Source organism: Seriola dumerili, unplaced genomic scaffold (assembly GCF_002260705.1).
Source record: "Seriola dumerili isolate Sdu_G_001 unplaced genomic scaffold, Sdu_1.0 BDQW01000733.1, whole genome shotgun sequence".
In the NCBI taxonomy this organism is placed as follows: Eukaryota; Metazoa; Chordata; class Actinopteri; order Carangiformes; family Carangidae; genus Seriola; species Seriola dumerili.
Window position 1 is genome coordinate 119,443 of NW_019174988.1, and position 245,669 is coordinate 365,111.

At 39.4% G+C, this 245,669-nt stretch overlaps 2 protein-coding genes across 4 annotated transcripts in view; both read left to right on the forward strand.

Annotated features, from left to right (window-relative positions):
• The window catches only part of LOC111236843 (probable global transcription activator SNF2L2), a 52,860-nt gene extending 11,889 nt beyond the window's left edge, over positions 1–40,971 (forward strand). For all 3 annotated transcript variants that reach the window (XM_022765713.1, XM_022765715.1, XM_022765714.1), the window contains 28 exons: positions 2,047–2,173; positions 2,846–3,019; positions 3,310–3,483; positions 4,423–4,593; positions 5,715–5,765; positions 7,466–7,596; positions 8,778–8,835; positions 9,138–9,235; positions 9,683–9,830; positions 12,148–12,311; positions 14,338–14,404; positions 14,518–14,628; positions 15,496–15,738; positions 15,850–15,963; positions 16,499–16,603; positions 17,486–17,572; positions 18,120–18,166; positions 18,698–18,864; positions 20,141–20,304; positions 21,921–22,148; positions 22,551–22,628; positions 24,279–24,497; positions 25,869–26,092; positions 30,839–30,944; positions 31,217–31,318; positions 32,535–32,664; positions 33,886–34,019; positions 40,601–40,971. In XM_022765713.1, coding sequence (XP_022621434.1) covers positions 2,047–2,173; positions 2,846–3,019; positions 3,310–3,483; positions 4,423–4,593; positions 5,715–5,765; positions 7,466–7,596; positions 8,778–8,835; positions 9,138–9,235; positions 9,683–9,830; positions 12,148–12,311; positions 14,338–14,404; positions 14,518–14,628; positions 15,496–15,738; positions 15,850–15,963; positions 16,499–16,603; positions 17,486–17,572; positions 18,120–18,166; positions 18,698–18,864; positions 20,141–20,304; positions 21,921–22,148; positions 22,551–22,628; positions 24,279–24,497; positions 25,869–26,092; positions 30,839–30,944; positions 31,217–31,318; positions 32,535–32,664; positions 33,886–34,019; positions 40,601–40,636 — 3,658 coding nt within the window. In that variant the 3' untranslated portion in view covers positions 40,637–40,971. The remainder of the gene's footprint in view (positions 1–2,046; positions 2,174–2,845; positions 3,020–3,309; positions 3,484–4,422; positions 4,594–5,714; positions 5,766–7,465; positions 7,597–8,777; positions 8,836–9,137; positions 9,236–9,682; positions 9,831–12,147; positions 12,312–14,337; positions 14,405–14,517; positions 14,629–15,495; positions 15,739–15,849; positions 15,964–16,498; positions 16,604–17,485; positions 17,573–18,119; positions 18,167–18,697; positions 18,865–20,140; positions 20,305–21,920; positions 22,149–22,550; positions 22,629–24,278; positions 24,498–25,868; positions 26,093–30,838; positions 30,945–31,216; positions 31,319–32,534; positions 32,665–33,885; positions 34,020–40,600) is intronic.
• A 48,766-nt stretch (positions 40,972–89,737) lies between these two features.
• On the forward strand, positions 89,738–226,500 carry adamts3 (ADAM metallopeptidase with thrombospondin type 1 motif 3). The gene is made up of 22 exons (XM_022765727.1): positions 89,738–89,797; positions 90,204–90,225; positions 96,862–97,301; positions 120,690–120,846; positions 147,723–147,916; positions 158,908–158,991; positions 161,405–161,561; positions 172,096–172,201; positions 179,535–179,678; positions 181,810–181,942; positions 190,662–190,775; positions 192,007–192,152; positions 192,815–192,990; positions 193,945–194,078; positions 195,309–195,432; positions 200,836–200,916; positions 206,321–206,484; positions 211,081–211,237; positions 212,155–212,287; positions 219,322–219,529; positions 222,471–222,588; positions 225,724–226,500. The coding sequence occupies exons 1-22, from the start codon at positions 89,738–89,740 to the stop codon at positions 226,206–226,208; spliced, it is 3,537 nt and encodes a 1,178-aa protein (XP_022621448.1). The 3' UTR covers positions 226,209–226,500.
• Positions 226,501–245,669: the final 19,169 nt, after the last annotated feature.

Here is a 245,669-nt window from a genome sequence, read left to right on the forward strand (position 1 = left end):
GGCCCGCTCCTATATTTGGTGTCCTGACATTTATGATGCAAGAACGCTTTACGTTTACTCAGTTTCAGTCAGGACTAGTTGGGGAAGCAGACAGCCTGTACCAAGACATTAAACATGCACATTTTGTAATATTCTCATTTAGTTTACCTCACCTCACACTAACCCAAGGGAGCAGTGTATAATAATTTATAACCTCTGATATTATCTTTTTGATTATACAACTGCCCAGGTGCCTCCGATGTGTATTCAAAAATTATTTACAGTTGGCACAACAGATGTTTCACAGAGGTGCTGCAAGCTGAAATGGCCTAATAAGACAGACAAACTGAGGAGAGTTCAGCGCTCTCTCTCGTCTCCGAGAATATCTTGACCAAAACAGCTGTCAAGGCTGATCTGAGAACACGAAGAGGGGATCATCAAAACAAGCGTCTGAAGTTGTATGAAGAAAAATCTCCTGCTTGGATCTTCACTCACATACCTACTTGAGGCATAAAGAATAATGAAAATAATTTCTACATTAAGGAGAAAATATCAGACTCCACCATGTACAAAACGTATGTGCATATCTCCCTACTTTGCACCTCTGAAGTGCGTGAAAGCTCAAAGATTACTGGATCTCAAGGGGACAGTTCATGAACACACACATTTGGGAAAGTATTAACTGAATTAATTGACATGAGCAAGATTAAGATGGTTATAGGTTGCAAATTGCGGTTTTGATACTTTTATGATTAACTGCCCAGCCCTAATTGAGATCCAGTAATCTTTGAGCTTCACGCACTTCAGAGGTGCAAAGTAGGGAGATATGCACATACGTTCTTGTACATGGTGGAGTCTGATATTTTCTCCTAATGTAGAAATTATTTTCATTATCTTTATGCCTCAAAGTAGGTATGTGAGTGAAGATCCAAGCAGGAGATGTTTTTCTTCATACAACTTCAGACGCTTGTTTTGATGATCCCCTCTTCGTGTTCTCAGATCAGCCTTGACAAGCTGTTTTGGTCAAGATATTCTCGGAGACGAGAGAGAGCGCTGAACTCTCCTCAGTTTGTCTGTCTTATTAGGCCATTTCAGCTTACAGCACCTCTGTGAAACATCTGTTGTGCCAACTGTAATAATTTTTGAATACACATCGGAGGCACCTGGGCAGTTGTATAATCAAAAAGATAATATCAGAGGTTATAAATTATTATACACTGCTCCCTTGGGTTAGTGTGAGGTGAGGTAAACTAAATGAGAATATTACAAAATGTGCATGTTTAATGTCTTGGTACAGGCTGTCTGCTTCCCCCAACTAGTCCTGACTGAAACTGAGTAAACGTAAAGCGTTCTTGCATCATAAATGTCAGGACACCCAAATATAGGAGCGGGCCAAAGCTTGAAAAATTTGACTCGCACTCACAGTTTCCCATAAACTGCAACTCCTCTTGTCGAAAAACCGCTACAGCAGGTGACACTCGGCACAGTGGGTAACCAAAGTTAAAAGGAGTCCCTGTAAAGTGGCTGTTGTGTCTGTCTATCATGCACAACCAAGTAGAACAGAAAAGTACTTTTCAAAGTAAAGTTACTGAGCACAGCTGAGTGAAAGATTTAAAAGAGATTGCATCACTATACAGCAGATTTATTTCTCTAATGTAGAATAAATTAACATGACCCTGTTAAGGATACCGGGAACTTCCACTGTTTTAATTTTTAAAGGCCACTGATCAGATATGTGTCATTTTAGCCAATGATTAACCAGTTAATCAATTCAGTCATTCAGCTGATCAACACAGGACTGGGTTTGTAAATGTTTACAGGCTACCAATTCTCTGTGTACAATGATGCAGCTGTGAGTAGTCGTAATGATTCAACTGACAGCAGCCTGACTCTTCTGTTTTATATCATGATAATTAAAATATATTCAGCAGCCATTTTAAGACAAGAACTCTAGGAAATTGTGACGGACATTTTATTTACCAACAAATCAAAAAAAAACAATGAATTTAATTATTAGTTGCAGACCGAATAATTTCACTGATGAAATGTCCTCGTCATGTTCTTCAGGTTGCAGGCTCGGATTGCACATCGCATCCAGGAACTGGAGAGTCTGCCGGGCTCCCTGCCTCCTGACCTGAGGACTAAAGCCACAGTCGAGCTCAAGGCGCTGCGTCTACTCAACTTCCAGCGGCAGGTACACAACGGCCGCCGTGTTTCATGTTTCATGTTTCATGTTTCATGTTCAGTGTGACTACATAAATGTAAAGCCACACCTAGAATAACTTCACTTCACCGTTTTTATTGTCAACAGCCCTGCAAGTGCTGTAAGAGTGCAGTACTTTTAACATTGACTGATGCTCATTGAATCCAGGTGTTAGTTTCCTGAGATTATTCTTTATGGACTAAGTTGAGCCAGATTGGTTAAAAGAGTGACATGAAATTGGTTCTTTTTTTCCTTCATGAAAATGAGGTTTCTACAAATTAGACAGTTAAGATATTGAAACAGTAAAGTTTCTATTATAGATATTACAAAATAAACTCCTGCAGATAGAACGGAAGTCATTTAATTTCAGTTGGATTGTATTTTGTTTTTGCAGGACGTCTCCAGATTTAATAATATTTTTATATTGTAATATTTGCTTATGAAATTCACCAGCAACCTGTCAGTGACATAACACCAAGTTTTAAAAAAAAAAAAACTTCAAGTTATTCTTGAATGAAAAGTTTAAGGCCATGTCAAAAGTTTCACGACGCCTCATAAGTTGCTGTGTTATTCCCCGCTCTATTTACTGTTAAGATGCAGTGTTTTGACAGTATCAGTATACCTACAAACTGAATTAGATGTGCAACCTGTGCGTATCTCCAGCTGAGACAGGACGTGGTGGCGTGTATGAGGCGAGACACAACCCTGGAGACGGCCCTCAACTCAAAGGCTTACAGACGCAGCAAGCGGCAGACGCTGAGGGAGGCACGCATGACTGAGAAGCTGGAGAAGCAGCAGAAGCTCGAGCAGGAAAAGAAGCGCAGACAGAAACATCAGGTGAGCCCCTCGATGTTTGTACTGAAATTGTTGAAATCGTTACTCTGAGCTGATGTTTAAAGAAAACTTCACAATTTGTTTTCTGTAGCTGCAACAGAAAATGTTAAGATGAAGAAGAGAAAACAGTTATAGAAAGCTGAGAACAAGGCGGCAGCATCAAACAGTCCCTGCATGTTGACATGAATCTGTCAAAAGTGATTGACAAACTTACAAAAAAAGTTGATTCTGGTAACATGGCGCCTAATGATTTTTCTTGTGTTGTCAAAGTAGTATTTATACTTGTTTTTCAGGAATATCTCAACAGCATTCTTCAGCATGCTAAGGACTTCAAAGAGTATCACCGCTCAGTTTCCGGGAAGATCCAGAAACTCACCAGAGCCATCGCCAACTGGCACACCAACACGGAGCGGGAGCAGAAGAAGGAGACCGAGAGAATCGAGAAGGAGAGGATGAGGAGACTCATGGTAAGAACCTGAAAGTCTAAATAAATGGTATCACCTCTTTTAGACATAAACGTGCAACAGTCCTAGAAGCTTCACACTTGAGCTTTTTCAGAGTTCAAAGTTGTGCAGTCAAATTTTTACTTGAGTTAAGGTACTAGAGAACTTGCTTTTGAAAACACTTTTTATGTCAACACTTTGTTGTATTGTTCCACATTTGCAGAACCTAAGGACTCTGAAACAACCTACTGACTGACTGTAGAATCTGTAGAATGAAAAGCCTGTTTATCTGGAATTAAACAAACGTTACATACCTCGACATGCTTTCCAAAGTTGGGCGGCGAATGGTAAACACAGCAAACACTTAAAATGAAAGGAACCTGTCTTTGTTTATAAAACTTCAAATGTGGACTGAAGATCAGGCCATGGCTCTCTGGTAAAGAATCGAATTAATCGAACATCGCCATCGTTAGGCCGCTGCCAGGTTCAAACGGAGCAAGCACAACATGACTGACTGTAGGAGTTGACAGTGAATGGTCTATCACATTTTTGAAAATAAAAAAATGTTTTCTGCTGACTAAAATTAACGAGTACTTATTAGAAAAGAGTAAAATCTAGTACAATATTTGTCTTTTAAGTGTCATAGGTTTCATAGGAAAAGAGAGAGTATGACTGACAGACAGTGTTGAACTTTTGGTTTTGGTTTCATGGTCAGAGTTTATGATCCGAGTGACAATATATAATGTGGATAGGTATTGATAACCGATCCATTAAATAAGGTAGACTGATCTGGTAATTGTAATGATGTGTCAGCACACTAGCGCTGCACTATTCAAATAAAGCGTAGACAGACTAGCTTTGAATGAATATTATCAAGCTGTATATAATATTTTGAAGATTATTTTCCTCATGGAGCTCCGGTCGTCTTCCACCATTCACCTCCTCTCACCATCCCCCTCTTAGGCAGAAGATGAGGAAGGCTACCGAAAACTGATCGATCAAAAGAAAGACAAGCGTCTGGCCTACCTGCTGCAGCAGACGGATGAATACGTGGCCAACCTCACCACCCTGGTGTATGAACACAAAGCCGCTCAAGCTGCCAAGGAGAAGAAGAAGAGAAAGAAGAAAAAGAAGGTGAGAAGAGAAATGTTCATGTGGTGAATTTGTGTTTTTTTCTGTTTAGATAAAAACAACCCATGAAACCCTCTTTCCTACAGAAGATGGAAAAATGGCAAAATGGTTTATTAGAACGTGGCTTAAGCACTAAATTATTTAAAAAAAAAAAAATTGTCAAAATCCAGTCAAACACATAATAAGATGGTTGGTGTTCATGGTGTTTCAGTGTCAGTGGGTCCAGACGACAGAGGACAGTTCAATGTGACATGAATTATTCTGTATCACGGTTCCTGTCAAAATGACAGTGTGGTTATTACCAAGCGTGACTAGGTTGGTGGTTTTGGAGGGTGGAGCTGGAGAGCTGCTCTCACTGCCGTCAGCTGCTTCGATCCGCAACACTGATATTTCATCCTGACTTTCAGACTTTTGGAATCACTGTCTGTCCATCTTTGGGTTTATAGGACTTGGTAACACTTTTTGGAAAGCTGTTATTGCCCTCGATGTAATTAGTTGTCAACCTGTCTCTCCTCTGCTCAGTGTGCATGGGCAATGGTTAAGACACACACGGTGAAACAGAAAACAGAGGAGAGGACATGACCGTAAATGACAGCAAAACGCTGTGAAGGGTCTCGAAATGGTCTCAGACTCAGCCACATGATGGGCTCAGAGTTCACGCTATCCCACATGATTTCACACCTTGGTGTCAGAGAGGCAGAACTAATCAGGTGTTGTCATTGGCTGGAACAAACACCTGCAGACTCTCAGTCATTCACTGCGCTGGGTCTGACATCCCTGACACTGATGTTAGCCATTTGAAAAAGCCTTTTTCTGTAACCACGTACTGTGTGTAATACCTCACTTTGTGTAATGATAATTCTGGGAATAGCATCTAAGAAAATTATTTCACTTTCAACTCAGAAGGTAAACAGAGTACCACGGATAACCGTTAATAATCCAGTTGGAGAGCTCCTTGCCATTGAAATGCCATTAAAAGCAACCAATACCACCCATTATAAAAGCACTATTACTGAGATATCACTTCATGCTTCATGCACACTTCTGCTTACAACATACCCTGTAGAAAATGAAAACATTTACAATGTGTCAGCTGAATGGGTTTGTATGTGTTTCATGTGTAGAAGGTGGATGGAGATGGTGAAGGCACCAGCGCCATAGGCCCTGATGGAGAGGTAAGCTACACTGCTGTACTGTATGTTGTTATATTTTCCTATTCGTTGGTAGTTTTTTTTCCCCCCATTCTGGCTATTAACATTATTATGTAGCGGTCTGAGATGTCTGTTTAAAGGGCAGCTATCCTTGGCTTTACACAGCGTTATAACAAGTGAACAAGCTTAACAAGCTTAAGTGTAACAAGCTTATTGTCGCACAAGCTGTGGGGGAAAAAAACAAGACTTAAAAACGAGTAATGGAAACACATGGATTTTCGAAAAAACCTGTCAAATATCAAAAAGAAGAGATGGTTTTTCAGACTAATCACCAATATTTTGCAAAACTGAAATGAAAAACACTTTTTTAGCAATCAAGTCGTGGCGCCTGCTGTATCAGGCCCCAGGGAGCCAGTTCTAACCACGAGGCAGGCTGCTGCAAATCCATTTTCATGTTTAATTGGAATGATATCGCAAGAGAGCAAATTGTGTTTTGTCAACTTTTCTTAAAAATTGCTTGTATGTTACTGCAATGGAAACCTGACTACTGTATAAAGCTCAACAGAGCTAAAAGAGAGGGAACACTGGACTTAGATTCACCCGATGACACAAACATGACTCCGAATGAATAATAATGTTGCTCTGTAACTGCTGGATGTGGTTTGCTAACAAGTCCACTAAATCAACTTCGGCAATGATATGTCATTGCTGTGTTTACAGCTTGTTTCCACTGCCCCCAAATCAGTTATTACAGGTTTAAAGGGTGTTTCAGGTTTCACTTTTCTACCTAAATTCACAGCTGGATCTCGGGCTGTAAATTTGCCCTCGGAGGATGTTTAACTTGTAATAACGATATTTATTGCTCTCCTGCTTTCACTGATACTTGCATTGCGGCTGCTGTGAAACCAAACCTTCACTCCACCTCTTCCTTCAAAATGTGCTCTGACAGAAATGAAAAAATGAAAAAAATAGTAATGTGAACAACAGATCAGACAAACAGTAATTATCCTCTCAGAGATGAGCTGGACGCTGAGTGATCGTCAAACAGAAGCAAATCAAACATCTTGTAAATTATGTTGTAAAACCAAACAGAAATCTGCAACATTTGTTCTCATTCAAAGCTGCCCACAGCTTTTAATTGCATTCTCCTCCTCTGTCTGCTGTCAGAAAGAGATACGCCTTGAAGGCCAATTATGGAGGAAACAATATCTCAGTGGTTGTTAGACTTTAAAGGGGGCTTTCCAAGTCCTGAGTGTTGGATTGTAATGAAGGTGGTGATGATTAGTTTGGAACTGGGATTTATTATCCTTCCTTTATTTTCTGGTACCATTTAAATAGGTGAATCAGTGAAGCAAGGACAAAAACTTTAATTCAGGTCCATCAGAATTATGCGGACAGTTAATTAATTTACTCTTTCATAGTATTTGTTTCTGTGTGTTATTATAGGGACACGCTCTCGTGTGTTTTCATAGAATACCCCTGGAAGCTATTCTATGAATATGTGTATCCCTCAGAGAACTAGGGTTACACAAGTTATTGAAAGTTTTATCATCATAATAATGGCATTTACATGTAAAGTTATTATCCAGCCCCCAACTGGTACTTAAATTTGTTCATATGCAGCCATGAAAACAGGAAAAAAATCCGTAATCTCCGATGAAATGAAGATATTGTGGTTCAGTTTTATCAATGCACATGTTTCAATGTGGTTTGTCTTCCTGCAGCCCATGGACGAGAGCAGCCAAATGAGCGAGCTGCCAGTCAAAGTGATTCAGACGGAGACTGGGAGGGTTTTGCAGGGAACGGATGCTCCCAAATCCAGCCAGCTGGAGGCCTGGCTTGAGATGAACCCTGGGTAAGGAGGCACATGATTGCACTGTTCGGTTGTCTACCTCTGATATCTCTTTTAAATGAAAGTGATGTTATGGTTTGTGTTTTTGGAAAGTGTTTATAAGAGAGTTTCTGCTGGTGACAGCTGCCTCTGCTACCTAGTTGCTGTTACTAGTCCACTGTTACTAATGCTTGAAACAAAATGCTCAGTCCTTTCCTGAAATTGTTCACGTAAGCCCTTAACAGACATGTCCATGAGCCAAAACTGATATACCTAAGATGAAATGGTCACAGTCATGAGACCAGGATCTCATCTGAAAGGTAACTCTTTATAGGCCTTTTCCTCTGGAACTTCCCAGAACCTGAGTCTGTAAGAACCTGTAAGGTCTTGGTTCTAGGTTCTGCTTTGTTTCTCCAGAATGGTTCAGGTGTGCGTCACTGAGAAGGCAACGCTGTAAGGTGACCGACAGCAGTGGTTTTATGTGGTGTTTTGTAGGCGAGTGTGCAGAGTAGAGTGTACCTGTGGGAATAAAAGCAAGGAAAAAAGTGGAGCTACTTTAAATTCTTTTAAATTTATATGTAATGACCTGCAAATGTCAGTCTCGTTATATAAATGTCAGTGTCCCACCTGCAGAAGGAGGTGGACGGAGTGGAGAGTAGTTCATATCTGTGCCACACCAGCTCCCACACAGTCGGATTATACTGGTCTGAATTTTGCACCAGAGCTTTTCATTTTCTTCTAGAGAAAATACAGTGATTCGGCTTTTCGGTCGCACTGTCCCACCACTGAATGGAAAAAATAGATGACTTCTGGAAATGTTAGGTGATTTTGAGAAAGAGTTTTTCAAAAAACACGACCTGAAGATTATTGGGAAATGTAATTTAAGACTCCTCACACTTTACAAACTATCTACAGAAAGATGGAGAGATGCCCCATGTTGTACCTGGATTGCCTCTAGCTTGGATTGAGTAGCACCTCCTGAGCAGTGATAAAAATTTATGTTCAGGAATTTGCCCCCAAAGCAGAACCTTAATAAAACCTCTTCCCTGCCTGTTTCGGGGACCGCTGCTCGTTACAGGATAAATTCGACGGAAGGTTGAACATTACGTTTCTGTGTGACGGACAGAAATGAACCAGCCTTTTGTAACTGTACTTTGTGTTGTCCTTGTTTCCTCTTCCTGCCGGTTCCACCTTTGAAAAACCAGGTACGAAGTGGCCCCGCGGTCAGACAGCGAGGAGAGCGGCTCCGAGTTTGAGGAGGAGGTCAGTGACTTTCTCACTAATGAACTCCAACAGTGGAGGATTTGAGATCAGCCTGCAATTCTTCACATCATACTAACTGACAAAGTGGTTAAATGGGATTTAGAGAACATCTCGGCCTAACAGTCAGACTAACTCTATACGTACATACACATCAAAATCCACCAGGGGGCTGTAGCTGTATGTCAATAATGCTACATATGATGATTTAGTTTTATCCCCATAAGAGCTCCTTCTGGGATCTCTCTGTGCTGTTATTATTATTATTATTATTATATTAAGTATGCACAACTTTGCCTTAAAAGGAGGAAGAGGAGGGGGCCAAGGCAGAAATGGAGGAGAAGAAGATCATCGATGCCAATGGACACGTAGTATCTGTGAAAGCCGCCAAGCACATCATCGAGTACTGTATTCCTTCTTTTTACTTGATGAGAATTGGTTAGAGACAAAGATAAGAGAATGAATTTAATCTTAATTTCTTTGATGGAGTATTTTTTGTTCAAAAAGATTCACCACATTTTTTCATTTCAAACAAACTCAGAGCCTCATGTGGGGGTAAATGAGTCAGACTTCAAATTTAAAAGGAAAAAAAAAGTACAACTAAATAGATAAATGAATAAAGCTCTGGTAGTCTTCATACTGAGTCTAGACTTTTCCAGGGGGGGCCTTAGTGAGGAGCTCAGGCTTTTCCTCAGGCTGTGCTCCCGGCACCAGACCCAGCAAAAGGGTCGAAACCGATCATTAAAATCAATGAGGAGCACAGTGCAGTTTGGGTGAGAGGGGTTTCAAATGCTCTCTCTCGTATTTTTCATTATCATTCTTTTTTTATTTACACCAAACACACATTCAGTTCGGCCAAGCAGGATGTGGATGATGAGTACAGCGTTCCCGCTGGAGAAACCAGCTCCCAGTCGTACTACGGCGTGGCCCACGCTGTCATTGAGAGGGTGGAGAGGCAGTCGTCACTGCTGATCAACGGCATGCTCAAACAGTACCAGGTACACACATGCACACATACTGTACTCCACTATGTTATAAATTGGTTTCAGATTAAATGTTCATCAGCTATCCGCTAAAAGGCAGGTTTAACACAAGAGGCAAACACTTTCACAATCTCATTTTCACTTATTTCTTCTTTCTCTTCCTATTTTTTCGTTGCTTGTTTTGCAGCTAAGATGTTTCCAAGAACGTGACTCATGAGTCAAAAAAAAAAACCCGTTTTGGAGCCTTTTTCTAAAGTCTTGAATGATCAGTAATTGGAAATGTGTAGCACTACCAGGAACTTTGGCTGGAGCCAGCAGCAGCGCTTTCCAGTCCCTCTTGCACAGCTTGTGTTGGTCCTGGCTGCTCAGTGTGGCCCGGCAGCCACCACCAAACAAGGCTGATTTATTTAGATTATTCTTGGCTTACTCTTAGACCTGTTTTTATATGTGCTATGATTTATTTATTTTTGTTTTTGTGTGTGTGTATGTGTTTAATGTTAAAGGGCCATTATACTTTATGATTAAATCAGGTTACTTAGTAATTAGATGACAATCTCTTATTAATTTAGCTACAAGAGACAAACACCAAGAGCTAAAACAAGTCGATTAATTGATTAGGCAACAATTTTCATAACCACATTAATATAAACAGTTTTTAAAGCAGAAAATTCACTGGTTTCAACTTCTCAAATGTAAGTATTTGCTGGCTTCTTACAGCTGATTCAGACTGAAAAACAGCCCTGCATTAAAACTGTGAAGGGGGTTGTGTCGGTGGGGGCGTGTTGTTGAGGTCCCACTGACACAATGAAAAAACAATCCAGGAAGAAGTCCAATTGAAGCAATGGATTTGTGTGTGTGTGTGTGTGTGTGTGTGTGTGTGTGTGTGTGTGTGTGTGTGTGTGTGTGTGTGTGTGTATTTATGTGAACATTCAGACTCTTAATGAGCTGTGGAAACAGTGGAGACAGGAACAGGAACCACCTCAGTCCCTGTTGCTTCTCATCATGCAGGGTTCCTGAATATTCCTGTGCAGTGGGAATGAGCTATTGGCCGTCGTGGGTTTGGAAGTGGATGTGGGGGGTGTGACCAAACGTACTAGGCAACTAATTGCTCAATCATTTTAGTTGAGCTTAAAGATAGTCTGCTTGCTCATAACGACACAGCCACATTGTTTTCCAGTATGACACTACGATCTGATCTCTGCTGTAGTAAGTGGGGGTTGCAGTGAAAGATAGTGTATTACCAGAGAAAGGGAACTGGCAATTGGGTGCTGCTCACGTTTTCTTTCTTCCGATCAGTTTGCAGTCCTAGCACTCCTCTGATCTATGGTGTGCCAGACCTTTTAAATGAGATATGGTGGCAGCTCCCAGGGGAAATTGGAGCGATTTCTGCGGTACCATAATTGGATCAACTGTCTGCAGTAACAGCAGCAATCTGTGCATCAAACCTGAGTCATCAACACCAACTTCAGAAGCTCTGAAATATTTTTGTGGGACAATTTTGAGTTTATTTTTTCTCATTACTTTTCCCCCCGGCCAGTCTTTTCTTCTGGAATTAGCTCTGCTGTCAGGTGTTTTGTTAACTATGCAGTTAACTAATTGGTTGGCTGCCCCTTTTTCTGCTGCCAGTGCCCCCCTGCCCTCCTCCTGTTTATCCATTCTTTCTCTTGCTGATTGTAGCTCGCCACAAGCGAGCTACTCAGTTGGTAACACACTTGATTTTCCTACTGTCCTTGAATCATTTGGGATGTAAAATGCCGCAGTGGCAGGAAGATCAAAGTGCATTTGCAAAACTCGCTCTGAAAAACCTCAAATTAACTTCTTCAGATGTTTTAAACGTTTGTACTGTCACATGTAGCGAGGCAGGAGAAACACATTGAACACATTTTTCTGGCATTTTTTCTGTTAGACTGTTACAGCTGAAAGTGACAAGAGATTTAATAAGAGAAAGCAGGACATCACAAACATCATGCTTGTTTCGTTGTTTATCTGAGCTAATTAAAACCAGCCGTCAGGACTTCTGTAACTTTGTGATGTCACAACAAAACAGTCACCGCTCTCAGCCACGCCCCGAAGCCCCACCCACCTGCACCCACCATCCAAGCTCTGAGAATTTACCTGAAATTTGTTGCATCATTTTCGAAAACAGTCAGCCAATCAGGAGAGAGGCTCAGAGTCATTTTCCCTGATATGGCCCATCACTGTTCAAGGTGCTGTCTTTTATCTATGGTGGGAAAGGAGCAATACATCAAACAGTTGGAAAGAAATGGAGGGAGGAATGACAATTTCTTTGCAAGCATGTTTTCACACCACTTTATTTCTGTGTGTCGCCCAGATCCAGGGGCTGGAGTGGATGGTGTCCCTCTACAACAACAATCTAAACGGCATCCTGGCTGATGAGATGGGCCTCGGCAAAACCATCCAAACCATCGCCCTCATCACCTACCTGATGGAGCACAAGAGGCTCAACGGTCCCTATCTCATCATCGTCCCTCTCTCGTCAGTACTCCGCAGCTGGCATTTATCATAGCTATTATCACTCTGTGCCATGAAACCCTAAAAATGCTTTTAGCAAGGGACCAATCTGCACAGTGTTTAAAATTATTCCAGCAATTAGTTTTAGATTGAATTACACCAACCTTATCAGCCGCAATCACCAGATGGGGCTGTCAGGAGTCCCGTCCTTGTTTGAGACACTGATGCACCTGTTTGCTCAAATGTTATCAAGCGTCAGGTTTGCACACTAGTGCTTCCACAGTGAACAATGAGTCAAAGTTAATAGCAAACACAAAAAGTCTCAGCAGTAGCGAGTTTCTAATCAGCTCAGACAAAGCTGCGTTCACCAGAGCTATGTCTTCATATCCAGCTGCCTGAGTAGAGATGACTTAGCTGTGTCCATCATAGAGATTATGGGCGCTGAAGTTAAACTATCTGCAGTAACGTATTGATCTTAACACAAGATGACCCTGGTTATAAGATGACAACCCACAAAACAGTCCTGTTAGGAAAGTTTCCCTAAGTTTCCCCTTTGGCATAAACATTCACTTTCACTCGAGGATGATCTGATTAGAATTTAGTGGTCAAAGTTCAAAGGTCACTGTGACCTTTTTTTTTGGCCATAACTTGAGAATTCATGTACTAATTATGACAGAATTTCACACACATGTCTTATAGTATAAAATTATCAAGTGTTGACATTTTATATATCCAAAAGGTGAAAGGTCAAATAAACTTCACACCATTTATTATATTCCTTCAAAGTCTTCACTACATATACAGTATTATGAGTCTAAATAGCAACTTGACAGGTCGGCTCAGCTGCTTGACAGATGATTTGGCCCCCGGTCTGTTTCTGTAGTACAGATGTCAAGAGAAGACATTTCCACCTCGCTGGCAGGAAAATAAGTTACACAAGCTGAGGATGAACTGAGCTTCCCAGACACTTGGGGCTGAGTAAAATCTAAAAGACACTGAAACTGACTTAAAGAAACTTGCAAGCCTAGAAACACTAATGCTACAAACTCTCTGTTGTAGCTGGTGTTACACCGATCCTCTCTTCATTCAAAAATAATATCTAAAAGATATTATTGTGAATATTGTAATTGTTTAGTCCTTTGATCATAATATGATCTACACTTGAACTGTAATTTTCAGAAGAAAATATTGTCGTGTATTTGAACCAGTATTGAGTTTTCGCCATTTGTGCAAAACACTGAAAACCTTCCAAGCTGAAAAGGAGGAGAACGATTTTAGTCATTAGATCATAAGTTATCACAGAAACAAGCTGAGGAAATGTTAGTGGCAGCCCTGTGTTTACCGAAGAGCATCAGGGAAACACTGATTTTTAAAGTGAAACTGCTTTATTTACTGTTTTTACCAGATTTAATCACCGGGTCTATTTGTTTTGGAGAGGAGGAGACCTCTGGATAAGTCGGCTTTTGTAGGTCGCTTTAGAGCGAATGAAAAACTCTGTTTTAATTCCCACTTTCACATTTCACCTAATTGGTGTTTTCTTTTTAGTGATAATTTACCACTGCAGGTGTGAACAGATTAGAACGATGGATTTCTTTCCTCCAACACCCAAAAGCAGTGCACCTGTAATTCCTGAGGCGTGCGCTGTTTTTGTAGTCAAACAGCAGAGCAGAGGCTTAGATTTGACCCTAGGGCCAATTTGTTGATGTGCTTTTTTAAATATGGAGCAAAGCCTTAAACTCTCCCTCTTTCATTTGCAGTTGTGTGTTAAGAAATTAAAAGTTAATGGGCAGAGAGATTAATCTGTCCAGGGGCCAGTTTTCAACAAAGACACACAGGAAAGTCTGTTGTGTGAACTTTTTCTTCCTCTGATGTTCATCCAGCAAATTTGTGTCAACCTTGATGACGGGTATTTCAGCGACCACTCAGCCTCTTGTTGGTCTTGCTTAACTCAGCTCAGAGTGTCTCTTTTATTAATCTAAATTCAGGCCACTTTCTTACATGTGACTTCCTGCACGTCTGATGATTGTCACTGTTTTTTGTTTTTTTTCAGGACTTTGTCTAATTGGGTCTATGAACTTGACAAGTGGGCACCGTCTGTGGTCAAAATCGCTTACAAAGTAAGAGAAAGTCACTTTTCTCTTTTTTTTTTTTTTTCATCTAAGACAGTCTGATTGCCTTTGGCTGCCTCACGACAGAGATTTGTCTTGTCTTTGTGTCTCCCCCATGGTAGGGCACCCCTGCTTTGCGCCGTGGACTCGTGCCTCAGCTCCGCAGCGGGAAATTCAATGTCTTGCTGACCACCTATGAATACATCATCAAGGACAAGCACATACTGGCCAAGGTGAAAGAGATCAAATCTCTGTCCTCTCTGTATGATACACTTTCCCACTTGCACTCTGTTGCCGTTTTGCACACTTCACATACACACAGGCTACATCCACACGACTAAAAAGGAGACTTTTGGAAACGCTGCCACGCCCTGTTTTAGTTTGAAAACTGTTGGAGACCTTTGCAAATAATGACACTCTCAGTCGCTCCCTGATTGGGTCTTACCAATCACGACTACCAGTGGTGAAAGCAACACGTATAACGAATAACAAGCGTTTCTGCCCTTGTTGTCTTGTTGTTATCTGTATCTTAGTTGCTTTGCACTTCCTGCAGAATTCAAGGAGGCTGACTTGTAGCAGCAGCTTTAACTCCTCAGATCCAGAAGGAGATTATTTATGTCAGTTTGTATCTAGAAAAAATGTTTCATCATTGGTGTTTGTCTTATGGTGCATTCACACATTTGGATGCAAAATAGTTGGCCGCTTGTGAATCTGTGGTTGTGGGGATGTGTGTTGTGTGGACAACTCAATAACTTCTCTCCAAGCTGCAATAAATGTGATTAACATTTGGTGGAAATGAGCTGAAATTATTGAAGAAGAGGTTTGTGTTTATTTGTTACCTGTTAGCAAAATGTGTGCACAAACAATTATTGTAAGTGTAAGCAATAAGAGAGGGAATAAGAAACTTCTCATTTGTCTGCAGTAATGTTGTTTACCCTGAGGGCAGTCAGTAGGAACTCAGCATTTTCTTCTCTGCTGCCTGTCATTATCTCCTTTCACTCAAACCTATTTGAAATGCAGATTTGGTCTCAGCATCTCTGGGTTCTTCACTACCTCAAAGTGTACAGGTAAGGGTCTAATGATTCTTCTTCCACATACAGATTCGTTGGAAGTACATGATTGTGGACGAGGGTCACCGCATGAAGAACCACCACTGTAAGTTGACCCAGGTGTTGAACACACACTATGTGGCTCCCCGCCGCCTCCTCCTCACCGGTACACCACTGCAGAACAAACTGCCTGAGCTGTGGGCTTTGCTCAACTTCCTCCTGCCCACCATCTTCAAAAGCTGCAGCACCTTCGAGCAGTGGTTCAACGCACCATTCGCCATGACGGGAGAGAGGGTAAGCACCGGGGGAACCGGCCTGGAGTCTCGTCTCACTAACCCTGCTGCTCAGTATGTAGAAGACAACAGTCTGTGATGTATCATCACATATTCTTTCTGACTTGTTCAGGTTGACCTCAATGAGGAGGAGACCATCCTCATTATTCGGCGTTTGCACAAGGTGCTCCGCCCCTTCCTGCTCCGCAGACTGAAGAAGGAGGTGGAGTCTCAGCTGCCAGAGAAGGTGAGAGCTAAACCGAGCTTTATGTATTTTGATTTGTTGTCACATGATTATATTTGCTGCACAGGATTCACTGCAGAAAACTTGCACTGTTGTTTGATTAAATTACTATAAACCACGTCAGCACTGGCAACTATAAATCAATGACCATTAAGAGCATGATTTTTGGTTCTTTTGACATGTTAAAAAATGACAGAATGGGGGATTTTTAAAAATAGGTTAAAACAATGAATTGTTGCACTTCCACTTAAAAGAAATTTAAAGTTTATAGGAGTAATAACTCACACAGCCTGAAGTGCACCCTCAGATAGTTTGATTGAATGTGTTTCACTGCAGGATTTCTGTACATGTGGCACCTGTATATGATGTAACTTTCTTTCTCTCACCTTCACTTCACTTGTTTTGTATTGTTTTCATTCTAACTGTCAGTATAAAGAATAAGACTGTGATTAAGAACTTGTTGTCAAATCAAAAAGGCTCGCCATTAAAAAGACACCGTCGTGTCACTGAGGTGTTGTTTTTATTGTCATTCACACAGGTGGAGTATGTCATAAAATGTGACATGTCTGCCATTCAGAAGGTTCTGTACCGCCACATGCAGAAAGGCATCCTCCTCACTGACGGCTCTGAGAAAGACAAGAAGGTAAATACACCAGGACCCCTGTGTCTTCACTGTATGTCTACACTTTGTTTTATCAGCACGTGTCACGCTGACAAATGGCTCAGTGGCAGCTTCCTGCTGTTTGACATCTGAAGGTCCCTGAATTCTGTCATGTGATTGGAGCCACAGTTGCCCTGTGCGTTTGCTTTTAACAAATATCATCATGAAACAGATAAATAAGAACTATAATGTCAGTTTTATTTAACCTCTGAATCTTGGCTTCCAGCCTCAATTTTGGTTTCAGTGCAGCAGAATGTCGGTTGTACAACGCTCTCGGAAAAATAGGCTGCACAGGGTTTAAAAAAAAAAAAAAATTTGAATACACTGCTCAAAATCCATTACTTTCAAAGAGGTAATCAAATCTTCTTATAGTTATTAGTGCAGTTGATTTACTATGATGGATATTTTTATCATGACAGTGTGAAAACAGTCTGACAGTGTGAAAGGCAACACTTGTGATGAACCTACTGAGAATTATCACTTGAATCTGCAGCTTCCTCTGGCTAAACAGAACTTCATAGAGAGTTTCGGCTCAGTGTTTAGCAGATGTTGTCAGCAAAAAAAGAAACCTGAAATCCCACTGTGCACTACCAGCTCAGCACCAAACAACAGACAGACATTTAAAGGGAGGTGGTAGAGCCCAAAAACAAAGCTGAAACAGAGGGAATCATTGACTTAGATTGACCAGGTGGAATGATAATATTTCTCTGTAACCACTTAATGAATAAATGAGAAACTATTTGCCAAAATGTTTTTCATATCAACTTATAAGGTGATGAAATGTCAATATTACGTTCACAGCATGTTGATCATCCTTTTGATCTGGAATTAAATCTCTTCTATCTATACACTAATTTTCTCCAGGGCAAAGGAGGAGCGAAGACCCTGATGAACACCATCATGCAGCTGAAGAAGATCTGCAACCATCCATACATGTTCCAGCACATTGAGGTGAGCACTGCAGGGCCAAGACCACTGGTCCTGGCTCTGAAGAACCAGTTACTAGAACTTGTTAAAGTTTATATATATATTTTTTTTTTTTTGCAGTACTTGTGCATGTTTGTCTCATTTACCTAATTATTTCACATTTATGACCTTCATTAAAACAGACCTCATTTAGACAGTTTTTCCTTAAAATGTATATCAAATTTTATATATATATTTGATATATTATTAGATTATAAATTATTTATATATATATTATTATATATTAAATATTTTTTAAAGTCCCGGGACTTAGTTTCAGAGATTTGCTAGACATTAGTCTTTACTAGGGGAGAGGACGTTGTTTTGTGCAGGTTGTGCTGTCTTGTGTGTGAAAATGTACAGTAAACTTACACACATATATATATATTAAGAACAAACTGATAGACTATCTGCCACAAACCTGTAATTTTTTAGAAAGGCCTGTTTTGAAGTCTTTCCCCAGTACAGCCAATTTTTAAATATAGTTTGATAGTCCCTCCTTATTTAAACCAGTAAATACTCTCTGTTACAGGAATCTTTTGCTGAGCACTTGGGTTATCCAAACGGCATCATCAATGGGTAAGTCGGACAAAAGAAGTCCGTCTTTCACAGTTACACTCCTCATTTTACTCCCCAATGATAGAAAGTGCTGGCAGAGAAAACTTCCAGATTTTTATGTCTGTTGTCAGATTGCCTATAGACATTATGGACATTATATCCTCCTTAGAAAATATAACTGTGAAGCTTTCTGCAGGTTATAGTATTTCTGTGTCATGAAGGTGTCAGGAGATGTGCAGGATTCCTTGTAAAGTGGGATTTTGCCCACTCTTAGTAACATGTTAGGGCTACATGTTTGCTGACTTTTCATGGTGTTGATCCCTCCAGGATGTCATAAAGAGGTTTTTACCGAGACAATATAAAGAGGCTACAGCTGCCACCAACCATTGAAACAGTAAATGATCTTGTTAACTGGTGATTAAGGAGTTAAATGGCATTATTTAACTATTTACACTGCTAACCGCTGTCCGACCAGAGGCCACAGACACTTTAACAATCATCCCCGTTAATGACGACTTATGATACTTTTCTGGTTTCATCGTCTCCGCTCAGGCCTGATCTGTACCGAGCTTCTGGAAAGTTTGAGCTACTGGATCGCATCCTACCGAAGCTCCACGCCACCAACCACAGAGTCCTGCTCTTCTGCCAGATGACCTCGCTCATGACAATCATGGAGGACTACTTCAGCTACCGAAACTTTCAATACCTCCGTCTTGATGGTGAGATCACCTCTCTCATGATGTTTAAAAATTCTATGATAATCAAATCTACAGATAGTAAAATATAGAATATATATTTTATAATTAATAGAAATGTTCCAAGCTGAGGTCGCATTTAAATCTGGTTGTTGTCTGGTTAAACTGCTCTCTGCCAGCTGGTGTCTGTGCCCAGCCAAAGATCTTTTGTGAGGAAAGAGTCTCCACTCTGTTACATCACTGTTCAGTGATACGGTTTCTCTCGAGCCGATCACATGACACGTCTCCCAGTTAAACTTTAATTCATATCATAGTTATGAACCAGGATGTTAAGCATTTGAATGAAGCACCTCTTAAAAAAACCAAGTGGGTCAGATGTAGAAGTTTACAGCTGTTATTTAAATGCGTAAACATTTCAGTAAATATAAGAATCAGATGTTTTTTTAAAAGATTTGGATCTGAGCCAAAAAAAACTTGATCGGGACTTCCCAAATATATGATATATACCTTGTAGGATATTAATGCTCACATGTCAGAAGAAGTAGGAAGATATTTGAAGCTGCCTGATGCGTCGATGTGGTGTTTAAAACCCTGTGCAGGTCTGATGCCTTTGAAACGAAAAGGTTAATTTCTCATTTCTAATTTGAAGCTGACTCACACTTGTCTAGACTAAAGGAATAATAATCTTAAGGTGTCATAATTCCCATTACATACACTCAACATTATTCCCACGCTCAGCATCTCAAACAGAAGGCAGTCCTTTTAGCCACTGGGTCTGACGACAGAGACCCGAGTTCACTGAGGAGATGTAAACCATTCGTTTTTATGCTCCTCTTGATACAGAATTAGTCTTTCACTCCATTTTACCTTGATTGCTGTGTGAGTGACAGATCATGCAGCAGTGTAAACAGCTATCAGCACATAGAAAACATAAGAAACAAAAACAGCTTCACAGTGTGGCCAATTAAAAAAGAAAGAAATGAATAATGAAAATTAAGAAACTAGTCTCTGATATGCAGCTGTGGTTTTGTTATCATATTTTAATCAGACCTATAAACTGGTTGTTGAATGGTGTTATCACATTGTGAACCCTGCATAATCAAAGCCACTGGATGCCCTTTTCAGAAACCTTTGAAACTGTTTCACTGGTCAGAGAAGCGGCGCTGTACACGTGTGACAGTTTTACTTTGCTGAAAACAACAGGCTTTTTTATCAGAATAACAAGAAGAAGTAGATACTGGCTTTCCAAAGTTAACTTCACAGACTCTGCATTTCAAAACGATCATGTTTGATGTTCCAGGAACCACCAAGTCAGAGGATCGAGCGGCGCTGCTGAAGAAATTTAATGAGGAAGGATCTCAGTACTTCATCTTCCTGCTCAGCACAAGAGCCGGCGGCCTGGGCCTCAACCTGCAGGCCGCCGACACTGTCGTCATCTTCGACAGTGACTGGAACCCCCACCAGGTCCGTCTCAGTGTGAAGGCGTGATTATAGAAAGTGTTGACGGTGTTGGTTTTAGTGTTGGCAGCTGTTGGGAGTCTGACACTGTTAAATACTCTACCGATCAAATTGAAAGAAGATAGCACCCCTAAGAATCGTGTTTGGTCTCATGCAATATAAGGCATTTCTCTTCAGAGGTGTAAAATATGTGAGGGAATGAATATTTTCTGCACCTGATTTATCTCTGCAGACTGATCACTGCCACAGATGACACTGTGAAAAAGCAGGTGTAAAATTGATCAAAATGCTTTAGCAGACTCACACGGAGGGTGGGAGAAATGGAGAGAGAGAGAGAGGGAGAAACCCTAATTGGAAGATGCATTATAAAGATATTTTACTGGACTCCACTTAACACCAAAACACAAGACAAGCAGCGATGCAACAACCTTTGATTACTTCCACAATCTTGCATTCCTGTTTCCCACAGTGTTTCCCTGTGTGATATGATTGAAGCAGCCACTGATGCTTATTATATATTATATAGTTATAAAGTTTTTTTCCACATTTATTTCAATGCATTGTTCAAACAATGATCTTTCTGATGAGCTGACATCAAGCTATTTAAATTTTCTTTCTCTGGCTGTTCCAAAAAATACCTTCAGCTGATTTTTAGCTCCATTGCTTTCCAGATATGCGAATCAGCTGAGCTGTGGCTGGGCTCAGTCATGTCTTAATACTCTGCTAGGCTGAAAAATTGCATTGCAACATTTTGGGCCCCTGACAGTAATTTGTGACGGGCTTGAGTGACGGGTTTTATAATCAGTCCAGGTTGCATTAAAGTCATAAAGTCACTAGAAACTGGAATCCAGATGAAAGTAATGGTTTAAAGGCCCTGAAACGGCCGGTGGTTGGTCATCAGATGGGGTGCTGCTGGGTCGTCGTCAGCCCCAGTCTGATTGGCCGTTAACTGTAGTGAATCATTCTGTGGGGTTTCTCTTTAGTTTTGGTTTTGTTTGAGTTATTTTTGTCCTTTCCTTTTCACAAACAAAAGACAAAAGTCTAAACATACCTACGTTAAGCAAAGCAAAGTAAAACTTTCAGAGTTTTTAAAGTTTTAAAGTGCCCTTGGCAACTTTTTGTCAGAAATCTTCTCCCTCTATATTCCGAGATATATTGGACAGATTGACAGCAGCATTAAAGTGTTCAGTTTTTGTTTGTCTTCCTGTGATATTTTTTTTTGGATTAGGAACACAGATACTTGATGGAAGTAGATATTTCCTCTCATGCAGAACAATACATGCACATGTTCAAGTGCAACTTCTAGCAGCATGTTGTGATGATGACACGTTTTTGATCAGACGTTCTTTAATTTTGCTTTGTGGGTTCGGGCTCCAGCAGGTAAACAGGGGTGGGTTTGATATCGAACTTTGTGTTTGCTCTGATTTTATTTACTCGCAGAGAAGCACAGGTGAGCAGAGGAGCTTTGTTTGTAGAAACTGGCCACACGATATAAGACTTATCATTTGTCTGGCCTTTATCAATCAGCAGGTGGTAATTTTGTACATTGCGTTTTGGTGATAGGACATATGTGTTTTATTTTGAAATGGTCTCATATTTCTCTTTTCGTCTGTTAAATCCAGGACCTTCAGGCTCAGGACCGGGCTCACCGCATCGGTCAGCAGAATGAAGTGCGTGTGCTTCGTCTCTGCACCGTCAACAGCGTGGAGGAGAAAATCCTGGCGGCTGCCAAATACAAGTTGAACGTGGACCAGAAGGTCATTCAGGCCGGCATGTTCGACCAGAAGTCCTCGAGCCACGAGCGCCGCGCCTTCCTCCAGGCCATTTTAGAGCACGAGGAGCAGAATGAGGTAAAATCTCAGTTTGTATTTTTGGGCGTTTTATTACATTATAAGTTCAAGCATCTCATGACCAAGATGAGGTGTTCATGCCTGAGAAGGCATTTTATATCATGAATGTAGGAGGCCTTAAATGGAAAAATAAATCCCCCCTATAGTTAAAATATGCATGTTGGTTTTGATTGTATGACTCCAGGCCTAAAGACAGCTCTGTAGATATGATCAGCGTGTAATGCAATTTCAGCTACTTAATTGGTATTTGATCAAATCTGTACGCGATGCTTAACTGATTGTTTTGAACTGAGCTCGAGAAGCTTCTGTTTTGCTGCAAAAGTTAAAACAGACACTGTAAAGATTGCATTATACGTTCAGAAGAGACAGTCTTTTCATGCTTTTCTCCTGTTGTAACTTTAGGAGGAAGATGAGGTTCCTGATGATGAAACTCTTAACCAGATGATCGCCCGCATTGAAGATGAATTTGAGCTCTTCATGGTAAGAAAAGTCCAGATTTTTGTGAGATGAAATTGAGATTTAACTTTCAGAACAGTGTTTTCTGTCTGTGTTGGTAGCAGACAAGCGATTAAAGATGAATTATTAAATAATGTTGTATATAAGATTAAAAAGATGGTTAAGAAAATAAAAGTTTAGTTCCACCAAGGAGATCAAATTGCCCCCATTTATTTATTATTTAGTCATAAGACAATCAATAAATAAAGATATACTTGAGAACAAAAGACAAGTGCAGGGTTGTTTGGCCTTGGCAGAGAGACGCGCTTGACTGGGTGTCATTCTACTTTCTGATTATTTATTGACGACAGCATAAATGATGCCGGTATTAAATTTACCATGCCGTGTGTGAGATAGCCAAGTGTTAAACAGAGGCATATTCAGCCACTCTGGATCAAACCCAGTGCGTCTGTGCTTACTGCTTGCTGATGTCCTGACACAGCATCATGTTGGCAGAGAGAGAGAGAGAGAGAGGGAGACAGGGAGACAGGGCAAGGACGGGCGGAGCAAATCAATGGGCTGCAGACAGCTCTGCAGTGAAATAAGATTTGATCTGCAATAGTAACAAAAGAAAAAAGAAAATAAATGGTGCTGATATTTGTGTCAAGCTGCCACACACAAATCACTTTATGGGAAACACTGAAGAGAAAAACCATAAAGTGACCGGTCTTAAAATATTAATTTGCCACAAGAGGAGTCGCTGCCGGCTGCTTCTCTTCTCCATCCACCCCAAAATGATTGTAGATTGCCCATCATGTCAAGACCATTATTCAGTCATCATTTGTTCAGGCACTTTCAGACTTGACAGCAACTGTCCCCTGCCAGATGCTTCTCCTTGCATAGAAATAGACTGAATTGCCATGGATACAGGACTCACATTCAACACATTAGGCAAACTCTTGTTTCAGACCATCTGTGTTTGACATGTTTAGTACAGTTGTTGTGTCCCTTGGCTCAACCACTAGTTTGCTTACAACATGCAGCAGGAGTTCAAAATCAGATGTGTGTTTTTTTTTTTTTTTCACATTAACATTACACAACCTGAAGCTTCACTGGTTCATGCCATATCTTTGGTGTTTCGTCCAGCTTTTAATGGCTGGTGCCATGACAGGTTGCAAGACGTGAACTGTATTTACAAACCTGAGTTTAACTGATTGGGCTTCATACGTATCTGGAAGAAAGCAATAGGATGTGTTTGGCAGCAAGGTTGTAACTTCTGAAAGAGCTTTAGTGTTACTGGATCTAATGTTGAATTTGCAGTTGTATGTTATGGGGTTACACGCACATCCTCTATAACAACTAGACAAAACCTTCTCCACTGCAAACCCTGTGCTTGCCACAATCCCAGTTTTCTATCACAGTGAATGAAAGGACATAAACATGGTGATTGCCTAGTCAACTGTCACTTTGTATCACCAAGTAAATGAAAGAATGTAAACACAGTATTTTAGGGAATATGATTAAAGCACAATATGGCCTGATAAAGTACGATACATCCAACTGGTGATGCAGCTGAAATCGGATGCTGATATGTTAATAAAAACCTACAATATAGGTATCTAAGGTGGGACTGCCCTGAAGAGGTGTGTCACCTACCGCTTGACCTGACGTAATTTTCCCGCATTTCTCCTCTAGCGCATGGACATGGACAGGCGCCGGGAGGACGCCAGAAACCCAAAGCGCAAGCCGCGTCTAATGGAGGAGGACGAGCTGCCTTCTTGGATCATCAAAGACGACGCTGAGGTGGAGCGGCTCACGTACGAAGAGGAGGAGGAGAAGATGTTCGGCCGAGGATCACGCTGCCGTCGGGACGTGGACTACAGCGACACTCTGACTGAGAAACAGTGGCTACGGGTAAAGTCTGAGCATAATGTTGTGACCTGACTGAAGAAAGTTTTTTGTACCTGCAGAAGATCAATATAAACAATGGAACTATTTACAGTGTAAAACAACTACATCATTTTTATGAACTAAGCAAATTATTTTCCATTGTTAGCAAACTATAATTGGATGCCAATTTCATTTTATTTTATTTTATTTTACATTTTTTTGGCGTGATGCTAATGGACCACAGTCCTCCACACCAAATATCCTGTGACACATTTCCCTGGAGAGACAGCTCAGACCCGACATCCATTTTATCGACTGTGGCTCAGGTGTTTCAGGGAAAACAAGAATAGAACAAAGAAAGAAGGAAAAGGCGGAGGAAACTGTGTGTTGGAAGAGTTGGTTTGGTTCAGAGAAGCTATATGTAAAAATAGAAGAAAAACTTTTCCTTTTTTACTTATTTATTTAATAGGGACAGTGCAATTTAACACGGTCCCAATACAGAGCATGAAAGCGATGAGTTGCACAGAGAGTTTACTACTGCTATTTTTCAACTCTTGTCCCTAGTTAGGCTTTTTGAGCTACAGTGTCATTAAAATAGTCAGTATTCATTATAATAAAAACCACAATACACAAGGGATATGAAAGTAAAATACTATACTGAAATATACATTGAGTAATGTACAGTCTTAAAAGAGACAACAACAACAACAAAACAAGCAGACAAACAGTCAAACAATTAACAATACATTACAGTTAGCAAGGAATGGGTAGAGGTCTGTTTTGCTCTCAGCTTTTGTTGTTGTAAAAGATTTATCTAAATCTTTTTTCAGTAAAAAAAAAAACAGCTTGCATAAAGTCTAATATGAATTTTATATGAACTGTACCAGCCCTTGTGACTAAAACCAAAATAAGCAGCTTTCTTGTTCTTGTGTAATTCTTAGAAAAAGAAATTTAAAAATGCAAATGATCCTGTAAAACAACTGTATTGGTTTTGGTCTTTTGTCAAAAGATGTGATAAAACATTAGGATTTGCAGTCACTATTTTACAGGCGTACATAAAATGAAAACAAAAAGAAATCATGTAAAACAAAACCAAACAATCGTGTTCTACAGCATAAAATGATGATGAGTGAAAACTTCATCCGGAGACTTAAGAGCAGATCTACAGAAGATTGACATCTAGATATAAAAATACTAAAGTCGAGTGAAAATACTCTCCGCTGTCATGTCATTTATTCTTCTGTTGCCTTGAGCTCTGCAAACCTGATGACAGAGATGGTCTGTGAAAATTGCACATTGATTGACAATGATCTCACAATTACCCCTCACCTGTGGACAAGTCGAAGTCATTGTAGGATTAACCTTGTCTCCGCTCCGGCTCCTTTCACATTCCAGGCCATTGAGGATGGAAACCTGGAGGAGATGGAGGAGGAGATCCGGCTCAAAAAGCGAAAACGCAAGCGACGTCAGGACAAGGACTCGTCGAGCAGAGACGACGGAAGCAGCAAGGCCAAGAAGCGACGTGGGCGTCCGCCAGCTGAGAAACTCTCCCCCAACCCCCCCAGACTCACCAAGCAAATGAACACCATCATCGACACAGTGATCAACTACAGAGATGGGTAAGGAGAGTAACTCAGACTATGCGTATGGTTATGTCAGTTTTCTGTTCTGCAGAGTTAAGTGTTGTTTGTGAAACGACCTGTGCAGCTGCATTGTTCTCATCCACACTCGATGCTGTTTTTGAAGGAATTTTTCTAATGTCTCTATTTCTACCATGAATGTACCTGCTATTCTGGTTAATTTCTTCATTTTTAATCCATTTTACAGAGATTTGATTCACTTGGTTTTTTCACTTTTCAACCCGTCAGCTAGGCATGGGCGATATCCAAAATGTAATGTGGTGATACAGTCCAGGCCAAATATCACAATATATGATGATATCCCTTTTAATAATATAACTATATTGATGTATTTTATGTTTCTGCTGTTTTTTTTAAATTTTATAATACATCATTGTATATAATATTATATTTTTATGTGTCAGGAACAACAACTTTCAGCAACTCGGCAACCGTGCAAAATAGAAAAATTGCAAAAAAATCTAAAATAATTTTTTTTTAAAAATGGATAAAAATACATTTAAATAGAAATTATTTTTCTAATATTATGAAAAATATTGCACATGGTGGGAAATATTGCGATATTTGATATTATCGAATATCAGCCCAAGCCTACGTGAACCACACCAGACCTACTGAAATTAATAAAAAACAAAAAAACAAAAAACATGCTGCTCTTCAGAGGTCTGAAACCATTTGGTCCACTTCATGTATGTCAGTGACAGTAGTCTAAATCAGCAGAACCACAAACTGCAGCCTTCTCAAATGACCAATGTTGAATCGCATTAAAAACTGAGCCCTATAACCTGAATGACAGTAGGTTTTACAGGTACCTGTTGCATTAGACAGAATCAGATTTAGACATGTGTACCTACTAAAACCGAGTTTATTTCTGATCTCATCTCCCTCATGATAAATCAACAACCACCAACTGGTGTGGAAGGACAAATCTCCGGTTGTGCTGAAATTTTCACACAGCATCACAGTATTTGACAGACCTTGACAAAGACTCATTTGTTTTTGAAAATATTCCGCTGGAAGCTTTCCTCTTTGCTCTTTCCTCTTTCTGCTTTCCGCCCATCAGCTGTGCTCCTCAGTCGCCCATCTGACTCAACAGATGCATTTCAATATTAAGCAATTTAGCTGTCTGTACCCACGGGATGATGGCTCACGCTTGACACATGTAACTGCAGCCTCACACGGCAGCACTGATCATGTGCAGACGTTCATGGAGGACTATAAATATTACTGTTGTGCTGGTGACAAGCTTCTCTCACTACACGGCCAGTTGATATGAGGCCTGCGAAAGTTGTAATGTGGCACCTCAAACCTGCATATAACACTATATATAAAAGGATTTTTAGTTTTTATGAAATCTGAGCAGGACGTCCTGTAGAAGCAGTTCTATATTCTTTTTATAAATACAGCCATCAAATGCCGTAAATATAAATACTTAAACTTTTCAACAAGATTCAGCCCAGTTTTAACAGGGAGACGTCTCCTCTGGATTTTCTGTCAACAACAAACTGAGAAAAAAAAATTAAATCAATTTTACTTTCACAAATCTCATGTTTACCTTATTAGCAGCATGAACACTTTCCATTCATACAGTATTATCTGTTTCTTGTTTGTTGTTGTTTCTTCTGATTATGATGGATCATGGAGTGGAGGTCGGACAGAAGCGGCACATTCATTTTATTTTCTCACAAAGCCTGTCTCATAGCAGTTACAGATAAGAGCTTTTGAAAGTGAAAGTAGCTCTATAGCGACACCACTGGCTGATTTACATGTTAGAGTAGTTTGGTTTGATCGCAGTTAACTGGTGATGGTATTCTGTGAATGTGGAAGTTACTACTGTCTCAAAAACACTGGTGTGAAACTGGTTGTACTCCGCAAGAGATGGGCAGAGTGGCCCGCTGTGTAGGCAGGTTGTTTGGTCTTTAGCAGTCCCTGGTTGCTTCTCTGTCGACATGCTGCTCAGAATGAGATTGAAAAATGATTTAATGGCGGTTTATTAAAGTAAAATTGATTTCATGCAGCAGAGGTTTACTGTTGCAGCAGCTGATAACAACAGAGCCCTGCAGCCAGAGAGGACGTGATGCTCTCTGTTAACTGTGAACTAACGCAGATTTTAAACTTAATTTTAATGGTATTTGATGCGGAGGGGCCTAAAAAGTAAAATCCTTTACATACATTACAGTGTTAATACACAAGTTTCCAAGTGAGGTGCTACCACAATGATATTTCTCTTTCTACCCAAATGTTTCTATTGTGGCTCTGCTCTCTTTAGGACCCATTCTGTCCTCGTTATCATACATTTGTACAAAAATATACTTCTGACTAAGGCTGAACGATGTGCATAAAAAATCATATCGTGATATGAGTCAGCGTTTTAGTGGAAATGGTCATTTGTGAATTTGATTTTCACTGAAAAGAATAAGAATAAAAACAATGATGATTTGATTTTTTTGCTGGGATCTGTACCAAACCAGCGTATTGCCTCACGTCTGGAGAATATGATTTATAGGCCGGGGCATCTCTGCAGCACCACAATGCTTCATTCATAATGATATGTTGTCACACATATTCACCTTTTTCAAAAACTTGCGGCTTCTGTGATTTGGATATTGCACCTGGCCGAACTGTGACTCCGATAATGTTTTTGATTAATTGCTGAGCCCCGCGTCTGAGTTCAGAACAGAACCTCTGTTTGTGAGACTGGTGCAAATAGGCCAGACTTGATTATCCAGTGGAAAGTAGAGATTTCTCCGTGGTCAGCAGAATAAATAAAACCGACATGAAGTCATGTCTTAGGAACAGAACAGAGAGATAAACATCCCTGTATTCCTTCAGTCCAACACTTATGAGAGTTAGTATATGAGTGTATTTGTGTGTCTGTGTCTGTGTCTGTCAGTCAGTGTGTGTGTGTGTGTGTGTGTGTGTGTGTGTGTGTGTGGTCTATTTTGTTGTGTCTGAGTTTTTCTTCTGTCTTGTGTTGTCTGTTATATACACCCGTGCATGGAGGAACATGTGCATTCGTGTTCCCTCTATTCAAATATGTGCTGGCTGAGAACCATGCCAGGAAACTGCTACCTGCCTTTCCAGCAGTCAGATTCTTTCCTCTTCCAGTTGATGGCTTTTCTTCCCAGAGCATCTCAATCATCGCTCTGGCGCTCCTCTCACTGAGCTTGACTGGGGAGAGTTTGGAGTTTCCACCCCAAGATTTTGGATACATAGGTTGCACTGCTGTCTCCGCATAAAACAAACTATACCTCCAAACTGCATGACGCAAATGTGAGAGCAACTTAAATCTAATTTGGAGCATCTTGGAATTGAATAAACTCTTATCTCTTCAGTGGAGTCAGGCAACAGTCGAGGCTCCGTGTCCTGTAACTGTGACGACGTCTCTATTAAACATGGCAACAGAGATCATTGAGATTTCAAACACAGGATGCCACACACTGACATTGGTTTGAAATGAGGCATTGTTTTACCTTGTTACTATCACAAACCAGTGGGATAAAAACCCTAGTTTAAAGCCTTCGGGATCACATTTCCCTTAATTCCAGTGTCTTTCACAGAAGTCAACAACTGGGTCTGTTCCCAGAGGTCCCTGCTGTCATGGCGCTGGACTGAAAGGCATCACAGATGAAAAAACCCATTTTGAACAGACCATCCACCTTTTGTGGTTTCAGCACAGTTTACACAGTGGATCTAAGATCGCGGCACATTCACAGCCAAGAGGCACCGCCAGTGTGGTGATTGCACGATGTCCAAGTCATCTGAGCGCAGCAGCCTTGAAATCAGGCTGAACTTCTCTGCTGCTGCAGGTTCAGTGTTTAGGTGGTGGTCTCTGCGCAAGGCTTGTGTTTGGCTTTTATTTATTTAAAGCTGAATCTAGTTATTTATTATTTAAGATATCATGAAACAGGTAAAATCTGGAAATGGAATCTGAATCTGGTAATTAACAGAATATAAAAAACGGTTCAAACAAGGTCGTTAAATTTTTGTTTCCTTTAACTCAGGAAATCTGATGTTTTATCAGCAGCTCCTTTGCCTTTTCCCTGATTTTTCTCTTAATATTTCTGGTTGTCAAAAAGGTTCTTTCTGACGGGTGGTTGTTAATTCATAAGTCTTATTGACTTCTTGCCATTTAAAGCCGCTGTTTAGAATTTGAAACTTTCCAGTGATGGTCATATCATAAAGGGATCATAACAGACAGCAATGAGCACCACAAACCATTCACTTTATATATTGCATGAACAAGACACTGAACCCCAGGTGCTCCCAGCTGTTAGGTAATGTCCTTACCATACATACCAACTACCATACTACCATCTGAGTGTGTGTGTACGTGTGTGTGTGTATATATATATATAAGGTAAATTTGTTGTCAACTTATACTTTTGAAACAGCTGTATCTCATTATTTGCCATTGAAAAAGCTCATGTTTCACATTAAAACCATAAAAGTTGACCTTATACTGAAGTTTAGTAAATTAACTCTGTTTAATTCTTTCAGTTATTGTAGATTCAAGTGGAGGCAGCCTGTATTTTACATTTATAACCCCATAATTTGAATATTTTAATCATTAATATAAGATTCCAAACACCAAACGGTTTGAAAAAACTTGACACAAAAGACTTTCTTGATTGTCAAATGGGAGTTTCAATTGACGATCTGCCAGTCGACAGGTTGGAATATAAATTTAATTATAATGCTGAATTATTTTATGTTCATTTCCAGGTCAGGGAGACAACTGAGCGAGGTCTTTGTCCAACTACCGTCCAGGAAGGAGCTCCCAGAATATTATGAGCTGATCAGAAAACCTGTGGATTTCAAAAAGATCAAGGTATGAAGAATATGATAATCCAGAAATGAATAGAGATGGAGATTTGGAACAGAAATATGAATCTGAAAGTTTAATGGTATTGTAATTGCAGCACAGTATATACTAATATATACTATACAGTAGTTACAATAAATTGAATTATTAATTTATTTGGTTTAGGACAAGCAAAGTGTTTAGAGCTGTGCAGTCATTTGGTGACAACATGGACGCCTTAAACCTCAGATGAGTGTGAATCAAGCTGTTGCTCCATGCTGCTTTCTTTCTGTCAACAGGAGCGTGTGAGAAATCATAAATACAGGAGCGTGGGAGACCTGGAGAAGGACGTGATGCTGCTCTGTCACAACGCCCAGACCTTCAACCTGGAGGGATCCCAGGTCAGAAACCCAGCTGTGTGGAATTGACTTTTTCTGATTTACTTTGTCTAATTAATTTTAAATTTTTCATGTGGTGTTGAACCATGTGTGATGGAGAACCAGAGGTCTGCAGGTTCCCAGTCTCAAATTGTGCTGAAACACTTAACTGCTGTGTCAATAATTTAGAAGAATCAAGGAAAAGGTTCTCCGAGTAGCATGAGGCTGATGTTCCCTTGGGAACCTTGAGGTCTAATCCTGCTTTGGTTCCAGCGCTGGTTAATCTACGCTCAGCGGCGGATCTCGCAGCATTTTCACCCTCCAGCGTTCACATTATGTGGAACAGCAAGGCTGCGTATGCTGTGCCCGGCCTAAAACGTTTGCACATCACTGTCTATATGAGGAGAAGTAGGGCGCTCAGACAAAAGGACCAGTTCTTTGTATCGTATGCTTAAACCATCATCAAAGAGACTCTCACTGGATGATGGAAGCTGTGACGTCAGCCTCCTTTGTTACTGCAACATTTTACAGGCTGGACGTCTTCACGCCTGCCTCATGCTGTCCTGAAGGTGGACTCATCCTCATACTTAGATGTAAGTGGGCAGGCGGTTCGTCCTTGAGTTCAGCAACTCAGGTCGCCATTTAGTGTCTTTGCCTAACCTTGGTTCTCTGAGTAGCATGAGTGTGATGCGTCAGCCATATATAAAGAGGCAGAATGCGATGACTGCCAACCACTCAGAGCTAGGAGTAATGAAATACATGATGCGGTGAATACACAGGGGGCTCGTCTCATCATCGAAACGGATGCTGTGAAAGAAACTCCAAACATTCTTCACTCCCACCTTCTCTAATGTGAAAATCTGCTGCTTTTGTAAGTTTCATATCACTGCAAATTCAATCTATTTAGGTTTCAGACTGTCGGTTGGACAAATCAATAAGGATCATCCTGGGATTCTGGGACTGTGTTGCAGGCATTTTTCACTATTGTCTGGTGTTTTATAGAATAAACAATCAATTGGTTAATTAAAAAAGAAAATGATTTGAACCCCGACTTGCTTGTTCCAAAATCCATTACACATGCCCTTTATCCACCATCTTTAATCCATTCTCTATCGATGAATGTTTAATGTTTTCTATTTAATGTCTTTACCCACACCCCCCCCTTGTGTTCAGCAGGCTCTTCTGCCATTTCCTGTTGGAGGAGCCGTTTATATCTGGTCTTGTCGTTTTATCCCTGCAGATATACGAGGACTCCATTGTCCTCCAGTCTGTGTTCAAGAGTGCCAGGCAGAAGATTGCCAAGGACGAAGTGAGTGAAGATGACAGCGATGAGGATGATGACGATGATGACGATGAGTCAGAGGCAGAGGGTAAGATGTACTGTTTTTTTAGGACATGCATGCAAAAACAACACACACACACACACACACACAGTGAATACTGTTCTGGTAGGAAATTCACTTTGCCACCATCTCACCTGGAGCAGAGGGAAAAATAATGTTAAAAATAAAAGACCATGTTCAACTGGCCTCCCACAGCAGCAGAAGACTGGTCGAAAGCTCCAGAAAAAGCTTATAAGTAGACTTTGAGTTAAGAAGGATTCATTTTATTCCTGAAATCATTCAGTAACATTATCTCACATGTAAACACAATCTTTTTCTAAGTCTTGAAAATACAATTGATCTGTTTTTATGCATCAGTTGCAAAAACAGTAAAATGTAGTAAAAATAAACATTTACAAAAGAAAACAAGTAAAAACATTCATGTTTAAACATCCTATTTTCAGCAATTGATATTAGGGCTGCAACTAATTATTTTCAGTATTGATTACTCTCCTGGTTGTTTTCACAAGTAACTGATTGATGGTCAAAGGACAAAGTTATATTTTAATTCATACAGTGGCTTCAGACGGTTTCCAGATCCCTTCAGTTTTTGAACATTTGATTGTGCTGTAGATTTAATTTGGATTTGGATACAACTGTCATTTTTGCCCACCAATCATCTTCACTCAGTAACCCAAAATGACAATGTGAAAAGCAGCAGCAGGGACAGGGAGACCGGTCAGAATTGAGGGGAAAATGAAGGCCCCAAATACAATAAAACCTGCTCCAGAGAGCAGGCGACCTGAGAATGAGACGACAATTCACCTTTCAGCTCGAAAGGGACCTGAAACACACAGCCAAGAAAACGCTGGAGTGGCTTCGGGACGAGTCTCCAAGCTTTAACCCCCTAGAACATCTGTGGAGACTGTGAATGGCAGTTCACTAACGCTTCCCATCGAGTCTGATGGAGCTTGAGAGGAACTGCCAGGAAGAACGGGATTAACTGCCCAAATCCAGCTTTTAAAAGATGCCCAAGGAGCTTCTACAAAGTTCTGAATTAAGGGGTCTGTCTACTTTCTGAAGCCACTGTGTTTTATTTTATGATTCCACATGTAATCAACATGTGGTCTGAGCCCAGACGTGGGTGGAAACTTAATGATGAGTGTAATTTATGTTTTCTGACTCAGAAAACGATGAAAGCAGTTATGTAAGACTTTGTTTTAGTTGAACTTTACAGTTACGCCTGTTTTCCCCTTGTGCTTCACTCAGCCAAGTCGGTGCGGGTTAAGATCAAGCTGAGTAAGGAGGCGCGAAGCCATGACAAAGGCAAGAAGAGGCAAAGCCGAGGGAAGGCCAAGCCGGTGGTCAGCGACGACGACAGCGACGAGGACCAGGACGATAATGTAGGTCATTCCACTTCACGGCGTTTTACTGTGTCATTACTGCATCTTTCAACAAAAATTACGCAGTGATCCTTTACTCAGAAAAAGGCTAATACCTGACTGTCAGGCAAACAAAGTGAACTTATATGGGCGTGGCTCTGACATAACTGACACTATGAAATAATTGTAATAACATTCGCTGCCACAGCTTAGGAAAGCTCAGTCACAGTTAATCCCCTGTGGAACATGGTGCTGTTGGCAATCTCTCTCAAGCACGGTGGATTTAAATCCAGCTCGTCACGATTCAGTCCCCCCTGGTTTCCTTCCTCACACCTGAGATACCTTGTGCTGTTAAATTGTCTGTGGAGGAAGAAAAAAAACCAGAAAACATTACTATATTGGGTCATCTACTGTGAAACACGAAGACTGGGCTTGCTGAGTATTTTGGAGATGGATGGATATCGGTGTCAGGGGGAAGTGAAGGATCAAAGCACATTTCACATGGGTTCAAAATGTGGTCAAGTAAATGTCAGTGAGCCGCAGAGCAAAACCTGTAAAGGTAAAAAAACTGTAGCGAGCTCATCCAGGGGCTTAAGACATGAAAACCTCCAAGAGGAGGCTTCAGCAGGTGGAGCGTCGAGTGAATGATAAGACCCAAACTTTAAACAAAATTCCCCTTGAACTAGGAATCGATGTAATGACTGGGGTGAGTCCAAGTTAGATGTAAACAGGAGAATTATGGACTGAGCATCTACCCTAATTAATTAGTCTTTGTTTTCATGCCATTAAATATTCCATTATGCATCTGCTCCTTCTGGCAGGATTGTATTTCTCTGTATTACCCCGCCTCTATTATGTTTATCCTACTCAGTTTAATTGTACCAACAGTGACACATCATCTAATTTGCTGCCAGTATACAATAAACCAGCACAGAGGAATTAAATTGAAGCCATGACAACCACCAATAACGTACCCATCTTCACTATGACAAATACCTCCCCCTCCCCCCTCGCTCTGCTTCTCCTGTAGGTCATGTAAGTCACCTGACCGCACTAATACTTTTCTCTCTGTTCCATCTTTACCTCAGTGGATGCTTTATTCATGTGACCTGCAGATTCAATGCCACAGAGCAGCAAGGCACAGAACGAATGATGTCGCTTGTCACTTACTGACGCTGCTGATCTCCATCAAACAGATGACACTATCACATTTTGAGACTAAAACGACACAGTTCACACTTAATAAAGCAGGAAGATTCTTTTAGCCAAGGTGACATTTTATTAATTCAGGTGTGACTGTGACAGCCTGTCTCCACATCCAGATTAATTTGAACATAAAACTTTGAAATCAACTTCCAAAAATTCAGCAGTTGTACTATATCATCATAAACAACAAAACCCATGACTCCTGATTGACAGTTCATGGTGATAACGCAGCAATAATCGCTAGAAGGCATCAACAAAGCCAGAGACGAGGAAAACAAGCAAACAGCTGTTAACGATGTAGGACTTTGAATAAATAAATTGATTTTGCGAATGTTTTATGTGGAAGGAAATGCACAAAATGTTTATTTTAGACCTTAAGGATAAACACTGTCTTGATGAGAGACACTGAATGTAACTTCTGTTTGTTTACAAGCCGTGTCCACAGAGCTTCTTTAATTTAACTTGACAACTGGAAAGCTCCTTTTCCACAGCTGCACATCCATCTTCATTAGCTGCTTTAAGAACAGAGAATGTAAATGTGCTCACAAAGTACGCAGCTGAACCAGTACAACCTTTATTTAATCAGAAAGTTTGACCGATATTAGAGCTGAAACTAATGTAGTAATAGTAAAAGGTTTCCACTAGAATTTCCCAAAACCCAAGACAATGCGTTTAACCTTCTTGTTTTATATTAGCAACAAAATACTCAGTTTACGATCAGATATGAGGAAGAAAAGTGACAAACTGTCATGTTTAATGTTTGAATTTTTGCTTTGAAAATGAATATGATTAATTTAAATCAATTATCTAAATAGCTGCTGATTAATTTTCTCTTGAATAACAGACTAATTGTTGTAATCATTAAAAGTGATTAAGATCTCTTTTGAAATTAAATGGTAAAAATTTCCTCAGTGCAATGAGAAGTTTTGTTGTTTATTCCATTTATATGATGCAAAGCGCTCGATTCAGTCCTTGCACGTTCAGTGTTTAGTCGTGATTTATCACGAGTTAGTTTTCAAACTGAGTTTGATGAAGAGTCGTTTAAAGTTTGAGAAGAGAAGTGACACACGGAGGCAGCTTCAGGAGAACTTTATAAATAAAATTGGTAACGTGTGGTTCTCTTCTTTTTGCCAATGAGGACCAGATAAGTTGATATTTATCTCCCACGATGAAACACAAAGCACAGTGATGAGTTGCATCAAGCTGTTTTTAAAAGAGATGTGGATCTCAGTTATGGAGTTAGTTACTTGATGTGGAAGAAAACAGGCTGACAAGAAGGATACTTATTTAACAAATTATTGGCTTTCGGTCCAAAGACGTGTGGCCACTGTTTGCATTTTTTAAAATAACAAACAGCTCAACATGTTCAGAGGAGATGCGTTTGCTCAGTGGAGAGCAGTGGGCTGAACACGCACGGACTTAACCAAAATCAAAGATCTGTGTCCAGCTGAGATCTGAGGCTGGTTGCACAAAACACTTTAAGTGAAGATTTTCTTTTAAGCCTGAGTTATCTGAGATATTCGTTTCCTTAGAATTAAATGAGTTGCACAAAACACTTCCCTAAAATGTTCACATAAGTATTTAAGTCAGTTAAATTGTTGTACAAAAGTCCTTAGAGACCAAAGCTCACTGTAGTGAAGTTCCCATCAAAACAACAGGAGGATGACCAGATTCCCAAAAGTGAGAACAGGTATCACAAGCTAATGCCAGTAAACAAACCGTCTCCATGGAAACAGTAGAAATATACAGCTGTAAAATCTCTTTCACTGCTGTAAGAATTACCTTTAATTTAGAGATTCTGTGTGACACCTTTAGTTACCCCCCTCAGCTAAGGAGAAATGAAACCTTAAGTGTCGTACTTCAGTAGAAAACAACCGGCCCCTGGTATTTTACCACTTGATGTTGAAACTGGGAGTTTGTTAATCTGGAGGAAGAAAAGTGGATCTGTCTGACTGGTTTAGGAAATTAGTTTCATGCTGATTTCTGTGTGGTTTAGTAAGAAAAAAACTGGATACTGACATTGTAAATATAGATTTTGCACAAAGACTGAGTGAGCTGATCACATATGACACATTTAAATTTACCAAGTACTTGGAGAGAAGCCTGGGAGAAGAGGAAAATACCCTTTTTTAGGGGGGGGTATTTTGGACTTTAGGACTTTCTTTCGATGTAACCATGGTATTTCCAAGAATACATAAGTACCTTTTAATCTTTTTTTGCTCTTCTTTAGTGATAGTATATCACTAAAATGCGTGTTTGGTAAAGTAGCAGCATCTTGTAATCCCATGTGGGATGGGACAGATTTGACATGACAGAAATAAGAATAACATTAAACTTGAAAGTGGATGAGCAGCACGAGAGTAGAGGATAGCTCCACATTACATAACATTTACTGTGCAGACGTTTATTTGCACACAGAGTTACGAGGCCCTGTAGCAAACACCTTTTGTGTTGCAGTTGATGCTCACACTGTTTATGGTCATTCAGTATACAGAGTTCATCGCTGTAGGCGCCGTAGTCCCAGCGTGTCATCCTCGTCCCATCTGCCTTTTGATACTGTGAGTCACGCACTCCTGATGTAATGATATCCTTGACTTTTCTGTCATGAGATGGCGTTTACTTTGAGTGTCTTCCCGTCCCAAAACAGAAAAGGTCATTGAAGCTTGTATAAAAACACGCAGACAGTGTGATGAATATAGTATCATGTCCAATACAGGTGCCAGGGTTAAAGACAGCACCGGTGCTGTGAAAGCATCTCTCTTTAGACATGTTTCATAATTATAGGATGTTTGCAATACATTTATACATTTACTACTTGAATACTAATCTGTGTGTAGAAAAATAAGGGTGATAAAACCTGCACTAACACATCAGCACATTTCAGGGCTGTAAGTTATTATTGCTAATTGTGTTAAGTTATAAATAGCAGCAGTCGAGCAGAAGCTGACTTGTTGATGTTTTTGAGGCGCCTGTCTGGTGGTTAGAGCAGGAGTGTTGGGCGATAGCTGCGAGCTTTGTCCTTCCTGCCAGTTGAAGTTGTCCTGATCGACTCTCTCAGCCGGACTCGACAAGGTCAGGAGTTTTTTTTTTCCTCCTTCTTTTGAATTATTTATTTGGGCTCCAACGTGACAGTTTGGGGAAAGTGCGGCCATCTTGTCTGACAATTCAGGTTGGTCAGTAGCTGCTTTACTTCACACCCATCTAAATTCTTAATCATTACTTTATTATGACCTGAATTAATGACTGTTTATATCTGATTTCACCCGTTGGTATCTCCACTGCAACACCAAGCAGGTCAGCATCATACATGATCAGGGTGTACTCTGCTTCATTTTATCTTCCCCACAGTGTTGACAGTCTTTTTAATCACTTCGTAATACAAGCTTGAGTAGGAAGCTTCACCTTGTTTAAGTAGTGAACATGAGACTCTTCTGTGCTCTGATTGTGTTTGCCTTGTGCCACTCTCTGAGATAGAGGGTGGGTGGGTCGTGGTGAGCAGGAGATGTGTTACTGAAAAGGAGGTGATAACTGATCAATCACAGTTCTGGGCCCCGACGAGGGATGTTTCACAGTTTTTATCCAGAACTTTTATCCACAGCTCAGGACAAAAACATTGAATTTCTAGTAAGTTATGGATCTTTGCATTTGCGTCTGGTTCAGTTAGGGTTGCAGGAGATGTAAAATATCTACTTTGTGGAAATTGAGTTATTACGGTGCATAAAAATGTTATTTTAAGTTAAGAAGTAACATAGAAAATAGCTGCTGAGTGAGACAGTCTCAGTCTTATCATTCTTGCTGTCATGTTAGGCCTAAAAAATATAGATAGATAAATAAAGGCCACAGTTTTAAAACCAGGAAATGTGTTTACAGTTTAGCCTGTAACACCATTTTATTTTGAAGGAAACCACAGTGTTGCTCACCTGTTGAATGAAGAAGAAGTGGGACACACTGTATGCAGTATTGGTGCATATCTGATGCAACCATGAATGATGAATGGATGATGAATCATCAAAGCAGATCAGTGTTGATACCCAGCCCTGGTCACTGTGGCATCTCCGTCGTCCCAATGTGTAGTTACATTTAAAAAATAGTTTCCATTCCCTTCAGTGGAGACAGTCTGACGCAGCGGGGTCAGTCTCAAGCTTTAGCTGCCACACATTGTGATGTCATCCAGCAAGACCAAGACCATATTTCTGTTGTTTAACTTGATTTCCTCATGACGACAGACAAAATAGTTGCTGCCATGGTAACTTGTAAAGCCCTGTCTGAGTGTTACGACCTGCTGTGCTGTGTTCTGGAGTTCAGAAAGCTTTAAAACACTGTATTACTTGGTGGATCATGGTATCTTAAACAGCACGCTCCCACCAACGCAGCCCCCAATATCCAAATCGCAGGAGCTGCAAATTTTTTTTGATGAAGGGAAAATGTGTCGCAGCATTGTTGTGCATTGTTAGCACCATAAGTGTTGTGGTGCTACAGAGACGCTCTGAATCATATTCTCCAGACGTACCAACACATGTGAATATGTTTATTTGGTAAAAGACCCAAGAACAATCACATCGTCATTTAAAAAAAAAAAATTTCGGTGAAATTGAAAAGTAGAAACAGCCATTCCAACTGAAATCGCATATTGCACTCAAAATAGTTGCAATATGATTTTTCTTTTTGCATATCGTGCAGCCCTACAGGGGTATAAATCATAAAGCAAGAAAAATACGTTTTAATGTCATTAAGAGCAGCACTGAGCTCTACCTTCATATTACAGGGATCACAAACAGTTTCCCCTTCATTAGATCTAGTGATCTATTCTCAGTTGTGTGGTGCACGAGTGTTTTTATTCATGCCTAGAGTGATACTGAACTGCCGGGTGTTTGGGGTTAATGTAAACAGCTCAGCCAAAATAAGACCTTCACCAAAGCCTGGCCCATAGCCACTTTACTCTGTGAATATAAATGCAGTGAGTGATTTCTTCAGCCGTCCATCAGTCCTGGTGGTAACATAATCTGCCTCTGTGCAGCGTTTTCAAAGGAAACTCTTGTCTCTTTCTGTTTATCTCTTTCTCCTCACTGTCGATTTCGAACTGAACTTTCCCTCCTGAATTTCTCAGAGGTCATTTTAAAGTCCTCGTCCGTCTTCTCTGCTCTGCTCGTCAGCTTCTGCCCAGAAACAAAATCTCAACAGGAGGATGTAAGGAGTCGGGCACCGGCTTCACCTTCAAACCCTCTTTCCTCCAGAGAGCTTATATATCAGTGATATATTCACCTCGAGATGACCTACGCTGCCTCTTGTTGACGCTCTCTACAGACAATAAACCTTCATCACACAGCGTTATCCTTCTCCCCTCTGCCTTTAAATCTCCCTCACTGTTAATGCTCTTAATCTCTCTCTTTCTGCAGGATCAGTCAGACAAGAGCAAGAGCGATGATGAGTGAGAAGTGGATGCCAGGACGTGAGGATATAGTTTATAGCACTTATAAACAAAAGGACAATATCTTCCATTACTGTCGTTCATGTGCAAATTCAGTTTTTTTTAAATTTTGCATCATTTGTCCTCTTTGTCTGTCTGTAGTGTTTGTACTGTCGTCCCTTCTCCCCCGGCTTGGAAATGTATTACTAATAATCAATAAGCTACAGCAATACCAATCTGCTTATATTCCTGTTTTTAAAACAATTTTTTAGTATATATTTTTTAACTCTGTGCTTTAACTAAGATTTAAATTCTGTATGAAAAAAGGAAAACAAAAAAAAAAAAAAAGATTTGGTCATGCCACAAGCGCTTTTGCTTTATTTGTACTTGCTTGCTTGCACTTTTAGAAAATGAAATCTTAATATCCAAATTTTAAAAATGTGTAATGAAAACAAATATATATATACAGTATATTTAGCCAAGGACATCCAAGTGAATTTTGGGAGCCACTGGTGATTAAAAAGAAAATGGCAATCAAGTTTTTAACTTTTTGATTTATTGTTTATTGCAGTGCCAAATATTGAGGCGTAGAGAAACTGATCGTTCGCCAAACCCCGCCCCCGATAAAAGATCGTCTAATCATAGCTCAGCAACGGTAGTTAGGTATGGCAGGCCTGTCAAACTTTAGATAAACAGCATTTAAGACAATGTGGAGGGTGATATATATATATTTGCCTTTCCAAAACCAAAAACCATAGAGCAAAAGGTATAAGGAATAGATTACACCGTGTTTATCTGCTGTTACGTACAGTAAGCTGCAAAGGTTAGCAGGTCCGTTTTTTTAGCTCACTTCCACAGTGGTAACTAGAGCTGAGACGATTATTCGATTGACAGAAAAATAGTCGGCAACTGTTATTATTAATATTCAAATATTCGAGACGATTCTAGGAACTAGATGATTTCACTGTTTCTGGGTGTTTGGACTTTAAGACATCGTGTTTAGTTCTGTGAAGTATTGATGGGCATTTTTGAGAGTTTTTGACATTACATTACATTTACTCACTTGACAGACGCTTTTATCAAAAGTGACTTAAAAGTGAACAAACACTTAAGCTTCAGTGTAGTAGGACTAAACAATTAATTCAAAAATAACCGGCAGATTAATCGTTAAGAAAATCAACATTAGTGTGTAAGTGTTCCTTCCAGTCATTGAGTTCATCGTTGACCACCTACATTAGTTTGAGGGGTGATTGCTTACCTTTAAAAAGCTCCAATCACGACAAGTACATCTACTGTGAATCTACTGTGAAGCTAATGGTGTCTTCTCTTGCTACTGTTAGCAGCTCTGTCCTGCTCTTCAGTGGATTTGGGGAAGCTTACTCACCAGCCAGTGTTACTCAGGAGTTATGTTTGCCAAACACACCGGTTAGTGCTTTTACTGTAGTAATTTTAGAGGTGAAAACATACTGTAAAATACATGTAAGAGTGTAAGCTAAGAACCAAACGGGTTACGTTACAACACATAAACAGTCTGGATGCTGACTTTTGTCTTTTAGAGCGATATCATGATGCAGCGATTTCTTGCCTAGTTTCAGTAGAAAACTTAGGAGGCAGTTACTTTCATTACCAATTAATCTGCAGTTTATTTCTTGGATTAATCAATGAATCGTCAATTAAAGTGAAAAAAAATGACAATCACTGTCCAAGGTGACGTCTTCAAATGTCGCGTCAAGTGTTTCGTCCGACCAACAGTCGAAAACCCAACGATCGGTTCAGTTTGTCATTGCAGAATTTTTTCACTACATTTGTTTGATAAACAAGTGAAATGATTAATCAGTTTTTTCTGTTGATCAACTAATTGTTTCAGCTCTACACCTGTTTCAATTGCTCTGAAATTCAAAAGCTTGTCAGACGTAGCATCAACTAACTACGGGCTCAGCAAACGGTCCATGACAAAGACAACAGGATTGTGAGAGTTGAGACAATTATATCGAACATTTATGCATCTTAGAGCCTTTATGACAAGATGTCAGTTGTTGCCCGATGGTTTTTAGATTAATTTGAGGTGGCCATGAATGCTTAATGCTTTTTAAATTGCTTTTATTAAGAAAACTGTAACCTTATATTATGTAAGTGGCGCATCATGTAGATAGGTCCACGTGTTTCATGTATCTGCTTCTAATTCTTCCAAGCTGTTGTGACTCAGCAGAAGCTTTGAACTCAATAATTTTCTCGCGCAGGAAGGTGCGTTCAGGTATTGGGGTTTTTTTTGAGAAAGAGGCCTTCAGAGCAACATCTCATGGTGGGCAGCAGATTCACAGGGAAACACCTTGTTTTGTTGAATAAAACCAGCATCTTATTGTAGCAGTAACTGTAGCTCTTTAAAGCGTCTGAAAACGTTACACAATGCGGTCCGTTGCAGCAAACAGATTGTAAAGAACCAAGTCTCAGCTGGATTTTTTGCAGTTTATAAAAATGGTTGACAAATATTTCAAAGAAAACAGTATTATGGGTTTAAAACTCTTGTTTGAATGACATTGAATATAACAGTATATTTTAAACGATGTCTTGATTTATACATTTGGATTGACGTGTTTGTGTTGCTTGTCATTTTATTGGTTTATATGTTGTTTGTAGCATGAACTCTTTTGGCAATATACTGTGTACATGCAGATACATCATTTTATGTGCTTGCCAACTCTCCATAAGTGTGACTTACTCTTTGCTTTCTTTGCACAGTGTCTTTGTGGTTGTATCTCATAGCCCAGGGCAAATAAAATCTCACAGATTTTCAGCACAAAAAGAATGTCTAATTTATTTATTGATCTATTTTTGCTGGAAACCATTTTTACAATATTGAAGTTTGTGAATATGTAACAGGATTTGTGATGCACACTTACTGTTCATTTAAAATGGAATGTACACATAAGTACATATACAGAAATTCAGTTCTTACGTAAGAATTTGAACCACTTGTGCTTTCCTTTAGGTTTTTTTTAATGCCACTTCACAACATTTCAGAGGAAAATATTGAACTTTTTGCCCCACTACAGTAATTTTGGACAAATTTAGTTAATACATTTTTTTCCCCTACATATAAAGAGTTAAAATATGATGATTTGTTATTGATTAAACTACACCTGGCATCAACATGCGTCTCAGGTGATCCAAGTGGACAGCTCTATGTATGATTAGATATATATACTTTAATATTAATATTTATAATCAATTTACTAAGATGCGTCTCCAGATATTGTGATTTGATCTCACATCCTTGCTCTATACATACGAATTCCCAAATTTCTGTTTGCAAATACCCAATACATTGTTTTCACAACATTGTCTTCACGTCCACACTGCTAAAAGAATGTGGCCACGTGGTCCAGTGGTTAGAGTGACTCGTTTTCAAACGCTTCCTCAATGCGTTCACACCTGTACTCAAAGCTGTCCACTTGTGATCAGCCAAGATGACGCTGGGTAATTATGAGGAAACTTTTTAGAATTTTTCAAACCAAACAATCAAGTAGTTGAGAAAGTTATCAGCAGACTGCGTCTCCTGTGCATAGTTAAACCTCAACTATAGAAATAAAATACTGCTTAGAAATGATTGCAATAAGTAACGTGGGTAATAATCCAATGATGTATTATAGTTTAACACTCACTTAACAATTTCTGCATAATGAGTAATTTCACTTTTTATACTTTTGTATACATTCGAGATTATAATAAAACTTGCTATTTTTAATGCAGAACATTTCCTTAAAGTGGAGAGTTTTTACATCGTTAGTAAAGGATCTGAACACTGTGCTACTGCTGCTGCCTTTTAATAGAGTTAAATAGATCAAAAAATATATGAATTAAATTCATTAATGGTCTTAAATACACTTAAATATAACATGTAACGTTTCAAGTTGCTGGTCTTGATGCAACAATGGTTGCTCTCGTTTTCTGTAACTTTTCTCCAGGGATGCTGTTTGTGTTATTGTACCTGCTAACTGCCATTTAAAAGTCTTAAAAGTCTCACATCTAAACTGATAAAACTTACAGACTTCCTCTCTCAGGTCACTCTACTCCAGGGTTTCTGCAGCGTTCACCAATTAAATTTAATACTGCACGGAATACAATTTAAGACCTGTTACCAACACCAACCATGCTGTTCAAACTATGTTAGTATGATGGACAGTCAGTCACGATTAAATATGTATTTATTCATTTATCCCCATCTACATTATGAGCCTCCATCCGACTGTCGCAGCAATAACTGTGTAATTGTGTTTGCTGCAGGTCTGATGGTGCCGAGGGAAACTACACAAGAAAAGATTGACCAGCCTCCAGCAGAACAATCCAGTGTCACCTCAATCTGTCTTTTAGTTCACAGGTGTAAAATGTCTCCTGACAGAGAAGCAGCAAAGAGAAAACTGATGACTTTTGTACCAGACACCCACATTTTCGTAAACAAGCAACAACGTGGCGTCGCAGTGAGGTCAAATCTGACATTTTTGGTAAATCTCTTGAGGATGAAAGAACAGCAAACGTGTCTCCTCTTTATTCATTTGCCCAGTTTTACAGTCTGGTGTGTAATGAGCACAGATACATTTTAATTTGTTTTGACTCGTTTCTTTTTTCTCCTGACCTGAGGAGAGCGTTTTTGAACATTTCTGTAGACACAGTGTCGAGGAGTTTTTCTTGTGAAAGCTGGTGTTGCCTTGAGACCCACTCTGAACTTCTATTGAGGACTCGAAATGCATCCTATTAAATCTACTAAATTACTTACAGCCATCACTTATTTCACTGACTATATTTAACATGAATCAGGTTCGACAGGATCATATTTCTTGGCAAAGCAAGACCCTGTTTTGGAGATGAAAATATTTTACTCCTGTAGTTTAGATCCAAAAACACAAGTGGATTTGTATGCAGCATTTCATGTCAAGTCTGTAACTGCCACAGCCTCTTGGAGGGTTTAAGATTCTCCATCGCCAACACATCATCACAAATCACATGCATGGATTCCAGCCACCCAAGGTCTGAAGCATGCTCCAGGTACTTCTCATCATATTTCCTGCCTTTGGCTTTTTAAGTGTCAGCATCTTGGGATTTCATGCTCCTACCTACTAAAAAATCACTCCCTATCTTTGCAGACCAACTCCACTGGTGAAGTAACCTGTGTCATCAGGGGTTAGTCTCAGGAGTCAATGTATTTCCATCAAGCGGCCTATAGGTGGTGCCAGTATGCCGGTGTTTCATAAATTCATTCAAAGAACACAAGGGTGGGAAACAAGTAATTAAAATTTTAATTTCTCCTTTACGGTAATTACAATTTTAACCAGTGGTCATTTACCAAAGTCGAAGCAAACACCACGGAGATTGATATCTCAGAAATGAATTTAAAATTTCATTTCAATCTCATTTATTCTTACTTACTTTTCAGGAGTTTCAGGCGTCTACACACCTGTCTAAACCACTGCTGTGGTGTGTCTGCTCTGCTGACGGGTTCATACTGTCTGTTAATGGCATCATGGCTGCATTGTGCAACTCAGTCACACAAGGACAGAGGAAGGACCGTCATACTGTACAGCTGTCTGGACCCTCACACTCCGCAGCACATCAAAACAGCTTTCCTTTTTGTATTCCTGCCATTTTAAACAGAGCTTCACTAAGCCAATTCCCCCTGAAGAATGACCATACATCGCCCCCTTTTTATCTGCCTCTTTGAAGTGCCGAGCTGTTGGGATAGACTTGAGCCCAGGAAGAGAGGGGCAAATTGGATGTTAATCCTTGTCTGAGTGCCAGAGATGTCAGCTGGAAAAAGTCAGGTGCCAGTGTGATTTCTGCTATTCCTCTGTAGCTTTTGTCCGGGGCTCACACCATCATCACATTCTCCAAGCAGCAGATGCAGGTCCTTCCAACCCCAAACTGATTCAGGGAATTTTCCTTCCTAATGACTCATGAATGGTGATCTGAAAGGGCCAGGTGCTCTCTATTATTAGAGAGCCCAGTTTGTCTGGTGTTGTAACCCGACCGCATTCAAAAGGCGGGAAATGGGCCCTATCGATGCTAACTCTTGCACAACTTAAAAGGAAGAGCGGGAAAATGCTTTGTCTCCCTTTGGATTCCGGGGTTCACTATCAGTTTAACGCATGATCGAGGAAAAGGCTCATTTTTCTTTGCAGCCTGGTAAGGTTTTGAGTCCGTGTAAGCTCATAGACATGAAGACAATGAGGGTTTCAGGTGCAAACAGTACATACAGGCCAATGTCATGTGTACCTGGTTTATCAAAGATTACATAAGGGCTGCAAAAACAATTACACTCGTCTTTGGTTGAGCTGTTGATTATTTCTTGTCATTAAAATGTCACAAAATGATAAAAAAAACTTTCCGTCACAAGTTTCCAAAGCCCTAGGTGACATCTTCAAATTGCTTGTTATGTCAACACAACAGTCCAAATGTCAAATTATTAAATCTCCCATTTCACAAGCTGGAAACACCAAATGTTTCCTCGATAAATAACATAATCGATAGTCTAAATTATTGATGAATAATGATATCAAGATCAAATTTTCTTTCTACTGAAGGCAGATCAACAGGGTTTAATACACAAATATCTTTCATATCATTAGGATGCACACTAACAATTATTTTCATTATCAATTAAACTGTTTGTTGTTCCTATTAAATTGCTTAAAAGAGCGACAGTTTACAACACAACACAAACAAAGAGCAGAAAACACTCACATTTTAGAAGCTGGAAAATATTTGGCATTTTTGTTTGATAAATGACGATTAATTGATTATCAAAATAAATGGCTATTCATTTTCAAATGATTAACTCATTAATTAATTGACTAAACATTTCAGCTCTTGACAGATCAGTTTTTATTTTTTAGCAGTTTCTCTTACAGGTTTTGGTGCAAAATGAAGAGACATGCATCCTCTGTTGCTCTACCCTTAAGTAGAGTCCCCTGCTGTATGACAAAAATACAAATCACAGCCCCATGGTTAATGGCTTACATGGAAGACGAAGAGACCATCAACATGTTCATGTAATAAAGTTTCAGGACTGTATCTGTTGTGATGCTATTGTGGTGATATCTGTCCAGACATATTTCACACCTTTTCATGATGACTCACGCTCTCATACAGACTCACAAGGTGAAAATAATACCTGTAACCTGTCACACTGACGCGGCTGGTAAATGTAACAACCACTGAAAGTAATTATCTGTCTGATGTTTAACAATCAAATTCTTTTGACCTTAATCCAGGTCCTTTGAAATTCAGTATTGCTAGATATCGAATATCACACACCTTCTTTTCAATAGCTTCTTGATCCAAATTATTGGACGATGCCAACCCCTGACAGTGACTTGAAATGATAAGCTAGAAAGGAGATGTCTCACTTTATTGGATTTGCTGTAACAAAAGAAACATTCAGTTTGGCCATGATACAGATCTTTAGGTCATCTCTACTGTGTTCTTCTTAGTTTAGCATGTTAGCATGCTATCATTTGTATTAGTATTTGACAAATTCAAATTTTAACCTGATAATGCCACTGTTTCACTTAAGTGAAAATATATCAATATGTATCAAAACCTGAACTTGAACATGAATTTATATTGTAAGCAAGAAAAGAAAATTGCTTTTTCCCTTTATCAACACACTTGCCATGATTTTACAATGAGTTACCGCAGTGGCCTTCAATGGCTAAAATCCAGTCCTCCAGTATGATTCACTCCCCCTGTTTTACATGATGAGTGGTCAGCAGTTACAGGTAGAGGAAAAGTTGTAAAGATTTAGATTGCTCTGAACTGGAAGAATCATCTTTCCTGAAATAAGGTAAAAAACAGAAAACAGATAATAAGAAAATAGTGATTTTCACGCTGCTCTGAAAATTACATATTAAAAAAATGATATATATGTTTGGCTTAATATCATGTATTCAAGTTGTCATGTATTTATTTGTAAAATTGTTTGTAAATTTGTTCAAATGATTTAGTATGTGTTTCTTTGTGAACTGAATAATGCATTTATGAAAACAAGATAAATTGCCCACATTCACGTTTGTCAATGTTTTTTTTTTTTTGGGGTGCAGTTTACAACACAGCTTAAACATTGGTACCCAAGCCAACAGTTTGTATTTCCTTGCAAAATATAATACGAAAAAGGTTGTAGGAGTAAAAATGTATTCGAAACATACTTACCTAATAAGGATGGGTCATTGCTCTTTATGAATGGAGTTATTTAGTGGCCTCTCCCTCCAATAAAAAAATCCTCCAAAACATTTTAGAAGATGGATCTTTTGTTTGAGTTGTTTTCGATTGAATAAAAGTCGTGAAATGATTTAAAATGAACTCATAATCGCTTTAAACCGTCACCACCACGATGAATAAACTCGTCTACGTAAGCAACGTTGATAAGCGAAGCATCATTAAATACGCACCTCAAAAAATTAGCATAATGGTCGTCCAATCAGATTTGTCATTGACATTCTTAAGACCCGCCCCTTCACCAGTCAGCCCCTGGTCTTAGCTAAGACTTATTCTATTGGTTGAAAATATTGTCAGTCAAGCGCCAACGGCTTTGTGCGTTCTGATTGGCCACTTTAATTTGAAAATTAAACGGTCAAAAAGACCGGAACGGAATTTTGCACGACAGACGTTACAAACGAAGGTATGATTATAAATTTATTCCATATTTAATGGGTTTTAACCGTGATATTGTTACATTTTCGGAGACATTTTAAAAGTCTTTGACGACATTGAGTATGTCAGACTTAGTGGCCATTGGCAGTGGCATATTTTATTTATTACAAATCCCAAAAAATACTTTGTGTTCCTGTAGCTAGCTTATGACGTGGTGGCAATTTTGAGACTTTGGATGATGGTTTTCCTTAATGTGCTCCTTGTTTCATATATTTACACAAACTAGAGCTAGCATAGTTGGTTTTTAAGCTGGTATACAGTATGGTACAGCTGTTGCTGATTGTAGGAAATAATAACAGACAACGAGTTTCCCTTTGGCTATAATATACACTACTGCTCTGAAATGAGTCAGAAGCATTGTATTATAATTAATTATTTTCTTGTTCGTGCTCCTATCCTTGAATAACAGCAGGTCGGATGAACGGTGATGCAGCGGTTACTACTGTTGCTCCACAGCAAGAAGGTTGGACCTGAACCTGCCGGCTGGCTGGGGCCTTTCTGTGTGGAGTTTGCATGTGCTCCTTGTCCCTGCATGGGTTTTCTCCAGGTACCCTGGCTTCCTCCCAAAGACATGCAAGTAAGGTTAAATAGGGTCTCTAAATTGCTAATTGCTCTAAAGTGAATGTGAACAATATCAATTCAGTTATTTTTCTCCAAGATATTCCAGTGATTTTCCAGTTAGGCTATACTCTCTGAACAATGCCAAAAATGTTTGCATCAGCTGGGCCAAACATTACCTGTTATTATAGATTGTATATTATGTAGTTAATGTTAATATATCTTGGAACAATAGCAACTTGTGTCCTTTTAAAAGAAGCTTTTTATTTTCAGTACAAATCCTCCACACTTGTCTACACCACCATTATTTAATACTTGACAGCCTCCAGAACAAGTACCCTATTTTTCACTTTCCTTTCATTAGGTGGAAAGTTTAAACCAACTCCATCTGATTGTTTGACCCCGACTGCAAATCCTTTTCTATGTTTTGAACTTAGATAACCTTCTAATAAAATGGACTGTGTGTGGGTAGTGATAAATTCATCTGACAGCGCTTGTGTGTCTCAGAATCGATGAACACCAAAGGTGAAGCCGGCAGGTGCTATGCTGGTTCACTAAGGTCTGCGGAACAAAATCCGTCGACTCACAGCTGTGAGATATTTTTCCAAAATAGAAACTTTTCAGTGGAATAATTTACATAACTCTGAAAGTTAAGTGTTATTAACTGGTTAAATTTGTTTGTTTAGAACAAAATGTAAAGCATTAAATTAAAATGTAAGCATTCCAGTTAAACATACAGTCTGAGGAATCAGCCGAGGAAGCAGACAAAGATAAGTAGCCTATTTTGGTTCTCCCCAGCTGGTCCAACTTACAATTGCACTGACTCACATTCCTATTGTGTCAAAAGCAGATAAGCTGCTTGCTGCAGTGTTGAATTAGTTTCCTATTATCACTAATTATTGTTAATGAATTGATCTGTCATGTTGTCTGAACTTGTGCATTAGTCACAGATGTGAGTTATTCTGTTTTTCCATAATTAAATCAGTCAGTTGGCCCAAGTTTATTTTTATTGGCCATTTGATTGAGGCATTTAATGATACTAAAGAACTCTTAAGAACATCACACACACACACACACACACACACACACACACACACACACACACCTGTGATGTAGAGCAGATGTGCCAAAGTTAAGCCAAACTATCCAGTTGTCCATCAAACCTGCAGAAACACTCCTGTGGGCTCTGGATCCCCATCAGTGTCAGAGTTTTATTTTCACAAATATTTTTTAGAGGCAGAGCTGCTCTTCTGACATATCTAATTTCATGGTTTGATGTAAACAGCAATGGACAGGCCGAGTTGTTTTTTCACTCTTAAGTGCATAGCACTGAGGTTCAGAAAAAAGGTAGCAGGTAAAGAGAACAGGAAGCTACTGTTGTAAACCCCTTAACATCCATGTCACTCCTTTTGGGTCCCCTTAAGTAGATTTATGTTTGGAAAAAATAATCTTATGCCACACTGTCTATTTGAGTTTCAACCATTTGTTTTGATTTTTTAATGCCATATTTCAAGTAAACTGTCAGTTTCTCTGCTGACCACGACTTCCCAGCTACCTTTATTTGTCCTGTTTGTTATGATGGATGATGTTACTGTGTGTAGACTAATTACTTTGTTCAACTTCTACTGAATGGATTCCTTGGCTTTTGTGTGGAGTCACACTAATAATCAAACCCTTTTATAGTTTTTACAGCTTTTCCTTAAGGCATTTTGACAGACAGTTATATTTGGTGTATCTGGGAACTTAAGGAAACTTTTGGGCAATAAGGTTAAAAACGTTGAATTTGGTGGTCTTGCTCTTAACTAAACAAAACTTGGAACAGCAAACATGATGCCTAAATTGAACGCATTATACTTTAATTGAATTATCAGTACTTTTAATCACACTGTGATAAGTTTTGTGTGTGATGTTTCACAAATATGACATTCTTCTGCTCTAGATATGCACATTAGCATGTTTCAGTACACCTGTCTGTCCTGTATTGCGGTTTCTGTCTTGGTTTTGGAATTATCGTTACAGAAATAAAAACACAGTGGATGTTTGCCAAAATGCACCTTGGGAGCTGTAGTTAATTTCCCCCCCAGAAGTTGTACACAGTACCTGTTTGGTGAATTTTAAATTTTTTTTATCAAAGAACAAGATATTTTCTAATGCAGTTGTTAATCCAAGTGTAGATGTGCTACAACTGTGTAACATTGTTTATGGGAAAAATGAATTGGACCAGAGGTGTCCAAATTAGCTCTCTGTGCAACTCTGTACCTTTTGCATTTCACAAAATTACCTGAAATCTCTGGGAAAACAAGTTGGATCTGGAAAACATTGCTAATCAGTCTCAGAGTGAAAATGCCCTCAGCTGTAACATGTGAAAAAGTCAGTTTTTCTGGCACAGTTTTGTATGAACTCTCCTCAACACTTTCAGGGCATCCCTTGTGGAGGATGTATTTCCAAAATAAAAGAGAAACTCACTGAGGGTCAGATGTTGTGTTGAGTGGGACTGACAGAAAAAAGACAGGGGAGGATGAAAGACTTTTAGAGAATCGTGTCATTATATTTCTTTGTAAAGGTGAAGTGGATGAGAGACTTGTTGGTGCCCAACTGCTGGGAAAAGCTACAGACTCTGTGGTCAAGTGAAGTTTAATGACACCCAAACTAAAACGTGAGAGGTCTCGGCTGCAGGAGTGATACAGAGAAGCAGTCCTCTGCTGACCTGTGTGTCTCTCTGGTGCTGCAATTGACAGGCAGAGAAATCTGATATTTAACATGACCACCAGAAAGGACTCCTATGCCTCCCCCTTTCTTCTTTTTGACAAGCCACTGGAGCAGTAATGTACATGAGGCTTCACATGGAGACATGTGTCAACGTTCAGCAGGGGTCTGAGAGTGTGAAAGCTGCCCACATCCATTCCATCAACATGATGGCATGAGGCCACCATGTGTGGGAGTTGGTTAGATAATTATGTTTGAAGGATATGACATTTGGCCATGGAAAAAGAGCAACGTAATAAGCCTGCAGCAAGGGAAATCAGTGCCGTTGTTCTGGAATGTGTTTGTGTGAATTCCAAAGTCTTTAATATCAGTATATGAAATGTGAAATTACTGGGAAGGTCTCTGTTGTGGTTCCACACCAATATTTGAATTTCTTTTTACAGGCATTTGTCTCTGTGATTGACATCGGTGACATTCAAGCTGAAATTTACAAGTCTGCGTCCCAACTCTAACGATGGCGGCAGAAGATCCAGAGTCCTACATCCAGATGAGAGACCTTTTCCTCAATCAAGCAGGTAGGCAGCATGCAAAACGTACCTGACAACACAAGGAAGATGACACCAGATATGAAAACCACAAAGGATTTATTCATAATTATATGAATATTGCATATTATATGAATTGAACTATGACCTCAAATATGCTGATTGTGCATCCACTGGGAGTCTGCCATTGATAGCTGTCAGAAGTTGTAGTGGTGACAGTTCAGTAATAGTTATTTAACTACTCTCTACTGGGACTTGAATAAAAAATCTATATCATGGCAGAAATAAAACTCAGAGGATGGAGATATCAGGTTAGAAAATTAATATTGTGATGATTTCCATTCAGTTGTAGTTTCTTCCCCAGAGCCCTACGTGTTGGGAGCCCTGCTGTGTCCAGGCAGTGGTCTTATTGAAATGATTGAGGGGTCTGTGTCTCTTGATGTGGTGCTAATGTCAGTCAAACATGGGCTCAGTTTGACTTTTTTAGTCACTTGCGGCTGTAATCAGCCTCAGCTAAATTGAATTAAACCTATTGTTAACAGGGTAAGGTCATGTTAACGGACTAGCATTAAGCTGAAAGCTAAAATGGAGATAAACATTTTTAACACGGATCACCAGAGGTATTGGGATTTTTTTCTCTCGAGATCACAAATGTCTGCACCAAATATCATGGCTGCACAAACACTATGTTTACATCCTCCTGATGGCTCTAATTCCAACATTCTCTCAACTCCTGAAGGAAATATCTGGCTCTTTAGCAGCTAAATGTTTCACTATGTTCACCAGCTGGTCTCTAACCGTCTGTCTGCTGTTTGCTGCTGAACAGGAAGTGTACAGTGGATTTTTACAGCTTTTTCTCTGAAAACAGCTGCTGCGGCCAAAAATGATGCTATGAGAGCGGTGAGAGTGAACTAGAAAAAAAAAAAAGAGAAAAAATAAAAAAGGTTTTTAAAAATGAGCTGAAACTCAGAGTAGAGCTCTTTCAAGCCGAGGGGAGCTGCAGATTCACGTGATGATTTTTCTGTAGGTTCATCACAGTGACTGACCTTTTCCAAAATGTCTCTGCTTTAAGGACTTCTTGTCAATGATGAAACTTCACCTAACCGATGGGCAAACTTCAGCTGCTGATTTTGAAATGATCAAAAGCTGAAGAACAGGCAGCTCCTGAGTGGACCTTGTGTTTTGTACTCTCAATCTGAGGTTTCTGAAAGTAAAATATGGTATTCAAAGGTATCACAAATGTATCCACATCTCACTGAGTTTATCTAAACATTTCCAAGTGAAGGTGACTGTCTCAAAGAAACTTTTTTCTGGTTCCAGACAGTAAGAAAAGCCTGTGATCGGAAGCATTTCTACCCTTTTGTGATGAATAACTTTTTAAGAGCTGGAATATCATTCCTCCTCTTCATTGAAAAGAATAGTTTACAATGCAAGCCATGCTCTACTTTATTTATCGATATCTTTGCGATAGCAGTAACACTGGTGAGAATCACTCTGGATGTGGTGTGTTTGGTTGCTGAGGACTCACCTTCCAGAGAGCAGTGGGTTCAAAGAGAGAACTGGTAGGAAAGTTTGCAGGAGACAAGATGAGGAGAAATTGTGGCGTGTGGACAGTGTTCAAGTCATCTCTTCATTCCATCATTTGACCCTGATGTGCTCAGGAGGAATTCAACGTCTGAAAGAAAAGCGGGATTAGAAAAGGCCGCCAAAGCAGGTGGCTGGATTGTAAGTAGAGACGATCGCAGCCTGTTGGCTCAGCGGTTCAACCTTCTGATAACATTTTCTCTGCAGCTGCACCATCTGGGCTTTGATGTAATGAAGGTGTTTTCTTTTATTTCAGTTCATTAACAGAGCTGCCACAAATATTCCAATAGTATGTGCAAGTTCAAACAAATTTCAGACAGCAAAGACAAAACAACTGCATGCTATATAAGTAATACTTGCACTCCTATAACATTGTCAAACTCACAACGGACAAAATCGATGTAGCAGAACCAGGGATATCTTCTTTTTTATTTTATTTACTTCTACCTTGTAAAAATCTGGCACCTACATCTTCCAAAATGTAATATTTCAGGAGACGGTTTGATCGAAGATGTGGGTGTGCTAGTAGTGCCAAATGTAGCCTCTAGCCACTAGCCTCAAGCAGAGACTTCTTTCTAACTGCACACCACCAGATTTTTTTCATTTCCAAACTTGTAGTTTTCACCCCCAACTGATACTGGCTCAAATGACTTTCCTCAGACTGTGTTCAGTTCTGTCTGGAGGTACAAAAACAACAGATGCTGGCTCCGTTATATTCTTTTTCTGTTAATTAATAAGCAGGGTCCCTTTCAAATAAAATAAAAATTAAATTAAATGGATCATTCATAGAAGAGCATATCACCAAATTCTGCAGTTCCCCTCTACTCAATGGAGCATTCAGCATCTTTCAGCTCATTGTTTTGGCACCATGGCCTGCAACTGTACTGCTCTGGTTCACACTCACTGCTCTCATCAACTTGTTTCCAGCAGAAACAGGAAGTAAAAAACAATTCTTTGATAAATCCACTGTACGGCAGGCAGACAAAGCTGGTGAACAAATTGGAGCATTTAGGAGCTAAAAAGACAGATTTTCAGATTTTTTCCCAGGAATTGGTGGAGACCAAAAGGTAGCCACAAATATGACTCCAAATAATGTTGCTCCGTGTTTATTGGATGCCATGCACTGTACATTGGCAACTGTTTGTTTCGTTCACCGCAACAACTTCTTAAGTTCAATTAACATTGCTTCATTCGAAATTAGTTTATATTAATGAATATTAGTGCTGTTTGACATTGTTCAAATGATGCACCTTTAGTATGGGTGCAAAAATTACTTTAAAAAAGTCGACAGCCATCTTCTATTTTCTATGAGGAGTGTGTGTGTGTTTGAGTGCCAGTGGTGGGAGAACAGAATAAAATATGATTAAGCTCACTCAATTCATGCATAAACCTGAGGAGATTGATTTTCTTAAGAGACCTGGTCAGGCATCACGTCTTGCAGATTAGTGACTCAATTATGAAGTGAAATACCCACCGCCTCACTAAAACTCTCACATGGGAAAAGAAAGGCCCCTCTTTATATAGGAATTGAGCAATTTAGGACTCTTATCGACCTCTATCAGCCGCCACTGACGTGCAGCAGCGTTTGCAGGTCTAAGGCACAGCACCTGGTAGATCTAAATGGGCAGAAGTAGAACGATTTTAGTCACAAAAAAGAACTAAGGAGGTATAATTAATTAGAGGATCAATCCAACAGAGAAAGTGAAGAGGTAGTGCTTCCCAATTTGTGATATAGTGCTGTGTGATATGTTTTGTTTTTTTAGCATTCTTTTCATCTCCGAGTGAAATGTGTTAAAAGTGCGAGGGTTCGGTGTGAGTCAGAAAGTTTGTGTTGAGAAAGAAAACCCTTTCCAAGTATTTACTAAAATTATGACACAATCAATCAGACAGAAATCGTAAAATTACAAAAAAGCCAATGACCAAGCAGTATTTTTTTCCTGCATATCTTTGTTAAAGGTCCTCATCTCATTATAGTTTTACATCTCCTCTCTCAGGCTTCTCTCTGGAGCTCTAGTAACAACAGGTCAGTGAGCCAATCAGAAGAGACGAGGCTCTGAGCCTCTACAGTATGGGATCTTTAAATCCAGTTCATTAAACGGAGGCAAAATCTTTTAGGGCTTAAGTTCACTTACAGCCAATTCAATGGGAAGTCAGAGTAAAAGAAAGTTGGCAGAATATGAATGAATCATGAATACCTCTCTGTGTTAATCCACAAAGCGCTGTGGAATTGATCTTGGAAAAGACACCTGTCTTAAAGTGGACAGACACAACTGCTTTGAACTCAGGTAGTCATGTAGGTTGCCTTGCTAACTCAAATAACCAGTGTCATTTCAGTTATTCCTTGTTTTTCAAGGCTGTGAAACTCCATGTTATTAGCTTTATTCTGTCCACTTTATTTTGCTGAATAAAGCCACTGAGGTGCACCAGCAAACAATAAAACTAATTTAAGATACAGGTTGTTACGAACACATGACATTTGTTTAAATTCCCTACACGCCGACACAAGTGTTTTCAGTTTTTCTGGTTAATTAGGCCTCTGCTCGGGATGAAGTTGTGTGCAGGTATGATGGATTTTTCGTAGCAGACATTTTGACATGTCACAATAGGAATATCACTGGTTTAAAGAGATATAATGGTGACAAAATTAAATTTAACTGCTTCAGTGTCAGGGTCTTGATATTGTGCACACTGCCTCACTGTCACACTGTCATGGCTTACGGGGATACTTGAATAGAACAGAGCTATTATTAATTTTAATGTTAACAGTAAGATCTGCGCTTTTCTCTCTATGCCAGTCAAAATGTCTGCTGTGAAAATTCTTTTTATGATTAGGTGATTAGCTGATACCAACAATAGAAAATATACTGGAACCACAGGGAGCCAAGGACCTTAGCAGAGATGGCTCACCTAATACATATACACTGCTTAAGTATGGACAGTGTGTTCCTCTAATCTTCTGGACACAATCATGAATTGCAATCGAAAACATATGTATAATTAGACACTGCTACAAGCAATGTACTTGGTGCCCTGCTCCTGCAACCTCCAGCTTTTTAGATTTTCTCTTTAACATTTTTAACAAGTCCAATGAAACTGGTTCATTATTTTTTAAAAGAATAAGTGTAGTTGATACCTCCTTTGACACCAGAAGAGTTCTTCAGCAAGTCTGACCAGTCCTTATCAGAAAATGTGACGGATGTTTCTTTTTTTCCCCCCATATCAGCTTTAAGGCATTGGATTCATTAAAAAGGATAATATCTAAATACTTTATGACCCTGTCAGAATATGCCCAGTGACTGATTAATAATTTTTATTCATGGAGGGCTTTGTTTGTACTAAAAGACTGCAGGTTTGAATGTATCTCCATTGTCAATTATGTTATAATGTAAATAGTGTAAAAGAATATCAAAGGGCTTCAGAGTATTTTCATAATTTAAATCTCCTATGGACTGAAAACCTCAATGCAACCAGACTTGGAGATTTGTTGATGCAGATTTTCTGGATTTACCTATAAAGTTGATGATGTGTTTAAATATGAACTAAAATCAAACAGCACAGATATTTACACTGACTGCAAATGAGAAAGAACTGGATGCATTTTATATGCACAAGTTAGAATAGTGGAGAGGTAACTGATTGGAGGAGGAGGGTTACATAACTCGCCCACTGGGCCAAATGTGTCAGACAAAAGGAGCAATGATAAATAAAGCTTATTATATAAGGTTACCTAAGTTCATGATAGGAATTATAAAGGTCCCAATATAACAGGTGTTAAAAAGTAACAGGACAGAGAGAGAACTTTCAACCATTCACAGCCAGTACAGTCTAGAGAGGAAGTCTAAACAAATGAAACCACCTGTGTGTGGAAAGTATCAGTAGAAACAGAATCATCAGTGGCTTTCTCAAAATTAGAATACAATCATGATGGATTACTCTGAAATGGAAAAGGGGGGTAATAAACTACTGTGCAGTGATTTGGCATCTATGAGACTTCAAACTTATTCATAACTCAAACCAGCCTTTCATCATCTCACTGCTACCAGGGTAACACACCCAAACAGCATACATATATAAAATATCTCATGAGCTTATTTCATCTTTATTGTAACATCTTAAGTAACTATAGTAACGTGCATAAAAAAAAAAAAAAAAAAAAAAAAAAAAAAAATAAAAAAATAGAATGTTATTTTTTTTGGGGGTCTGTACCAAACAAGCATGTTCCTTTATGTCTGGAGAATATGATTTGTAGGCCAGGGTGTCTCTGCAGCACAGCCATGCTTCATTTAAGGCATGATGTGACACATTTTACCTTTATCAAAAAATTGGCAGCTCCTGTTATTTGGACATTACACGTAGCCATATTGCGGTTTTGATAATAGTTCGATTTATTTGTTCAGCCCTAATTACATAGATGATTAAAGGTAAGAAGCACAGCATCACTTATAGTACTGATTCCTCTTCTCTTGGCTGTTTTTCAGCAACAACATCACAAGTAAATAATAAATCAACGTCCTTATTTCCAGAGGAGGAAAGTGATGAGAATTTTGTGTCATGCCCGACTGAATCATCTCACTATGCATTTTGGTCAGGGGGCACATTCGTTCAGGATGTTCAGAGTTTTAGGAAGTGGTCGGTGAAATAAATCGTTTTCACCAACAATTCACCCTGTAATAAGTAACAAGAAGGTGACATTAGTCCTAACTACAAGAGTGAACCAGCTTACATTATTTTTACCACAACAAATGATAATGATGTCAGATACTGTAAGTGTGGAAAAGTGGAGTCTGTCATCAAGTGTGGCATCCAAGGCTGAAGGGCACGCTTTAATCAATTTTGATTCTAATCACAAAAAGGGATAAATGGCAGTTTCATGCTTGATAACTGAGGGAGTTTCTTTAAGGAAAAGTGGCAGAAAAACAAACATTACTCTATTTCTGGGTGAAAATTGTAAGAGGCAATGCTGTGCAGTGTGCAGGCATGTGATGAGGTTTGTGCCATGGTCGTGATTTGTTATTTTACAAAACACAAACCTATGCAGGGAGTCACCAAACACGTACAACTCTAAAGGTAGAACGAAGAGTTATTGAAACTGGTCACGTTTTAAAAGTATTTCCCCTCATATTTCACCCCAATTATTTATTTGTGCTTAAACAGAAACATACTTTATTACAGTGACACAGAAGGACAGTCTAGAAAAAAAAGTTACCGTAATCAAAGAAGCTGCTAAATGGACTTTCTGAATGACTCACAGGAGATGAACTGACTCTGAACAGCAGACAGAAGTTCATTTTGCTGCCTACCCACACATACCCTCCTGACCAAATATTCACCAGGCATGTAGGCAAACCATCTATCTGCATTCCTGCAATCCTCTGGGGTCTGCAGAAACAAGAGTTTCATGGAGATCACATGAGGACTGTGAAAGCAGACTTTCTCAAAGCAAATGCAGCTTCATTAGAAGGAAAAAAAAAAAATCACAACTAACCATCGTATGCGTTTATTTGGAAAGACACACTGGCTATAAATAAATTCATTAAGCTCATTGTCCAGAACAGCTTGGCATGCAGCCTTGAATTACAGTTACAGGATAATGGTTGTTTTTAGCAGAGGGCTTAACTTGAGGATGACAGCTAGGTTCAAGGATATGCAGGGTAAAAGTATACAACTGCATAAAATAGCTTTTCAGTCTCTTTAAATGTCGCTCAGTAGTTTCACTTTCAGCTGTCTAAAAACAGAAATGTTTATGCCCAGTGGCATTGAGTCAATTCAAAACACTCCAGGGAAATATCAGCTAGATTGCTGCTGGTATAAAGTGTAGTGTACCATATTTTAAATTGCCACGGTTGTTATTAGACCATATGTAGCAATTTATTGTTGTTTGTTGTAACTTGTTTTACTTCTATTTCCTCCTTCATGATTTATTTCCTGACATAACCCTTTGTTACAATGGCCTTGTTAAGTATTTTTAGCTTGACTGGAAGTTTCTGCGTGTCAGCTGTATCTTCAGCAAGAGAAAACAAAAAACAATTGTCCATTATGCAGATTCTTCCTCTGCACATTAAAATCTGTCTAAAAATTGTCCAGCGGTTTTCCCAGGACAGTAGGGTAAGTGTACTCTCGCTGGCAGGTCACTGTCAACCGATATTTGGCTTGTTTGTTCTTATTTTAGGAACATTGCCCATTCTCTTTTTTTGTGGTTTTGGATGAGTTGATGACCTAATGTGGTTTTGTTAGCACAATGATTCTCCTTTTATGGAAGGGGATCTGCATTTGTCTTCAGCTTTCCTCTTATTTTTGAGGTTCATGGGTACTACTGTGTGGGGAAATTGTCTTGAAAATGTAAAGTTTGTAACGATAACAAGCTTCTAATTAGGGTATAAGTGTAATAAATAGTTTTGTAAGTTAGTTTAATAATTTTGAATTCTATAATTAAACAATATGTTTAACGATGAGAGTCTACAACCATGCTAGAAACTCTGTGTGGCAGTGCTTCGAGCTAAATGCTAAAATTAGCATGCCATTTCTAAAGTAATTAGGATTCATTGTCCGGAAACCACGCATGTCCGTGCCACATATGGTGCCAGTACAACTACCAGATGTTGACATACTTCAGAGGATACGTCAAAGCACTGACCAGTGGAGGTGCTACTGGAAAAGTCAGCTGGCTTCTTTGTGGTCCATGAGCATTTGCACAGAAATGTATGGCAATCCATCTAATAGCTGAGATATTTCAGACAGTCTATTTTGTGTTCATCGCTAGTGTGGTTAAAGAGTGTAATTATCACTACATTCATTAATATTATTACTATTCCATTTGTTGAATTAATGAGTGAATAAGTCAATTTATTTGATCGTTTAAAGAATACATGCATTATTTCTTAATCACATGATTAAAAAAATCCTTAAGGTTTATACAGCATACCTCATCTTGAATACGATTATGTGAAATTATGTACCTATAAATTTGCTAACCCTTTCAATAACTTTAATTAAAATACAAAGACAGATCCACCTTTATTTAGCCTGATTCAACTTGTTAATTTTGAAAAGAGGAATAACATTTGCCACCTTCATGTTTTGTCAGTGTCATATAAATGTCATATGCACTGTTTTGATAATCATAGTAATACATTTTATTTATAGGCTCCTTCATGGCATTTGAAGACACCTTACAGCGCACAGTAAAAGAAATAAAATGGCAGACAGTAATCCAACAAGGCATAAAATACAAAAGACATTAGAATCAATATAATTAATTAAAATTAAACATTTGCCAAAACAATATGCAAATTATGTTTTAGATACCAAATATTTAGTCAAGGCAAATTTATTTGTTTAGAACATTACATGCACAGAAGTAATTCAATGTGCTTAACATAAATAAAAGATACATAAAAAAAGCATAATAAGAGACTATAAAAACAGTGTAAACAGGTTATAAAACAGGTAATATCTATTTGAATATAGATTAAAATTTTTTAAGTTAAATCCTATAATAAAACCATCACTAACTATTTTTCTGTGTATTTATCTATTTCACATGATGGGACAAAAGGTGCAAGAGAAATCACCAGATACATCACATTGAATGCAGGAGCAGACTCAGCCAGATACACAGAAACTATTCTAATTTAAATGCATTGATTCTACTGTACATTTTATTATTCATACTACATCCTTAGGTAATGTATCTGGGGTGTGCACAGAGAGTAAACACTGTTGAACTTTTCTGTTCAGTGCTGCTCCTATAAATAGAAAGTATTTTCAAAGAGATGTCCAACAGTGAAGCAGGGTGAATTGAATTCTCTAGGCTCATAAATGTTCATATGGAACATTGAACAGGACCGGTCATTATTCTATTTACCTCTGGCCAAGAGGAATTTGATTGTGAAATTGCTATTGCATTAGTAGAAAAGAAATTTAGGGTAACAGGTTTTTTCAGGTCACTCAGGTCGTCAGGTCCCTTGTTGCTCTCATATGAATTTTTTCCCTAGAAATGAACTCTATTGTCTCAATGAAACTGATGTAAATGCAAATTAAACAGAGGAAACGAAGTGGAGTATATAAAAAAACATCTAAAGGCAAATTAAAGCCAAGAGATAGGTATGTTTTCTTGTCCGTGTCATTTAGCATCACTTTCAAAAACGGAGAGAAAAATATCTCACTCGCGTCACTCTCCATCTTTCATAACAGACACTACAGTTCAGATTTCTAAGTATTCCACAGTCAATTATTGTATACCGCTTCACCGCTGCTCTCCTCTTGCCCACAGAAATCTCTTTTATAACTGCATTAAGATCATCTCTTATTCTGTTTCCTAGCAGCTCTCATAACAAGCGTTTGATGCACAACTTTGCAGGAGGAGGTAAAAGTTCAACGTCAATCTTAACAAGCAGGAAATCTCAATATCATGTTGTAGCACAGGGAAGATTCATAAAAATGACAGTAGCAGCAGCTGTTTCGAAAACGAGCATGATACTACTTTTATTTAGTGTGAACATGATTCTGCACCAATTACAACAAAACAAAAACACCTAATCCTGGTGTTTGCATTTTTGCATTAGAACCTCTTTAGTTTTCATGCAGTGATCATTTAACCTGCATTAAATATTTTTTCTGGACAGGTGTGGAAACAGGTTGTGGACACAACATTGACATATCACCTTTTAAGTTGATATTATGAACTTGTCAGCAAACAGTCACTTATTTACACATCCAGAAGTTATCGTGTGTCTGTCCACCTGACGAATGTCCATCCATTCATCCATCAGCTGCACCGCTCATCTTTGGAGTTTGCGGGGAGGCTGGAGCCAATCCCAGTGGACATTGGAAGAGAGGCGAGGAAACCCACACAGAGAGGCTCCGGCCAGCCAGCAGTTTCAAACCCAGAAATATTCTTCGTGTGAGGCGTCAATGCTAACCACTGCACCACTATGCCACCACCATGATGAATGTAAGTCCTATATTCACTTTCTTTAAGCTCTGGCTTTGGTATCTACCATTTCCTGTCAGCTTAGCTTCTAAATGCTTCACTATGTTCACCAGCAGGTAGTTTCAGTGTTGTAGCTGACTGTTACAGCTGAAAACAATGCTATGAGAGTGAACCACAACTAAGACATGCGTTGACACTTGCTGACGTGACGCTATTTTTGAGAGCATTGCATAAAAAGTATCATTAATATTAGAGGAGACTGGGGAGTGTTGTAACACCATGTTAGTTGTAACCCTGTCAGTTTGACCAATCGGAAAAGAGCTGCGGTGATGTCATCAATTTTGTACGCTTCCATTTCCTTTTTGAGCTCAACGGAGAAGTGCCGTGTCTCTGTGACTTCATTATGCATTTTATGACCAAAAATGATTTTCAGGTAAGGAAGTAAAAAATTTTTTTATCAATATTATGTTTTGCCTAGTGTTTATTGTATTTTAGATGCAGATGGTTTGACTAAATAAATAAAATAGCAGTTTCTCTGGTTTAATTTTATGCTTTTCATTCATGCTAACTTGAAACCCACATGCTAAACAGTTAGCTAGGCATCTTGGGGTGGAGATAGTTGTAGCAGTTCATGTTACAACCATCTCCTTATTATGACTCTGTTTCTCCTTTTTTCCAGCATGCTGAGGCAGTGGAAGCATTAGACAGGCAGGGGTGTCCCTGGAGATTATTTGAGAAAGGAGAAAGAGAAAGAAGTCAAGCAGGGTAAATCAGTGAGAACAGTCGCCATGGCCCATTCCATCTGTCACATTGTACAGATATTGTATAAAGCCTTAGAGAAGCTAAGAAGAGAGTTCAAATGAGAAACCCCATGCAGGATATCGTAGTAGAGTCTTTAGTGAGCCACAGGAGGAATGCTTGACTGAGTATTTGAAGGAAGCAACTGATCTGTACACAATGAGTTAACTTCTAGAGAGATAAGGCTGACATAGACCTGAATAAAAACTGGGGCACTTGTATGTTGAAAGAAAATATTTCACTCCACAGTTATTGTCCCCAATATGAAGAGATAGAGACCACAGATTAACAGCTTTTCCACAACAGTTGTTGTGACTTGTTTATCACTAATGGCCCCAAGTGGTCATGCATCATTCATGGGAGATAACATGTTCACTGTTGACTTGCTTTTAGGTCAGGAAGTTTGCATACCAGCTGGCAGTGGACGATAACTGTAAACACCCCCAGTGATGGGTTGAGAATTGCATGGCAAGATCTGACTGGTTTTCAGGCCTTATGAAACGCCATCCAAATCTGTCCCTCAGAAGTGCTCTGCCAACTACTTTGTCTCAGGCCACAAGCTTCAATCGTCCAAATGTGGAGTGATTCTTCAAGAAGCTTGGACATGTGACTGAGAAGCACAGCTTTGATTGAATGATATTTGGAATGTGGATGAGATGGGCATCAAAACTGTGCAGACTCCTGACCGTAGAATTGCACGACAGTGTTAAGCAAGTTGGTTCAATGACATCAGGAGAGAGGGGGGTCCAGGTATCAGTAGCTTGTGCTGTGAATGGAAATGTAAATCCTCTAGCCTTCGTCTTCCCACGTAAAAGATAAAAGGACTACTTCCCGTGCGACAGACCACCAGGTAGTTTTGAGTGTGGTAATACTCTGGTTGGATGCAAGAGCAGGAGTTCCTCATCTTCCTGAAACACTTTGCATACAAAGGTCAGTCCTGAAAGGAACCGTTCTCAACTTTCAGTGAAGCCAGAAGGAAGAAAAAGTATTAAAAAAAGAGAATAAATCTGCCCCCTGGAAAGGGGCAAAAGCAACTGTTACAGAAATAAGTGTTTTTTGTGACTTGAAATAATTGTTCACATTATTCAAAACGGTTTTCTATTTATTCTTCAATAAAGTTCTTGCATAAATTGGACAGTGTGGATCTTATTTCAGCAAATTAACTCTTATTGCTCTATCCCCAGCTGTTATATTTCACCCCAACAACAGAACTCTCTGTATTTGACATGAACTCACATAATCTGTAATTGTGTAGTAGACGTCCAAGTGAGTTTTATTTGTACTGCACAAATATGTGCATTATATGTCAAAGTTTGAGAGATCTAGCATGAACAACCGCTGAGTTATATGCTCAAACAAAAAATGTTACCACCATCCCTAGCCTCCCCACTATTATTACATGTTCAAGGTACTATGGCTTTCATTATTAGTTATTTTTAATTTGCAAAATCAATGAATTGTTCTCCGGCTGCAGTCTGTAGCTTCTGAAAACAAGTATTAATCAAACACTTGAAAATGAAATTCATAACGAGATGTAACAAGGATCACTGAACGGCTGTCCTCACACTTTATTATGCAAAATGAATAATAATTGTCCTGAGCTTCTTACAAACAATATAGGATCCTTTGATGATACTTATACAGTAAAATGTATTCATGAGTTTTATTCAATTGTATTCATGCTATAGGGTTTGCAGGAGTGAAGGGAGGTGAAGTATCAGTGCTGTTCTCTCCTGGGTGTACTGCAGATGAAATTTCAATCACAGTCACATCCAGTCTTCCATTAAAATGTGATCTAAAGCAGTGACTTGTTTTGATGAGACAATAAAATGATCTGAATAATGAACGTCTCCACAGCATCTGCAGTGACTGCCAACAGAAAAACAAGAGAGAAAGGTTTGATAAGACTTACTTCATAAAGCAATGGTAAGATTTGAAAGGCCTAGGTGTGTTATTTGCATAAGGCTGAGGGAAAACTGGGAAGACGCAAGAAAAGAAAAAGATGTTTTGTGCCATTTGGAAGCAGAAATGAGGATTGTGAACGTATACAAGATTTTGAAAGGAAAACATGTAACACAGATAAATGATGTAACAGTGTTAAATGACAGCCCAATATCCCTATGAATTACATCAATGTAGCGATGCATTAAATGTGGGTATGAGTGGGATTGTAGCATGTCTGACTTGCATATACAGGTGGCTAGAATTTGTGTCTTGTGACAGACATGCAGTTAATACATGCCCTTTTTTTTTTTTTTTTTCTAACCACAATCTTTCCCTGACCTCACACAAATGTTGTGGAAAGCAGTAATTTTAAAGGTGTTGGCGTTATGCAAATCAAGGCTATGTGGAATCGCCCTAGTATTGTGTATTCCCAGAGTTCTTGTGAGTGGGCGCAGGACAAGAAGAGACAGATTAAGTGAAATTTAACCAGTAGCTAGTGTTGAACAAGTGTCCTTACAATACCTGGATTTAAGGAATTGTTTTGATCTGTAATTTCAAAATTTGACATTATCAGCACAATAAGTGAACTATTACTGTTGGCTGAATAGTTTGACTGACTATTTCTTGTATCTAAAACATGATCAGAGCTTCTGAAAATTGCTAATGGTTACAGTCAGGCAGACAGAAGTGGCTTGTATATGTGCTGATAATGATGAAGAGGACTTCATGTGAACTTTCAATCAAAGTCTTTTAAAACAAAAGTAAAAGTAGGCTACACAGAAGAAAGAAAACTATCAATGTTTTGTAATTTGTTAAAACTCAGTCACACAGTATGTTGATAAAAGAGGCTGAAATATGCTGAGGTTTTATATTGTACAGACTTTCTTGAATTCATTTCAAACACTTTATGACTGATTACCATGGTGACCACTTCAAATGCATGTGTTTACACTTGTTAAGTTATTCAGACAGACCTGTACAATGGATTATTATAGGGACCAGATTTTTGTGCTGTGGCCCTGGATACATCTGTTGTTTTCCACATTTTGTAAAAAACAAAGGTTCCTTTATTCCAGAAATGGGACAATCCTTCTCGCTCCATTGTTATGCTTTTAATCTAGAAATGCAGATTTATGAAGTATCCAGCTCCTGAACTGACGCACGGCAAAAGAAGCAGGAGAAACATAATCCTAAAGTTTCCTTTAACTGGCACATATCACTGGGTTGCTATAATGCACACTATTTTACCGTCTGCTAAATAGGGTTGATCAAATTCTTACTAGCTACAACACAAACAGTTAAAACAGTTAGAAATTAATCTTAAATGTTCTCGTCTTTCTCATAAAGTTTGTAGTCAGACTTGAGGGTTTGCAAACCAGCCAATATTTGAGACCATTAATGGATTATGGGTTAAACCTGCTTGAAGTAAATTAATTTATTTACATAGCACCTTTTCAAGAGGACACATCTTAAAATGCTTCAGGATAAAAGTAAACAGAGTAGACATAAAAATAAGCATAACTGCTCACATGAAAACAGTGTGTGAATGTGTGTGTGTGAGCTCTTTGGAAAGTTGCTTTTACAGCAGGTCACTCCTGTTTTATATAGACATTACTTCAGTTTTTGCAGTGTGTGTTTATGCTACAGCTGACTGAGCACCACACAACTTTTCCAATTTTCTTTGGATTAGCAAGCCTCATCCAAAATCTAGTTATCTACCATTACCCACACCACACTACACTGAAATCACAACATGGTAGCACCAGAGATATGGTACTGCAATGGGGAGCGTCATCTCCCTTCAGTATTCAGTATGAGAGGAGAGATAATCATTATGTGATCAAAATGAATTGTCAGTGGGGAGCAGCTCTAAACAGGGATTAGTATGATATATAAGATGTATTGTTGTGTAACAGCTCCCTCAAGCAAAATGCTCTTGATGCTGGATTATAATTTAAGAATGAAATAAAGCATGCAAATCAAATGCCATTTTATTTTCTTATGGTCAGTTTCACAACAGATGTTTTTTTAATTTCTCTTTAGCTCTGCTGTTTGAGCTTCATCTGAACTAAAGACATTATGAGCTAATTCAGAGAGACAGACTCAAAACTTTTGAGCATTAGATGTTCACTGAATTATTTTTCTTTAATTTCTCTAATGACACTGGCTCTGTATGTTGTTGTAAGGCAAGTCAGGTGAAACAGTGTTTCAAATCCATAAGCACAGCAAAAAAATACTATCAGTAAAAATAAATCTACCAGTGTAGTAAAAATGCAACCTGTTTTACATATAAATAACCAAGAATGTCCTAGAAATGAGGGTCTGTATCTCAAAAGGAGAAAGAATAAGGCATCTTCCTGCAACACTGATGTTTTGCCTGTTTTTTGCTGGACTGCAACAGCGGGGCCAGCCCTATTAATGTGAATGTCGTCCACTGACTGACTGACTGACTGATCAAGTTAGACCACTGGTCAGCTGAGTGTTTCTCTTTCAAAATGATTTAGCACAAACAAGCAGTGTTGAAAACTTAGCATCTGTTGCTAGATTTACCCACTTTTCAGACCCCTTTAGTGCCTTTTTCGACAAACCTTAGCTACTTTCCGTAGAAGACAGTTGCCAGTATTGCCCCATGAGAATAAGGTCAGACATTGCACATCTCTCTATGTTGACCACATGGCAGCTGACATGAATGGGCTTCTAACTTTATCTCTGAGTGATCATTTTACAAGTAGATATAGCCACAATCACAGCAAAACCATTGTTATGAAATCAGGAATTTCGCAGTGCAGAGCAGCAGTTTGGAAATATCTTGGTAGTGACTGCTGTTTAACACTGTGTGTAATCTTAATGGGCTGCGTTCCAGTCACTATTTCATACTTGTCCCGTTGTCTGACAACAGAAACAGAAAAACATGTAAATGAGAGCAGCTTTATTCAGAATTTGAATGTATTAAAACACTGTATATGTGACCACAGAGAGGAGGAGCACAGAAAATGGATAAAGGGTTTAAACCAGCTGTCACTAGGCAGACTGTAAATATGATGCAATCCAGCCATACACTAGGTTTTGACTTGTCTTGTTAAACTAATGTTTCCCACAGCAGTGCAGGGAGTATTAGTGTTAACACTGACAGTCTAGTCTCTGTATTTCCTCTGTCTGGTGGTCAGACCCACCATCAGCCAATCCACACTGCAGTGGAGTAAGAGTGAAAAGTTCAAATATTGGACTTTCCTGTGAAGCTGGTTTGGTGACGACTGCCCTGTGCCAACATCAGCACAAAGGGATGAGGGCAGCAAGCAGCTCTGCACAGTCTGTGGCTGAGCCGGTATGTGTCTGACATGTGGGAGCAATATCAACGTGAAGCTGTGATCCTCTGTGTAGGCTCACAAATGCAAAGTCGCGATCAGCATTGCCATTATCATTGTTAGTAAGAGGGCGTTTTTTTGGTACCATGTGTACAGTTTTGGCTCTGCACGGGATATGTTTCTTCATTTTCCTCCTCAAACACACACCTACTCGCACACATACATCTACCTTCTTGTCAATACAAACCCTGAACAACTTAAGAAACTGGAGAAACAGTGAGAATTTAACCCCAGAGACTTGCTGATGCAGTTCCCCTTATTTGGTTGTAATTACACATGGTTGAGTCTGATTAACAACTTATTCCCCAAAGGTATAGCTGTTAGTGACAGCAAAGGAACTTCGAACCACTGGTGTTTTTCAAACCAAATGCGAATGAAGTGGGAGAGGAGTGTTTATTATGGGGCAAATTCACACCAAACACACTTGAGATAATACTTGAGTTACATATTAAAACAATCTTTCCCTTGGATATCACATTAGTCAAGCACCATTATACATCATCCACTTATTCAGAAAGTATGCAGATCTTTGTTCCCTCATCAAGCTACATTTAACACCCCATGATAACAAAAGGAAAACAAATGTATCAAAGTAAAAAGTGAAATATCACATTGACATTAGTACTCAGAGACCCTTTATTCAGTACTTAGTTGAAGCACCTTTGGCAGTGATTCCAGCCTTCAGTCTTTCTGGGTATGATGCAACAAGCTTTGCGCACCTGGATTTGGGGATTTTCTGCTATTCTTCTGTGCAGATCCACTCAAGTTTTGTTAGGTTGGATGGGGACCGTCTGTGGACAGACATTTTCAGGTCTCTCCAGAGATGTTGGATTGGGTTCAAGTCAGTTCTGTTGGAAGGTGAACCTTTATTTAAAGTGTCATAGCAAAGGATCTGAATACTTATGTCAATGTAATATTTCAGTTTTTCCTTTTTAGTAAATTTGCATTTTTAAAATTCTGTTTTCACCTTTTTCACTTTAAAAAAGTGAAGGGGTCTCAATACTTTGTACTGTGAGTGAGTCCTGTCTTCAGAATTTCATTTTTTCTGGATTTCGCTGCCTTAAGTGCTGCTAACAAGTCGTCTGGGGGCATAGACAAGCTCCTCCAAGGCTTCATCACCGCTTTCAGCTGGTCCATTATGTGTTAGGTGTCAGGTCAGAAACAGGGAGTCAGTGGAGGTTCTCCTTCAGAAATTACAGACCCAGCCAGAGGAGCTGAGCTGCACAGGATAATTCTTCCATTGGATAGTCCTCATCCTAAAAGTTCTCTCCTTTGCAACATAAAACTGACAGATGCTGTTAGAAAATACAAATAATAAATCTGTCCTTTGTCTTGCTTGTCCAAGCATTTAAACTAAGCATCCAAAGGAAAACAAAATAAGAGTCTGATCTGACCTTTATTTTATTCTAATACTTACTGTATAATACTAGGGCCATAGCTCTACACTGCAATACAAGAACAATTTTTTCTCTTTACTTCCATGTTTGAAACACAGATTATTAAGGGTGAGGATACCTGGGCTTTGCCTGGGGCCTGTTAGCTTCATCCTCAGTCTTTTAGCGAGACAATAAGTATTCCCCCTCAAGTTAAGCCCTTTTGTAAGGTTCTTGTTTCAGTCAGCTGGAATCCATACAAAAGTCAGCCTGACGGCCCTTTAGGATACAATTGACATTACAGAGTGAAGTGGGTAATAAAATATTCACTATGTTCCTCTATAATTTAACTCATCACTCTTGATGTCATTTTAACCACAGCAAAATTACAGGCTGTTGTTTGTAATAGACATGGACATTATGCAGGTCTGGCCAAAAGAGGATACCAGTACCTACCTGTAAGTCACCCATTTGATGAGTTTATGCGGCGTTGTTCTAATCATAGCTTCATTTATTTTTTTTATTTGTTGCCAAACAGTCCTACAGATTGAAGGCAACATTATCTCTCAGAGTAGAAAAAGCATTTTTGGCATCCTCAATTTTCATAAAAATATCATGTTTCACACTGAGCTGGTAAAAAAACAACAGTAGAAGGACAAGCAGTTCTCGCATAGAAAAAACTCTGGGATTCAGAAATGGAAGAAAATCACTCTGGACAGGATTTGAAGGAGGACCAGCGAGTTAGCAGAAAAACAGTAGATAATTTTAGCTGTACTATTACTAAGATAGGGGTGAAAATTGCTCACATATGTGATCTGGATGGGATCAAAATCATTGACCATTGCAGGTTAAATGTTAAAATGTTAAAATCACCCCCATCTCTCCTACAGAAATAAATCCAGTCCAAACAAGGTTTTCATGAATGAAATGAATGAAAATATTCCTTTGTAGCAACCCTTATCATTTCATTTCTGTCTGACAGTATTATACATTCTGTGTATCAGCTTATTCCATCCCTTTATTAAAACTGTATGATGTTTACACATACATATTTTAGATATTTTCTAGATGTTTTTTATTCACATTTTTCTAAAAATTCAGCCTAACATACTGTGTATGGTTGTATCGGAAAATGTTAGGAGAATTAGAACTGAAAAAAAAAGTTTTGTTGTTTGAACAAAATTGTACTGTTGCACTAATGGAGTTGCTCTTGAAGAGGAGTAATTACTACACAGATGATGAACAAAGTTGTGAAACCCTAAAGTGAAAGGTAAATTACTTAGACAGCTACAAACCACTTGCATGATCTTGATAAATGATTCATTGTCAAATTGCTGTCAATTAATTATCTATCAATTGGAAATCCTGCTTTGAAGAATGTTGTTTGATGTCCAAACTCCTGTACAGTAGTAACTGGATTGATGTCTTTAATTGCCCATATGTTGCATTTTCAAACAGTTATTTGTTGCACTTATTCTTGATTGTGCAAGGGTGTGGCCATATGCTTGTTTCCTAGTAAGGTTTTTCTTGGAGATTTTCTGTTTCCAGTTGTGTTGGTAATGTGTCATGCACACAATTTAGAGGGAATATTCTAGATATAATGATGGTAGCATGACATCTCAGTGACCAGAGTTTGCATGAGTTATGTCTGGCAGAATGGATGTTTGCTGAGGCTAATAGGAAATTAAATATAATGGGAAAATGGAAGCACTTTGTGCGTTTTCTTCGTCATGCAGGCTGTTATTGTAAGCTGAATCATAAAATTAGGCCCCAAATACCTTTTATTCTTTCCATCACTTACCACGCTACTCTTTCTAGAGAATATAAGCAGGCGGATATGCTTATTTTTGGTATGGTCATGAAAATCTATGTATACAAAAGAAGTTGAGATAAAGCATGGAGGTAATAATATATATACTGGCTACTTGGAGGTGACAAAACAGGCTCTAAACACAACATTGATATAACATCCCATTCACAAGTGGAGCTCAGGTGGGCCTAGATGGGGCTATAGCCCAATTAAACACTTTATTTTGCGAAAGAAAATCATATCTGATTTCCTTTGTTCAGTTGGTTTTTCCCACTCTCTTGCTGATCCAATCCCCAGTTACCATATCAACCAACTATTTTGCCTATGATCTTTTTTCCTGAAGATTACAAAATAAAGGAAAATTGCGTTTGGTATTGTGAAGTTGTATTTAGACCTAAGAAAAGTGGACTTGCCTTGTTATTTTGTGTCGATTTGACCGCTGAACAATTTCCCTAATCAGTTTATTCACTTCAAACTGGCAATGTATCAACTGCACAGGCATTAGTTAAAAACTAGCTGGCAATATATGCATGTGTCTGTGTGTACTTGTGTGTTATCTCAGCCTCTGACTGATCTCAGAAGCTCCAGTTCTTTCTGTTATTGCAGTGTCCCTCCTTTTTCCTCTCGGCTCTGTATGCTTATGAGGAAGATTCATAAAGCTCTGGGATAACTGCAAGTTTTCAATTCCATTTCCAGCTTGCATGGATATGCCTCACTTGGCAGCGTCTAGGACAAATTTGCATGTATTCGCACCCGGTCTTGTCTATCCATTAAGTTTACATCCCATCTACTATAACTGCCTCTAAAATGCAAGTGTAGCAATCAGCAGAGGGGACTCTCAATAGCAAATACCAGCGCCTAGCCTTGTTCATATATTTCTGTATCTAAGTTTAAAGTCTCTTTGGCTGCCTAGGACTCTTTGTAAAGTTGTTGTGGCTAACCTTTTAGTAAACAGTGGCCTGTTTACTCATTAATAAATATCATCTCTACCAACTACTGAGAAAAATATCTGGCTCTGCAGAACTGAGGGGAGCTGTGGATTCAGGTGATTCTTTGTTGGTTTGTTACTGTGAGCGGGCCCCTTCCACATGCAATTAATTTATGTTATTAATATTGATTTAAGACACTATTCCTAGTCAAGTCAGATTTGTTTATATAACCCCAAATCCCAAATTTGGGTACATTTACATCAATAGCTGAAGCTTACCCATGGTAAAGTTTCAGTCATATTCCTGACTTCATCTTTCCACTTTTCTTCATCCTTCATCATCACTTCCAAACAGCCCATGTGTTAGGAGGATATCAGAACTCTTATGAAATAATATTTATTTAAGTTATTTTCATTAACATTAGTTAAATTAGTTATTTTAATTTTCTCCCATTAAGTAGCTTGAAAGTTAAAATGATAATATTTTTCAAACTGTCTGACTGTTATATATATATTTTAGTATCATCTTTTAGTATCAACCTTTTATTGTTTCCACTAATTGAAATATTCAAAGCAAAGACCCTTACTTTTCATAAATGCAATATAATGCAGTTGACTTGCAAAACACCAAAAACTACAGGCTAAGAATTTTTAGTGAGGTGTTGATATGTTCCATCAGCACCTCACTGACACAGTCTGAACAAAACTTAATATTTAGCAAAGATTCTGTTGGATTGACTGTAAATAGAAATAAGAAATAAGCTTGACCAAACACTAAAAACTTAACACTAAAATAAAACCAGTTTAGTTAACCTGCATTGACACTGAGCTGAAAATGACAATAAGAACTAAAAACTCTATAGTGGTAAAACAATTTATTCAAAAATGAAACACAAACCATAGTCACTGAGGTTGCTGGCAGTCTGTCCTGCCCTTTTCCTCACATTGGAAGTCTGCATTTCCTTTCGTGTGTATGTGATTACGTCATATGTTTATGCAAAGCTGTGGCCTTTCCTCATTTTAGCCTTTCATAACAGGAGCCTTACTTTGCAACTGCACTATCTTCTAGTTAAGCAATGAACAATGTCCTTGTTTCTTGAACATTATTAATGTATGCATAAACATTGCTCTAAATACACTGCCCTAGGCTGGTTATGTAAAAATGTTCCTTGTCTTTTGGTAAATATGACGTCTGGGGAGAACAGTGGGCAGGCCTCCTCAAGGTGGTTGTTTCTCAAAGGTTAACTGTGTAGGAAGTCTCTCTGGCCAAAAAAAATAAGGATGCCCATAGTAGCACAACAATGTCAGAGAGCCAGTGATACATTGGACATCCAATTAGTGCTTGCCAAAAACGAACAAAATCTTTTCTACCGGTAATTTTGCATGTTTGATACGGATGGAGTACAGTGGTATGTACTGCCCCCAGGAAATAACCATATGCCCTCTATGGTCTTTAGTATATGGCTACTCTATGTACTGTAGAAGTACACATGTAGCATCAACACAATGATCATAGTAAATTACGTTAAAGCACTTCTTGATTTCACTATTTATCAGCTTTGTGTAGCCTGCTGCTTAATATTTTGGGAGCATACTGAAGCATACAGTTTTACTTTCACTTGACACTGCCAGGTCCTTACTGGGTTAAACTAGAGGGAAAAAACACTCTGTGACATCATGATGGACAAGGATGCAAAACAGTGAAAGGAACTGGGAAGCAGCAGTGTCCTTCATGAGTCATGATGTTCTCAATGTCGACTTTTTTCTTTAGTTGAAGCAGCCACTATGTATCCTAGTGTCTACAGCTGCCTCCACTACATGAACAGTACACTCTGTACAGACTCATTCATGGTTTTCTTTTCTTTTCCTCTGCCAAGGCTGTTGGATTATTCCATTAAATTGGTGCCTTTTCACTTTTTACAAATGTAAATTTAGAATGACTTTAAAAGACAACTTGAAGGCTGGTCTCCTTCTAAATCGTTTGGCTGTTGTGTTAACCCTATTACAGAAATATACATTAATATATCGTCTTACATTATATTTCCAACTACAAATAAGTGGTGTATAGCACATATATGAAGGGAAATTTGGTCCCTGTTTTTAGTGAGATTATTTCCAGATCTGGGATTTTTTTTCAATATATTTTTCAAAGAAAGGATTAGGACCCTTCAGTTAGATGACAATTGCGTCTGTTAAGATTAAAATATTCTTAAAAAGATAAATCTTGAAAGAAGTTCAAAATAATATTCTTATTACACAATTTTACATTTTACATTTTAATTGAATCAATGGTAACATGGCTGACACCATGGTAACAGGACTGACCAGTGTAACAAGTTTGACAGGACATACAATCTCCTAATCTTAACTCCCAAATTACAAAATATTGTTCTGCAACAGAGATGAAGAATGTTAGATTTCTAATAGGACTATTGTTTTTTTGATTGCAGTTATATGCAGTCGACTTTATGATAAACATAATGTGCAGAGATTATTTAGTTAACATTTGTATTGAAAAAAATCTTTAACATATTAAAACCATCTGAGACATGTTGTATATTGTATATAAGTTATTTCTTAGAGGAGGGTGTAAATATTTAAAAGTGAAATATGAATATTATTTTGTAAATAAATAACCACAGGGGAAAAAATAATTCAATTAAATACATTAAATTAAATACAGACTGAATGGGAAACAATACTGTGAAAGTGAAAGAAGCTTTTTGTTAGTCTTTTGTACCTCTTTTACTACTTTCACTTAGTGTTATGGATGTTTATTCAATGATACATACAAAGATGACCTATGAAAATGTTTTAATTTCATAAGGTTAACCTTCTGAGATAGTGAACCTATGGTAAACTCTGATCTATGTCCACACTGTTACTCACATGTTGACAGTAACAGGACTGACCATTTCAAGCTAATTTGTTCATTGCTAGCTAAAAGGTCAAGGCCAAAAGAACAAATGCTACATACTTAAAAAGGTTATTGCTCATAAATATTGATTACAGATAAAAAAAAAAATCTAATGGTTTATTTATGTGTTAATATACAGTTTCTGTTAATTAAGTTACTTGTAGAATGTACCATTATTTTGCAAGCAGTTTTTGGTGTATGTAACAGAGTTGGCATGAAATCAGGAGACATCAATGATTGGATTTTCTTTTAAATTTCATATATATATATAGCAGAACACAGTTTAGCTGTAAAACCATACTTTAAGCAATCTTTCAATGTGAATTTTTGAACGTGTTGCTTAGGTTAATAATACGTTACGTTAATCTGCTATTGGATCCAGCTCTGCATGAAAACCCTACACAAACCAGATGTGCATAAATTGATTTTCAAAATAAAAGAGACCCAATCTGAGTTTTCTCCCACATGGATGTGATGGACCACTTGATCAGAGCTGATACCACCTTCGCTCAGGTTCATTCAGATCCACTTAAGTATTGGACATATTAACACAAAGACCCAAGACCAGCAGCAGTAAAGCAAGACCAGACCTGACCTGATTAGACTGAGTAGAATTTGGACCCGACCCTCTCAGTTCCTCAGAGCCCATGAAACCTCTAATTTGGACAAAACAAGCAATTTTAAATCATGTCCTTTCACTCTAGGAACTTATAAGTGATGTTTTTCACTATTTTCTGACCCTTTTTAGACCAAAAAATAAATAACTTAATAAAAAAAAAAGAAGAAATTAAGCAAACAATTTAGTAAAGCATAAAATATTGGTTTCTACAATTTTTGTTTTCTTTACTTTAATTCGGCAACATTGACAAACAGATGTTCCAAGTGTTTATAAGTGACTACCAGATTGTTCCCATAAGGGAATTGTTATGTTCACTGTGCTGCCTCATAGCACAGGCCACGTGTGCAGCAGGAGCAGTCAGGGGAACACTATCATAGTGGTACAGCTTGAAAATACACTTACTCAACCCCATCTTACACACAACCTTGCAAAGACTTTCTGACACAACAAAATCTGAGTTTAATTACCTTGTCCACATAATTTTGTAGACGTGTTATACAGTAGGAGAGAAAATGCTCAACACAGCAGCCAAAGGATATGACTAATGCTTGGGTGGTAGTCTTTTTCATGTTCTGTTTATAAGGTGACGTGTAAAACGATCAGACAGGGCAAAATGACCTAGTTCTAACTCTGTATGGGGCCCACAAATTCACTTCCTTCTCAATTTGGGCACGGTTTATGTCTGTTTCCACTGAGCTTCTTCTGTTGAAGTGAGACTCATGAAAGCAGAGGGAGGCAGGGGGTGAGAGTGCAACGCTCCACTCTCATTATTCACCATTGTTTCTGTGGTTTGTGTGACACGGTAGAGGAAGTAAGAGATGACTGTGCTTCGAGAAAAAGACCACTGATTGACAGTGGGAGGTGTATGTCTCGGATGTGTGTCTAAAAACCATAAAATCATCAGGAAATTTCGTCTGGCAAGAGTTCACACACTAATGAAGCAGGACATCTTAAATGGGTTATCTGATGCAAGAAATGTCCAAGAATTTTTATTATATTACATTTCACTCTTTGTGTGGCTGTCTTGGATTTACTTACAACATTTTTTTTTTCAAAGAAGATACTGTTACCCTGTTATTCTGAACCAAAAGGAGTTAAATTGACCATAAAAGTATGGGGGGACCCTTAAGCAAGTGATGCATTTTACATGTGGGGACCCTACTCTCTTCCTATTGGCACTCAGATTTGGGGTTCCTAGATGTGAGGTCCACACTTTGACCCTCTTGGCTGGCCCCTCTGGTCTCACACCAATTCTTGTAGTCTCTCTTTGCAGGCTCTTTGACGTCACTCTGGCTTCAATTTGATTAAAAATTTCCTCCAAGGAATCACCTCCCCAACCCCACTAAAGCCTCACACAGCCTCACTGTACCCTGCATGTTTTTTCAGTGTTGTGTAAATGTTGAATACAATCAGCATCAGAGCTGTTTCTAAGTTATGCCTCAGTAACATGAGGATGTCCCTGGTCAGCGAGTCTTTGTGGGGGCTGCTGCCACTGCCAGGGTTGCATCAAATCCTCTGCTGCTGAGGGTCGTTGAAATTCACAGACTGTCAGTGGCTCTGCTGGCTCTGTTTCCGTAGAAACGGCAGAGGGATGGTGGGAATCAAGGAATGCAGGACACCAGTGGTTGCATTCCCATGTGCTGAGAAATCCATTCATTACTTCATTTAATGGAAAAAAACAGCTAAATAATGTCAAGAAACATCACTTCCTGTGGCTCTGACTCAGTTGGAAACATTTTTGTAGAAAGTTGCTCCACATAAGAAAAAACAAAGAAACAGGAAAAGGTATTACAAGAGCAGAAGAAACAAAAAGTTAAATATTAAAAAAGGATTGAATACATTTACAGAAATCTAGAAAGGTAAACGATAATGAAACAATATTTAAAAAGCAACCAATGTTGTAACATTATTAATGTAACAGATTCAACTGAGGTAAAAAAGATATGATAGGTCATACATGAGGAAAAAATTTAACTTGTGAGCTCCAAAAGGGCTTCTCACCCAAAACCAAATAAACAAAATCAAAGAAGAAAAATGGAACAAAATAAAAAAATACAAAATCCACACATTTCATTGAGCGGAGATGGAGATTACAGGTGACAGACAGAACCTTCTGCAGTTCATATGGGCTGGTTGGATAATTGTCTAATGCCTGCTATTAGAGATTCACTCACTGCACAGTCGATCTATAGTGGGAGTGCAGACGAAAGTGATCCATTGACCCAACTGCATCTCTTAAATACATGAAGATAAAGCAGAGAGAAGTGAAACAAGCACACATGTACCGGTTTGCATTTTTAAATCTGAGCATTCAAGTTTTCTGCACAATCAGGAAAACATTTGTTTTAACATGATTTTCAGCAGTCTTGGTAAGTAAATCAGGTAACTATAGGATGAAATACATGTTGAATGAAAAGGGTTGGATGAGTGTGTTGTTTAAAATGACAACATTCATTCTTTGTATTTTGAAATTGTACATTTTCTTTCATCCTTGGTGTTCAGTCGTCACAGTTGTGTTCCCAGGAATGAATTGTTGATCAAACAGCATGAGGTGGTGAATTTTTATGTGTTTTATTATGTTTTAAGTATCCAATGTTTCGTCTGTGTGTGTTCTGTGTCTTGCCTGACTGCGAGACAAATTTCCCTTTTGGGGACAATAAAGTTAAAGTTGAGAAAATAGTCTTATCACAAGGTCCCACAAGGTCCATTTAGCAGCTGTTCTGGAGCGATCTATCATATCACATGATCTTCATCAGCAGATGGAATTTGGACAGTTGTCATGAATGTGAAGATGTAAAAATGTCATTTTTTTTCACTTCCGAGGCTTTTCGTAAATGTTGGTTTTAAATTTGAATTCATTCTTGACTTTGGAAACAACAGTTGAGAAATCAGACTCACTACAAGGTCCATTTAGTAGCTTTTCATAAGCTTTCAGTCAAATCGCATGATCCGTCTCAGCAGATGGAGGTTGCCCAGTTGTCATGGATTTGATTTTTTGGCCATAACATTTGAACAGGTAGATTCCGAGGATACCAACAATTAAATTTGTGCCTGTGCTGAGGTCATGAGTCTTGCCATATCCTGTGACAATACCTGCTCTCTCATTTACACAGACATTTGTACCTTTTTATACAGAATGGCAAGGTGGAATAAAGGTGCAACAGGCAGTGTAAAAGGCTTATCTTTGATCCTTGCAGATTTTGTCTACAATCACTTCCCCTGCATTCATATGCATATGGCAACACTCTACATTCACCCTTGTGCCCTTAACTTAATTGTTTTTCTCCAGCTTCCAAACAAACCTATTTAGCAGTGCTCATGCTTACGTAAGAGCGGCAGAAAACAAAAAAGCAAAAAAATAAATGGTTAACACTCAGGAGGAGGGAGGGGGGCTCCCATTCAGAATATGACAACCATGTTTTAAATTATGTCAAATCCCAGCACTCCCCTCCCTCTGCTGGAATGTCTCCTTTTGCACAGAGGAATTTTATTGCCCTACCTTCCCTCTGTTGTGGTGTCACTGGGGGACAAAAACCAGCGCTGACCCCATGGGGGCATCTGCTCGGCTCACCACCTAGATGCACATTGTGACTCTGGCATAACTTTGCTGTTAGACGTCACAAGTCATTGTGTCGGGGCGTTTTTGTGTCTCAGGACAAAGCGTGAAAGAGAGAAAAGAAAACAATCCAGATGCCTTCTCTGAAATGGCTCAGCTTGCCCCCTTTTATAATGCAAGTGGGGGTCAGCTTTGTTCGAACGCGGTGATCGTTGTCGTTTTAGAGAAACCAACTTTCAAAGCACATACCTATGTCTTGTAATTAGGTTAGCTGTTCCCCTCTGTCTGGACCGACTGAGGGCTCTGGCCTCTCTTGGGGATTATTTTCACTTTGCAAAATTATACAAATTACAATCACGTGTAGGAGCTATGTATTCATTATCTTTGACTGAGTACCAGTTGCCCAAACCCAACACACGCACAGGCTGTAATTAAAGACTTTTGAAACAATGGGTTTTCACCACAAATATAATTTTTGTTTTTTTTGTCTGCTTTTTGTAAATATCTGGCAAAATCGTTTGCTCCAATGACAGAAAAAAACTGCTGAAGAATACAAGAACCCAGAGGGGAAGAAAATTTCCAGATGTCTTTTGTGACCTAATTTTACACTTTTATTATTTTATTAATGTACGCATTGATGTAGGAAGCATTCAGAGCCTTTATTTAACTAAAATAACCAACACCACAATATAAACATACTATTATCAGCATACTGTACTCAAAATATCAAAAGTTAAATTACTTTTTAAATAGAAAATGGCCTCTGTGACTGATGTATATCATTGGCTCTTAACTGGATAGTTACTGCATTGCATTTGTTCTCAGGAAGAGAGTAAAGAAAAACCACAATGAGCTTCTTCCATGTAACTTTGTCCTCTTTGATAGCTTTTTCAACATCTGGGCACCAGAACACTAAAGCAGATGTAACTGTCTTCCCCAATTTAAACAATTACTGAGACTACAAGCAAGTGTCCACATTGTTATGTTGTTCCCAATTGATGATACTTTAAATTACTGAATAGATAGAATTAATTAATTTAAGTGTATAAATCATTCCAATAAATATTAGAAACATAAAAGATACAAGATAAATCTCATCTTTCATCATTACATATGACATTATAAGATTGTTAGTACTGCTGCATCAGTGTGTAAGCAGCATTTTCACTCTTATAACTGATTCAGATTGAGATGGTACTAAATACATTGTGGTATTTTAGTCCACAGGTTTCCATTCAAGGAGCCAAAGGGTTCTGCAAAGGGTCATAAAATAAATCTGAGGGGTCCTGAGATTACTAATGTGAGAGGGAAGAAGTTTTTAGTAATTTCATTGTAAATCTCCTTCATCTTCACTGTTTTTTTTTAAAGATTAAAATTGAAAATGTGCATAAAAACAGGTGGATTGAAACACACTTACAGTTTAATCTTTATCAATGCACTGTATTTTACAAGAAAATAATTTAACTAACGTACCTAAAGCTATCAGATAAATGAAGTAGACTTAAAGTACAGTATTTCAGTGGTTCTCAAAGTGGGATCCATGAGGGGGTTCCTGGGGGTCCCCAGCAAAAAGGGACTCTTTTATTTTCACTAAAATTCAATCCATAAGTAACACAATGACAGAACCAATGACTATTTTCGTCCTGGGTTTCAAACACTTTCTGTAATAAAAGCAAACATCTTATGAGATGTCCCAATCCTGGGACAAAATCTTTAAATGAGGGTCTGTGGTCTAATTTGTGTCTGTTTAGGGGTCCTTGATGTGAAAAAGTTGGAGACTGCAAAATTTCCCCCCTGAAATGTAGAAGGGGTGGCTGTGGATCAGGAGATAGAGCGGGCTGTCCACTAATTACAAGGTTGGTGGTTTGATCCCTGGCTCCCCTAGGCCGCATGTCGAAGTATTCTTGGGCAAGATACTGAACCCCAAGTTGCCCCTGATGTCTGTTCCATCAGTGTATGAGTGTGATGTATGAATGTGTGAGTGTGTGAGTGTATGGGTGAATGTGGCAAGTATTGCAGTAGTAAAGCAAGTTTGAGTGGTCATTAAGACCACTATATAAGTGCAAGTCAATTTACCATTTAGAAGAGTAGCAGTGTCATCATTAAGTACAACCACATTAAAATTGCACTTACCTACAGCACTTGAGTAAATGTTCTAAGTGACTTTCCACCAATGAATGTAAGTGACAAATGAAAAAGTCCATGAGAGTACGAGGGGAGTTTTATAGGAACAGCACGAAAGACAGGAAATAGAGGGAGCCTGCTGTTTGTTTTACACCCATATAAAAGATAATGACACAGCGGTCCTGTGACACTTCTTTAACAGTGAAAGAATACAGGAGTAATCTCATTTGTCCCGCTCAGAGGAATCGTAGGAGCGTATGTTTTGCTTGAGTGACAGACAGTGAGTGAGAGGGGAGTTGTCACCACACCTGTGTAAGCAGAAAACATCTGTTCTCTCAAGCGACATACTCCAAAAACTTCTTCCAGAAAAACCGACATGAAGAAGAAACAATCAAATCTTTTCCTGTAACCTCTTGAGTAACATGTTTTATCGCACTATCTCCATAGAAATCCAATTTTGGCGCAGAAGCCTGCTTTCAGTTTGCTGCATGTGATTTGCTGCCAATTGTAACAGCAACTTATTTGTCTGGCTCTGTGGTTGCGAGGAAGACCAGATGTTGGACTCTGAGGCCAGATGAAAGAAGTCTGAGGGTCTGAGGGTCTGTGTCTCTGCAGCGGGTCAAGGATGGACAGGATGTTGATAAACTAAGAAACCTTGACTCCTTACCAAAAAAAAAAAACACTTGCTTTTCTCCCAGCTACGCATTATTCCTTATCCCTTACTTCTACGTCTACACCTCCTGGCCCCTCATTTATTTTCCCCTCTTCTTGCCTCTACACAACCCCATCACCTAGTTTCTCTCACCTTTGTCTGCCTGTCTGTCTGTTCCTCTCCCACGGTGGTGAAGCCATGAGGCGTGCAGATGTGCCAGTTAATCAGGTTTCCTTATCTGCAGGCGGCGCCCAACTACAGTCCAGCCCGGTCTCTGAACCAGCAGAGCAGACGCAATCACAAACACGGGCAAACAGCGATGATGGCAGGCCCTGTCATTTGTGCTCTTTCTCATCAGGTCCCTTAATGAATCCTGCAGCAGAAAGAGGAGGCAGTTTCATGTCCTTGCCGTGCAGACGCAGAGAGAGGGGGGAGGAAATACAAAAGGGGGGAAGAGAGAGTGCAAGAGAAAGGAAAATGAATAGAATGTCTTGACACAGATCTCTAACGGCCCTGTCATTGTGGCTAATAAAAGCAGTGATATATGATCATATGTCTTCCATGTGTGATGCCGACTACATCACTCTGACAGTTCATTATCACAGCTCAAACCAGAGAAGGAAGACTGCAAATTTGGAGATGGACATGCTGGTTTTTCATATTTTACTTTGTTTACGGTAAACAGGTGAATGTGGGGCTTGTTAACAAAGTAGGACAGAATTCTTCTTCTTCTCCTTCTTCTCCTTCTCCATCTCTTTCTTCTTCTTCTCCTTTTTCTTCGTCTTCTCCTCCTTCTCCTTCTTCTTCATCTTGGGGCATCATTATATATTAATGTAAAGCATGTGGAATTACATATTGGAATTTCATTGAAATTATGTTTTCTGATCTGTATTTGATTCTCATGGAGCAAGTCCAAAATCAAACCTCAAGTCCTTCAGGGCAAATCCAAGTCAAGTCTTAAATCCTCATAAGTAAATTGAAAGTCAGAGTGCAAAATCTCTCGATTGCTTATGTGCTGTGCATTAAAATGTCAAAGCATATGGTCATTTTCCTTTTAAAGGTGTGTTAATGATGTCTTCTCCTCCACAGAGCAGAGGCCCAGTGATTAAATATTCAAACTGTGGATTGTGCCAGGTCTTATGGTTCTGGGGCTTTTACCAGGTTAAAACTTGAGACTTGAAGGGTTTTGCTCTCAATTGTCAAGTCAAATCTTCAGGGAGTCGAATCTCTCAGCAGTCAAGTCTAAGTTGAGTCCCATGTCCTCATTTTTGTGACATAAAGAAACCACCATGTGAGAGTCACAAAGGTTGATAGTCGTGAGAGAAACGGGGTGAAATCTTTGGTCATCATTCCACAGCAGGAGGTCCTGGACTGAGAAAAGCTTTGTACATCTGCAAACCAACCTAACGAAAGTAGAGGTGTTCAGTGCATGTACAAACCAAGGTTGTCATCGTAAATGAAAACTAATAAAATAGCTAAACTAAAACTACCTATGGGCTCTGGTGAAGGACAAAAAAACTCAGATAGACAGATATATATTGGGTTCTGATTAGAAGGGAAAATTCCCATAATTGTGATTCTCGTATCTCATCAGGTAAACTGAAAAATGAAACTTTTATGATCATCATCTGGGTAGTGTGTCTACAGGACCGATGTGAGCCTAGTTCAAGCTCATTTTATGTGTTCTTCAATTATGCTTATGTCCCTGAGTGAGGCCTTTAATTTCTTTACACCAAAGAACCTCAAAAACACCAAAGTCAGCAGATTACAACTAAATCTGTCTTCCAGTGTTGAGAAATCAAAGAGATTTCTTTAGCGGAGAGGTCACACAGCCAATTCTGTCCGGGAGGTATAAGAGCTGCTGCAACATTTTGGGTCAATGCCCTCGAGTTATGGACAGTGAGTGGAAAAGTTCAGCTTCAGATGAGCATTGAACATTAAAACAAGCAGCCAACAGAGAGGTCAAAGGTCAAAACTCCCTGAAAACATTACAGAAACAAGCCTTTGGCTGAGGTAGAAGTGATATATTTTACCACCTCAGGAGTATTGTTGGAAGGTCATTATGTAAATGTACTTTACTTTCCTTCGATACGATATTTAGATAGTTGTACTTTACTTTCCAGTTTATGCTACTTTATACTCTATTGTACTTTTTTACTACTATTTATTTGATAACTGTAGCTATGTCACTATAGGTACATACTGTAAGAAACATATGAGAAGATAATAAAACAGCTGCTAACTGCTGGGCCCCTCATCACATTTCAGATGTCTACTGTTAAACATAATACCGGAATTCAGTGGAACTAACCGTCATTAACTTGACCTAAATATTTAAAATTACAAATTTTAAGTCAATTCTGTGTCAAATAGATTTTTCTATTTATTTTTCAGACCACCACACCACTTCAAACCTGTTCCGACTCAAGTCTTTTGACTTGAAAAAATCACTTGAATTAATGTTCTCATTCAATTAATTAATTGATTAATTTTTTTAAGGAACATGACCAGCATAGATTTCCCAGCATGAATTGTTTGTGTGCTAAAACTCTCTGGACCCTTTTCTATTATAATTTGAAGAGCACATGATGGAAACTTGCTGTGTGTTTTTAACACATTAAGCTAAGTAACAGGTATTTCTTTTTATAGTAATGAGATCAATTTTTATCTATATAGTGCCAAATCACAACAGAAGTTACTTCAGGTCACTTTTCATATCGAGTCTATATCCCGCTCTTTATAATATTATTAACAGAGACTGTACAATTGAAGAAGAGCAATATCAAATTCAGTTCCTGCTCTCATACACCTTTAATTTGACAAGGTCACTTGTCAAATGTAAAAGGAAAGCATGACTCATTCAGCCTGACATCTGAAATCTTTGTTTTCTGAAATTAATGAACATATTTTCACAATCATGAGTCAATTTGAAATAATTATTCAGTTTTAAATAATTTAACTCACATTTTTAAGGAAGCAGGGAAACTTTACATATTTATCTAAACTTCTCACATGGTTTCAATTTAATAACTGTGGCCCAAAGCCCTCAAAGTATCTGATATTTCACAACAGTGCAAAAAAGAAAAAGGTTATTTTTTTTGTTTTGTGTAGCAGAACTTTAGTTAGAGTTTCCTCTTTACTAATTAATCACCTCACGGCCCCTCAGATTTATATTATGACACCCTTAAAGGGAGCCCGATTAAGGATGTGAGTACTTCCTCTCAGTAGATACCTGTGCCTGAGAAACAAAACCTGATCCCTCTACATTTCCCAGCTGCCTTTTGAATTCCGGTTGCAAGTTGGAGGTGCTTTAATAGCAAATGTCCTGTTCATATGAACCCATCAATATTTATGAATGTCATTGCTATTCAGAAAGTGTGGGCCCAAACCATTTGCCTGCTTGTTAAGTTGACATTCAATGGAGACATTTTACACTAATGCAATCCCCACAGAAATCCCCCACTGGTCCTTTCTCAAACCTGCAGTCATGGCATTTCTGCCTTAGAGAGGGCGCCTCAACATGGAAGACGACAGAGACAGAAGGCGAAAGAAGTAGATGATGAGCAGTCAGAAATGAGGCAGAGTGCATTTCATATTACTGCAAATGACTGCTACGCCCCCTAACCTGATATTACATGCAGCTCTCGCCCTCTGGATCTTTTCAGTGAGCTGAGACAGGAACTCTGCTGCTTTCATAAATGGTTCATGTGAAATGTTTTCACTTATTGGAATATTTTAAGACTCACAGCTGCGACGTTGGAGTCAGATACTTGAGAAATGAAGCTAAAGAGAAAATGTTCATCAGTAAAAAAAAAAAATTGATATTAAAAAAAAAGGAACTTTTCCTTTGACAAACACTGAAATTTATTCCAAAATAGAAAATAATTTTAATTATTATCAGTATATAGCTGGAGTTTCATGTATATTTTATTTTGTATGTATTTCCTTATTATTATCACCAGTATTTGTTCCTCTTTCTCTTCTCCTCCACAGTTTTGGTTGTAGCAGCTGGGTGCCTCTCCTTGTTCTCCTGTCCCACCATGTGTTCAGAAGAGGAAGGGTAGGTGTGATAGTTATTATTGCCTGTAACACAGTCACTATCAGCATATGCTAGTGGAGTGGTGTCCAACATGGGGGTCAGGACTTCACCTTGGGGTAACAAGATGATTAAAGAAATAAGAGGGAAAAAATATCTTTTACAAACCATGAACAACTAAAAAGTAATCTCAATGGGAATGATGGTATTAGTATTTAATAAATTTTGGCTCCTCTGTTCCTAATCTCTCTGACAGAATAATCTGAGAAATATTTTATCATTTACATTTTTTTGTATTTTATTTTACAATTTGTTCAGTTTTCCAGTATGTTTCTCCTATTGTCTTTCTTTATTCTTTTTTATTTGAGAATGGAAAGGTAATAGTAAACATTCAGACATTGACCAACAGCTGTAGCCTGTTTCCAGACCTCTGAATCACTTTCTACATCTACCATTGTTTCAGTAATTCAGCTAGTAGTAATAATAATGGTAATATTAATGATAGTGATAATGAAATGAATTGATTATCGTGGTGATCAGCAGACTCATGTCAATATGTCACACATTTATCACGTGAGAAACTATTTGATGAACAGTTTTACATATAGTCATGTGTTTCTTTCACATTTCACATGGGATAACTTCACATGATGTAATCACGTGTCACATTCACATATAAAGAGACTTGTGATACATACATTTGCAACTGCCACATAAATAAAATATTACATTTCCCATGTGAAAACATGAAATTCACATTTGCTTTTTCATAACACAGGCATTGTATTTTCCACACAAATATTAAAAATAAAGACAGACCGGTGGACAGAGACATCTTATTAAGTTTAGCTCATTTGTTTGAAACCTCATGGTAACTTTTACCATAAGTTGAAACAAAGTTAACATATATTTATCATTAATGGTGAGCACCCTGTGTTATCCTGTCCTGCTCTGGGATGAGATGAGATGAGGGAGTTCCTCCTCCTTCTCCTGTGTCCCATCATGTTTTCATTTTAAGGGCAGAGTTATTCCAGGTCAAAGGGGTGTTATTGTTGTTTTCAAAATTGCTTGATGAATATGTTGTTATTTATACATTTACCGTTCATGTTGAGCAGCCTATCTCATCCTGTGCTGTACTAGCATAAGGTTAGGGAGGTGGGATCTTCCTCCTCCTCCTCCTCCTGTGTTCCATGATGTCTTCAGTTTAAGGACATAGTGATGTTAGGGCATGGGGTTATTGTTGTTTTTTACACTGATATAGAGATATGTGGTTATTTAGCCTGTATACTGTACTGCCTATCTCATCCTGTCCTGTCCTGAGATGAAGTTAGGGAGGTGGGATCTCCCTCCTCCTCCTCCTCCTCTGCCCCACCATGTGCTCAGGTTAAGGACGGATAGGATTATTGTCGTTTTCTATATTGATATTGAAATATGTGGGTGTGTGTGTACTGAGCAGCCTGCCCTGTGCTGTCCAGGGATTAAGTTTAGGGAGTTGGGATCTTCCTCCTCCTCCTCCTCCTCCCCTGTCCCACCATGTGTTCAGGCTGGAGGAGAGGGCAGAATGACGTCACACAGGGCTGGTCTTGCCGTTTATTAGCCAGAGGAGCCAAGTGCCAGGTCGCGAGAGCTTCACACTGCAGCTCTGTCCGGCCAGCGGCAGAGGGGATGTCTTACTAACTTCACCAAAACTTTCTAGAAAACTCAGTCAACAGAAAAAAAGAAAACACTGACTGACTGACAAAGTGTCGTAACTCGCCTCACTCCTGTTTTAATGAAACTTTAACTACTTTATGACTTTTTTTTCTTCTTTTTTTAAAACTCAAGCAGAGGCACTGCCTGTACATCCACTTTGATAAGTTTTGAATGAGCCGGGTCACGCTTGCGTAGAGAGTTTTTTCTTTTCCCGATTTTTTCTTTCTCACTTTATTTTTATTTGACGTTGGGATAAAGTTTTTCTTTATCATTTAAGACTCGTGATGGCTGTCCTGTCACTAGCGTTACTACTTGTAGGATTTGTATTGACTTCAGCTGACAAGGTAAGTGTCTGGCCGCTTCGCCGCTTTGCCTCATTTTACACACAAGCGTGCGCATTTTTTTGTTTTTAAATTTAAACCGACCTCGTTAATATTAAAGAAATCCAGCTGTTAAAATCGAAGAAGTGGGCCGGAGACTCTCTTTCAGAGCTTTCACATTTGGCTGAGTAAATGCTGCACACTGCTTCCTCTGTGAAATACATGTTGACACTGCACACGCATGAGCTTAGCCTGTTACATAACACATGTAAAATAGAGGCATTTTTGTTAAACTTTTACAAGCAGCTCAGCCCTACAGTAAACTGCTGCAGGGCGGTAAGTGTTGCTGCTGCTGGACATCTCAGCCTCTCAGATCATGATTTCCCTTCTGGCGTGTACAGCTTTTAACGAGCTTTCTCTTCTCTTACAGGCTGGTGAAGTAGATAGAGAGGGTAAGTCCTGCTCATTTTTTTTGTTGCTCTTGTTAATAATTAGAATAAGTTGTTGAGAAAATAGAGGAGATTTTACCCCAAGAAACTCAGGAGGACAACTTAGTGCACTGAGATCAAAGTGGGAGGGGAGTTTGTGAGTGAGGAGCTCTGTAATACACCCCCCTCCTACCCTCCTCTACCACCCCACCATTCCCCCTACAGACACACACACACACACACACACACACTTATATTAACTGAGCAAACTGCTTCAAGGGCTTTGTTATACAGGAAAGAAAATTCCACTTCTAAATCCTGCACATCTGTTATTCATTCTGAGGTTAAGAAACAAGTGAGCTGCAACAGTGTCCACGTAGGATCCTTTTACACCCGCTGTTATCTTCTGAACACCTCAAGGGGCCTCACACAGCAAGATGACAGTTGGCAGTCAAGCACCGTTGGGCTGTAGTTGAGCGTTTGTGGTCGCTGTCACCTATGCAGTCCATCACCGTTAGCTCCACTTGGCCATTATCGGCCTTGTAAAGCAGCTACCTCACCCATTTAGTGTGGTTTCTATTCATTTTTCACCTTCTTCCACAAGTTAAAGTCAATGGGTCTCAATTAAGGGCCATTTGTATGAACAGATTGGTTCTTTAATGGTATGTACGAGTGATTCAAGGATGATTCAAACATATAGTTGATTACCTCTGGTTCGAATTAGAGGATGAATTGGTAATCTTTTTCTGTTGGTTCAGTGTTAGAAAAAAAAAATCATGCCAATAAACTTTTTTGCTAGTCCAAAACTGTTGATTTTGCTCACCCACAGTATGCAAAGTGCACCTGGCTGCAGGAGCCGTTTAGCTTCAACTTGCAGAGTTCGCCTTGTAGTTAGGTCACATCAACATCGGATCATGTTCCTACCACAAACAAACCGCTCCAGGATTAGTTTGTGACTGGACCTGGACCGCACCCAAGTACTTGATTGTGGTGTTCTGCCCAAACGAATTGTACCAAGGGGGAAAATGAACCAGAGTCTGATTCAACCAGACTAAACAGCATAGGTTTGACAATGCTCCAAGAGAACTTGTTGCATTCACCAAGTTTCTCTTTAGAGTATGAGTGAATTTATCATTGAAGTTTTGTGATTTTTACTGGCATATTTTGGCATGACAGCTTATACAGTTAAATAATTGGTAAAAAAAAAAAAACTCTCTTAGCTGCAGGTTACTGTTACTGTAAGTTGGAGAATCTGACTTGTACAGGCAAACCTGGCTGAAAAAAAAGTCCAAGGTTTGGTATAAGTAAACAAAAATGTTTTTGAATCTGAAACCACCTTTCCATCTATGGAATCAGCATCAGACAATCCAGCAATCGTAGCCACATTACATAACGATTGGCATGGTGTGTAGAGGTGTGAAAGTATGCAGATATGAAAACAGTTTTTTTTTATGTTAGAAAGACAGACTTTGTTTTCTCCTCTCATGTAAAGCGCAGCACCTTCATACATCCCGGCGGTCAGGTGATCATTGGCTGAAGACTTTGTGGTTTGTTCAAGTTCATAGGTTTTCAAGTTGCATCACTCGGTTATAATTATCACTAGTTCTTCTGGGGGCAGTTGAGTGTATCAGGGCTCTTAAGGTGTCAGTGTGCTCCAACCTGTCAGATGGTTGTATAGGCTCTAATATCCAGCTCTTCCCAGACCTTTCTGACCTTGGAACTGAGAGGCTGCATCCAACAGTTTTTCTAGCTTTCCGAAGTGCAACATGATGAATGCCTTAGAAGCAAGACTGTCCAAAAGGGTGCACCATAATCTCCTTTTGTAGATTTTATTACATATTGTCTCTCTTTAGGCTCACTGACCCACCTTTGAGTGAGGCCATTTGGAAGAGCTATGAACACTTTTGCCTTTAAGTGTGCAAACTAGTTCATTTGAAGCATACTTAAACCATGAGCAAATGACAGTCCTGTGTAAATATATTCATGCTGGCATTGGTTATAGTTTCTGTGGTGTTCACAAGTTTACAAATTGAGGCGGTGCATCAGCCAGTTTTTGTCAGTGCTGGATCTTTGAGGCCACCATGGTGTGTCAGGTACTCAAAGATGTACAGATGAAGTCCATTCTTCCAAAAGATTTCCCCTCATTTGGTGTTTTGACAAAGGTGGTGGACAGTTGTGCAACATGTCACTCCAAATTGTCCCATAATTATTTGGTTGAGTAGAGATCTGGTGACTGGGAAAGACTTTTTTTTAAATATTAATTTAATTTTTTTCAATGTTTCTTTACTCATTTATAAGATATTGCCACTCATCTTTATCTTTAAGCACCAGGTTGCCATCATGCATGGGGACGGCTAAGGCAGTTTTCCTGTTGGTGCCCACTAAATCCTTTCCTTGCAAATTCAGCAGCGTTTAAAAGAAAAAAATCCATAAAATCCATCCATTTATTGATTAAGCTTTAAAACAACCATTGGTGATGTACCTCATGCTTGTGCTGGAAACATATTTTGCCCTTACTGTGGAGAACTGGCCAAACAGATGTTGCACTGAGATGTGTTTTTGCTGGTTGAGAACATAAGCGGTTCAAGCCATTTCAAACCTGTACAATAAATATCATGGTCTGGTGTCAGACCCTCACAATCAAAGAACAAGGGCGTCTTTGGGGAGCTGCCATTTTGCACCGATGTTCAACAGTCATGCAAATGGAGAAATCCATCATAGCAGGGGCAGAGAGACTAATTTCTCCTAGCAAAAAATAGACTGTGTGCAGTACGGGATGCCAATCTTACTTTTGGTCTTTGTCTGCGCACTAGCTCTGCAAAACCAGTCCATAAACTTTGCTTTGCTGAGTGTGGTTGGACAAGGCTAAATGCACATTGGCTGAGGTTTTGAGAGGTCATGGACAAGAAATTAATTGCACTTATAGCCTTTAGAATCAATTTAATGAAGCAATTCACTTTTTTTCAGAACTTAAAATCTACATTTTACAAAAAATAACGGATACCAAAAACAACTTGCATATTCCTTGGCCTATGGCTGAACTTTCCACCAAATCTGATAGAAATGTTTCACACAAATAAGCAAACAAATCAATGAATTTAGAGGATTAATATTCTTGCCGCAGACAAATATTTTGACACTGCTTCACACCTGGTTGGATGTTTTCATCACCTGTGCTGTGTTGAATCTGCAACAATGAACTGGGCACCTCATGAAAGAAGAGATGTGTGCCTCTCAGGCATCTCAAAAGCCAGATACCATTTAAACCATTAATTTTAAATTGCAAATGTTCCTTTCATTGTGCACATGTAGTAACCTGATTGCTAACAATTCAATCCATACCTTCACTGAATTATTCTAAGGTTAAAACCTCCAATAATTTACATTGTAATAACCTAGCGATATATATTTAGTGTTTCACATTTGGATGATATTGGTTTAAGTTGCTCTTAGACAGTAATTCTCCTCAAATCAAGGCCTTTAATGAAATTTCTAGTGAATGACTTTTGTAACGGAGAATCGAGAAAAACCTTCAACATAAATGTCTGTAGCCTTTTCCACTTTGACAGAATACATAATTTTGAATAGAGACACTGTAAGTGTATTCTGAGATGACAGTGGCTTTTTTTGTGTGACAGTGAAGGATGTGTGCCAATAGGCATTGGAGTGGATGACCTTTTAGTATAATCTAAAAGACAGAGTATAAGTCATGTCTGGGCTCGCTATTCACTGAATGTATTTCATCTTTCACTCAAAACTGTGGACAACTGTGGCTCTTTTGAGAATAGGTACAGCTCCACAGTTAAAATTTGACCTTGTAAACTTCCAACTTCAGGATTTTGAGCTTGTGGGTTCAAGTCATATACTGTACCCCAGAGACTGAGTGTAGCCCTTGGAAAGTAAGCTTTTATTTTTCTTACACAAAATAAATGGATTCCATCCATCATGCAGCTTGGGTTAGTAAATCTTACATACGTGCTGCAAACTAAAGTCTGTTCAAAGTGGCCAAAAATCTCCAATTGCAGGTTTAATATTTAAGGGGTTGATATGTAGTGTTGTTTAATACTACAGCAAACACTCATTGAGGAGTTGCTTTTTTAGAAATACAACAGGTGTATCTGTTTATAGTGCAGCCAAACAAACTCATGCTGTTTTAATGAAGAAGTTGGTCATATAATTGCAACCAACAATCTGATTTCATACGCTGCTGACAGCAGGGCAGGTGTACAACTTATCACCTAAAACTCTTCATTTAATAGTTCACCATGGCTGTTTCCTTGTTCCATTACTCCCTTGTAAACATTATAAAAATGATCTGCTCTCGAAAATCACAGTGTTCCAGTTTTGAAGGTAGCACGTCCAAGATAAAAGCATTGTGTTTCCGGTGGCTGCTTGACAATAAAATCCACCCCATACTCTGCCAGCTCAACACTTTACATGAGAAACAGCAGCTATAGGAAGTGTAAACAGTGTATAGAGTGTGAACATTAAACTGTTAAAGCTGTTCAATGAGATAAAATGAAGTTGAATTAGATGCATTGTTTTTCTGTGAATCCCTCAAATGCTACCAATAAAAAGTGTTGTATAGAGAGAGAATTACTAAATGTAAATGCATTCAATTGCAGAAAAAATACCAGCCATAATAATATGTTTTGATTTCTTGAAAATTTTAAGGATTAGATAAGTAAGGAGGTTTTTTTTCAAACTCTTACTTTAATAGTTGCCTTTTTTGTCATAACTATTTAATGTAATAAAAACAGAAGATTTGAGTCAAGCTTTCATTGGCGTGTAGGTCTGAATGTACAGAAATCTGCTCTTTCTTCTAAGTCAGGGAAATGGCCCTTGAGATTAGACCTGGGCCTCCGGAGGATTAAGCAGTGAAACCTCGCTCTTGCAAATGCACACTAATAAACTGAACTAATTCTTGGCTTCTCTTTGACCCATGGCTCTATAACTTTTTCATCCCTTAAAGATTTGTCACACCGGCTTTTTCACAAAAAGCAAACTGTGGGGAAATATGTAATGCTCTATCTAAACTTACATCAGCTCTACACATGTTGCACAACCTTTTCACATATCGGTATCAAACAACTGACTCTGTGTCATTCATGTTTGTGGAAGGAGTAAGGTTAACATGATGTAACCATAAGGTATTTGCTTTGTAAAAAAAAAAAAGGCTTTTGATATTTTTTTGCATGTTCAAAACCAGACACGTGCCTGCAGTTTGCTTTGGTTGTAGAGTTTTGACAGAGGAGCATTGTTTCCTGTCTGTGTTGTTCTGTTAAAGTCAGTGTGATCAAGCTGCTTCCATCCCTCAAAGTTCAGTGTTTCATTTCATATATCATTATCAAATTGACACTGTGATATTTGCATGTGTCTTTTTAAATGCATGTTTTTTCTGTTTTGTTTTGTTTTTTTCTTCATCACATGTTCAGAGCACGGACACTATGATTTGTAAAGCATGTAATTTCCTAAGACATGTAATTTGAGTTTCACCATTGACACCTGTTTGAAAGTCAAAACCTATAAGATAATTACAAGGTTTCAAAATTCATGTTACATTTTTTTTCCAACCAAAACTAACCAAAACATTTTTGAATGTGTCTGCCATTGCACACATTTTGAAAAGCAAACCAATCTCTGGGTGGAAATTTCCTTTAAACTATGCCCACATATTTTTCCTTCTACAATTGAGTTGACCACAAATTTGCCAATGAACACGGGCCTGAGGGTTGATAATGACAACCATCCAGTATAGGATGCATATTTTTTGGTACAAGGTATTTATTTTGGATATGCTAAAGGCAGTAACAGCTTATGAAGAACTCCTGGACAGATGGTTTTTCTTCTCTACACTCTCTAACTGCAGTGCTTCCCCCTGTAGCTGCATCAGACACATTGGCATCAGTCTTGATGATCAGTCTTCTGCCTGTGCTCATCCTTAATGGAGAACAAGTCCATGCATAGAATGATGATAGCATAAAAAAAATCAAAAGCTTCTCATTCAAAGACAAATAGATTAGCACAGCGTCTGTGCCAGTGCAAGGGCTCCAGCAAAGCAGACAAAACAGGCAATCCTGGCTTAACTTCTGCCAAAGTGCTGTCCAACGCCCACTCTTCTGGCAAATCAAATACATGCAAGCTAAAATTTCAGGTAGAACACCTGTGTGTGGCTTTGTAATACCCATTCTATGGTTTACCTTTCAAATATTAAGCCAGAGGAGCAAACAAATCCTACCTGAAAGGAGAATTCATGGTGTGATGATAATGATATATAATGATAGATGACAGTAATATGCTACAGCATCATTGTCAGATGATACTTCCACATCTGGACCAATTCTGGCACACACACAGAAATTCTTCCAGCTGTCAGTCAGTACTGGACAATAACAGCTGGAATCTGCCCGGATGTGAAAGTATATGGTATATGGGCCGGACTCGTGGGCCGAGGACCCAGGCATATGTTGGGCCAGAAGTGTCATTTTGGTATCTGGAGAGCCACAGAGTTCTGAGCATTTTATTCTCTTCACATCACATGAACATTTGGACTGAAAAATAAAACATGATGTGTGTAGTGTGTTGCTATTTTGTCAACTTCCTGCTGCCTTGAAATAGAAAAATAAAAAAATGTCTCACTGTCATTGTGTTGTTTTACAGACCAGCTGAGGAGCCGCCTGAAGGAGTATGGCCTGGTCACTCCCTTCAGCACCGACTCTCACGGACACTACCTGTCACACCTGCTCTCAGCCACTCATAAGCAGCGCGTCAAGAGAGAGGTGTTTTCTTCTAGTGAAGCTGAACAAAAACTTTTCTTCAACATCACCGCCTTCGGGAAGGAGTTCCACCTCCGCCTGCGCCCTAACAACAGGCTGGTGGCCCCAGGTGCGATGGTGGAGTGGCACGACGAGGTTCAAGGATTCGGGAACGTCAGCGACAGTGCAGGTGATGACCCCAGCACAGACACCAACCATACTGAAACCAGCAACGGGACAGAGAGGATACTGCGACGCGAGCTGCTAAAGACGGATTGCACCTTTATCGGCGATATCTCAGACGTTCCTGGGGCCTCGGTTGCTATTAACAACTGCGACGGACTGGTAAGTCCTCCTCAGTCATAAAGCTCTGTACTCCCCCACCCCCTCAAACCCTGTCTTTTCATTAGAAAAGTGCCATGACCTTATCAAGTGACACTAAGGGATTTTAGATATCCGTAACTCCTAACTTTAGCCTTTCTTTACGTCAGCACTCGGCATTTTTACAGCACATTGTTCTTGGAGATATTCTTCAGGCGGGCAGACGGAATAGCTTTTTGTACAGAAGTTTGACACGGGTGAGTGGCCATCCATTGCAGCCACAAACCCGATGGATTTTCCCTCCAACCTCTTCCCAACATAAAACACGAGTCCCCTTTGTGCTCCACAAAAGTCTGCAGTCCTATCCTCCCCATCACCCCTCGTAAAACACTTGAACAGTAATTGGGAAATGTCCTGGGCCAAAATCTCCTAGAGTAGGCCAGCGAAACATCTCTGCATCCAAGGAAAGTCTCGGTTAGCCAAAACCAAAGTCCTTCAAATGAAGTTCTCTGCTGCAGACTTTTGAAAAGCAACACAAAGGATGGACCATAACTTTTAATTCCTGTGAGTATGGAATCACCATGTTAAAAAGACAAAGCTAGTGTTATTTCATCCTTTTATTATAACAGCGTTTCTGCTCAGAAAACTGTACCAACAATGAATTTATCCTGTTAATAAGTACTGTGTGTAGCTGCGGTCAGATATTGCTTAAGTGTACTCTATTCCCTAAGAGGAAACAGGTGTGCTACCCCTGCACTGAATTTCTACTGAACTGCAGTGTTTTCATTTTCCCCAGAAGTGATAAAAAGTAAGAGTCTTTATCAGTTTAGTGAATTTCATTTTCATTGAATGGACTGACTAATCTGTGTCAGAGTAAAGCCTTCATTAGAACTTTAAACATGGACTCCTCTTAGCTCAGTGACATGTGCCCAAGCATGATGTCAGAAATCAAAAATGCTGCCAATGAGTCGTTTCAGACTAAACTACACTTACCAACAATGAAAGAATGTTGGTCCAGACTAAAATATCTCAACAGGTAATGGATGGATTTCTATCAAAGTTTGTACAGATATTCATGGTTCCCAGAGGATGAATCCTAATGATTTTGGTGATCCTGTGACTCTTCATGCTGTGGCTCCAGCTTGTCAAATTCATCACTTATCCAGTGAAATATATCTATATTTACCAGATGGATTGGTGCAAAATTGTGTAGATGCATTCACGGTTCCCAAGGATTTTGGGGATTTGAGTAAAATACCTCAGCAACATTAACTGGTCATTATTTCAGTTTGTCCAATATTTTGACCAATACTACTTTTACTACTACTGTTTGACCAAAACAAACCAAACTAATGACAAGTCCTCCCGCTCTGGGGGCCTTAAAAGAGTCATATACCCTTTTTCAAAATTAGTGGGTATAAGTGAGAGTGAGCAGTTAGTTGCCATGCAGACTAGTGAAATGGATCTGTCGTGTCTCATCCTCGGGTTGGTTCGTGTGAGGCGCTTCTCAATCGGTGATTGTGTGTTTTACTTATTTCAGGGCTGCAGCTCACTCTTTCATCCCGGAGCACAGCATAGCCGTGGTGTTTCTTGTTTAACAGCACCATGCTGGACAGGTGACAGGTCTGTTTACATTGATTGAGCTCTGAAAGATGTCACAGCAGGAAAAGGGGCGAAAATTAGCGGGTTCACCTGGGTGTTGTGTTTACATCATTGCCAATTGATGTTAGCGGGTTTTTTTCTTTTACCAGTGGAAAAGGGGCTATAGGTGCTCCCTTAATGCATGACAACGTGCTGCACTAAGATGGTGAACGTAGTAAACATACCTGCCAAACATCATGGTGACATTAGCATATAGTGCAAATCACTGCTGTGTCTAACTATCGCCTCACAGAGCTGTGAACATGGCTGCATGGTCTTGGTAATAAACAACAATAACAATGGAGGTGCATGAGCTACATCAGGCTGTGGCTGCACAGACAAATTAATTGTTGGTTTTAGTTTCTTCGGGGGGATTTTTGGTGGTAGTAGAAAACAGAAAGTAACACTGGCCTTATCGTTTTAATTAATCTGAATTTGCTGTACCTCTGTGTGCCATGCAGTTTAATCTGTTACACTAAGCTGGAACAGACTATTAGAGTTTAAGGTTGCATTGGTGCTGCTTTTGTAAAGTTTATGTGCACAAACCTGCCTGCAACATCAGCCTGCTCTGCCCCTCACTTAAAAGAGTGACACATTGATATGATGATAGTGAACGGTAGTGAAACATGAAGGCAAAGCGTTGCAATCTGCATTCTCTTAGATATCAGTGTGTGTGTGTCCCCTCATGATTTGTCTCTCAGAGGAAGGCCAAAAGGTGCTCTGCAGGGGTTCACTTTATTCCCTCCACATTAAAACAGTTGTAACAAGGCAACACATGTTGAGAGAGATTCTCACAGACAGGCGTGGGAGTGTGAGGTTTTGACAGTTTTGCTGGCCAGCTAAAAAACTTAAGTGAGGGTGTGTGATACTGACCTGGTGGGAGAAGGTTTTCATGTAATATGAGCTCACTTCCCGGGAAAATATCAACATGTTGACTTACATGAAGAAAGCTGACAGGTATTGTTTTGGGTTTTGCATGAAACTTGAGTCAACCACCATATGACGTCAGAAAAACAACATAGAATGTTTCTCTGCATATGAAGGTCAAAGTCTTAAAGTGAAGAAACTGAAAGAGGAGATCTTAATTAAAAGCTTTTTCTGCAACAACTAACCCCCTGCTAGTGCAAATTACTTTAATAATTATGATAATTAATACAATGAAACAGAGGTTATAAAGTGAGGAAAATCCGTCAATCAAACACAGTTTTCAAGTGTCATCTCCAGCTAATAAGTGCTACACCGGATGCACCTAAAAAGACCATTTTTATTAAGTAGTATTAAAATGGTGTTATTGCTATTTTGAGCCCTAAGTTAAGGAGCCTCATAATAAAATTTGTGTGGCAATAACAAAATGACTGCTCCAATCTAAAGCTAAATATGAAAACCAGATTTAAAACTGTCATTTAGACCCGACATGAAATCTAAATAGCGTTTTGTGAGGCTGAAGGTATGGGAGCAGTTTTGGAGTTCAGCAGGAATAGAGACAGTGGCGTCAGTCTAAATGGGAGGAGACTGAAATGGTAAAAGAGCATTTTCCTGTCTCCAAAGATTCATGGAAAAGGCACTTGAACTTCCCAGTAAACAGGTCATCTTCAGTGGTGACCTCATGCTGCCCTAGAAGGCATAACCAAAAAGTCCAACCATTTAGAGATGCAATGACATTAAATAGGTTATTTTCATTATTGATTAGTCGACTGATTACTTTCTCTATTAATTGTTTAGTCTAGATCTTTTCACTTGGCCTGTTTTTTCCAATCAGCTGTCCAAAGATATTCAATTTAAAGTGATATAAAACACAGGAAAGCTGAAGATCCTCACACAATCCTCAAAGAGTGTTTGTGTTATTTACTTGACTAGCCAATCATCAAAATAGTTGTTGATTAATTTTCTGTTGATTGTTTCCACTCTACAACCAGCACAGTCCACAAACATAACAACTAATGATGCTATTTCATGGGACCTTTCTATTCCAAAGCTGTATAAAATCTGATTCAACAGTTTTAATCCGAATTAATTGAATTATTCAAACCTACACATCCAAGCTCTTGGCAGAACATCCCACTGAGTCCAGATCATTTTGAAACTGCTTTGTAGGAAGCAATGAAAAACATTTTTATATTTCCAAAGAATTTGACCTAATGGGGAGTATGTATGTATGTATGTGTATATATACTGTGTGTGTATATATATATATATATATATATATATATATATATATATATATATATTTATCGAGCTCATTTGTTGCAATGTTGTGTTTTATGAAGTTGCTTACATTTGTTTCTGTGTTTCAAGTGGTTAATGTCAGAAAACCTCAGGCAAGGTTGTTTAATTCATTCATAGGAAAACTGTAAAGCTGCAAACAAGAGCTACATTCATTATCAATACATCTGACAAAGCATCAATTGATTCTTCAGTGAATAAATTGTCAGAAAACAGCAACATCATGATTCCCTGGAGCCCAAGTTGGCATATTCGAATGCCTTTTTTTTTTTTTGACCAACAGTCAAAAACCCCAAGATCAGGAGGGGCTGTGAAACAATTTTTTGCCCCGGGGCTTCTTAGGTTAATCTGGCTATAATTAAGGTCACACTCTGTACTAAATAAAATGAACTCAACTTTAAATTCCTCTCACTGTTTGTGGGAAAATATAAACTATAATAATACTACAGCTATTCTGCATAGTTTGAAAAATTTCAACCTATTATTTGAAGCTGTTTCTACTGTAACAACACTCTTTTGACCCATTGTGCTGTTGGGTTGTATTCCACCAAGGAAGCACGAAATAATTAGGCTAGCTTGCATACATTAGCACCGATAATCATTACATTGTTTGCATGTAATTTAATCACCTGCAGAGCATTAGCAGCTTCCATACACTTGGTGTTGTGTTCATCCTGTATTAAAGAAGGAAGGATGTCAAGCTTATGTTAGCCCCATTTGTGACTTTGGCTTACTTTGTGAATCAGGAAAAAACAATGTCTCCTAGAAATTACATTCATACAAAACTAAACTCAATTTATCAATGGCAGCAGAGTCACCGGGAGGTGGTCGGGGGTTAATGGTGGGGGTACAAGATACACACCAGCCCCATCAGAAACTGTTTGCAGTCCTGCCTGTGGTTCAAGCAACAAAAGTAGAAAAGGTTTTGGTGGATACTTGGTTTTGGTTAAATATAAATACACGTTGTATCTGAATTCACTGTGAACTTCTTCTGTATTAAAGATCGGATATTTTGGCGGCAAACAAATGTGACAAACAAACATTTTACTGATTTGCAACTTGTCAAATATATAATTAATAACATTATTATTTATTATTACTTCAGTAGAACATTTCTGAGATCACAAAACAGCTTTGAAGATGCAATGAGCTGCTGGATAAATGTTTTTTAAAATTATCATGGGTCTAGATTGCAAATTACAATCTTCCACAAATTGAATATCCAGCCCTGGTATTGTCAGTCACAACTCAAATGGATGTATGGATGCAGAGGACGCTGTCTTTACAAAAATATAAAATTAACATTTCCTCCTTTTCATGATTACAGTTTTCAACACACACCAAGGTGATGTATATTGATTTAAATGTTAATTTCCATTAGAGTTTAAAAGAATATTTAAGATTGCTTGCTGCCCTTTTCTGTGAAAGAACAGTGCACAATGCACAATATGAGAACAACCACTTTGCTTCATTCTTTCTGATGTGAACAACAGCGTCTCTGTGTGAAATCCTGAATATAATCTCTAAAAATATTACAATGGCAGTGCCGAGCACATGTCCTAAACAAAGATAATGCCAGTCAGAGTGTAAGTCGGTCCTCTGCACTGCAGGATTTGGCCATTTCCTTTGATTGGAGCAGGAGGAAGCAGTTCATCACTTGGACAGACTCTCCAAGTCTTTCTTCTCTGAGACATTTATAGATGAACCTCGCAGGAGATTCAGGCCTGAAAGGGGGGCCACACAGGATGTGAGAGTTCTGCTTTGTAAATGCTGTTGTGGCAGGATGTCACTTTGAAGACGCCAGTGGCCATCGCAGGTCAGTCGTGTTGCCCAATGGAAAGATGATTTGAGAAGGCTGCTGCTGCTGGACGGTTAGTTATTTAAAAGAAATAGTCACAATTGGAAATCTGAAATCTGGATTTTTTTTACAGCTCAAATACTTGTTTCTTTCTGGCGTTAAGGATTCTGGTATACACTGTAATCAGAGTCTCATTCCTCGTCTTCTCTCCCATTTTTTCTCTTTACTTTCGGTTACCAGTATCATTTCTAAGCTGTCAACATCATTCACTGTAAAATGCTGCAGGAAACTACATGTTTTGAATGTAAAAGAATAAAAATAAGGCACGGAACTAAATCTGGGTGAGTGTCAGTTTAACCTCACCTGCCTTTCTTTTTAGAAATAATGTTATTTTGGGATGGAAACCAAAAGGATTTTGCCACATATACTAATGAACTAATGAAATCCAGCTTTATCCAATTTATTAGTTGTTGTTGTTCTGATCATAAAACAGAAAAAGTGTAAAACAATCAATAAAAATAGTGTTGACACCTCAAACACAGCTTAATCTTGTTTTGGTAACTGATTAAAATGAACACTGGCATACAGCCGGCAGCTCATTTGTGCTTTTACTCCAAATTTTCTTGTCACTTTCTGTGACCGGAGGCATTTTCTCTTCTGTCAACATCACAAGAGGGATTCATTTACTCTAAATTGCAATGACCAGTGCTCTGAAACAACAGGAAACAACATATTTAGGATGTTGGGACATGAAATCAATTTAAATTGACATGTCCTTTTAAATAAGTGGGTTATTTTTAGGTGAAAATCAGCATCCTCTCCTATCCTCTCCTATCCTATCCTATCCTATCCTATCCTATCCTATACTATACTATACTATACTATACTATACTATACAATACTATATTTTTCAATGGATAGTTTGATTCTATAACAAACCAAAGGCCAAAAACAGACAATGATACAAAAATCTAGATAAAGTCTGGCTACTGGCAGCTCATTTTCTTGCGTAGTCTCTGGCCATTTCTATTTTCCCTCTCTGTTACTGGAGGTACTTTCTGGTCTGTCGAAATCACAAGAGGACTTCATTTAATGTAACCTTCACGACTTGAAACAACAAATGTAGAATAATAAAATCCGGTTAATAATAAGTTCAGAATTATCTGACTTGGCGTTGTTTGGTTGAAAATCTGGACAATCAAAATGACTACACAATACTGAACTGACAGTCAGTAACTCATTTGTGCATTTCCTTCCAAATTTTCTCTTCGCTCCCTTTTTCTGGAGGCATTTATTATAAAATGTCATGATCACTGCTCTGTTACAACAGGAAACAAAACGCATTTTAGATGTTTGAGACATAAGATCAATAAAATCATGAAAGGGTAAAAAATTGGGAGTTAAAATAAGATAAAAATTAGTTTTAAAAAATTAATTATTTCAGGCTAAAAATCAGTGAAAACCAAAATGTGATTAGCCTACACTTGACTGTGCTAATTATACTATACAGTTAACTTTACTTTTTTTGCTGCTGTAATGCAGAACACGATCATCCTTTGTGTTGTTTGCAGCCTAAATGCAAAGCATGCAGGACTGCGTAACTCGACATCAAACACTCAGCAAACCAGTGGTTGCTGATGAAAAAGCCTGTCGTTGAGGGCCAGTGGTCTTTGATCTCAAGTGGTAGCCCTAGCCCTAGCTAGGTGTGTGTTTTACTGTTTCTTAATTATAGCCAGGCTGCTGTCTGGAAGTCTTTACTGCAGCAGTCAGGCAGCCTAACTGCTGAATGCTTATGAAGCAGATACTTTACTTCAGGAGCAGCAGCAGCAGCAGCAGCAGTGTGGGGGTGCAGCCAGGGTGATCTTTGCTGACCTGTGTGGGAGACAGCCTTCATGTTGCATGAAGAGAAACAAGGGAGAGAGGTTTCTTGATAAAATCTGATGAAACATATCAGCGCTGAGCTCTGGTTTCTGCCTCGTTTATGTGTGGACCAGAAATGAATGTGTCAGGGTCACAGTAGAGGGCACATTCAAATAGAGTGGAAGAGCCAGAATCTCCCGGCCCATTAGACCATTTATTTCTCATGTTCACTCCAGTTATTCTTGATTTGATTAATGCTTCATGCCCGGCTGATGTTTTTTTTTTCTTTTCTTTTTTTTTTAAATTCCACAAATTAGCATCCAGCTCCTATTAACACCCACCTACCTTCATGGGTGGTCTGCCTACATTCAAACAAATTGACTATTTTACATTGATGTGATGAATTTGCACATGTAAAAGAACCAAAGAATCTTACATACTGTTGATTGAATTCGGACTCACCTTTTGGTAATTTAGTAGGAGGACCGGGACAGGAACTTTGTAAGAGATCAATTTCAAGGATTGATGAGACTGATGGAGTGCCAGTTTGCTTTAAAGGTAGGGCGATGGGATATTAAGATAGGGCTTTCTCTTTGATTTGACCTCCATTACTAAAAAGGATGAGCCTAATCTTTTGATGCATTTATTTAGAATTGAAACAAACATTCGATTAAAAAATTTGTCAATTGACAGAAAATAAATCAGCAATCAGTATATACAGTATAATTAATTTTATATACAGTATATATATATATATATATATTATAATGAATAATTATGTTTTTTGGGGGGCTTTTGGCTTTTATTTGATGGTTATTTGTATCCCCTGGTGGTGAGTGGAACCATGGATGTTGCAGTGCTGTAGCCATATTTGAGTTTTTGATGGATGGATAGAAAAAACTCTTCTTTAGGAAATTGTGATGGCCATTTTTAATTTTTTTCTTAAAAGATCAATGGATTAACTAAGCAGATAGTCAAAGTAATCATTAGCTGCAGGTCTATTACATTAAGTATATTACATTTTCATATTCATGTAACTTTTAATACATCTGTCAGTCCCAAGGAAGTTCTGCACAATCCTCAGTCCCACAGGCTGAACAGTAGGTCGTGAAGGGTTAGCATGGTCAAGATGATCAAGGCTTTTGTGAAAAAAAACAAACTTTCTGAATGTTATACATATGGAAGAGTGGTTTGCCTTGAATTATCTCTGATATTTGCATGGGAACGAGGGATGCTGGTGTTTAGGTCTTGGCTAATCTCAGTGATCTTCCGCTTAGAATCACCACAGTCTGGTGTGGTGCAGAAACTCTCTTTGATGCTCTTTGATGTATGTGTGGACCTTTTATGAAGACACATTAGTCCGATAAAGATCCATAAACTTTTAACCCTGTACCCATCTTCTGTATCCTATACATGTGAAGATGAAAGTGCAGACACACAAGCTGGTCTGAGCCGGAAATCTTCAAAACACGGGACTGTCTTTTTGGAAATAGTTTAGTAGTTTAGTTTTTGGAAATATGGGCTCCGTGAAGGCGCTTGCTTCCGTTTACAGGATCTAATGACAGTGTTTGATCCTTGAAACACACCTGGTCTCTTTGGAAGGTTCCAGTCAAGGGACAGTGGTTTTACAAGTACAGTACGTTCGTCATAAACAGTCAGGAGAAGGAGGGACGCAGGCTCAGCTGAGGATGGCTGGTTATATCAGTCTTGTTTCTTTTTTTCTCATTCACGTGGATGAAACCTACAGCACATGACGCTTTAAAAATAAGGATTAGCGCAAACAGAAAAGGAATGCAGCTGACCTCGAGATGCCAGGAGTGTGTGTGTACTGTATCATCCTCCCATTCCTCCTCCTACATGACTCTGGTCTCTCCTCATGTACACTAATGTGCTCACAGGGTTCCCTTGTCAGAGAGTTGCTGGTTCGCATGCTGCAGACATTTCATTGTGGGGTTGTTACCCTGAAAGGCAAAGAGGGGGAAGCTTCTCATGTCTGAGGTATTTTTGGACGTAATCTCTCCGTCTGTTTCTTGTCCAGACACGTTGAGCATAAAGACGATCGAGGAAATTAACGATCTGCTTCTTAAACTGATCTGAGATGAGTAACTCCCTCACACTGTTATAAATGACATAATGGGTGATGGAGCTTCAGGCTTCAGAAACATTTGAACTTTTAATTAATTTTCCTCTCAGCTTTCAGATGTTAACATAGACAAGAAGTTGAGCCACCAGTGAGTTTGATCTCACTTTTTGTACTGATGCTGGGCTTGTGCTGGATCCAGATGCTTCAGTATTTGCCTGAGAACCATCATTTTTAGCACCGTGATAATTTAGCAAAGTGATTTAATTATAGTACATCCAGTTAATTTGGCATACTTTTACTAGCACCAGTTTGACGAAATGTAAAGAAATATAGCTTAAAAACCAGGCTAAGCAACAGCCTATTAATGAGCTTTTACATGGTGTAGCTCTTCTGTCAGCTTTTTTGGTTTTTGTGTTGGTTCCCAAATAGCCCTGTATGCTGATGTTAATATGTTTCCATTTTCATACAAAAGCTGAATTTCACACTGAGCTGATAAAATGTGGAAAAAAAACTTTTCACTTTAAAACACAAGGACATGGCTCTAGACAGGATTTAAATTACAGGAGGAGCAGTGAGTTTGCTGAAAAACAGTAGATAATTTAGGCTATAATTATTACAGGGGAAGGGGGTGGGAGAAATATTACACACACACACACACACACACACACACACACACACACACACACACACACACACACGGTCCAAACTGGATTACAATGACTGACAAGGGCAGGTAATATGAAAATCACCTCACCTCGCCCCCACAGAAACAAATCCGGTCAGAAAGGAACTTTCTGACCTTACTTTTTTTGTTAAGTCACACTCTCCACTTCGGTTGAGACTAAATTATCTCAACTACTATCAGATGGTGAACATACACCTGCTTAACATCAGCTTGATAACATTGCAACTGTGAGCTGTGTTGAGTTAGTGTTCAGCCCAGAGTACAGGCCTCATAGAGCTACTGTGGCTGTAAACTCTTAGACTTGTTATGCAATGCTTTCACACTATTATACTCTCATACTGTTACACTCTGTTTATATTGAGACAGATGAAGGCTTTGTTTACAATGTGAACTGCGTGAAGCTCAATCCACAAGTGATTGTGTATTTGTCATTGTTTATTATAAGCACTGTGCTGCTAAAAACACCCCACTGCACGACATTAACGCAGTAGAATCAGATCTGTAAACTGAGATTTTGTTTTACTGCATTATTTATACTGAGGTACCTTTTTCTCTGGTTGTATTAAACCATTGCAGGCAGTGTTGCAAATAAAATTGCTCATGGTAATTTCCATCATTGTGATGAAACACCTTGATTTGGCAGTTATGTAATCCACATAATTAGCCAAAAATGGACTTTCCAGTCTTATTTTTTATATTTAAACATCTCACTCTCATTATTTTCTACTTTTCCAGTGTTTTATTTTAAATACTGTATGTTGATCCGCAAGACGATATATTTGTGGTTTTAAGAACCAAAAACCATCTCAGTGTAGTTTTACATCTCCTCTCTCAGGCTTCTCTCTGGAGCTCTAGTAACAACAGGTCAGTGAGCCAATCAGAAGAGAGGAGGCTCTGAGCCTCTCTTCTGATTGGCTGTCTGTTGTCCAAATGATCAAATAAAAATATTGTGGATTTCAGGTAAACACTCAAAAAAACCAAATCCTGCAAGGTTTGGATGGTGGGTCCAGGTGGGTGGAGCTTGGGTCATAGCTGAGAGCGGTGACTGCTTTGTTGTGACATCACAAAGTTACAGAAGTCCTGACAGCTCGGTTTGAGGCTCAGTTTCTGAATACAGGCTGTGTGCATTTCTCTGTGGACTAAGTGCTTTCATTCTTAAATAGTATTAATATAGAACCTAGACCTGCTTTATAATCAAAGAAGGCATGGAAGTCTGACTTTATAGAATACAATACTTTAATCAAATCAATATTTAAAACTGCACCAATTCTCCTCAGTACACCTGCACATGGTGTTAAAAACATCTTGGAGATCTTGCCACAGTTCCTCTGTGGATTTAGTCTGTCTCAGTGTGTTCATGTGATCTCCATGATGTTGAGAGCAGGGCTCTGTGGGGGTCCAGACCACCTGTTGCAGGACTACTTGTTCCTCTTGTCTCTGAAGATACAATTTTATGACTCTGGCTGTGAGTTTTGGGTCATTGTCATGCTGCAGAATGAATCTGAGACTGATCACATTCCTCCCTGATGGTATTGCGTGATGAAACTTTTGCACAGCACTGTAGGAAACTGCCACAGTGGAATCTGTAACTAACTTACAGCAAAAATAAAATAGCAGCCACCAATTTCTTTTTTTTAAAAATGTAATTTTGCAGGGACAAAAAACTGGAAAATGACATCCCTCTTTATTGTCATTGCCCTGTTGACAGATTGTGATTTGAGCGTTCAAACAGAAATCTGTTTGATTTGGTGCCACATGTCCCTGCGGCTCAGAGCTGCATGCAGGTTTTTCCAATCCCCGTTGATTAGTGAACATGAGATCTGTGTCACATGTGAGATGGGGGGAAAATCAAACCTGACTTTGGGCTGCGCCCTTTGGGCTGCAGCATGAAGCATATCTACATGCAACGAAGTACCAGCTTTTGTTTCATCATGATAAACAAACTGTAAGCTGCCTGGAAATGCCTCAAAGCAACCATGAAATACAGCTTTAGCCTCACTCGTTTGTTTCCATGAAGCGGGACAGCTGGAACAAAAACCTCCTGTTACCCTGTGTTTCATGAAGGAGGATAGTTTTTTTTGTTTTTTTGTTTGTTTTCAGCAGGCTTTGGCAGTTGCACCGACCAGTTGACTGACAGACAGACAAAGACACAGCTGACCTGAGAGCAGCACCGAATGGATGTCTGACTGTCGGTATTAACCTTTACCACCCCGGCAGCTCTGTAAAACTTGACGCTCTCTTAATGTGTGTCATGTTGCATAATCGGCTCTGCCAGCCAAAAGGGTGAGGCACTGCTGTGTCTGTGGTGGGTGCGAGACTCTCAAATGTAAACACACTCCAGGCCTGATGGGTAATGCATCAGTCGGAGTATTCTCTCAGAGCAAAAGCCTGCCTGGTTTTGGGAGGACATTTTAACTGAAATGCTCCCTCTTCTAGTCCTCCACTGTCAGTCCAGCCGGGCAGGGCAACGCTTCCTTCTTCAAACTTCTCCGGCAACACTCACCCAGGGAAACGTTTACAATGCCGAGATTCATGAAGAGTGACAAAATTCAGTGGCCTAAACTTTTGGCCTCGGAGACATAAAAGCGCATTCTGGACGCGCACAGCTCCTGACATATCTGGAGCTGCTGTGGAGACGGGGTGGGGGTGGGGTGGGGTGGGGGGAGCAAAGAAAATATCCTTTTTGATTAGAAAAAGAAAGTCAGCCAGTTCCTCTTTGCAGTGAACTGTAGTTGGGCACAAGAGTTTTATTCACTAATAGTTCTTAATGTTCCTTGTTGACTTAGCCAAGGCTTGTTGCAGAGGCTTGACCCCAGAGCTGTTTGGGTATATGGTTTGAGGTACAGGAGGGGAGGCACACCAAGATATGCAAAGCCAAGCTATTTCGTCCAAGTTTTCTCCTCAGCAGTCGAGGGTTCGGTTCAGTGTGTACTGCCGGGGTGCTTCTATTGATATTTATGTGTTTAAACATTTTTATTCATGACCTATATAAACTTGAGAAGAGCCCACATTTTCTGTTGTCGTTCCTCCTTGGACATTGAGAGCCATTCACCGGCGTGAGGTTTTTTTTTATTTTTTATTTTAAGTCAAAGTGCGGACTCCTCGCCACCTCCTCAGAGCCGTCAGTAAATGTTTGCTCTGTTCGGTGAAGCTGCACAAAAAGACAGACCGAAAATAAATTCTTATATTGTTACTCCCAAGTGTTTCACCTTTCAATGCCCTCCACTCTGCTTTCAACAAAAAAAAAAAAAACTCTCCTTAATTTCAATTCATTATCTGTCAGGTGTTTGTTTTTGACTTGCTGATATTTTATTCTTTTCAAAAAACTCTTTAGAAAGCTATAAACTCTGCCTAATCACATCACACTGAGCTGAACTTAAAATACAGAAATGCAAGAAAAATGAAAAGGTTTTAGGGCGTTAATAAGAAGAAATACAGTATATTTTTGCACATTTCTTGTTATTATTGTGAAGCATTCTCAAATATAGTCTCTATTTCTTCTCCAAGGGATTGAAGACTTTCAGCCCCCCCCTGCCGCAAATCACAAGAAATTAACTTGTGTATTTTTTTCCCTTAAAGTTCCTTAAAGGATGGGGATGAAAATGGCAGGTAATGATGACGAAGGTTTGCTCACATTTTTGAAAGCAAACACACCTTTGAACAACACCGAGGGTGAAAGGTGGCAGTGTCCTGGCTGAATCCAGACCTTTTTTCAACGCTGCAGTACCTCAACTTTTTTTTTTTTTTTTTTTCAGCGAAAGCACGTTCATACCGACCTCCTTAAGAAGTTTAGACTGAAAGAGACTGTTTTTGAAAAACTGGAGCCCTTCAGCTGAATCCCATATGTTTTTTTTGGCAGACGAGCGCTGTCTGCTTGGCCGGGGCTGATGTTGGGGATATTAAACTGATGGAACACAGGACTCTTGATCCCTTTTTCTTTTTTTTTTTAATTCTTTTTTTTTTTTTAAGGGGTTGTTGTGTTTAGGTACCAACTGGCTGAGCCTCTATCAGACACCTGCCATTGTCTCCTCTGATACTGGATATTACTGAACACTGGATGACGAAAAAATGTGCCACTGTGAACCCTCCAGAAAGCGGAGGTATTTTTCAGGGTTTCTGAAAGTCTTGCGTAACGTGATGTGCGTTTTTCAGTTTTTCAGTCAGTTTTTCATACTAATGATGGGACTGATGCCAGATAATCATCTACAAGGCATTTTATCTCACCCACTCTCCCTTTCAGAGACAGCTGGAGATGTATTTTCCTGATGTTTTTTGTTTGTGAAAGAGATTCCTGGATGATGATTTTGGAGTAGTTTATATGAGGATGAAGGGGACGTGTGATTGCTGTGTGTGCACGTCTGTTCAGATTATCACATAAACAAAAACATCAGCTGACCTGAAATTGACCTTGGTTATATTCAGCAGATTGAATTAAATCTTGAGCCATTGGAACAACAGACTGGTTTGAGGTTAAACTCAGTATCTCCTATTGTTTGCCTGTTCTATTTGAAACACAGCCTTATTTAAAGGTGCAATAAGTCAATTTTCACTGGCTTGTGGCGCCACATGACTCTCAGGGCTTCAACTTATAATTGTTTTTATTATCCAATTAGTCAATTAGTCCAGTGGTGCCCAACCTTTTCAGTTTGCAAATGTTTGTCTATATCGGCCCCTCGTCAGTCGCGGCTCTGGATCAGCAGTTAGAAGGAGTGGTAATTAATTAATCAGTTCATGTTTTTTAACATTAATCAAGTGTGTTCACATACTTTACAGAGTGGTGGCCTTTAAAGGCATGATGACGACTCTTATTGCACCTCTGCACCAAGTACAAATCTTCCAGCTCTCTGATGTACAAATGTGTTGAATGTCCATTACAGGCCGCTTTATTCTGTGCCAGGGGCCAGATCATGGACGTCAGTCGGCAATTGACCAACAGTCATTACCAGCTCTGCGGTTTAAGTGCCTCTTGGCCTGATTTGAAGTGTTTCTATAGTGAGTCAATGCAAGGCAATGATGAAGCCTTTCATCGTAGTGACCCAACTAAACTGCTTCATTGATTAAAAAACAGAGGAGGCATGACAGAGAGGACGAGGGCAGCACTGGGTGTGGAGCCGCACTGTAGAAGATTTCCCCGGTCAATATACAATGTTGATTCTTAACCCCCTGGAAACAGGCGTGAAGTCCTTACAGTGCCATGCATGAAACTATAACAGCCACGTCAACAGATTCCTCTCCATGACAACTGAGAAAACTGATGAAGGCGGTGTGAGATAGTGGGAAGCTCACTTTGCTCAAAAACATTTTCTTATTCCATTTTCCAAATTATTTTGTACATGGTTTTTATTTCTTGTTGTCCAGAGCCCACCCACTTGATTCAGCTGATCTTCAGTCGGTTGACTGGGTTCAACAGTTTAATAGTTTAATGTGCCAGAGACCAGATGATGGGAATATATGAGCCCTCAAAATGCATTAAAATATCCTGACTCACGATATTAGCTCCATAAATTAGGGACTCAAGTTCAGTTGGGTTAAGGTTATTCACAGGCTTAAAGTACTTGGAATGAGACAGGAACATCCTTAAACCAGGTTTCTAAATTAAAGCTTGAAACTACAACAATGAATCTGTACATTTTTCATTCTGGAACCCTGGTACTCTTGCATGTTTTAAATATCTAAAGCCCTGCTAGTGAGGAGGACGAGGTTCTCTGTATTTCACCTGGATGGGACAGTTCACTTGATTTGTCATTTCCTGTGAGCCATGAAGGCAACAGTGCTAACCGCTGGCCTCAGACGGTCAGGCTGTTGTTGACAGATAACTACATTACACTACTCCGGCTAAAATAATCAACCAGCAGTTGTCCAAATTACTTTTCTTTACAGGGTTCCTGTGTGAGTCCACAGTCCTCTTTCATTACTTCTTTTATTAGTTTGTTTTTGCTGTATTTTTGCCTCTAACAGCAGCTAATACAGAGAGGATGATGTTGAAATGAAGATATATAAGGGCTGTACTTTAATAGAATTTGATAGCACTGACAAATTAAATATTACTGTAATACTCCTGAGTGCCTATAAATTGGATATGACATTTCTGCCATGACATCTCTAACTGATTGTCAGTATTATGGTGAATCCTCAAGTACAGCAGTATCGACTTTATTGATTAAAAAAGTTTGTGGCCTTGGGCAAATCCCATTGTTCAATAATAACTGTATCATAGAGGTAAGGTCACAGTGACAGTCTTCTGTTACTGCTCTGATCCACCAACACTGGAGACGAGCTGCAGCGAGGTAGGGGCTCTAATGAAATTTTCTGCAAATGCGTGCTCGGTATTATTTGCCTCCAAACTCAGCAACAATTTTCACATGAGGACTGCTGAGCTAGAAATGTTGCATGTAATATTTCTACACCAGTGTGCAGTGTGTAACATTGTTGGCTATAGAGTCATATTTTGATCATTTACTGCAGTACACCGTGTACTCCTTTCTCTTCCTGTATGCCAGAGAGAATTACTCTTACTTGAGGTTAGTATCTAGTTATGTTTGGTAAAGGTTGGATGCACTCAGTATTGTGTCTACACATAAATGAAGCAAAGTCCTTGCTGAATCTAACTCACTCTAAATGGGCAAATTTTTGGAAGGGCAGGACAGAGTTAAATTACTTTGCATATGCAAAACCAAAGATTGAGTTTATAGCTGCACGGCTCTTGGGATGACCAAGTACCTGTCCATTCTCGGGGTGTCACCTGGTTGGTCCAGACTGAAATATCCCAACAACCACTGCAATGACGTGCACCATTTGTCCAGCACATGAGTTTATGGCAGGATACAGGAGCAAGGGGTGTCATACTCCAGGTACTTTTTTCTGACATTTTACAGACAAAACGATTCGTCAAGTAATAGAGAAATCAATTAATCAATAATAAAAATAATAATTAGTTGCAGCTCTAGTTGTTTTGTAGCAGAGTTTGAGCCAAGGTCAACATTTTCCTGTTTTTTCATTCAGAGCCCTCTGCATTGGGTACCATTGAAATAAATGCATTTTTTCACTGAATGCTAACATCTATCTGAACACTGACTTTATGGTAACTTAGCATGCTAACAAGCTAAATGTTAATTGCCTCAGGCAGCTGCATGTAATCTGTCTTCCTCTTGCGCCACCCTCAGGCCAAACTTAACTTTTTTTGCTCCACTAGTGGTAAAGATGTAAATATAATAAATGTGTCCTTCCCTTTTTTGCCCATTCAACAACCTGGCCCTGGAGATTAAAACAATTTGTAACAAAGTGAAATTAGTTTCTGAGTCATCCCCTTCCTGGTGCGTTTGAGAGTGTTAATTGGAAAGAACAAGGAAGAGAGAAATAAATGCCTTTTCATGAAATGTCTCTACTCAAAGGATAGATGAAGAATTCATTTAAGGACAGCTGCTGTTTCCAGTTGCTGATGTCTCCATTCAGTCAAACTGGTGAGAGCTCAGCGCTTCCTATGGTTGACACAGATACTGAGACGCCTCGCTCAGTGAGACGTGAGGGGTTTTGCTTTGTTAAGACACAGCGTGTGTTTCTGTTAGATGGTCACATACCACTTTGGTTTCTTTTTTTTGAGGTTTACATAAAGCAAAGTAGACATTTAATGAGCTTTTCTTTTTTGTATGTTTTTGTCATAGACAAGCTCAGACAAAAGCTTTAAAAATCACGGAAACAACCGATATTGACATTGCATCGATTATTTTGCTGTGCTTGCCCACTTTTTATTCTCAGAAGTTGAATGAAAAACAGCTGAAAAAAAACAGCATCATTCAATAAAAGTGCAGACGGTGTTGATTGTGGTACACACAGGGAGATCTAAAAGAGTCTCCTGTTATGTCTCATTGTGTGGAGTGGCTTTGATTGCTCAGTCTCATTACGCACACTCTTGAAGATGACGTTGGTTTTTAAAGTTAGACCTGGTCTCTGCCACATCTTAACAAGGAGGCTGCATTTTTCAGCTGCTCCGACAATTCATAAGATGGTCAGAAAATTATACAGCACTGGGCAGAATCACAACTTTTACCCAATTATCCCTGTGTTTCTTTATCTGCACAGCCTCAGCAGCCTTAATAGGCCTGCACCTTAAAGCTCCCATATGGTATAAAGGTAGATGTCCATGTCTTCTTTGATTATAAACCAGATGAGATGGTTTTTGGTTCTTAAAACCACAAATATATCCTCTTGTGGATCAACACTTCTGACCTGTTAAACTTTCAGATCTCAGGGTTTTTCATCTATTAACAGCTTCCGATGCTGAGGTGTTACTAGGATGTCATCTTTGGGTGTGCATTTGGATTATTTGGGTGGTCAACAACAAAAATGTTGCTTTTCCTAAATAGGGTATGTAAACAAGGGCGTAGTTTAATTTTGAGAAGTGGGGGGGCGGATCACCACTGGCCCATGGGTGGGGCGCTAGTTGTCATTATAACTTAAAACATTGTTTTAATCAAGTATTAAGATTCATACTTAAAGTTTGCTCTAGTGCTCTATTAACAATGTTTTCAGACATAAGCTATATGGATAGCTTTCAAGTTAGAAACTCCGAAATAAATTCTACTTTAGTCAATGTTGACAAATGACTTCCATCTCTTTAGCACAACTCTAGTACTCTTCTCTAGTGGTCATTTTGTCATAACTGAGTACAATAGGCCAACATCAGAGTGTGAGTGTGAAGCAGATACAGTAATGTTTGCACAATGAAATGAACATAACACAATTTTGGCAGATGCTTACTACTAGCTGTTTAACTTACAATTTATTAACTTAGACTTAACATGAACTTATTATTAAACAAGGGCTTCCTATTCACGTCTGTATTTATGCATACGTTTTCGGGAGCAGGAGCAGCTGCAGACATGTCTGGCTGTGAGAAGACTCGCTGCTAACCAACCAAACTATTGAACGCTCTGGGCAGGCGGGTACTAGCCGTAAGAGGCTGAATGCGGGTGGGATGGTGCTGCGTTCAATGCAACCGGAAATGCGGGACAATCCGCACAATTCCGTATTTTACAGGACGGATGGTAACCCTATGGGCAGTGGATTCCTCTGAGTGGGCAAGGCTTATCCCTGAGTGGGCAATGCCCATCCCAGCCCACCCGTAGACATGCCCCCGTTCTGATGTTCTGCTCTTCTTTCTTGACTCCTACTGTAGCTACATTCATGGAATCAGTGAACGAGAGCGAGGTTTGTTGAACTCATTTCAGTTTAAATTAAAATCCTGTATGCCTCCGAGCTCAGCTGCTGTCAACGTGCCAGTCTTAAGGTGAATTTGTTGAGCTGCGAGCTGAGGAGTGAGGTGGGAGATGAGCTCAGAGTAAATAAGGGAGAAAAAACTAAGTGACAATATGTGGATACGGCTGGAAGAATTCAGGCCGGATAATCAGCTGGCCTTGGCTCTTAATACTGATGCAAGTGAGGAATTGATAATTGGTCCATCACCTGGCAAACTGCAATACGGGCTGAAAAAAGTCTGCTGACATGCAGCATATTTCTAATCTCTGTCTGCAGGTGTAAGATAAATGCACAAAATAAGCAGAGGAGGAAAATCTCTGATGCAAATAGGTTTAAGTTAACAAGGCAATACAGCAACAAGAAACACTTAAAAATGTTCCCTCACATGAACATTTTCAACGTTACTGTGGTTTATATTGTCTGGTGCGCAGTTGTCGAAGAGTTTCATGGCAGCTATTTGGCTTCTTTTTTTCAATTACAAATTAGTCTGATGCAGGCACAGAGCCATTCAAATCTAAAAAAAGCTACTGTATGCAAATCACCTTGCAAGAGATGTTGCTCACTTTGACAAGGAGGATGTGTCAAAAACTACTGTGTCTCTCCTGTTTTGTATTCCTCTCCTGCTCCTCCTCCATTCAAGTTCTGATAACCTCTAGCTGTCATCATAGCTGTCAAATCCAGATTTCTTTTGAATAAGAAGAGAACGTCCCGCTGTAACTTGTCCCCAGGAAACAGATGTTCTTTCAGTATGTATCTGTATCCTCTCCGCTGTGAGTTTGCTGGCAACATGCTCCATACATTCAAGGCTTTGTTGAGATTCCATTGCATAAGCAACATGTGGTTGGTTGTTAAAAAAAAAGAAAAGAAATCTTCACCGTGAGTCAGTCAGTAGAGCCATCATCTGTCTCCCACGTTGTCTTTCGGTTTGCATGTTATTTGGAAAAAGTCAGCGTATGTGCTCAGAGGTCAGATTGTTGTTTGTGATATTTACCTTGAGATGTGTGGAGATTTCTAATAACTGTAGGTGAGTGATTTTGATTCCCAATCTAATCTTCCGAGGTAAAGGACCCATGTGCATGGTGAAGACATGGTGCCCATGATGAAAGTTGAAATTGTCATTGTTTTTGGGTCAAACTCTCCTACTGTCATGTTTCGATGAATGGCACCAAGGGTTTTCTTTTTTCGATCTCATGCAGGACTAGATCATGCAGGACAATGCATATGTAAATGCATGAGCATCTGGGTGATCTTATACACATTCCTCCCAGTTGTAGAAGGCAGTAATGCAAAAGTGTCATGCATGCAAGCCGAAACAAAGTGTAGAGTCACCAAATGGTAGTTAGGCCTGCATAATAAATTGTGTAAATGTGGAATGATACAGTAAATGAAACCTCTAACTCTGGCCACATCTATCAACTGAAACAGCAATGCACCAGCAAAAGATGGGAAAGAAGAAGACTGGTAGCTGATGTAAGCATGGATGTAGATAATGCACGTTTCAAAGTTAAATAAAAAAATGTTTATTAGGCCGTGAGGATACACATAACTCAACAGGGTTCAATTTGACAGGTGTATCCAGGTCTCAAGGGTGTGTTAGCAGCTCATTCTACCATTTTAATGTTAAAACAGAGGTAAGTCAGTCAAAGGTCAATTAACTTAGTCCTAGGCAGGGGATGTATTTATTGCACTTGAGGATTGTAGCTCCTCATGTCAACATCCATGATGGGAGATGAAGCCAGGAGACAGTACCACTGGCAACTTAAATAATTCAGTTTTCGTGTCTATATCAGAACTACGTGAGCATACTTTTGCAAGAGGTAAACCTGGCAGTGCTCCCAGAAGAAATCTGGTCCCTTTAACTTGCATCAAACCAGACTAATGCTGCATTATCATCTCAGGAAGTGGCAGTGTGCAGTGCACATTGGGGATGATCATGTCTTTCCCCTGCAGCAGTAAGTAAGAGGTCATCTGGATGCCGAGCATGTACTGTGATTTCATTTTCGATGGCAGCCTGTTCGTCGATGGGCAGCACATCTCGGGACATGAATATTCTGTTAATGTGTTCATTAGCTGCAGCAGAGATACTCGGTCACTCAATATCAAAGTTACATGTGAACTTGAATAAGAGCTTAAATTGGAGTCTGGCCAACAGCACATGTAAAGAGAGAGAGAGAGAGAGAGGAGGGTGTTCGGTTGATCTGGGACTGTGGGAGTTGGAAATGAGTTCAGCGTGCGTGTTGATTGCAAAGCACCATATGTGCACAGTCTGACAGCGTGTTAGTGAGGAGGCCAGAGCGAGGTAAGGCCTGAAGAGCTGGAGCGAATTCCTCTGGAGGTGTGTGAGAGGTGGCTCTGTTTGCATACAGGTGCACAGTAAATGCACTTTTTTCTGGCTCTCTAATGGATGAACGTGACTGTTGAACATTAAATCATTAGTGTTCCTTCTGTCTCACTGGAAGCCACTGGTGCTTGCAAGCAGCAAAGTGACAAATGTTCTGAGCGCTGCGTGGCATAGATGGGCAGATTATACATATTTGCATTTCACATGTATGACCTTGATGAAACAAAACATTACACAAGGCTGAAGCTTTATTGGCATCCTCAACTGCATTTTCTGACATTTCTGAAGGGAACATTTATATGTGTACAGGGAAAGAGCACAGTAATTACAGAAAATGCCTTTACACACTTAAGCAGAATTCCATCGACCATATGTTGTGCTCTGATGCTGATTTTTCCCGGCCTTCACACATGTGACAAATGCTTTAGCACATGATTTGGATTTGATGAGGTGTGCATTCAGTTTGGTTGTACATTATTGTGTTACCTGGACAGTGTGAACCTCTATATACACCCTAAAGTGTGGGCATGACTGGCCTCATATTGCAGGAAATCTGAGGGTGGCAGGTAGCCATCACAAGGCAATTTTGAACCAATGTGTCACTAATCATATAGAGCTTTCTGGTCGCCACCTGTAGTTGTTGGGTGACCAGCTGATAATTGCAAACAGTGACAAAGTTGCAAATGCACAAGGGAAATTGCAGCGTAATTATAGAAAACGCCTATAGATGATTTCACAGAGTAGAATTCCATCGACTGTGTGTTGTGTTTTAATGCAGCTTTAGCCGGCCGTTACACGTGTGACACCTGCTTTAGCACGTTGTTTGGATTTGATTAGGTGTACATCCGCTTTGTTTGTACATTATTGTGTGAGCTGGACAGTGTGAACCTTTATATCCCCCTTGAAGTGCGGGCATGACTGGCCTCATATTGCAGGAAATCTGAGGGTGGCAGGTAGCTATCTCAAGGCAATTTTGAACCAATGTGTCACTAATGTTATGGAGCTATCTGGTCGCCGCATGTAGCTGTTGGGTGACCAGCTGATAATTGTAAACAAAAACAAACTTGCAGGTATCTAATAAGAACAACATGCAGAACTGTCACGTGGAAAGAGCCAAATATATTTAAAGCAGAGAATCAGTATAATTCCTCTTGAATAAAAAACTAAATATTATATTATCATTTCATCACATCTGTCTTTGTATTGTAATATATTTTATGCATCTGTTACCTGGGACATTGCGAGGTAGCACATTATGGTGTTGTCTGTGTACAAAACAAATGAAATATAAGTCACAGATGTCTCATTAGTCTTTCAGGAACCTTGCTGCATGATGTACATGATGCAGCTTAATGCAACAATTGAATTGATTTGTGACCTTATCTGCATAATTGTTGGTGTTTAATAGATCATGGGTAGTGATGGCAGGGCTTTAAGAGTTCTTGCAGCTTTCTAGGTATTTTAGTTTACTTTCCTCTGGATACAGAAGCAGGTTCACTTGCTGTATTCCTGTTGTTGTGTTGTAGGCTGGGATGATCCGCACCGACTCCGACGAGTACTTCATTGAGCCACTGGAGAGAGGCACTCAGGAGCTGGAGGACCAGGGCAGGGTCCATGTGGTTTACCGCAGATCGGCTCTGCTGCAGACCCCCTCCGACATCTCTGTGGACTACCAGTTACAAGGTAGGACACAGTGCTGCTAATGCTACTATCATTATTGAGGCAACTTCTTCTCAAACTGTTTCTGCTGCTAGTCATTCAGTAGCAGTGAGGCGCTCTGCTTTGGTATAATCTTACAGATGAAGTGAGGAGTTATGTTTAGGCTTCTATAACCAAATAATCAATCGTCAATGTTTGATTCAACTCGCCTGCTGTCAAACTTCAATGTCACAACTGTAAATGGGGAAAAAAATCACTTGACAAAACACCACCACAAACTCAAAGCTTGTTAGCCACCATATGCAGGATCACCTCTGAATGTCTTTTTCTATAGCTGATGAAGGTTCAACTGGCAATCATGGTACAACAACATCAAGTACACCTCTCATATCCTAGTGGGTAGTGGCTCAAGCCTGATGAGTTCCTGTTGCATCTACAAAAACCCACTACACATATCTAATGTAAAGCCTGTGGACATATGTGAAATATGGGGATTGAGATGATGTAAAATTTTTCCCTTAATGATGCGAGGGGGTCAGAAAGCTGGGCTGGGCTTTTAATGAGAAGAGGGAGGCAGTAGCATCATGTACTACTTCTACAGCTCCATTTACTACCACTACAACACAACTACTAATACAAGTACAATGAGAATAGAAGTTCACTCAAAAATGATCAACTCTTTTTTTCCCTGTGCTTTAGGGTTAGGTTATCGCAGAGTCTTCATCTTTAAATAGATCAGGTGTCAAGACAATGATATCACATCCCATGATAAATATTACACACAGATATTATATTATATGTAACTAAGCTTCAAAACAAATAAAAATAATAATTGATGATAAAAAGTGTAAAAGTTTAGGCAGCAGTTTTCATATAGGTCACCACTAAGCAACTTTATTGCTTGATGAAGATTGTGAGATGCAGTTGATAGCAAAGAAGAAGCTGCTTTACTTCTACTGCAGCAGCTACTTCTTCTATTGCTCCTACTACTATTATTGTTATTGTTAATGCTAAAAGCTGTCACTGCTCGCTGTAAGTACACAATCTGGACTTTATACTTTTATACCAGACAAATGTGAAGGAGATCAGTGCCCAGAGAAGATAATGAATCATGTGAATCACTGTGTGTTTAAGAACAACAAATTTTGGAGCTTCCATGTGTCATTTTATCAGTCAGCTATGAGGTGAAATAGATGTATCTATACATAGATATACATGTATTTACCTGTTTTTAAAGGTCACTCATTACAATTACAATTACAATGACATTTCAATATAGAAGTAGTGTGTTTTTATTGGAGTAAGTCGCCTTCCACTGAGATCAGCTGTTAATCGTGCTTTGCTGAGTCGCGCTCCATCTGCGTTTAGCTGAAGTGTAAACAAAGCTGAAATACCGGTTTATGGTGCTGCCTTAATGAATGCACACTAATATGAAGCTTGTGTTATCTAAACTTGCCACAGCAGTGAGTTTTGCATTTCCTTTAAAAAAAAAAAACACCATCCAGACTGATTGCTGTTATAGAAACCATAAGAAAGTCAACCAAAAGAAAGAGCAAAGTGTGCTCAGTTTATAATTACAAAGCTACACGCCAGTCTGTTTTTCCCCCTGGTAGGCTGGCACACAAGCTGTGAAAATTAATACATGAATATTTATTTGCCTGGCAGCTTCGACAATCCCAAAGAGATTTTGGGTCAATTCTGGCACGAGTTGGAATCACATGTTATTTATTTAATACGGCTGTTAAATATCTTAAATTAACTCCAACGCTTTGAGGAGCGGCTGTCAGCGCTCATATGTAAAGAACGTGCATGACGTGCATGACGTAAGAGTGATCTGTTTGTCAGGGCTGGCGATGTATTGCGCCTCAAGGGCCATCACTATATTATGAACAAAATAATCAAATGAATAAATTGTTTGAAATATATAAATAAACCATTGATTTGTGAAATAATTGTAGACGTTATTAGAAACAGAATATTATTGGAATTTCATTTTTTTTTCATTATGGACATTTTCCCAATGATGATGATGATCCCGTAAGACCACCTGCAATTATAAATGCTAACAAATCATTATTAAAAGGTTCTTATAGTGAACCTTCAAGTCTGCAGTTGTGAATGTTTATAAGCGGTTTATAAAGGGATTTTGGTTCTGACTAGAAGGTCAGAGGTCAAACAGTCTTAGCTAAAAAGACAAATCAAGTTTGGTGTTGCAAGAGGAATTTCCACAACCTCCAAATTTATTTTTATTTATGACTTATAATTATAATAGTAAGTGATTTACAGGAGATATCCGTTACAATCAAGACAATGTTTGTGACTGTCATTAATCTTTTCTGTCTGGTGGCTCATCACCATCTAAGTTTTGCGATTACAGTTCTCTTAACTTTGTGGCTTTGGTGGATGTACAGGAAGTATTATGTTGCTGCGGAGTCACTTAGTTTGCTACAACTTGAGCACGATTTTCTTATGCCTATATTTGTTTACATTTTAGCAAAATTACTCACATTAAAAGAGCTGAATTAGCTATTAGCAGCTCCGTTTTGTAATAGACAGACAACTTCCACTGGATGAATTTGATTCTGGAGGAAACTTAAAAACCTGATGATTCACAGGCCAGTTCTGGAGGGATAAGGAGCATCTTTTTTCTGTGATTTCACAATTTACTCATTTTTTAAAACTTATTTCTATTATGTATTTAATTAATAGTTTTTTTATCCACATTTGCCACTACCAACATAGCAGCTTCTCCTCCTTACAGCTACTTCCTGGAGTCCACCCAAGTAAACAGTACATAATAATGCAAAACAATAATGTAAATTCAAATCCAAGACATCAAGATTGATCACTGCAGGGTTCCTTAAATGTTAAGTGTTCATTTGCTTAATAAATATTTCACGTGGACGCATTTCTCAACTAAAAGCCTCTTAAACATCACACCCGTTTAAATCTAAACCAGGGATGCTTGAAGTGCGCAGCATTTAATGTGATCAATGGAATACGATGGGGGTCCCAACAGGGAGGATTAAGCGGAATCATGGTGGAAATAAATGGAATAAAGGCTGCGACAATCTCCTGCTCTGACGATGCTTTTGTATTTGAATTATTAATCGAGAGAAAATTAGATTAGGTTAGAATAGATTTAGTATGATGCGGTGCTGATTACAGTCATTACAGGAGGTTTTTGGGGTGTGTGTGTGTGTGTGTAATTATGCGTAAAAATGTAATTTATCAGCCACATACAGTACGCTGCGATGTAGAGATGATGCTTCATCCTCACTAATTGACAGGCAGCAGATTGGCCGTTTAGTCTGAACTGGAATGTGAACATATGGTCACTTCTGCCCATGAAGTGACAGGATGAAACATGACAACACAACATACAGTGTGGGTTTTGTTCTCGTGTTTCGTCTTCAGAGAAAGCCGGACTCCCCACTGTTCCATCTGTTCTTCTGTTGTGTGTTTGAAAAGAACCATCACACAACAGCTTGGTGTGGTGAGCTTGTTCTGTACAGTTGTAAACAGCATCTTCATGTACTGATGTGACCATTAAAGAGAAACAGCAATCCCTGTTTCGCTCCATCAACAGCTACAACACCTTACGCTGCTAGGGGAACATCCACTTTCCACTTTTAGCTGGTGTCTTTTGCAACCTTTCCTCAGAATATAATTTCTGCTGGACACCTTGCTTGTGTACTCAGCTGCTGCATGGTAGGCACATTTATAATGTTCTGCATATGTTACCTGGCTGTTAACGGACATAAAGTAATACGGCTCCTCTAAAATTAAGCAGACAGGAATTAAAACAGATTTCATGGGTTTCCTGAATGATACTAGACTATTGAATTTGTCACACACAAGGGTTATCATCGATCCTTGCAGGTGCTGGTTAAGCATTATTTGCACTGTACAGCAGAGCTATCATCACCATTTGATTCTTCTTCTTGTGATATTTCAGTATTGATTGGATTTTATACTTTGGAACCAACCTGTTGTGAGACTGGAGGATTGTGAGATTGATTTTTTTCCGGGCTCAGTCTGGGTCATGGGGGAGGATGAGTAATTCCTCACTTGTCTTAACAACCACTGCTGTGATGTCTGTGAGCAAGGCACATCATGTCTCCGAGGAGCTGCACAATGGGGGAAAATTATCCAAGCATGTGTCCTCAGTAGCTTTCAGGTGTGTGTTATTGTGTAGGCTTTATTTCAAAGTGCAGTACCCATTCAAAACATACTTGTTATCTCCTTAATAGTTCAATAATCATCTAATTTCCACATAACTGCTGTGTTACAATATATAAAGGTCCCATATAGTATAAAGGGAGATGTCCATGTGTTGTTTGATTATAAAGCAGGTTTAGGTTCTATATTAATAATGTGAAAGTATCAAAGCTCAGTCCACAGAGAAATGCACGCAGCCTGTATTAAGAAACTGAGCCTTAAAATCAGCCGTCAGGACTTCTGTAATTTTGTGATGTCACAACAAAGCAGCCACCAATCTCAGCTGTGACCCAAGCTCTACCCACCTGGACCCACCATCCAGCCTTGCAGGATTTGGTTTCACTGAGTGTTTACCTGAAATCTGCCATATTTTAATTCCATCACTCAGAGAACAGTCAGCCAATCAGAAGAGCGACTCAGAGTCTCCTCTCTTCTGATTGGCTCACCGACCTGTCGTTACTAGAGCTCCAGAGATGTGAAACTACACAGAGATGGTTTTTGGTTCTCAATACCACATATACAGAACATCTTATTATGAATATCAACACTTCAAACAAAACAGGCAACATTTAATGATGATAATAATGATTAATAGTAATAAATAATAATAGACCCTATTTGTCAGATACCTAATCACAATATGCAGATCACAAATTCAAGAGGATTGCTGTGACTCACACACTCATTTGCCAATTTACAACAGGATATTGTCATTTTGGAGGCTGTAATTTGCTGAGCTGTTGATCTGTGCTGGGTTACACTGAGTGAATATTTTGTCAACCTTCATTCATATTAGGAACACCTCTTCCTTTAAATGAGAGTATGTATATGTAACTATAATCTCAGGAAAAAACCCCTAAAGAAAAACATGTTTCTGAAGGATCCACATTTAATGATTTTCATGCCATGGAGTGTTTTCCGCTTTATGCCAGCGACCTTCACATCTGAAATGGTTGGATGAACATGTCTATAGTTGTGAGCTTTCCTTTATCCTTCAGATAGTGTTAGATGAGTCAACATCCACTGTTACCGTGGCTTCACAGGAATGGAGAGGGAAAGTGTTGCTGCTGCTTATAGTCTTGCTGATCTCAGTGGTGTGTGCAGTTAAAGCGCTGTGTTTGTTTCAGCATCTCTTATTTCCTGTGACGGCCCCAGAGTCGAATTGTAAGCAGCTGGGGAGTGTGAAAACAAAGATGGTGAGGAAACTGTTCCCTGAAGGCAGCTGACGAATATCAACAAAGTTTTACACAGAAGAGACAGTTTTTTTTTCTTTAACTTGAAGTACATGTGTGGGCTGAAAGACAGTAGATGGCCAAAAGAATGTGGACACCTGGACGAAATCCGTCATTTATGATATAATATGTGAAAGTCAGGGGAGTCAGGAGTTTTTAGACATGTTCCAGGGTTTCTTCAGGAAATGACATCGTGCTCACATGATGAGAGGTGGTTGGATACAGTATGTAGTGAGATTGCAATCCCTGCAACTCAAGGGCTGCCTTCAGCAGATGTACATGGGCTCTTTGATCTGTCTCCTCCGTCCTCTGATAGACCAGCAGTCTGTGATTTTGACAGCTCCCCAGTCGATGCTGCGACCGCTTTTGTTCTGGTGTTCACAGACATCTCATGTTATGCTACTGGTGTTTTTTCAGTGAGGATTCAGACTGAAAGCAGACAGCATACAGGGGCTGTGTTGGTGATGCTGTTTAAAGTGACAACAAATTAATGCGTTTAAAGATTTATGAGTTGTCAAACCACTGAAAAAAAACTTGTAATACTCAGATTTAGGACAGGATTTAACAACTCACATTTGCAACTATTTCAGCATTCGTCATGACGATCACAAGGTAAACTATAGAAATACAGCGTTCACATTACTACCACAATAATCTACGGTAAATGTGCTCTTGAGTGTATTTCACTGGCCGCCTTGCTGGATGATGTAGCATTGCAGAAAAAGTTGAGCGTGGACTTGTTTTGCTGGATGACCCAGTGTTAGCAGCTCCTGTTAGATGAATGAAAGGGCTGCGTTTTTTCTGGATGGGCTGAATTTGCTCTGAATGCACCCTTAGTCTCTTGCCCAGAGTCCTTGCTATTTCACTACAGCTGCTGAAAGTGACGGGTCTAGAGAAAAACATTTAGAGATGTTATTCCCCAGGTCTAGAGTGAATCTTCAGACTGAAGACCATTCATTTGACTGTTGAACATCTCATTAATCTGCTGCTACAACAGCCTCCACTCTTTGGTTTCAGGCTTGCCACCAGATTTTGTAAAGTGGCTGCAAGGCTTTGCTTCCATTCAGCCACAAGAACGTCAGTGAGGTGCAATTCTGATGTTTGGTGATAAGGCCATGTTTAGACACACAACAGGCCTGTGTGAAAAACACAACCCCGCCATTATCACGTTGAAACAGGAAAGGGCCTCCCCCAAACTGTTGCCACTGCCTTGGTACAGTGGGCGTGCCAACACACAGCTTAGAAAAAATGGAGGGTCATCCAGCAAAAAAGTTGAACCTGGCTCAGTTTTTGTCGCAATACGATTCAATGTCATCTGCAATGTGTGTTATTTACTGTTTACCACCGTGATAACTATCCACAGATGTAAAACCCTTCCTCATATCTGACTAAACAATCTCTCCACAACAACCATTAGTTGTTTTTCTGGAACAGCTGTCATGGAAATCTTCAATAGATGTTCAAATATCCATTTTTTTTGATAGATTTGATTTCTTATCCACAATGGCTTAAAAGTTGGGTTGACTTCATAATTTTACAGCTTTTATTTTACAGCTCCAAATTTGTAAAAAGCATAAAACACAATCAAAACTCAATTCCTCGATATTGGAACTTGAAGTTCACTGTGCTAACATTTCCAATGCATGACTTATACGCGCTCCATCTCTGATCAACACACTCCAATGGTACCACAGTATAACATTGTTATTTAATGTAATGATCGTCTCACCGTCTCCTCCTGGAGATGCTTCTCCTTCCAGCTTCTCTCCATCATCAGTGTAATCGTTGTTAGACAGTTTCTATTTGTTCACTTTGTAGTTGTGCTTGCGTCAGCTGTGGAGCTTGTGGGTTATGGATCATCAGCAATGAGTCATTTGTTACCCGAGTTTGTCCCTCAGCCACCGCTTCTCTCCAGGCTCAGTTCAGCTTTAACAGGGTACTGATGTTGTCTGCTCTATGAAAGACTGTAACATCATTGCCTGTATAGTCTGCAAGATGTGCATGGATATATATCTGTAGCTTTTTAGGTAGGTATATGATAAATCTACACTCCCAAAGGTGCATATACACCGATATACAGTATATACACATATGGGGTTGGGTTCTGGGCTCTGTGCAGGTTCTTCCACACCAAACCACACACTTACCACATACTTTCGGCCATATTGTGTATTTTTCAGCATAGTTTGTGATCAGAGTCGACTTTCCTTTTCCGCTGATTGTGAAGAAGTATTCTGTACTTTTGTTAAGGTCATTGTGACTGTGGGAATTGTGCCTGCTGCGGCCTCACCTATAACAAAAGATTATCCCGCTGTTTATGGAACAAGAATCTGAATAAATAACTCTCAACCCCATTGCTTAATTTCTCAGTTTTAACAATTCACTTAGTAGAAGTGAGATTCTGCTGACACTCCTGCAAGTTAAACAGCCGTGAGCATTTTCTGTTTTCCTATAAAACAAATTTCTGTGATATGAGATGCCAAAGAAAGCAAACAAAAGCAGGGGGATTACACATGGAAAGGTGCTAATAATCATCCAGAACAGTGTTTCTTTACAGAGCTCTGCTGGATCAACAGTGTGATTCATGGAAGAGATTTTTATCTGAAAAGGACTCAAAAAATGTTGTGAATGCTTCAAAGTTAAGAAATTTATCATCAAACCTACTCACTAAGGACCCAGGCATTTTGTAATTTTAAAGCAGTTGACACGCATCGCAGTCCCATAAACAAGGGGCTGGCTTTTATCTTCTTGAAGTTTTGACTGCAGTACATCCCACACAGTATGAAAATAATAAGAAAAGAAGTGAAGGTTTAAAGTTCATTCTTGACCTTAGAAGAAGCACCTAGAGCGGAATCAGACTGAAACCTCCAGAACGGCTACTAAACTGAACTTATGGTAAAACTGTTTTCTCAACTACAGTTTCCAAGTTCAAGGGTGAACTTTGTATCTTAGCTTTGAACCTTTTGAACCTTTGGCTTTTACTCCCTTTATTGAGGTAGTGCATGACTTAACCAGACATTATATCAGGCTTCTCAGACTGCATGTGAGTCGTACTATACATGTTCTAAGACAGGAAGTTATTATTTTTCTTCACTGTTCATCATTTCTGTTTGGGGGATAATGGTGTTTTTTGACAATTTGGTGAATTTGCAACACAAAAAGTGAATAAGCCAAATCAATTATTGGAATTTCGTGTTTGAGCTTGTTACCATTGAACTACAGATAAAAGAAAAATGTAAAAAATGTGATGATTCTCAGGCAGAAATTCTAGCTGCAAAGAGCATTATAAGGACATGAAGTCATCCTGAATTTAAAAACATGTGTAGCATGCTCAGCCTGAGCTATGCCTCCGAGAAGAAGTAAGATTTTTGATGCAAAGAACGAAAAATGGAAAACTGAAAATCAACAGCTTCATGACAACAAGGCAAACTCCATCTGCTCACAATGATCATGTTATGTGCTCAAAAGCTCCAGAACAACTAGTTAGTGGACCTTGTGGTGAGATAGTTTTCTCACCTAATTAGTGTCTTGTACATCAATTGCAAAATGAAATCACATCATCACATTGACCTTCTGCGAATAATTACCCAACAGTCATTGGTTTGTGATTTGTGTGAGTCAGTCCTGTATCTATCCCGACAAAGGTCAACAACTCCCATCCTGTGAACACTTTCTCTCAGTGTGAATACTGCTGCGTCTCCCGCAGCACACAACTAAAAGAGCAGAGATGCACACTGAGAGCAAAGTAGTTTTCTGGAGCGAAAATTACTCAGGTACACAGATGGAAAACGTGCCTGGAATGACAAAGTGAATGGGACTTGACACTGCCTGCCTGGTCAGTGTAGTCACTGCTCCTCCTGCTCTCCTCCCTGGTGGATGAGAAGTGTCTCTCTGGTGGGAGCACACACACATGAAGAGATTTTAAGTATGCATACCGAGGTAAATGCAGAGAGGAAAACTTCCACTTCTATCCAGGTCTCCAGGTTCCTGCGGATGTAGCTGTACTCCCGGGAAGCTTCAGTCATTTCCACACACCTCAGTGTGTTTGAAAAAGCCAGTGTTAACAGATCAATCAGTTTCTGTGAGAGAAGGCTGAGTTGTAAGAGCTCATCCAGCTGGGGAGTAGACTGTTACTAATATTAGTATCCTATTGTCAGTCTCAAGGTAGAATGGTAGAAATGTACGTTTGCACACATTTTTTTAATAAGGACAAGAGATTTGTTGATTATTTTAAAAAATAAATTATTTCCTTCTCCCATTTACCAGTATATAGTATCACAGGTACTGTGACACGACCCAAAACATTACATTGAATAAAAAAATGATCTTAAATTAAAAAATACATTAAATAAAAAAAATTACATTAAATAAAAAAAAAAGTCATCTTTCTGTTATATAGTTGCTACTGTAGAGTTTATGGCCTAAAAAATCTTCCTACTTTAGTGACCAGATAAGTAGATACTGTTTTCTTCGTTATTCTGACTTTAGTTGTGCTTTGTATAAACATGGGCAAATGGAACAGTGCAGTTTATTATTTAAGTGCAATATAAAACATGAAAACAGAAGAAAAGAAAGAAAATATCTGTTTGTAGAAAAATGAATGTTTAATATCAACCCCATTATCAATATTTGAAAGTTTTAAATCTGATCTGATAAAAATATATTGTCATTTTTTAACATCATCACACAACAAATACAATTTTTTGATAAGGAATCCTTAAAGTTGGGTCTGGACTGGGTCCAAGGTACTGTATGTGACCGGGACATTTTTACAGTTGAATATTGAATGTGTCAGTCCATCTAATAATAGTTCTGCTGAATAGCACAAATCACTTTTAAAGGTGAGACTATAATCAAAAACAGACTGTTGCATACATAATCAAAGGAAAATCATCAAGTGAAAGGGAAAAGAATTTGTTTTGCTCTCAGCACCACAAGCTGATATAAGTGCATGTTTGCATGAACTGAAAATTTTTCAGATTCGTGTTGCACATGAAAATCTGTTTTGTGTTCAGTCTGGCTCATGGCAGATGGTGAAAGGAGCTAACAGCCAACTCAGAAATGGCTCAAACACCACGATGATCCCCAACAACAAAGACAAACAAAGTGAACATAAAACGATACAACAGGACGGACGAGGGTTTATGATGCAAACAATACCTTTATAAGGCAAGTATGAATGTGACAATAATATATAGGATAGCAGTGTTTTATTTATTAATAGTGTAGTTCATAAAAACTCAGCAAGTGGGGAAAATGCCCGTCACAATGAGCCAGAGATATTCTGTTTTTATTACAATGACCACAAAACAGAAAAACAGCAAATTGTCACATTTGAACATTTAATTTTTTTTTTCTTAGATAGATAGATAGATGACTTACACATTTAATTGATTATTAAAACAATTGCATATTAATGATCTGTTTGATAGACTATTTGATTAATTGACAGTTTAATTTTCACCCACAATAATGGTTTAAAATTCTGCCTAGAACGCCATTATTGGCCATGCTGTCACACAAACACATGTAACCAATCACACAGTAAAATGCAGCGACATACTCTACACCCCTTCACACACACACACACACACACACACCCATGTTGACAGATGGGTGTGTATGATCTCGGGGAAAATTAGAATTACAGTGAGAGCAAATGTCTGGGATCTGATCTCATGTTATCTGGCCTGATGCCCAGGTGAGGGATTCACCCTCTGCAGCACTTGGATATTAGGTTTTATTTTCACATGGTGGTGAAAATGGAGTGAGAAACTAGTGAAAAGGCCTCGTGTCTGAGGGTGTATCGATGACCTTCCCGAGCCAGTGGAGCTTTGGGAAAAAAAAGAAAGAGAAAGCCATCCTAAGGGAAAATTGTGATTTATATTTGTCACACAGATGTGTTAAGCAGAGTGGGGGCTGGCTGAGTTTGGAGGAATTTGGTGAGCTGGCAGGAATGAGAAACATTCAAGGGAGGGAGAGACAAAAAAGCAAAAAGGGAATCGTCTGTAGTGTATAATTCTCATAGAATTTGCCTTAAAATGTAATCTAGCAGGAGAGACTGAAGACTGAGTGTAAACGGCAGCAGAACACAAGTTGGAGTACACATGTTCACTGCTGCCAAGCTGCTTACCTTTGTAATTATTAAGTTAATCACTATTACAGCAGACGACTCACAAGTACAGCTGAAGCTGAGACAAATCTGAGGACTGTTTAGAGCTGATTAGAAGCAAAACCTTCCTGTTTCCATCTGTTAGACCGACACATCACGGCACCGTCTGGAGGCAGGTTGGAAAAAGCATGCAGAACATTTTTCACTGGCCCATTGCAGCTGTTAGGAAATTGATGTTGAGGTTGGGTCAGATAATTACTTCATATATTGTAGTTAGGTTCCTGTTGAATTGTGGTTAGTCTGGGCACAGGGAAATGAATGAATTAAGCTGCTCTGTGAATGTGCGCAATGCAAAGTAGGGCGCGTGTGTGCTCAGCAAACCTCGCCAGGATGAAAAGGTTTGTGCAAGGTGCCTGTGTGCTCGGCTCATTATTAATGCTTTTGTGTGGTGACTGAAGATACAAACTTCGTGGTCCTTTTTTCCCCCCCTCACTTCGAATGCAGATACTGTAGTCTGTTGTGAGAGGATCAGCACAGTCATTTCACCTTCACTGGCCTCAGGATTCCTTTGATTTCCAGGAGAAAAAAGCTCCACAAAAGCTTCCAGAGGTCTGCGTCAAAGCGGCGATGTCAGTGAAAGATGAATGCTGTTTGACCATCTGTTTCCAGGTGAAGCAGACGGAGGCTGCGCTTCATTCTTTCTGTCTGGCAACAGCTGGTGCCAGAGAGAGAGAGAGAGAGAGAGACAGAGAGAATTGGAACATTTTGTCACTGGCTGGCTTTTGTAAGAGATGGTACTCTGTGATACTAAGTATTGTGACAAGTCACAAGATAGAGTGTGACTGCATGGTAATACCAGCCAAGTGGTTGAGTGAACTTGTGAGGGTCAGCAGTTTCATTCCTGAGACCAAGTGGCACAATGTTGCTTCTCTTTTTTAAAGGTTTTCTGTTATTTGAATTGCCTTTGAGCAAGGCACGTCACCTCCAGCTGCTTTAGTGGCCTTGGTAAGTGCTCATGAGTTGGTGAGATAGCTCATTGTGTTAGTAAGAGCGTAATGCCACTCTCATGCCATGTGGGATTTACTGTAATTACCATTTACAACTTGTAAAATATGTGAAAAAAAAAAATATCAACAGCCAAGCAGTAATTTTCAGATCCTCCACACAAACCTTCTCATCAATACATCAGTCACAGCTACTGCAAGCACAAACTTTACACTACATTTTACAGACTACAGATTAACATCAAACTGTAGTTCCTAGAAAAGTAAACAAACATGGCTGCCTTACGTCTTAAGTCCAAGGTGATAAAGTTATTTAGGGGCAACCCAGTGGCTGATTCGTTGGGCGAAAAAAGCCCTTAGCTGCAGTTTTACCCCGTTCAACTCCCAGTCGGCCAGAACATTTACTGCATTTCACTTTCCTACTCTCTCTCCCGTATTTCATGTCTGTCTCACCTGTCGCTGTCAAACAAAGGCATGTCAAAAAAACAACTTTAAAAAAATGCTAATTTAATAATATAGTGCTATATTGAGCACGTGCAGTATTTTTCAACCCTTACACAACCAGCTCTTTCCTCATACAACGGCTGCACAATGTTAGATCCCCAATGTTTTAAAATCACACTTATTATTATGATTAGCCAATAATAGAGACGTCTGCTTGCATAAATTTGTTAGCACTGTAGATATACTCTTCAGGAATTATAATTAAAGCCAGCATTATTGTGATTTGGTGAGATAAAAATAAGACTGCTTGTCTCTGTTCTGCAGCACAGTGAGATGAGACGTTTGCTGCTGTAGCTGCTTCTCTGTCCTGCCAGAATGTTGGGGAGTGGAGGGTTGGTATTGTCCGAGATGGCCTTCATCTTACATTGCCTGCGTCTCTCCACAACAGTCCTGAGTGAGTCCAGACTCCTGCCAAGCACAGGCCCCGCCTTTTTTACCAGCTTGTCCAGTCTTTTTGTGTTCATGTCTGACCTGCTGCTGCCCCAGCAGACTGCAGTATAAAGAGTACACTGGCCACCACTGACTGATAAAACATGTGCAGCATTTCACTGCAGACGTCAAAGGACCTGAGCCTCCTGAGGAAAAAGTGCCGGCTCTGCCCCTTCCGGTAGATGGCATCCGTGTTCAGGGACCAGTCCAGTTTACTGTCCAGGTGCACACCTAGGTATTTATAAGTGTGCACCACCTCAATGTCCTTCCCTTGAATGTTGACTGGCTGAAGGGTGGGCCTAGACCTCCGGAAGCCGATGACCATCTCCTTGGTCATGGAGGTTTTTCAGAAGGAAGCAGTTCTTGTCGCTTCATTCACTGAAGGCCATCGTCAGATCCCTGTACTCCTCTTCCTGCCAGTTCCTGATATGCGCCACAAAAGCTCTGTCATCCGAGCATTTCTAGATGTGACAAGACTCAGTTGTATGTAAAGTCCGCCGTATACAGGGTGATCAGGAGCGGGGCCAGAACCGTCCCCTGTGACATGATGTTTTCCACAGGACCAGGACCCTCCCTGTTTGTAGACTTATGACTAATGTTTGCCTCAGACTGTAGTGTTCATTGCAACAGGACTTATTTGGCTTTTAAAGTGAAAACTATTAATTAAACACAAAATCTGGGATGTTCCTTTTACTCAATGCCCCCAAAGTAAAAAAGTAGTACTCCTCTAGCCACAACTTCATCCAATGGCTGAGCCCAGTGAATTTGAAAACACAGATAAATCACCACAGTTTGGACAGATAAATGATGTTTATGTGATGACACTGAGATCAAATGTGTTTTGTCTTGTTTAGATTCTACACAACAAAAAAGAAGAGCTTGTGAAGTAATTGTGCCTGCTACGCTGGGCGTTTTTTTTTATGAATAGCTTGTTTTCCAACATCTTGGGATAACAAGCAAATGAATTCCCAAGACGCAAACAGCTGATTTCACACTCAGCCATGTTGTAATTCCTTGCAGAGGCACTTGCTCTTAGAAACATGAAAACACATCAGTCTGCACTTTTCTCCTCCCCTTCAGACATGATTAAGCTTGATGAGGAATTCATAAAAAAAGGTACATCCTTCAGATTTCTATTGTCGGTACGTTAGGCGTGTGTGTTTTAAACTACAGTATGTGGATGTGAGAAGTGTGTGTAGTGATAGGGAAAGCAATTTACCTTTAGGTAGAGGTTATCAGGTGTTTTGTTGGTGCCGTTAGCGAGGATGGTTCGTCTCTTGTGCAGTAAACAGGAGTAACTGGAGCGATTTAGCACTCAGTGTCCTCCCCCCTTCAGGAGTGAGTGTGTGTGCATGGGTGTGTGTTTGAGATACTTAAAAGAATTAAACTGACCACAGAAGCTTTGAAGCCTCCTGCAACTTCTCAATGCTCAAAATCAATGCAGCGTGAATGCAGGGATAAAACACAGGCTGAATATAACAGATACCAGAGCCCGACCGATAGATGAAATTTTGGAACTGATGCCAATTCTGATTTTAGTCAGTAAAAGAAAAAAAAAATAGCACCACTGCAATAAATGTTCAGGGGAAGTTCTCAACATATCCAATGGAAAACAAGGCTTTTAGATTTTAAGTTTTGTAAATGCAACACCTGGAATTTTCTGCTTTGGAGGTCGTACAAAAGTGCAAGTCCTGAAAAAAATGGTTGTGTGAAGATTTTACCATTACTGTTAGCTACACTCCTATTAATGCTATAATATGTAGACAGAATGGGCTAAGATGCTCACACATCAGCTTCCACTCAGCTGTCAAACTATGAAAGTAGTTAGCTAGCTAGCTAACTGATGCAGCAAATGAGTATGATAAGCAAGACAACATGATGGTGGACAGCATTGCACCACCAACTAGCTGACGCTGTAGCATGACGTCAACACTCAACAGATTCAATCCACCACCGCACCATTGCCTGCTGAGCTGCAGGAAGAACAGGAAGAGATGCTCTGATGCTTACCTCTCAGTCTGCTACGTTATTGACCATACTGACAAACTGTAGCTGGCTAGCTACCTCGCTAACATAGCAAACAGTTGTGATAAGCATGAGCTACATGACGGTTGTCACGGACAGGGTTTTGATTGAGAGTTATACTGAAAAGGCTAAATGATGGGAGTCATTGTTTATTAACTTTCCAGCAATTTATTTCACAAACTAGTTAGCAACTTAAAGGGAAGACACTGCTTGATTCTGCACCACCATCTGCTCAGCTAATGCGTGCTCTACTACATGTGCTGCAGAGAGAGCTGAGAGTATTGCCAACAAGGAATTGAGAGCATGCTCTGCTGGATAAACTATGTGATGACACGATTTCTAAATAACCCCAAGCATCTCTGGACAACATATACACCGATACAATACTTCTGTGATGGATCAATATCGGCTGATAAAATCGGTCAACCAATAAATTAGTTGGGCTCTAACAGACTCCCCTCCCTCTTCAGTGTCATTAAGAGAGTAAATAACTCTTTAAATAATCTGATATTTCTACCCTTTCCCTGTTTGCATGATGAACCAGCAGATTGGGAAGATATTTTCCACATTGCCTTACGTCTTCAGAAGTACGAACCCTGAACACATCTGATGAGTTCTTTCCATTTGAAACCTGGTGATAATTAGCTACTCCAGCCCAAGCCAAGGATCTGGAAGCAGGATGGAAAAGACCTTGGGAGCATTGAGCAATATTTTGAATCGAAAAAAACGCTCAGTTGTGTTCTCTCCTCTGACTCGCTGTGAATCATCCAGTTGCTTTCCAAAAGTCACATGGCAGCTGGAAGAGGCTCATGAGCATCTCTTTCTTCTTTCCATCCAGTCTGCCTGCTAAGGAGAGCCAAATACTTCACATTCTTGTTGCTTGTTGTGATACTACATCCACTCTGCCCTTTATAGAGCAATACCAGAAACAGAAAAGAGACAGATTGCATCTGTTTATGGGATACTAAAAAAAATAGTTTTGTTAGTTTACCATTCCCAAGTTTTGCAACACTTAAGCTTTCATTGCCTGACTCAGAGGTCATTGCATTGTGTAAGAATCTGAGAGCTGCAATAACACTACCAACATGTAAATTACACCATGCACATCAAAGAAATAGCCCACTGCTCATCTTGTGATTAAGTGTTGTTTGCAAATGTCTCAAACGCTGCTTTCCTGGGTTGTTTGTGATAGGTTAGTGGCAGGGTTTGTACTGACTTCATGTATTTTCTATCGACTTTTTACCCCTTTGCTTTTGTGGTTTTCTGTCCAGGTTTAAATATTTTGTTATAATTCATTGTACATAGGAAAGAGATGGATCAGTGCACTGTGGCCAGTCCAGCCAAAAAATCAAATCACAGTTCCCTGGTCCGTGACCTAACACTCCACAAAATTTTATTGCAATTTGTAGTTTTTAACATTTCCTGCCAACTGAGGAACAAACGGGACCAAAAACATCCTTGGAGGTAAAAATAGGCTCCATTCACATCTCAGTATTTCAGGTTCTTACATTTCAGTATTTAATTAGTTGTGTTGGGCAGGGAGAGAGTGGAAACAGTTTGTCACTTGACCTTTCAACGATGACATTGGGTTGTTTGTTCTTTGAGAGAAAGAGAGAAAAAAAAAACGGATGCAGGTCACCAAAATATATTGAACTCCCTGAAAGGAAATACAGTGAGCATTTCTTCCAAAAAGGCAGTTCGCACCCTACCATGAATGAAGCCTAAGTTTTGCTGCATGTTGTAACTGACCGACCCCAACAAGGCCTATCGTTGTCTGCTTCAGGGCTCTCTCTCTCTCTCTTGCTCTCTCTCTCTCCCTCTTAACTCACACACAAAAACACTCCACACAAGTTTGATATTCTGTTACTCAACAGCTACAACACAACAACAGATTAAGATCAGTTTGTAACAGAGAAATGCTTAGAATTTGTGTGAGTGTAAACAGGTTCAAGTTAAAGGAATAATTTAACTTTTTAATATCAGAGGTTGAGAAGATTGGAGGCAGAAGGAAACAGCTAGTCTTGCTCTGTCCAAGTAAAAAATATGCCAACCAAACAATCTAAAGCTCACTAGGTCACTGTTTGTTTAACCCATACATGAACATAAATGATTAAAAAAAAAAAAAACATTTGTGATTATTGTACCCCACTAACAAAAGACATAAAGTTCTTCTGTGCAGCGTCTCTTAATTCTGATTCCAACTTGAGCAGCGTTTTGACTGTAAACATGATGTAGAGGCTAAATGCTCAATCACTTTCACATCAGATTATATTTAAGGTGCTTTTGGATTTGAAAAGACAAGTCACAACAAACAAAACACTTATTTCTTGGGCCAAACAAATAGAAAAGGTGTAATGGTTTTAAATGTTTTAAACAATTACGGCCAATGTAAATAAAGAACTGTGATATGTTTTTCCTGTGTGTTTTATCCGAGACTGCCCAAAGAACATTTTCCTTGTTGTGACTGGTTTTTAAGTGTTATGGGGCAAGTCAAAAGTCCGAAGTCTAGGTCAAGTCCTCCATCCTTCTAAATCCTGACCAGTAAAATGACGTGACTTTTGAACATTTATCTATCAATAATGTAAAAATTGTTTAACCCAAGTCCTTTTAACACAACAGGATGTACACCAAAGATGTACATGTACACCAAAGACCAAAGGTCAACACCATGACCAGATGCTTTCGAATGCATTTTGGTTTAATGTTGCCTTAACACAAACAACTATAACAGAGTCTTGCCTAAATATAATGTAAAAACATTAACAAAAAACTGATTTAAAACTAGAAATATCTAAACAAACATGAAGTTAACCTTCAGGACAAACCTTCAGATCTTGAGAGTTCGTCATACTCAGTGCTACAGACATGAGTCAGTTGATATTCAGAAAGCTTGGAGCTTTGATTCAGAGCCTTAATCAGTCAAAAGACGATAGAAAACAACTTGTCCAAAAACTGAATGTCTTAATGTGATTATAGTTTGGCATGTGTTGGGATACTGGCTCGCGATCACAGTATTTTGTGATATTTCAGATAAATACACTTTGACACTCTTTCTCTGTATTTACATAAACATTAGAAGATTAATATGAAAAAATAAAAAATCCTTTAACTTAGACTGATTGCTTGGTCCAAAGATGCTAAATTAAAGAGAAGTGAGTGACCAGCGCTGCCATTTGATGAATGAGTACCAGCCGCCATCAGCATCCTGATGAGACTTTTATCACATTAAACACTCAGAGACAGTTTTTCAATATCATCACATTAATCACTTGTTATTGACTGGTAATTGGTTTGAACGTGCAGCAGTTATATTATCATATGATATATTGATCAAGCATGCTAACGTCACTGACGTGTTACTGGTGGTGCTGGTGTGGAAATGCACTGTACACCTCCACTAACTATACCAATAATAATAATGGTAATTAATATACTGAAATTTCTTTCAGAAGCATTGTATGACATATCAAAGCTGAGGTCCAGTACTGCTTTCTAAAAATGAATGAGCAGCCCCTATTCTATGTTTTTTTCAGCATGCATTCCTCCACAGGAACCCAGAAACACCTTCAATTTTAGGTAGGTTGGCTCTCCGCTGTGACGAGTAGCAACCATGAGATTAGTTTCCAGCACCCAGTATCCTACAGGCATAACCACGATGGCTTTTATGCTCTAGTATATGTTTAATGTCAGAAGTGTTATATTTTTACCTTTTCATGTTATTTTTTTCGCCTGCTCCTGTGGAGATGTTCATACTAAAACATTTTTCTCGAACAAAGTGGCATGGCTACAAGGACTTTGCTCCAGCAGGATACGAGAACAGTTCTTGGAGGTGGCTTTGACTTTGGCGACAGACATTGACTTTGATGTTGAAAACCTGTGTGGTGTTTCCATTAGTATTATTTTGTCCACCTGGGGCCACTGCAGCCAGCTGTGAACTCATCTTATCACCTGAAAACATTATTGTGGTGAGCTTGTTAGCAAACAGCTAAATCCGGCAGACAAAGAGCTACGTTTAGCATTTGTTTGGAGTCGTGTTTCTGGTCACTTGACAAGTGTAAGTCCAATATTCACTCTCCTTCTATCTCTGTTTTAGTTTGTACCAACTCTTGAGGGAAATATCTGTTTCTTTAGCTGCTAAATGCTGCACTGTGTAGCTAACTTTGTTTGCCTGCTTGGCAGGTAGCGTGCACTCAGTTTATTCAAGCTTTTTCACTGAAAACACCTGCCTGCTGCAGCTGAAAAATGTTGATGAAAGCAGTAAAAGTGAATGAAAAAGTACAGTTGTGGGCTGTAAAACCAAAATAATGAGCTGAGATGTGAAAAAAAAACTCCATAGCGTTCAGGGGAACTGCAGAGTCAGGTGATAATTCCCTGTGGGTTTCTAAGTGTTACCATGTTGTCATTAGAGGAGCATATTTGCCCCTAAACAATCTTCTCTTGGACAGGAACTTTTTCAGACTGCATCATACCGCAATTTAATCAGATATCTATTCCTACTGTTGTTTCTTGTTTGTGTTTTTGTGCTTTTGGCTAATGATGCCAATGGTACTTTGATCCACTCTTTATACTTGTTTTTAAGACTTGATTTAAGTCTTGTGTCTGTATTGTGTCTAAATACTAGTATCAACCTTTATACATGGTATACTAATTGGTTTTAATCCACTTTCTGTCAGACAGTACTTTGTGACAAAGCGCATCATTCTCACACTTCGAATAAATGTGTGTAAAAGCATCTGTGACAGAAACTTTTCTATCATATATGACCCTTTGCTTTTGCAGTGAAAAACTCCAAGTTTATTTTCTTAGGCAACGCAGCCAAGACTTAGAAATCATTAGTAATGCTTTAATATAAGGCCCAGTGGGAGCAGGAGTGTTGGCTTCAATTTTATGCCTAAAACTCCCCATGAGCCTGTTAACAGTGATTCAGAAGCTTCGGGTGGGCCACAGAGAATGCACATAGACACACACGTACCTTTTAAAACCTCCACCACCCCTTCAGCTCAGAACCACAAACCTGCGTGGCGTCTCCACGATGTGAAATGCCTCGGCCAGCATCTTTTTCTCCTGTTGTGGTGCACTGCTGGTAATTAGGCTGCTGTTGTTGCTGCTGTCACCGCTCATTTTCAACTCTATTGAGGCAGAGGGAAGAAAAAGGCTAAAACAATATTACCTCAGTCATAAAATCCAGTGTAATTACGCTTGGTTTTATGTCCCCCAGGGGAGTCAAAAATTCCCTTACATGACAAGTAAATCGCCAGCACTAAATCAACTACAGCTTCAGAACACCTCCGCACTGCCAAAATGATAAAGCTTGAGAGGACGGCGACTTTGCTTTCTCTTCAGTGTTGAGGTGGAATTTGTGGTCTTGAAATAGGGCACCTGATTTCAGGCCATTGTTCACTGACCCATTCCTCAGTGAAACCCATATTTAGCTCCAAACAGAAGGAAATGGTGCAGAAACCGAATAACAAACATCATTCATGACTACTGTAAAACGAGATGTCAACCGAGAAAGAATTGTTGCATTAATGCCTTTGGTCACACATTGCTTTCTCGGTCTAGACTAATAGAAGACATGCATCAGGCCGTTTGGTGTTTCAGAAAAAGAAATAGCCTGTGGCTTATGTGCTCAGTGATCAAAAATGAAAAGGAAACCCCTGATCAGCACCATGTTCGTCCCTGCAAACAGCTGCCACACATTGCTGCAATGATTAAAACAAGTGAAGCGTCCCAGTATTAAAGCTGACCAAGGAGACATTAATGTCAGCAGCCTGTGGTTGATAGGTGCGTGCATCTTCCCATGGAGCGTTATCTTGTTATAGCCATTAACGAAGGAACCTGGTCTACAAGTCTACTGAAGTTATAATGCGAGCGTCACTCTGGGGCCCGCTAAGGGTTTAATTAATTGCATTAAGTACCTTCATGAATTTTGTATGACAGTGATTGCTGCAGCCTGTGTTGATAAGCGAGTCAAATCAATGGACTGACTTCCCATTGTCTTTAAAGCACAAAACAACTCCTCTGCAACCCCCCCCCCCCCCCCATTGGAAAATGTGTGTTGACTAGCTTTGCATCATATTTTGCTCTATATCTACAGCTTTTAATTAACCCCCTAATATATCAGTTCAGCACCCTCAAGCATTACAGCTTCTTCTCTGGATGTTTTGACACGGGAATGATTGAGGGCAAGACAGGATGTTATTTACAAAGGACACCTACCATTTTTATATTGACAATATTTATATGGACCAGCCTCTGGGCAGGGGGTTTGTCAAGACTGAAATAATCATTAGGCCTCTTTTCCTACCTTCTCCCAGGAAACTCTCAAACAACATTTGGTTTTGTTTTTTACTGTTGTTGTTCAGGTAGTTTGGAACAGGAGAGTGGCACATACAGATCCAGTAGCTAAGTTGCTGATGACAGATTGGTGACCTACTTTAGTTCAAAACCAGTATTTTGTTGTTGTGGGCGTGACAGGGAGTGATGAGGAAATATGCAGCTTTGACAGACTGCACAAAGTTGAAAGTATTTAAAGCACAAATAGACCATAAATGTGTGTAATTATTATTCAGCATTTTTTGTCATATCATATAATTTTGTCCCGCCCCGGCGCTGAATGTTCCTCCTTGGTCCAGTGCTGGTCTGTAGCCCTGTGGCTGGGAACCGCTCATTTACAACAAGTGTACCATTTGAAACCTGGAGTCAAAGAACGACAATGTTGTGTGTTCTTTTAGCCAAGACACTTAAGACTGTAGTGCTTTGTGTGCTTTGAAAGTAATTGTTGTCATTATTTTGTGTCGCCAAGCCTCGTGACATGTCCTGTTAGTCTGTCCGTTTCTCTTGGTCTTTTTGTTGAGGTGTCTTCTGTCTTGTATCATTCATTTAACTCCTTTCAGATTGACTCCTTTGAACAGCCGTGGTCGGGATGATGCCTCCAATATGCGCTCCTGCCGCCCATGATATGGCCTCTTTCAAGGTTTCGTGAGTTCTCACTTTAAGCCCATTCTCAGTCACTGGGAAGATGATGTTCGAAATCTAGCAGTGTTTCTTGCACCTGCTCATGTTGCAGTGTTTCTGAAGAGTGTGACAACATTGACTTAAACCTGCATTTTCTGTCTTAAAGGCAAGGATAAAGTAAAGGTTCATCAGGTCATTCAGAACTTAATTAACTAAAGAATAATGCCTTGTGCTACCTCATCAGATATGCATTATCCGCAAATGCTAAAAAAAAAATCTACCTCCCTTGATCTGTTTGTCCTACTCTTTACTCAGCTCACAAGGTGAATTTTTATGCAAATTCCTGTCCTCTCAATCTTAATGTGCATTTCCCTATCATTTCATACACAAGGTACATTATGTGGGCCAATCCTGCAGCCCCACATAGCAGTTTCTTTGTAGCAGAAACAGATAAAAGGATTACAGCCCATATTTTAATGCAAAAATGATGCTTATTGTGGCTGTAATACCCTGGATACTTGTTTGGCATTTTTCCATGAATGAAGACGCTGTGTTCTTTTTCTGTCACATGCACTAACATTTATGATTAGGAACATATAGATCTACATCCTCAGTGGAGAAGCTTTGTTCTATATTTTAATGCGTTTGAATATAAACAAACAATTGCAGATTTCACACAGGTTTTGCAATATATAAATACGTCATTCTGGCACGATATCTGTGTCCTTATTAATGGGCTTGCTGGAATGTGTGAGCGTCTGTGAACAGTGCAGTGTGGATATTAATGCCGTCACAGCAGACACAGTAGATTTCCACTCTAGGCTGATGGCGAGTTGCCTGTCGCCTACCTCTGTGCCATTTTTAGCCTGCGGCGGCTCTGGCTGGCTTCGCTGCCACCTTGCTGCACAGTGCCACGTGTGGGCAGGAGCTGGCTGGGGGCCTCTCGCTCCAGTCTCCTGGGCTGCTGCTGCTGCTACTGTTGCACGGTGGGGCTCCCGTGGGACTGGGCTGTGGAGGTGGGGGGTGGGAGGGGGTGCTCGCCGCTGACCGAAGCACACTAGCGATCTTAAGGAGCGCTGCTGAGGGGAAGTCCTGTGCGTTTGAAGTAGGGACCTCAGAAAGCCTGTTTACTCAGGAGGGGGAGGCGGGGGGAGCTGGGCCGCTGCACAAGAATGCCTGTGTCATGACGGGAGCGGCGGAGAGGAGGAATGCACTCCACAATCCCAACACTGTAGGAGCTGGGCCATGGCTGAGGTGGCAGCCATTTCTTACTATTTATTTTAGCTCCCTCTCCACTCAATCACAGGCCCTGTCTGCGGCCCTAAGCATCCCTGGAAAAATGAAAAATGGCCTGCGCTTTTATTTATGGCTTGAGATTTCCAAGTATTTGCCAGCTCAGTATCTACACCCTGTGTTGATGAAATATAAAAGCTGTGATTTTTTTTTTTCTTTTGCTTTAATCATTTATTTATTCAGGGAAAGAAAACTTTTTTTCAGGAGTGATTTGCCTCAACTTTCTTTAGCTGCAGACATATTCAGGAGGTTCTCAGTGGACTCACAGTTCACACTAAAAATGTTCTTGGTTACTGTTCAGGTGAGAACATCAAAAGATGACACTGAGACTCCTGTCTATGTCTTTATCTTCTTCTAAGTTCTGCATTGTGGGTTAGCATCACTAAATGGGCTTGAATGGTTTCTTAATGTCAGATTTGATATATGGTTTGAAGAGCAGAGAAGGTTAATTCCAGTATATAGACACGTCCGTCAGGTTTAGCTAAAGGCACTGGAACGAGTTTTGTTTTGACTCACCCCTCTGCCAAATTTTCTGACACGGCAGGATGACGGCTTACCAAAACGTCTTTAATACACAAGCTGCTTTTGAGTCCATGTGACCTTTGTTTACCAACCCTGGTTTGTTTGTAAATGGGCTGCGTGAACCTACATGAACCCAATTTTTTAAAGTTCAAGGCCAGCGCTGTGTCTTGCTGGCAGACTCCAGGCAGAGGTTTATGGATATTACCAAATGGAAGATGACCTCCCTTCCCTTGAGTTTATAATCAGTTTTAGGTTCAGAATGAAGACATGCCAGACACAGATAAATGCAAGAGGAACCACACCCCACACACACACAGCCAGGGGGTCAGCAGTATAATTTATTCTGAAAAAACTTTCAATTCTGAAAGTGGGGAATGTTTGCACCAAGCTGCAATACAAAACAGATACCACTGTGTGCATTAGCAAGCTAACATTTTAGCTCATAGCCTGTAGATAAAAACCAGCAAACATAGTGTGTCAACCTAATATTTATAATAACACCAGTGTAAATGATGTTGTAGTGATGGAGTGAACGATCTCTGCCCGAAAACTCTGTTTTTGATAACATGGAGAGCACAGAGGCTTCACACGCTTCATTTCAATTTCAGATTATGTCAAAGAGATTAAAATTACTCCCCTCATACAAAACTAATAAAAAATGAAAAATACAGTTTTCCGTTGTGGCTGAGAGCAAACAAAACAAACTGTGGGCATGATCACAGCCTTACTGTTGGCCAGCAGCTTCAGCAGAGCAAAACAGACTCACTCCTTGCCAAGATTTTCCCCGCTGGGGTTTGAACCAGCAACTCTCCTGCTGGCTGCATTTATGACCAACCAAGCTGTTGATCCCCCCAAAGGATTTTTTTTTCTTTTTTTTTTCAGTCATTATAGTGGAAAATTTCATCTCTAGTGCTTCCTACTGTAAAGCAGCAAAGCGTAGAGTAAGGGGTATCTGTGGCCACTCGATCAGCTCTCGGGGTGGTAGTTGTTTGCCCTCGTCAGGATTACCGAGGGGACCAGATGAAGGATTTAATATCAGCACTGCTCACTGAGAGGCTTGACAGAGACGGCCTCAGCCTTCAGACTGTAAAGCTAAGCAGTATCAGGCGGGCATTAAGCACTGGTGGGCCGTTCCATCAAAAAGGGAAGTACTAGCAATTTCATGGTCCGATTCAGTACCAGCGAGCGTACTGGACCAAATACTGTCAAGTCAGATAACTCCCTTCAGTTTCATATCGAGTGGTGACAGAAGCTTGCTCTGAAGTCAGATCTGATTTCCCTGTTATATAACTGCAGAGGATAATCTATGAATTTAAAAAAAAAAAAAAAGCTTTAAAATAACTGTAGATTTTTTGTGTTATAGTCCCATTACCAGCAGTGAATCGCATTGGCTTTTTTGGAAAGAAATGGAGTTGTGGTTTGAATGACCTGATCGCAGTTCAGCAGTGTGTGAGCTGCTTATACTCAGACCTGTTGTCCTTGCTCGCTGGAGAGATTTCAAGCCTTAACGTGGGCTTTCAGCAGCTTCTAACAAGCTCAAGAGTCTTCAGGGTTCTCTGAGCATTTACTTGACGAAGCCAGCGGCCTAGAGGCTTCATTTACAGCCAGCAGTGAACAAGCTGTCATTAGCTGTGTGTGTTACAGTATGATGCACGTTAATCGAAACCCACACTCTGTCTTTGATTGGCTTCAGGGAAGTGATGTGAATGCACAATAAAGAGTGAAAGAGGGTAATGTAAACTACTGTATGATTGGTTTTATGCCATTCTGACTGAGTGAAAAAATCCTTTCAGAAATGTAAGATTGATAATCTTTGATGAACTTCATGTTAGTCAAATATAAAGTGTTGAATGTTTCCAGATGGAATCAACTAATAGAATTAACTGATAATGTCGAGCCTTCATTTTGCAGACAAAATAAAAAGGTATTTGCAAACGAGCAAGTGTTATATGGCTAAATGTAAAGTGTACTTTCAAATTTAGTTAGGTTTAGTTTAGCTTAGTCACAACAAACAATTATTTTTACTATCATTTAATCTGTCAATTATGTTTTTGACAGAAAATTGTGAAAATAATTCCCTTCCCAGTTTAATAGAACCCGAAGTGTCATCTTCATGTGCTTGATTTGTTTGTTAGATATTCAAATTACAATCACATATAACAGAGAAATGCTCCACACTCAACTGTTCGAGAAGCTGGAACCAGAGAATGAAGCTGGCATGTTTGCTTGATAAATAAGTAAACCAATAAACAGATAAATTGAATTGAAGTAGGTATTATTGTTATCATTTCAGCACTTCAGGTGTTATGAAATCCAATAACTGTACCTCCACGCATCTAATGTGGATTTAACCCTCCGACACCTTCCTGTGTTTTGCACTTTTACTGGCATCTTTCATATAATAGTGGATCAAGGTGTGTATTTACTCAGTGAGCATTTCAACATAAAAGCCCTACAGCAACTGCTTTAAAAAAAAAATTAAAAAACATTTAAATTTGTCAGGTGATTACATACCGATTGACCTGACCCATATCCAGTATGACTAAAACAAGTTGCATTTTGCACTTACTGTATATCCCCTCTGTTTTCATCTCTGTGTAGAACCAGAGCTGGATGTACCCGGGACTCTGGACTCTGTGGCCCGGCAGGTCAACGACACTGTCCGCCGCCGTCGCCGCCGAGATGCTGGAGAGGACGACTACAACATTGAAATCCTGCTGGGAGTTGACGACTCGGTGGTTCGATTTCATGGCAAAGAGCACGTGCAGAACTACCTACTCACGCTCATGAATATTGTAAGTCACTGCTAGTTTTAGTCCTTTCTGCTGCAGCACAGTCTGATTTGTGTATATGCATTGATATTTGTTGCCACATAGATTGTAATGAATTGTGTCTTTATACAGTCCTCACATGTCATGTATGCTCACATGCTACATGAAGTTCAGAGCCACTCATGTGGATATGAACGAATCGACCTTGTAGTCACATGCAGGGTTGTTGCCAGGACAAAATGTTTTCAGTAAACCATCCCTTGACTCCCAGCATGGAAAAATCCACATGAGCGGGCAACATTGCTAAAGCTTCATATTATGGCTGGACTGTAAAATGCATGGGCAGAGGGCTGTGGATTTAGACCAATATTTGTGCAGAAGTTGGAATACAAAGGGAGCGCCAGTATGGAGAAGAGGAGCAATTATAGTGACCAGTAACTCTTTCAGTGTAAAAAAGCTTTTAAAGATTCTGAACCTTTCCCTGTTACAGGGACGCACATTTTAGGAGGCATGGGAGGCATTGTGATATTTGACATTAAGACTGTATTGATACCAACATAGGAAGGTTGTTATGAGAAAATCTGTACGTAGCCCACAATATTTGTCCAGACAAAATGAAAAATAGTATAATATTTCCTCAGGTTTTCCTCCCCTGGAGCTTATCTTAGGCCTCCACAAACGAGTACTTTTCATGTTAAGAATGGTTGAAATCATCTATATTCTAATCTATATTGGTAAAAAGGCCACTCAGGTTCTAGTTGTGTTTACATTTACCGTCTCAGCATTTGCATCCACCTCGTCTCCAGCAGCAGAAGGTAGCTGTTTTAAGAAAATAAGCTCTGATAACAGTAATTGCTGCCTGCCCGGTACCCAACAACAAGCAGACAAGGTCAGTGACTAATTGTTGAAGAAAGGGGAACATCTAGCAGCTAAAAAAACAGGTATTTTTCTCAGGAACTGATGGAGATGAGAACTGAACAAGGAGAGTGAATATTGGACGTATTTCTTCAATTCACTGAGGTAGAAAAGAGTCCAAATAGATGCTTATGTTGCTGTGTCTGTTTGTCGACAAAGTGGCCAACGTAATCAAGTTGAAAGACGCAGTAGAAAAGTTTGCAGCAACTAAACTTGAGTTTTTCAGGTCACAGCTTTGAGAGCTGAGTCAGCATTAGTGAGCACTTCACTTTCTCAGAGCTAGAGACAATACAGAGGAGGTTACGTTCCCATCTAATCAGCCGTAACAATCACATGCTGTTTGTAACTCGCCGTGATCTGAATATACGAGCCCCTCCGGTGATTCCTCCGCTTTGGTTCACTGTTATATTGGTCGATCCAGAGAGTTCGTAGTCAACACACAGCTGTTGGTAAGTCTGATGCATCTGTGTAGACCACGCCTGGCTGCCAATAGTGCCCTCTGTAGAAACAATTTCCCTCCGTTCAAACACAAACGGGCGCATCATTAAATCTCCAGCCTCATCGCATCATCTGCGCACATCTGTTTGGGGTGTAGCTGCTCCTCAGTGGGGTTATTTAATCAAGATGCTTCTAATTGGTGTTTGAGGATCGATGGAGGCAGTCATTCGCTTTCAGAGTCGGGTTACAATGGCAGCGTTTCTTCATTGAGTTGTCGCAGAGAAGCCTCACGAGTGGTGGAGGAAATTGACCATATGTGGCACCGTTTTGTTTGCTGCCTGCGTGGTGAGGTGCTCTGTTAATGAGACATTTTAATGCAGATGGAGAGGCAGGTAAAAAATACTTACTCTCCCCACTGTTGTTCTGTGCAGAGATGCTTCTGATGCTGTTCCTCAGCAACAAGTCGACTGACGATCAAAGGGTGGGGGATGGGTTGAAGATGATGGTATTCCACATATTCATACATGCACACAGATTATGATAGCTTTTGTTTTTTTATATATATATAGATATATATATATCTCATTGGTGACATGTTGTAGGGGAAGATTTAGACTTCAAACGTGAAAGAAATCAAGGAATCACAGGTTAAAAGCAGGTTATGTCGTCGTATCGGATGATGCTTCTGTGCATCAGCAGGACATTTGTTAGTCAGCCATGAACGGGACTGCCACCATTGATTTTATCAGGCTGATATCGAGTGTGTCACGGTTTTAGCCTGCTATCTGCCGATTGCAGAAGGGGCTGGCTGCGTTCCCGATTACTTGTCAAGCATTTCTTGTGAAGACATTGTCCCAGAAAATATTTTGTAAATCCTTTTCAAGCAGCGCTACAAAAGATAATCCTTTCAAATGCATATATGTTCAGAAGCATTGATTACATAATTCTGTTTACACTCTTTCTCCGCAGTCAGCTCTTTACCTTTTGTCTGTGTATGTGGAAACACATTTGCCTCCGTTGCCCTCGCTGCCTTTATACACTTGAAACTCTCATAAACACTGTTTTTATTGAATATAATGGTAACATATTGTGTCCATTGTGTTTTGGAAATGAAAGCAGTTTAGTTAAAAGCTGAAGTGAATTAGCTGAATCGAGTGACCTTGATTAGAGAACAATCACAGGACTGGACTTTGCCTGGTTGTCACCACTACTCAGATAAGGTGCATCTGCTGAGTGGATGGAGGATTTCTGCTGCAAACGCTGCAAGCTGGACTGACTGAGAGGATTTCAGTCATTTGTGTGTCGATGGCAGCCAATCAGGGCCTGTCACTCATGTGTTTCCTGGAGTGTGGGTTTGGATTAGAGAGGCTGTCCAGGAAAAACGGTGAATGAACTGAATTGACCTGGAAAACAAACCAATTCTTAATATTTCATTACCGTACAACATGTGACATCTGTTTATTATTTTACATGGAAGCTCATTTCTGCCAAAAAAAAGAGTAAAAATTATGAAAGCATGGGAATGATTAAAAAAAACTTAGAGTAAGAGTTTTTATTATTTTCATCAAACTAAACTTAATTCAATATTTGACCAAAATGATAATTAAAAAATTACAAATAATGTTGACTTATTCCTTATTATTATGTATTTTTGACTTACTATATAAGTGTATTACTAAGATAAAACACTGACTCAATATCTCATAATTCTGGTTGTCCATGTCATGATTGCATCATCATCTACTGGTCAAACATTGACCAGTATCTTATAATTCTCACAGTGTAGTACGTTGACATTTTGACTATATTCATTCCTTTAATCGTTCATTTAATCAATTTTGGGAGAGAAGGGAAAAGAACTTTAAAAAAACATACAAAAAAAAAACTAAATGAACTCTCTGCTCTTTTACTTCTGGACATATCTCCATGAGAAATGTTCCTTCTATAGAGTCCAGGTATCTCTCTCTCTCTCTCTCTCTCTCTCTCTCTCTCTCTCTCTCTCTCTCTCTCTCTCTCTCTCTCTCTCTGGCTGTGATGGCATGATGAGGTTATTGATGGTGTTTTCCAGTAGAGGTCCCTGCTGGCTTCAACTGCAGGCAACTGGGGCTCTGGACTCTGAACAGTGATCATGTCCTCTCCTTTCCTTCCATCCTTCCACTTCTCCTCCCCTATACCTCCATATATCTGTCCTTCTTTCCTCTTATACTTCGCTTCTCTTTTTTCCCCCTCCCTCCTCAACACTATTCTCCCTTTTTTCCACTCATCTTTTCTCATCTCCTTTCCCTCCTATTCTTCCATCCTATCGCCCCTCCTCTCCCTTCCTCTCTTCTTCTCTTCTTCCCTTCTATCCTTAAGCTCTTCTCTTCTCCTCTCTCGTCTCTCCTCCAATCCTTTTTCCTCCCTCCTCCCCTCTAAACTTCTACCCTTCTATTATCCCTTTTTTCCTCTGGTCTTACCTTGTGTCATCTCCTTTCCTTTCCTTTCCTCTCCTCTCCCCTCCTCCTCTCACCTCTCTTTTTCTCTCCAGTCTTTAAACCTCCCTTTTGTCCTTCTTTCTTCCTTTCTCTCCTTTCTCTCCTCTCCACCCCCCTTTTTATTTCTCCTTCTCTTTTCCCATCTTTACTTCTCTCCTCTTTCCTCTCTTCTTTCTCCTGGTCCATCTTCACCCATCATTTTATTTTTTTTATTTTCCCTCTCTTTTTCTTTCTGTCTTCATGACCTTCTTCTTTTCCCCTTTTCCTCGTTTGTTTTTCCTCTCCCTCCCCTCCTCCCCTTTTAGTCCTCTTCTCCTCTCATCTCCTCTTTTCTGTGTTCCTTTTCTTTCTCTCCTCCTTCTCTCCTGTCCCATCCTTTCTTTTCTTCCCTTTCTTTCTCTTTGATTCATCCTGCTCATCGTCATCAACACACACCATCACACACCCTCTATTCTCTCCATCCCCCAAAGAATTTTATCTGATGTGTGTGTGTGTGTGTGTGTGTGTGTGTGTGTGTGTGTGTGTGTGTGTGTGTGTGTGTGTGTGTGTACCCTTAGTGCCCAATCTGCTACAGTGAATGAATGAGTAAAAAGAATGAAGTCTCTTATTTTACTGTCACATCATTGCTCATTAATGAACCTCCTTCAGTGCTTGTAGCTCAGGCGTTCCTCCTTATCACCGCTGTCAGACTGAGCTGGACAGCTTTTCTTTATCAGGACAATTTATCTTCATTAAAAAAAAAAGCATATTCGAGCGGCCATCGCAGGATCTGCCCCCTGTGCTTTTTCTCCTCTGTTTGATTTGTTTCTGTTTTTTGTCTATCTGCATTTCTTTCTTTCACACATCACATGCATGGATGCCTTGTACATTCAACTGTGCTTTGCAATCCAATTAAGTTAAAGGCATGTTTCATTTCCGGTGTTCACAAATGATATGCAGTTAGTGGTATGAGATCAAACACTCATTATCAAACATTTCAGAATATGTTGCTTCTGTTTTTGTTGCATTTTATGGCTCATCGTTTTTGGCAGACAATTTTGACCTGTCTGTGTTAGAGTGAGGATGAAAGGGATTTTGTGGCTTTAAGGTTTCACACCATTATTTATTTTTGGTTCTTTGTTGTCGGTAGTCGTAAACAAAAGATTGTGGCTGCTAGTTTCAGTCTGTGGTGTACAGACAAAAAGATACACATGGGAATGAAATAGCTTCCCTTGGTAGCATCAGTTTTTCCTCTCAGCTTGTCAGAGATCAATAACAGCCTCATATTAGCTTCACATCGGTCATGAAAGTGCCCGACAGAAGTTATTACACGATGCCTCAGCAGCCATAAAGAGCTCCAATGAAAAGTTATATCCTGCGCAATCTGCTCTCAGCAGAAATGGCACTTCTAAGCAACATCAGCTGTCGAGATATCAGAGGTAGTGAAGATCTGTGTTTCTGAAATCAGACGCAGAAGATACAAATTCTGGGTTTAACTGAAATTACCTAAACCAAACTCCAGTGGGCCACAGCCACTAAAAAGAAATCAAAAAAAAAAAAAAAAAAGTAGAACCCACTCATGACATCAAGAAAGGCTGGAGGCAGAGGTTCCACTTTACTTCATTAATGAGCGTTTCTCATGGGACATAAAGTAAAGTAATGCGTGACTTTTATGGACCTCTGTTGGTGACATTTAGGTATTGCAGCAACAGTGTGCTGAGTTACCATTTTATCATGTACAGGTTTGGTATTGTAGAATGTTTGAGGCTGCGTTTTATATCTGGACTGCATTACACCAATGGTGTGTTGTAATATTTTGTCATCTATAATGCAGACTAGTACAACAGCACTACTAACAATGTCATCATAAATTAAGAGAGTTTAATGCGGGGCAGTCGTATTGGATTGTATTATCATCATGTAGAAACTACAGGAGAAAATGTGGTGTCGGTGTTCATCACAAGAACAGGCTTTGCAATATGCCCTTTCACACGCGTAATTTTTGTAAACATCATCCCAAAGCCTTGGGCAATAACCTGCTGCTATATCAGCCTCCGCTCATCTGGTTTCAGGCTTTCCACAAGACATTGGAACCTGGCTTCGAGGATTTGCTCCCATTCAGCTTCAAGAGCATTGGCAAGTGTGTCCAAAACTAATATTGGGTGATAAGATCAGGCTTGCAGTCAGCGTTCCAGTTCAGCTCAAAGGTGTTGGATGGGGTTGAGGTGAAGGCTCTGTGCAGGCTACTCACGTTCTTCCACACCGAACTGGGAAAAACCATTTCTTTATTTACTGCATTTTGTACACGGTGGAATTGTCATGTTGAAACAGGACAGGGTATTCTCTAAACTGTAGGACCACATCTGTCTAAAATATGATATAATAAACTGCTCTTGTAGAAATAAGCTTTCCCTCAAGTGGAGGTAAAGGAAAACCAAAGGAAAGCCAAAAGCATGCGGTCAGAGGTGTCCATGTACTTTTGGCACATCGTACAGTACATACAGTGCAAGAGGTAATTATTGTAATACTTCAATTGAGCATGTTTTAAAGTAGGACCATGGTCCATTTTCAGAACAGAACTTTTAATTTAGTGAAAACATAAAAGTAAAAGATTAAGTTAAATCCTTTACTTCTTTGGTTAAAACTCTTCAATCTTTAAGTTCTTTCAGGTTGAGGAGTCATCCTCACTTTCTCTGATTGTCTTTTGCACTCTCCCACACGTCTTTCATCTCCTCAACCCTCCTGAAATTTGTTTCATTCATCAGCTTCTGTTTCCATCAGTTTTGCCACTTTCAGGGTTCAGCTGTCAAGTTCGGACACATCAGGACTGACTGACAGTAACACCGACTCACATATACACACTTAGTGTTTTGTGTCTGCAGCTTCTCATTTATATGCGAGTCTTGTGCATCTCATTAGCAGAGAAGACAGCAAGTGACAAACCTTGATGCTTAGCTGTGCTGAAACGCTGAATTCTGTTGGTGAATCAGATGGTGCTATGTAAGGGAAATCCTGCTGTATGTGCATGTCATAGAATATGTTATTAACATGTTTATCAGCTCAGATTAGCATCAAGTCTATACAGTTTCTATTAACTATTAAGTTTTAATATCAAAGCTCCAACATGAAGCGACACTTGAGAGTTTCTTGAAGTGATTCCACACAAAAAGTCCGTTTTGAGACAGACAGCTGGGGAAGTAATCAAGTTAGTGGTATTGATCGGTAACCCCATCAATTTCCCGCTTCCCTCCCCAGTGATATATTGTGGCCATTTTGAGCTCTGGGCCGGTGAACATGAGCTGGATAAGTGAAATGTGAGGATGAACACATACAGTAAGAGGAAGTACTACTGTAAATGTATGGAGGAATCTGTTAAGAAGTTGCTGTGGTGTCAAGAACGTCGAACCTTTGACCGTAAGCAGAACGGTGTGTGGGAGACAGATAACATATGGTGTAATTTTAGCTCACCCTGAAGGAGGAGGCACACAGTGCAGCCCCTGCCAGCGGAGCAGAGCTGCCCCACCAGTGGATGCAGGTTCAGGATGAGCAGCGTTTATCTGTCTTTTTTTTCTAAATGAAACATAAATCATGTGTAGCTCGGGTCATGTTCAGCAAGAGTGTTGCTTCATGGATTCCAAAGTTGTGACCTCAAGTAGTACAGCAGTTTGGAGTTTGTTTCACAGCTCCTCCAGTGCCGCCGCACCCAGAAAATTTGAGGCGAATTTTGCATGTGATAATATGTTGCTGGAATATTTTTTCCCATCTCCTCTACCCTGTGTGGAGAACACTGACATATTGTGCAATGAGGCGAATAAACTCAGTGAGGAATCAGTGGCCCAAAGAAAATGAGACCCACTGTGACGCTGCCTGTCGCTTCAGTCCAACTGCTCCTGGTTGCTAATGAGGTCTTCTCTTACATATGTGTCAGAGGTCTGGACAAGATGTTGATCCGTTCACTGATTCAATTGGTGCTTATTGCACGGTCAATCAGTTAGTGACAAAACAACAGCACTAAATACAGAGTGACGAGCGACCACACACACTGGGCCTTTTAAAGGTCAGCTGTCAATAAAACACATGTTGTCCTTGTCTTGTCATGTGATAACATGGAATCTCTTCAAATAATAATTATATTATATTATATTATATTATATCACTTTCAGTTATTGTTAATTGATTATGGAGCTGAGGCTGGGAGGCCTAGCTTAGCATAAAGCCTTGCAGCAAGAGGGAAACAGCCAACCTGGCTATGTCCAAAGTTCAAAAGTATATATACTGTTGCCCATAAAGTTGGAATAATTTAGTTTTCAGACACAATCCTCTGTTTATTCCTATTTAAATGCATCAGTAATCACTTTGGAAGAGATTGACTACTAAAGTTTTGAGAAGATATACACTTTATCTGTCAAGAATAAATCACATTGTCACAATCATTTCATGGAAAGAGGTAAAAAATATTTTATTCCAACCTTATGAGCAACAGTGTATAACGGCAACTGTAAATCTCACTAATTAACATGTTGTGTCTCATTTGTTTAATCTATACACAAACAGAAATGTAAAAAGTCACTTTGTGATTTTATGGACAGTTACATGCTAGTATTTCCCCAAATTTGAAACTGTTAACTAACTGCACACAGTAGGAATTTAGAGAGGATGAAGATAAGACAGCTACAGCTGCACAGAGACAGGCACCTCTTTAAATGAAATAAAAACAAAATGAAATCACTCACTCATTGATCAGCTGGTTTACTACCACATTCAATTTTACTCTGCTGATGTGAACATACGGTATGTGTTTGATAAGCATCAGCATGTTCAGGTAGATAACTGAACTAGAGTTAATTAAACAGAAAATCCATCAGTGCATTTAATATGTCCCAGATACCTGAATTCTGCACCTTGTCCTTTCCTCATGCTGACATATGGGATGCAATTATACACAAAAAAAACAAAAAAAAAACATTATGCTAATTTAACATGCCAGAATTAAATCCCCCTTTCAGTACCTTGGACAGCGCCATGCAGCCAGCCGATTCCAAAACATATTTAATAAAAAATAATCCCAAAATACTATAGCACAACATGCTGTCATCATAAAAAATAATAGATTTGTCTCAGGAGCATAAGGGCTTCTGTCCACTGAAATGCTAGAAGGCTTTTATTTTGAAACAGTAACAGGAAATATTTGTATTTATGTGTAATGGGGTAACTTTAACAGGGCAAACAGGAATTCTATATATATTAATCAGAGGGAATTAGAAATAAAGACCTGCCTCACTGTGCAGGCCTGTTATAGTGCCTTCTGAATTTCAAATAAATAAATGCCCCAGTCACTATTTGATCCTTTGTAAACACCCCCTGATGATGTCATAGAAACTGTTCACGCCAAATCATTTTGAAAGCTCCATGTTGGCCTCATTTTTCAGCCTCGGAGGTTGCCTGCTTGACACCAACCGACCAATAGTGTAACTTCATCACTCACTCAATCACTCAACCACTGACAATCGCGGTTGTAGCGCAACCATGCTGAGGCAGATGATAGTGTTGGGGTGTAAAACAGAGTGACAACTGCTAAAAACAGCTTGAAAAGCCCGCTATATATTTTCCCTCAAATTGAAGCATCTTGTCCGGCTACCTGTGGAGAGTCCTTCACTGACCGGGCTCACTGATTTACCCAGGACTCTTTGCGTTACTTTTGAGGCTGCAGGGAGCAACGATGGCCTGAATATCAAAAAGCCACAATCACATGCTTCTCTCTTACTGTCTCTGTAGCTCTGTGCATGTGTTTTTTCCTCCACAGACTCTCATAATTGTAAAGGCACAATTATCTCAAAGGCATTTCCACGCATTGTGTAAAAACATTTGAGTCAACCCCATGAAGCAAATCCAACCGTGTTGTATCCACAATGTGTTTGCATTCGTCATAAACACCCTAGTTTTCACACATTGTGGCATAGCTGTGTATATTTAAAAACTGCTTTTTCCTGAAAACGTATAAGTGCATAAACTGCAGGCACTGTATACTGGTTTAGACTTCTTTTTAAAATTCTTCTGGTATGGCAAACCATGTCTTATGAGGAACAAGAACATGTTTATAAGATGTTCCTCCTTCCTGTATTCAGTGGCTCTCAGAAGGCCACAAAATAGTGGTTGCACAGGTCTGTAGTTACAGTCATTCACAGAGTGATTTGTAATGAGGGCTTTGTGGTTTGTTTCTCTCACTCTCCTACAATCCTGAGTGGAAAGTAGAAAACCAGAATCAACAAAATGTGGGGTGTAATGTATCAGTGACGCAAATGCCTCAAAAGAAATGCTATTTGTGTGAGCTACTGAAAGTCCTCTGACTGACCTTTTTTTTTCTTGATTTGTGTGACTCACGACCATGATCACATGGTATAGAGCACAAACAGAGCTAACTCTAAGGACAAAACAATGACGCACACTCTGGCTAAAGTGCAACCAATGTAACTTAAAGAAAGAAGGACATTCTTTAAAATTTGATAACTCAAATCATCTGGTTCCTGTCTAAGCCTGTGTATCTTCCAATGACTGTAGGAATTCTGATGCTAAAATTACAAGTAGCCTGCCTGCAATTTTGGTTTTCACACAACAGATGTCTCTCCTGTTTAAGCTCTTGTTTAAATTCTACATAAATAGAATTTAAACTTTTGCAGGAACTGATCTTTCAGCCTCTGTTCAAAAGTTGGTTTCAACCAGTGAGTGCTGTTACTTTTTTGTGTGAGTCAGGAGATGAGACAAACCACAGTCATCCAGTATCTACTTAACCTGCAAGACCCATTACGATGCAACTGAGTTCAGTTACTTCTATCAGCTTCACCCAGTAGCCAACAGATCTTTTCCTAACTGTGATACAGAGTGTGTATCTTCCCAGCTGCCCCAGATCTAGTGTAATTTACAGAAAACATTTACAGAAAATGACTAACATTGTACTGGAGGCCTGTTTAAGCAGCTCAATGGTATTCTTAAATGAACCATTATAATTCATAAAGGCATGACAATATTTTAAACAATGAACAATCTCTAAATTTTCTCCACTGAATAGAAACCTTTATTTGCTAATATTAGCTTTTCTACAACAACAAACTTTGTGTTTTATCACTATTATCCTTAATTTCCATTTTTCACAGAAATCACACAGATGGTCTTTTGCTTCATGTAACCCGTCTTCTTCTCCCCGCTTCTCAGGTGAATGAGATTTACCATGACGAGTCCCTAGGCGTCCACATCAATGTTGTTCTGGTGAGGATGATCATGCTGGGTTATGCCAAGGTGAGTTTTCACAGTTCCTCCATTTGTGTTGAACTGCCTTGCTTTTGAAATGCAGAAAATTACTGAAAATGACAGAAGCTCAGACAGTGAGAGCGTTTGCACCACAGAGTACAATTTTTCAGTGAGTGGGAGAAGAGAGACAGAAAACTGAAGTCTGAGTCACCATGAGAGGCCTGCAACTACTGAGTTTTTTCATCATTGATTAATCTATGAATTATTTCAACCAACTAATGCTTAGAAAAAATTGCCATCACAATTTCACAGAATCAAAATTCTGCCCTCGCTATGTAAACAGGTGCACGGCTACAGTACTGAACCACTAAACATACTTCAAGTCAAGGTTAAAGATGGAAACTGGCCTTTAAAATCTTTGTGTTCAAGTGCTGTGTTGGAAAAAACACAACACAGTTAATCATGGAGGTTAGAAATCAGAAAAAATGCAGTACAGTAAACAAAGACTAGACAAAAGGTAGCTTTTATTAACACTAATCTAGTAAACATATAAATAGAGTCAGTTAGCAAATAAAAGTTAGCTCGAATGTGTGTGATACATGTGCGATGTAGCAGCTTAATATCAGCACGGAAAGAAGAACAATCCCCATCAGAACTACAACACATAGTCCAACAGTAGACAGAAGACTACAACATATTAGCCTCAGAGACCTAGCGTAATGGCTACTGTATCATGGTTAGCACTAATGTGGTCACAGAAAAATTCATTTAACATCTCAAATTTCACAAAAAGGTGACATGAAACAGCGTATCTTGGAAGATGCATCAAAAAATCAGTGATTAAAGATGCTTACTTCTGTTTGCTTTGTCACAGATTTGACAAAATGGTAGATGTCACAATTTCAGCTAACGCTATGATAGTGCTGCTGTTCACAGACTGTTAAAATGAAACTAACTGCTCCTGACATGTTCAGATTACTTGTTGTGTCCAAAAACCCCAAAGATATTTAAATGACAGTGATGAAAGACAGGGAAAATCAGCAAATCTTCACACCTGAAAGCTGTAACCAGTTGATGTTTGACATTTTTGGTTGATAGATGAACAATAATTAATCCTCTTGTTGTCAGACAAAAACTACCTGTTTATGAGGTTAACACAGGACAAACAAACATTGTCCCAGTTCTCTTTTGGCCCTGCATTCATAAAACCATTTACAAGGAAATATTATTAATAAAGGATTAATAGCAACTTTTAAGCTTTGTAAAGAACAGATGTACTCATAGGTCACAGTTGACAGATTAATTAATTGATTATTTTACCTATGAAGATCCACGATAACTTCCCATTTTGTGAAATCATTGACAACAGTTGCTGACATTTCATATATTTTACCACTTAATGTTGAGGAGAATATTCCCCTGCCCACTGGCCGGACTCTTATCAGCACAAATCTCCCTAAACAATGACCAGGATGTTCCAGAAGCTCTGGCAGAGCGTCGGCATGAATAAAGCAGAACATTTATGGGTAACATGTTGAATGTGTTGCTGCATTGGGGCAGCTCAAATGCTAACCCCCCTCACCACACTGAAAGTCTGTGCCTACCAATTCGCTGTGTTTGCTGTGGGGGAACAAAGCTTTTGACCCTGAGGTGAAGATTTATCCCTTCGTCAACGGCTGTAACAGCAAACAAAGAGAAAAAGAAAGTTGCTTCAATGTTTCTGCCTCAGTCTGGTAAAAATGCAAAATCATCCCGTGTGCACAGAAAAAGAACCAACACTTCTATAGAGCAATAAATCATCTACTTTCAATTTCAACCTTATTTTTAATCTGTTTTAAATGCCCTCCTGCTCCAATTGTCTCATGCCTGCTATTAATAATTTGCCGTCCTGCATGTGCAAAATCAGAATAATACCAATTACAGACACACAGCACTCAGTCCAAACATATCGTAGATTTGTTAGCAGTGATGCCATTTGTTCTCATGCTGCTGACACATGCTTATAATCGCTTCAGAGGAATGGTTATTTCAGCCTGGCAGAGCACGCTAGTGACACATCCATAGCCATTAATAATGGAGCAGAGATGCTAAATAGGGAAGAAAATGTATGCAGATTGCAGGGGTCAGCCACTCTCGCTCTCTTTCACACACACTGTAAAAATGCAGGCTCACACACTTGCACTCACAATGAAGGTAATATGCGGTATAAACAACACATTGTGATGTGCAGTATGTTTGCTTTGTAGATGGTGTAGAGGAAATTCAGTTTTTGCTCTCCACTTATTAACCCCAGAAACATCATGTTAAATCTGTGTCTACAGGGAATACTACTCATACCAGTCAGGATTAACAATCTGTACAATCTCAGACTTCTGACAGAATATCAATGTGTTCATTTACACAGTCAGGGTTCATCAGTAGCCAATTCTCTCTCTCTTTCTCTCTCCCTCTTTCATGTCAGTCCATCAGCCTCATTGAGAGGGGGAACCCATCACGGAGCCTGGAGAATGTGTGCCGCTGGGCATTTGTGCAGCAGAAAGGCGACCCTGATCATGCCGAACACCACGACCATGCAATTTTCCTCACTCGCCAAGGCTTCGGCCCCACAGGGATGCAGGGTAAGGGCCCCCCGGAGGACGCGCTGTTGTGGTTCAAATGAGAGTGCACTGTTGCCTGCAGCATTTTGACCTGCTTGGGATCGCTAATCCAAATGCAGGCACAGCAGGTTATCCATCATGATACACAGCAGTCAAAGCATCCTCTCTTGTAAAATCTGCTACTGTTTAATCAGGAATGAATCTTTGTTTTATTCTTAACGGCCATGAGAGGCTCAGACTGCCCTCAATTCATTTTAAGGGATTACACACCTTGGGTCGGTGTTAAAAGGTGAACTCTCATGCAAATTTCACATTGCACATTTAACAAGCTGTTTTCAAGAAAGCTTCAGACACGGCTCTTATTTGTGTATTATGTGCAGATAACAATCCTTTGTGGCCCAGTAGCTCAAGCTGAAAACATAGAGCCTTTGTCTGATTCCAAAAAAAACATCAAGCGCTGAACAATCATAAGGCCCTTTATCATCACTATCAAGTGCAAATAGCATGACAGATCCTAACAACCCAAAGCCCTTTTGTGCTTCATATAGTATTTGGCACCTTTTCCTTAATTTCGATTCTTGTGGGTGCAGACCTGGAAAGTCTGGAATCTCAGATATTGACTGCTTGCGCTGCTCTTATTTTCTCCACAGCAGCCAAACAGAAAACAATAAGAGCAACTAACTGACCCAAGTCGACACTATTAAAGACGCAACTTTTTTTATTTGGCCCTGTGAACAGCAGCTGCATTTTTTTTTCATTTTGCAACCGAGGATCTTGCTTTGGCTTTGGCTTATCTGCTAATTCCTTCCTTTTTTCTGGAGACAAAAGCTAAGGAATTAATAAGGTGCAGCATGACCGAGGCAGAACTCACTGACACAGTCGCGTTTTTTCAGATTTATTGAATGCATTCATGTCTGGTGCTGAGCGTTACTGCTGCTTTCTTTGTCCAGGTAAAAGCTTTGTTAATAATCATAGCAATAAGATATGTTTATCAGGTGTACGCCGCTCTTTGATCAGAATGACAGGAAACACAGAATATCATGGGTATAAAGCAGATTGTATCTCGTCTGAGCAAAGGGAGGTAAATTGCTGCCGAAAGTGTAGATGAGTCTGTTTGTGTTGAGCTGAAGTTTCGAGGGTTAGAATCGTATTTGGTTTGACTCAAGGAACAAAAGCAGCGTGTTTGTCAGTGGTGAAATCAGCCCAATAAACCCCAGTTCTGTTGTCACTCCAACAATAGTGGAATTTCCCATTTGTTGCTTACCGTTGTGTCGGTCCTGATGTGGGTGTGTTATGAATATTACACAAATAGTGTATATAGGAAGACAGCAGCCAACCAGATCTTCCCCCCTTATTTTTTAGAAACTTTACACAGGATGCACAGTCAGAGTTGGAAAATTAAACTGCAATAAAACAGCTCTGACACAATGACTCATATATATATATATATATATATACATATATATACACTGTTGCCCATAAAGTTGGAATAATTTTGTTTTCAGACACAATCCTCTGTTTATTCCTATTTAAATGCATCAGTAATCACTTTTGACCAGGTGCAATGATTACATTATGTGTCCCAATTACCCAGGTGAAATTAAATAAATCACATTGTCACAATCATTTCATGGAAAGAGGTAAAAAATATTTTATTCCAACTTCATGAGCAACACTGTATATATATGACATGATATGTCTCTGTTCCTCAGTATTGTGTACATACATATATATATATATATATATATATATATATACCATAAAATCATGACCCTTCTCATTTGACCTTGTAGACACGCAGTTCGCACTTCATTAGTGGGCAGCATTTATACCATTAATACCATAATATCACTGGTTGGGGGCAATGCTGGGAATCAGTGAGCTTAACATCTGGACAGGATTTCATGATGTAATGAAGTACCTATTTTTTTAGATATTTACTTCAGTGGACCAACAAAAAACAGACATTGATAAGTGGTTGTTGGATCTAAGAGTTTTCCATTTTAATTAAATTCTGTTGTTATAAAACTGCTTGCAGGATATCAGAGATGGAATTAAAGCTTCTTAGTCAGTGAGGTAGCCTCCTTGCTGAGGACTTTGGTCTGATCCCATGAGCAACACACTGAAGTGTGTCAGAGACACTTCCCTTCATGCCTAATTAGCAATGAGCGCATGCCTGCATACTGTAACTGAAAACAACATGGCACTATATTTTCCATACAGACAAAGCCTTTTATCTTCTTCATCTTCACTATTGCCTCGTATGTAAAAGACTTAGTTGGGTAAAATACTGAAAGGATCCGTGAGTGATATTCTCTTCCCAGTAGGTCTGGCACAGATGGAAAAAGGTCAGTGTTTGTGTTTTGACGTGCAGCGAGCGATGCCTCTATTACACTTTGCCAGGAGAATTGAAGCATCAGTAGCAGCGAGAAGATCAGCTTGTGACTTCTGCTCTTATTAAAAGGCAGGAGACATCACAGTGTCTGTTCCCTCTAAACTGAACTGAGTTCGAACCTGCATCAAAACATTTTACCTACAGGATTAAAACCATTCAGGCAACGTCGTCTTGCCTGCAGTCAGTCACAGTACAGTATAGGCTTGTTTTTGACGCCTGCACTGTCAGTCTAGTGCTTCACAGCTATTAATAGTAACTGAAATAAAGCAGTGGTGCACAGAAACACAAGCAGTGTTTAAGTGTGAAGATTTTCATTGTAACAACACAATGCTGTTGTTTTATTTTCGTGTGAAACATCAAAAGCCTTTGCCTCGCTTATTGTAATTTCTAATTTGGATGTACAGTATCACAGATACATGTCAGAATACACCATGTCGTGAATTTAAAAGGTTCTCACCTCTCTTGCCTTTTCAGACTTAATGTCTCCAGTACAGAAAGAACGTGCATTATACAGTATATATAAAATCAACATACATACATATATATATATATACATATTATGGTTGAAATCTTTTGAGAAAAAGACAATCAACAGGAGTTCAGATGTCTCAGGCAGAAGTATTTATTGTAAGCTTGGCACAGAGGAGAAAATAATGAGCAATACAAAGACAGCAAAACGATAGTCTAAACCTATACGTGTGAAGACTCTATTGGACATTTAAGCCTGGTCATTGTCACATGTTCTTGACTAATTAATATTACACGTGTCCTGCCCTTTGCCTCACTTCACTCATCCTTGACTATGTTGACTATGACAACTATGTTTGGATGGTTCTGTCTAAGTTTATGCTTTTCCCTAAACCTGTAATATCTAGGATGTTCAGAGGTCTAGATGACCTTGGGTACACAGGGAACCTTTGTCTTGGGTTGTGAGTAAAGCCTAGAACATAAAATAACAGTAAAAGGAAGAAAATTCCTTCACATATGTAAAATTATCAGATTATCCGTCTGTCAGTTGGCCGGCCCACCACTTTTGTCCAGACTGACAAATCTCAGCAGCTTTTGAACACGAAATGTTTGTCATCCCTAGAGAATAAACCCACAGACTTCGGTGATTGAACATGTAATGGTCATGATTGTATAGCAGCCTTCTGAAGAACAGGAAACAGTCAGAAAGCTGTTTCTGTACTTTTTTTGTGCTGTTAGAGTTTCAGCTTCACTTTGATTTTAGGAATAAAAGACAGACATCACATCAGAATACTTTTACATTTACAGATTTTTCCACACTGTGTTTTTTCCTGTGCAAAAACCGAATCTTTTGAAGCCCCCTTTCTTTCTTTTCCAAGTGCAGTAGAAGACACACGAAAACAGATAAGTGCGTCCATCCTCCGTCCACAGCTAACCAACAGTGATTTCCCAAAAGTCAAGAGAAAAATGATTTGTTTAATTGAATTTTTCTTGACACGCTTCCTGTCAGACCATTTGAGTGAATACAATGTTTTTTTAATAATATATATAGTCTAGCTGCTGTGTTTCATCAAATTCAGGCTATAATCTATTGGGGGAAATGAACCAATGGCTGCTGCCTTTTTTTGTTGTGAATCAAACATGACAATTCCCACTCGGAGCAGCATCAGTTTTCTTTGATGCAATCAAGGACATTAAGACGTGATTGGCTTCATGGCTTCCTGTAGGACTCTCGCTAGTGAAAGGCTGAATTGTTTCAGTGTTGTCTGGGGGAAACATCTTACAATCACTTCTTTGCACTTCCCTTGAGCCATTGTTATATTTTGATAAGTGCATAGAGCCATGCTATAAAGCAATATGTCATTAAGCCTCTCTGCTAGAGTGTGACATGTTTTGAAATGGAATCATTTGCACAAGAAAACAGAGATACTGACCAGATTTCACCCCGCGGACAGCGAAGAGACGTTGATAGGTTGATAGAAAAAGTTGATGGTAAAGGTGGAATGGAAATGCCGCTTCTGCCTTCACCAAATAGCAAAGCTAATCCATCAAACAAACAGGAATAAAGAAAACCTATTCCCGCTCCATCCTTTGTGTAGGTTGTGGTCCTGTGTTTCCTAAGCCTTCAGTGAATGTACTTACACACATTAAACAGTTAATTAACATCAGATACCCTTCACTCCTTCACACAGCTGAGAAAAACCCACATCGTTGGTCGTATGACAAACTTAAAACAACCGGTTTTTATTACGACTGAGACGTATTAACCATGTGGTCGACAGGTCAGAAAACGCCCCTCCTTGTTTTGTCACTAACGTACGAGGACTTGTCGGCTGCTGAGACTTCAACTTTGCTAAACAGGCAGAGCTGATGTGATGTTTTGACCATTTTCAGCTGCTATCTCAGTTGAGGCATCTCATGCTATAAGGTGAGAAATATCTATTGAAATGGACTGAATATGCTTGAAAATAGTGCACATCACTCTGTCAAGTGGAGAAAGCTTTCAATAGAAAACTTGACAAAATGAGCTTCTACATATATAATAGTTTCAAAGTGCGAGGAGCTTTTTCAGGCTCTGGAAGTCAAGTCACATTCATTTTCTGCTTAAACAGTTCTGAGTGGCAGTTGGAGGACTTCCAGATCTCGGATTGACATGAAACTCCCCAAGCTCAATCATCAGTACAAAAGATGAGCACCTGTGTTAGAAAATATCTGTCTTGGATCAATCAGTCAAATGTTGGTTGAAAGACTGTGATTAAAAACAGAAAAATAATCATCCGTGCCTACCAAGGAGCATTTTGGGTAAGAAATGTCCAATTAACCACCATAAATCTCTGTTGACAACAAGCAGCTGCTATTGATACATTAATTAAATCAAACTGGACACGCACACCTAAGCCAAAAATAGAACTGGTCCTGGGCTGAAAAACAACCAACAAAGACAACAAACAAATGGCTCATACACTGCAAGAAAAAAACATTGCTTTGTTTTTTGGTGCAATAGTCTGTGAGCCTTTGATTTTTGTTTTTTCTACATTCATTAAATCAAATTCATTAAATTTGCAGTCAGATTCAGCAGCTTTTTGTTCACAGTTGCAACAAAAGTTTGTGTCATTCCAGACTGGCTTTTTTCTCGTAGCAACAAGCAACTAAGGATCATCAGCATCACATATTTAAAAGGCATCTGCCACACCAAACTGAAGACAAAAAAACATATCTCAGAAATAAAGTTTAATGCTAAATAATTATAGCTGAAGGCCATAACATAAACATCAGCTCTATTTATTTCCTGTACTTTTATTTAAAACACAATAACACAATCACATAATAGGCTTCATTTATATCCAGTTAATAAAATGAAATACTGAAATATGTTAGTGATCAGTCGCTGGGTCTCCTGTGACATTTGCTGAGGAGAAATACATGTGTTTGTTTGACGTTGGCATTCTTTGGCGTTTATGTGAATTTGTGATCTGTGTTGGTTGAGCGTTTTCTGCTTATACTGGCTGCAGGTATGCAGGGCGCTGCATATTTGTGTGTTGTGTGAATTAAAACCTCAGCATTTTCCGAGTCTTGAGTGGCAGACGCTGCCTTCACACATCATTTATTGATTTTTAAGGATGCGTTTGCCCAGAGCCTTTGTTCATTTGTGACCCTGGCTTGAGATAAGTGTTTACCCGTCTCCATCTTGTTTACTATCTTTTTAATCCCAGGGATCGACCCATTCATGGAAATGCTCATGACACTTAATTAGATATAAAACAAAATAAGTGGGAAAAATCTTATGATTCGTCTTGAATTCTGAGTGAAATCTTGAGCACATTTGTCTCAGTCGAAGATAAAAGCAGTTGTCTGAAAACTTTGAATCCATATTCATCTATACGTCAAGTGTACTGTACAGAGTGCTTCTGAAAGCCAAGGTCATTTGTTTTGTCAGGAAACATTTATTGTGGGTTGACAACACTATTCTTACTTCATCAAGAAAAACAAGGATTCTTATCAGCCTTCAAACCATGTGTCTCAACTCTTACGTCTGTCTTTGTTGTGTGCTCTTTACAAAACAACGTCTTAAGAGAAATCAGTGATACAAAAACTAAGGCAAGGTATTTACCATTCATTGACAACACATCTTCTAAACTTCATTTAGGTGATCAAGGCCTTTTCAATGAGTTTCTGTCTGTCCTTAAACCTTTCAGATACAGTTTCTAGCAGTGGGAAAGGTGTCAATCGCCCTTTTAAGCGTTTTACCTGCGTTTAAAAAGGACACATTTCCACCTTAATTTTGGTGTAAAATAGCCTGTGTGATCAGGGAGCCCAGAGTGTTCCTGGAACGTCCAAGTTCCTGGGTTGTAGATATTTATCAGGGACTATCAATATTTACTTTAATTTTATGATTATTAGACCTTCTGACTCTGAGTCACATGAGTCTGCATGTTGTTTTCATGTATGATAACCCGGACACTACCATGTTGTTATTCAATTGGTCTGCACACTTCTCTGAACCATTCTTACAGTACAAAATAAATACTGTGCAGATGATTCATGATCACATGACTGACACCCAGCTACTATCCTTTGAACTGCCGCTGATGCGCGGCTGCTGTTGTGTCTGATTGTGTCTGATTGCAGATTTTGATGTTTTGGGATTTCTATTTTTTTCCCAATGACAGAACAGAAAATCTGACACAATTCTCTTATGCTCTGCCAACAAATGCATAAATAGCTTCAGTTTAACTAAACAAGATAAGCCAAAATTTAATTGCATTTACAGATTTGTTTCAGTAACAAGTTTTCATCAAGCAAACATCCTGTAGATAGGAAACTCATCCAAAGTTTATTCAAAAATGAAAATGGTTGTTTGTAGATTGATGTCCAAAATGATCAATGAATTTATTTTTACATGAGGACAGGGCATTATCAGTGGCATTGTGCCAAATGTATATTAGCAGTGCTGTGCCAAAATCTATTCTCCCTGATGTCTGTCTTTGCCTGGTAGTGTGTGGTTCACTTCTTGTAAAATATATCAGCATTTGTGGTTTGAAGTAATATAATGTCAAACAAGATTAGTCTCTGTCCATTATGTTGCAGCTACAGTAGCTGTGTAACTGTCAATAAAATGACAAAAGACCAGCACAGAGGGAGGACTAAATGAGGATACATGTGTTTATTCTAATTCTGGCACAGTTCAGGTTTGTTCCTTGCATACCCTCAGTTACTGATGTGAACAATGTGGTCCCAGCGAGTGATGCAACATCTTGCAAAGAAAGCGTATCAGGAAGTAGTAGGACAGTGAAAATATGAATTTTAATAATGTTTAATAATCATGAAGCTGACAAAAGGAACAACACTTCCTTCCTTCCCTCCTGAATCCCCAACTGTGTGTGTGTGTGTGTGTGTGTGTGTGTGTGTGTGTGTGTGTGTGTGTGTGTGTGTCCGCCCTACCATGTTTGTAATATCTGTTTCCTGTTGAGCAGCACAGCTCCGCATCACTTATATCTTCACAATCATGATGTACGTGTGACACATCCAAACACACAGAGCGTATTCACACAGACGTACACACAGATCTGTCCTGTTTAAAGGTTCCTCCACTTTAATACACTGGAGGTGAATGGAATTTCTTTTGTGGGGCTCAAAGCATTGAAGAATTATATTTGAAAAACTCAGCAGCAGCATGTTTTGCCAAAACAGTGTCATGGTTACGGATGATCTACAGACATTACAGACTATTTCTTAGGGAATAAGTAGTGTCACTGAGATTTGCCGATAACAAGGTCTGTTAATTATCCAAAGTAAAAATAACAATGCTTCTGGAACATCAAGCTGCTGAAGTAATTTTTCTGTGTTTTGATCACCACAATAACACTCTTGTCGCCTCCATTGTATTGGGACAATAGTACAAATTATTAATTGTAGGGAAAATCTTGCTGCCAGTTTTCTTTTATCTGCATAACAAGGAAATGTTTATATTGTAATTTTTTTTAGTTTTTCTCTTGACAGTATCTTCTCCTGGCAGCCAGAAGTATGATTAACTTTTATATAATTATCTTTAAATAACTTAAAGCACTTGGTGAAACGTTGAGAAAAACTGTAATCTTGGTTAAAAATTGGAAAACGTCAACAGTGATGGGAAACATGAGACTTTTTCAAATAGAAAATAGAAGTCATGTCATCTATATACAGGAGTTAGCACGTGACTAGCTTAAAGGAGCTATTTGTAAGTTTTCCTATTGCTACATAGCTAACATTAGCATTAACAGCTGTCAGCTTATCAGTCTAGAAGAAATGTTGCGAGTTCAGCATCAAACTTCATTCCTTTACTCACCAACAGCTGTTTCCAGAGGTGGAAAGCAACACCAATGTTAACTTCTACTGAAGTTAGCATGCTAACCAACTAGCCCCGGCCCGTCGCGTCACTTTCCAATAGTACCTCACTTTAGCCTTCAATCTGCCCTGGAGATGTAGCGCTTCTCAGAGGGCGAATTATAACCTCTTGTATTATAAAGACAATAATGGCCAATGCTCTTGTCAAGCGAAAATCACCACCACCTGCTCCTGGCAAGAAACCACGTCTGGTGGCAGAGAAATCTTACAAATAGCACTTTTAAAGGGTCACATGGTAATTGACTTTCTACTGTCCCATATACATCTTTCCTTGATATTATGACAATGATTAAAAGCAGGTGAAGTGGTAAATCCCATACAAGTTAACAATTGTAGCTGAGGTTACAGGTTCTGCAATTTTCATTCTCTTTTTAAATTTGTTCAGAGGAAGCATTTAAAAGTGAGATCATCATTCAGTCCAGCAGGTGTCATTGTGTTGAGTACTGAGATCCAGTACGTCTCTCTCAGAGTATAGATTTGGCTGGAGGTGTTACATGTTCACGTCCAATTAAGTGCAGAGTGGCTGTGGAGCCGTGTTTGGCTTCATGATAGTGATTGGCTGTAGATGTTGTGACGCAGTTAAAAAGAAAACTGGACATCAGTTGTAGTGGTAGTACAGTTACAGTGATTAATGGGCTTCATTTATATAGAGCTCTCCAATTTTTAACAACCACTCAAAGAGCTTTCCACTACACTACACTACCCATCCACACACTTCATACAGCACTTGTTCTACACATAGTGCTTCTGTAACACACACACACACTCACACACCAATGGTACATCACCAGGTTCATTATCTTGCCCAAGGACACTTGGACTGGAGGGGCCGAGGATCGAGCCACCCACTGTCCGATTAGTGGCCAACCTGCTCTACCTCCCCAGTCATGACTGCCCTTTCCACATCTGAAGTTTCCTTTTAGATGGAACAAAGTATGATTAGGTTTGGTAGATTGAAAAGTACAAGGTTGTCTCTGATTGTGGTCAGACTGATAGGAGGAGGTGGATTTAGTGATTTCATGGTTCTGCACTTAGGATGTGCCAGTGTCTGTCGATTATGTCCCAAAGTTTCTGATGACAGTGATTGAATTCAGTTGTGAAAGTTATTCTTTCTTCAGATTAAGAAACTCAAACTTTGAAGATATTACAGCATGGTTTTAAGCTTCGTTTATTATGGATATATGAAAATTTCTTTTATAGAATTTTGATTTCATCTCATCTACTTTGCATTTGAATTCATCCAGTACTGAGCCTTTTCTCCTTAGTCGTGAGATCTGTCCCTTTGGTATGTATGGCTTGGGTGGTTGCTGCTGGGGAGGATAATTTTTGAGTTCCATGGGCTTTCTGTAAATCAGAATATGAATGCATCCTTCCTTACTAGCTATTTTACTGGTGAAGTCCACTTGGCCGAAACATTAGCATGTTTGTTAACATGTGCAGAATAAAGTGGTGAAATTCAGATTGGTCAACTTTGTCCTGAAGCTATGTGCATGCTGTGTTTTCACCTTTGGGTATTTAATGTTGGTATAGGTTTAAACTGTCAGCACTAGTCTCCATATGATACTTAATTTTATGTACCACAAGCAAAACTACAATACTTTTCAATATGTTTCTTTGAATAATTTATTAACATGTCATTATTTTACAAAATGTTTACAAAATGTTGTAAAGTTCTTGTACAGCTGCTTATGTCGACACAAACAAGATCTCGGACAGTTTTATTTATTTAAAAGAAGTCAATTTCTCTTGACATTTCTCATTTAACAGTCTGTGACGGTAACCTCCCCCCTCTCTCCTTGTGTCCATCAGGTTATGCTCCAGTGACGGGAATGTGCCACCCTGTGCGGAGCTGCACCCTCAACCACGAGGACGGCTTCTCCTCAGCCTTCGTCGTGGCTCACGAGACCGGACATGTGTAGGTTCCTCTTGTTATGTTGTTTCTTCTTTGTGTGTGAGGGTGTTGGAAGCTCCTCAACATACGCATTCCTCTTCCTAAGGTGACATTGTTTTGTAGTTGAGGGGAAATGACTGTCCTTCTGCTTTATACCACAGCTGCACATGTTTTATCTCCCTGGGGCATTTTTTTTCTCCTTGTGATCTCTATATTAAGTGACACTGGGGACCTTTAAGGAGATTGGCCTTGAGCACTTTGACAACAAACATGGTAGCCTTTATTGAATTTCATGGTTTGTTTATTGAGCAAGTCAAAAAACACAAGGACTCAGCCAACGCTTGTAATATTTTGTCAGTTTATCTGTCCGCACGCATAGTCCACATGTCCTGCAACATGCTTCACGTCTAAACTAAAGTTCACAAAAGCATCATACGCACGCACTCACATGAGCGGGAAGCGCAACAGGGGAAGTTATTGAAACCTGCGATGACTGACCACAGGAAATATCACAAATAAGTATTTATATTTATTCACTGACTGAGGAAATGCATGGCAACACGCTGAATAGAGATTCAGACTGAATAAGAGTCATGTCGCTAGGCAACCCTCATATCCCATTGAAAGGAATTTCGGGCATGTGACCATCAAAACATGCAGGTTGAATTTGCCTTGCTCATTATTGTGACAAAGAACAAGCAAGGAAACAGGAAAAAGGACTAAATTAAGGATGAAGCTTGGATGTATTAAATTCACGCACTATTTGTGCACTACATTCACCTGTCGCCTGTTTAGGACCCACAAAAGTTCTTGTTATTTTCTTGTTGACTGCAGAAAAATAATACGCTTCTTAGTCTCTACTAACAAACTGAGCAAAGTAAAAATTCAGCTACGTCGTTTGAATATTGTACACTGTGAAATTTAAGCTCTGTTGTTTGTGGTGACCTCAAAGATTCTCACTAAGCAAGAAGAAAAAAGTAGAGCGAGTTTGAGGAAGGCTTCAGATGAGCTGTGGCTCTGCACTGAAACCTGGATGGACTGGACTACACAATAATAAATTAGTCACGTAAGGTTGTTTTTCCGCTTTCTTGCTCTTTTCAAGCTATTTCACATTATCAAAAAAAGAGCAATTATGCACGTGTTGCAGGTGAAGGTCCCGATTCAAGTGCTTCAAACCAAACTTTTGAAACAAGCACCGTAGAAACATCAGGCAACAGAAATAATCAAAATTCTTCAGAACCACAGAACCACAAACAGGACTTTTTTTTTTTTTTTTTTATCAGCCAACTTTTCAACAGCAACTGCAAAAATCCAAGCAGGCGAACAAAGTACAAAGAGCCGGGCTGAGGCAAAATCCAAAAAACACAAACAGAATCAGGACCAAAACAGGCAGGCAAAGATCAGAGTGCTGGAAAGCTAAGGCACATGGCACCAAGACAATCTGGCAGAGAAAGTGGAAACAGACTGGTGTATATACACTGGAGAGAGAACGAGGTGAGTGGGGAGGAGGAGCAGGTCAGGTGATGCCACAGGTGGGAACACGTATGACTGAATGATTGACAGGATGAATGAGCAGACGGAAACTCAAGACCAGATATTTGAAGAGAAAAGTGAAGCTGTCCTTCAGCAGGAGCAGCTGCTGTTTGACAGAGTCAACGGGATGAGACGGTCCCTGAGCGAGACACCCAATCCTCCAACTTCACGCTTGCTTGTCCCTCGGGACAAGAGAGGATTTCATCTTCAGGGATCAATAGACTTTGCCTGGAAAGAAATATATATATATATATATATATATAAATCATGTGGAAACCTGGGGCTGTACTGTATACACACACACACACACACACACACACACAGTTTTCTTCTACTGAGAGGTGATCCTGGAGGATCCTTTGAATTCAATTTCCAGATTAAATAATTGTAAAGGGAAAAAAAAGCAATTCCCAAAATCCTGAGACAGCTTCTAAGCTTCTGCACTGAAGAGCAGCTAAGTGAAGGAAATAAAGAGGGTGTATTTTTTAAGTTTTCATTTTATTTTTAGTGTTACTAAGATGAGGAGATAAGTGGCTCCATGAGGCAGACACAATAGAGACTTTAAGTACTGCTAGTGAAGCGCTATGGATCAGATTGTGCAGAGATATACAGATATTCAATGGAAGTCTCTGCTGGAGGGACGAACACCTTTCTTCCAAAAGAGAGTCATTTGGTGTTGTGATGATGGTGGAGAGACACGTTGGTCCAAAATGTCCCATAGGTTTTCATTTGGGTTGAGATCTGGTGACTGTGAAGGCCACAGCATAAGCGTTGCATCATTTTCATCCCCCTCGTGTCCTGTGGGTGGGGGCGCTGTCATCCTGTTTAATGTTTCACCCATCTGTCTGTGTGTGGCTGATTTTGTTCACAGATATGTTTGTATTTCAATCAGTAATCTTTCATTTTTCACAGCCTCAGTTTATTTGGTTTCTGCTGAGTAGTAGCGAGTCCACAGACATAAGTCAGTCAGTGTGTAGTGGTGTAGAGGTTGTTCGGAGCTTTTGCATATCAAAGCCAATTTATTCATCGTGACGACTCCTGACAAAGTATAATGTAAATGAAATGTAACCATGAGGATGTCATCAGCCTCTGACACTTAGATTATGAATTTTTTCAGTGGATAGTGCCAGTGGAGAGACGACAGGGAATGGAGGAAAGAAATTAAACAAAGGTCTACAGCTAGTCACTTCATTGTGGGGTTGTCTTCAGCTGCTCACAGTGTGTTGTCTAGTGTGGTGTGTTGTGAGGTCTGTGCTCTTCCCTGACTGCCAAAGCCTTAAAGATCTGAACAGGTTGGTTGGTAACAATCCTTATATTTGGTTTGTTCAGTCTTCAGGTTTTTCTGGGTAGCTGGTGTCAACAGCTGCATCATAATTCCTTCATGCTCACTGAAGTGATGTTTTCTACATGAGTTGGCCTCATCATCTTTCCGCCCTTTTCACTCTCCCTTGTAACCATTGCTCAATTTTGTCCTTCAGACTGTGTACCTTGATAACGAAAGGCTTTTCCGTCACATGAAACTCCATGTCCACCTCTCTTAAACCCGTCCGTGCTCCAAGTCAAACACTACTTGTGTTACTTACATAGCTACTTGCTAGCTCTTCGCCTTTCTCAAAGGTCTTAACTATTACATTTTCACATTCCTTCTTGTAAAAATTTGTCCTAAACATCTGTACTATACGTCTGTATGCCCCTCAGTGGGATATTTGTTGGAAAACAAGCTACTTTATATCATAAAAGCCTCAGGAATACAATGCAAATGATCAACTTTCAAACCAGGAGTCATTATATTTCTGTGATGAGATCAGCAGTGATTGAGCTTCAGGATCTACCCCCCACACTGATGCCTTCAGTGATCAATAACAAAGGATAAGAAATCCTAGACTTGCCCTCTTTGTTTTTAATTACCCAGCTCCCGTGGTAAGAACTTTTTATTTAACGGGACTTTTTAAAGATGGCACGAAGTAGCGTCAGATCATCATTTCCTCAGACAGAGTTAATCCTTAATCAACATAAGCCACCCTTTGTTCCTAGGTAACTGCACATCACATTAATCATGTGACGACAGATTTACGAAGAGTACACATTTAAGCTGTGACTGTAGTTTTATAACAATAAAGTAAGTTTCTGAAAATGTAGTCCATTTGAAAACATGCAGTACTTCCTGATGATATCTGAGACACATTATTATGCTGCATGGAAACAAAACTTCAGCCAACAGAGGCTCAACAGCCTCTCAGAGGATCAAAAAGTCAGAGGGGACATGGATTTAATCAGCCGAGAAGAGAACAGAGGACAGACGTGGTGACACTGAAGAAACACACTTGAGAAAAAACCAACAAAGAGGAAGTCATGAACAAGCTGAGCCCAACACAGTCACCCACACAGCACACTGTGCTGAGAGCCGGGTTGAGTCTTTGAGCATCTGCATCTGTCACAATGAGGTACGACGAGTTCATGAGACTTGATCATTAGCTTAATCAGCGCCTCTAAATTTGTCATATAAGACAGCCTTTGTTTGTGTGAAAGTAAGAGTGAAAAGAAGAATCTCACAATGTCCCGTCAGAAACCAGCAAACAAAAACATAAGAATTAGACAAAACAGTTGTGAACAGTACATCTGTCAATGACGTGTCATCAGAGCAGCGCTGTTCTCCGACAGAGACAAAGAAGGAATTAAATTAAATGCAAGAAAAACTTCTCTCTAAAGCAAAGTGGTCCATGACCAATATGCGAGGTCGTCAAGGGGCCGACCGTCACTGAGACATCAGACTTCACTAGACAATATTAAAGCCCATAGAAGTTGATATTAAATGAATTTCTGTGTCATATTTAAACTCCAAATTCATTCAGAATAATCCACTAGAATTCTACAGTCAATTCCCGTTGGTTCCTTACAAACATACTTAACCCTGAACTCATGCTTTAATTGAAAGCCCAAAGCAGATGAACTGTCGCTATGATTTTCTGCAGTTTAATAGAACTTGCACACTTAGAATAGCACTTTAATATTAACTCAAACTTATGTTTGAAGTTTCTTGATAAATGTTTTTTAACTAATGTCTGCTGGCCATTTAGAAATGAGTATTTCCTGTTGTCTGATGCTTAAGTTAACTAAATACGATAGATTATATGAATGGAGAGGAACTGTCTGCTCCTACTGTCGTGAAAGGACTTAAAAGACATAAATAGAGCAATAAATGTTCAAGGTTCAACTTGCCCTCACCCAGAGGTTTGCATAAAGATAATAACAATACTATGCTATAAGGCTTGATATTCTGTTTTTGCTGTATATGTGCAGCACATTCAGTTTAGTTCTCATCTACTTTTACCAATGACAGTTGATTTTATCTTCATGATATGATTATATGAGAATCTACTCACTCACCACACCACATCTACAGAGACATTATCTGGAAAAATAAAAATAAAAAACCAGATTAAAAGTTTTTATTTCTTAATCTTGCACATGTTTGCAGAACACAACAAAATATCAGGAGCAGAGACAAGTTAAAAGGCTGATAGAAGAGCAGCAGAACATTTCATGCATCTCTAAAAATAACTGAGCAGGAGTTTGAGTTGGTGACACTGGAGCATAGGATATCGACACCTCATCCGCTCACACAAGTGTTTATTGATGCTCACTGTATGTTGGCAAAACGTGACCTGTCATTCAGGGCAAGGACATTACAGCATGTACAGTGGTGCACAATGAGCACATCATTGTCTTTGGTCAGGTCAGAGAACAGCAAAGAATAAATCCCTAATATCGGCTGAAAATCCAAAATGTTGTTTTTGCGATTATTGGAAAAAATTTTTGAATCTATAAATTGTGCTGCAAACATGTTTTCTCACAACCACAAGGAAATTTAATGCTGTGTTTGCAGGTTTTTAAAATGACATTAGTGCGATGAGTATGACAGCCGAGTGTGTGATGGGAAGGACGGCCATGATGACAAATGATGCATACTGATTGGTAAAGCCCAGAGGAGCGACATGAAACCAAAACACACTAAACAAAGAGACGCAAACACCATCTGTCCGGTTCATAAACCAATTATTTGAAGCTATTTGAGGCTGTATATTGCAAGTTGTCTGATATTAATAACAATTAAATGAATGACCTTGTAAGTCCCCCCTCACAGGCAACATGACAGCAGCAGAGTTTCTTCAGAATCTGGTCCTCGAAGATAAATCTACATCAATCACTTTTCAATCAATTTTCACTCATTAAAAAGTCTATTTGGCAAGTATTTATCTGGCTTCAGTCACATGACCAAATAATTTCATAATAAATATTAATCATGCTACATAACATTATTTGGAAGTATGGACGTTTATTCTTAACATTGGAAATAATAGTTTTACAAAAAAAAATCCCAACTCAAAGTCATTTTGAATATGTTCTTTGATCCTAGTTTTCTGTTCCTTAAGTAAAGTACATCGGGTTGTCTTCATAACGTCCTGATAATGCTACGTGTCCCCTGGTTTGACTCTGACAAAGAGAGTTTTGTTGCAGGTGATCCTCCGTCTCTTTCTCCTCTCATTTCCAGACATCCGTCGACTGTCCGCTCTCAACTAAAGGAACAAAATGTCCTTAAAAAGATGGATGGCATTTGAGTCAAACTTGAGGCAAAATCTTGAGAATATTTTTCCATCGTCGGCTGTTTCAATTGTTACTGCCGTTACTTCTGTCAGATTTCCTTTCTTGGTGTGAGTAGGTGCTTTCAGTGGACAGGAAGTGAAGAGGATCACGCTCTGGCCACCACATATTGCTCAGTGCTGAAGGCTTATACTACTTCATCTGCCTTCATTTAAATGTTTAAATTAAGTTTTGCAAAAGTATTTCGCAAATGTTATTTTTTCTTATTCATGAGTTTTTGATTCAGCATCATGTCCCCTGGCTGAACAGAAAACTAATCATTTCTATTTTGCAAGTCTGTATCAGGGCACGTTATTCAATATATGCACAGCCCTTTCAGGGGAGTCACTGTTACTTTCTATGCTCTGTTCTTGTAGTCATTTACACAGGTCCAATAAAAGGTCCAGTAAAGTTATGGGAAATCAACTGTGGGAAATACGCAGTCAGTTCAATACTTGACTTGGAAGTTACAAACAAATCAAGACTTTAAAAAGTCTGTTTTTCTTTTCTTCATGATAATGGTAGTGTCTCATCTAGTTCAATGTGACATTTACATTCTTCTTTTTAAATGGATGAAGGTAATACAGTAAGTGTTTATAAAACCTTCCTCGATTCTTGAAGGAAGCAGATTTTTTCCTTTTGTGCCAAACCTTGAGACAATAGTGTGACAAGCCAACAACAACAAAGATGTTGAGAAATGTCTTTTCAAACGAAATACAGCGAGATTTTTATACTGAAGTAAAAGTTATTTGTTTACTAATAAATCAGGACAGGTTAACCATCACACTTCCAAAGTCTTTCTCTTCAATAAACTGAAAATGATTTCTCGTCATATGTCCCCAAAGAAAGACTAAAGGAATCATATATTTTCACTGTCATGAAATATTTTGAAATATCAAGAAAGATGGAAAGGAGAGTTGGAGTGTAAGATACTATTATTATAGAGGAGTTAAGCTGAATGTGAAACATCTTAGAAAATTTAAAAATTACTCCTTGGATACAATTTTTTATATAATTTGTTTGTTTTTTTTCCACTTCTGGCCACCACAAGATAATACAAGATTATATATTATGAATCATTGATGTAAAAGCATCTTATTTACTTAAAAGTCCTTGGGGATTTGGTGTACGTTGATATCTTGCAGCTATGTAAATATCTGCTTGTCTCTCCCTGTGGGAGCAGGTTAGGCATGGAGCACGACGGCCAAGGCAACCGCTGCGGGGATGAAACGACGATGGGCAGCGTGATGGCTCCTCTGGTGCAGGCGGCCTTCCATCGATACCACTGGTCCATGTGCAGCGGACAGGAGCTGAAGAGATACATCCAGTGAGTTCACGTTTGCAGCTCAGTGAGTGGGTGCAAAAAAACACCCAGTATTTTTGTAGAGGTGGCACTGCTTTAATATATCTTTATAGGTTTTAGTTAGTTCTTAGTATTTTGGTGTGTTACCATATTGTGAGTTGGCAGCAGGAATCAGGTGGTAGAATTGGAGCCTGAATGAATGAGGCCAAGAGTAGTAAGGATGTAATATGATTAGAGAGTCACATGCGTTTTCTAATTAAAATTACGGCTTTGATCAGAAAGCAATCAGAGCTCATACCTCCATACAAAGCCAACTAATTCACTAAAGAGGTCAATTCAACACCAGAAAATGTTCAATCTTATTCTGCACCTGCATTGAAATGTATGTAGTGATAGAAAATCCTGCTAACTTTCTGATAGGAAGCATCATTTTTGTAGAACTCTTAACTCCTTCCAGCAAATATCAGAGTTATTATAGAATAAATTGTACCAAACTACGAGTTATGACTATTTAAAGGTCCCATATTGTATAAAGGTAGATGTCCATGTCTTATTTGATTACAAAGCAGGTCTAGGTTCTATATTAATACTGTGAAAGTATCAAAACACTTAGTCCACAAAGAAATGCAAACAGCCTGTATTCAGAAACTGAGCCTTAAAACCAGCCGTCAGGACCTCTGTAACTTTGTGATGTCACATCAAAACATTCACGACTCTCAGCCACACCCCAAGCCCCGCCTACTTGGACCGACCATCCAGCCTGGCCGGATTTGGTTTCTCTGGGTGATTACCTGAAATCTGCTATGTTTTTATTTGATGCCAAGTTTCACTGAAATTTGTGAAGTATTCTTTTTTAGATATCTTGCCAACTAACAGACAAACAAATAAATTTTCTGAAATGAAAACATAAGCTCCTTGGGAGAGGTGTCATTAAATTTCATTAATTTAAATTTAAAATGAGATGTGCAGATAACATGAGTCTGGAAACCAACCTCACTGCGCCTGAAAGAAACATGACCTGTTTAAAAGGCAGAAGTAGATGAAGCTCATGCTGTTTCTCGTCAATTCACCCTTAATACGCTTCAGTATTTGAAATATCTTGGATGTAAAAAGCTTCATGTTATTTATAAACAGCACAGGCATGCATGGCTGATGTTGGGTTCACAGACATCAGGTTTTACACACAGCTGTAAAAGAATCAAACGTTCAGCAGAGCGTGAAACGCCAAACTATTGACAGTGCATAAAAGGAGATGACAGTGGCAACATGCAATCAATTGCCCATACAGTATGATGTTCTTTACAGCAGCTCCCGGCTATTATAAGTGGATGTGTTGCAGAGAAAAATCCATGTATCGTATGAAAAGTGTTAGTGCAGAATGATGATGTCGCTGGGGGGGGGGCTGCTGCGGTGAGATGTATGAGATGTTGTTAACAGGCACAGTATGCCTCGTCTGACCATGAGCGGTGTTCAGCTCTGCCCCTCGCCTTAAAAGAACAGCTCAGCTGGGTTTCACCGGTACTGAGCCACTTTTCACCCCCTTGCCACATGCTGCCAAATATGCCCCTAAATCTACAAGAAAACAAGGTGTTGCTGAATTTCTACAGCAATTAGTGAGACTATTCACAGGTATCAGAGTGGTGCACATTCACTTAGGTGAGCAATTAGGAGCCACCTAACAACAGTGAATTGTAGCATATTTTGCTGCTCACTTTGAGCTGAACTCAAAATGCTGAATCCAAATGTATTTAATCTGCTTTCTATTTTCAAAACATGGCTTTCTTTTGATTTGTTAGCTAATTAATGAGGTCATAAATTAAAGTGTGTGATTCAACTTCAAGGCTCAGGCAGGTTGAAAACACAGAATGGAGATAAAGTAATGGGAACTTATTAGTTAATAAAAACCTGTCAACAGGAGAAACTCAGAGCATCAGATGGATGAATATGGAAGTGTGCATTATTCCGAATTTATAAAGGCAGCAGGAAAACATGGAGGAGCTCTGGAGTTTTTATTAACAGCAGCAAATTAAAACAGGAGGCATCTTAATGAAATGTATTTAAAGAGGGATTAATGATAAGCCTGTTATAAATAAAGGCATGTTACTCTGCATTTGAGTTAAGTGACACTACTGTTCCTTTTTTTTTCATTTGACAGCACCTATGACTGTCTTCTGGACGACCCCTTCAAACATGACTGGCCACAACTTCCTGAACTTCCCGGCATCAACTACTCGATGGACGAGCAGTGTCGATTTGACTTTGGAGTGGGCTACAAGATCTGCACTTCAGTGAGTACAGCTTCCGTTTAGTGGGCACCTGCAGAGTGTGCACCCTGTACCAAAAAAATATGTTTGTCAGTGAAGCTCAATCGTGAAAAAATGGGAAAAGAGAGAATCCATAGAAACTTTCCTCACTCTCAAAGAGCTGAGAAAAATAAAATGTCATCAAACTGAAACTTTTTCAGGCTTTAGAAATGAAATGGTTCTTAAGGTGAGCAGACAGAAAAGTTCTGAAGAGCTGTTTGCAGAGAGACGTATAGAAGAGGACGATGGCACCTTTCCAAGAAAATTTTAGACATCAGCAGATTGAGCACTACAAACACATATCTGCTCTCTTCATCGCAGTCACATGCTCTGTCTGTCACACATTCTGTCACTGTATTCTCTCATCAGTTCCGTTTTTCTTCTTCTTTCACTGCTCACATCACCTACACTATGATTTATGTCTAATTTTATAAAAGGGAGATTATGCCAATCAGAGCAGTGATCTAACAGACATAAAAGGTCACTCTTTCACAATGCAAAATACTGGAAAAGTGGAATTTTATCATTTCCTACTTTGAATTTTGCAGACAATGTGTGTGTATAAGGAATGAGCAGAGGCTGTGGACTAAAATGATAACTAAGATCTTCAATTTGAACCAAGGTTGAAATTTCTGGGGAAGTGTTTTGAATTTCATTGGACCTCAACAGACAGCAGACACTTGTCCAGCCTCAGTAGGGCTGAAAGCTGCTCCATTTGATTTCAGTATATAAACAAATCAGAGAGTCAGACAGCAGCCACCTGAGGCTTCATTCTTTCTTATTGTGTTTTGTTGCAGTTAGCACTTTGCAATTTACTCTCAAGGTTACTTTTTGGTTTGCATTTTTTGTATTTATTTAAAATGACAACCTTGCCAGGACCAGCCATTGCATAAAAAAAAAATTATTCACTTTTTCTTCAGCACCTGAGGATTTTATAAAACTCCAGCAGGTGCTGTGTCCAGAGCCATTACCAGTGGTGGAAGAAGTATTAAGATCCTTCACTCAAGGCTGCTATAATAATACTGGTCACAATATGTAATCAACTCTGGTCAGTGAGGGGTGATTACATATTGTGTCATCAGCAAATATACTGAGCCCAGTCCCGGCAGACACACGCAGCACGCTCTGTACACCCTGAATGACTGGCACACAGAGAGAGATGGTAAAAATACGATTTTATCCATTTGAAATAGAAAATCAATATGTGGCCTCTACAAATGAATCAATGTACGGGAAGGACTGGTAAAAATGCTCCATAACAAATAAAGGCCTGCATTTAAAACTTTACACTACACCTAATTTACACTTATTTACATGCTGTCAGTCTGAAAAATAACCTTTCGCTACAACCGTTAGACAAATGTAGTGGACTGAAAATTAGAATTTTAGTGGAATAGAAGTATACAAAAAGCATACGATTCAAATACTACAGCAAAGTCAGAAAGTACTCCAACCTAAACGAACACACAAGTCATCTGTCCTGACCCTCTCATACAACCCATCGGAGCATTTCCTGAATTTGCGCCTCCACAGCAGTAGGAGATACGCCACAGATATGTTATGACATTGCTGCTGTGAAGGTTTGGGTAGGTTTAGTAAAAGATCATGTTTGGGTTCAAATAAGTGCGTTCGTTAAGGTCTGAGTACCTATGTTGTTATGGTTACAATAATAACAGGTGGTTAAGGTTGTGAAATGATCATGATTGTGGTTCAAAGAAACAACATTCACTGTTTTTTGAACTGGGAAACTAACAACTGTCTGCGGTGTCAAAGTCCTAAGTTTGGTCAAGCCAGCCACCGTGACCTCCACTCTACCTGACTTCCACCTTTGCTCTCATCATTATTACTACGGCCACTAGAGGTCACTGTCACTTGAACATACACGTTGTTTCGGGGCATTTACTGAAACGACTGCTGGATATAACTTAACATTAAAACATATCTATGAGTCATGACATGACATGACATTTACCCTGTAAAGACTCACCGATTGGATCATCTAACATCAGGAACGGTAAAATTCATCACCATTGAACATGATCAATTCACTTCCAGCACTCTCAAGGTCAGCAGATTACAACTGTTTACCCCAAAGGCTTCCCTTGTGTTCAAAACTCCAGCCTGAGATAATGACCAAGTAGAAGTCTGAATTGACTTCTATTGGAAAATTGATCTGGCTCATCCAATCCAAAGCATTGTTCAAATTAACAATTGATGTGTGAATCAATCAGGCACTGTAGTGTTCAGAACAGAACTGTTGTTGAACAGTTTGCTAACATGTTCAGTATTGACTTTTTTTGCAAGTTGCCAAATATGTAAATTAACAAAATATCCTTGTTATGTTAATAGAAAAACTAAAATAGAAATTTAGTTGCAATTATGTTTCCTTCAAAGTGTATATTTGAATTGTGTTGAATTGAATACATCGCACTGTAAATTAGATAACTGTACTGTATTTTCTGACAGTTTATAGACCTATAGCAATTAATCAAAAGATGAATAAGCAGGTTAATTCTAATGAAAATAATCATTAGTTGCAGCCTTAATTGATTCATCTGAATGATTAGGCAACATCAGAAGGAAGGGCTTAATGATATGATGTAACATTTGTATCAAGATCAGTCACATTAACAATACATGTAACAGCAAGTATTGTAAATCGATGCACTTCTTATGTTAGCACGCTTCTGATATACTCTTCCTGTTCTTCAGTCAGGACACTGATGTCCCATTCATTTCAACAATAAGGCCCATTTCAGTTTGCCATAGTGTCTCTGATCAAGTGACGTTCAGACACTAATCAATCAATCGATAGGCTTTACTTGTCGATTGGAAACTGAAGTCATATGTGATATGATACCATACCTAAACCCCACAAATCCCCTGGGAACCAACACAAACATACATTTAATGAAACATTCACATACAACTAAACATGAACTCAGGTTGATCCATAATGATCCATAATGTCTGTAATTTGATCAATTCAGTTTATTCTCCAACATCTTTCTGCCTTTTTACCTCTTTCTGCTGCTTCCTCTGAGTCAGACCAACACCAGAAACATCCTAATAGCAGCAATCTCTTACTATTGAGGTTACCCTGAAGAGATTGCTGGCAATCACACAGCTCATTTTGAATTCTGACTGTGGGCAAATTAAACGAAATTAAAGGTGGTACTGAACTGATCTGAAAATCAAAGTATTCAGTCCTCAGTGTTAAACATGAACCTGACAGGGGTGCCTTCTAGGATTTTATGGAGCACAAATTCTTTCAGCTTCACTCAACTTCTCTCAACTTCTCTCAGCTTCTCTCAGCTTCTCTCAGCTTCACTCAGCTTCTCTCAGCTTCTCTCAGCTTCACTCAGCTTTTGTGCTGTAAAAGTCTCAGTCTGCTGAGACTGAATCTTAAAAACATGATAGATTTATGTGAACACTTAACTGTAAAAACACTCATACACTGATCAACTGCAGCATTAAAACCACTGAGCGGCAAAGGGATTAACATTGATTATCTCATTACAATGGCACCTGTCAATCAATGGGATATATCAAGTGAAGTGTTCTGCGCCACTTTGACATGGGCCAATTATGATGGCTTGACGACTGGGTCGGAGCATCTCCAAAATGGTCTTGTGGGCTGTTCCCATTATCCAGTGATTAGTAGCTACCTGCCTACCCAGTGGTCCAAGGATGGACAACCGGTGAAGTGATGACAGGGTCATGGGCACCAAAGGACACAAATGGAGAGTGAAGGCTGGCCAATCCTACAGAAGAGCTACTGTAGCACAAACTGCTGAAAACCTGAATGCTGGCTATGACAGAAAGCTGTCAGAACACACGTCATCACAGATTGTTGTGTAGCCTCAGACCAGTCAGACCATCACCAAAAGCACCTACAATGGGCACGTGAGCGTCAGAACAATGGAGCGCTAGAAGAAGGTTGCTTAGTCTGATGAATCATGTTTTCTTCTACATCATGGGGACCACCGGGTGCATGTGCCTGGGGAAGAGATGGCAGCAGGATGCACTATGGGAGGATAAGAAGAAAAGCCAACAGAGGCAGCGTGCTGCTCTGGGCGACGTTTTGCTGGGAAACCTTGGGTCCTGACATTCATGTGGTTGTTGCTTTGATACGCACCACCTACCTAAACATTGTTGCAGACCAACACTCTTTCATGGCAACAGTGTTCCCTAATGGCAGTGGCTTCTTTCAGCCCGATAATGCACACTGCCACACTGCAAAAAATGTTCAGGAATGGTTTTGAGAATCATGAAGTTCAATGTGTTGACTTGGCCTCCAAATTCTGTGGGATCTGCTGAAAAACAAATCGGATCCATGGAGGAAACTTCCAGGACTTAAAGGATCTTCTGTTAACGTCTTGGTGCCTGGTACCTCAGGACACCTTCAGAGGTCTTGTGGAGTCCATACCTCGACAGGTCAGAGGACCTACACAATGTTAGGCAGATGGTTTTAATGTTGTGACTGATTGGTGAAAATGCCTGTGTAAAAACACACATGCACACATACACTGCAGCACTAGGCTCATTATCACCAACATAAAACTGTCTGCTCGCCTCATCACTGCATAAACTGAGGAACCTTGAGAGAGAGAAAAAGAAAAAGTAGGTTTCAGGATATACATTTGTCTGTCAAACATTGACAGCACCTGGTAGAATCAAAGAAGAATTGATATTAAGATTGCAGTGTGTAGGTACTGTATATGTTTTGTGCTTTTGTCAAGGTTAATACCTTATAAATTACAGTTTCAGACCTCAAGCACGTTAGACAAAAAGACTTCCATGCTCAGTATTTTCTATACACATGTGTCAGGTTGGAGCTGAATATTTTGTTAAAAGGGGAATTCCTACACATTGAATCAGTCCCTGCAGACTTTCATCAGAATATATTCTGGTGATACATGTAATGAAACCAAGAGCAGCGTGGAAAGATTGAGGCATTCAGCCTTTTCAGTCTTCTGGTTCTCTGAATATGAGGAATATTTGCCAACTGCTGTAATAATCTTGTTTCAATTCACCTCTGTGACACGAGACTAAATGACATGTTATGCCAGGTATTTATTTTCAGTGTGGAGGCTGTGACGATGGATCGACTGTATATTTGAAAGTTAAATATATTTTCTTTGATTTCACATGATTGACTCAGACTGGCACACCGAAACCCAACTATAATGATTTGTAGAACAGTACATGAAACAGTAACATCTGCACATTAATTATATTTATATAATTTTGTAATATTGTCATGTCATTTTTATTTACACTATTCAATTAGAGATTCAGTGATGATTTTATTATCGTAGTTTGTGAGGAAAAGCCGTATCAGAAACACCTTTTCATATTAAAGTCCACAGCTACGACAACAAGTAGCTACATTCTCAAAAATGACCATATAAGTCTATAACTACAGGTTGATACAGATAGAGAGAGATTCGAATTCAGACTGGACAGTACAGCAGAAAATACAGACAAATTTGAATTTCAGTGGCGTTTTCTTTCACCAAATGTTTTTGTAATTAAAATCCTGTAGCTCTGAGCTGAGCACACAGACTTTGATTACTTTTATTAGTGTCTTAGACTTTTTGTTGAAACTAGAGCAGAAGACAATTTTTAAAAAACAACAGTATCCTCCTAAACAAACTCAGTCTAGCTTCATGTTGTCTTTTGCCTACTGCTTATGCTTCAAAACTTTTCCTGGTGTTTCGACTGGACTTACTGGGAGCTGTTCTGGGAGCTGTGGTTCTGAACCCACTCTGCTGCTCTGCTCCTCCTGTCTGTCGTGTGCACAGTTACTCCTGCACATTTATTTGAAGCATTTATTTTTTTCTGGATTTTAACTTCTTTTGTCTGAGCTTTTCAGCCAGACCTTTATGTTTTGTTATTCATGTAAAGTGAGTCAGCAACAGCGTGCTGCCGCCTCAGTGTTTCAACAATGATAAGGATACAAACACACAAAGCGTGTGGGCGGAGGTGTTGGATCAAACAGAACATCATTTCCTGAAGAGGGAGACAGACATGAGGGAGATGATGGCCACACAGAACCAGAGTGGGCTGCTCGGCCTCCTCCAATGGGTCTCTCACCACAACACAAGACACATCTATCTCTCTTTCTCTCTCTCTCTCTCTCTCTCTGTCTCTCTGATGTTTTTTTTTTCCACTTTGTGGTGGCACCATCAAGAAAAGTCCCAGTTCTCTCGATGGCCACTCCAGCTCCTGCTAGCTGAAATGAAAGTATTGACCTGCAAACCGTGATTACTGGTCTGCTGTGGGTAAAATAGCATACAGAGACACTCCATCCCCACATGACCAAAATAATAGTACAATTAATTTTTGCTTTTACCATCGAGGGAGCTCCTGTTACATCAACAACAATTTTGGACAATTGAGGTCACCCTCTGTTTTTAGCTCGAATTAACCGACATGAATGAGGTGCTTGAGCAGGCAATTTCTGGGACCCCTCTGTTGGTAAACAAAGAAACCAAAAAGAAAACAGAGAGCCAGAGCTGCAATTGTAGTGATGGAGCCACTGTACAGCAACTGTGTATTGGAGCCCAGTGGATTCTGTCTGTGCCACAAGCTGAAAAGGTTTTTGTTTGTCTAGAAAAAGTCATTAAACCCAGTTAATTGTCTTGTGTGCCTCTACAAACACAGAGCCACTCGCCCAAGCAATTGGACGAGGAGACGTGGCTGCAGCAGACATGTTGAGAGATTGAACTCAATTAGAGTTTTATCTTGAAGTATTTTAGTTCTTTCAAGTCCCGATAAATGAGATGGACAAAGAAAGGAGTCCTAAATCAGTGACCCCAATCTAAAACACTTCTGCTCTATTGTTAGTATTCCTGGTGTATTCATCTAATACAGAATTTCCACCAGTCCAGTAATGAAAGGTTTGACTAGAAAGCACTTACGGTCTTCAGATACATCCAGCAAAATACACCTAATAATAGACAATGATGCTGATAGTCTGAGATTCAGGGTTTTCAGTGAGCAATCCAGTTCAGTAATATTACATTATCACGCTGCTAGAGTGCCTCATGCTTGATATGTGCATGTCCAGAAGCCTTTGGATTCTGTTCATATTGGACATTGAAAAGTTCACAGTTAAGGTCCAGCTCCAATGTTCAAGTTCTTTTTTATGTAATGAAGCAGAAAGCTGTATTTTATTTGCCTGATCCATACAATATCCTCACCATGGCTGCATCAACTTGCTCAGGAGCCTCCTGAGGCTGAAATTATTTCTCCATTCTCCGTTCATTGTGTAGATTATTCACGGAGTAATATGTGCTCTCAGGTTTAAGAAAGGTTTAATAAAGCAGCATTAACCATTTCCTGGTTGGTATTCCTGCCATAACGACAGTCTTTCTATCTGTCAACAAAATCAGGATGCAACAATGTGTTCAGGATTTACAAGAATTTGGCAGCCGTGAGAAAAGCGCAACAGAATGAAAAAAGACAGGGCTGACATGTAGGAAAGTGGCGTGTCATGACGACCAAGATGCAGGTGTGTCACTTCACATGATGCGGTGTTGGTCTGTGTTCCCCTCAAGGAGAGAAGTCAGATTCACATAATGAACACCAACAAAAAGGAAACATTGCATTTGGCTGAGATACAATGTTATAATCTTTTAGCACTCTTCAAAACTAAGCAGAGAAGTAGAGATTTACAATATTAGTGGCAGAAAGATCAGCTACAGTAATAAAATCGGTTTAGGAAATTCAGTCTTTGCTGCAGCAGTGGTGTGTTCAGCAGGACTATAATTACTCAAACAGAGTGGAAAATAAGCACAGCCATAAAATAAGGTAGGTGATTATTAAGTGGAAGGAGCCTGTAAACATTTTCAGCAACTTCAACACCAAGGACAAATTTAATAGTTGAAACTATAGAGAATATGGATTAAATAAAAGCCATTACATGATAATTGTTATGGAGTTATTTGATCTGAACTCATGGTTCTACCAAGGAGAAAAACAGCTGCATTGTGAATTAAGTGCAGATGTGAAAGAGTTTCATGAGAGAAAGAACAATGTCAGCCAGAGGAGAAAAGGATTGTCCAGATTGAGACCAGTTGAGAGAAACAGCTCTTAGACGTAATTATAGGTACTTGTGTTGTTCACAAAACGGCTTGGTGAAGGTGTGGCCGCTGGCAGCTGAAAGGCCAATTTTTGCCTTCTCTCAAATGCTCTAATCATCGAAACAAATGTCTGACCACCCGCCCTGGAGTCGATGTTCAAATAAGATGAAAACCTCTTCAATCAGCTCATAGTGCAGCTCATAAACATCGATTCGGTCTGTTGGCTGATACAGAGGAGTGTGACTGTGGATCATTAGCTCTTCATAGACTTTACAACATCTTGTTTGTTCGTTTGATTTGTATAAAACTGATTCAGAGCATCATAATCCACAATACTGAGCCGCTTTTGCATATTTGTATAGTGAATGACAACGTAAACATACAGAATAGACATTTTTGTGTCACAGCTGGAATTTTTCTTTGAAGTCAATGATGTAACACAGTGCCTTCGAATACAGGAGAAGAAAATCTGACAGACGCTGTTTTAAGACATCATTTTAGTTATACTGTGCATCTTAATAGGTGGAGGCATGCTATTTTCCACATGCTTTAATGTTCTTATACAGTAAGCTCACTTACCTTAACACGTGATTTTCTTCTTCCCTGTGTTTCAGTTTCGCACATTCGACCCGTGTAAACAGCTGTGGTGCAGTCACCCTGACAACCCGTACTTCTGCAAAACCAAGAAGGGGCCACCTCTCGATGGGACGGAGTGTGCTCCTGGAAAAGTAAGGGTGTCTATTACACATGATACTGCATGGCCAAAAAACAAAAAAAAATTGCTAGGAGTCTCTCAATCAAAACAATAACAAAAGACGTTGTTGGGTGACGCCATGAAATAGCGTGGGATCATGGGAGTTGTTGTCTTCACCTCCACTGCTATCGACTTCTCCCAGGTTTGGATTCCTTCGGTGTCAGTGGTTCAGGAGGTTTTTGATCAGTTTTTTTCTCTGATAACTTCACATCCAGACGTCTGATGACTACATCCGGTTAAAAATACATATTTGAAAATGTCCAAGGTGTAAAAAGTTAGATAACAGTTCATTTTTAGCTTCTGGCAGGCAACCACAACTCTAACACATGTGCATAGGGGACATAATGTTATTTAACAGGCAACCAAATGAAATGTACTGTTACCATGATTAAAATCACTGATTTCTCTAGATTTGAATTGATGGAAACATTTAGGATAATGTAAGTACACAACTCGATATGACATTGGTCTAGTCATTTTTAGACATTTTAATGTGGAACAGTTACATATTATAACTTTAATAAGACACATGAATGCAACAGGGTATGCACACCAGGTTTTAGTCTACACCATCTGTTATAATAAATGCTAAAATGTGATTATAAAATCCAGTGTGTCATGACAACTACATTATGTATGTCAGCATCAATATAACACCCACATGTGATAAATGATCGTGTCATTCTTAATCTGCTGCTATAAAACTCCCCTGTGAAGATGTTTTACAAGATTTGTGAACCTGGCTGCAGGAATTTTCTCCCATTCAGCCACAAGAGCATTAGTGAGGTCCAACACTGGTGTTGGGCGATCAGGCCTGGCTCACAGTCAGTGTTCAAATTCATCCCAGAGGTGTTGGAGGGGGCTGAGGTCAGGGCTCTGTGGGGGCCAGTCAAGTTTTCCACACCACACTGGGAAAAAACATTTCTGTGTGGACCTGGAAAAGGGCCTTCCCCAAACTGTTGACACAAAGTTGGAAGCACACTATTGTCTAAAATAACATTGTATTATGTAACAGTAAAAATTTCCCTTAACTGGAACTAAGGCACTTTGCCCAAACCAGAAGCACATACACACTCCTATCCACATACTTTTGGCCATGTAGCGTTTTTGCATTTTTTCCTTGTAATATCATGTGCTGGAGAGAGAGGAGACTTCTGTGTTTGGCTCATTTCTCTCTCCTCTTCCAACCCTGTCATCCTCTGCAGTGGTGCTACAAAGGTCACTGCATGTGGAAAAACCCTAATCAGGTCAAGCAAGACGGAACCTGGGGCTCCTGGAGCAAATATGGCTCCTGCTCTCGCTCCTGTGGAACCGGCGTTCGCTTCCGGACACGTCAGTGCAACAACCCAGCGTAAGTGACCAAAGCAGACATAAGATGATCTGATTCTAGGAGGCATCATGATATATTTATATTATATTTTATTTATTATTATATATTCATGATAGAAATAGCTACAAATAAGAGTATATTGTATAATTATTATTTTTTTTGTTTTTCAGTAATTTAGATGTCCTTGTGTAAAACTTTGAATGATTCATGCCTAATAATGAGACAGAGATTCAGTATGGGAACCAAAGAGACTGTATTAACAAAAAGAAAAGAAATTCACGGCCTCTTGAGTCACCAAAAGTTGTCGAATAACTTTATAGAGGAGAATTTTCCCAGCAGCAAATAGTCAGATTTAAATATTGTGAATTGGCCTTTCAAACCTGTTGTGGTCAAGCATTAATTATTACACATTAGAATAACAGCAAGGTCCAAATAAAAGATGTCAGCACCTCATGGAAAAAGGATATATAGTATTATTGCACTTGAATGCCTTGAAAATCCATATCTTCAAATGCTGAATTTTTAAAGCATTGTAAGACAACTGACAAGGCTCAGAGGAGACTGAATCATCTGTAATATGAGCTGCTGAGCTTTGTAGCATCACATTTTCAGCTGGATGTATTTTCCTGTTCTTGGTTTCAAAGGAACACTCACTGTCTGATCCTCTGATTTCCTTCCCTCAGGCCCTCCAACGGCGGCCAGGACTGTCCAGGAGTAAACTACGAGTATCAGCTGTGCAACACCGATGACTGCCCCAAGCACTTCGAAGATTTCCGAGCCCAGCAGTGCCAGCTCCGCAACTCCCACTTTGAGTTCCAAAATGCCAAACACCACTGGCTGCCCTACGAGCATCCCGACAGTAAGCCAGGAAACTGTTAACAGATTGTTTGTTCCGGCATGTGGCTGGTTGCTTTTTCTTTTTAAGCTGAAACAGAACCATGGAAACTGACCAGGGTAAGAATTGCACATATAGTAGAGGGATGTTCCCAACAGTTGCTCATGGCCTTCTCCTTCCCGCCCTCCCATCACTGTGCCAGTTTAAAACCATACAACCTCAAAATGTGTCCCTCCAGCAGAGGTGGCGGATCACGCCTGTGCAGATACAGAACCTGCATCCTACTTCAATCTGTTCTTTATCAGAAAGTGCTTTTATCTGGCTTCACTCTGTGGAACTGTTTGCCGCTCATTGCAGCTAACGTGGGCTGGGTGTTGAAAGGCAGCCGTGCAGAAAAAAAACAGTAAGAAACCCCACTGAGAAAGTGCACGGAGGCGAGAAGGTAAAGTGGGACCCCATTGTTCTGTAGAAGATGAAGAGGTTTTCTAAAGACTGTAGCACAATTTGACAATAAGCTGTATGGTGCAGCAGAAAGTCTGTGTGGTTTTATATATTTTCATGTACACTTTAGATCGGTGTGGGTGTACAAATGAATAATTTCAATAATTTCTTTTTACATTGTAATTCCAAAATGTCGTCAGTGGCACTCATTCACCGGTAGGCACAAATTGTGATTATGATATGTGGTGAGTTCAAGGCAAAGGGCAAATAGAGTGTAATTTATTATGATTTCCATTAACCATGTGATTTGGCCCTTTACATGAAAAACTGCTTTCAGCCCATTTACATACAGTGGGACATGGATGCAATTTAAAGCTTGTGGGTGATGACTATATGAATATGACCGGGATCACTCATAGAGACAAGCCAACACAGAATTATCACTCGACTCTGCAGTTCCTCTCAACAGCAAAGCTCACAGCGTTAGGGTACATTATTGTGCTGTTTTATAATGATATTAAACGATCTGTCTTGTAGCCAACAAGAGGTGCCACTTGTACTGCCAGTCAAGGGAAACCGGAGACGTGGCGTACATGAAGCAGCTGGTGCATGATGGGACAAGATGCTCCTACAAGGATGCCTACAGTATCTGCGTGCGTGGAGAATGTGTGGTAAGGATTTGTTTTAAAAGACACAGTTCTTGACATATTAAAAGCTGCATTAGGAAACCATGCACATCAGCAGCCACAGGCTTTTTGAATGTTAAAAGCTCTGAAGGACGTTAATGAATTACACAGTGTGATGTTGGTAAACTGCTCAATCAGCATTAGGCTCAGCTTTGAACACGCTGCAATTAGATGCAGAGAGCTCGCTCACTGCTGTTTTAGGAGCAGGACTCATAAAGCAGAGGCTTTATAAAAGGCTTTGATTAGTTGCTGCGAGTGAGAGGGCTGAGAAATTATAATGTCAGTATGTGGCACCTTAAGTAGGTAAATGTCGTCCCTGTTTTAGCCTTGTTTTCATCTCAGTTCAGCTGCAATTTCATGAAGCATTAAAGTGTTGTAAAGTTTGTGTCAAAGACGGCATCTACAAGAATTGACTATCATCAGGAGTAAAACAGTGTGACACTTAAAGGAAAATTATTTTGGTGTGTCTACCCAAATATAAAAACAACAACAAATACAAATAACATTTGTTAAAACAACAAATGAGGAAACTCGTCTTGGATCCGACAGGAAAGTGACACAGAGTAGGTGTTCATCATGGCACACTGCTTTATCAAGGTACACCTTTATTGTGGTGCCTAGATTATGAAAAACAAGACCAACTCTGCTGTTCTGTGGACACGTGAAAACAAGTTTTAGTGAACATAAGATACATATTGTGAGTGGAGTAGTTCATTTTTTTTAAATGGCAGAAAATGGCATGTACAGTAGATAGATTTGTTTCGAACGAATCCAACAAATGTTCCTCTTCCCCTCGTCGTTCAGGGGTTATGACCCAAAATGTAAAGAAAAATATAAAGTAGCTCACGAATGAACTTATTTATTGTTTTTTGTCAGACTTTCAACAAATTTCATAAAAATTCTTGAGATATCCACACTCAGACAGACTCAGACAAAACAAACAGACTGAACCACAAACATAACCTTGTTGGTGGAAGTCACAAATGTGTCTGAATTTCTGAGAGAGGACATGACTCCTCTGTCCAAATGGCAGTTTGAGTCCGAACCTCCACCTCCAGCCTCACCTGTTTTTGTCCAGTCAGCGCTGATAATCCGACAGCTAAGAGAGCCGCAGTGAGAAAATCTGACAGGTCGGCTTCTCATCAAATCACATTGTCAAGAAGAATGTCAGCTCAACTGTCTATTTGTTTTTTTGTCTTTTTTTTTGGTCTCCAGAAAGTTGGCTGCGACAGAGAAATTGGCTCTAACAAAGTTGAGGACAAATGTGGGGTTTGTGGTGGGGACAACTCCCACTGCCGCACCGTCAAAGGAACCTTCACCAGAACACCAAAGAAAGCTGGTAAGAATGCAATGAAACCAGCACAATGTCCGCAGACAGACAGTCTCTTAAAACAAAGTTGTAAAAAGGTCGTACATTTCCCAGAGTCTCCCTGAAGGGTAAGTGACTTCTTACTCACCCATTCCTCACTTTAACTTCAAGGGAGCTGGAACTATGTCCTCTGCATGTGACTTACACTCCACACAGAGTCTGAGCAATAGATGCAGTAAATATCTTGGGTAGATTTTTTTCGCATAAAATATAGGCTTGTGATGTGAAAAGTCGTAGTTTGAGGAAAGTAATTGTGAAGTGCAGCTTTTCTTCGCCTCCATAGCTTTAATGAGAGCGTGCAATCCTTAAAGCGCTGATTAAAAAAAGCAAAGTGGCTAGTTCTTAAAACAGATCTTGATTAGCTGAACAGATTCAACCTATGATTACCACGCCACTCTTTAGTATTCATTTTTGGCCTTTCACTGGCTCTTTTAACAATTTGTTAAGCCTTTTACAGGCTCTCATTGGATTTATTTTAACATCTGAAAGCCAACCCAACTCAAGTCTGATTTCTGAAAATGAGGATTAGCTGTGACTCATATTCATCAAAAACACACTCCTTCTTTTGTAGGGTACTAATTTTGATTTTGTTAGAAACTGCACTTAATGTAAAAAGGACAAGTGGCCTGTCATGGTATTATTTCCAGATTTTGCATCTGCAGATTTGTGCAGTGAGCCGCGCGCTGAAGTGCAGCTGGACTCACATAAGGAATCTAAGCACCTATGTTTTCCTGAAAGGAGAGATAGTGAGCTGGCTCTGCAGCTCATTCATACAGCTGAGAGCAAATGCAACAACAGTAACACCCATGAGCTCCTTCATCCTGACTGCTGCAAATTCCCTGAGTCAAAAATTGAGAAAGGATAAGGATTACATTAACATTAATTGTTCTGCCTTTGCAGGGTGCAGGAAGTGGCTGCTATAAACACCTGTGTATGAATATTACAACAGTTTGATAGACATTCTTTAGCAGCTCGGGTGTTGCAAAAGTAAAGCGAGATAAAGCTTTTTTCCCTGATAAGTGGCCACTTAAATGAAGGATGGAGTCTGCATATGATTTCTTGCTTCAGTACTCTGTTTTTCTTTGTAGGGGCTCTTAAACTGTAGCTGTCTCTTTCCACACTGCATATTAATTCTAAGCAGGTTTTGAGTTGAGCTTGAAGGTTACTTCTTGACCTTGGAAACATGAGTTTTCCAAAAAAGAAAACTGAACTCATATGCCACTGCCACTAGATTTCTCTCTCTTTCATTGTATCTTGTGTGGCTGGAAGTGTCTTCATTATAATATGGACCTTTGGCCACAAGATTGCTGGTTGTGTTTTCACAGTGGCAGTGACAAAAAAAAGAAAACTCAAGCAAGACTAAGAGTGTAGAGCCATCATGGCTCCACTGAGGTGGAGCTTTAACCTGAACGTTAACATCAGCACGCTGACATATTCACAGTGGAAATGCTAAAATAGTGATTTTTGGCAATGTTCGTAATCATAGTTTAGAGAGTTAGCATTACTAATATTTGCTAATTAGCAATAAACATAAAGTACAGCCAAGGCTGATGTCAGTGTAATTAGGTTTACAGATATTTGGTCATAAATGAAAGCACTGGGTAAATTGTCAACCACAAATTCACACAAGTCAGAGGATCACCAAACTTAATTGTATTCATCCTCTTTGGGCCATGATCATTTCTGTACTAAAGTTCATGGCAGTTCATTAAATGGTTGACACTAGCATGGCTAAAATGTCAGTTTGCTTAAAAAAAAACACTCAATTTCTAAATTTGATGGACACTATTGTCCCACAATGCACAAAAAATTAAGCTACTCACACCTGCAAAAAAATTACAATATATAAACAATAACAGCAACAAAATAAGTATTTAATCCTCTGAAGTTTTATTGGCAGTGACATTCCAAGGTCACAGACTGACTGATGAAGTGTGCAGAAAGAGGATATTATGACAGTTAGAATGAGGTGCGTACTACTGTATGTGCAGTTAGTAAACAGAATTGGGACAGAGCTTAAGAAATTATGTTGACTGTGTCTGTCTGAACACTTTATAGTATTTATATAGATCTTTTTCATGGGTTGTAGAACTGCCCCAGTGATTTGACTCTCTTTTTTTATACAATTATTGCTTGAGGTTACAAAGTTTTACAAACTTAGTCTAATTTCATACTTGTCAATGTGACTGTAATGGAAAAGGAGAGATGGGTGACAGCACATCTGTAGAAACTGTAGTGTAATGGTGCATTAGAGGCCATAAACAGTATAGTATATTATAGTATTTATGAGTATTTTTCTAATGAAAAATATAAGCAGCCTTGTTGGGACGTTATACTGATTTGCATGAGATCATAGGGGAGTTTATGAACTTGCAGCCGCCTCCCACAGAGTTTATATCCACAGCTCGTAACTGAGTCTACAGGGGAGGCAGCAGAGCCACATGGAAGTGACAGCTGTCACAACAATCACACCAAACAGTCGGGTTCATTTGGATTAAGACCCTTACAAGCGGAGAATTAATTAAACCCAACTTTATTTCTTTCTCTATTTATTTATGTAATATACTTAGTTCCATTTTTTTAAAATCAAATTTGTAAGTTCACAATTTATGCGTACGCTTTATCCAAGCTTCTTTAATTCAAGCTGCTTCTCTCTTGTTATCTCCTCTCTGCAGCCACACAGGGCACACACACAAACATGCACACACACATGCACACACTCACACACACACTCACACTCACTAAATTAAAGCAAACAGTCCAATGGTGATTTGGGTGCTGCAGTGTTAATCTGAATGAGTGTGAGGAAGTGGTTAATGTCTTTTTTGAAAAATGAGCCTTCACGTTCACCAACCAGCATGAAAAACATAACTTAATGAATGACTTTGTATTTACTTTAAACGGTTTCATGATGTCTTCTGTGATGCCAGCCTCATCTGTCATGAATAATTCATCATCATGTTTTTATTTAAAGGAAAAGTGAAGATGTCATAAAATCAATAAAGAGCTTCTGAGAAAAATGGAAATGGGCTTTCTGAGAGCCTCGACATGATGGCTTCATCAAACCGTTACAGGATGTGCTGTAGTTTGTTGAAACTTTTTTTTTTTTTCCTAACATCTCACACTCATTTAACCACTCACCTTTTTTAACAGGGAAACAGTTAAGCAAGAGAGCCCAAAAAGAAACCCCTTTGTTGGAAAACACAATATGCAAGTATCCAGTGTCACTGACTCCCTCACAGACTCTTCTTCTTCTAGCGTTTTCTGTCCAGCTTGTAGTGCAGATGGATGCCTAACATTGTAGAGACCTAGAAACATGAGTGTCATAAGCTGCTGTTTTCTCTGTTCCTTGTTACTAATTAAGTGTCTATTTAGGTCTGACTCTGACTGTAGGAGCTGTCACGGGCTCGTTATACAATCAAGTCTCTGAAACTGTGTGAACAAAGTTATTTTTGGTAATTGTGGTAATTTAATGTCAATGTCTCTTGAGCAGTTGCTTCAGCAGCCTAACAAACTAACTTTAAAGGTCCCATATTTGACACTTTTCTGGTGTTTTATTTGAAGTTTTAATATCCATATATAAGATATATTTGTGATTTTAAGAACCAAAACAATCTCAATGAAGTTTTACAACTCCTCTCTCAGGCTTCTCTCTGGAGCTCTAGTAACAACAGGTCAGTGAGCCTATCAGAAGAGAGGAGGCTCTGAGCCTTTTCTTTTGATTGGCTGACTCTTTTCTGAGTGATTAAATGAAAATATAGCAGTTTTCAAGCAAGGCTGGATTGTGGGTCCAGGTGGGTGGTGCTTGTGGCATGGCTGAGGTTGATGAGTGTTTCTTTGTGACAGCACAAAGACAGAAGTCCTGACAGCTCGTATCAAGGCTCAGTTTCTGAATACAGGCTGTGTGCATTTCCCTGTGGACTGAGCGCTTTGATACTTTCACAGTATTAATATAGAAAATAGACCTGCTTTATAATAAAAAAAGACATGGAAATATCACTGTTTACAATATGGGACCTTTAAAGTCTTCGTGCAGATTTAAGTGTAAACGAACCTGCAGACTTTTTGGAGGCAATCTAGGATGTTGTTGGCCATCTAGCAGCTGATTGATTGAACCCAAATTGGCACGTTGATGCTCCATTCAGTTCATGCACCCACATTCAAGGGAGACACTTTTGAGACATCTAGCTTGTGGGCAGTATTTTCCATCAGTCTACAAAAACTCAAGTTATAATTTCTATCGAGCACTTGTTGGTTCTGAAATTGCCTGCCATCAGAGGATGTCGCCTCGGAAGTGAGAGGGCATTTTTTTTTTAAATTTCCAATAGTTAAGTTGCAATTTTTACCTTTAATGATACTGTAGAGCGAGCAGGGCCAGCTGCTCTGCCACCTGTTATGACCTTGTGCAACTCTGTGACGGCATGCCAGTTGAATTCATAATTACCTCAGTGGCAGAGCTTCATCTGCGTCAGGAGGTGCGTGTTGGACCGTCTTCCTGTCAAATCTAACCAAGTAATTACAACCGCCACAGCTCAGTCCTGGTGATTGGCAAGTGCCACACTGCCAGCAAAAAATAGTTTGCCTCCTCAGTATTAGTTCCTCAGGTCCCTGCTATGCTAATTAAATATGCCTCCACTGTAGGTGATGGTTATTTTTTTTTTTGCAGAGAAACAATGAGACGGTGAAATGGAGTGGAGGGAAAAACTGTGAGACTAACTAACTAATTCATTTCATTTTGAAGGGAAGACCCGAGGAGCCTTCTCTTTGCCCAAAGGAGCTCGAAATGTGTTTTTAAATGAAACGGAAGACTCTAGAAATGTACTTGGTGAGTCACAGTAGGTTTGTAAGTGGTGGACATCACTGACAGAAGGAGACTTTGCTGCCCTGTAGTCTGAAAACCCTGTTTCTTACGCCTTATTGAAACATGGCTGAGGGCTCTTTTCATTCACATCCTGTCTGCACATAATCAATATGAACGCAAAGGAAGAAAGTCATGAGACTTTCTTCCATGGTAATGAGTTGCGTAATAGCAGTACAAGGATATACTGGTATTTCCAACAACCCTTTGATGACACAGCAGATGGATATGAATAAACCTTCATGGCAGTTTCAATAAGAACCCTTACCTGCATCCTTCTACAGCGAGAGGGGAAGGCCGATGTCACATCCTCTTTTTTTTTTTCTTATCAAACTTCTTCAAACATCTTTGTAGAGCAAAGTCAACAAAACTTCTGAAACATGTGTGATGTCCGCCTCTGCAAACAAACAGATTATTCCTGTATCTGCTTAACTTACCTGTCTCTGTCTTATCTTTCCTAACCGTCCCCCGTCCCCCCTCCACCTTCTGCTTCTACTACTACAAACTTGGCAAAGGTTACCTTAAGATGTTTCTCATTCCTCCTGGAGCTAGACATGTGATCATCCAAGAACATGAGGCCTCCCCTCAAATTCTTGGTAAGTGTGACTTCATAACACGAACACATGTGTGAAATCTGTGGATCCCTAAAAACAGCTCATTAGCATCTTCTACGTGTCCGCTGGGACGACTTACTGCGAGCATGTAGTGTAAAATCATAGATTACAGACTTTACATAATTTATTCCAGAAAATAAGTCCTTATTTTCTTCATTCATTATTCATCAGTCTATTAAAGAGAGATTTCTATATTAATGGCTTCTCTCAACTGAAAGAATTGGACTGTTTTTTAATTTTCATTTATTTATTTATTTATTGTTTTTTTTGTTTTTTTATCATTTAATTTTCTCAACTACACTGTTGCTTGTTTGATCTGAACAACAGTCCAAAACCGCCAGAGATTCAGTTTATTATAATATTATGACAAGGAAAAGCAGCAAATACAATTGATTGGTGCAAATTTTCTGTCAATTGACTAATCAATCTGAGAACACTTTAATTAATATACAAGTGATTTGTAACAGTTTTAGAAGCCACAGGATAAAATGACGTTGTCAAAGTTCAAACTCAGAGTGGGTAAAAACAGCTCCATAGATCTAAGTGTGGTTGTTGATACTCTATGAGATTGTCACCACAAATTCATCAGTTGATCCAATGCTAATATAAAATTATTGATTCATTCAGGGTTTAATGAGCAAATACAATTTATCAGACCTTTATTAAAGTTCATGAAAAAAACATCACAAACACAAACAAAAGTTATTTAGTCCCTGTAAACTAACAGTAGGATCGCAGGGTCTCTATAAGGATTTTGTCAGATAATTGAGGGCATGAAAGAGGTGGCTAATCTTTTTGTTTCTTGTTCTGCGAGTGGCCCGAGAAAAGCATGACTTATTCAGCATCCGCGAGATCACACAGGTCAGCATTGATCTCCTCAGCCAGGGGCAGCGTGCTTTTCAAAGAGCTCTGTAAGATTAACATTTACGCTCAAGTTATTTATCTGACACTCAAAAGTAAGAGGAGAGGAGAGGAGAAGTAGAGAAGCTACATATCCAACATAACAAGAAAAGTCTTTGAAATAAAGGGGTGGTAAAATGAAGGATAAATGGAAAAGATAATCAGCATTATCTTACTTTAAAGTATAAAAGCAACAAGCATAAAGTAAATGAGTTAATACTATGAAACTGTAGATCTTTCATCAAAAAGGAATAATGTCAAAACACACACACACACACACACGGCTAATATTCATCTAAAGATATCAGATATAATCTGTCAGAAAACTCCAATAACAGGCGTCTAGAAATGCACAAAGGTCAGATCGACCTCAGAGACTTTCTCTCAGGATTAGTTGGACCTGAATAAACCTGCTAAAATGTGATGGAAATCTGCAGACCCAACAAAGTGATGCACTCTGAGGTCTGTGTTGCTCCATCTCAACTCAAGGTTTCAGTGAATGAGCCTTTAAAGATGTTATGAAAAATCCCCAAGCGTCTATTTCCAGACAGGATAATATAATGTTATAGTAGCAGGATTATGTCAGTTTCATGTCTGAAAAGCTTCGCTGAGCCTCGTCTCCCTGTTGCTCTGCCCGTTTGTGGACTTGCACAGCTATGATGAAAACTGCAGTGGGTTTACTTTGTGTGGAAGTAGTGTGGGATTTTTTTTTTTTTTTCCAGCAATGGGTCTTCGATTGCACACAAAAGTAACTAAAAGCAGGTTTCACATATCTAGTCAATGACTGTTGCTAGCAGATTTTAACCGCTCTAGCTAGCCGGCTAATTGATGCTCCAGCTGAGTTTTAACTGTTCCAGCTGACTCGTTTTGAAACGATAATCCGTGTAAAAGGGTCTTAAATACACAAGTGGTGACAGCTACAATTATACACGGCTACATGCTAAAGGACTGAGGCTAGAGCTGCTTGTCCGAGGTTAAAACATTAGCATCCTCGCCAGCTAATGATCCATGTAGAAGACATACAAATGAAGAAACAGCATTGCTCTTGTTTTTTCAGCTAGTTAGCCCTAATATTATGTTTAAGTTTGTGTGGAAAATTACTAGAGGCCTATACACACTACAAGCTTGAGTTTTCCTCAAGAGGAGCTTGTATGTCTTTGAAAGTCGTACCTTAGAGGAAGATAGTTTTTCTTGTCTAATTAAAATCATATAAAATCATAAATACAATTAAAATCAATTTTATTTATAGAGCCTCAAATCACTAACTTCCCTCAGTGGGTTTTCAACGGTTGTAAAATTGATAAGGGAAACTGAACGCATCAGTTAAAATAGAAACAATCCCTTTCTATTTTATACGGATGGGAGTGATAATAAGGCGGTACCTCTCCCCCGAGCCATGTAGATTGTCCTTTTACTTCCTGCTTCTGCATCATTTTCTGATATAAAAGCTGGTGGAGCAGCCACTGTGCTACTCCACTCTGACAAGAAATGTGCTCCACTGCCGAAGTCTACTGGCAATCACCTTCCATTTTTCATGTAGGCATAAATCAAGTTTAGGTCAGTGAAATGCATTTCAAAGTCTTATTACGGGGTGTTTGACCCCCCGCTGATTAGATTGAAAATGACGCAGTCAAATAATTTGTCGCTGCCACCTCCCCCGCTCTCGACCCTGTGGGTTTCTTGCTGAGCTGTGACAGGCAGGCGGAGGTTTTCCAACTCAATCTCCAATCAATCACAGAGACTCAATCACAGACATTCAAGCAAGTAATTCTAGGGTGGATTGGCATGTACTCTGGAGACACTGATTTTTACTTCATATATGATGAGAAGGATGATTAAAAAAAAAAAAGAAAAACTCAGGCTATTTAAATTCATTCCTTAATATGTTCCTATTAATATCATGTTTAATCTAGTTATTTTACATGCACTGATGCACAGATAGGACTAAACCAGGAATGATTTGGTCCTTTTATGCATGTAGGTTTATAACATTGAACTGTGTACATTCCTGTGAAAGAAGGTGCGTAAAGGCCAATTCAATTATTCAAAGGAGATATTCATTGCATTTGTTAAATATCTGTGTAAATATGTGGATGGTGATCCACTGTGGTACAAATGGGCTTTCAATTTCATGCAAGCAAACGATGGTAATAGTAATAACCTTCCCCTTGAACTGTCTTTTTTTTAACTATTAGAGAAAACCTTCAAACTGAGAAAAACATCTCTGCATAATCATAAAAAATATGATATATTTTACAGCAGAAATGTCATTTCCAATTATATATCACCTCCAAAAATAATATTATAATGACAAAATTGTTTCTGATGTGACGGCCCTGTCAGCAGGACGGTGTCATTTTGTCTGTGCTTTACAAAATCGCTGTTACAAATCACTGTTAAAAAACAAATCTGCCCTATCATGTGACAACACCATGGTTATGGTTGTGGATTGGTTTAGGCACCAAAACAACTTTAACGGTTTACGTACAGATAGTTCCTTGGGTTAAAATAACTACCCGGGAGGACAGTTTCTCTTGTTATGTCTCCATTCGCAAGACATCAGCGGTTATCCAGCATCTCTAAAGAGTATAACCATGCCCCCACGTGGCCTGTGATGGAGCCTGGAGTCACATGACTTGACTCAAGTCAGACTTAAGTCACAAATTTGAGACCTTGACCTGAATTGCTTTCACCCCGCAGTTCTGACAGAAAACAAAGAAACTCTCCATTGCAGAAGAGGTGACACAGAGGAGACAGAAGTTTCATCTCCACTATACATCTGCCTTTTGATTAAGTGTGTTCCTTCCAGACCATTTGAACATCTTATGCTTGTCATTTTTAGCATCAGAATTTCCCCCCTGCTGTAGATTTACAAACAGCATCCATCCCTCCTGTCACTGTCATTGTCTGTGAAATGACACGTGCCGATGGATCACAGTCAAACACATTTTCTGACTCTTTCTTGACTTCAGTGTTCACTTAGTCTCCTGCTGTTAGTTCTGCATTTCTGTCAGTGCATCTATATTTCACTTGTACCAGCAGCAGTAAATAATCAGAGTTTTAGACGTGGGTTTGAATCTAAAAGCTGAAGTTAGAGCCCAGAGTGTCCAGTAATACGTCAGGCTGTTTGAAACATTACATGACCTCACCTGGTCAGATCCTTTCCTCTGGTGGTCCATGCTAACCCTTTAAACTGTGCCTTAGTTGACAGTTAATCTGCGAATGAGTGACGACATGAGTGACGAACTATGAAAAGATTGAAAAGATTATGAAATTATGAGATTATGAGATTATGAAAAGATTATTACATAGCTAATTAGTGCTTAATTCACCGTCTCAAATCATTGGAAACATGAACCTAAGGACTCCAGACACAGAATACACAAAATACAAATCTATATGTCTGTATATACACAAATAATTCCTCAGAAATAAGAAAGAAAGTCAAATTAATTCTAAATCAATTCAGTATTTTTTTTCTTTTTTATAATCACAATGTCGTCTGACAAAATCACCAAACACAGAAGTTAAAGACAAAGACTGAGCTGTGATTTCAGCTGTATTTACTTGATTTCAGCTGTGTTTAAAATGATCATCAGCTCATTCAAATCTGTCAGCTGCTGTGCGTTCAGCATAGAGAGATGTGCCTGTGGAGGGAAAACCTGACCTTGCGCTCACGGGACAATACTGCCAATTGTCCTATACTGAAACCAGCAAAGGTTATAGGCTGTATTTAAGATATATTTTTGCTACTTTTTTAAAAAGTCACTAAAATGGTTTCAGATGTCGGTTAAACGAGCCCCAACTCAATTTGAAATGCAGTCTAGCCAAATAAAAAGTATGGCCCTGCTGACAGAATTGACTTTTTACTCCCAGAAGACAGAGCTGGTTCCACTCTGTGTGGCGGAAATTGTCTGTAAAGCACTTGCTCATGAAATAAACACAAAACACTGACTGTTTGAAGATTACAATATATTGTCTACTATACAGGAGTCTTATCACTAGGAGACAAAAATCCCAGCAGGCAATTGAGCAAAGTGATCATAGTAGTAAGAGAGTTAATAAATTATAAAACAAATGATTCCTGCTACTTCGCAGCATAATGCAGGTGTAAGTGAAGGACTTGAGCACCAGAGGAAATGATCTGTAGCTGAGACATGAGGCTCGTTTGAGAATCTTTTAATTGTGACTCATTTTGACCCATCGGATGCTTTTACAGGAATTGTGTCAGATGTAATTAAATGAGCCATTTTCATTTCAGCCCTGACAAGTTCACTTTATTGGCTTCTTTTGAATAAATGAGAGGATGAATCAGTATGAACCATAATGTTCAGGCTTTGTAGTGGTTAGACAGATTTCTATCAATCACCCCTTTCACTTGAGCTTTTTTTTTTTTCCTCAATGAATAATTCAGAACTTTAGTAAGTGATGAAAGTAAAGACATTTCAACTTTTGTCAGTGGCTGATAACAAATGACTGATTCCAGCTATCAAGAACCAGGCAACGGGGCATTACATTCTCAACGGGAAAGGTGAGGAGGTTAAGTCCAGGAGCTTCATCGACTTGGGCGTGGAGTGGCACTACATCATCGAGGAAGACGTGGAGACTCTGCACACTGACGGACCTCTGCATGACCCCGTGGTGGTTCTGGTAATAAATGCTCCTTCTCTATCAAAGCTTAGAGCTGAATTAACCTAAAAGGCATGTAACAACGAGCACTGTTATAAAGAAGCAGGTCAGCTCAATCCTCCCAACTCCCATGCTTTTCATTAACGTTCTGTCACTATCTCTTAGATTTTAATTAATGAAACTCTTCAATTAACCAATGAAATCGCAATTAGAAAGTTTAATAAACACTAAGCCAATAAAAATATGTATAATGAAAACTACACCATGTCTGCAGGCTTCAAGCCTCATGTGTCGATGGGCTGCGCAGACTAGACATAAGATAAATAAAGGTGCCAGTACTAGGAATGGGAAGAGAAAGGATATTAAACATATTAAACACATATAAAGGATATTTTACTTAAAATTATTCAGTTGGAGGAAATCTTTGTGCGATTAACACCAAAGAGAGAGAGGACCAATATGCTGGAGACATCTGCAACACTAGGCTCTCGAATGACATAGATGGTGCTGTGTAAAAAGTTTATACTTAATTTAATTATCAATTAACCTCACACAAAGTTTTCTTGTGGTGAGAAAGTAGAAACAACCAGAGCTCCTACAGTTTCTCTACATCACTGCCAGACCCATGTCAGTGTTGACAGGCGGAAAAGGAAAATTAAGAGCATCATGACTCAGTGACAGGGGAGGGGTCATCAGACGTAATCCAAGGCTCAGACATAATGAAAACCCTGTATTGTTAGACATGATAAGGGATTAGACAGACCAAAAACAATCATATTAGAGGTAGAAGTAGTTCTGACACTGATGAGATTGCTGCTGTGCGGGTCAGTGAAGAAATTCTGGTTTTACATAATCTCCTTTCACACAGAGAGATTAAATTCACACTTTGTTTTCCTTTTTAAGATCACTGTCAAACATTTATTTCTTAATAATCACCACTTATGAACAAATAAAATTCAATAAAGCAGGAAACACTGTGAATTGATTTTTAAAAACCTCATCAGACATGTTGTCTCATGTACTCATGTTACTAATATACAAATGAAAATGTAATCTATATCCAGCAAAGTGCTTCACATATACCAAGTGAGCAAACTGGAATTATTTCATATTTTTTTCACTTTATGCTTGAGCACTTATGGACATTATGAAATAGGAAGAATGATGAAATAAAGGCCGTGTTCCAATTCATCCTTGCAGTCCTTTGTATCTGCGACGGCTGTCACCGGCTGCCGCCCTTACCATTGCATTGCGAAGTGCGGCTCCTGTCGCCTAGCAACCTTGACAACACGAAGCCAAACTTCACTACAGTTGTACCGAGCTGAAACACACATACTTAGATTTAAAAGTGTAATCCTTGGGCTCTCTGTCAGTGGTGTTTGCTGCCACATTATCCCAATGAATCTTGGGATAGGTTGGTCTGCGAGAGATCCACCTGTTGGAGCCTTCGTTGCCCAGGAAAAGAAGCATGCACCTGAAGGAGGCTTCGAAAAGGGACAGCCTAGTCGTGCCACTGTGACGCAGTTGGTCGCCAGAACTGGGACACAGCTGATGATTGGTCAGAAACCTTTCTCGTCATTCATGTCATTATGTTTTCAGTGATTGTTTTTCAGCTTTGGATCTTTCTGTATCAGGCCTGTCTTGCTTTAATAAAGCCACAACATTACATAAACTACAGATAACAGACACGTGTGTCTGAATGGCAAAAAACGCCTCAACAGATAAATGAATGTTACACATCAGTCATCATACCAGGAATGAGAGAAATTTAATTAGTGAGTGAAATATAGATAATGCTTTCAAGACCCTGATTTTCAGAAACAGGGCCATTGAACAAGTTTTATGAATCAATTCCCCTGAATCTTCCTGCAGAATCCAAACCACCCACTTTAAAAAGTTCCCCCAGGTCCAGAAAGAGACGAAATTACTAACGACAGCACAGGCAGCAGCGGGAAGTAAGATGAGATTAGGTTCAAATAGTAAAATTACCCAACTAAAGAACTAATTAAATGATGACTAAAAAAAAGCTTTAATAAGATTATTTCATTAAGGGTTTGTTGAGGAAGCAAGCTTTCACTCAGATACACACAAACACACAATTTCAACTTTTTATTGTTTTTCATTAGCCGTTTTTTGGGGGTTTTTTTTTACTGCAGGGACACCAGCTCACATCAGTAAATTGTGAGTTGACGTCTGCATATTCTGACAGGGAAATAATTACACAGACACACATTTTGTTTGAAACATGCTGAAGAGAACAGCAGCTCTGACAGAAGTTAATTTACAGCTTCCCCATGAACACAACTTTTCTGAAAAGCAATTCCTGTAATTTCAAAAACAACAAGGTGCAATCTTGTTTCAGAAAACAAATGCTGTAAAATATGAGTTTCGGGCAACTTCAATGAATGATTCAGATAATTATTCAGACTCAAATTTTGCAGCAAGTGGAGGATCAAGGCAAAATGTTGTGGTACGAAGCAGATCAGTGTGGAAAGACTGTTTTCCAATAATTAGATCAAATGTTTATGTGGCATGCATTCATAATTCTGTACGTTAGGCTTGTTATTTATAAATGATCAAAAATCCTTCACCGTGAAATTTAATATTCAATTATTTAATTTCATCTGTCATGTCCCTGATTGATTAATAGTGATCAGCCATTAAATTATGTTAAGTCTTGTGTGTCTTTGGGGGAATTTCGTAAGAAAACGTCACATGAAATTCATCTTCAAACCTCAAGTCAATCAATAGAAAATGCAAATGAACCATTCACCATTAGTTTCCATTCACTAATATCAGGAATTTTTTCATCGAGAAAAAACCACTTAACCTCAAACAATGAAAAACCATGTAGATAATTGGTAGAAATATAGTATTTATGTTTGTTTCATGTATTGATTTGAGGAAAGTTACATTCACATATAAGTCACACACATCTCCACTGTCTTGTATTTTGCTTTTCCACCTCAGCCGAGCATAAGAACTCCTTTTGTTATACTTCTTTCAGATTTTCAGTGTTTCCACTTTTTTCATAACCAGATTGAAAATGTGCATCAAAACAAGTGGATGGAAACACATCTAATGGGGTATCAGTGATTGGTCATTAGGTTTGCACATGCACAGCTTATTGACGTTTCTGCTTGGCTGGATGATCGGTCAACTGAACGTGCGGTGAATCTCTTCCAATTACTGAGCGTCATCAGTGCAGAAAGCCTCAGCCACATGAGAGCGCATTCACTCAGAAACATGCAATCACTCTCTTCAAGGAAGAAGAGTTAAGGTCCTAATCAGTAACTAGATTTGTCACAAGGCGCTTTAGAAAAAAAAAAAAAAAGTTGCTAAAGTTCGTTAAGGTCTTAGAAGTTGCCAAATCTAGTGAAATAATCATTAAGTTGGCAACATTTAGTCGAACCCATAAACAGCTGTGGTGTGACCATGGCTTGTGAACAACAGCACCCCTCAACTGACACAAATTAGACCACAAACCCCCACCTGATAAGATGTTGTCCCAGGGACCCCCATCTGAAAGTGTTTGAACCCCAGGACCAAAATAGTCATACACTCTGTCATTGTGTTACTTATGATTTATAGTAAAAATAAGATGTTTCCCTTTTTGCTGGGGACCTCCAGGAACCTCCTCAAGGACCCCTGGGGGTCCTCGGACCCCACTTTGAGAACCACTGAACTATAGCTCAAGTTTATTATAATTGTTGTGTACGTTCTGCTGGCTCCTGTCAATCAAACGGACACTGACACGCCCCCTCCAGCAACTGAGTCATAAAGGAGCATTTCGGATATTTCTGATTGTTTTATTTCTTCCTTTAAATAAAAAATCTATGAACAATACATTTAAGACATTATCATTGCAAAAAGGGACTAAGTGTGGTATCAGCTGGACTTGAAGACAGCCCAGGGTATTTTCAGTGCTGACTTTCTCCTCACTTCATCGTCATAACGCACAGATTACACTATTAATTATATGATTATGTGCAATAAATAATCACGTACACCATGAGATAATTTCTTAAATTAATATACAAATTTATAGACTTGTTGAATATTCCAGTAACATGGAATATTCAGTTTTTGTCAGCCAGCGGCGGCCGTTATGTAATCGAAGCAGTCTGTATCTGTCTAATCTGTATCAGTTTTAATCCTGCAAAACCTAATACCCACACCAACTCTTGTTTTGTACTTCTCCGTTGCTGCACTCCTGCAGGATATTTCGTCCTGCCGGCTTTCATTTACAATAGACTTCCCTTATCCACTCGGCTGTAAAATATACCTGAGAAGTATTCCAGAGAAAAGTTCTGAAACAGCAGTCGAGATCAGGAAGGATACGTTTCTGACGTTTTCTTTTGTGGGTTCGGTCTCATCCTGTGCATGAATTCTCCTTTTGTCCAGTAACCACCTGTTCTGTCTCCAGCCAGTCATTGTATTGTGTCTGTATTGATGCCATGTAATAGAGTTGCCATTGAGCCTGAGTATTTTTTTCTGCTGTGTCTTGAATTCAAACATAATGAATTTATTTGCACAAATTTGCACTTTGAGCACTTTAATGCAAATATGTTGCACAGAGGATGACGCTGTGTTATCTTTTTTGCTTTTTTCTTGCAGATTATACCCAAGGACAATGAAACACGGTCTACGTTAATGTACAAGTACATCATCCATGAGGACTCAGTGCCTGTCAACAACAACAACGTCATCCAGGAGGACACGTACGAGTGGGCTCTGAAGAGCTGGTCACCGTGTTCTAAACCTTGTGCCGGAGGTAATAAATAAATTACCATCAGAGTGGAGGAGAATTGCAGAGGAATAATTCCTTTCTACTTCTTCAAATATAATCGTCTGAATTTTATGCTCACTGCCCCCTTTTGTTTGTAGACAGGCTTCGGTTTCACAGTCAAAGATCTTTGTTTTTATGCAGTATTTTGATAATTTGTTTTTATCCACTTGTAGTTAAACCACCTACTCAAGCCAACGCTGATTCCTTTGAATTTTAAAGCTGTTTAATAACTATTATTGGTGGTGTAGTGGGGTCCTGATAGATAGGTGTACTTTGACTTGCTGCATAATTAACCAGCTACTTGTGCTTAGCTATATTCATCTGATATCCTTCTATGAAGTTATAGAGTGATGCTAAGGGAAGAGACCTCAGTTCCTCAAACATATCCTTACCACAGTGCTTTTTCATGGGCATTTTCACCAAGATCAGACCTGTGTAAAAAGCAGAATAAGCATAAAAATAATAATAATAATAATAATAATACATAATAAAAATTGCAATAAGATGCATTAGTGGGAGCACAATATTTCAGGTACCTGTAAGATGAACTAATACTGTCTAGAAAAGGTCAGTTTGGATCAGGACATTGAAGAATAAACAGGAAATGCATAGTCATTTATTTTACTGTGAGTACTTATCTTTTATTGTGAAAATTGGCAGGTAAATTAGTATTTAATTGGCCAGTTCAGCTTCTTGCTGGATGATTTCCATTGTGTTGCAGCAAAGGTCCACTGGCCGTAACACCTTGAGGGAATTTCTTTAAATTTGGCACAAAACATTCACTCGGACTCAAGGATGAACTGATTAGAATTTGGTGGTCAAACATCAAAATGTAAAGTATTTCTGTCCCTTTTATGCATTGTAAAATATTGCATGGTGAAAAACCTTCACCACTTTCACAGGGTTTCAGTACACCAAGTACGGCTGTCGAAAGAAAGGAGACACCAAGATGGTTCATCGAGGATACTGCGACGCCAGCAAGAAGCCGAAACCCATCCGCAGAATGTGTAACCTTCAGGACTGCACACAGCCTCAGTGAGTACACAAGTGCGCAACTTCACAAGTGTTGAATAGGATCAAAGTGGCCTCTCTCAGCGTTAGTTACATTTAAATTAGCTGCTCATTTCTTGTCCTGGATTTATTTGCTCTTCACAGATCTAAATAGACTGCAGCAGTATGGATAAAACCCTCAATATGGACATGTGTCATGATACAATCAATTTTCTGGAACATGAGTTGAGAAGCTATGAGGGAACACAATAACCAGCTAATTAAATATCTGACAAATTAAAGTACTACGTCATACTGATGCAAAGTCACATAAAAATCGAATGACCATTAGGGAGTCCTGCCCACAATGGTGTAAACCTAGAGATATAAAAGGGACAGGCACCACAGTATAAACAGTGGGGTAAATATCTCATGTTGGAAAATTCATATTCATATTTTCCTCCTACACATTTTCACAAAAAAAATCATATAATGAGGTAATTCACATAAATCTTCAACATCACATTGTGTAACTGTAAGAAAACTTTGCTGTTGTGGTTTTTCTGTTAAAACACTGGATACACACACAGAAATAAAAGCACAGACACTGATTGAGTGACCTTCAGTGACCTGAAGACTAATGGAAAAATAATTACTTATCAATAAGAGAACAGGCCTCACACAAATCATTCCCTGCCCCAACAATACAGAGTCAGGCTAACCTCTTTATAGAACCAAGAAATGGAAACAGATTGGCTGATTACATATCAGCTCATGACAATAACCAATAGCAAACATGTAGGCATGAAGTCTGCCATGTGCATTTATGTCCTAAGATACATAAAGACCAAAACCACGTGCAGCTCTTGAATAGTGAACAGAGAACAGTGGGCTTCTTCAGTGAACAACAAGAGCACGTTCATTTCTAGTAACACAGTCAGTATCATACAAGAAACACGTGATTTTATTTCCACAGCTTGGTTTTAAAATGTTAAACCAACCATTTATTTTTCTATTACTGTCACCGCTCTGCAACAGACTGTTAACTGTAAGGTGCCATAATTCAGTGGCTGCAAGTCGGATTCATTTTTCCAACACAATCTCACACAAGTCAGTTGGCTACCTTCAGCCAATCAGCATGATTGATCACCATCTGATTTCACCATTGTGATTCAGGTGTGCAGAAGTTCAGATGATTAGAATTAAAGCAGCAGAGGTCGGGATATCTTGACTTTTACCCATGTATAGAGATAATAGCGGGCTCTTTAGTGTTACACAGGCAATTTACATACTCAACCCTGACAGGACTGGTATTTTCTCCCGTTGCCACTATAATGACATACAGTAAAGTAGTTCATTGCCCAAGTGATGTTGTTCCAGTCGTCATTTTCAAGTCTCAGAAGCTTATAAAAATGACGGATCTCATTGAATAGGGAAGCGGTTGACAGCGAGGATTGTTTTTTCGGACACTTTTTTGAAGTTGGAGCTAACAACGTCGCCGCTAACAGCTGTGCTCTTCCAGAGGTTATTAAAACTGAAGTGATTGATTGTTGCACAGGCGCCAGAGAAGAATCTGAATCAACTCTGGATCCTGTCATTGCTGTAATGCAATTCAACAGCATTTTCACAAGTAAACTAATCATCACACATAAAAATTGTTGGAGTGACCTTTCAACATTTTTATCGTCAAAACAACAAACTCAGAAGATGATGCACATATGTTGTGTGCTGCTGAAATAGGAATGTTGATGGTGTTCCCCTGAAGAGCTGCTAACCATCAAAGTGCTTCATTACTTGGGATAAATAATAATAATATAAATACCCTGATGAGAATTGATTCTGGGGAGACGGAATATTTGTTGTTTGTTGCTTGAATTTGTAATAATAATAATAATAATGATAATAATAATAATGACAATAATCTTAGAAAACAGAAGCTGTAACTGTAACCAATGTTTTTACCTTTACCTTGAATTACCAGCTGGTAAAAGCTTCACATCTTTACCACAGATTACAGCAGCTATTCCCTTCCACTGCACTGCATTTGAGCAGCAGTGTTAATCTGAAATTGTACTTATCTCTCAATGTTTGTTTTACTGCTTCAGTTTGTTCCAAGATTGGCTCAAACCTTCAGAGACAGAGCCAAAGTTGATAAACCTCTATAGGGCTCACACAGGGACGATGTTATACTGCAAAGCCTTAAATCTCCAGGTCATCCGTTTATCAATACATCCTCTCAGTGTGACTTGTTAGGAGAGCAACGAGTTGTGTCACAAGGGATGATTTTAAATGGTTAAAATGATAATAATAATAATAATAATAATAATAATAATAATAATAATAATACATTTTATTTAAAGGCGCCTTTCTTGGCACTCAAGGACACCGTACAGAGTACAAACACATTAAGAAGAAGCAACAATAAAAATGAAATATAAAAATAAAAACAATACAAAAGTGACAGAGCAATTGGCATCAGACGGATGATGACAAAACGATGACAGCGGGGGTTAGAGACAGTATAGTGTGAGTGAAAAGACACCTCAGCTGCATTGAGCTTGCAAAAAGAAGTTCTGAGGAGATTAATATGTTGGCTGGGGGGATGGAGTCTGAATGCAGGGTCATGACAGAAAAGGCCTGCAGGTGAAAGAAATGGTTTGAAAGAGGTGAAGGATGCATATAAGCCGATTAGTGTCGGAGGCTGTAAAACACCAAGATGAGAGAGACGTTTTAACAGCAGCTGTCCTCAAAAAACCGCAGCCAAAAATCATCCGTCCAAATCTCAAAGCTGCACGAGGCGGCTTTTTAGATTACTGGCCAACTTCAATACTCAGAGATGATGCAATGTAACCCACTGAAGACCTCGCAGTAAGCTAATGTTTACCTGCCAGCTGTTGTGTTTGGCTTTAAACCAAAGAAACTAGAGAGATCTGATGCTAGATGAAACATTCACTCTCTGGTTGTTTAGGAAACAGTTTGTATTATATTCTTAAGTGCTTATTCATTTCATGGACATTTCAAGCTCACAGAAATTCCTATGAAAAAATAAAATAAATATGTCAGGAGTGGGTGTTTTGAAAAGATAGTTTAGGAAAAATAGTGTTCTTGAGACTCTTTTGCTTTTGAGCAATGCTAACACTGTGACTCCGAGTTATATTTCGGGAACTAATGGATGGATTTTCCATGAAATGTTGTACAGACATGCGTGGGCCCTAGTGGCTGAATCCAACAGACTTTGCCGATCCCCTGACTTTTCTTATAGCACCGCCAACGATTCAGACTCATCACTCATTCAGTTAAATACCTCGACATCTACCTGATGGACATTCATGGGCGTCTGTGCTGGTGTTCTTGTGAACTTGTGAAACGTCATCAGTCACAGCTCAAGTACTGTTCCAGTTCAAAGTCTTCATCTAGGCGAGGACAGATCAAATGATTGGAAGTGTTTATTGAGGACTCAACTCAAAGCTGTTTTACTTTTTGCTGTAGGATTGTTATGACAGTATGTCACTTTTATATCATATATATTGACATTTGTTCAGGTGAGAAGGAAAAGTTCAACCATTCTAGTCTATCTGGAAATTTGCTCCACTGGTTTTGGAGATATGAGGCAGGTGAGACCAGCTGGTCATTTCAGCAGCTCACAGTCCGGCTCCCAAGGTGAATGTCCCTCGTCATCCCAGGTCAACAGTCTTATCTCGGTAATTTACCGTGGGCTCTGTTTTCTGTGGTGTTTTAGTATAAGTCGTAATTCCTTTTTGCAAGATAAGTCCTGAGGGTTGTTCTCAGAGTTGAAATAGATGTTTGATGGTAAAGTTGAAAGTGTAATAAATACTTTTTATTGGACACTTTACCAACAGTACTGACTCTGAAGACTCATGGGTTCTTATATGTACAAATATCTCCACATTTAAATAAAAATAAACAGTTAACAGAGTGGTCTATATTAAGATTTGGTCTATTTTTTTATATACAGATTGGATTTTATTTTTATTTTTCCTGGAAAAAACCTGTTTATGTAGTTGAGATAATTTCACAGTGAATCAGGCACATCTGTGTTGAGGTGTCATCACCAGAGCAAGCACGCTCCTGTTCCAATTACAAGTAGTCCTCCATATCCGGGGGAGTTTAGACTCCAGAGTTGAATGTGCCGAGTTTGAACGTGGCATACTCTATTCTGAGAAACGCCCTATGGTTTGCTTTTGGTATGCTTTTCCTGTGGTGGTGGATTTTTGGTTTTGAGTGAAATGTCTCAACAACTATGGGATGGATTTCCAGGAAATTTGTTATAGACACTCATGTCCACCTCAGGATCTTATGTAGGAACTTTGGTGATCCCTAAACATTCTCTGTTATTGAAATTAAATGAAAGATACGGAGGATTTCCTGGGTGGAGGTATGTGCTCTCTGTCTGCTTTCTAGGGTTTTTTTCTGCTGTTTCTTTGACTCTCTGTAGTTTGGTGTCTGAGTTGGTCAGTGTGAGGAGGCAGACCTTTGAAAAGACAAATTAATTCCCTCAAAAGTTGGCCAGATTTTTTTTTTCTTTTCATAGTTAGACTCCCTGCCTTGTTCCATAACTTTACTCCTCTCTCCTTCCATTAGCTCAGGAAGAGGACAGAGATTTCAGCCGAACTTAAGAACACTTGGACAGAGGAGATAAGAAATGTCAAGGGGGAAATCTGGGACAGTGCCGCTGTGAAGAGATAAGAGAGAATACAGTACTGATCAAGAATGTAGAGAAATAAAATGAAAAAGTTGCGAGTATTTTCAGAGCTTCGTTAGGGACAGATTGTCACAAATTGTGAAAGAAACTCTCACAAACATCTACAGCCTGTTCAGAAAATCTCAATAGGCATTGATGAGGAATTGAATATTGCACCTGTGTAAGCTGTGTGGATAAAGGGATTTTAATTACTGTGAAACACATTAAAAGGTTGTTACAATAATTCAAATGAATCAAAAACAAGTAAAACTTTGTATAAGCTTCTGCAATAACTCGCCACAATAGTTGAAAGATTTCCTCACAACATGATGGCTCTAAGTGCCTTTGACAGTTTTCAGACTGAAATCCAGCAGCACTGAAAACTTCATGTTCAGGCAGGTGACAAATCAAAGGAAAAACCCATCTAAGTTTCTCAGTAAGGTCTGGGCCACCAGAACAGATTGAATGCTCCTGGGCATTGATTCTCCGAGTCTCTGAACTCTGCTGGAGGATGAACACCATTCCTCCAAAAGATGTTCCCTCATTTGGTGTTTTGATGATGGTGGTGGTTCAGAGCGCTTTCGATGTGACACGTCGATCCAAAATCTCCCATCAGGGGGATCAATACGATTGAGATGTGGTGACGATGCGCCCTGTGGATGGGAGTATTGTCATCCTGTTTCTCCACTCATTTTTCAGGTTTTTCCTTTTAATTGTCACACGTCTGAAGATGGGCGTGTTAGTCTTATCGAGATGTTCGATTTGTTTTCTTCATCTACTTCTGAGAGACTGCAGCTTCTGAATGTTTTATGTCGGTGTGTGTGTGTGTGTGTGAATCGCAGAAATCCAGGTAATAATAATTATTATTAATTGGTACTAATAACATCATCAAAACATCAAAAACAAATGACAGGACAAGAAACACAAACAGACTATCACATGTTTTATGAATGCATAAATTATGTTAGCCAAACGTATTTGGAGGAGAAAATAAAGAAATATTTTTCAGGTATTTTTCACACTTGGTGTTTTTACATGAGTGTAACACCTCTCTAAAACAATTTCAAGAAGGACTGAACATTATAACCTTCATGACGGTAAACGTTATAGTAGACTGTGTGGATTAGTTTGCGCTAGGTGTACCTAATAAACTTTCAGCTGTGTGTCCAGACCAGTTTCCCTGAGATACTTGCTGGCAACAGTTTTCAACTGGAACTATTTTCTTTCAAAAAGTAGAAGTTGTGTGAAATTGTCCACAGGTTTCAGTGGCTGAGACTAACAAATTATTCTGTATGACCAGATATCACCAATGATAAGATGAGACATTATGTAATTTAAGTAAACTAGGTTTTTAAAAAAAATCTAGCTGCATGTTGAAAGAATTTTGAGGGTTATTGAGCCTCAAATAATATATTCAATGAATTCTTCATTACCTGCACTCCATTTCATTATCCTCTGTTAAATATTAATACTGTCTCACACATGCAAACATACACACGCCCACACACACATTGAATCCCCTCAGGCCAATTAACTGAAGTGAGAGGGTGTGTAGTTGGCAATACAACCTTCTGATGACAAGGCAACGTAAGTGAAAACTAATTTTCTATCCAAATCAGTGAGTTGTGTTCTCTAGGCCATTCACACCTGCTTTTGAATTCCATTCTCAGTTCTGCAGAAGAAAGAAATGACATGCAGAGATTCATCTCTTTCAATTGTGTCTGCTTTTATTCAGAATAATAACATTCCCATGTTATTCACAGCCTCCACAACCGTGACTGCAGGTCCACAGATACTGTCAGGGCTTTGATCTGTAATTTATACAGAACTTTTTTCACATGTTTGTTGAAACCATCAACCATCAAACTGAATAGAACAAAAGTAAATGAGTGTATACAGGTGTCTAAAAAATAATATGATGAGTTTATATAATACAAGACATTATCAGAGCTTAAACAAATATTTGGCTTAAATATTTCCACCAAAGAGGGATTCCACCTCCACATGTATATGACTGTTTCATTTAAACTCAAACAGGTAAAATTATTCAATAATAAAAGAGTAGAGAAAAGTATAAATAAATACAGATTTGTGTAGAATATTTTAGTTTTTTGTTGGTTCCTGCCCCGTTAATCATCGAATGACCTTTTCTGTTCTGTCCAAAAAAATCACTTTGTCATTATTGGTCATTTAGTGTAGATTAATGGGCAAAGTGGAAAAAGTGAAGGGTTCTGAATATTTTCTGAAGCCACTTTATTTTACTTAATGTTGTACTTTTGATATTTGAAATAGCTATTTGACTTCTACTTGTAATGGAGTGTGTTGTTCTGGTACCTCCTGTATATCCTCAGTAATCTCCTCGTGTTTATTTGTGCAGGTGGGTCTCAGAGGAGTGGGAGTATTGTACCAAAACCTGCAGCAGCCTGGGCTTTCAGATCCGGACCGTTCGCTGCGTACAGTTGCTCCATGACAGCACCAACCGCTCTGTCCACAGCAAATACTGCAGCGGCGAGAAGCCAGAGAGCCGGAGGCCGTGTAACAGAGTCCCATGTCCTGCTCAGTGGAGGACCGGAGCCTGGTCAGAGGTTTGTACAGCTGAGCACATTTTTAGAGGTTAAATTCAGTTCTTCTTTGGATTTTCTTTTTAATGTTATTATTCCTTCCGATTGACTGATGTCAGCTTTCTTGCTACCAGCATTTTCCCATAGATTGGGGCTGATACAGCAGCAGCTTTAAAGTACAAGACAGCTGTGATTTCTGAACTTGATGAGGTCATGTACAAAAATAAAACATGAGGCATCTGATATATATATATATATATATATATAACTTAGAGCAGTGTTACATCTCATCTGAACACATGTTTTAGTTCCTCCATTTGAAAAGCCAACTAGAGCAGCCGCACGCTTGAATTGTTGGGGTCCAAGCAGATCTCATGTGTTTGGATAACATATGCATGAATTGCTGCATTTTTGCCACAGTAGGACATTGGTTATCTGGGGTTTCGATCACCTGACCTTTGCATCTCCAGAGAAGGCGACTTATTGACTGCGCCACTGGAAAAACATGAGCTGCACTCACCTTATCACAAGCTGAGGAAATGACATCACATGGGCAGAACTGAGAGATTTTTGTCTGTTTCACCTTAAAACACACTCACACCGTTTAACATCAAATATTTTGGCGACTTTGAATCCAACGCTGTACAATTTACAGCAAGATGATAAATATCACTGAAACATCATCTTTTCACTGGTCCAGACACTGTTTGAAACACTTGATGTCTACCATCTGGAGAATGTCTGTCAATTTTGGTAGCTTTAGAATGAAGAAATATGAAGATGTAGATGTTAATTGATTTTGTATATTTGGAAAAATATAGACAACATTTGTCACAATTCAGCAGATGTGCTGAAAAAATTTCACCACTGGAGACGTGTGGATGATTTCAATGTTCTTGAAGTTTGGAAGTTTTGAAATGTGAAGAAATTGAGATTTTTGTAATAATAAGGCACGCGCACTTTAATCAATCATTTCCAAATTTTATGCATGGACTGATCCAAGTTTGTGCTAACTGAATTTTGAACAGAGTCCATGCAGCCAATTATGAGATATAAACTCTTTGCAATTGAGGCGCCCCTAGTGGCAGAATATCCCAAGACAGCATAGTGTTTCCTGGTCTCGAGGTTTTTGCGGCACAAACACTTTTAGAGAAGAAGAAGAAGAATTAGAAGCAACAGGAAGCTGCTGGAGCTCTAATTAATCAGGAGTTCAGCTGAGTGGTGGAGCAGAGATAAAGGCTAATAAGATGCAATTCTTCATGTCAGCAGTTGATTTATGTGAGATGGGTTCAGATTTTTTGATAACATGGTCTGCCTCCTTATTGGAATACAGCTCCTTATATTCATGTATATATGCATATTTGAGCACTCAGCAATAGTAGTTGTATGATAGCAATAGTTGTATGTATTCATAATAATACATGACTCCTAACATTATATTTTTAGGATTATAGTCACTGAAACTGGGAGATTTTTCATTAGACATAGTAAAATAAAAGTTTTAATTACTGTTTTACAACCAGTTTGTTTAAAGTTTTCATTGAGAACATTTGGGCTACAGCTCTCAGTAGTTGTCTCATTCAGGAGTAAACAGATTGTCTCAGCAGGGGATCGCCAGGGTCACATCAGGGGATCAAGCCACCAAAGATTAATGGTTTGCTTGCTGCTTCGGCTTCATCCATCCACTGATTGTTGTTTGAGGGTTTACACAGCACATACGCCCACTTGATTCAAGGTTTCATGTAATCTTTTTTCTGTTTCTAGATTAGGCCAAGGTGTACTTTTAACAAATTAGTTTGTAGAAAGTGTTGTCCCATCACGTCTGAAGGCAAAAGTGTTCATTCCTGCTATGAGAAGATCGCACTTGAAAAGCCTGCTGGCTTAGAGAGGCGATTCAACAACTGCCTCCTCAAAGGTTTAATGGTTGTTGCACTAATTTGTGCACAAAGAAGTAACAGAAGAAGTTGTATGAAAAATAAAAAAGGGAGACGTTCACTTTCTCACCCCCACATAACTGGTTAGTGGGCGTCATTGTCAGATTGCTAATTTTGAAAAGTTATGAAAAATATTGGATATAGTTCCTCAGTCCTGAATGTCAGAGAGGTGCCGGGGTTGGGGATTTCAGACGCTGTTTAATGATGCAACAGTCACTTAGTTGGAGGCAAACTGACCCCTTTACATCCATCATGGAGACTCGGTTTTCATCCCTGGGTGTTAAGTTTATTCATTTTTTTGTCTAATAGTTACAGGATATCTCAGAAACCACTGACTAGAATTTGTCAAAATTTTGGGGAGGAGTCACACAGTCAATCAAAAAGTCACGTTAAATTGACATTTCTCAGTGGTAATGAGCCTGACTCACTTAAATCATGGCACAAATCTTGGCCACCACATGACTATCATTATGTGTATTTTGAAGCTGCTGGATGGAGATATGAAAGAAAAATATATATTTCTATGCAAAAACCAATTTAAAGAATTGTGCAGAGCGCTTTAGATTTCAGTGAATTCATAAAAACCTATTCACAGTTCAAGGGCCTGATAGTCCCTCAACTGTTTTGAGTTTTACAATGACTTTACAAAAAATATATTGGAACCAATATTGGAGCCTCTAATCAAAGTTGTTCTTCAGCACAAACAATAAAAAGAAGAGATGCCTCCTCTTCCACAAACTCTTCAGCCCAGCTCAGAAATTCAATCGAGACACTGTAAACACGCTGTGCCGAGTGAAAACAAAGTATTGCCACTGTAACCAACAGCAACGCAAGCCTCCCAATATCCAGCAGACTTTGTTTTGGTGGTGACTTTATTCCTCACAGATTCTCCTGTGTATTTTCAGAGGAATCTCCACACTGAGATTTGCTGTTGCCCGTGTGACCTGCCTGAACTCGTTCCAGCTCTGCCCTCCAAAAATTGTCTTGTTTTGCTGTGTGTGAGTGATTTCACTGTTTGCTCTCTCCCACAGTGCTCTGTGACCTGTGGGGAGGGGATGGAGAGGCGTTTGGTCACTTGTCGGATCGGAGATCAGTGTAATGGAGAAAAACCTGAGACTGTGAGACCATGCAGACCTGGACCCTGCCATGGTGAGCATGTCATTTATTAAGAACCAAAGGAAAGTGAATGCCTATTCTAGCCAAACACATAGTTCATCATAGTGTTCAGCTGCAGTTTCTTTTTAAGCTAATTTAACACATTTTGCCTCCTTTAGAATAAAAGCCAGTAACAAGTCCTCCAGGCAATGATTGTCATTGCGTTTCAAACACAAGCCATTAAGGAGCCATTTTTGCTGGTTTCACCTCCTTCACTACAAATCGTCCAACCTTGCAGGCAGTCATTGATTCCAATTAATTCCCGTATGGCATTATTACCAATTAGCAGTTGTAAGTGTAATTCATCACAGTGAATATCTAGTCTGCATTCTTTGTTTCAAAGTTCCATTATTGTTGGATAGTAAATACAGCTCATCTCCAGGCTCAGGGAAAAGTCTTCACCGGCCTCACAACAATACAAAAATAATATAGACTTTCTCACTGATGGATTATATAGGGGCTCAAGCAGGTTTCAAGTCTCCCAATTGTTTTGATTGTCCACAGAAATGAATAGAAAACAATGGTGACCTGGAAGGAAGAAAACTACATGAAAAACTTTTTCAAAACTACTGCACTGTTTGTACAATATTCAGCAGCGTAGACCAGCGACCCCCATCTGATAAGATTTTTTGCTTTTAGATGTTTTATTACAGAAAGTGTTTAAACCCAAAACCAAAATATTCATACCTTCTGTCATTGTGTTACTTATGGATAGAAATATAGTCAAAATAAATTATTCCCCTTTTTGCTGGGGACCAATAGGAGCCTCCTCCCTGTGGGTCCCTGGACCCTACTTGGAGAAAGCAAGCAAGACTATGAAACTATCTGAAAGAAGAAGTAACAAAATCTTCCTCTTATTTATAAATGAGAAGTTGAACTCAAGCTTTGGTCCAGCAGAGTGACGAATCATACCTGACTAGGAGACATGTTTGTTGTGTAGTGGTTGTGTTCCTGTCAGTCTCATCTAATGATGATACATTATTGAATACTGACAGGAAATAAAATGTGACATTTTCCTGTGTTAATCTTTTTTATTAACTATGTCAGTTAAAGTAGAGTCAGGTCCAAAAGTCTAAGTGGTCTCAGCCACACTGTACATCACTCTTAAAGGTCGACGTATACCGAGTGCTTTTATGAACTCATTTATTAAAACATAAATGCCAAGGTGATATTTGCAGCTGAGACAGAGGGATAAACCAGGATGAAGATGCCAGTAATACACATTTTCTGTTCAGCAGGGGAGAACATGAATGCTTATACTGTTCTGATCTAATATTGATTTACAGTACATGCAGCTGCAGTACAAGGGTTTAAAGAGTCAATCAATATGTCACTCTGAATGAGCACAGAATAATGATTAAAGTGAATTCAGAGAGATGCAGGACTTTGAAACGATTGATATGAGGAGTGAATGTACAAAAGGCTGAAACTCAGGAAGATGTTACAATATGTTCTACATTCAGGGCAGGTTCAGGTTTGTTTCGAGTTTAAAGAGGGTGGACAAAGAGGTTTTGATGAAAGCCGAAAAACTATTGAATTGCTAATAGAGCGCTGCAGGGATGACATATTTTAAAAAGCCAATGGAAGTTGTACATGGGATTTTGGATTACTGCAGAAAATAACATTTGTGACCAACAAAAGTTCTTACACATTTTGTTCAAGATAATGATTTCACAAATGAAAATCACTTTTATTATTTTATTGATTTTTGAAGCGTAAATACAATCACCAGAAGTAAAAAGCTAATGTTCGGCTATAAACAAACTACACCGCTAAACTTTCAACTTATAGTTTGATTTAGCTCTGAAAAGCCTTTCCTCCTACGAGCTTAGTGAAGTATAAACCCAACGAGGCTGTAAAGGTGGACTGGTGAGTAGATCTGCTTTCATGTTCAGTGTGATGACGTTTAACATCCCCGACAACCTCTGTAGCCTCATTTAGCCACTTGTTAGCAACCGCCTTTTTTTAAGACACATAAAAGCTTAAAGAAAAACCGACCGTGGTATTTACTGACGTATTTTATGTTGCAGAATAAAACATGGAAATTTCCTTGTGTTAACCACAGACCTTCTTTCAGTCATCTATCTAAAAACCCAGAGACTTCAGGATGAGGGAAGTGGAAGTGTTCAAATGCAACTAATTTCCAGTTTTTATGACTCTTTCCTGCAGCACTCTATTATTAATTACAATTTTTTACTAAGTATACAGTATGTACAATATATGAATTGTCATAGTAAAGTGGGTCGGAGGTTAGTGTACAATAGATAAAGGTGCCATATGCACCAATGTTGTAATGGATCATGCCATGCTAGAGAAAGCAAAATGTATGGAAGTGAATGGTTTGTGTGTTTTTATGTTTGCAGATAAATTTCCCTCAAATTTCTTCTCCTCTGTGTCTTGCATGGATAACAGTGTCCATCAACCACACACACAAAAAAATCAAGCATTTTTCAGTATGAATACGAACAGATTTAAGTTGGACACTTTCCCAGTGTGATCAAGCTACATATTCAAAACTAGTCCCAGTCTGTGCCTCTCATGTATTAGCTTTCCATTTGAGTCAGTGAAAAGATTGTAGCCACCACACACCATCTTTGTTGGGATTAAGATTAGAGTCTCCACTTATGAAACTGGTTAAAAATCTTTATTACACAGCGGACACATTTTTTCATCCAGATGGTTACGAGTCTTTGAGGATTCTGGAAATTTCTGCAGAACAGCTGTAAATCTTTATAAGATTGATTTTCTGTTTGTTTTGTTTTATTTGTCTTTTGGAGAAACAAACACTTAGGCTACCACTGTGACTGGAATGTAAGGCTAAAGATAATATGTGAGGCACGGACTGGGGCTAACTCAAAACCCATTTAGAATTAGTATGTTGTACTTTAAAAGTCGGTCACAGCTTTTGTCCAACAGACTTCACTGCTCACTTTGCTGTGGCTACAGTTGTTTTCATAACATAAACCCTCAGCTGTCAGTCTCTGATTAAAATCAATGCCTCAGTGCTCTGCAGTCCATCTACTTCCACTCATCTTTTGAGATCCCTGTCCAAGGCTACGTCTCACCACTATTCACTTTTCAGCTCTGTGGCACGCACTGAGCTCACACTGTATGCTCTTCAACTTTCAGATGAGCCCTGTAACGGGGACAAATCCATCTTCTGCCAAATGGAGGTCCTCGCACGGTACTGCTCGATTCCAGGGTACAACAAACTGTGCTGCGAGTCCTGCAGCAAGCGCAGCGGAGCTCTATCCTTGTTCACCGAGGCGGCTGAGACGGAGGAGCACATCCGCTTCGGATCAGCCTCTCAGCTCCTGGAGACATTAACGGCTTCTGTAGCGGCAAACGCCACTCGCGGTGCTAAACAAGGCTCAGGCAAGGCGTCCGCCACGTCAGGCAATGCCGCGAGACACATCACGACCCCTGCTCCGCTCAAGAAAACCCAGTCCAAGATCACCACGGCACCGAGACGGGTTCCACGGCACATGGGTCTCACTGGCAGGAAGCTGCCCGCCATGGCACCATCTCCGCTGGCAGATCCCGCTAAGGGTCAAAGGTCGAGCAGCTCGACAGATAGTCGGCGGCCTACACCGTATTCTAAAGTGGAGAGATGAAAGTGACGGCCTTCCCTTCAGGACTCTTTATGTACAGTAGATAATCCAGCTTCATCTTGAGTCTTCTCATGCCAAAAACACCAGAGAGAGAGAGAGAGAGAGAGAGAGAGAAAAGTGCTGGTTCACTTTGTTGTAAAGAATTTCCCTTCCCTTTTTGCCCCCGACTCTGACTTTAAATATCACTCTGACATTTTACAATGAGCTCCCATAGTATTTGAAGTGAAACACCCGTGTCACCTCGCTTTCACACTTCATAATTAGACGAAAAAATGATTATTAATTTCAAGCTTAATGAAACACAGCTTTGATAGTTCATAGAGAATAATTTCAGGGATACAAAAACAGCCAAAGGACAGTTTTATATTCAAAATACGCTTGTATTTACCACACTGCCTCCAAATTTTAAACATCTGGATATTACAAAGAAGTTGTTGCTTAATTCCAATCAGACTCTTGACTTTTTGACACAAAAAGTCTTGAAGCTTTTTTCTTTGATGTCACCACTGAGGGGACAGGTGCAGGAAGGTGTCGGCATTTTACTCTCTGATTCGTCTTTTCTCTTCATTTAATGAATCAGGCACCTGGGGTGTGTGTGTGTGTGTGTGTGTGTGTGTGTGCGTGTGTGTGTGTGTGTGTGTGTGTGTGTGCGTGTGTGTGTGTGTGTGTGTGTGTGTGTGCGTGTGTGTGTGTGTGTGTGTGTGTGTGTGCGTGTGTGTGTGTGTGTGTGTGTGTGTGTGGAGGGGTGCAGCGGGGGCCTCCGGCAAACGCTCAGCAGATGGAGAGAGCGAACATGTCAACAGGTGCCGTCAGTTACAGCTGATTCAATTTGGAAACAACTGCAGACTCGCACAAGAAGAACTCACCCAGTACAGAAGTAGATACAGGAAGTAGTGCAGAAGTACATGTTGCACTTGTAAAAGAAAAAAAAAATCACTACACATCTTGAGCGTTAATAGTTACAGTTGTCATGTTGATGATTTAGTTTGCTATGATTTTGAAGTTAAAGATAACGGACAAAAAAGTTTTAAAGATCTAAAACAGATCATCTGACACAGCTGAAAATCCCCTTTTACTTGAATGTTACAAACTGCCATTTTCTTGCCAAAAAAACATATATAAAGGGTCACTGTAGGGTCACTGCATATACTAAATCAAACCCCGGACTTTGGAAAGTGACCAGAGATGTACGAGTGAAGACCATGAGGAAAATGGTTTTAGTTGTATAGTTTTTTGTTTTTTTTTTATATCCAGCAATGTCTGTTGAGTGGCACTCTACGGTTTCTATGGAAATGGGTATTTATAAAAGTTCCTGTAAATACTGTACATGAAAATATCAGTATTATTTTAAAAAGCTAAGGATACTTTCAAACACCCTTTTTAATCAATTAGAGTAAGAGAGATTCTTCTGAATGTTTACCTTCAGTAGCACTGTATTGACATCAGTGTGAACGGATGAATGGTGCATTATTCCACATTATTCCAAATCTCTGGGGCAGTTTTCCCTGACTTTTTTTTTTTTATTATTATTTTAAAGGAATAGTTTGACATTTTGGGAAATACCCTCATTAACTTCCTTGTCAAGAGTTAGATTAGAAGACTGAAACCAATCTCATGTCTGTACACTTAATATGAAGCTACAGGCAGGAGATAGTTAGCTTAGCTTAGCATAAAGACTGGAAACAGGGGGAAACGGCTAGCCCTCTAAAGTCTTGTTTGTTTATTCGTACAAAAAACCATATCATATTTAGCATACCAATATAAGAATATGACTCTCAAAGAGAAAGTGGATGAGCATATTTCCAAGCATGTCACACTGTTCCTTAAAGAAGCATCTTCATCCCGGCCTTTACCTTTTTCTAAACGAGAAGTTTGTTTGGTTTTAGCCATCAACCTTTTTGACTCTTTGTACCGCCCTCCTCGTGAACGCTCTCGCTCGGAAATATTGAAGCAGTCAAGTCAAAGAAGGGAACTACGTAGGGGACACGTTTTTCAAGTGTTCTCAATGCTATATGTTTCTTACAGTGGGCTCTTGTTCAGCTGAGAAATTCACAACGCATTGAAAATGTGTTGTGAAGTTTTTTTACATTGTGTGACCATGAAAAACACAAACACTCCTCATGAAAATGCTATTTAGTGTTGTATTTTCAGATTACTTTCTATAGTGACATGTACTGTTGAATTTCAAACATCTAAAGCTGCATTAAGCAATTTTTGACCACTAGGGAACAGACAGACTCTAAAACACACTCTGATATCCCCGTTAACCTATGAAGTGCAAATGGCTTACCTGAATATTTACTTATCCAGCAGACAGAGAGCATCCAGCTAAATGTGATGAATGTAAGTCAGATTTTTCACTCTTGTTTTAGCTCAGGAGTTGATCTCCACCAACTCCTCAAACAAAAAAAAATAGCTCTTTAGCTGCTAGATGATCCGATGTGTTCACCTGCTACTTGTCAGTTCCAAATCTTCAAAGCCGTGTGGAGCTGCAGAGTTTGATGTCAACTCTCAGTGGGTTCAGCACATTTTCACATTACACAGAGATATTTAGTTCAATTCAAATTTCAAAAATGTGCTTAATGGAGCTTTAATCTTACTACACCCTTCAGTCTGAATAAGGTTCTGTTATACAGTTTGTGTTTGCTGGAACAAAGCCTCATTGTAAGCACAAAAAGCTGGACTTTCAAGAGTTTTACTGTATGTGGAACATGTTTTTATTTTCTTTTTATTTTCTTTTTTTTTTCCAAAGTATTTTTAAAATGGCTTTTTTTATGGTGGAGAAAGGTTCAGGAGAGAGAAAGCTATTTATTGAAAAAAAAAAAAAAGGATTTCCTCACAACCACCATGCATCTGACTGCAATAGCAAAAACACAGTTTTTGTGTTTTCAGCAAAGAAATAGCTCGCAACTATTCACACTCACTCCTGTGTGCCAATGTATAGTACATGTATATAGCATTGAGTACATGAATATTTATTGAAAGTTAAAGGGTTCTGCTTTGTTTTTACAGCATGTGCGGTGCCAGCTGATCAATAAGCTGCAACGGATAAACCATTGAAAACTGATGTTTTTTTTTCATCCACATTCTCAAATTTTAACTGGATTTCTACTTTTTAAAAAAAACTTGATAGATTAGAAATGACATTGTTTTTTGCAAACAATTAGATGTAAATATACATGCTCTATTTTGAGATGTTTTACCTTTTGTCAGAGAGCTGTCTTTTCACAGCTGTTTTGTAGAAGTCGTTAACCGAGCTGTTACATCGCAGCAACATGTACTGACCAGACAAATGCTTTATTTTAACCAATAAAACATAAATAGTGTAGTACCAGTAAACAAGTAAAGTTGTTTTTTTATGCTGTTTGTAGTTGTCAGTGTTGTCTAACCATTTTACATTTTCCTCCCCAGTTCTTTTCACATCCTTTACTTGCTGCCTATAAAACATTGCTGCTAATGTTATAGAGAGCTTGTAATGATAAATAGGATAGTTGTAGATGTTACATTGACAATCCCTGAGCCTCAGACAGATATTACTGCATAGGATTCTCCATGTACTGTATCAATACCCCTGTGCTATCCATGCATTGAAGAATTACGATTGTCATGACTGTCAGTCACTCTCTGCTCTATTCGCTTTTCTATGTATTTGTGTAGATTGAAGTGTACACTACTGATACTGTTTGTTGTAATGGGGAGCACATAGCAATAAAAGATATGATTAACTACTCTGATTTCTTGTTTTCAGGCTCTCTTCACCATCATGTCAGCATCTGTGAGCGTTAAAGAATAATTCTGGTATATCATAACTTGCTCTCAGGGCCGTGCAGTTTCTACAATATGAAGCACCATTAATCTTTAAAGCAACATAGAAAGTCTTTGATTAATTAAAAATTCAGGAAAAACTTCAGTGTGTTGTGATTTCTATACTGTGCTGCTGCTACTGTTAAAATTCATACCAGACACGCTCCATAAAAACCATCAACAAAGCAAAGCTTCATAAAAAAACTTTATTTCACATTAAAACTGTATTAATTTCAACAATTTACAATCAACTGGAGACGTGAACAAAAGAATGTAATAAATGGATGAATAAATAATGTGTGCAATTTACAATCAACTGTAACTGACAAATTAAAAATAAAAGCTTGCATAATAAAGAGAGGTGGATAAATCCTATTTAGTAGTAAGTATAAAATTATAATAGAAATGTAAAAAATAATACTTCATAGCTTAGCCAAATATGGTTTCTTCTGGCTCCAAAAAAGATGGCGACGTCCATTAAGCCAAACTAGAGGCAGTTCACAAACCAATGGGTGACGTCACGGCAGTTTGCCACTTGGTCCAGAGTTCAGACTCTCAGGCGGGACAGTCAGCTAGCCGGACTCCGTAAAACTTCAGCAACATGGAATATGATGAGAGCCTCTTAATGCAGCGTTTTGACGATTTTAAACTGATCACAGAGGCACGACACGAGGAACAGATGACTCTCCACTGCGCGCGATGTAACACCGTCCTGGGGGACTCCTTCAGCGTCTGTGGGGAGATTAAATGTATGGACTCTATTATGTGTCTAAGTAAGTTCACTTCATCTCTCGCCGGTTATTGCCGACTCAGGAAGTAATACAAGAATTGTTTGCGTGTTTTAGATATTGAGAATAACGCTCGTGTTGGTAATGTCACCTGTTGTGTGTGTGTCCCCCGACTGTTTGTCTAGTGACCGTTGACCTTATGGCGGCCCTGAGTGCAAGACTGAACACTTCACGAAACACATTAAAGCAGTTAATTGAGACATTTTGGAAATTAAGAAAATAGAGAAAAGTAGCATTTCATAGAACAGATTAATGTGTTTGGACAAAATCTTAACTCAGTATCCACCTATGAGCTTTTTCTGGACCTTTCCACCACATCTCATGGTCTACCTAAATGATGCAGCTCAGTTAGTTAGTTGGTTGTTATGGAGATTACACGGGAGCATGTCTATGTTCCCACAGCCCTATATTCCCCTTTTATACCCTTTCAGAACGCTTTGCATCCACGTTCCACGGCGTCTTCACATTTATCCACCTCAGCGATCGTTTTTGTAAAGCATTGTTTTCAGTTACGGAATTCACCGTTCTAATGTGGACGGAAGGGCTAACCGGATAAATATTACCCGGGTTAGTGTGGACATGGGCTTATGGGAACATATAAGACTGTGGGAAAATAGGGCCTAATTTTCAAAACATTCTTAGAAATGTGGGAACATAGGGCTGAGCCCATCACACTATTTCTAACACTTGGTGGTCTCCATGACAACTGAGCAAGCAGCATTTGAAAGCTTTATAAATGTCTTTTTGTATTGACAGCATGTTGTTTAGTTTGTGTGTTGCAAGACTACTGGTCATATGTAAGTTTGTTTGATAAAAAGAAGTAGGTGAATCAACAGTGCAACAGAATTTTTATTAACAAGTATAATAATTATTCACCGTGAGTGCTAATGTGTGAGACAGTTAATATTTATTTGCTCCAGTAACAATCTCCCTCTAAATAAGTGATGCTGTTGGAACAGCACACTGATATTAACTATAATGGCTGAGGACTATGAAATATGAACTCTAATGTTTTAAACTATTGACAGTTTGTTACAGCTACAGTGGAGTCCAAAAGTCATGTGATTGTATGTCTGACATGGGGCAGAGAGTGTAATACGACAGTGAGGGTGTAGGGAACAAGGAAGAGCACAGCTGATCAGACTGAACAATGTTATGGCCACAAGTGTTACATTAAAAAATACTATATTATCATGTAAGACACTGTGTTTATGTTTGGGAAGAAAAGATCTTCATGTGTGGACACTGTAGGTTGTTGAAGAAAATTCACTCAAGTCCTTAGTTTCAAGTTTGCTGTAGTGATGTAAGTTTATTGGTATCCCAGGATACGGTGAGCCAACTGACACAGAGCGGGTCTGAGGCAGTAGACTGACCCAGAGTGAAGGGCAGGGGGACAGTTATACAGTTGAAGACAAGGGGATAGACAATTGTATTTGCATAGACCTGGGGTTACAGACATTTGGTCAGACAGGATAACAAGTTGGAAAGGAGGTTAGAAGCAAAAGGTAACGTTCTCTAAAGGTCTTGCAATGTAACACCTAGGTTCAAGTTATCAAGGGGGTAGGAGGGGCTCTTAGGCTGGATCAGCATATCCACAGGTAGGGCAGGAAGAGCCCTTGGACTGAATCAACATATGTTGTAAATCAGCTTCGTTAACGGACTCTTCTTTACAAAACTAGTCTGTTGAGAAGCGGACTTATTGTCTCTCTGACATAATGTGTGATAAGGACAAGTTTCCATTCAAACATTAGAGCATGGTTAATATGCTTTTTGGGGTACTCGTAATTGTTTTTTGGGCTCGAATAAAACAATGTCATTTTAATTTGCTATGTCAAGTGTTTTTTTGTTCTTTTAAAAAAGTAGAAATACCAGTTAAAATTCTATGAGAATGTGGATTGAAAAAATAAATGCAGTTTTAAATGAGTTTAATTCAGATTGCAGCTTATTGAATTCAAGCACTGGCACCTTCCCTCGAGCAGAATGGCCTGTAAAATAACAAAGCCAGACCCTTTAAAACTTTCCATAATATTTCATGTACTCAATGCCTATAATACATGTACATATACATTGGCACATTTTGTCAGGATTGTGTATGTCTTGTTGATATATGTTGCGACTATATTCTTTTCTTGTGTCTGACAACACAAAAACGGGTTTTGTTGCTAATGTGGCAGTGAGATGTCACATGGTGGTTGTGAGGAAATTCCTTTTTTTTTATCTGTTTCTGTTTCAAAATAGCTTTCTCTCTCCTGAACCTTTCTCCCACATAAAAAAAGCCACTTTTAAAAATAACTTGGGAAAAAAAAAAGAAAATAAAAAGAAAATGGAACATGTTTCGCAGCATTACTGATTTAAACTCTTGAAAGTTCCAGCTTTTTTGTGCTTACAATGACGGCTTTGTTTCTCGCCAGCAAACACAAACTTGGTATAAGCTATGAACGGGCTCTTATTCAGCACTTGAGCAGGGTGTTATTTGGTATGTAATTCAACAAGCTCATTAAGCACCATTTTGTGAAATTTTGTATATTGAAACTAAATACCCTCTCTGTGTAACGTCGTGAAGAATGTGCTGAACCCCTGAGATTGATCATCAACACTCTCCGCAGCTGCCACACGGCTTGGTAGAGGAGTTTGAAACTGAGCATAGTTTAGCAGCGTTTGAGAGACTCGGATCATCGTAGCCAGCTAAAAGAAGCTATTAATTTTTTTTGTTTGAGTTTTGAGTTTTGGGTGGAGATCACTTCCTGAGTCTAAAACAGTAGGTGTAAACCCATAGTCTGGGAACTTAGCATTATCACCGTTTAGCTGGATGGCTCTCTGTCTGCTGGAAGTAAGTAAATATGTCAGGGGTGAGAGCAGTTGTGTGTGCGACGTGTCGAAGTAGGGTGAGACGGGGGAGTATGAGAGGAGGTGGGGTGGTGTTTAGAGTCCCTGTCTGTGTTCCAGTTAGGTAGGTCAGAATTGGCTTGTAATGCACTTATAGGATGTTTGAAATATCAGCAAGTACATGAGTGTGGCACTATAACTGAGAGGTGATCTAAAATAACAGCACTCATTAGCATTTTCATCAGAGAGAGATAGTGGGATTGGTGTTTTGCCAGGTGGTCCTACGACCAAGCCGTAGTATAAAACTTCACAAGCAAGGAGGTTATTCATATGCGTGGAGTGGGAATTTCGTCAAGCATGAACGAGAGGCCCACCTGTTAGAAACATAAGTGAGGCTTTGAGAGTGGTGTTGTGAGAGTGTGGGTTAGGTTACGCCATGTTGGTGAGCCCATGGAAACAACACAGGAAAATGCACTCGCTCTGATGAAAATGCTATTTTTAGTGTTGTTAAATGTTTGTCAGATTAACTGGTGATCTATTGGTACAAGTGTACCAGGGCTGTGTGGGGAAGTAGTTGCAGAACAGTGGGTAGACTAGCTGCATTTTAAGCCAATCTTGACTTGACCAACGTTGGGAAACAGACTAGTGTACTCTAAACACACACGTCGCTCGATATCCCCGTAAACCTATGCAGTCCAAATGCTGCTTAACCTGAAATATTTTACTTATCCAGCAGACAGAGAGCATCCAGCTAAAATGGATGATGAATGTAAGCTCAGAATTTTTCAACTCTTGTTTTAGCTCAGAGAGTTGATCTCACACCCCTCCTCACAAAAAAAAAACATAGCCTCTTTAGCTGCTAGAATGATCCGATTGTAGTGCACCTGCATCTTCGTCAGTACTCCAATCTTCAAAGACCGTGCATGGAGCTAGCAAGAGATTTCGCATGCTCACACTCTCAGTGGGTTCAGCACATTTTCCACATTACACAGAGATATTTTAGTTCAATTCAAATTTCAAAATGTGCTTTAATGGAGTGCTTTATATCTTACCTACACCCTTCCAGTCTGCAATCAAGGTATTCTGTATATAGCAGTTTTAGCTGTTGTTCTGTCTGGAATACAAACCTATCATTTGTAAGCCATCGAAAGAAAGCATGACGTCACTTAGGGAGGATTTCTGGTATTATTAGTGGATACATGGTTTTTTAGTTTTTCTTTTATATTTTTATGCTTTTTTTTTTCTCCAAAGTATTTTCTATCTATCAATGGGCTTTGTTCTTTTGTGTTTATGGTGGGAGAATAGAGGTTATCATGGAGAGAGAACTTATTTATTGAAAAAAAAAAGAAAAGGATTTCCTCATACACTATACGCATCCATGCAAACTCCTTGTTACTGGCTAATAGTAAGAAACTACAGGTTTTTGTGTTTATCAGCTAAAAGATATAGCTCGCAACTATTTATCACTCAGACTCCCTTAGTGTGCCAAATGATATAGTTACGATTGTATAAGCATTGAGACCATTGAATATTTATTGAAAGTTAAAGGGTTTCTGCTCTTGTTTTTACAGCAATGTGCCGGTTGCCAGCTTGATCAATAAGCCTGCAACTGATAAACCATTGAAAAACTGATTTTTTTTATTGTTCTCAATTCTCACTATTCTCATCATCAAATTCTTAAGCTGGGATTTCTCTACTTTTTAAAAAAAATAAATCTTGATATTAGATTAGCAAATGACATTGTTGTTTATTGTAGCTAACACATCTAGATGTACAATATTTATACACTGCTTCTATTGAGATGTTTTACCTTTTGTCAGAGAGCAGTGTCTTTTCAACAGCTCGTTTTTTGTAGAAGTCGTTAACCTTGAAGCCGGGCTGTTTACAGATTACGCGAGCAACATGTGAACCTAGAGCCCAGTACAAATGGCTTTATTTTTCAACCAATAAAAACATAAATAGATGTATAGCGTACAGTAAGGGAGCAAGTAAATTTTGTTTTTTATAGCTGTGTATTGATTAGTTTGTCCAGTGTTGTCTAAACCATTTTCACATTTTCCTCCCAGTTCTTTCACATCCTTTACTTGACTGCCTAAAAAACATTCTGCTTATTTATATGTCAGGCTGTAATGATAAAGTAAGCATATGTAATGGCAATTGCAATATCCTGAGGCCGGGGCACGTAGTATAGATTACTGAGATGGGGAACAATGCTTGGTCTCGCGAGACTAGCTACAGACTGGCATAGTGAATCGATCATGACTGTATCATCCCCTGTGCTATCCATGATGCGAAGGACTTGGAGAATTTACGTTGTCTATGGACTGTCATGTCACTCTCTGCTATCTATCTCGCTTTTCCTATGGTATTGTTGTAGAGAATTACGAAGGATAGTGACGAGTGCTGATTGGATACTGTATTTACTGGTTGCTGGAATGGGGGAAGCACGGATGCAATATAAAAAGATATGATTAACTACTCTGATTTCTTGTTTTCAGGCTCTTCTTCACCATACATTGTCAGCATCTGTGAGCGTTAAAGAATAAATTCTGGTATATCATAACTTGCTCTCAGGGCCGTGCAGTTTCTACAATATGAAGCACCAATTAAATTCTTTAAAGCAACATAGAAGTCTTTGTGATTAATTAATAAATTTTCAGGAAAAAACTTCAGTGTGTTGATTGGATTATCTCGTTACTTTGTTGAACTGTCTGACTGCATACTGACACATAGACACGCTCCATAAAAACCATCAACAAAGCAAAGCTTCATAAAAAAAAACTATTTCACATTAAAAGCTGTTTAATCTTTGCAACAATTTACAATCAACTGGAGTACGTGAACAAAAGAATGTAATAAATGGATGAATAAATAAATGTGTGCAATTTACAATCAACTGTAACTTGACAAATTAAAAAGATAAAGTATTGCGTATAATAAAGAGAGTGGATAAATCCTTATTTAGTATTGTAAGTATAAATTATAATAGAAATGTAAAAAAATAATACTTCATAGCTTAGCCAAATATGGTTTCTCTCTGGCTCCAAAAAGAAGGCGACGTCCATTTAAGCCAAACTAGAAGGCAGTTTCACAAACGCAATGGTGACGTCTCAGGCATGTTTGCCACTTGGTCCAGAGTTTCAGGACTCTCAGGCGGGAACAAGTCAGCTAGCCGGACTCCGTAAAACTTCAGCAACATGGAATATGATGAGAGCCTCTTAATGCAGCGTTTTGACGATTTTAAACTGATCACAGAGGACACGACACGAAGGACAGATGACTCCCACCTGGCGCGCCTGTATGTGAACGACCGGTCCTGGGGGGACTCCTTCAGCGTCTGTTGGGGAGATTAAATGTATGGACTTCTATTAATGTGTTTATAAGTAGTCACATTCATCTCTCTCGCCGGTTATTGCCGACTCAGGAAGTAATACCAGAATTGTTTTACGTGTTTTAGATATGAGAACGCTCGCCTAGTTGGTAATGTCACCGTGTTGGTTGTGTTGTGTCCGCCAACGACTGTTTGTCTAGTGTACGACCGTTTGACCTTATAGGCCGGCCCTGAGTGCAAGAACATGAACACTTCACGAAAAACATTAAAGCAGTTAATTTGGACATTTTGTATGAATTATAGAAAATAGAGAAAAGTAGGATTTCATAGAACAGATTAATGTGTTTTTGTGACAAAATTCTTAAACTCAATTATCCACCATTATAGAGCTTTTTTCTGGACCTTTCCACCACATCGTTTCATGGTCTCATCCTAAAATGACGCTCAAGTTAGTTAGTTGGTGTTATGTGAGATCAACGTCCGGAGCTATGTTAGTTATGTATCCCACGGCGCTATTACTTCCCTTCTTTTATACCCTTCAGAACCTCGCTTGTCATCCAGTTCCCACCGGCGTCTTCACATTTATCCACCTCAGCGATCGATTTTTGTAAAGCATTGTTTTCAGTTACGGAATTCTACCGTTCTAATGTGGCACGGAAAGGCTAACCGGATAAATATTACCGGGTTAGTGTGGACAATGGGTTATGGGAACATATAAGACTGTGGGAAAATAGGCCTTAATTTTCAAAACATTCTTAGAAATGTGGAACATAGGGCTGACCCATCACACTATTTCTAACACTTGGTGGTCTCCCATGACAAACTGAGCAAGCAGCATTTTGAAAGCTTTATAAATTTGCTTTTTTGTATGACAGCATGTTGTTTAGTAGTTGTGTGGTTTCAAGACTACTGGGTCATATGGTAAGTTTGTTTGTTTGATAAAAAGAAGTAGGTGAAATTCAACAGGGCAGAATTTTTTATTACACAGTATAATAATTTATTCACCGTGAGTTGCTAATGTGTGAGAGACAGTTATTATTTATTTGCTCCAGTAACAATCTCCCTCTAAAATAAGTGATGCTTGTTGGAACAGCCAACTGATATTAACTATAATTGGCTGAAGGACTATGAAAATATGAACTCTATGTTTTTAAACTATTTGACAGTTTGTTTACAGCTAACTGTGTAGTCCAAAAGTCATGTGTATTGTATGTCTGACACGCACGCAAGAGTGTAATAACGACTGAGGTGTAGGGAACAAGGAAGAGCATCGCTGATCAAGTACTGGAATCTAAATGTTAATGGCCACAAGTGTTACATTAAAAAATACATATTTATATGTAAGACACTGTGTTTAATGTTTGGAAGAAAAGATCTTCATGTGTGGACACTGTAGGTTGTTGAAGAAAATTCACTCAAGTCCTTAGTTTCAAGTTTGCTGTAGTGATGTAAAGTTTATTGGTATCCCAGGATACGGTGAGGCCAACTGACACAGAGCGGGTCTGAGGCAGTAGACTGACGCCCAGAGTGAAGGGCAGGGGGACAGTTATACAGTTGAAGACAAGGGGATAGACAATTGTATTTGCATAGACCTGGGGTTACAGACATTTGGTCAGACAGGAGTAACAAGTTGGAAAGGAGGTTAGAAGCAAAAGGTAACGTTCTCTAAAGGGTCTTGCAATGTAACACTCAGGTTCAAGTTATCAAGGGGGTAGGAGGGGCTCTTAGGCTGGATCAGCATATCACAGGTAGGGCAGGAAGAGCCCTTGGACTGAACCAACATATCTACAGGTAAGATGTTGTTTAAGACCGATGAGGCCTTGGTGTATGTAAGGGGAAGAAGGGGTGTAGCATTAGCATTAGCATTTTTTTTTTTTCTTTATTGGTTTATCTGGGACAAACAGATTACAAAATACAAGTGGGGCGGCTAGCTTGCTAGAATTAGCACCTAGCAGTAGCAGTGTAGCATTAGCATTAGCTTTTTTTTTCTCCTTTATTGGTGAATTAAACAGGGACAAACTGAACAGAGGGGCGGGGCTAGCTTGCTAGCATTAGCACCTAGGTTAGCAGTTAGCATTAGTCTTGCTTTTTCTTTTCTCTTAGTTGAGAAATTAAAACGGGACAAACTGAACAGAGGGGCGGTGGCGTAGCTAGTACTAGCATTAGCACCTAGCTAGCAGTAGAATTAGCAGCTGGCTTCCTTTTTCATTGATGTATGAATTTAACAATTTTCAGATTGCAAATAACAAATGAGGGGGCTAGCTAGCATCTAGTATTACCTTTCTTTTTTTTTTTTTTTTCTTTGGAAAAAACAAGTACAAGTACAAGTACTGCTGTGTGTGTACTAAAATCACACACAAATATTAAACATTAACATTGAAACACTTTCTCTCTCTCTCTCCCTCCAGGTGACAAAGAAAGCTCGCTGGTGCTGCTTCTGAAACAGTTGCCTGGTTTACCGATGTTGGTGTGTTGGATTGATAACGCCACATCTTGTCACATTGAGGCATAGCGGTCCCAGCTGGAGGGGAAGCGCGGATGCTCAGCCTGACTGGTGCCAAGGTGATCCAGAGATCTCCTGGGAGGAGCGGGAGGCCCCACTGTTGGAGGAGGACACATGGGGCGGAGGAGATGGTCCTCCTCATCCAAGATCTCCACGTCACCCTGGACGTGTCTTTGCTGGATTCTCTCTGCATCCAGGACATATGGAGACACAGAGGACCACCTCAGCTGCATTCAGGACCCAGCAGGTGTGCAAGCTGTACACAGAGACTGGGTAGATTGACAAAGGGCGGGGTCAGCCTTCCGGCTTCCAACCTGAACCAGTTCATCCCAGGTACATGCGTGTGTCCTCAGAGCTTGTGATTAAGTAATAATTGTGTATTATCATTTTCATGCAAACATAAAATTCATTTTTTGATCCAAAACCTTTTTCTCAAGCCAGTGCCAAGTACCTCCAAGCTCCTGGCAACACCTGCCAGAACAGAGCAGGAGGAATAGCGAGTTGTCTTCCCTCCCAGAGACCAGGAGAGGGCAGCGACGGGGAAGAACGCTCTGTCCTGGATAAGGAGAGTCTCCAGAGGTGAAGTTCACTTCAGATATCACTGTTTCCTCTAATGAATATCAGATCTATATTAACACACACTGCTCTTCTGATTATCTTTCAGATTGAAAACGATGAGGAGTGTGAAAGTTCACGCACCAAGCAGCATAGGAACATTCAAAAGTTCTCCAGGAATTTTCTTGTGTTTATTATTCTCTGTCCTCTGTTCACAAGATTCAGTTTCTTGGCCTTTTACTTCATTTCAAACTGTTGCTGATAGATGTTAGTAAGCAACATTTGAAGAGCAGAATGTGTTCAGCTCTAGCACAGTCACCACCTTCACAGGTGAAAGTATGACCAGTTTAACATGAAAACGGTGTTCAGTAGGAAACAGATGGAACTACCCACCGATGTGCTGCTGTGACTCGGAGGATGTTATTCACCTTAGACACTCTTTTAGTGTGAACAACATTGACAGTTAAGTTGTGAAGCAGTTGTCAGTGTAGTACCATGCTATTGTACATTAGTTTTATTCAGACTTCATTGTTGTCCATTATAGAAAGGTTGTTTAAATAATAAACCTGTCATTAAATTTTACTGAGTGTCTTTTTTTCATATTCCACCATCCTGCTCATGATGAATCTAACAGGAACACTTTGGTGATTAGTGTTTTCATTATTTAAATTGGTAAGTACATGACAAATTAGAAAGCACAAACTCTAAGTATCTATCTTTAGATCCACATTTAAACATCTCTATCATGTTTGTTGTTGATTAAAGGTTCCATATTGTATAAATTGAGATGTCATGTTCTCTCTTGATCTATAGATCAGCGTCTAGGTATCTATATTATACTGTGAAGTATCAAAGGCTCAGCTCACACGAGAAGAAATGCACACAGCCTGCTCTAGAGAAATGATGCTACTGTGGAGAAAACGAGCCGTTGGGACTTCCGTGACTTTGTGATGTCACAACAAAGCATCACTGGCCGTCAGCCATGCCCCAAGCCCAGCCCACTATCCACCTTGCAGGATTTTGTGCGTCATCTTTGGAGTGCTTTTATGAAATCTGCTATATTTTCTTATTCAATCGTCAGAAAACAGCCAGTTGATTGGCTCACCGACCTGTTGTTACCCTGAGGCTCCAGAGAGGAGATCGAAAACCTGCTAGTCCACTCGGACAGATACTTAACAAATATATGAAACTCTAACAACTGAAGACTGGTCTTGCTTTGGTAGACTTAAGCACCATATATCTTTTATGGATCAACCTTCAAAATAAACACAGAAAAGTGTAAAATATGGGTATCTTTAAACCTACAGTTAAAAAATTCTAAGGGGGAAGGACACGTATGACAACTCTGCGGCGGTGAGAAAGCTTTTTTATCTCTCCAACCTTGAGAGAGACAGACGCAACAAAGAAGCACCACTCACGCGGGAAGGGCGTTTGAAGGTTTATTAGACGTGAGTGCAGGGCTCGATGTATCACGCTATACAATATTAATAATTTAATGCTACGTCACACGTCTTGATCATACTGTTTATAAGGCTATTGTTAAAAAAAATGTACAATAGAAGCGAGTTTTCTTGTGTTTGGCATTTTTCTCGATGGCCCTCATTTCGGGACTTATTTGCTCGCTTATATGGTAGGCGACTGCACAATCGTGGCAGTTGTTTTGTTCCGTGGATGATTCTCTGACTTGCCAGACGCGAGCACGACAGCAAAGTTATATGTATTCATATTGTGGAGTTTACGGGAGAGAGCAAATATTTTTTCGAGACAGTGGCCCAACACTTTTCAATTATGTTGAGCAGCATTGGATTATTTACTATTGGGTTGGGTCATCAAGTAGGGCGTGTATTGAGCTGGATTTAACGTGATCATTAGAGTGTCAGCTCTCTTTAAACTTATAACTTCAGAAATAGGAGAACGTCTGTTCCGAGGGTGTTCTGGCGGTAGCAATGAGGGACTGGAGTACTGATTTTCTTGACGTAAGCACCACCTTGCTTCGTGCACTGCTGTAAGACATGCAGAATACGCACAAAATAGCAAGAAATGCCGTAACGTGTTTGATGCTGTAATTATATTACCTCACCACACAGTTGATTGTACGTCATAGGATCTGTGATTTTCCGTAAAGTAAGATATCATAGAAATTGCGTCTCCCACACCGTCCTTAAGGACGATTATTTAGGCTCGTTTGCAGGAAACTGAGATATCACAGGCACAGCTGTGAAGAAATCATGGAAGACTAATACCTCAGACAACGACGGAAGCTCCTTGCTGCTGTACAAGCGAGGTATCGGTCTAAGACATGGAGACAACTGACAATTACGATAGCTCGTCTCTGCACACCAGCAGACAAAGGAAGCGCACGCACGCGCACACACGAGAGGACGAAGATAAGTGTAGCAGTGTCCAATGTGCCAACTGCTTTTACGAAGCAGAGGTTGTGTCATATAGTTTTCCATATTTTTCAGTGTGTGTATATCTATCGTTTGAAAGCTAAGAATATCGTCCTTAAGACTGTGGCAGACCATTTCAGTTTAGGGAACACAACAGATACAATAAGGTTGTTTATTTTACAGCGCAAACAGTTAGCATCTTGCTATTTTGCTGGGCTATCTGCTGTCTTACCAACAGTGCAAAGGTCATCGCGTCAAAAAGACTCCTCCATTGGACAAACTGAATTCTCTTTCTAAGTAATAAAGTCCATTAATTAATGCAGCTCATGCATTGACCAACCCAAAGTAACAATGCCTCCAACCATAATCGAAGTTTTTGGCCCTGTGAATATGCTTTTGATAATAGGACTTTAAGTTCTTTCTCTGCTGTTTGGAGCAGCAAAGAGAAAGTCTGCAGTGGAGTGCCATGTCAGAAACGAGGCCGATCCAATGCCAGAAAAAGAACTCTTTTTTTTTTTTTTCAATTTTTGTATGTGTCTATTTTTTGATGTATTCAACGTCACTGCATTCAATAACCTTTGGGAGTATGTTGCTTCTGTTGTCTGTTTCCAAGGTTAAGAATAAACTTTCGACTACCCCAGAGTTGTTCAATCGTTGTTTTTCTTATTGAACTGAGGGTTTAAAGATCCCATAACTTTTACAACTTTCTGTGTTTTTATTTGAAAGTGTTGATGCATAAAGAAGATATATTTGTTGTTTTTAAGTATAAAACGCGTCTCAGTGTGTAGTTTTTACATCTCCCTCTCTCCAGGCTTTCTTCTCTGGAGTCAGGTAACAACAGGTCGGTGACCAATCAACTGGCTGTTTTCTGAGAATTGAATAAGAAATATAGCAGAGATTTCATAAAAGCAACATCCAAAGTGACCAAATCCTGCAAAGGTTGGATAGTGGGCTTGGGCTTGGGGCATGGCTTGACGGCCGTTGACTGCTTTGTTGTGACCATCAAAACGTCACGGAAAAGTCCCAACGGCTCGTTTTTAAGGCCCAGTTTCTGATACAGGCTGTGTGCATTTCTCTGTGGACTGAGGCACTTTGATACTTTCACAGTATTAATCATAGAACCTAGACCCTGATCTAAGTAATAAAGAGAGAACATGGACATCTCATATTTATACAATATGGAACCTTTTAATCAACAAACAAACATGTGATATAGAAATGTTTAAATGTGGATCTAGAAGTAGATCTAGAGTTTGTTGCTTTTTCTAATTTGTCTTATGGTACTTACCAATTTGAAATAATGAAAAACACTAATTACCAAGTGCCTGTTAGATTATCATGAGGCAGATGGTGATATGAAAAAAAAGACACTCAGTACAATTTAATGACAAGGTTTTATTTATTAAACACCTTTTCGAATGACAACAATGAAGTTCTGAAATAAAAACTAATGTACATGAGCTGTATACTACACTGACAACTAGCTTCACAATCTGAATGTCCAAATGTTTAGTTCACCTAAAGAGTGGTCTAAGGGTGAATACATCCGTCTCCGGAGGGTCACAGCAAGCACATCCGGTGGTCAGTTCCATTGTTTCCTACTGAATCACCGTTTTCCATGTTAAAACTGGTCAATACTTTCACTGTGAAGGTGGTGACTGTGCGCTAGAGCTGAACACATTCTGCTCTTCAAATGTTGTTACTATCATCTATCAGCAACAGTTGAAAATGAAGTAAAAGGCAAGAAACTGAATCTGTGACCAGAGGACAGAGAAATAATAAACACAAGAAAATTCTCTGGAGAACTTTTGAATGGTTCCTGCTGCTTGGTGCGTGAACTTCACTCCTCACGTTTCATCTGAAAGATAATAAGAGAGCAGTGTGTGTTAATAAAGATCTGATATTCATTAGAGAAAACAGTGATATCTGAAGTGAATCTCACCTCTGGAGACTCTACCTTCCCAGGACAGGAGCGTTCTTCCCCGTCGCTGCCTCTTCCTGGTCTCTGGGAGGGAAGACAACTCGCTATTTCCTCCTGCTCGTGTGTGGCAGGTGTTTGCCAGGAGCTTGAGAGTACTTGGCACTGGCTTGAGGAAAAAGGTTTTGGATCAAAAATGATTTTTGTTTGCATTGAAATGATAATACACATTATTACTTAATCACAACGCTCTGAAGACACGCATGTACCTGGGATGAACTGGTTCAGGTGGAAGCCGGAAGGCTGACCGCCGCCTTTGTCAAGTCTACCAGTCTCTGTGTAAGCTGCACACCTGCTGGGTCCTGTCTGAATGCTGCTGATGGTGGCTCCTCTGTGTCTCCATATGTCCTGGATGCAGAGAGAATCCAGCAAAGACACGTCCAGGGTGACGTGGAGATTTGGATGAGGAGGACCATCTCCTCCGCCCCATGTGTCCTCCTCCAACAAGTGGCGCCTCCGCTCCTGCCCAAGGAGATCCTCTGGATCACCTTGCACCAGTCAGGCCGAGCATCACCGCCTTCCCCTCCAGTGGGACGCTATGCCTCAATGTGACAAGATGTGGCGTTATCAAATCCACACAACCAACATGCGTAACCCAGGCAACTGTTTTCAGAAGGCCAAGCAACCAGCGAGCTTACTTTGTCAAACCTGGAGGGAAGAGAGAGAAGAGAAAAGTTTCAAATGTTAAATTGTTAAATATTTGTGTGTGATTTTGTACACACACAGCAGTACTTGTACTTGGTTCTTGTTTTTTTTCAAAAGAAAAAAAAAAAAAAAGAAAGGTAAATACTAAGATGCTAGCTAGCCCCCTTCATTTTGTTATTTGCAGCAATCTGAAATTGTTAAATTCATACATCAATGAAAACGGAAAGCCAAGCTGCTAATGCTACTGCTAGGCTGCTAATGCTAGTAAAGCCTAGCCCCCGCCCCTCTGTTCAGTTTGGTCCCTGTTTAATTCACCCAAATAAGGAGAAAGAAAAAGGCTAGTGCTAATGCTAACTGCTAGGTGCTAATGCTAGCAAGCTAGCCCCGCCCCTCTGTTTCAGTTTTGTCCCTGTTTAATTCACCAATAAAGGAGAAAAAAAAGCTAATGCTAATGCTAATCTGTCTACTGCTAGGTGCTAATGCTAGCAAGCTAGCCCGCCCTTGTTATTTTTGTAATCTGTTTGTCCCCAGATAAACCAATAAAGAAAAAAAAAAAAAATGCTAATGCTAATGCTAACGCACCCCTTCTTCCCTCTTACATCACCCAAGGGCCTCATCGTCTTAACAACATCTTACCTGTAGAT

Coding starts and splice junctions, on each gene's coding strand:
- adamts3 (XM_022765727.1), top strand. CDS start 89,738: ATGGCTGTCCTGTCACTAGCGTTACTACTTGTAGGATTTGTATTGACT. Junction 190,776..192,006: donor CGGAGTGTGCTCCTGGAAAA/GTAAGGGTGTCT, acceptor CATCCTCTGCAG/TGGTGCTACAAAGGTCACTG. Junction 222,589..225,723: donor CAGACCTGGACCCTGCCATG/GTGAGCATGTCA, acceptor TTCAACTTTCAG/ATGAGCCCTGTAACGGGGAC.